This window comes from Microplitis mediator, chromosome 7 (genome assembly GCF_029852145.1).
Source record: "Microplitis mediator isolate UGA2020A chromosome 7, iyMicMedi2.1, whole genome shotgun sequence".
In the NCBI taxonomy this organism is placed as follows: Eukaryota; Metazoa; Arthropoda; class Insecta; order Hymenoptera; family Braconidae; genus Microplitis; species Microplitis mediator.
In genome coordinates, this window is record NC_079975.1 from 5,394,329 (window position 1) to 5,641,223 (window position 246,895).

At 28.7% G+C, this 246,895-nt stretch overlaps 16 protein-coding genes and 1 long non-coding RNA gene across 35 annotated transcripts; 6 read left to right on the plus strand and 11 right to left on the minus strand.

The window, feature by feature from the left end:
* The first annotated feature begins 880 nt into the window (after positions 1 to 880).
* Positions 881 to 5,066, plus strand: LOC130671773 (uncharacterized). The gene is made up of 7 exons (XM_057475850.1): positions 881 to 1,509; positions 1,992 to 2,136; positions 2,440 to 2,577; positions 3,331 to 3,548; positions 3,624 to 3,844; positions 3,917 to 4,372; positions 4,454 to 5,066. Exons 1-7 carry the CDS (start codon positions 949 to 951, stop codon positions 4,863 to 4,865), a joined length of 2,151 nt encoding a protein of 716 aa, XP_057331833.1. The 5' UTR covers positions 881 to 948; the 3' UTR covers positions 4,866 to 5,066.
* Positions 5,067 to 5,151: 85 nt separating this feature from the next.
* Positions 5,152 to 9,009, minus strand: LOC130671774 (SET and MYND domain-containing protein 4-like). Of its 2 annotated transcripts, none has more exons than XM_057475852.1 (6): positions 8,735 to 9,009; positions 8,270 to 8,612; positions 6,543 to 7,589; positions 6,206 to 6,474; positions 5,819 to 6,124; positions 5,152 to 5,721 (listed from the first exon to the last, which is right to left on the minus strand). In XM_057475852.1, exons 3-6 carry the CDS (start codon positions 7,579 to 7,581, stop codon positions 5,473 to 5,475), a joined length of 1,863 nt encoding a protein of 620 aa, XP_057331835.1. In that variant the 5' UTR covers positions 7,582 to 7,589; positions 8,270 to 8,612; positions 8,735 to 9,009; the 3' UTR covers positions 5,152 to 5,472. The 2 variants fall into 2 exon arrangements, with proteins under 2 accessions (XP_057331835.1, XP_057331834.1); XM_057475851.1 differs by having other exon boundaries at positions 8,200 to 8,612.
* Positions 9,010 to 9,661: 652 nt separating this feature from the next.
* Positions 9,662 to 12,521, minus strand: LOC130671085 (SET and MYND domain-containing protein 4-like). The gene is made up of 5 exons (XM_057474780.1): positions 12,364 to 12,521; positions 11,006 to 12,052; positions 10,669 to 10,937; positions 10,282 to 10,587; positions 9,662 to 10,184 (listed from the first exon to the last, which is right to left on the minus strand). The coding sequence occupies exons 2-5, from the start codon at positions 12,042 to 12,044 to the stop codon at positions 9,936 to 9,938; spliced, it is 1,863 nt and encodes a 620-aa protein (XP_057330763.1). The 5' UTR covers positions 12,045 to 12,052; positions 12,364 to 12,521; the 3' UTR covers positions 9,662 to 9,935.
* Positions 12,522 to 13,533: 1,012 nt separating this feature from the next.
* Positions 13,534 to 16,808, minus strand: LOC130671171 (SET and MYND domain-containing protein 4-like). The gene is made up of 5 exons (XM_057474895.1): positions 16,540 to 16,808; positions 14,885 to 15,931; positions 14,542 to 14,810; positions 14,155 to 14,460; positions 13,534 to 14,059 (listed from the first exon to the last, which is right to left on the minus strand). Exons 2-5 carry the CDS (start codon positions 15,921 to 15,923, stop codon positions 13,808 to 13,810), a joined length of 1,866 nt encoding a protein of 621 aa, XP_057330878.1. The 5' UTR covers positions 15,924 to 15,931; positions 16,540 to 16,808; the 3' UTR covers positions 13,534 to 13,807.
* Positions 16,809 to 17,295: 487 nt separating this feature from the next.
* Positions 17,296 to 20,171, minus strand: LOC130671160 (SET and MYND domain-containing protein 4-like). The gene is made up of 5 exons (XM_057474881.1): positions 19,893 to 20,171; positions 18,604 to 19,641; positions 18,263 to 18,531; positions 17,864 to 18,169; positions 17,296 to 17,768 (listed from the first exon to the last, which is right to left on the minus strand). Exons 2-5 carry the CDS (start codon positions 19,631 to 19,633, stop codon positions 17,517 to 17,519), a joined length of 1,857 nt encoding a protein of 618 aa, XP_057330864.1. The 5' UTR covers positions 19,634 to 19,641; positions 19,893 to 20,171; the 3' UTR covers positions 17,296 to 17,516.
* Positions 20,172 to 20,492: 321 nt separating this feature from the next.
* On the minus strand, positions 20,493 to 23,150 carry LOC130671810 (SET and MYND domain-containing protein 4-like). Its single transcript, XM_057475899.1, has 5 exons — positions 23,002 to 23,150; positions 21,819 to 22,874; positions 21,482 to 21,750; positions 21,086 to 21,385; positions 20,493 to 20,985 (listed from the first exon to the last, which is right to left on the minus strand). Exons 2-5 carry the CDS (start codon positions 22,870 to 22,872, stop codon positions 20,731 to 20,733), a joined length of 1,878 nt encoding a protein of 625 aa, XP_057331882.1. The 5' UTR covers positions 22,873 to 22,874; positions 23,002 to 23,150; the 3' UTR covers positions 20,493 to 20,730.
* Positions 23,151 to 23,948: 798 nt separating this feature from the next.
* Positions 23,949 to 27,964, minus strand: LOC130671811 (SET and MYND domain-containing protein 4-like). Of its 2 annotated transcripts, none has more exons than XM_057475901.1 (5): positions 27,730 to 27,964; positions 25,821 to 26,861; positions 25,483 to 25,751; positions 25,074 to 25,379; positions 23,949 to 24,975 (listed from the first exon to the last, which is right to left on the minus strand). In XM_057475901.1, the coding sequence occupies exons 2-5, from the start codon at positions 26,851 to 26,853 to the stop codon at positions 24,724 to 24,726; spliced, it is 1,860 nt and encodes a 619-aa protein (XP_057331884.1). In that variant the 5' UTR covers positions 26,854 to 26,861; positions 27,730 to 27,964; the 3' UTR covers positions 23,949 to 24,723. The 2 variants fall into 2 exon arrangements, with proteins under 2 accessions (XP_057331884.1, XP_057331883.1); XM_057475900.1 differs by having other exon boundaries at positions 23,954 to 24,975; positions 27,741 to 27,964.
* Positions 27,965 to 28,578: 614 nt separating this feature from the next.
* Positions 28,579 to 31,151, minus strand: LOC130671760 (SET and MYND domain-containing protein 4-like). Of its 3 annotated transcripts, none has more exons than XM_057475832.1 (5): positions 31,007 to 31,151; positions 29,831 to 30,868; positions 29,490 to 29,758; positions 29,093 to 29,398; positions 28,579 to 28,997 (listed from the first exon to the last, which is right to left on the minus strand). In XM_057475832.1, the coding sequence occupies exons 2-5, from the start codon at positions 30,858 to 30,860 to the stop codon at positions 28,746 to 28,748; spliced, it is 1,857 nt and encodes a 618-aa protein (XP_057331815.1). In that variant the 5' UTR covers positions 30,861 to 30,868; positions 31,007 to 31,151; the 3' UTR covers positions 28,579 to 28,745. The 3 variants fall into 3 exon arrangements, with proteins under 3 accessions (XP_057331815.1, XP_057331816.1, XP_057331817.1); XM_057475833.1 differs by having other exon boundaries at positions 29,831 to 30,912; positions 31,007 to 31,083; XM_057475834.1 differs by having other exon boundaries at positions 29,831 to 30,925; positions 31,007 to 31,077.
* Positions 31,152 to 33,127: 1,976 nt separating this feature from the next.
* LOC130671759 (SET and MYND domain-containing protein 4-like) lies at positions 33,128 to 37,736 on the minus strand. Its single transcript, XM_057475831.1, has 5 exons — positions 37,530 to 37,736; positions 36,030 to 37,064; positions 35,694 to 35,962; positions 33,739 to 34,044; positions 33,128 to 33,511 (listed from the first exon to the last, which is right to left on the minus strand). The coding sequence occupies exons 2-5, from the start codon at positions 37,060 to 37,062 to the stop codon at positions 33,263 to 33,265; spliced, it is 1,857 nt and encodes a 618-aa protein (XP_057331814.1). The 5' UTR covers positions 37,063 to 37,064; positions 37,530 to 37,736; the 3' UTR covers positions 33,128 to 33,262.
* A 519-nt stretch (positions 37,737 to 38,255) lies between these two features.
* Positions 38,256 to 43,277, minus strand: LOC130671667 (SET and MYND domain-containing protein DDB_G0284059-like). Its single transcript, XM_057475715.1, has 5 exons — positions 42,671 to 43,277; positions 40,651 to 41,682; positions 40,315 to 40,583; positions 39,292 to 39,597; positions 38,256 to 39,120 (listed from the first exon to the last, which is right to left on the minus strand). The coding sequence occupies exons 2-5, from the start codon at positions 41,678 to 41,680 to the stop codon at positions 38,872 to 38,874; spliced, it is 1,854 nt and encodes a 617-aa protein (XP_057331698.1). The 5' UTR covers positions 41,681 to 41,682; positions 42,671 to 43,277; the 3' UTR covers positions 38,256 to 38,871.
* A 3,880-nt stretch (positions 43,278 to 47,157) lies between these two features.
* LOC130671668 (odorant receptor 22c-like) lies at positions 47,158 to 50,662 on the plus strand. Its single transcript, XM_057475716.1, has 8 exons — positions 47,158 to 47,600; positions 47,943 to 48,139; positions 48,620 to 48,839; positions 48,905 to 49,017; positions 49,095 to 49,194; positions 49,263 to 49,373; positions 49,453 to 49,608; positions 50,511 to 50,662. The coding sequence occupies exons 1-8, from the start codon at positions 47,298 to 47,300 to the stop codon at positions 50,559 to 50,561; spliced, it is 1,251 nt and encodes a 416-aa protein (XP_057331699.1). The 5' UTR covers positions 47,158 to 47,297; the 3' UTR covers positions 50,562 to 50,662.
* On the minus strand, positions 47,437 to 50,981 carry LOC130671670 (uncharacterized). Its single transcript, XR_008990553.1, has 4 exons — positions 50,768 to 50,981; positions 48,530 to 48,953; positions 47,670 to 47,869; positions 47,437 to 47,553 (listed from the first exon to the last, which is right to left on the minus strand). It is a non-coding gene; the product is annotated as an uncharacterized LOC130671670 (long non-coding RNA).
* A 219-nt stretch (positions 50,982 to 51,200) lies between these two features.
* Positions 51,201 to 55,207, plus strand: LOC130671669 (odorant receptor 67c-like). Its single transcript, XM_057475717.1, has 8 exons — positions 51,201 to 51,634; positions 52,813 to 53,009; positions 53,080 to 53,299; positions 53,365 to 53,474; positions 54,353 to 54,452; positions 54,531 to 54,641; positions 54,723 to 54,878; positions 54,950 to 55,207. Exons 1-8 carry the CDS (start codon positions 51,335 to 51,337, stop codon positions 54,998 to 55,000), a joined length of 1,245 nt encoding a protein of 414 aa, XP_057331700.1. The 5' UTR covers positions 51,201 to 51,334; the 3' UTR covers positions 55,001 to 55,207.
* Positions 55,208 to 55,941: 734 nt separating this feature from the next.
* LOC130671866 (odorant receptor 67c-like) lies at positions 55,942 to 61,781 on the plus strand. Of its 2 annotated transcripts, XM_057475976.1 has the most exons (9): positions 56,229 to 56,277; positions 56,375 to 56,663; positions 59,103 to 59,299; positions 59,369 to 59,588; positions 59,654 to 59,763; positions 60,801 to 60,900; positions 60,978 to 61,088; positions 61,173 to 61,328; positions 61,641 to 61,781. In XM_057475976.1, the coding sequence occupies exons 2-9, from the start codon at positions 56,379 to 56,381 to the stop codon at positions 61,689 to 61,691; spliced, it is 1,230 nt and encodes a 409-aa protein (XP_057331959.1). In that variant the 5' UTR covers positions 56,229 to 56,277; positions 56,375 to 56,378; the 3' UTR covers positions 61,692 to 61,781. The 2 variants fall into 2 exon arrangements, with proteins under 2 accessions (XP_057331958.1, XP_057331959.1); XM_057475975.1 differs by having other exon boundaries at positions 55,942 to 56,663.
* Positions 61,782 to 62,675: 894 nt separating this feature from the next.
* LOC130671867 (odorant receptor 94a-like) lies at positions 62,676 to 65,640 on the plus strand. The gene is made up of 8 exons (XM_057475977.1): positions 62,676 to 63,090; positions 63,214 to 63,410; positions 63,487 to 63,706; positions 63,782 to 63,888; positions 64,399 to 64,498; positions 64,564 to 64,674; positions 64,743 to 64,898; positions 65,394 to 65,640. The coding sequence occupies exons 1-8, from the start codon at positions 62,806 to 62,808 to the stop codon at positions 65,442 to 65,444; spliced, it is 1,227 nt and encodes a 408-aa protein (XP_057331960.1). The 5' UTR covers positions 62,676 to 62,805; the 3' UTR covers positions 65,445 to 65,640.
* Positions 65,641 to 67,143: 1,503 nt separating this feature from the next.
* On the plus strand, positions 67,144 to 76,268 carry LOC130671291 (A-kinase anchor protein 17A). 10 transcript variants are annotated; one of them, XM_057475085.1, is made up of 8 exons: positions 67,144 to 67,412; positions 67,870 to 67,973; positions 70,504 to 71,259; positions 72,900 to 73,048; positions 73,125 to 73,332; positions 73,601 to 73,768; positions 74,180 to 74,291; positions 75,307 to 76,266. In XM_057475085.1, the coding sequence occupies exons 3-8, from the start codon at positions 70,765 to 70,767 to the stop codon at positions 76,137 to 76,139; spliced, it is 1,965 nt and encodes a 654-aa protein (XP_057331068.1). In that variant the 5' UTR covers positions 67,144 to 67,412; positions 67,870 to 67,973; positions 70,504 to 70,764; the 3' UTR covers positions 76,140 to 76,266. The 10 variants fall into 10 exon arrangements, with proteins under 10 accessions (XP_057331068.1, XP_057331072.1, XP_057331069.1 ...); XM_057475089.1 differs by having other exon boundaries at positions 70,588 to 71,259; XM_057475086.1 differs by having other exon boundaries at positions 67,902 to 67,973.
* A 5,124-nt stretch (positions 76,269 to 81,392) lies between these two features.
* On the minus strand, positions 81,393 to 233,983 carry LOC130670906 (small conductance calcium-activated potassium channel protein). 5 transcript variants are annotated; one of them, XM_057474528.1, is made up of 12 exons: positions 233,577 to 233,983; positions 195,223 to 195,747; positions 190,050 to 190,317; positions 173,251 to 173,463; positions 131,120 to 131,518; positions 126,011 to 126,106; positions 93,126 to 93,547; positions 87,854 to 87,989; positions 87,655 to 87,765; positions 87,397 to 87,524; positions 87,229 to 87,298; positions 81,393 to 86,123 (listed from the first exon to the last, which is right to left on the minus strand). In XM_057474528.1, exons 2-12 carry the CDS (start codon positions 195,684 to 195,686, stop codon positions 85,479 to 85,481), a joined length of 2,952 nt encoding a protein of 983 aa, XP_057330511.1. In that variant the 5' UTR covers positions 195,687 to 195,747; positions 233,577 to 233,983; the 3' UTR covers positions 81,393 to 85,478. The 5 variants fall into 5 exon arrangements, with proteins under 5 accessions (XP_057330511.1, XP_057330512.1, XP_057330513.1 ...); XM_057474529.1 differs by lacking the exon at positions 173,251 to 173,463 and having other exon boundaries at positions 233,577 to 233,982; XM_057474530.1 differs by lacking the exons at positions 173,251 to 173,463; positions 190,050 to 190,317; positions 195,223 to 195,747; positions 233,577 to 233,983 and adding exons at positions 151,625 to 151,981; positions 155,640 to 156,146.
* Positions 233,984 to 246,895: the final 12,912 nt, after the last annotated feature.

A 246,895-nucleotide genomic window follows, 5' to 3' on the forward strand; every position in this document is an offset into this window, starting at 1 on the left:
CATATCATTGATGTTGTTACTCTCGTTATCTTCATTAGTCACAAGACTTTCATTTTTAAAATTGTCGTACGGGTCATGACTTCGGAATTCTATATCTTTTTCAGCAATTACTTTGTGTACAATATTTTTTAGTTCCAACGGTTCCCTTCCTTGATGAAAGAAATCTTTAAGCCAAATTTTAATCCTCGTTAAAATTTACACAAGCTAAAAAAATACTTGAGATTAAAAATTAAGATAGCAAAAATTCACTTCGATGACAACTCTTTCGATGATCAACATTTTAACTCAAAAATTGAAATGAAACATTTGACATCTCCTTGACGTATAGTGCACATAAAAAATTTTGCTTTAACTTTTTGCTCTCCTACATGTAAAATTACATATAAACTTGATGTAAAATAGCAACTTTAATTTATTTACGTAAAATTTATATGTTATTCTACGTTTAAGAAAGCTGAAACTTTTCATATATACTGTACGTTATCGAGATGTCAAAAGTTTCATTTCAATTTCTGAGGTGCAACTCTGGTTTTCTGGGATGTATATTTTTAAAAATATTGCGTGCAGTAGTTAATTTGAACTTTTATTCCTGACAAGATCAAAAAAATTTTAATTATTAGTTATCTTATTAATGATGATCTCTTTTCACAGATCAACTAGAGTATTTTTTAATTTCTACTTTCTCAATCACTCTCTTTCTTAGTAAATATTAAAAAATGTAATTTTATTTAATTTGCTTGGAGTGATCAATTATAGATAATCGTAAACGTGCAATTATTTGTTATCCACTACATTATTATCATTATTTTCAATGTTCTTATAATTGTTTTTTATCTTGTCCTTGAATGTATGACGCAAGTTAATGAGCTTGAATTCGCACTTGAAATTATTTAGTGCAAAAAAAAATATTCATTGCAATTATTTTTTTTTGTGCAAGCACAAGTAAAAATGTTTAAAATATCGTATATTTTTTTAATTTATATATTATTTGGAGTGATTACGTTTCCATCGGGTGTATTTGGATGGCTTGGAAGTATTCGTGAAATAGCAGGCGTTGCTGATGATGTAGCAGATGTCTTTAATGGAGAAGTACCGTTCTTGGCAATTTTAATTGGTAGTGAAGATTTTAAATTAGATGAGGTGTTAGATAAAGTTGATGATATTACAAACCAAATCACTGAATTGACTTTAACAGTTAATATTAAAATGGATAAAGTTTTAAAAGTACTGTTGAAGAGGATTCCATTGCAAGGTAAACTTGACAATGCATTGGATAAATTTCACAATCTTATTGTACGTGTTGATTGGTTGTATGCGTCGTATATAAGATATTCTAAAAAACTTAAAACGTATAATGAGAAAACTATTGATGACTTTATCAGCTCAATAACTTCCCATAAAACTGGTGATTTGCAAAACATACTCAATAGAATGCATCGTCTTTTTGTACCTTCGAGATCCGGATATTTTCAAAAAGGTCTTCTTAAGACTCTTGCAAGTTTTCGTGATGTAAGTAAAAGTAATAATACCTTTTTTTTTGTACATATAAAAAAAACAGAATTTCTTGGCACAAAAAATTTTCACTCGACCCAAGAAAATTTTTATTGGCCCTAAGAAATTTTTTGTATTATAAATTAAAAACGAAATTTCTCTTGAAGCGGGAAAAAATTTTTTGCGCCAAAAATTCTTTTTTTTTGTGTATGAGAAAAGTATTATTTAATTTCAATGAAAAGATATCGGATACTAGAACTAGAATCAATATGATGTATTTATAATTACTTATTGATTTATATTTAAATAAGTACTATTAAAAATTCAAATAACCGAACAATAAGTTACAAATTAATAATGATTCTGATTAAGAATTTTATAAGCGCCCCTTCATTTCCCTATTGAGATTTTATATAAATAATAAGGGTATTAATAAAGATCAAATAATTATTTTATTAGTATTTTGTTTAATTAAAATTTTGTTTTTTTGTAAAAACAAGGCTAGCGAAGCTGCCGAACTCTGTAACTCGAATTATTCATTTCAACAAAATTTATTCGAAATTTACAAAACTGTCGTCATAACTGAATTAAGAGGTTTTGTAATGACTGTTTTTGCTTACATGATTCTTACTGCAAGAAATAGTGGTAATTATCAACGAAAATTTATTTCTATAAATCTTTTGACTCATTCACAGAAAAAAAAGTTATCTTGAGTCAAGAAAATATTTATGAAGACACACGTTTTCGGGAACTAAATCAAGATTTTCTTGAGCCAAGAAAATTTGTCTTGATTAAAAAAAATTAGTTTTGATCGGAGAAGATTTCTACTTTATCTGAGAAAATTTAGGTTTCCAAAAAAATTTTCTTGAATCAAGAATATTTATTTTCAGTCGAGAATTTTTTTTTTCTGTGTTGAACTTAATAAATAAATAATTTTATTAAATTCAGTGCCATACACTGGTGAATTAGAAGGCGCAGTATTGCAACTTGTATTCAGATCTCAAGATTATATGAAAGAAGTGCAATCGGTAATGAAAGATGCTTCAAGAGAAATTTTATTATGTGGTGCAGAAAGACATATTCGTGGTATTTGAATATATACATATTGCCATACTAGGGGTGTTCGAATCGAACCGAATCGGGTAATTCGAACTTTCGAATTATCCAAAAGTTTTCAAATTATTTGTAACTTTTCAAATTATTCAATTTGAATCGAGAAAATTTTGCAGATTTCAAATATTCAATTTTTTTTTAATGGAGAGCTTAGTTTTTGAAGTAACCAAAAATAATTTTTTCGTAAATTCGTGTCTCAGTTCTATTTACCTCTGATAAAAATTTAAATTATTGGAAAAAATATTAAAATTTTAAATCGTTCAAAAAATAAAATTTGTAATTACTCGTAAATTTACGAATAATTCGAATTATTCGATTCAATTCGATACGAATGATTCATAAATTCGAACTGGTTCCATGACAACTGATCCCCGACAAATAATCACACGATAATTGATCCCACAGACAACTGATCCCACTGACAAATTTATAAAATAATTAATTATTAATTAATTACTATGACATGAGTAATTAGAACTCACTGATGTAAATATAAAAAGTTAAATTATGTAAATTAGTTGTTGATAAAAATCAATTGATCACCAATTGTTGATGGGATCAGATGTCGGTGGGATCAATTTGTAGGGATCACTTGTCGTGGTATAAAATTGTTCGGATCAGTTAACGGCACACCATTCGAACTATTTGCACACCCCTACTATATACATCCCATCTTCTATTTATTTCATAATAAGTATTAAGATATATTTCGTTAAAATTTTTTAGATAAAACTTACAGCGAGTTTACAGGTTTATTTTCATTCATAGTAGTGAATGAAATGCAAGGAAACCCCAGTCATGGATGTGGGAGTGATTGTCCAAGTATTTGGTCGGACAGAGTATGGGGTGAATATGAGGATTATGATTATTTCCCACGAATCGGTTGTATTGGAAGAATGTATAAATGTGGGTGGATTGGTGGCGACGTAACAATTTGTAATCAAGTATGAATAAAATTTTAAATAATATTTTTTTCCACGTACAAGTAATTTTTAATTATTACATTTTAAAATACGAAGCCGGATGATTCTCCAAAGCGTTATGAATGGATCAACTCACCTAATAGATTGTATGGGCATCAGACAAATTGTCCATCGGAAAGGAAAAAATTTTTATCTAATGCAAGATATTTGAATAATTGTGAAGTGTGTATTTGCCATTGTGTACAAGAACACGGGACAACGATAGCTATACGGACTTTTAGTTTAAGGCCTCAGTTATCCGACATTGGAAAAAATATGTATGTTAATATATGAGTGAAATTGTTTCGAATAAGTCAGCCATTTGTAGTAATTGAATTTATTAATATCAGGGTGGTTGCAGGAGTAAAATTTACTGCCAAGGATGAAATGATACATATTCAAATACAGCAAGGCGTGTTGAAAAACAATGGTCGAATAAATAAAGCAAGTAAAAAGTGGGTACCATTGGAGGACTTTGTTTATTTGAGTAATGTTACTGAAGGTGGATTTTTGCTAAAAAATGGAGACGATTACGAAACGTTGACACGAGGAACAGACTTTACATTTATTTCTACTGAACAGAAAACTATAAATCTTGATGATATAACTGTACCGTATGAGTATGTGATCACTGGTGTCAGACTTAGACATCAAGTTGATGGCCAACCAGTTGGTCATGTTCGATTACAAGTTCGTGCTACGAAATTTAATTATTCTAGCGGAGTACTAGATCAAAAACCTGAATCAACTAAATGGTTTACAGCCGAAGATATGTTAAATCCACCAGCTCGTTATTTGCGGGAAAGGTTAATAAAATACTGTTAAAATTATTCGTTGTTTAAAAGAGTCTGAAATCATTGCTGTTGTAATTAATGTTTTTATTTTAGGGAGGAATATCAGTACGATGGTGAAGCAGATGATCCTACAAAATCACCGGAGAACATACCGGACTCGAAAGTTAACCAGTATATTGACTTTGGCCCGTCGAGTCTGTTTAAAAATACGGGAAATTATACACTTCCTCTGTTTGACTTACGGCCAGTTACGGGTTCACCAAGTATCGCTTTAGGCGGCATTGGTATTTACCATAAGAGTTCGCCGGGTTATGGTGGATTCCTTGGATTGAAAGTTTTAAATACTGATCTATCTGAACATATTGATCCGGTATTGTCTGATGAACAGATAAAGAATTATAAGAAAGGAATGAATGATGATGAGGATGAAGATGATGATGATGATTTTGATAATTTTGATGATGATGATGATGATGATGATGATGATGATGATAAAGATGATTAATAAGAAATAAAATAATGAGAAAAATTGATATTAAAAATTCCGGTAACTATGATTTTAAATTATTTAATTTATAATATAAATATTCTAATGTGTGAAAATGAATTCCATATATATAATTATAAATAATTATTAATTAATATTCTATGATAAATAAATGATACTTAATTTCAGTTTATTTTTAATATTCATAGCTACTTATATTTAAGAAAATATACCATCATTGTTATAAAATTGTAAGACTATTAATCTTTATTTTTACATAATTGGTAATCTTGATTATTTTGTAAACATAATCGTTAGTCATTGTGATAAAGAATATAATTGAAATAAGTACGGATACAAAATTTTTAATTAATTTTAAAAGCTTTGGTCATCATACATTTTATTTTTTCATTTTGATGATGAAGTGATTTAAATTACTAACTTATATTTCGTACATTTTATATGAAGTATATAAATCGCCATTATAAAAATAATTCTCAGTGCTTCTTAAAAATTTATTTGTAGCGATAAAAAAGTGTGATTTAGTTATTTTGAGATTCAAAGTATTAAGTGTTTTTGGGTTAAAAAATTTACTGATTCTCAAACTTATATTTAGGATTTTTATTCATATATATGCTCTAATGCAATTGATTAAGTTAATCAATTCAGTTTTTGCTACTATCATTTCTTGACATGGATATCTGTCGGGGCCTAAAAGATTAAGCATTGCTGATAAATCAGCAATCATTTCAATAATTTTATTTGAAGTAATGTCTTCAGCGGAACCTTTTATACGTCGATCTATTATAGAAATATGGTTGTTGCACTTCATTGAAATCCTAAACAACTCATTTTCGATTTCTTTCGGTAGTTCCTATTGAAGAAAATTTTAAATATAATAAAGATTCAATTAGCAAGCTCAACGAGAGTTAAAATTTCATGAACGATATGAAAAAATGAATAATAATTACCGCACATGGTGGAAAACGATAATCTGGACCCCAGCCATTAACGCAAGCCGCGCATTGACACAAAAATCTGTAATCTTTTTGTATCGATTGTCTTCTTTCAACAGCTGGTGATTGCCGATAATGAGGTCCATAGGTAATACATATTTGTTGACCTTTTTTGATTGGCTGAACTGCGATCTCAGCATTGATGTCTCCTATAGGTAGTGAGTATATATTATAGTCACAACTATGGCTACAAAAATCCAAAAGTGGTGCCAAATACAAGCCACAATTTATGAGATTTCCTTGACGATCGTTTGATATTATCTGCAATTCATCAGACGTAATGAATAATTATTTCCTTTAAGAATTGTATAAACAATTAAAGTCTTAGAATAATGAAAATACGTTAATTGCATTCGTCTGAACTATTTCGATTTGCCTAAACATCAAGTTCCCAATGAAAATTGCCCATTGGTTATTCATTAACTCAGTTGGATCATCAAATTTTTTCCCAAATATTCCAGTAGTTCGACTTAACAGAATTAGTATTCTAACGATTGGAAGTCTCAACCTCATAGTGACAATCGGATTGAATTTTAATCGAAATAAAGAATGAACGCTTGCATATTTTGTATCATCGTAAACGTTTCCAGTGAAAAATTTCAAAATTGGGTCTGAAATAATTATTTATGAATTAGCGAGTAATTAAATATTGAAATAAAAGAACAAATTTGAATCTTACCGTGTATTGAATCAATCTCGTTGACTTTTTCATACAATGCGTTAACTGTTTCAAATTCTTTTAAAGCTTTTACCAGTATTCTTACGCAAAGTAAACATTTCTCTACACAATCATTAAATGTACTATGATCTAAAATTGCTGTGATCGCTAGACATTCGATGTCGTGGTGGTTTTGCCAAGCAGTATCACGACATTCTTCATTACAGTAAATAACATTTGAACATTGAGTGCAAGGGACACCACTCCAAGTAGATCTCGAACAATTCCAGCAATATTGATATCTGTACTGAGACTTTAGTGTGAATGCATAATATTTGTGTACCATGATAGTTTCACCTGCCTTAATATCTTTGGTAGCTACAATATGACGGCCAAATGTTTTAGAATTTTTTATGTCAATAGAACCTGAAGCTCTCAATATTTTCGGATTATCATCTGGTGTTTCAGGAAAAAATTCACTACTTTCCCAAAGTTTAATAGGTTTTTTAAAAGATTCATTTGCCTTCAGTTGATCTAAGCTGTTTTCCACTTTTTTTTTTTTATCATCATCCATTTTTTCTACCCAAATCTTTGCTTGGGTAATGGAGTCATCAACTTCAGAGCGCATCATTGAATTCAAAGCTAACAAATTCTTTGCTTTACGAGCATATAATTTAGCCTTTAAATTATCTGGATACCCGACTTCAAATGATCTTTCTATATCCTTCAAAGAATCTTTATACATACCCCCATTCGTTAGTGCTGCCGAGCGATTAGCAAATCCACGTGCTAATAATTCTGAGCCAGGTAGTGCGTAGGCTATTGCCTCACTATAAATTTCGATCAATTTTACTAGCGGTGCACTTGAAATCATTTTATTCCCTTCTTCTAACTTTTTTTTAGCGGTTGCTTCATTTTTAGACTCACGCTTTATGCTTGGCAATTCTTCGTTAGCTATTAAATGGGGTATTAATCTTTTAATAAAATTTTCATCACTTGTTACTTGATGAAATATATCGTGAACAAGCGTCGCATTTGTCTCTCGTAATAAGTGATCCATATCTATTTCTAAAAATAAATAAATGTGGAAGATTTTTATTTATAACTATTTACAATTACGTATTCAAGTGGATTCTTAGACATTAACCCCCACTTTTTAAAAATTTTCAATGACTTAATTGTCATAAACGTATCAAAATTAAATTAATTAATTAAAAAAATTGAAACTTTAATCGAAAGAAGACGACGTACAAGTAATTTTGCAGAGATATAGAATTTTAAAAAAAAGAACTTACAGTTGATGTCGATTGGGAGTTAAACGAAATTCGACAAATAAATTTAGCCTACAAAATTTGAAAATTCGAAGTTAAAAATTGACATGAAGACTTTACTGAAATTTATTAAACAAATTTTGTTTAACTCCCAATCGGCATCAACTGTAAGTAATTTTTTTTTAAATTTTATATCTCGGCGAAATTACTTGTACGTTGTCCTTTTTTCAATTTAAGTTTTAATTTTTTTCAATTTATTAATTTAATTTTGATACGTTTATGACAATTGTCATTGAATATTTTTGAAAAGTGGAGGGCACTGTCTAAGAATGCCCTTGAAACTTTCTTTTTAATTATTATATGTAACCAAATTTTTATTTTAAACAAGATCAATAATATTTAGTTACCTTATTGAAAAATAAAAACCATTAAATATATTTGATGGATAATTAATTAATTATCTTACTAGTAAATTACCTCGTAGACTCTGCGCGTCTGCAAAATTTTAAACAAAGTTCTTTTACGTTTATTCTTTTCGACAGCCGTTTGTTACTTAATGGCAGCGGTATATTGTAACAAAGGTTTCTTTTAGGTGTGTTTTTTCGTTTTTTTTTTTTTTTTCATAGAACCCAAACAATGAGCTTAAGTTTCCCAACGAGTGTTCGTCGCACTACGGACCCCCTCTACTCATTCGAAAGATACTCTTCCGTTGGGACAACTTTAGAATATATGAGGAAAATACAGTTGGTATCCCCCTATTCATATATTTTAAGGCCGCATTTACAAGGGGATAAAGTACGTAAAACTTAAACCTGTGAATCTGATAAAAAAATATTTGAATTATAATTTAGATATTCTAATGAGAAAATCAAATTTATATGATGTACATACAATCATCAGTCAATATTTTTGTCAGATTAATTAAATAAGATAGAATTTTACCTTATGATGAAATATCCACTTAAGAACTTAGATGAACTATTACTCCCTGTAGAATACGTTTCGAATGTATTCAGTTGCGTCAGTTTATATATGTTCTTATCGAATGCCACTTATTATTTGAATATTGAAATGCGTTTACGATATCGAGCATTAATTGCTGCGTATAAGTTTTTTTCCCAAGAACCAGCGTTGTCGACTGTTATTTTATAACTAAGACAAAAAATTTACTACAATAAGCTAAGCACTGATGCGTTGCGTTTCTGATGAAATAAGAAACAAAAAAATATCTCGAGTGGGAAGTACAATATATGTGCGTAAGAGAATAGCGAATGCTATAGTTGGTTTGGTGTTCCCTTGATTTTAATTTTTAAATCATTAAGGCATTACTTACAATATCCGTTTAAAGTCAAGGTTAGAAGTTGGACATTAGCGCGAAAAAAGAGCAGTTGAAAAATTGCTCATACCTGAGTATTTATTACAGTGTCGTATAGTAGTAAAGCGCTCCGAGTCTGAAACTGTAAAAATTACATTTTTTATCCAGAAATAACAAATATTACAGTTTTAAACTCGATATTATCGATTTAAAGTGTAAAATTTGCTGATTAAAATTGTATTAATTTTATTACTGCAACAAATTTGTAAAATTACAGTTTAAGCTTTAATGTTTAAAGATTTTTTCCCGGAAGGCCTCTTTTATTGTAGAAACTGTAATTTTTCAACTGCTGTTTTTTCCGTGTAATGTGTAAAAATAAATTCCATATATTTTTAATTTAAATTTATTTTTAATATTCATAGCTAATCACGTATAAGAAAATATACCATCATTGTTATAAAATTATAAGATTATTATTCTTTATTTTTAAATAATTAGTAATTTTGATAATTGTTTAAAAATCATCTTTAGTCATTGTGATAAAGAGTATAATTTAAATAATGACGGATACAAAATTTTTGATGAATTTTAAAAGCTTCGGTCATCATACATTTTATTTTTTTATTTTGTTGATGAAGAAATTAAAATTAATAATTTATACTTTATACATTTTATATGAAGTCTATAAATATTTATTATAAAAATAATTCTTAAAAATTTATTTGTAGTGGTAAAAATGTATGATTTAGTTGTTCTGAGATTCAAAATATTAAGTATTTTTGGGTTAAAAAATTTACTGATTCTCAAGCTTATATTTTGGATTTTTATTCATATGTATTCTCTAATGCGAGTGATTAAGTTGATTAATCCAATTTTTGCTGCTACCATTTCTTGACAAGGATATTTGTCGGGGCCTAAAAGATTAAGCATTGCTGATAAATCAGCAATCATTTCAATAAATTTTCTTGAAGTAATTTCTTCAGCGGAACGTTTCATATGTCGATCTATAGTAGAAATATGGTTGTTGCACTTCATTGAAATCCTAAACAACTCATTTTCGATTTTTTTCGGTAGTTCCTATTGAAGAAAATTTTAAATATAATAAAGATTCAATTAGCAAGCTCAACGAGAGTTAAAATTTCATGAACGATATGAAAAAATGAATAATAATTACCGCACATGGTGGAAATCGATAATCTGGACCCCATCCATTAACGCAAGCCGCGCATTGACACAAAAATCTGTAAACTTTTTGTATAAACTCTCCTCTTTCTACAGCCGGTAATTTTTGATAAGTAGTACCGTAGCTGATACATATTTGTTCACCTTTTTTGATTGGTTGAATTGCAATCTCAGTATTAATTTCTCCTGTACGCAGTGAGTATATATTACGGTCACAACTATGGCTACATAAAGACAAAAGTGGTGCCAAAAACATGCCATGATTTACAGAATTTCCTTCACGATTTCTTATTAACATCTGCAATACATCAGATATAATAAATAATTATTTCCTTAAAGAATTTTATAATTAAATAAAGCATTAGAATAATGAAAATACGTTAATTGCATTCGTCTGAATTATTCCCATGTGTCTAAACATCAAGTTCCCAATGAAAATCGCCCACTTGTTATTCATCAACTCAGTTGGATCATCAAATTTTTTCCCCAGTATTTCAGTAGTTCCACATAACGAAAATAGTATTGCTGCGATTGAAAGTTTTATACCCGGAGTAGCTATTGGATTTAATGTTAATCGAAATAAGGAATAAACACTAGCATATTTTGTATCATCGTATACATCTCCAGTGAAAAGTTTCGAAATTGGGTCTAAAATAATTATTTATTAACTATCGAGTAATTACATATTAAAACAAAAAAACAAATTTAAATATTACCGTGTAGTAAATCAATCTGCTTGACTTCTTCATACAATGCGTTAACTGTTCCAAATTCTTTCAAAGCTTTTACTAGTAATCTCACGCTAAATAAACATGAGTCCCCACAATCATGAAATTTAAAATGAGCTAAAATTGACGTAATTGCTGGACATTCGATGTCGTGGTGGTTTTGCCAAGCAGTATCACGACATTCTTCATTACAGTAAATAACGTTTGAACATTGATTACAAGGAACGCTACTCCAAGTAGATCTCGAACAATTCCAGCAACATCGATATCTGTATTCAGACTTTAGTGTAAATGCATAAAATCTGTGTACCCAGAGAGTTTCACCTGCCTTAATATCTTTGGTGGCTACAATATGACGGCCAAATATCTCAGAATTTTTTATGTCAATAGAACCTGAAGCTCTCAATATTTTCGGATTATCATCTGGTGTTTCAGGAAAAAATACAATACTTTCCCAAAGTTTAACAGGTTTTTTAAAAGATTTATCTGTCTTCAGTCGCTCTAAACTTTTTTTTACTCTTTTTTTGTTGTCATCGTCCATTTTTTCTACCCAAATGTTTGCTTGGGTAATGGCGTCATCAACTTCAGAGCGCATCATTGAATTTAAAGCTAACAAATTCTTTGCTTTGCGAGCATATAATTTAGCCTTGAAATTATTTGGATACCCGATTTCAAACGCTCTCTCTATATCTTTCAAAGAATCTTCATACATCCCCCCATTTGTTAGTGCTGCCGAGCGATTTGCAAATCCACGTGCTAATAATTCTGAACCAGGTAGTGCGTAGGCTATTGCCTCACTATAAATTTCGATCAATTTATCTAGCGGTACACTTGATATCATCTTATTCCCTTCTTCTAACTTTTTTTTAGCTGTTTCTTCATTTTTGGACTCATGATTTAAGATTGGCAATGCGTCGCTTTCTATTAAATGTTGTATCATTTTTTTAATCGAATGTTCATCACCTGTTTCTTCATATAACACATCGGGAATAACCGACGCATTTTTCTCTCGTAAAAAGTGATCCATATTCAATTCTAAAAAAATAAATATGAAAGAGTTTTTTTATAAAGTCCTCCGAAAAGTCGAAAATTTTCGGTTTGTAATGATAGTGGCCAGGAACGGTGTGAAATTAGACTAGTTTTCTAAGAGTGGGGATTAAAACCGACGGCGACTTAATCTCTGGAAGGACTAACTATTTGCAATTACGCACTTAAAATTTTTTCTTCAATTATAATGTAACCACATATTTAATTTAGACAAGATAAATAATATTTAGTTACGTTATTGAAAAAAAAAAAAAAACTATTAAAATTATATTTGATGAATAATTAATTAATAATCTCACCAGTAAAATACGTTGTAGATTAGTTCAATGGCCTCAGCAATATTATCAGCAAAGGTCTTTTGGTTTTATTCTGAAATTCTTATCAACACAATAGTCGTTCGTTCTTCTTTAACACTGACACTGTGCTGCCAGATCGTGGGACATGTGTACCCCCGTAGTGAAATAGCATGGAGTGTAATGGGTAATGGCAGGAGGGGGTAAAAATATCCCACGATCTGGCAGCACTGTCAGAGGTATACTCTCGCACTACAGATCCCCTCTACTCATCCGAAATATACTTTTCCGTTGGGACAACATCAAAGCCAACATGTCCAATGTATTCATGGTCTGGACTTACAGCTTAAGAACCGTTTTCAGATAATTTTGTCCAAGCTTTTCTCTGAGATAAAAACCCTAAACGCTAAATAAAGACACAGACCCGATGCTTTACTCTATGAACTAGCGAAGTGCACTTCAATTTTTTGACAACTTCCATTTGTTTACGAGAAAAGCTTGGACAAAGTTTCCATTTACTGTACAAGTGCAACAAAGATAGTACCGTTTATCCACTTGAGTGCGAATAGAGAAACAAATGAAAACGCGTCTTAAGGTCAACTTATGTTAAATAACATGGGGAAATGAAAAAATTTTGATCTAGCGTAAAATATTCGAATAATAGTCACGTATGTATGTGCAGCTGGGTACAAGAACATACAGTTGCAAATAGAGTGATTTTTTTGAACATGTTGATGTGGCATTGTCCGATGAACAATCAAATAAATCTGAGGGTCGTATGAATAGCGGTGAAGATGAAGATGACGATGGAGATGAAGATGATAAAGAAGATGGAGACGATAAATAAGAAATTAAATGAGAAATATCTATGTTAAATATTCCGGTTGCGATAATTAGAAATTATTTAAATTGTAATGTAAAAATTCTAATGTGTGAAAATGACTTTCATGTGTATAAATATAAATAACCATTAATTAATATTCTATAATAAATAAATTATACTTAATTTCAATTAATTTTCAATATTCATAACTACTTATATATGAGAAAACATAAAATCATTGTTATAAAATAATAAGACTATTACTTTTTATTTTTACATAATTAGTAATTTTGATTATTGTTTAAGCTTAATTCTTAGTCATTGTAGTATATATTGAAAAAAAAATAATTACGGAAAGAAAATTTTTGATAAATTTTAAAAGCTTTCGTCATCATACACTTTATTTTTTTTATTTTGTTGATGAAGTAATTTAAATTAATAACTTATACTTCATACATTTTATATATGAAATATATAAATATTTATTAAAAAAATAATTCTCAGTGCTTCTAAAAATGTATTTGTAGTGATAAAAATGTATGAATTAGTCGTTTTGAGATTTCAAATATTTGATATTTTTTGGTTAACAAATTAACTGATTCTCAAACTAATATTTCAGATTTTTAATCATACATGTCTCCTAATGCAATCGATTAAATCGATAAATGCATCTTTTGCTGCTACCATTTCTTCACAAGGGTATCTGTTGGCGCCCAAAAGATTAAGCATTGCTGATAAATCAGTAATTATTTCAATAATTTTACTTGAAGTGATATCTTCAGCGGAACGATTCGCAAGTTGATTTATTATAAAAGAATGGGTGCTGCACTTCTTTGACATCATAACGAATTCATCTCTGGTTTGTTTCGGTAGTTGTTTCTATTGAAAAAAATTTTAAATAATATAGATTCACCTGGCAAACTTAACGTGAGTTAACGTCTCATGAACGATATGAAAAAATGAATAATAATTACCACACATGATAGAGGTTGATAATCTGGACCCCAGCCATTAACGCAAGCCGTGCATTGACACAAAAATTTGAAACTCATTTGTATAAACTGTCTTCTTTCTACAGCCGGGGAATCTAGATAATGAGGTCCATAGGTGATATATATTTGTTGACCTTTTTTGATTGGCTGAACTGCAATCTCAGCATTGATATCTCCGGTATATAGTGTGTATACATTATGGTCACAACTATGACTACATAAATCCAAAAGTGGTGCCAAAAACATGCCACAGCTTATATTATCTTCTTCACGATTACTTAATAACATCTGCAATACATCAGACGTAATAAATAATTATTTCCTTAAAGAATTTTATAAATAAATAAAGTATTATAATAATGTAAATACGGTAATTGCATTCGTCTGAATTATTTCCATGTGTCTAAACATCAAGTTCCCAATGAAAATTGCCCATTTGTTATTCATTAACTCAGTTGGATCATCAAATCTTTTCCCAAGTATTTCAGTAGTTTCACTTAACAGAAATAGTATTTTGACGATTATATGTCTAATGTCAATAGCGGCGATCGGGTTTAATTTTAATCTAAATAAAGAATAAACACTTGCATATTTTGTATCGTCGTATACGTTTCCAGTGCACGATTTCAAAATCGGGTCTGAAATAATTATTTATGAATTAGTAAATAATTCAGTATGTAAAAAAAAAAAAATAGAATATAGTAAAACTTACTATCTACTAAATCAATCTCTTTGATTTTTTCGTACAATGCGTTGACTGTTCCAAATTCTTTTAAAGCTTTAACTAGTAATCTCACGCTAACTAAACATGGATCTAAATACTCATGAAATTTAAACAAAGCTAAAATTGCCGTAATTGCTAGACATTCGACGTCGTGGTGGTTTTGCCAAGCAGTATCACGACACTCTTCACTACAGTAAATAACGTTTGAACACTGATTACAAGGAACGCTACTCCACGTATATCTCGAACAATTCCAGCAAATTCGATATCTGTATTCAGACTTCAGTGTAAATGCATATAATTTATGTACCATGATAGTTTCACCTGCTTTAATATCTTTGGTAGCTACAATATGTCGGCCAAATATTTTAGAATTTTTTATGTCAATAGAACCTGAAGCTCTTAATATTTTCGGATTATCATCTGGTGTTCTAGGGAAAAATTCACTACTTTCCCAAAGTTTAACAGGTTTTTTAAAAGATTTATCTGTCTTCAGTTGCTCTAAACTTTTTTTTACTCTTTTTTTGTTATCATCGTCCATTTTTTCTACCCAGATGTTTGCTTGGGTAATGGCATCATCAACTTCAGAGCGCATCATTGAATTCAAAGCTAACAAATTTTTTGCTTTGCGAGCATATAATTTAGCCTTTAAATTATCTGGATACCCGACTTCAAATGCTCTCTCTATATCCTTCGAAGAATCTTTATACATACCCCCATTCGTTAGTGCTGCCGAGCGATTAGCGAATCCACGTGCTAATAATTCTGAGCCAGGTAGTGCGTAGGCTATCGCCTCACTATAAATTTCGATCAATTTTTCTAGCGGTGCACTTGATATCATCTTATTCCCTTCTTCTAATTTTCTTTTAGCGGTTTCTTCATTTTTGGACTCACGCTTTATGCTTGGCAATTCTTCTCTTTCTATTAAATGGTGTATCATTTTTTTAATAAAATTTTCATCACTTGTTACTTGATATAACACATCGGGAATAACCGGCGCATTTGTCTCTCGTAATAAGTGATCCATATTTATTTCTGAAAATAAATAAATGTGGAGGATTTTTATTCATAACTATTTACAATTACGTATTTTAGTGCATTCTTAGACAGTAACCCCCACTTTTTAAAAATTTTCTATGACTCAATTGTCATAAACGTTTCAAAATTAAATTAATTAATTAAAAAAATTGAAACTTTAATCGAAAGAAGACGACGTACAAGTTATTTTGCAGAGATATAGAATTAAAAAAAAAGAACTTACAGTTGATGTCAATTGGGAGTTCAACGAAATTTAACAAATAAATTTAGCCTACAAAATTTGAAAATTCGAAGTTAAAAATTGACATGAAGACTTTACTGAAATTTATTAAACAAATTCTGTTTAACTCCCAATCGGCATCAACTGTAATAATTTTTTTTTAAATTCTATATCTCGGCGAAATTACTTGTACGATGTCCTTTTTTCAATTTAAGTTTTAATTTTTTTCAATCAATTAATTAAATTTTGATACGTTTATGACAATTGTCATTGAATATTTTTGAAAAGTGGAGGGCACTGTCTAAGAATGCCCTTGAAACTTTTTTTTAAATTATTATATGTAACCAAATTTTTATTTTAAACAAGATAAATAATATTTAGTTACCTTATTGAAAAATAAAAACCTTTAAATATATTCGAAGAATAATTAATTAATAATCTTATCAATAAATTACTTTGTAGATTCGTTTAATTAAGTCAGTGATATTATAAACAAAGTTCTTTTACGTTTATTCTTATCGACAGCCGTTTGTTACTTAATGGCAGCGGTATATTGTAACAAAGGTTTCTTTTACGTGTGTTTTTTTGTTTTTATAGAACCCAAACAATGAGCTTAATTGTCCCAACGAGTGTTCGACGCACTACAGACCCCCCTACCCACTCTACTCATTCGAAACATACTCTTTCGTTAGGACAACTTTAGAATATATTAGGAAAATACAGTTGGTATCCCCCTAATTCATATATTTTAAGGCCGAATTTACAACAGGATAAAGTACGTAAAACTTTAACCTGTAAATATGATAAACAAATATTTGCATTAGAATATATATATATTCTAATGAGAAAAACAAATTTTGTATGATGTACATACAATCATCAGTCAATATTCGATAACAAATAAATTACATTTAATTTAAATTGATTTTTAATGTTCATGATTATCGGTGAATTTCTATGAATTGCTTTCAAAATTCAAATTTTAACATTTATCAATAATTTAAATTGTCCGATTAAATTATAACAAATCTATAACTTTTTATAATTATAAGTGAAGTACATCATTGATAATTTTAATTTTATCAATTAGTCGTTTAATATTATAATTGAAACAATAACAAGTGCAAAACTTTTAGTAGATTTTTATTATTATTATTATACATTCCATTCGTTTTATGTTGCTTATAAAACTGTTAGAATTTATATTTTTCATTTTATAAAAATTTTGTAATTATAAAAATACTCAATTTAAAAATAATTCAGTGTTTCTTGAAAGAAAAATTTTTTTATATCAAATTTGTGAGATTAATATTTTATTGGCTTGAATTTGCTTATTCTCAAACTCATCATTCTGATTTATATTCATATATACCCTGAGATACAGTCGAATACATCGAACAATACATACTTTCCTTTCTCCATATCTTCACACGGGTATCTATCACTGCCGATAGTATTAAGCATTTTTGAGAAATCAGATATTATTTCAATAATTTTACTTGAAGTAATATTTTTAGTAGAACGCTCTTTAAGTAATTTCATTATAGGAATGTGCATGTTACACTTCCATAAAATTTTAATCAATTCGTAAGTGGTTTTTTCCGGTAGTTGATCCTATTGAAAAAAATTTCAATAAACATTAAGATTAACTTCGACAACTGAACGTATGTGAACAATTGATTAATTATTTATAAAGAAATCATAATTACCACACAAGATAAGTGGCGATGATTTGGACCCCAGTCATTAATGCAAGCCGTGCATTGACACCAAAATTTGAAATTCATTCGTATAAGCTGTTTTCTTTGAACAGCCGGTAACTTTCGATAATGAGGTCCATAGCTGATATATATTTGTTGACCTTTTTTGATTGGCTGAACTGCAATCATTGCATTGATATCTCCTGTAGATAATGGGTGGGCGCTGTGATCACAACTATGGCTACATAAATCTTGGAATGGTGCCAAAAACAAGCCACATTTTATACTATTTCCTTGACGATTATTTGACATCATCTGTAATAAATTAGAGGCAATGGATAATTATTTTCTTAGAGAATTTTTTAAATAAATAAAGTCTTAGAATAATGATAAAAATAATGGAAATACGTCGATTGAATTCTTCTGAGTTATTTCCATGTGCCTAAACAACAAGTTTCCAATGAAAATTGCCCATTTGTTGTTCATCAACTCAGTTGGATCATCAAATCTTTTCCCAAGTATTTCAGTAGTTCCACTTAACAGAAATACTATTCCAACAATTTTGAATGCAATGACTTCTGTAAGTACTGGATTTGATTTTGATCGAAATAGTGAATAAACGCTCGCATATTTTGTATCATCGTATACGTTTCCAGTGAACAATTTTGAAATCGGATCTGAAATAATTATTTATGAATTAATTAATATTTCAATATTAAAAAAAAAAAATAGAATATAGTAAATCTTACCCTCTATAAAATTAATCTCTTTGATTTTTTTATACAATGCAGTAACTGTTCCAAATTCCTTCAAAGCTTTTACTAATAATCTCACCCAAAGGAAACATTTTTCTTCATCACAAATTTTAAGAGCTAAAACTGCAGTAATTACTGGACATTCAACATCATGATGCTCGTGCCACGCAATATCTCGACACTTTTCATTACAGTAAATAACATTCGAACACTGACTACAAGGAACGCTACTCAAGGTATATCTCGCACAATTCCAACAATGACGATATCTGTATTCAGACTTGAGTATAAATGCATAAGATCTGTGGACCCAGAGAGTTTCCCCTGCCTTAATATCTTTGGTAGCTACAATATGACGGCCAAATGTTTCAGAATTTTTTATGTCAATAGAACCTGAAGCTCTCAATATTTTCGGATTATCATCTGGTGTTTTAGGGAAAAATTCACTACTTTCCCAAAATTTAACAGGTTTTTTAAAAGATTTATCTGTCTTCATTTGCTCTAAACTTTTTTTTACTCTTTTTTTGTTATCATCATCCATTTTTTCTACCCAGATGTTTGCTTGGGTAATGGCATCATCAACTTCAGAGCGCATCATTGAATTCAAAGCTAACAAATTCTTTGCTTTGCGAGCATATAATTTAGCCTTTAAATTATCTGGATACTCGATTTCAAATGCTCTTTCTATATCCTTCAAAGAATCTTCATACATACCCCCATTCGTTAGTGCTGCCGAGCGATTTGCAAATCCACGTGCTAATAATTCTGAACCTGGTAGTGCGTAGGCTATCACCTCACTATAAATTTCGATCAATTTTTCTAGCGGTGCACTTGATATCATCTTATTACCTTCTTCTAACTTTTTTTTGGCGGTTTCTTCATTTTTTGATTCACGTTTTATGGTTCGAAATATTTTCTTTTCTATCATACGGTGCATCGTATTTTTAATTAAATTTTTATCACTTGTTCCTTGTGAGTTATAGTCCAAAATCGCTTTATCGATAAATCGAGAGTAATGATCCATATTTATTCCTATTGATCGTAGAGTATTATGAGTAAAGTATGTTTATAAATTTTTGTAATTAAAAACTTAGAATTTTCTCTGACTATAATCTAAATTAATATACAGTACACTCTGGTTATAAGCAATGTTTCTGTCTATACTCTTACTTACAGGAAAAAACGAAATTGACGTGAGTGAGTAGAGCGTCCGATTTAACTTATAACCAGAGTCTACTGTACATACATTTTTATCAGATTAATTAAATAAGATAGAATTTTACCTTATGCTGAAATATCTACTGAAGAACTTGGATGAACTATTACTCTCCGTAGAATACGTTTCGAATGTATTCAGTTGCATCAGATTATATATTTCGAGTATTATATATGTTCTTATCGAATGCCACTTGTTATTTTAATATTGAAATGCGTTTACGATATCGAGCATTAATTGCTGCGTATAAGTTTTTTTCCCAAGAACCAGCGTTGTCGACTGTTATTTTATAACTAAGACAAAAAATTTATTACAATAAGCTAAGCGCTGTTGCGTTGCGTTTCAGATGAAATAAAAACAAAAAACTATCTCAAGTGGGAAGTACAATATATGTACGTAAGGGAATAGCGAATGCAATAGTTGGTTTGGTGTTCCCCTGATTTTAATTTTTAAATCCTTAAGGCATTACTTACAATATCCGTTTAAAACCAAGATTAGAAGTTGGACATTAGTGCAACAAAGCACAAACATAAATAATAAAAATCAAAAGTAGTAACTTTCTTATGTTGTATTGCATTTAATTTAGAAATTAATCATGTTTTTTTTTAAGAAAGAATATTAAAGAAGTATTTAAAAATGTTCGATTTCAAATCATTTTATTAGTTTTATAAATGATGAGACTATTGTCCTTTAAACATAATTGTTAGTCATTGTAATATATATTGTAATTGAAATAATTACGGATACAAAATTTTTAATAGCTTTCGTCATCATACATTTTATATAAAGTACATATATTTCCATTATAAAGATAATTCTCAGTGACTTAGTTGTTCTGAGATTCAAAATATTTATTATTTTTTGGTTAAAAAATTTACTGATTCTCAAGTTTACATTTCGGATTTTTATTTAATATATCCTCTAATGTAAGTGATTAAGTTGAATAATCCAACTTTTGCTGCTACCATTTCTTGACAAGGGTATCTGTTGCCGCCTAAAAGATTAAGCATTGCTGATAAATCAGCAATCATTTCAATAACTTTACCTGAAGAGATATCTTCAGCGGGATAATCTGCAATTCGATTTATTATAGGAAAATGGGTGCTGCACTTCTTTAAAATCATATTGAACTCATGTTTAGTTTTTTCCCGTAGTTGTTCCTATTGAAAAATATTTTTAAATAATATAAAGATTCATTTGGCAAACTTAACGGGTGAGTTAAAAGCTCATTAATGATATGAAAAAATAAATAATAATTACCACACATGGAGGTTGATAATATGGACCCCAGCCATTGGCGCAAGCCGGACAATGACATAAAAATTTGAAATCCATTTGTATCGATTGTCTTCTTTCTAAAACCGCGGCTTCTCGATAATTACGACCGTAGGTGATAAATATTTGTTCACCTTTATTGATTGGCTGAACTGCAATCTCAGTACTTATATCTCCTGTAGATAGTGAGTACATATTATGGTCACAACTATGACTACATAAAGACAAAAGTGCTGGCAAAAATAAACCACATTTTAAAACATTTCCTTGACGATTCATTGATATCTGCAATTCATTATAAGAAATAAATAATAATTATTTCATTAAAGAATTTCATAAATAAATAAAGTCTTGGAGTAATGATAAAAATAATGAAAATACTTTGATTGAATTCGTAATAATTATATCCATGTGCTTAAACATTAAGTTCCCAATGAAAATTGCCCATTGGTTATTCATCAACTCCGTTGGATCATCAAATTTTTTCCCAAGTATTTCAGTAGTTCCACTTAACAAAAATAGTATTGTTGCGATTGCAAGTTCTATATCCGCAGTTTCCTTTGGATTTGATTTTAATCGGAATAAGGAATAAACACTAGCATATTTTGTATCATCGTATACATCTCCAGTGAAAAGTTTCAAAATTGAGTCTGAAATAATTATTTATTAACTATCGAGTAATTGAATATTAAAAGAAAAAAAAAAATTTTAATATTACCCTCTATTAAATCAATCTCGTTGACTTTTTCACACAATGCGTTGACTGTTCCAAATTCTTTTAAAGCTTTTACTAGTAATCTCACGCTAAGTAAACATGAGTCTAAATACTCATGAAATCGAAAATGAGCTAAAATTGCCGTAATTGCTGGACATTCGATGTCGTGGTGGTTTTGCCAAGCAGTATCACGACATTCTTCATTACAGTAAACAACGTTTGAACATTGATTACAAGGAACGCTACTCCAAGTATATCTCGAACAATTCCAGCAACATCGATATCTGTACTCAGAATTCAGTATAAATGCATAATATCTGTGTACCCAGAGAGTTTCACCTGCCTTAATATCTTTGGTAGCTACAATATGACGGCCAAATATCGCAGAATTTTCTATGCCAATAGAACCTGAAGCTCTCAATATTTTCGGATTATCACCTGGTGTTTGAGGGAAAAATTCACTACTTTCCCAAAATTTAACAAGTTTTTTATAAGATTTTTTTGTCTCCAGTTGATCTAAGCTGTTTTTCACTCTTTTTTTCTTATCATCGTCCATTTTCTCGGCCCAAATCTTTGCTTGGGTAATGGCATCATCAACTTCAGAACGCATTTTTGGATTAAGAGCTAGCAAATTTTTTGCTTTGCGAGCATATAATATAGCCTTTAAATTATCTGGATAACCGATTTCAAATGCTCTCTCTATATCCTTCAAAGAATCTTCATACATACCCCCATTTGTTAGTGCTGCCGAGCGATTTGCAAATCCACATGCTAATAATTCTGAGCCAGGTAGTGCGTAGGCTATCGCCTCACTATAAATTTCAATCAATTTTTCTAGCGATGCACTTGAAAGTATTTTATTTCCCTCTTCTAGTTTTTCTCTAGCAGTTTCTTCATTTTTTGATTCACGTTTTATGCTTGGTAACGTGTCGTTTCTTATTAAACTTTTCATCACTTTTTTAAAAAAACCTTCATCGTGCGTTTCTGGAAAGATGGTGGCAGAAATTACTTCATTCACTATTGGTATCAATTGATAACTTAAGTTATCCCAATCCATTTCTATAAACAAAGTAATATAAAAGATATTTTTTATAAATTTTCAACTACGTATTAAAAATTTTTTTGATAATTACAATGTGAATAATTATTATTTATTTCAAATAAGATAAATAGTAGACAGTTATACCTTACAATGAAAAAATTATTGATTATCTTTGATGAATAATTTTACAAGTATTTCATTCGATTACGTTTAATTGCGTCCGTTGATGTGACACTCAACGATCTCACTGTGAATATTCCTCTCAGCCGCTTTTATAGTCAGCATGTGATTTCTATATTCCCACTATTAAATAAAAGAGCAAGTTCTCAGTAGCCGGACTGTAAAAACAATGTGTTCTTTATTAATTTTTATATTTATTCCTGCCATCAGACGTTTATTATTTTACGATACTGAGAGCGATTTATTTTTACCAATCATCTTACTCATTAAATAATATATGTTTTTTTTCATGAAACCCAAGAAAATGATTTTAAGCGTGGAGGCTTCGTACTATGTGTTGAGAATACAACTGATTTGGTATCCCTCTATTTTTAAACTTGATTAGCAATAGGAAAAATAATAATAATAATAACATAACTCAACAATTGTAAACTTTAGAAAACTAAAAAATCTAAAATAATTTTATTTCTTATCCTTTATGGCCATTATTTTATTTTGAATACTTTAAAGTCTTACAGAAAAAAATAAACTTTATAAATGAGTATTTGAAATTACAACTCGGAACCCGGGTGTCAATATGGGGAATCTTAACATTCAAATAGTAAATTTTATAATACGTGTCGTCAATTTTCTTAATATTAGTTACGATTTTTAAAGTTCAAATAGTAATTTTTCTTGCATAGACAATAAATTTTTATACTTATCCGGTATTTATTCATGTTTTAATCATAAATGAAAAAATTACTATTTAGAATGAAAGTATTTACTGATCACTTTATCATTATACTACTTGTCGTTCTCAATTTATATAGTTAATTTTTTTCCGTGCAGTCATACTAATGCAATTATTATGTTTACATTTATTTATTTATTATTATATTATTTTAATGAATTAAACTAAATACAATGTAAGTGTAAATTAAAGAATGTTGATTTTGTATTCAGCTTTTGTATTTTCTTTACTGTTTTTTTTTAAACTTAAAATATCTTAGTTTACATTGATTAAACTCTATTTATTACGTTTAACAAGTAAATTACATACATCGATAAGTATGCAGATTATATTATAATCAACAGCTAAAATTACGGGGAAACATAAACATTACAGATTTGTGACAGGTCATAAGTGAGGCTGTTTGAATAGAAAAAATTTTACATTGTCTTAAATTACCATAATAATTTTATCTTGAAACTGTATTTAAACTAAATTATTACTAATAGAAAAAGTTTACTCTATCAATAATTTATTCAGTCGTCCGGATACAAAATTTTTAATAAACTTTTATAGCTTTCGTCATCATGCATTTTATTTTTTTTATTTTGTTGAAGAAGTTATTTTAATTTATAACTTATACTTCATACATTTTATATGAAGTATAAAGTAGGAGGCCCAGTAACCGATAAGGGAATTAATACCCGATCACTCATGTATTTGTATGTCTATATTTACTAAATTATACTAAATATAGATATACATATTCATGGAGTGATCGGGTACTAGTTCCCTGATCGGGTGTTAGGTCTTTCACATTATAAATATTCATTATGAAAATAATTCTCAGTGTTTCTTGAAAATTTGTTTGAAGCGATAAAAATGTATGATTTAGTTTTTTTGAAATTAAAAATATTTAATAGATTTTGCGTAAAAAATTTACTCATTTTCAAACTTATATTTCGAATTTTTATTCATGTATATCTTCTAATGCAGACAATTAAGCGGATTAATGCTTTTTTGGCTTTTATCATTTCGTTGCAAGGGTATCTGTCACCACCTAATAGATTGAGCGCTGCTGATAAATCAGACATCATTTCAATAATTTTACTTGGTGTAATATCTTTAGAGAAACGTTTCGTAAGTAAATTTATTATAGGAATATAGGTGGCACATTTCAACGAAATTATAATTAGCTCATGGCTGATTTTGTCCGGTAGCTGTTCCTATTGAAAAAAATTTTTAAATAATATAAAAATTCATTTGGCAAAAGTAATGTGAGTTAAAAGCTCATTAACGATATGAAAAAATAAATGATAATTACCACACATGGTAGAAATTGATAATATGGACCCCAGCCATTAACGCAAGCCATGCATTGACACAAAAATTTGAAACCCATTTGTATCGATTGTCTTCTTTTAGCAGCCGGTGATTCCTGATAATGAGGTCCATAGGTGATACATATTTGTTGACCTTTTTTGATTGGCTGAACTGCAATCAGAGCTTCAATGTCTCTTGAACATATGAAGTCAATGTTATAGTCACAACTATGGCTGCATAGATCCGAAAGTGGTGCCAAATACGAGCCACATGTTACGGAGTTTCCTTGACAATCATTTGAGATTATCTGTAACCCATTAATTGTTATAAAAAATGATTCTCTCAAAAAATTTTATAAATCAACAAAAAAAAAAAAAAAACACAGAATAAGCATAAAAAAATGCAAATACTTTGAACGAATTTGTTTGAACTATTTCAATGTGTCTACATATCAAATTTCCAATGAAAATTGTCCATTTGTTGTTCATTAACTCAGTTGGATCATCAATTTTTTTACCGAATATTTCAGTAGTTCCACTCAACATGAATAGAATTTCAACGATTAAACGTTCTATACCCATTGTGGGTATTGGATTTGATTTTAATCGAAATAAGGAATAAACACTAGCATATTTTGTATCATCGTATACATCTCCAGTGAAAAGTTTCAAAATTGGGTCTGAAATAATTGTTTATGAATTAGTAAGTTATTTATTATAAAAATAAGAAAAACAGATTTAAATCTTACCTTGTGTGGACTCAATCTCGTTAACTTTATCATACAATGTTTCAATCGTTCCAAATTCTTTCAAAGCTCTTACTAATAATCTCACCCAAAGCAAACATTTTTCTACATTAAATTTAAATTGAGCTAAAATTGCTGTGATCGCTAGGCATTCGACATCGTGGTGGTTCTGCCAAGCAGTGTCACGACATTCTTCGTTGCAGTAGATAACGTTTGAACACTGATTACAAGGAACGCTACTCCAAGTATATCTCGAACAATTCCAGCAATGTCGATATCTGTATTCAGACTTTAGTGTAAATGCATAAGATCTGTGAACCCAGAGAGTTTCACCTGCCTTAATATCTTTGGTGGCTACAATATGACGGCCAAAGATTTCAGAATTTTTTATATCAATAGAACCTGAAGCTCTCAATATTTTCGGATTATCATTTGGTGTTTGAGGAAAAAATTCACTACTTTCCCAAAATTTAACAGGTTTTTTAAAAGATTTATCTGTCCTCAGTTGCTCTAAACTTTTTTTTACTCTTTTCTTGTTATCATCATCCATTTTTTCTACCCAAATGTTTGCTTTGGTAATGGCATCATCAACTGCAGAGCGCATTTTTGGATTCAATGCTAATAAGTTCTTTGCTTTGCGAGCATATAATTTAGCCTTTAAATTATCTGGATACCCGATTTCAAATGCTCTTTCTATATCCTTCAAAGAATCTTTATACATACCCCCATTTGTTAGTGCTGCCGAGCGATTTGCAAATCCACGTGCTAATAATTCTGAACTAGGGAGTGCGTAGGCTATCGCCTCATTATAAATTTCTATCAGTTTATCTAGCGGTGCACTCGATATCATCTTATTTCCTTCTTCTAATTTTTTTTTAGCGGTTTCTTCATTTTTGGACTCACGCTTTATGCGTGGCAATTTTTTACTTTCTATTAAATGTTGTATCATTTTTTTAATCAAATTTTCATCACCTGTTTCTTGATATAACACATCGGGAATAACCAGCGCATTTATCTCTCGTAATAAGTGATCCATATTAATTTCTAATAATAAATAAATGTGAAAGATTTTTATTTATATCTTTTTACAATATGATCCTGAAGTTAGCAGACAATTAGTAATTTTCGGATTTTTTTTTCACCATGGTGAAAATCAAATCAATTACAAAAAAAACAAAAACCAAAAATATCATGTAGAAAATTTAAAAAACTACAGGCGTAAATTTTTCAAATATTTTTTTTTATAGTTTATCATTTTAAAAATATTAGACGTCTGCTAACTTCAGTATCATTTTACAAATACGTATTCAAAACTTTCTTTTTAATTATTGAGGCCATTCTCAGACACCCCCCCCCCCTTCTCTGACTTTAAATTGTCATAAGCGTATCAAAATTTCATCAATTGATTAAAAAAAATTAAAGCATGAATTGAAAAAAAGACAACGTAGTGGCAATTCCGCTGAGATGTAGATTTTAAAAAAATTACTTGCAGTTAATATCAATGAGGAGTTTAACGAGATTTGTTAAATAAATTCCAGTAAAATCTTCATGTCGATTTTATGATTCGAATTTTCAAATTTTTTAGGCTAAAATTTATCCAACAAATTTCGTTTAACTCCTAATTGATAACACCTGCGAGTATTTTTTTAAATTCTACATCTCGGCAAAATTACTATTACGTTGTCCTTTTTTCAATTAAGGTTTTAATTTTTTTTTGATTAATTAAATCAATTTGAATACGGTTATGGCAGTTGAAAGTCATTGCACATTTTTAAAAAGTGGGGCGCGCTATCAGAGAATACCCTTAAGTAACAACATATTTATTTTAATCAAGATAAATAATATTTAGTTCTCTTATTGAAAAATAAAAACCATTAAATATATTTCATGAATAATTAATTAATTATCTTACTAGTAAATTACCTCGTAGACTCTGCACGTCTGCAAAATTTTAAACAAAGGTCTTTTACTTTTATTCTTATCGATAGCCGTTTGTTACTTCATATGTTATAACACTGGGAGAGGTACAGTGTAACAAAGGTTTTTTTTTTACATATGTTTTTTTCTTTTTTTTTTTTATAGAACCCAAACAATGAGCATAGTTGTCCGTCGCACTACGGACCCCCTCTACTCATTCGAAACATACTCTTTCGTTAGGACAACTTTAGAATATATGAGGAAAATACAGTTGGTATCCCCCTATTCATATATTTTAAGGCAGCATTTACAACGGGACAAAGTACGTAAAACTTTATCCTGTAAATATGATAAAAAAATATTTGAATTATAATTTTTAGATATTCTAGTGAGAAAGACAAATTTTATATGATGTACATACAATCATTGATCAATAATTCTATAACAAATAAATTATTTTTAATTTAAATTGATTTTTAATATTCATAATTATCGGTGAATTTCTATGAATTGTTTTCAAAATTCAAATTTTAACTTTTATTAATAATTTAAATTGTCCGGTGAAATTATCACCAATCTATAACTTTTTATAATTATAAGTAAAATACATAATTGACAACTTTAATTACATTAATTAGTCGTTTATAATTATAATTGAAACAATAACAAGTGCAAAACTTTTAGTAGATTTTTATTTTTATTATACATTCCATTCGTTTTATTTTGCTCATAAAATTATTAGAATTTATAATTTGAATTTTATAAAAATTGTGTGATTATAAAAGTACTTATTTTTTGACTAACCCTGGTGGAAATTTTTCGGACTTTTCTCTGAAAAAGTCTTTAGAACTTTAGAACTGAGTTTTTCAGAGAAAATTCCGAAAAATTTCCACCAGGGAATTCGGTGTTTGTTGAATAAAATTTTTTTTTTTATCAAATTTGTGAGATTTAATATTTTGTGGGCTTGAAAATTTGCTCATTCTCAAACTCATCATTCTGATTTATATTCATTTATATATACCCTGCGATACAGTTGAATATTTCGAATAGTGCAAGCTTTGTTTCTACTATTTCCTTACAGGGGTATCTATCACTGCCGATAGTATTAAGCATTTTCGATAAATCAGATATTATTTCAATAATTTTACTCGAAGTAATATCTTTAGTAGAACGCTTCATAAGTAATTTTATTATAGGAATATGTGTGTTACACTTCCTTAAAATTTTAATGAACTCGTAAGTGGTTTTTTCCGGTAGTTGATCCTATTGAAAAAAAATTCAATAAACATTAAGATTAACTTAGACAACTGAACGTGTGTGAATAGTTGATTAATTATTTAAAAAGAAATCATAATTACCACACAAGATACGTGGCGATAATTTGGGCCCCAGTCATTAATGCAAGCCGTGCATTGACACCAAAATTTAAAAAACATTAGTATAAACTGTTTTCTTTGAAAAGCCGGTAATTCTTGAAAATATGGCCCATAGGTGAGATATATTTGTTGACCCTTTTTGATTGGCTGAACTGCAATTGTAGCATTGATATCACCTGTAGATAATGGGTAGGTGTTGCGATCACAACTATGGCTACATAAATCTTCGAGTGGTGCCAAAAAGGAACCACATTTAATATTACTTCCTTGACGATTATTTGAGAACATCTGCAATATATTAGACATAATAGATTAATATTTCATCGAAGAATTTTATACATAATCAATCTTGGAATAATGATCAAAATAATGGAAATACGTCGATTGAATTCGTCTGAATTATTTCCATGTGCCTAAACATCAAGTTCCCAATGAAAACTGCCCACTTGTTGTTCATCAACTCAGTTGGATCATCATATCTCTTCCCAAGTATTTCAGTAGTTCTAACTAACAGGAATAGTATTCCAACGATTTTGAATGCTAGGCCTTCTGTAAGTACTGGATTCGATTTTAATCGAAATAATGAATAAACGCTCGCATATTTTGTATCGTCGTATACGTTTCCAGTGAACAGTTTTAAAATCGGGTCTGAAATAATTAATTATGAATTAGTGAATAATTCAATATGTTAAAGAAAAGATAGAATATAGTAAATCTTACTCTCTATTAAATCAATCTCTTTGATTTTTTCGTGCAATGCGTTGACTGTTCCAAATTCTTTCAAAGCTTTTACTAATAATCTCACCTCAAGCAAACATTTTTCTTCATTATCAATATTAATAGCTAAAACTGCAGTAATTGCTGGACATTCAACATCATGATGCTCGTGCCATGCGATATCTCGACATTTTTCATTACAGTAAATAACGTTTGAACACTGATTACAAGGAACGCTACTTAAAGTATATCTCGCACAATTCCAGCAATATCGATATCTGCACTCAGATTTGAGTGAAAATGCATAAGATCTGTGGACCCAGAGAGTTTCACCGGCCTTAATATCTTTAGTAGCTACAATATGACGGCCAAATGTTTTAGATTTTTTTATGTCAATAGAACCTGAAGCTCTCAATATTTTCGGATTATCATCAGGTGTTTTAGGTAAAAATTCACTACTTTTCCAAAATTTAAAAGGTTTTTTAAAAGATTTATCTGTCTTCAGTTGCTCTAAACTTTTTTTTACTATTTTTTTGTTGTCATCGTCCATTTTTTCGGCCCAAATCTTTGCTTGGGTAATGGCGTCATCAACTTCAGAGCGCATCATTGAATTTAAAGCTAACAAATTCTTTGCTTTGCGAGCATATAATTTAGCCTTTAAATTATCTGGATACCCGATTTCAAATGCTCTCTCAATATCCTTTAAAGAATCTTCATACATACCCCCATTTGTTAGTGCTGCCGAGCGATTTGCAAATCCACGTGCTAATAATTCTGAATCATGTAGTGCATAAGCTATCGCCTCACTATAAATTTCTATCAATTTGTCTAGCGGTGCACTTGAGATCATCTTATTCCCTTCTTCTAACTTGTTTTTGGCGGTTTCTTCATTTTTTGATTCACGTTTTATGTTTAGAAATATTTCATTTTCTATTAGACGGTTCATTGTATTTTCAATCAAATTTTCATCACTCGTTCCTTGTGAGATATAGTCCAAAATCGCTTCATTCATTAATCGAAAGAAATGATCCATATTTATTCCTATCGATCGCAGAGTATTATAAGTAAAGTATGTTTATAAATTTCTACAATAAGAAACTTAAAATTTTCATTGACTATAATCTAAATAAATTTATATATATATTTTTGTCAGATTAATTAAATAAAATAGAATTTTACCTTATGATGAAATGTCCTAAATAACTTGAATGAACTATTACTCTCCGTAGAATACGTGTCGAATGTATTCAGTTGCGTCAGTTTATAATACGAGTAACATATATGTTCTTATCGTTAGCTGTTTGTTATTTTAATATTGAATGACGTTTACGATGCCGAGCAATAATTGCGGCGTATAAGTTTCTTTCCCTGGAATCTGCGCAATGATTCAGGAGAGGAGAGGTAGTAAATATATGGATATATAGTAGTGTAGGAAACCCAGCTCAATTTTGATTTTTGATTTTTTTAATCTTTCGACTTAGACTGCGTTTATAAGTCGATAAAGTATATAAAAAATTAAGTATTGTTAACTTTAGGGAAATAAAAAAATCAAATAATTAAAGCAAAAATATTTAACTTTGTATTTTATTATTAATATTTTATTGCTTGCTTTTCCGTTTTTTTTTTTTTGGAGTTAATTAAATGAAATATTTATTTATAATTTTTAAGATTCTAATTTTTTTACATATAACCGTCGTGTATGATATTACTTTTATGCAATTTTAAAATTTTGCCCATCAATTATATTTTGTAGATTCATTAACTTGAAAAATCATCGAGTTACACTATTCGATATGCAGTATACTGATTTTTATTATTATATTTGCTTCATATTGTCTGGAATTCACAATCAGTCAAAGTTTTATAAACTTATAACTAAGAATCAATAATGAATATATTTTTCTACAATTTGTCTCCAATAACGTAATGACAACGATAAGTTTTTACGTTCCAAGAGACCACGTCATTTTAAAACGAAAAAGTTGGAATTATTAAATCATTAATAAAAAATTATTTTATAAGTAATTATATGAAAGTTATAATTTGGTTTTTATTTCTAAAACTATATGAGTTCTTATTCTTCTCTTTTATTATTTTTTACTTTTCACAACAAAATATTAAAAATATTAATTAACAAATATTAAAAATTAAATTATCAATAAAAATAGTAGACGTAGACTATTTTCGAAGAGACGAAATATTCTCGATAAAATACATGTGTTATTCTATTAATATTGTTGAATTTAATACATATTGCTTTTGACCAGACTTGGCATTAAAAATTTTTTTCTATATGGGGCATTCCACGGCAAATCGACCACTCTTGACCCCGACCCTTTTCGATTTGGTTGAAAATTTTTTTTCCTTTTATACCCGATTAAAATCATTTTTCAGAAAATTTTCAAATTTTTTTACCCAACCCAAAAAAAGTTATGAGTTTTTCAAAAATAAGGCTTTTATTTTATCAAATAGCTATAACTTCTTCAAGAATTGACTAATCGGGACGTTTTTTTTTTCAAAATTTTTGTCATTGAATGTACTTTAAAAAAAAAAATACAAAAAAATTTTATGATGATAAACTCTATGAAATTTTCAGTTTTTTTGAAAAAAACCGTGATTTTCTTAAAGTACGTCATGTTTTATTTTTTTTTTTATTTTCTCAAAAAAAACTTCATTTAATGCTGCAATTTTTCCCGCCAATCCTAGAGTGGGCCGACTATTCCTTCTATTTTTTTTTATCAATTGAAAAAAAAATTTTTGCCCAGTTGGGCTTATTTTGCTAAACATCAGTCTGGAAATTTTTGAGGATTTATAGATGACATCCGGCTTTGAAGAATTAAGACGAAAAAATTAATTGATAGTGGTAATCCTCCAAAATAAGCCCAACTGGGCAAAAATTTTTTTTTCAATTGATAAAAAAAAATAGAAGGAATAGTCGGCCCACTCTAGGATTGGCGGGAAAAATTGCAGCATTAAATGAAGTTTTTTTTGAGAAAATAAAAAAAAAAATAAAACATGACGTACTTTAAGAAAATCACGGTTTTTTTCAAAAAAACTGAAAATTTCATAGAGTTTATCATCATAAAATTTTTTTGTATTTTTTTTTTTAAAGTACATTCAATGACAAAAATTTTGAAAAAAAAAACGTCCCGATTAGTCAATTCTTGAAGAAGTTATAGCTATTTGATAAAATAAAAGCCTTATTTTTGAAAAACTCATAACTTTTTTTGGGTTGGGTAAAAAAATTTGAAAATTTTCTGAAAAATGATTTTAATCGGGTATAAAAGGAAAAAAAATTTTCAACCAAATCGAAAAGGGTCGGGGTCAAGAGTGGTCGATTTGCCGTGGAATGCCCCATATATTATAATAATGGTCGTTAAAATTATAAAATTAATTTTTTTTTAATCCAAAGAAAATGTTGAAAAAAAATTATCATTAGTATCCAGATAACCACGTGTAAATATTATATAATAAATTTTGTGCATGTTCTATTTCAGCACAATAATCAACATAATTGCCATAAGTATTGAGCAATTCCACTAATCCGGATATTGTTTTTAAAATATCGTGTGGAGATTTGTCTCGAGTTGATACTTGATATGATTTAACTATTGGTGGATATTTGTCATATTTCTTCATATTTTCGGGTAATTTACTCATATTTTTTCTCGCCACGGGCTGAGTCTATAAGATAACAAAGCAATTAATAACTTTTTTATAATGTATTGGATACATTTTATGCGACAAGCGTTATCTAGCGAATGCAAAAGTCATTATAGTTCCTCGTTTAAGGAGCTTCAAAACTATTGATAAAAAGTTGCCCATGTTTTTAAGCTTGAAGACGATAAAGGTTTAGGATTTGTTCGTAACGACAGTTATTCAATTTACAATAAAAAGGAAAAAAAAATTACCAAACAAGACGGTGGACGATACTGTGGGTTCCAATTATTATTACAAGGGACGCATTCACACCAAAAATGATTTTTTTCCATCAAAATCTCTCGTCTTTGAGAAGTTGGTTCATCTCGATAATACGGTCCGTAGCTGATACAAATCTGTTCACCTTTTTTTATCGGTTGAACTGCAATAACTGCATTAATGTTTCCGGAAGCATAGTGATAAACATTGCAATTACAGCTGTGGCTAGATAAACTTAAAAGCGGCAATAAAACGCTGCCGACACTTACTATATTTCTTTTATTATCATTTGGCATTATCTAAAACAATTTTAAAAAAGCATTGTAAATAATGCAGTTCAAAGTATTTGCGATGAAATTAATCTTTCTAATTTTTATTTTCTCTCTAAAACTGAATTAGCAAAATTCACTAGCAAATAGTGAATATTCACAAATTCAGTTTTAGAAAGTGTCATTATTCGTCAGAATCCAAAACAAATCTTTTAGTTATACATTAGCTCGAATCAATAAGCTTTTTTAACTTCCCGCTAAGAAAATTGTAAATTTTCAAAAAAGGGAAGTTATTGGTTTCGGTCCGATTTTCGAAAATCGAGTTTTCATCAGATGTCGACGTTTTGAGGTCCTAGGAAACTATTCTGACTATTCCCGGGTGGACGTCCGTGTGTGTGTGTGTGTGTGTGTGTGTGTGTGTGTGTGAACTTTTTTTTGTCCGACGATATCTTTGGAACGGATGAACCGATTTGAACGTACTTGGTGGCGATCGAAAGAGCTCACCAAAACTTAGCCTTGATTAGATTTTGGGGTAAATCGGTCATGTAGTTTACCAGTTATACAAAGAATAAGAATTAAAAATTTTTTTTTTTTTTAGTTTTTTATTGATTTCTTAGAAACGACTTGAACGATCGACTTCAAAATCTAATCAGCTCTAGAACTCAATAAAACACGTCGATTGCCGCCTCAACCATCAAAATCGGTTTATTCGTTCGTGAGATATCGTGGGCAAAAGAAATGCCAAAAAACGGTTTTTTGCGAATATCTTTGAAACGACTAAACCAAACAATTTCAAAATTTGATCAGCTCTAGAACTCAATAAAACACGTCGATTGCCGCCTCAAACATCGAAATCGGTCGATTCGTTCGTGAGATATCGTGGGAGAAAGAAATGCTAAAAACGGTTTTTTTCGAAAAGAATGGGATACAATAGTATTTTCGAGCTCGAAGAGCTATGTACTCATAACTGTTATGTACTCATAACAATGTTTTCGAGCTCAAAGAGTTCGAAAACATCGGGAAGTTTTGGGGCTGGCCCGCAGGGTCAACCGACGCCCAGATTTTTTTAATTGATACACTGTCAAAAATCGGAAGTGAATACGGATTTTATTTCAATCCGAATTCACTCCGGTCCGGAGTTTTAATACTTAAATAAATTTATATTTAATAGAAACAGTTGTTAATTAGAAACATAATTATTTCAATAAATAATTGATTCAGATATTAATAATTAAACTTAAAATATTATGTTTTTAATTTATAAAATGCTTTAGTAACTCACTAAATTATAATTTAATATATACAATACATAGTGAAAATATTAAATTATTGAATAGTTATAGCGACATAGTATTCATGGGAATATTTTATATTTCGGTACAATAATATATAAAATGTTATTTCGTGGTATGGTCAATGTGAGTCATATGACAGTTTGTGACTCGATATAATTATATTTGTGAACGTTTTCATTATCAGCTGCTTATAATTTTTAAAAATCATTTCAAGTGAATATATTGAAAGGAAGCTCGTCATTATTTCTGCACTCAATGTAAATGTCAAAATATCAAAGGCCTAAGCTCAATATGTATTACTAACTTTTTTTATAATTAATATTTTCTCAATGCAAATTTTTTAGTGTATTGTTACATGATAAATGAAAAAAAACTAATAATTACCACAATGGCATTAGTTGTAGCAATTTCCATGTGTTGAAACAGTAATTTTCCGATGAAAATTCCAAAATTGATGTTTTCTAACTCACTGATCTCGACAATTTTTTTATTGAATATATCAGTTGTTGCAGCCAAAATAAAAAGTATCTTGATAGCTTTAGAAGTATACAATATTAATTTCGATACTTCTAAATTTATTCGTAATAATGCGTATACACTTGCATATTTGGTATCATCAAACACTCCCTGAGTGAAACATTTTTTAATTGAATCTATAAAAATCATTAAAAAATATGAAAGGAATTAAATCATTTCGTAAAGATAAAACAAAAATTTTACCGTCAATTTGATCAATTTCTTGAACTTTATTGAATAATGCTTCTACTGTTCCGAATTCTTTAATAGCTTTTACAAGTATTCGCAGACTCATAAGACTTATTTCGATCATCTCTTCATCAATAGCTACAAGTGCATTGATAACAGGACACTCGATATCGTGATGCTCCTGCCAGGCGTCATCGCGGCATTTTTCGTTACAGTAAACGACATTGGCGCATTGACTGCAAGGAACGCAACTCCAAGTAAATTTTAAACAATTCCAGCAGTATGTGTGCCAGTATTTATTCATTAGTACCGCTGAATAAGCCTTGTGTGTCATAATAGCTTCACCTGCTTTAATATTTTTTGTAGCTACAATATGTCGACCAAATTTCTCAGACTGCTGGATGTCAATAGTGCTTGAAGCTCTCAATATTTTAGGATTATCATTGGTCATTTTAGGCAAAAATAAACTATCATCCCATTTTTTAACAGGTTCTTTGAAAGATTTCATCTTCAGTTTATCTAAGCTGTTTTTCACTTTTTTTTTATTATCCTCATCCATTTTTTCTACCCAAATGTTTGCTTGGGTAATGGAGTCATCAACTTCAGAACTCATTTTTGGATTGAGAGCTAGCAAATTTTTTGCTTTGCGAGCATATAACTTAGCTTTTAAATTATCTGGATACCCGATTTCAAATGCTCTCTCAATATCCTTCAAAGAATCTTCATACATACACCCATTTGTTAGTGCTGCCGAGCGATTTGCAAATCCACGCGCTAACAATTCTGAACCTGGTAGTGCATAGGCTATCGCCTCACTATAAATTTCTATCAGTTCATTCAAAGGTGCGATTGATACCACCTTATTTCCTAAATCTATTTTTTGCGTTGCAATCTCCTTATTTTTTGACTCATGTTTAATAGGAATCTCTCCTCCTTTTTTTATTATTTTTAGAATAACGTCTTCAATAAGATTCTCATCGTATCTGACATCTTTAGGTTCTCTGAAATTGAATGATTCTATTTCGCGAGCTAGTTTTTTTCCATCCATAGCTGTAATTCAGACAAAACAATGAGTCATTAAAATATAAACAATACACCCAAGCCTTCGACCAACTGCAGTATATGGTATATTGAGAAGTAAATAATTAAATAATTTAACTGTTGAGTTTCGTGTTGTAAATTTTTAAAACAACAGCGATACGAACATTTTCAAATTGTCATAAATTTTATTTTAATACTCGCGAAAAATATGATAAATGTTATCTTTTACGGATAGAACATATCAGCTTTGACTATGTAACTGAGAATACTGTATATACTTTAGACGCTAGAAGTATGTGATGTTAAAAAATTTAAAATTTAATTTATATTATTTTTTTACTTTGATTTTTTCTGCTCATTATATATATAGTCATTGGGAATGAGCCTTTTTTTTATATATTTAGTGAAAAAAAAAAAAAAATATTTTTTGCCATTATATCATAAAATAAAAAATTTATAGATTAATAATATTACCTTTTTAAAAGCTGGATAATAAATATAGCTTCGATAAAAGTTAAATCTTCAGTCTGACTTAAAGAATATTTCAGAATTATTTACTTATTGCGTATTTTGCAGGCTTATGTTTAAACGTTTCGGTCTGCCATCGAGAGTCGAATGTCGAATGTTCTTTTATGAGTTTATGACCAAGGCGAGAACTTTACAACAATAAGCTAAGCACTGTTATTGCGTCGCGTTTCGCATGAAATAAAAATAAAAATATCTCGAGGGGGGAGTATAATATACGCACGTATGGGATACCGAACACAATCGGTTTGGTGTTCCCCTGTTTTTTTTTTTAATTTATAAATCCTTGAGGCATTACTTGTTATACGCGTTTAAATTTTTTATATCACTGTAGTTATCTTTTATGACATTTAAAATTTTTTTGTGATCTCTCAAGCGGCACGAAAAAAATTCTTGACTTTTTGTTAAATTTAAGGCGACAATTTGTCATCATGTAACCAACTGTTAACTTAAATTTAACAAAAAGTCTATTTTTTTTGTGTCACTTGGGCTCAGTCTAATTTTTAAAAAAGGTTTTTATCTGATGTTAGCATTTTGACGTCTTTGTATGTTTAAAATGATGTCCTAGTGTGCGTGCAATGCATATATGAGTGGGTCCGTAATATTCGATATTTTTTGAATAAATTATCATTCATTTTTTATTGAAAAAATTAATGAAATTTTACAACTGATAAATTTAAGTGACCAACCTAACGGACCCAAATTACGGTAAACCCACCGTAAATTACGGTAATCCACCGTAAAATACCGATTTACCGTAAATTACGGTGGTTTTATCGTAAATTACGGTGGTTTTATCGTAAATTACGGTGGATATACCGTAAAATACGGAAATACGGTAATCCACCGTAAATTACGGTAATTCGGTAATCCACCCGAATTTTTTACGGTAGATTTATCGTATTCGACGGTAAATTTACGATGTACTCGCCGTAATTTACGGTAATCCACCGTAAAGTACCGATTTACCGTAATTTACGGTGGGTTTACCGTAATTTACGGTAAATCAACTCGAATTTCACGGCAAATTTACGGTAAATCAGGTCTGCTAAGGCATCAATTACATTTTGTAGATGTATCAACTTAAACAATCATCATGACAGTATAAAAATAATGTTATAATTATATAAAAGTAATAATTTAGTTTTTTTTTTCAAAACTATATGATTTTTTATTTGGTTCTTTTATTATTTTTTACTGTTCATAAGAAAGTAGTAATTTCTACCATACCATAGTTTAAAATTATAAAATTTTTTTTTTTTTAAATATAAAGGAAATGTTAAAAAAATGATCAGTATCCAGCAATCCACATGTAAATATTAAGTAATAAATTTTTTGCATGTTCTACTTCGGCACAGTAATTAACATATTTGTCATAAGTATTGAGCAATTCGAATAACCCCGATATTGTTTTTAAAATATCACGTGGAGATTTGTCACGAGTTGATATTTGATATGATTGAACTATCGGTGGATATTCGTTGTATTTCTTCATATTTTGAAGTAATTTATTCATATTTTTTATCGCCACTGGCTGCGCCTATAAAATAAAACATCAATTAATAACTTTTCTACTGCATTGAATACATTTTATGCGACAAAATCATTGATAAAAAGTTCCCCGTGTTGTTAAGCTTAAAGACGATAAAGGTTTAAGATTTGCTCGTGGAGTCAGTTATTTAATTAACAATAAAAAAGAAAAAAAAATTACCAGACAAGACGGTGGACGATACTGTGGGTTCCAATTATTACTACAAGGAATGCATTCACACCAAAAATGATTTTTTTCCATCAAAATCTGTCGTCTTTGAGAAGTTGGTGCATCTCGATAATACGATCCGTAGCTGATACAAATCTGTTCACCTTTTTTTATCGGTTGCAGTGCAATAACTGCATTAATGTTTCCGGAAGCATACTGATAAACATTGCAATCACAGCTGTGGCTGCATAAACTTAAAAGTGGCAATAAAACGCTGCCGACTTTTACCGTGTTTCCTTTGTTGTCATTCGGCATTATCTAAAACAATTTTTAAAGAGCATTATACATAATGTATTTCAAGATATATGCGATGAAATGAATCTATCTAATTTTTATTGGTCTAATTATTTAATAGAATTAAAAAAAAATATTTTAGTTATACCCGGGTCAAAAATAAAACTTGATTCAGGCTCGCTTCACCTTATTTTCTGTTGAAGTTGTCGATTTGCCGACGATTTTTCGATAAGATCTCAACTTTTTTTGAACTTTTTTTATCTTAATTTCAACTTATTTGTATTTTTTTATCTTAGTTTGAACTTATTCGTCTTTGTTTCGAGCGTGATAGTCATTCACCTTACTTTTGACTTGCTGAATCAAGTCGAAAAAAAGTTATTTATTTGCCTTACTTTCGCCTTAATATATAAAAATTATTTCACCTTAGTTTTGACTTTTTCGCCTTATATTTTAAGCCGAATAAATCAAAACCAAGTCAATTTTGATTTGACTTCAAGTTTTTCGTCTTAAATCGTGACTAAGTAAACCAGTTAAGTCTAAACCAAGGCGAAAACTCAATGGATTTCATATCTCCGTAAAAAAAGTCTAGTTTGTCTTATAAAAAACAGCTCCAAATTTCGACTAGGTAAACCAAGTCTAAATCAAGTTTTATTTTTGACTTGGGACACATTACCCAAAATCAATAAGTCTTTTGTTAATTGATTTTGTTACATGATAAATGAAAAAATAATTAATAATCACCGCAATGGAATTAGTTGTAGCAATTTCCATATGTTGAAACAGTAATTTTCCGATAAAATTTCCAAAATTAATATTTCTTAACTCGCTGATTTCGACAATTTTTTTATTGAATATATCAGTTGTTGCAGCCAAAATAAAAAGTATCTTGATAGCTTTACGAGTATAAAATATTGATTTCCATACTTCAAACTTTATTCGTAATAATGCGTATACACTTGCATATTTGGTATCATCAAACACTCCCTGAGTGAAACATTTTGTAATTGAATCTATAAAAATCATTAAAAAATATATAAGGAATTAAATTATTTCATAAAGATAAAACAAAAATTTTACCGTCAATTTGATCAATTTCTTGGACTTTATTGGATAATGCTTCTACTGTTCTGAATTCTTTAATAGCTTTTACAAGTATTCGCAGACTCATAAGACTCATTTCGATCATCTCTTTATCAATAGCTACAAGTGCATTGATAACAGGACATTCGATATCGTGATGCTCCTGCCAGGCGTCATCGCGGCATTTTTCGTTACAGTAAACGACATTGGCGCATTGACTGCAAGGAACGCAACTCCAAGTAAATTTTAAACAATTCCAGCAGTATGTGTGCCAATATTTATTCATTAGTACCGCTGAGTAAGCCTTGTGTGTCATAATAGCTTTACCTGCTTTAATATTTTTTGTAGCTACAATATGTCGACCAACTTTCTCAGACTGCCGGATGTCAATAGCGCTTGAAGCTCTCAATATTTTAGGATTATCATTGGTCATTTTTGGCAAAAATAAACTATCATCCCATTTTTTAACAGGTTCTTTAAAAGATTTCATCTTCAGTTGATCTAAGCTGTTTTCCACTTTTTTTTTATTATCCTCATCCATTTTTTCTACCCAAATCTTTGCTTGGGTAATGGAGTCATTAACTTCAGGACACATTTTTGGATTAAGAGCTAGCAAATTTTTTGCTTTGCGAGCATATAACTTAGCTTTTAAACTGTCTGGATACCCGATTTCTAACGCTCTTTCTATATCTTTCAAAGAATCTTCATACATTCCAAAATTTGCTAGTACTGCTGAGCGATTCGCGAATCCACGTGCTAGTAATTCTGAATCTGGCAGTGCATAGGCTATTGCTCCGCTATAAATTTCTATCAATTCATTCAAAGGTGCGATTGATACCACCTTATTTCCTAAATCTATTTTTTGCGATGCGATTTCCTTATTTTTTGATTCATGTTTAATAGAAATCTCTCCTTCTTTTATTGTTTCTTGAATAGCGTCTTCAATTAAATTCTCATAGTAACTGTCATCTGTAGATTCTCTGAAAATAAATGATTCAATTTTCCGAGCTAGTTTTTCTCCGTCCATAGCTGTAATTCAGACAAAATAATGAGTCGTTAAAATATATATAACACACCCAAGCCTACGGCCAGCTTCAGTACATGGTATATTGATAAATGAATAATTAAATAATTTAAGGGCATTCTCAGACAGTGCCCCCCACTTTTTAAAAATATGCAATAACTTTCAACTGTCATAACCGTATTAAAATTTTAATAATTAATTAAAAAAAAATTAAAACGTTAATTGAAAACAGGACAACTTAGTCGTAATTTTGTTGACATGTAGAATTTAAATAAATTACTTACAATTGATATCAATTGGGAGTTTAACGAAATTTGTTGAATAAATTTTAGCCAACAAAATTTAAAAATTCGAATTATAAAATTGACATGACGATTTTACTGAAATTTATTTAACGAATTTTGTTTAACTCCTAATTGATATCAAGTGTAATTAATTTTTCTTTAAATCTATATACCGGCGAAATTACTTGTATGTTGTCCTTTTTTCAATTAATTAATGCTTTAATTTTTTTTGAATTAATTGATAAAAATTGGATACGCTTATGACAGTTGGAAGTAATTGACAATTTTTAAAAAGTGGAGGGCGCACTGTCTGAGAATAGACTTAACTATTGAGTTTTGTATTGTAAATTTTCAAAAGCTTTTGATGTTCTAGAACATCGTTACGAATATTTTCAAATTGTCATAAATTTTATTTTAATACTCGCGTAAGAATGTGATGAATGTTATCTTATACGGATAGAAAATATCAGCTTTGACTTATATGTATATATTTTAGACGCTAGAAGTATATGACATTAAAAAAATTAATTTAATTAAAATTTAATTTATATTAAAAATTTTATTTTATTTTTTTAATTAGATTTTTTCTGCTCACTATATATATAGTCATTGGGAACGATCGTTTTTTTTAAATTGAGTGAAAAAAAAAAAAAAAATTTTTTTTGCCATTATATCATAAAATAAAAAATTTGTAGATTAATAATATTACCTTTTTGAAAGCTGAATACTAAATATAGCTTTGATAAAAATTAAATCTTCAATCTGATTTCAATAATGTTATAGAATTATTCATTTCTTGCGTATGTTGCTGGCTTATGTTTAAACGCTTTGGTCTGTTATCGAGAGTCGAATGTCAAATGTTCTTTTATAACCAAGGCGAGAACTTTACAACAATAAGCTAAGCACTGTCATTGCGTCGCGTTTCGCATGAAAAAAAAAAACAAAAATATCTGGAGTGGGGAGTATTATATACGTACGTATGGGATACCGAACACAATCGGTATGGTGTTCCCCTGTTTTTAATTTTTAAATCCTTAAGGTATTACTTACAATACGCGTTTAAAGTCAAGATTAGAAGTTGAACATTAGCGCGAAAGAGCACGAACACAAATAATAAAATCAAAAGTAGTAAATTTCACGTATTGTTCACATCTGATGTCATTGATTATAATTGTTCTACCCTGGACACAATATTATGATTGAATTATAATAGTGGTTAAAATTAAATTTTATCTCATATATCTTATGGTGTTTTCGGACCCCCTGCCCGGCGCACTGGGGCGTCCGCCATTTACCCGGGAAAATTAAAATTCATAATTAAATTATTTAAAAAAAAGTTAATTATCAATGACCGTGAAGTTAGCCGACACCCGCCATTTTAAAAATGGAAAAGCTTATAACTTTAGAAAAAAAAAAAATTTTCAAATTTAAAAAAAATGCTCGTGTAGAATTTTCAATTTTCTAGACGAGTATTTTTATAAAAAGATCAAAAAATAAATACTCGAGGTACAATTTGAAATGAAATTTTAAGATTACTTATTTTGTATTCAAAAAGTTTTACAAACCTCATCACTTTTTGATTTTTATATATAATTTTTCAAAATCTAGACGAGTATTTTTTTTAATCTTCACTTTTCCGATTTTTTAGTCTGGAAATTAACCGTTTTCGAATAAAACGTCTTGTAATTTAAAAGAAAACAAAAATTTTGAAATTTCGAAAAAATACTCGTGTAGAGTTTTCAATTTTCTAAACGAGTATTTTTTTTAAACGATCAAAAATATTCGAATTGTTATTTTAAATAAAAATTCATAAATATATAATTAATCAAAAGCTAATTTGTTTTTAAAATTAATAGTCGAAGGCTCCCGTATTTATGACTACGAGAGTGTACTTACGACAGAATTAAAAAGCTTTGACGCTGTTGACAAATTTTGAAATTTCAGATAATATTATATATATATATATATATATATATATATATTAGGGTAATTCATTTCCGCAAAAGTTTTTTTTTTTTAAGTGCTCAAGCAAAATCTCAAATCTCTGGGTCTATATTTTCTATGGGATTTCTATGGGATTTCTCTGGAATTTCCAGAGAATTTAACTTGCGATAATTCTATTTTTTTTTTTAAACTCCGAGTGCTGGGTCTCTATTTTCTATGGGATTTCTATGGGATTTCTCTGGAATTTCCAGAGAATTTAACTTGCGATAATTCTATTTATTTTTTTAAACTCCGAGTGCTGGGTCTATATTTTCTATGGGATTTCTATGGGATTTCTCTGGAATTTCCAGAGAATTTAACTTGCGATAATTCTATTTTTTTTTTTAAACTCCGAGTGCTGGGTCTCTATTTTCTATGGGATTTCTATGGGATTTCTCTGGAATTTCCAGAGAATTTAACTTGCGATAATTCTATTTATTTTTTTAAACTCCGAGTGCTGGGTCTATATTTTCTATGGGATTTCTATGGGATTTCTCTGGAATTTCCAGGGAATTTAACTTGCGATAATTCTATTTTTGTTTTTAAACTCCGAGTGCTGGGTCTATATTTTCTATAGGATTTCTATGGGATTTCTCTGGAATTTCCAGAGAATTTAACTTGCGATAATTCTATTTTTTTTTTTAAACTCCGAGTGCTGGGTCTATATTTTCTATGGGATTTCTATGGGATTTCTCTGGAATTTCCAGAGAATTTAACTTGCGATAATTCTATTTTTGTTTTTAAACTCCGAGTGCTGGGTCTCTATTTTCTATGGGATTTCTATGGGATTTCTCTGGAATTCCCAGAGAATTTAACTTGCGATAATTCTATTTTTTTTTAAACTCCGAGTGCTGGGTCTATATTTTCTAAGGGATGTCTCTGGGATTTCCATAGAATTTGACTATGGGATTTCTATGGGATTTCCAGAGAATTTAACTTGCGATAATTCTATTTTTTTTTTTAAACTCCGAGTGCTGGGTCTATATTTTCTATGGGATTTCTATGGGATTTCTCCGGAATTTCCAGATAATTTAACTTGCGATAATTCTTTTTTTTTTTTTTATACTCCGAGTGCTGGGTCTATATTTTCTATGGGATTTCTATGGGATTTCTATAGAATTTGACTATGGGATTTCTTTGGGATTTCCAGAGAATTTAACATGCGATTTCTGAGACTCTTTCAATCGAAAGTAACAGATAATACCGGAGGAAAAAAAATATTAGAGTCCTTGATTGAGCAATCTTCATCAAAAAAAAAATTTCTCACCAAATATGAGCTCTTAATTCCAATGCTAAGTACTTGCCATTAGATTTTAAAGATTTCCCATTCAATATACACGTAAATTAAATTACTTTTCTTTTAACTTTTTAATACTCAGCTGCGTTTTATGATATCAAGGCGGTTTTGGTCGCAAATCGTAGGGCATTTGGTGTTCTTCAAAAGTGCCCATAGTTACTTAGCTGTAATTCCAGCTGTTTCACTTGTGTCCGTTGCGGAACTCATTTTTCCTATGAAATTGACCTTTATTGGCTTGCAGAACATAAACCAATGAAAGTACATCAAAAATGTTGATAGAAATTTTATAGGAAATTTTATTCCCTTCGAAAAAAGTCCTACGAGTCAAGTCGCTAAAGTCCGAGTTATAATCATTTTAATAATTTGAAAAATATAATATAAAAAAAAAATTATAATTGATATTTTTATTAATTAATTTTTATTTAAAATAACAATTCGAGTACTTTGGATCGTTTAAAAAAAATACTCGTTTAGAAAATTGAAAACTCTATACGAGTATTTTTTCGAAATTTCAAAATTTTTGTTTTCTTTTAAATTACAAGACGTTTTATTCGAAAACGGTTAATTTCCAGATTAAAAAATTGGAAAAGTGAAAAATAAAAAAAATACTCGTCTAGATTTCGAAAAATTTTATATAAAAATCAAAAAGTAATGAGGTTTGTAAAACCTTTTGAATACAAAATAAGTAATCTTAAAATTTAATTTCAAATTGTACCTCGAGTATTTATTTTTTGATCTTTTTATAAAAATACTCGTCTAGAAAATTGAAAATTCTACACGAGCATTTTTTTTAAATTTGAAAATTTTTTTTTTTTCTAAAGTTATAAGCTTTTTCATTTTTAAAATGGCGGGTGTCGGCTAACTTCACGGTCATTAATTATCAATAAAAAAAAATGTATGAATTATCAAGTGTGCTAATTGGGGCACTGTCTGAGAATAGCATTAATAAATATATAAATGAAAATCAATTTTATCATACCATCTGTTTGCAGTGAATGTGCGTGTGTTAATTGTGTGTGCATGTAGCATAATAAAATTGATTTTTATTAATATTTCTTATTAATTAACAATTGCCATTTTTCTTTATTTATATTGATACTAGTTATAAAGATTATCCATAATCATACATTAAGATTCGCTTACTCGACTTTCACTTTAATCGAAACATTTGATAATTCACGCATTGGTTTTTATTGGTAATTAACTTTCTTTTCTAATAATTTAATTATGAATTTTAATTTTCCCGGGTACACAGGGGCGCCTCAGTTCGGGGGTCCGAACACACCACTACTATAATTTTTTAGAACATATATAAAACTGTCAATTTAAATTTAAAAACTTCAGTGATAAAGGTTTTAAATAATTAATTTGAAACGATTATTAAAATAATTATAATTTTAAAAAATGTTTAACTTATTTTCAAATAGGTGTGAATGTAGCAGACCTTACACACTTCGTAACTTTTAAATAAATAAATTAATTAATTAAAACGATGAAATTAAAAAAAATGCGCGTACTGATTTTTTATTCATCTCAATACGCATTTTTTTATTTTTATTCTACTTACATTTTATTTATTCATTTAAAAATTTAAAAACCCGCCTCTTGTCAGTTACATTGACACTCATATTTTCAAAGTATATTGCACTAGTAAGCTCACTTTGTTCATGAAGAGATTCGAAGATTATTTGAATAAAATAAATTTAATACCTTGCAGTGTATATTCATTCTATTTGAGAAAGACTACATAGTATGTAAGACGGGTAATCTTAGTACTTGCTACTGTAATTTATCAAGTCTGCGCAGGCTTTCGAAATGATAGGGGCTTATACCCTTACACTTGTAACGCCCACAATGAACCGATACTCGCAGACCATAATAATAATTGCATATAATTTTCATTGTATGAAACGGAAAAGCGTTTTAAGAGACGGAAAAATATCTTTCTATTCCATTATCGATATTAATAGACTGAACCAAAGGGGTCTAAAAAAGCTTTCTTTTATAAGATAACATTTTAGATACATTGTAACATTACTGAAATAAATTTAAAGAAATGTCCGAAACAAAAATGAGCAGAATAGAAACAATAAATTCTGTGCCATTTGAAGAATTTTTTAATGCAGAAATTCGAATGTTGCGATACATGGGATTGTCATGGTTTAATTCCGTATTTTCAAATGATGAAAATAGACGGGAAAAATGGTGGGAAAAAATTACCCCACTTTTTGGGATTTTAATACTGAGTTTGATGCTCTATTTTTTAACAGTTGCGCTCATAAATATTATAACTATTGATATTACTCTTGCGCCTGAAATGTTCACGGCATTACTTTCAAGTTCACTTTGTTGCTTTAAGGTAAGATACATTTAAAAAAAATAAGAAAGTCGGTGAAATAAAGAAAGATTGATTTTAGACACGAGTTACCTGTTTTGAAAACTATAGAATTTCGATAGGGCAATTTATAGAATACGCGAAAACATCTTACATATTTATATCATACTTGAAGATACTTTAATTATAAGTGTTGCAATAACAATATTTTTTATATTCTTAATACATCAAAATAAAGTAGAAAGTATCCAGAAAAAGGTTTCGTGTCCTAAACCGGTGCTTCAACTCTATACCTGTAACATTTCCAAAAATTTATTTAATTTTTTAAAAATTATAACATACATCTTGAATTTTGTTGTATTATAGGCTATAAGATGCTGGACGCATAGAAAAGAACTTTTTGATTTTATTAGACAACTCAAAGTTCTTTGGGATACTGCTGCTTCGAATAAATTTATAACAGAAAATATATTTGATAGTGTGGTCTACGCTAAATCATTAAGGAATCAGTTAGCAGTTGGGTTATTCTTATTGGTCGTTACTTACGGGTTTTCACCATACGTGTAATGTTATTTTTTATTTAATAATAATTAGATCGACGTGAGTTTATTTTCCCTATTTCAATATTTAAAAAAATAATTTGGTCTTTTTAAAACTATGACCTATAAGCTTTGCGTCGATCTAAATTATTTTTTTTTGGGTCAGTTGCAGGGGTGTGCGAATCCAATATTACTATTTGATTCAAAATTTAAATCGATTAATTTGAAAAATTCCAATTATTTGTAAACTTTGAAAATTTTTTTTCAGGTTTCAAATTATTTGTAAATTTCCAAATTATCCAAAGGCGAATTCGAATGTATTTGGTTCGAACACTGAACATAAAATTTTTGTCTAACTTGCGATAAGCTGTGAAAAAATTGTATCAAAAATTTACGAATAGATCAAAAACTCACAGATAATTTGAATTTTCGGATTAGTTCCAATTATTCGTACGCCCCAAGTAAATTCATTTAATTTTTCTTATAATATTTATTTTTTTATAGGATACTCTGCAGTCATTTTTTGTCTCATAGAGATGAATATTTTTTTAATTTTTCTATAATTGTATATCCGATAAGTTATCCATTTGAGGTAAATACTTTCCCCCGATACTTTATATGTCTTTTTTTCGAGCAAACAGTGATACTATTATGCTACATCTATTGGCTTTGTGGAGATGTTATGTTCATACAATTAACAACCCACGTTGGCATTCACAGTACGGTAATTAAATTTACCACCGACAGTATTTACTTTTCATACACTTTTTCATATCAATGTTAATATAGATCTTAGTCAATAGACTGCATAATCTCGATAGAGTTGCAATCAGTGATCCTAAAAATAAAAATATATATCATGAATTATCAGACATTGTAGCGAGTCATTACCAACAGTTCATGTAGGTAACAAATATTTTTATATTAAAAAAATAATTTATATGAAATTTATTAGAAGACATAATATTGATTTTATTAGATATTGCCATTGGCTTCGAAAATTTTTCAGTCCGATTGTACTTTTCGTAACTTTAATTAACGGAGCTAATCTTTGTTTCTCTCTGTTTCGAGTAGACGAAGTAAGTTTGATTGATTAATTTCTAAAAGTTAAATATTATATTTGTTAGTAAAAAAAAAGTATTGACAGGAAATTAATGATCGTAATTGGAGCGGTCTTATAGTGAATGTAGTGCATTTACTCGCTGTTTTTGGCCAAACAATTTTGTACTGTATGCATGCTGAGATTCTAAGCGCAAAAGTATTGATTTTTATATATAATTTAATAAATATGTATTTTATGTCATTAGACATTTATTTACTTAATTAAATATTATTAGCTTGAAGAAATTAATTATGCTGCTTATTTTTGTGATTGGACTAATTCAGATGAAAAATTTAGAGCAATGGTACTGATGATTATGAAACGAGCTCAAAAAGAGTTTAAATTTACAGTTTATGGAATAATAACGTTTAATCTTAATCAGTTTACAAAGGTACATTTTTTCAATCTGTTGTATATGAATATATATGAATGTATACACGGAAAAAAAATAGGTGCTGCAACAGGACGCAGTCCTGTGGGAGCAACCGGATTTTTCCTGTGGAATAAATAGGATAAGGAACAAGTTTCATGTACTAGTTTTTTTGTCCGTATAATGAAATTTCCAAATTTGAAAAAAATTCAAAATTTGGAAAAAATAAAAATTTGTTTTCGAAGTTGATTTTTTTTTTAAATTGAAATTTTTTTCAAATTTTGAAATTTCATTATACGGACAAAAAAATTAGTACATGAAACTTGGTCCTTATCCTATTATTCCACAGGACAAATCCTGTTGCTCTCACAGGATTTATCCTGTTGCTGTCCCATAAAAATCCTGTTGCTGCTACAGGACTGCGCCCTGTTGCAGCACCTATTTTTTTTTCGTGTATAAACCCGGAAAAAATAATTTAGATCTACTACGATCTAATTTATTCCCTTTTGGATCAATATAGCTTGGAAGAAGTTGACATCCCGCGTAAAAAATATATATGTGAAAATTATATGCCACATATACGGTAGAGGTACCACTTTTGGCCAGTTTTGGACACTTCAAAAATTAAAATTAAACAATTTATAAATTAACCATTGACATAATTAATTATTTAAATGTGTTCAGAGATACTTTTATTACACTATTATAAATGAAGTTTTTTTTTTTACTGTTCCATTACTTAAAATAAAGTCTTAAATGTCCAAAAATGGAGCAGAGGCCCTAAATGGTATTTGTACCCTTCAGAGATTTTTCGAACATATATATTTTCGTGAGAGATGTATGTGGACCTAAACTTTTTTTCCAACTATAAAAAATTGATCTAAGTAGATCTTAATTATGTTTTCCCTGTTTTTTTTTTTTAGATTGTAAACGCAGCTATGAGTTACTTTACACTATTGAGAAGTTTTGGATAACTTATAATTTTGAAAAAATTATTACTAAACATAAATAAATAATTAGTTATATGACAAGGATAAACAACTTGTACAATCATGTGTATTAATATTCAGTTTTTTAAATATATCCATAAATATGTTTACGTAACATCATCTTTAAGATTTATCGAACCACTTTTAACAAATCGAAGATAATTAATTAAATAGATATTTAGTTAACCAACTATTATATTGTACGCTGAGCGAAAATTATTTTTATTGTAATTTATTTTCTTGATTTGAAAAACCGCGGACTCAAGAGTTATTACAGTGCATACATAACACGTGATTATGAAAACTATTTTTTAAAAAATAGTAGAATTGAAAAAAAAGCAATACTGGTAACATAGTGTTTGAAAAATTATTCAAAGCTTAGGACTGACTCTCTTAACTAAAAATTTATTAATGTACGTTTAATAGATGTGTTATCTATGACCGTCCTCTTTACTCTGAGTCAATCGGATCGATTAAATCTGCGACAGATGTTCATAAGTTGATAAGGGTAATTATCTTTACGTCGAAAACGTATCGCTCGTTATCCTATATACTGCGGTCAATTGCATATAATTTAAAATTTAAACGGTAGTGAAGGGGTTCTAGAAACTAGAGAACAAAATTTACTTTGTCTATTGCACATCATTCACTTGACTGATCGTCAAAGATCACACAAGAAATTTTATTCCTTATTTCATTTTATAATTCTTTACTTTAAATTACGTCACAATGAATGAAAAATAAGATAATAATTGAGTATGACTGAAAGAAAAATGGATGAAGGAAAGATTACAGATTCTATGGCTTTTGAGGATTTTTTAAAAGGAGACGTTTTGGTTTTACGATGTATGGGATTGTCATATTTTAATAGGGTATTTTCTCATAATAAGGAAACTGAAAAATGGTGGGAAAAAATAATTCCATTATGTGGTATTTTGACGATGTGTTTATTAATATCTCTTGAAATAATAAAAGTGCTACGAGTAATAGTTGTTGATATTACTCTTGCAACTGAAATATTGACCGCGATGCTTTCGGGTATGTTATGTACATTTAAGGTAAGATTAATTAAGAAAAACAGTATAAATTAAAGGAACTAATATTATTTTTTTAATTCAATATTATGCATAATTTTTATAGACTACTGAAAACCATAAAAAAATTTTGTTTCGTCTTTTACAGGGTGAATCCAAAATACTTTTTCAGCTGGCATAGTCAAATAAACAAACAATTCTGAACAACTTGGTCTTCTCGAATTTTTTTTTTGAACTTCTTACTGAGAAATTTGAAAATTTTCAAGAAGATAGAAGTTGTTGATTTCACTCTCATTTTTGAAAATCGATTTTTGATTAGATGTCGATGTTTGATGATTTTTTTAAGCTTTGCGAGCTTAAAGATAGCGAAAAGTGTTTGTGTTTTTGCTCTAGACAACGATAGTAAATTTTAAATTTCACTTTCCATTTGTTCACAATTTAATATGAAGATACTAGTAGTTCGATTGACATGAAACCACAGTATAAAATATCAGTCTAATTACTCATTTTTTGTTGATTAACTTCAATATTCAATAACTCAGAAAATATTGAAAATTTTTCTAAATTTCAAAGGAAAAAGTTGTTCAGAATTTTTGTATCTGACTATACTTGTTGTAAAAGTGCTTTTGGATGACCCTATATGTCTGATGATTAATTACTAATTTTTTGGTCTTTTCTATTTTCTAAAATTATCTATTATTCAAATCTTATAGGTATCGAGCTTACAATGGTCTACTCTCTTAAAATGAATCAGTGAAAAGTGCTGCAAATCAGTGAATATTCACTGCATAAACAGTCCCAAGTATACCACTTATTTAATCAGTTCCAAGTATACCACTGATTGAATAAGTGGTATACTTGGGACTGTTTATGCAGTGAATATTCACTGATTTGCAGCACTTTTCACTGATTCATTTTAAAAGAGTAAGTGGTTTGAATCAAAATTTTTCTATGTCAATGGGTTTTCACCGCAACTTCATATTTCCTACGAATTGTACATAGAAAATACGCAATCGCGTTATTAAGCCATTGAAATAGTTAAATTTTTTAGAGTACATTGGCACTAACTATGGATTAATAAATTACTGATCCATATGAATGGTGCCAGGAGTGATATTGATATTTTATAATCATTAATTATTTTTTATAAGGGGCCTCAGCTATGTTTCTTTACTAATGATAGTAATTATTGATTGTAACAGGCAATAAGATGTTGGACACATCGAAAAGAACTATTTGATTTTTTACGACAGCTTAAAACATTATGGGAATCAGCGGATTCAAATAAATATATCACAGAAGACGTATTAAATATAGTACTCTATGCCAGATCATTTAGAAATTATTTGGCAGCTGTAGTGATTTCATTAGCTGTCAGTTGGGGTTTTCCAGCCTACATGTAAAATTATTTTTCCACGACTAAGAGAAAAAAAACCCATTTGTAAAATTTTAATAATGAATTTTCGTAGGGTACTTGGTAATCATTTAATATTCCACAGAGATGAATATTTTTTCAATTTATCTATGATAATGTATCCAGTCGCGTATCCATTTACGATAAATTCATACTCAATATACTTTTCGTGTCTACTATTTGAGCAAATAGCTGAATTATTGGCTATTGTTTTCTGGTTGTGCGGAGACGCACTTTTCATTCAGTTAACGACACACGTTGGCGCTCAATGCACGGTAATTATTTAAATTTTATTACAGTGGAAATTAGGTGATGTAATTAAATATTTTCCATTCACAAGATATTAGTTAATAGGCTGCGAGGTATTAATAAGGATGGAAATGGTTCCAATAATCAAGAAAACCATCGACAGTTAGCAGATATTATTTCGATTCATCATAAATTATATTTGTATGTAGTAGGTATACAAAAATGAAAAAAAATGAAAACGTAAAAATTTCAATAAAGATTAAGTAAAAAATATTTTGAATACAGATTAACAAAATTGATCCCGAGTCAAAAAACAAATTCTAGTTTACTCCTTAAAAGCCTCAATTTCTTTGATGTTTTATTTGCCGCCCAGTAAGTGACTCTGTTTTAATACTCAAAATCCTCAATGAGAAATATGAGGTCTGAATGCGAATAATTTATCGATTTCAAATTATAAGTAAGACCTCAAAATTCTCATCGAATGAAAAGTTATACTTAGGACTTTTAAAAATTTTCGATAGAAAAGGGAGAGTAGAGAATACGTCGAATGAGACTTTTGAGGTTCAAATGGGGATAAAATTATTCCTTTCTGTTTTGAGTATTTTGAGGCTCTAATCCAGATTGTGTTATTCCAGTTTAGTCCTCAAAGTGGTAAAATGGGTCGTAACTACTACTTTGAGGACTAAACTAGGATAACTTTCTATACTGTTGTCAATCTTAAAATACTAAATTGATCCTAAAAAACCTCAATGAAAACTTTGAGACTTAAATCCGACTTTGATTTTTGACTCGGGATTCCATTTAATTCCTTACTCAGTAGACTTCAATAGTTTCATAGTAGTATGGGATCTATTCTCATACTATTATGGAAATGGTTTCCGTAATGGTATAGGCATTATACCTATACTATTATGGGAACCATTTCCATATATTATGGAAACCATCCCTATAATAGTATGGGTACAATTCCAATACCATTATGGGAACTATTCCCATAATGCATAGCAAAAGTTGCCATAATTTTCTTTCCGTGTACTCAGTAAATTTATTATAAAAAAATAATTGTTAATTATTTTTAGACACTACTGTTGGCTACAAAGATTTTTCAACCCCATAGTACTTTTTGTCACCCTAATTAACGGAGCTAATCTTTGTTTTTCTCTATATCGAGTTGATGGGGTGAGATGAACAATTAGTGTAAAAAATTTCTTTCTAGTTTAGCTTTTATAGTATTTTTATAAATAAATTTACCAACAGGAAATAAACGAACGCAATTGGAGTAATCTTCTGATAAATGTACTCCACTTAGTTGCGGTTCTTGGACAAACATTTTTGTACTGTAAACACGCTGATGTTTTAACCCAAAAAGTACTAATAAATTACATTTGAATTTAACGACCACTGAGAAGAAATATCATATATTTTTATTCAGTAAATATTTTTCCTTAGCTTGACGAAATTAGTTACGCAGTTTATTATTGCGATTGGACACATTGTGATAAGAAATTTAAGACTATGATGCTGATGATAATAAGACGAGCTCAAAAAGGATATCGCTTTACAATTTATGGAATTATAACGCTCGATCTAATGGAATTTACAAAGGTCGGTATTAAATTTGTCTTGAATAAATACAAATTTCTCAAATTTTATTAATCTTTTCTTCGTTCTAATAGATTGTTAATGCTGCAATGAGTTATTTTGCTCTATTACGAAGTTTTGGATAGTTTTGTCTTCAGAATAATTATTGTTTTTTAGTTTGAAACTAGTTCTAAAACTGATAGAATAAAATGTTATTTACTAAGTAAATATTACTTGTTTAGACTGCACTCTCTGAAAATAAATCAATGAAAAGTACAGCATCTCAGTGAATATAACTGCGAACTGCTCCCAAATATATCACTAATTGAATCAGTGATATACTTGGTACTGTTTGTGCAATACGTGAATATTCACTGATATGCAGTACTTTTCACTGATTCATTTTAAGAGAGTACATCTTCATTTTACATTATTTTTCAAATAAATTCAAAAGTTTAAAATTATCACTAAACACTTAGAATTTTCTTATTTCCTTCGATTTGGTAAATTCGGAGGGCTATAAACAGTAGAGTACACCCCTGGGGAAATGCAGTGAGTCCTATACAATGGAACTGCATATACTTTAATGCATAATCCTCCAAAAATATTTTTGAAAAAAATCTGAACCTTGACATTCAATTTGACTCCGAAGCATTCATATTTTCCTTTTCATTTGGAAGATTTAAAAAAACTTTCTTAGTTTTTACGAAAAAATAATCAGATGCAATTCTCGACAAAGTCTTACATCTGCACAGTAAAAAAATATTTTGAAATATCAATCTGTACATATATTAAGTCAAAATTGGATTGGGTTCCACTTTAATTACTCGAATATTCATAAATAATTTCTATCTTTAAAAATTTGATAGAAATCTTTCATTATTTAACTATAAATTGATTTAATCAAGTTTCCAATTATTGTGTTTAAAACGGTACTAGTATTCATGCATACTTCAAACACAAAATTTTTTTATATCACATGTAAACTAGGTTTCGACTGTGATTTCGAACACAGATAAATGTTAGTATAAAAAAATTTTGAAAACAATAATGAGAATTTTTGAAAAAAAAAAAAAAAGTTACAATTCGTAAGTTCAATTTCACAATTGATAACATAATAAAAACTTAACGCAACCATAATGGCGTGCATGTCTCACATATGAACATTGAAAATTATCTTATACATTTCATTTCACTCTGTATGTAATTTAAATGATCGATCAAACCCGTGACAGATGTTCATAAATTGATGTGAATACTTAGTCGCAAATTGCAATCGATCCTTCCTACCACTTGTTATCTTATACATCAAATAATTGCATACAATTTTAAGTTTAAACGGTGGTGTAGGGATTCTAGAATTTAGAGAGTGATATTCACTTCGTCCGCTGCATTGTTAACTTGATTGATAGTAGAAGACCAAGTAAGGAATTTTATTTCCTATTTTATTTTATGCTTTTTTACTTTAAATTACGATATAACAAATGAAAAATAAAATAATTATTGAATATGATTGAAAGAAAAATGGAAGAAGAACAATTTATAAATTCTATAACTTTTGAGGAATTTTTAAATGGAGAAGTTTTGATTTTACAATGTATGGGATTGTCATATTTCAATAGGGTATTTTCAAATAGTGAGGAAATTGAAAAATGGTGGGAAAAAATAATTCCATTTTGTGGTATTTTGATAGTGTGTTTGTCGACATATCTTGAACTAATTAGAGTGATACGAGTAATAGATGTTGATTTTACTCATGCAATTGATATATTGTCCGCGATGAGTTCGGGTATGTTGTGTACATTTAAGGTAAGATTTATTAAAAACAAAAGTATAAATTGAGTGAACAAATATTATTTTATTTTTTTAATAGTTTATAGATTACTAGAAACCACAGACAATAATTTTTGCTGTGGATGGTCGAATTTTTGCCATATCGATGACTTTCTACTACAACTTTGTATTTCTTACTAATTTTATATAGAAATTAAAAAATTGCGTTAGAAAGTCATCGACGTGCTTCAATATTTGACACTACCCGGGAAAAAATGATTTTGCCTAATCATATATGATCATGCATAATTGTCTATATATGATCAGATCCAAAAATTGGCCAGGTCTGATCATACATAACTTGATCTGTTTATACATGATCATATATGATTATATATAATCATGCATGAACGAATATAGTCATTTGTAGAATCTCATTTAGAATATCTGTAAATTATTAATTAAGTAGTTTAATTAGGATTTATTGTCTTCATCAATATCAATGTCGGTTAAAATTAAAAAAAAAAAAAAAAAAAAAATTATTAACCATCGACAATTATTTTACTACGAGGTCACCCATCCAATTAATGTCCAACGCCGATGCTGCTTAACTTTGGTTATCGATGGTTTGTAGTCTGATCCTCTAGTCTGTTATACACTTACAATTAAGAAACGTTTATGGCATTACTTAACTCAAATAATCAAATTGATACTTTATACTTTTAAATTACTGCCGAAACCTTTGAACATTTTTTAAGTATTGGGGATTTAAGTTTGATTGATAGTTGACAGAATAAAAATTTAATAACATTGATATTAAAAAATTGTCATATTATTTAATATATATATATATATTTAAATATTTATAGGTTTCATATCAATGAAATCTGATCAGATTTAATCATAGACATATATAACTACATATAGGTTTATATCAGTCACGTCTGATCAGATCTTATTATATATAGGCCTATATCTAATTATATATGGGTTTGTATCAATCATGTCTGATCAGATCTAATCATGTATAGACTTATATATGATCATATATGGGGTTATAACAGCTAGGTATAATTATATCTAATTATATATAGACTTATAGATGATCAGATCTGATCATATATAGACTCATATATGGTTATATATGGAGTTATAACAGCCAGGTATGATTATATCTAATTATATATAGACTCATATATGATCAGACCTGATCATATATAGACTTGTACATGATTATAAATGGGACATAACAGCCAGGTATGATCAGATCTAACTATATATAGACTTATATATAAATAGATCTGATCATATATAGACTTATGTATGATTATATATGGGGTCATAACAGCCAGGTATGATCATATCTAATTATACATAGACTTATATATAATCAGATCTGATTATATATAGACTTATATATGGGCTTATAACAGCCAGGTATGATCAGATCTAATTATGTATGGGGTCATATATAATTATATATAATTATATATGACCCCATATATAATCATGCATGATTATATATAACTTCATATATGATTATATATAATCATATATGATCATATATATAAACATATATAATCATATATGATTAGGCAAAATCATTTTTTCCCGGGTAAATTGGCGCTATTCATGGGTTGATGAATGACTAAGATCTATGAATAGTGTCAGAAGTGATATTAATATTCTATAATCATTAATTATTTTTCTCAAAGATCTTCGACTATCTCTTATTAAGAAAGCTAATTTAAAAAATGATTTAAACTCAAATCACTTTCAAGAATTCAAGTAATTTTTAATTATACCTCTTCTACTCTTTAAACATGAATTAGTGGATATTCACTTATTTTCATTATTTTCACTAATTTATGTTTAGAGAGTAGACACTTAAGATTGTAAACTATTTTAAATCGTCTTTCTTAATCAGCCCGTGTAAAAATAATCTTAGGTCATGGTGATCATCATAATGAGTCTCATGATGATATCACGGTGATTATCATGATGATCTCATATTTTGACACAATCATGAGATGATTAATAAAATGAGAATTCTTAAATTTATGAATACTCAAGTCACAGTTAGTAAAACAGCAAAGCGTCTTCATACTAAAAGCATACAGACACCAAGATAACAATTAATTTATGATAAATTTGTTAGATCTAATTATAGAGCTCTGATCAGAATATCATGATATTGTTGCATGTATTTTTTTTAATCATACAACTCGAGAAAATACAATCAAATCATGATATAATTGTAAAAAACTACTTATCACATAAATACGAATAAATTCGTCTCTAAATCGTAGTTCCATAATAATCTCACCATGAGCCCATGATTGTGTCAAAATATGAGATCACCATGTTAATCACCGTGATATCATCATGAGATTATGATGATCACCATGACCTAAGATTATTTTTACACGGAAGGAATGTAAATTAATTAACAATAACAACTATTAATTATAATAGGCAATAAGATGTTGGACACATCGGAAAGAACTTTTTGATTTTTTACGACAACTTAAAACTTTATGGGACTCAGCAGATTCAAATAAGTATATCTCAGAAGACATATTAAATATAGTAATCTATGCCAGATCATTCAGAAATTATTTGACAATTATAGTGATTGCATTGGCTGTCAGTTATGCTATTCCAGCCTATACGTAAAATTATTATTACATGGCTAAATGAAAAGAACCAATTTGTAAAATTCTAATAATAAATTTTCGCAGGGTACTTGGTAGCCATTTGATATTTCACAGAGATGAATATTTTTTTAATTTCTCTATGATAATGTTCCCAGTCACGTATCCATTTACGATTAATTCATACTCGATATACTTTTCGTGTCTACTATTCGAGCAATTAGTTGAATTATTAGCTATTCCTTATTGGCTGTGTGGGGAGGTACTTTTTGTTCAATTAACGACACACGTTGGCGCTCAATGCACGGTAATTATTTAAATTTTATTACAGTGGAAATTAGGTGATGTACTTTAATATTTTCCATTCACAAGATATTAGTTAATAGGCTGCGAGGTATTAATAAGGATGGAAGTGGATCCGATAATCATGAAAACCATCGACAGTTAGCAGATATTATTTCGATTCATCATAAACTATATTTGTATGTAGTAGGTATACAACAATGAAAAAAAACAAAACGTAAAAATTTAAATAAAGATTAAGTTAAAAATATTTCGAATACAGATTAACAAAATCGATTCCATTTAATTCCATATATGGAAAGAAAATTATGGAAACGGTTCCCATAATTATATAAAATTTTTTCCTATACTAACATAGGAATTATGACCATAAATTATGGGAGCAGTTCCTATAGTTATGGGAATGCTTCCCATAATTATAGGAATAGTTCCTATAATTATGGGAATGCTACCCATAACATGATAGGAATGGTTCCTATAATAGTATGGGAACTATTCCCATAATATTATAGGAATGGTTCCCATAATGCTATTGGAATAGTTCCTATACCGTTATGGGAACCATTCCCATAGTATTTTTGGAATAGTTCCCATACTATTATAGGAACCATTTCTAAAATATTATGGGAATGGTTCCCATACTATCATAAAAAAATTGATTTAAAGGAAAGTGTGGTAATCACTTCTACCATACACAGAAATATTATTAAGTATCAAAACAAAAATTCAAACATTGAAAAAAAAATTTGTATTTGGCAATAACATTAAAATTTGTATCAAAATTTTTTTTTTTTAACAAATTTAGCGTCGAAGAAACTTCATTTGAATCTCTCCATATCATGAGGAAAATTCCTACACTATTTTGCTAAAAAAAATTTTTATGATATTACGGAAATGGTTCCCATAACATTATGGGAATAGTTCCTATAATATTATAGGAATAGTTCCTATACCATTCTGGGAATAGTTTCATAATAATATGGGAACTATTCCCATACTATTATGGGAATGGTTCCCATAATGGTACAGGCATCGTACCCATACTATTATGGGAACCATTCCCATATATTATGGAAACCATCCCTATAATAGTATGGACACAATTCCAATACCATTATGGGAACTATTCCCATGATACATAGCAAAAGTTGCCATAATTTTCTTTCCGTGTACTCAGTAAATTTATTATAAATAAATAATTATTCATTATTTTCAGACACTACTGTTGGCTACAAAGATTTTTTAACCCCATCTTATTTTTTGTCACCTTAGTTAATGGAGCTAATCTTTGTTTTTCGCTATATAGAGTTGATGGGGTGAGATGAACAATAAGTGTAAAAACTTTTTTTCTAGTTTAGCTTTTATAGTATTTTATAAATAAGTTTATCAACAGGAAATAAACGAACGCAATTGGGACATTCTTCTGTCAAAGGTACTCTACTTAGTTGCTGTCCTTGGACAAACATTTTTGTTTTGTAAACACGCTGATGTTTTAACCGAAAAAGTATCAAAAAATTACATTTTAATTTAACTACCACTGATAAAAAAAAAAATTAAATATTTTTATTCAGTAAATTTTTTTTCTTAGCTAGACGAAATCAGTTACGCAGCTTATCACTGTGATTGGACACATTGTGATAAGACTTTTAAGACTATGATGTTGATGATAATAAAACGAGCGCAAAACGGATATAGATTCACAACTTATGGAATTATAACGCTTGATGTAATGGAATTTACAAAGGTCGGTATAAAATTTGTCTAATCCCTAGCGGATCTAAATTACGGTAATTACCGTAATTTACGGCATCCAGCGGAATTGCTGTAATTGAGGTAAAATACGGTAATTCACTGTAAAATACAGTAATTTACTGTTATTCATCGTAAATTGTGGTATGTTACCACATCTTGCCGCCAATTACGGTAAAATACCGGAATTTGCGGTGAATTGCGATAAATTGCTGCATTTTTTACCGTAAATTACGGTAATTCGGATCCACTAGGGAAATAATAATAATTCCTCAAGTTATATTAATCTGTTTTTCGATTTTGATAGATTGTTAATGCCGCAATGAGTTATTTCGCCATATTACGAAGTTTTGGATAATTTTGTTTTCGGAATACTTGATATTTTGTAGTATAAAACTAATTCTAAAACTGACAATAGAATAAAATATTATTTTCTATGTAGACATCTGCATATCTTAATTTTCATTATTTATTTTTCAAATTTGAAACTCGAAATGATTCAAAAATACCAATAATTTTTGTATTTCCTTTGATTTGGACGATTTTGAAAAATTTACTGTCAATACCAAAAATTTATCAGATGCAACTATTGACAAAGACTTACATCTGTACGAGCAAATATGTCAACATATCAAAATGTACTTATATTTATAAGTCAAAATTAGATTCCTCCAGTTTTAGTACTTGATTATACGTAAATAATTTTTTGAATTTTTGTCTTTATAATAATAATCATATTTATCTGCACACTTCAAACGCGGGTCTTTTCTATATCGTCTATAAACTCGGCTTCGACCATGTTTTCGAACACAGGTGAATACACGTAAAAAAATTTATTGAAAGCAATAATTAGAATTTTCAAATAAAAAAAAAAAGATTCGTACTCAAAATGAATCAGTAAAATTCATTGCGCATTAGTAAATATGCACTGGGAAGTAGCTGATATACCACAGGTTGAATTAGTGGTTTATCTATAGCTGAAGAATTAGTGACTATCTACTTATTCGCAGTGAATTTCACCTATTCATTTTTAGAGAGTAAGTTCAATAGCACTATTAATAACATAAGGAAGACTTAACCGTTAGCATTATGGACATATGGACATGTCTTAAATGTAAAAATGAAAAATTATCTTATAAATTCAATTTTCCTTTGTATGTAATTTGAATGTTCTATCAAACCCGTGGCAGATGTTCATAAATTGATATGAATACTTCGCCGCAAATTGCTATCGATCCTTACTACCGCTAGTTATCTTATACAATGTAATTCCATATAATTATCTATATCTATATGGAATAGTAAAAGGGTTCGCCGAAACCAGAGAACAGTACTTCAGTTCACTAGTCGTATTAATATCTTTCCAATCTTTCATTTGACAACTCTTCGTTGCGACTAAAATTAAACCATAATTTTTTTTTTACTTTCCTCCATAAAATCATAAAAAAATTAAATTTTTACATCCATTAAAAATGGATGAAATGGAAATGTTAAACTCCGTACCATTTGAAAGTTTTTTTAGAACTGAAATTCGGATATTGCGGTACATGGGATTGTCATATTTCAATCGTGTGTTTTCAAACAAAGAAGAAACTGAAAAATGGTGGGAAAAAATAACTCCATTATTTGGTATTTTAATAATGAGCTTATTAATATCTATGGAAATAATGAAAATTATACGCGTTATATCTATTAGTATAACTCTCGCTGCTGGAATATTTACAGCAATGCTTTCGGGTATGCTTTGTACGTTCAAGGTAATCATTTCATTTTTAAAAAACAATTTGCTGAGGTATAATTAATTTATTTTTACTCTTCTAAGCAATAATATGCATTTTGAAAAAGAAAAAAAAACAAATTAATATAAAATTTTATTATAGGCAGTAAGATGCTGGACACATCGAAAAGAACTTTTTGATTTTATACGACAACTTAAAGTTTTTTGGGATACTGCATCTTCAAATAAATTTATAACAAAAAATGAATTAAACAGTGCGCTCTATGCTAGATCATTAAGGAATTATGTGATAGTTTTGGTGTTTGCATTAGCATTTAGTTATGCGTTTCCAGTTTATGTGTAACTTTATTTTTTTTTTAAAAAATTTTAGAACAAAAAAATCCATTTTCAAAACTCTAATAAATATTTTTTATAGAGGAATTTGCAAACACTTTCTTTATCATCGAGATGAATATTTTTTCACTTTCTCAAGAATAATGTACCCAGTGAAATACCCGTTTACTATCAACTCATTTTTGAGATATTTCATGTGTCTCTTCTTTGAACAAGTATCAGAAATTCTAGCTATTGTTTATTGGCTTTGTGGGGACATATTGTTCATCCAATTGACAACACACGTTAGCATTCAATGCGAGGTAATAATTTGAACTTTTTTTTTTCGTTACATCAGAAATTATATTTCATGCTAGATATTAACTTCTTTCTGTCAGATATTGGTTAATAGGTTACATGATCTCAATAAAGATAATTCTTCTGACGATGAAGGAAGTCGTCGACAATTAGTAGATATTGTTTTACAGCATAATCAATTGTTTTCGTAAGTAACTTAGAAAATTACATATTGTAAGTAGTAATTATTAGGCTCAAGCAGACAAACTATCATTCATCTGATATTAGTATTTCTTCCTAATCTAATATAATCGTGAGTTATATCCATTAGAAACATCAATGACTATGCTCGTTCTGAATGAAAACTTCGATTAAATCGTATCAAGAAAAATAGAATTCAATCGGAGTTTTTATTGAGAATGATCATATATTATCATCACGGAATCGTTTCCTTGGGCATAAATTAATGCCCCGTATTTTTTCCCACAAGTAATTTTGACATTATTCAAATTCTGACTTAATTGGGCTCATCTCTAATAATTAAAAACTCCGATCGAAACCGATGAATTCCTATTGAGAGTCTATCGGATTTCAATCAGAATTAATCGATTCCAATTAGAGTTCGTCGGATTCGATCGGAAGTCATCTATTTCAATCGAAATTTTTAATTAGGGATCATTTGATTGGTTTCGAAATAAACATTTTTTTATTTTTGTAGACATTGCCAATGGCTCCAGAGATTTTTTAGCCCGATTGCATTCTTTGTTACATTAATCAATGGACTCAATCTTTGTTTCTCTTTGTATCGTGTAGATCAAGTAAGAAATATGGTTAATAAAAATAATTAATGAAGTTACTTTAAAATTAATTTAATTATTAATAGCAAGTCAGTCAAGGTAATTGGAGCCATCTAATCGAAAATACGATACATTTAGTAAACGTTTTTGGACAGACAATTTTGTATTGCATGCACGCTGATTTGTTGACTGAAAAAGTATCCATTTATTTGATTAATTTAGGTAATAATTATACATGATTTGTATTTACTTAATTTTTTTTTAGTTAGGTGAAGTTAATAACGCAATTTATTATTCTAATTGGGTTCAATCGAATAAAAAATTAAAAATGATGGTTTTAATGATAATGAGAAGAGCTCAAAAAGAATATCGTTTTACAGTTTATGGAATTATTACTCTTAATCTCCGTCAGTTTACGAAGGTATATTTTTTAATATGATACTAAAGTTAGCCGATGATCCTGAAGTTAGCAGACAATTAAAAATTTTTGACTTTTTTTTTAGCAAATTAATCACAAAAAAAAAATCTATAAAAATGCACTTGTAGAAAATTTAAAAAACTACAGGTGCAATTTTTTCAAATTTTTTTTTTTTCAAATTTACCGTCTAAAAAAAATCCAAAAATTATTAGACGTCTGCTAACTTCAGTATCATAATTAGCCGGTGTCTCATAATTTTTGGATTTTCTTTTAGATGGTAAATTATAAAACAAAAAAAATTTGAAAAAATTGCACCTGTAGTTTTTAAAATTTTCTACATGTGTATGTTTTTAGTTTTTTTTTTTTTTGAAATTGATTTGTTGAAAAAAAAATCCGAAAATTTGTGACTGTTTGCTAACTTCAGGATCGTTTTTTAATATCTTTCTAATATGAATAAGTATTAAATTTTAATCGTTTTTTTTTTTTTTTAATCATTAGATTGTTAATACAGCGATGAGTTATTTTACATTGTTAAGGAGTTTTGGTTAACTCTTATTTTAAAAAAATAACAATATAATGTTCTGTTTTGAATACACTTGTATTTATGGAAGTGTCTTATTAACAAATTCAGAGAAAAGATTTAAAATAATTAAAAAATTTTATAGCGAATTCAACAGAAATAAAATTTATGCTTTGATTTATAATAATGATATTTTTTTTAAGTGCTAATTAGATAACAAATATTTTAAATCACATCTAATTAGTAATTAGAAATAAATATTTAGTAGAAAATATATGTTCTGTATTGTACACTTTAGTGTTCGGCATCTACGATGGTGTAGTATAATAAAATTTCACATACAACTTAGAAAAGAATAAACATGATTTTGTTTTTATTATTACCCTGGTGGAAATTTTTCGAAATTTTCTCTGAAAAACTTTGAAAAAGTCTTTAGAACTGTAGAACTGAGTTTTTTAGAGAAAATTCCGAAAAATTTCCACCAGGGTACGTTTTATATAGAGTAGAAGTCCCTGACTAAAAAATGGTACGTACAATTTGTGGCCGCTTCTTCATTTTTGGACTTTTAATACTTCATTTTAATTAATGAAACAGTAAAAAAAAAAGTGTCTATATTGTAATATTCTGATAAAAGTATCCTTATACACATTTTAAAAATTAATTATTTTAATGCGTATTTTATAAATTATTTGATATAAATTGTATTTAAAAAATCTATGTAAAGTAGCCGAAAACGTCATAGGAATTCCTAGATAAAGTCATGGGATTGCGTACGAATCCGTGAGATTAATCCATTCACGGAAAAAAATGAACTATAGAAATTGAGAATGACAAGTAATATAATGATAAAGTGATCAGTAAAAAATTATCATTTTAAATAGTAATTTTTTCGTTTATGATTAAAACGTGAATTAATTACGGGATAAGTATGAAAATTTATTGTCTATGCAAGAAAAATTACTATTTGAACTTTAAAAATCGTCCCTTATTAAAGAAAATGATTTAATCCATGCTAAGTGGATATCTATATAGTAGTCAAATCAAATTGTTTTAAATCATTTCAAATTGTTTTAAATTATTTCAAATTATTTTTCTTAATCAGGGGTAACTGATACTTAGAAAATTGACGACACGTATTATAAAATTTATTATTTGGAATATTAAAATTCCCCAAATTGACAGCCACATTCCGAGATATAAAATATCAAACACAAATTTTTAAAGTTTATTTTCTTCCGTGTAGAAATTCTTTAGATGATACTACACCCTGGTAGCCAAGCTGGCGGCAAGGAAACGACAATCTACTGCAGTAATTTCTCACTAAGCTGAGCGCAAAAATTGGCATTTCCATAAGTTGACGACAACTAGACGTCAACTTGCTGCGAAATTTGGTGGCAAAAGTTCACATTCCATTAATTGACGGAAAGTTGCCTTCAATTTTCCCAGAAAGTTGATGACAAATTGCGGCAATAGATTGTCGTCAAGTTTCTGGGAAAGTCGGTAACAACTTGTAGTCAACAGTTATAAAGGCTAAAATTCTCATCAATTTGTTCGCAACTAATTGACACCAATTTTCTGACTAGAAAGTCTTGCCATCAGGGTAAATTTTCTATCATCAAAGATGAATCTTACCGATCGTAGGTACAAAATACTCGATGTATCATCAAGAGAAGTTATTTTCCTTGACGTATGGCAGCACTTACGTCTCAGTAACTTAAAATCATCGGTTTACTTTCTCTGCGATACTTTTCTGTGTCCGATAGGATAATTTGTAGACAAACTGTTATTTATTTTTTTATTATTTCCTAACAACTATTTACAATATTATAAATAAATCATCACTGAAGATCATCTATGGAAGACAGTGTTTACATATCCGATAAAATATAAATCCATAAATTAATATCGACATAAATATAAATAAGTAACCAGTGAAATATCATTGATTGTTATAAGAAATACGTGTTGTCATGTGGAATTAGCAAGCAACAGAAAAAGTATAATCAGAATTATTACAAATAATTTGTAAATTATAATCGGGGTATCAAGCAATTTGATCATTTTATCATTATCATTAATAAATATATATACATGTCTATATATATGGAAGTATATATTCAAGAAAAAAACATAAATGTCAACATGCAGAGAATAATTTATCTGAGATCATATAATCCGTTTTTATCAATACATCCTTTCTACTAATTTTTTTTTACTTTACTTAATTATTATTATTAATATTTTTTTTATTAATTAAAAAATAGAATTAATTAGTTAAGTCGTAGCAATAATTTAGCAGCTATAGATAAATATTTTTTTTTTTGCAATATTAATTAATTTTTCATTAATAATATATATATATATATTTTTCTTTTAATTAATAATGAGTAAAGATAAAAAGGTAGGTGATGATAAAACAAGTGGAGAGGATGTAAATGGTTTACGGTGTTGTAGAGATCTTAGTGATATTGTTCCATTATATTCAGCCAAGGGATTATATTTAAAACCAATTGCTAAAATAAATATATCTGTTAATCTTCCCCAGTTAAAAACACCAGGTAATTAATTGCCCCGATAATTATTATCTTTTATTTTTTATTTTATTCAAATTATTTATTGTATTATTAATCATAAAAAATATCTAAAGTTCGAGAACTTTTAAGTTTTTATAAAAAAATTGCATATCAAGATTTCTTAGTCTGTATGCATTTAAAAATTTTTGGTAAATATTGATATCTAATTTTTTTTATTAAAAAAAAATAAAAACTTTTTGTCTGCTGATTTCGCTATTAATTTTTTAGTTTTTTTTAATTTTGTTTGAAAAATTATACAATTTTTTATAATAATTTATCGGAGCAATTAAAATTTTATACATTATTTTAATTATTAGTAGATTAAATATTTAGAAATTCGAAAAAATTTTTGAGGAATTTTATATTCAATTCAAAAATTTTTCATAACGTAAATGATCCAGTTATTAAATGTACCTGAAGATCGAAACGCTTCTCGCGCAACGAAAATGAAAAAAACTTATGTAATTTGACTTTAAAAGTGACTTAAAGGGTAGTCGGGGTGGCTTATAATTTTCGGCTGACCGTGAAACATTTCAGAAGTCTAGATCCAGTAGACTTTTTACTTTTCATTTCGTTTTTTATTTTCGTTTCTCAAAAAACATTCCGATCTTCAGGTACACGTTCTTACATGAATTTTGACTGCTATTAGTTATTTGTTTTCAAGTTCAAATTAAACTTTACACTTCATATATATAAATATATTTTACACTTCAAATATATGTATATATTAGGGTCGCCGTTAAAAATTAACTTTTCTCAGACGGCCCATAAAAAGCTTCTTTTTAGTGAAAAAATACGTGGGGATTTGGTTTTTTTGTTTTAAGTAAAAAGAACACGTGCCGCAGGACGATCAAAGTTCATTTTTCGATGCAATCGCGGTTTTTTTCTAAATATCTCATGAAATATGCAGATTAAAGGAAAAACTCATAGGAACAATTTTGTAGGAAATTAAATTCTTGACAAAAAAGGTCTAATTCATTTTTTTTATAAAATGTGTGTTTATGAAGATATTTTGAAAACATTTTTTTTATATCTTACACTGTAAAAAATCACCGGGGTAAGTTCAAGCGGTGTAGGTGTTAAAATTATCGGTGTTAAATTTACCCCCGAAAGCGGTGTGAAAATAACGCCGCCACGGGTGTAAATATTCTAGACCGGTGTTAAAATAACGCTGCCACCGGTGTAAATATTCTTTACCGGTGTTAAAATACTTTGTGAATATTTTTACTAACTTGATCACTATACTTGTTAATAAATGATATTTTTTATTAATTTTCATAAAGAACTGACATTTTTTGTGTTTTATAATTTTTAAAGTTAATACTCCAAGCGGACGCAATTTACCCCGCTTTTACACCGGCATTACTCCACTTTTACACTTGTTACCCCGATTTAACACCGGTATTTTTAACACCGGCGTATTACTCCTCATACACCGGTGTAATTTCATTTTTACACCGGGCGGAGTTAAAACGAGTCCATTTTTAACACCGCTCTTTTTACAGTGTATCAAATTTCATTTTTCGAAGCAATCGCGTTTTATTTTTTAATATCTCATGAAATATGCAGATAAAAAGAAAAAATCATAGGAACAATTTTGTAGGAAATTGAATTCTTAACAAAAAAGGTTATGTTCATTTTTTTTATAAAATGTGTATTTATGAAGATATTTTGAAAAAACTTTTTTAGATCTTATAAATTGACCATTTAAAGGATTACGGATGTCTAAAATAACGTTTTTCCTTAAATATAGACAACTTCGTAACTCGTAACATATCAATCATTAATGCTCTGTATATTTTCTATATACTTAGAAAAATATCATTTTTAAAATTTGTAATCCTTAAAACGCTCAATTCATCAGATCTAAAAAAAGTTTTTTTAAAATATCTTCATAAATACACATTTTATAAAAAAAATGAATACGACCTATTTTGTCAAGAATTTAATTTCCTACAAAATTGCTCTGTGATTTTTTCCTTTAATTTGCATATTTCATGAGATATTTAAAAAAAACCGCGATTGTATCGAAAAATGAACTTTGATCGTCCTGCGGCACGTGTTCTTTTTACTTAAAATGAAATAACCAAATTCCCCACGTATTTTTTCACTAAAAAGAAGCTTTTTATGGGGCGTCTGAGAAAATTTAATTTTTAACGGCCACCCTATATGGAGTATTTTAGGCAAAATTATCGCGATAATGACAATTACTATTTTGATGTTTTATAATTTTGTTGAAAATATTTTCTATTTAACTTCCAGTATCTTATTATAAAATTTAAAAGTTTTAAAAATTCACTGCATTAGAACTTATAAATTATCACTTAAAAAGAAAAAAAAAAAACAGGAAAAGTCGGTTAAGAAAATTTTCACACAATCGTTATCATATTTCTGAATAACTACAAATGAAGATATGACTTTTAAATATATAAACTTAATAATATTTTCTATAAACATGAATAGTTTGATTGAAATATTATACTAAAGTTATAAATAATAAAATTACAATCCAAAGGCCCACAGGAACCAGTCGAGTCACAAAAAAAAAAAAAAAATAATCATGGGTTCTTTATAAAATTTAAAACTGGAATATCTCTAGGCATAGCAGGTTTTACAGCACATTACTACAATATCAATAGGAAAAACATTGTCAACATGGGAAGTTTTGGAGAAATTACGTCTCCTGATTCGTCCGGACGAGTTTTCATCACTGAAAGTCACCAAGAGTACCCTGGAATTTTTACGTCTGGAAGCAGATTTAACGGACAAATGTCGTATGGCTCAGGTGCTAGGACGTCTCGAGGGTCAACGGTTAAATCTTGCTGGGTTCGCAAGTATCCTGAAAGTACGTGCCGCCGAGGCAAAGGATGACTTTCCATCAAAACACACCTGGGATTCATTTTTCCGTGATGCCAAGCATATGAACGAGTTGAAACCCGGTGAGCGTCCGGATACTGTTTATATCTCTGGTCTTCCGGTCAAGTGGTTCAGTGAAGACGGCGGTAAAACACCAAGTGAATCCATGTGCATGAAAATATTCAAAAGATGGGGTACCATCAGACGCATCGATGTCCCTGCTGCTGATCCTTACAGGTCACGTATGAGACTGGATAATAATATAAATAAGAAGAATATTCTAAATGATGGAATATTTTTTGACGTTTTCATTCAATATATCGAGTATGTTGATTTTGTCAAACTTATGGATTCATTGCGCGGTATGAAAGTTTTGAAGAAGGAAGATAATAATTATCTAACTGCGTTGATAAAGGTTTTTTATTTTTTATTTTATTAAACAATTATTTCGCACTACAAATATCATAAAGGCCTACAAATAATTTGTTAGAATTTATATGAAATAGACTAAATTATAAATAATAATATCTTTATTTAATTAAATGAAAAGACTCCTAATGACAGAATGACAGATAAATGAAAAAAAGGAATAATAAATTAAACAAAAATAATAAAAACAAAAGATTGTTTTCTTCGTCGTCGTTCTTCTTGCTCTTATATAGTTGGATAAGCGAGAGGTTACGTTTCGGATATTTTCGGTTTTTACCCCCACCATCTAAATTTAATACCTAAGACGTTGGGCCTTGATGGTGGCGGTAAAAAACCGAAGCGCAAACTCTCGCTAATCCAACTATATTAATTATTATTTTTAACATAATTATACAGTCGACTACCCCTCACAAGCCTGTCCTTCATGAGCCTTCTCCCCTCGTACGAGTTTCGTACTAGAGAACCCGTTATAAGCCTCCGCTAAAATTGTCTAAAATATAAACTAACAATAGGAAAAAATATCCAAATTAATGATGAAAATTTACTATCTATGTTTCGCGGATAATAATATAATCATTATTAAGTAAAATATAATTTATTATTCATAATTGTAATCATGGATTACATCCAAAGCTTCTGTTACAATTGAAAAGTTTTATTGAGCATTAAGTTGATCAATAAAATTATTATTTTTATTATTACTGCAATCAATACCGTTATCATTATAATTTTTTGCATTTAAATTATTATTAGTGTAAAAAGATAAGTGTTTATTTTAGCGCCATAAGCACCAGGAAAATCGGGATAGTCGCGTATGTAACACATGTAAATATGACGTTTAAAATGATATAAAATAAAACAGGCTTATAACGGGTAGTCGAGAACAAAACTAAACGCACGGTAGTGGGAAGACTGAAATTACAAGAAAATTTTCCCCTACGTCCCCTAGACCAGGCTTATGACGGGTAGTCGACTGCATTTTCTCTTGGAACTCCATTAACTCAGACAGTTAATCTACGAAGGAGCGGAAATTTCTTGGGATATCCGAGTTAACGGATGCCCCTTCTCTCTTAAAAAGTAAACTGTACGCATGCTCTTACATCTACATAAATGATGCAGATATAAATAAATACAGACGTACAAATGTATAGACCATTGGGTGGGAGACAGCGTAGCTCGTAGGGGTCAAGATTCAGGGGAAATTTCAAGATAATAGAATTTGACTTTACCCGGAAATCGTAACTGCGTTCAAAAATTTTTTTCTGATTGTTGGTTTTTTTTTATCTTAAGGGGATACGTTTTGAAAATACGAAATTTCTAGCCTTCTATTAAGGTTTCAAAAAACGCTAAAGACTCTCTATTTTAGGTTTCCAGTGTTTGCCCGTGAATTAAATTTAATTGAAAATCGGTTACCGTTACCCTTTAAAGTATAAAAATAAAATATTAATTTTATTCACTCATATTTTTTTTATGCCCTCATAGTTCCTAGGATAGACACTTTTTTTTTTGATGTCTTTATGATATCTGTAATGCGATTTAGTTATCTTATATATATATATATATATATATATATATATATATATATTGTATACTTGGTTAATAAAATATAATTGATATTTATTAAAGGTTGATTTCGATAAAAGTAAACATATGAGTGACAACTCAGTATCGAGACGTGAATTTGAACGCAAAAGACTCATTGCTCAGGATCATTTGGCTATGGAAAAATTGCGTAAACGCGAAGAGGCTGAAGCTAAAAAAAAAGAAGAGGAACTGTATGTTCATTAATTTTTTTTTTACGCTAATTGATGTCTATCTCATGGTTTGAATAATTTTTTTTTTTGGTCTTAGAAAAAAAGAAGCTGCTGATAAAGATGCCAAGTATATAAGACGTAAAAAACGTGAAGAAAAACGAAAAAGAAAGGCATTAACGATATTTAGAAAACAAGAAGAGGACAAGGTTTCGATGAAAATAGCACGTGAAGAACAAAAATTAATTAAAGCACAGCGACAATTAGAAAGTATTAGACTATTGGACGAACTGTTTGATCGAATAAAGGTGAGTTTTACATGATACTGAAGTTAGCAGACGTTTGACAGTTTTTGACTTTTTTTAAAAACGATAAACTATAAAAAAAAATATTTTGAAAAATTGCACCTATAGTTTATTAAATTTTCTACATGTGTATATTTTTAGTTTTTTTTTTGCAATTTATTTGTTGAAAAAAAAATCCGAAAATTTGTAACTGTCTGCTAACTTGAGGATCGTGAGTTTTATTGATAATCATTCAACTTTGTTTTACTAATTTATTTATTGTTTTTAATAGATAAAACTCGAGAAAGGCGAAATTACGATTGGTGATAAAAATACTTCCAATGAAAAAACTAAAAATGATAATAACGTTACCGACAAAAATGTGGATGGTAATGAAAAAGTTGATAAGAAGGATAAAAAATCTAAAAAGAAGAAATCCAAGAAAGAAAAAAAGAAAAAGGTAATTTAATATCAGTAAAAATACGATAGTGCCATTATAGCAATAGATCTTATAGCAGGTCTCGTTTTTTAAATATCTGTTAGTAAAATTTAAAAGACATTTTTAATCCTTAGTCATAGATTTTGATAATTGCAATAAGAATTTAAATCCTGAAAATGACAACTTAAATTCATGTCTTCAGCATGACAAAATTTGCTAAAAGATTTTTTAGTAGGACAGTTTTGGGAATGATTTTTAAGTCGAGTAGAATCTGGTTGTAAGCAGCATCAAACGCTCTACTCACTCTTAGGAAAATTTAATTTTTTCCTGTAAGTAAGAGTATAGACAGAAAGATTGCTTATAACCTGATTCTACTTAACTGTTCATACTATAAATTGATGATAGTATTTAATGAAAATTTGACTGTTTCAGAAAAAAGATAAGAAAAATGTGTCAAGTTCAAGTGAGGATTCAGATGAAGAAACTTTTAAAAAGAAACTTAAAAGTACATTGGCTATCAATAAATCAGGGTCTTCATTTCCAGGTAAATGAAATATATTTAACAATATAGTCTTTTAATTTAACAGAAATTTAATATAGATAAATTTTAGTTAACCCTTCGTTGGTCGCGCTTCACTGCCCGCCTTGGTTGGTCGCGTCGCGGGGAATCGCCGTAAAGTTAATTTTCTTTAGCGTTGCCAAATCTATGTACAATTTATGACAGCCTCTAGGGCGTGTTCAGAAATACACTCTGGAGATCGAAAATTACCTACCCAGGTGTGATTAGTACCTATGTAATGTTAAATCGCACCTCTGGTTCGACTCGAGGATATTTCTGAACGCAGGAGTTGAATATTTCTCTTCCAGAGTGTGTTTCTGAACACGCCCTAGCTTTCTATATTTCGGTTTCGTATATGTGGCAACGTTGAGAATAAAATTTCACCGTCTAGTTTAGTCGCGCTCACGGGGAATCGCCGTGATTCGACGATCATTCGACATCTATTATTTAATATATAATTAATATAAATAATTATAACTTTAGAAACTCTTTTAATGTATGTTAAATAGATTAAAGAAGGAATAGCTGAATTGTTAAATGCTAAAAAAAATATATATATATTTTTTTTTTTACAAAATAAATGAAAAAAGCGAGGAATCGCTCATAGCGCGACCAACGAAGGGTTAACAATCAAAATTTAGTATTCTTAACAATTTATCAAAGCTATTTTATTATCAACTTGGTATAGTTTCGATTATTTTTATGACATTACATGACCGTTAAACAGTAAAGTTATTTATCAAAATCGATAAAAATCACCTAAAAACATTACGTGAACCTCAACACGCAAATGCGATCAATTGTCACTGTAGGTGATTTATATCTTCATAAATATCTGGATGTCATAAAAAATTTTATTGACCACATAAAATTTTTTATATCTACTCTTAAATAATGTATGATTTTTTTTATGTCCTTTGTTAAAAGCTTTTATATAAAAACTTTATTCTTTTTATCAAAAGTATTTATCTTCGACGACGTGAAATTGATTATTTAATAGATAAAAATGTTGTAGGAGCTTCCTCAGCAGATCAAAATATGGGATTTCAATCAATGTATACACAATTTCCTCAGCCATGGTTCTATGATGCCGCGGCGATGATGTTTCCTGGTAGAATGCGCGGCCGGGGTGGCGACGGAAGCCATCCAATGAATCGTTATTTCCGTGGTCGTGGACGTGGTGGCTATCCTGGACGACGTGGTGGCCGTGGGAATCCTCGATCAATGCATTTATTCAATCCACATTCATACAATGATCAATACTACAAATATTTCGCTAATTTAGCTGGGATTGACTATTATGACAGTGATCACTCGAGATCTAGATCTAAATCACGGTCGAGATCGCGAAATCGCGAGAGGTCAAGATCGCGTACGAAGAAACGGAGACGCAGGAGTAGAAGTAGAAGTCGCAGTGAAAGTCCACGATCAAGAAATAGGTCGAGATCAAGATCAAGATCAAGATCCAGATCTAGGTCCAGGTCTAGAACTAGGTCTAGAACCAGATCCAGGTCTCGATCGAGGTCAAGAAGACGAGATGACTCACGTGCGAAATCGAGATCCAGATCAAGATCTAGACGCTCGCGTTCAAAATCCAATAGAAGATCGAGATCACGTTCAATAAGTAAATTTAAATCATCACGTCAAAATAATAAACGTAAACACAGTAAAGTTAAGGTAACACGTGCCAAGTCACGGTCATTGACACCCAAAAGACAATCTAGAAGTAAATCATGGTCATTACCAAAATCTCCAAGACAAAGAAGCTGTTCGTGGTCTAAAAATGTCGATGAAATTGAAAAAAATATGAGTAATAATAAAACTAATACATAATACATCGACTGTCGACCATTTTCCCTCGACTGTGAATCTTCAGAGTTTTTTTTTATGCAACTACTTTCATTTCTTCTGTTCATTACATTTTATTTTTTGTCATTTTTATTATTGTCAATAAAATTAATTAACATAAAATATTTAACTGTCTATTTTTTATTCACCACTCAAATTAATTTCAACTAAACTCAAAAGATATATGAGTATAGACAATAAAATATACCTGGGTATAGTTTGTAAAATTAGCGATAGGATGTGCACAGTCGTAATTAGATTATTCTCGCCTCTATGATAAAAATCTTTCATAATTATCATCAAAAAATGATATCGAAGTTAGCAGACGTCGAATAATTTTTGAATTTTTTTAAAACGATAAATTCTAATAAAATGATATTTTAAAAAATTGCACCGATAGCTTTTTTAATTTTTTACATGTGCATATTTTCTTTTTTTGTAATTGATTTGTTTAAAGAAAATCAGAAAATTGTTAATTGTCTGTTAACTTCTGGATCATCATCAGAAATTCATAATCTTACAAAATTAGTATATTCCACCCCTAGGGAGAAAAGTAGAACATTCCTATGTAGATAGATACGGGGAGATGTGGGCAGATGACACTGTTTATGTCTTTCTGTAAATAGTGGCCCTTAACTTTGCTTCTATTGGCAATAACCCATCACAATATAAACGTTTTTTGTTCATTATGATGTCCTCTAGTAGGAGCAACCCGAAAAAGTCCTAAGAAAAATTTATTTTTTGAGTAATCGACATCGGGCAGATACGGGCAGATGCAGGCAGATGACAGTGTCTATGGCTTTTCATAAAGAGTAGCCCGTAACTTTGCTCCTGTTGGGAATAACCCATCACAATACTAAGGTTTTTTGTTCATTACGATGTCTTCTACTAGAAGAAATCCTAAAAAGGCGCTAATTTTCATCATTTGTTTCCCCATAAACAGAAAAAACGACTTTCTTTCCTCTAAACAAAACAGGAATTAAAATTTTTGGTGCGGGTATTGTAAAAATTAATTTTTCCTATGAGAATCTATAAGAGCTTTCAAAAGCGACATCTGTTCTACAGATAAATTTGAAACGTTTGTGAGTTGGCATGCCTGTACTCACAGTCAATCTTCACACTTCATGTCCATACATTCGCACTAGATATATAAAATACTATACATTACCTCAATATGAAAATTACTCTAAAAGAATATTAGAAATAAATGCTAAAAAAAGGTATATATCATATAGTTTTTATCTTTTGATAATTGTATTTATTTAAACTAGTAGGAAATCAGTTATAAGTATTAAATTTTTCTTGTTATAATAGCTTATTTTTTTTTTCTATCGTATTAATATAACGTTTATTACATTATATTTAAATATTTGTTTTTATGGTTTACTTAAAACTACTTAACAATATATACAAACATAATTTTGTTTACATCAACACTTATTTACAATTTTTTTTTATTTACTTTATTTAAGAAGTTTATATAGACTAGAAGAGGTCATCTTATAGATTTTTTTAAATTTACGTTCTCTGTTAGTATTATAACACTCAATTAATAAATTTATTTTTATCCTTTTAACATTTTTTAATTAACTTATTGGTTATGAAGTATAATTTTTTCACCATACCTCCGCTGAAAGTTTAAATTCCCGCCCTATTCGAGGGAAGAAATTCGCTCTTTTCTTCTATGAAAAAATGAATGACAATAATTAGCGCATGCGCGATTCTTGCCATCAACAGAGGCAAAAATTTTACCTTTCAGGTGTAGGTCTGGTGAAAAATTTAATACAGACCACGGAAAAAAATAAGACGTCTCGCGCGTGCTTGCCATTAAACACAGGTAGAAATGTCCTACTTTTCTCCCTAGGTGTGTAATATACTAATTAAATGTTGATTTAAGACAGCAACGAATTAAAAGTAAAAGTTAGTGTTGAATTTATATATTTTTAGTATACAATTAATATTAATATTCGTTTATTTAATCGAACAAATAATTTATTTATTGTTATCATTATTATTTGTTTATATTTATAATTTATTAATGAACATATTTGTGCGGATAAGTGCATTATATAAATTTATATTCAAAACGTAACGCTAATTAGTAGCAATATGTAGTTAATTAATATCGCATTAACGCTACTTATTTAAATAATTTATAAATATTTTTAATATTTTTTTTTTAAGAAGTTTTCTGAAAGACCGTGTAGATAAGATCGAAAAAATTCAGTATTAAATTTTTTAAATAAATTAATTGTTATATTGACAATTATTTTATTTAAATAAAATAAAATTGCAAATAGTAAACGTGTATATTGTTTCAATGAATTTTTTTTACGTGGTGAATATCTTTGTGTATAAAATATTTTTACGATTCAGACCCTTATTTATATATAAATATATTATTTTAACGGGCATTATAAGTGCACACTAATATTTATGTTACACTTTTCAATTATTCTTATAAGTACTGGGCCCATTTCTATAACATTGCACTCGCAATGAAATTTTATTTATCATTTATAATAAATAAATTAAATAGGGAATGTGTTGCTGTGACATTTTTTTCTATTAACACTTCTTATATATTTTTTACAATCTAATTATAACAGAAATAAATTACTTATTAATATTTATGTTAACTACATTTTTTAAATTTATGATTTAACAATAAAGCTATGATCCAATTAACATATTCGTGATTAATATTAATTACACATCCTGAAGAACATGACCGAGTAATTTAATTAATATATTTTTTTAACACACATGAAACGCGTTTATTGGCAGTAAAAATATTTATAAGATGAAGTGAATATGAAAAAAAAAAAAAAATAAGAAAAAGAAGTATAATTTTTATTTATTATTGTCGGTCATGTTTTTCAAGAAATATGATGGCAGTTTGATGTCTAATGAAATGATCTGTACAAGTATGAAAATATGAATTTATTTAATAGCTTTAAATTTTAAATATTATTTATAATCATGAGTTTTAGATGATAATATATTAATATAGCATTTATTTATTTTTCAAGCCATTAAGAATTGATAAAAAGTTATGTCTCTTGCTTTCATCAATTCCGTATTTATTATTTTATTTATAACAATATTCAGATTTTTTTATGGTCAAAAATTATTAAAAGTCAAAATTATAAGTAATTTATTTCTAAAAAGATATTTTTTTCTTTTACTACTGTACATTACGTAGGTGTGGTGCATCCCTACAGAAAATTTCTCTACATTATAAAACTTTACAAAGTTTTTCCCTACACGAATCAACTCAACAGAAGATTATTTTCACATCGTTCCATCTCTACATGAGAATATCTCTTATATTGAAAATCGTTACAGAGATCATTTTCACATAGCGCTGTTCAAACAGTAAAATTTTTGTTTTCAAATTTTATTAACAAAGTAGGTTAATTATATAAAAGAATGAATGAAAGTGAAATTGAATTATTTAAATATTACCAAAGTGATGATTCGCCCCAACGCAAATTTAGAAAAACTAGTGACTGCTGTTTTCAAACTGGTGGTCTCGTGTTAACTTTTCGTACCAATTTCGATAACTTTTTTCTGTACTTAAACTTGATTTCCACTTTGGTTTATAAACAGCAACAAGTGCTGTATCTTCACTTATTTTAAATCATTTTTTAACAGTACCGCGGTTGTCTTATTCGACAATTAATATTTTATTGAAAATAAAGATATAAAGACAACAAAGAATATTAATTAAATAATAATTGATACAGAAAGTATCACATTTAATACATGACCACCAGTTTAAGCCAGCAACCGCTAGATTTTCTAAATTTGTGTTGGGGTGAATCATCACTTTTTAAATATTTGAATAATTAAATTTCACTTTTATTCATTCATTCTTTTATATAATTAGCTTACGTTATTAATAAAATTTCAAAACAAAAATTCTACTGTTTGAATTTAGCGCTGTGTGAAAATGATCACTTTAGAGATTTTTAATATGAGAGATATTCTCATGTTGAGTTGTTGCGATGTAAAAATTTATCTGTAGAGTTAATTCGTGTAGAGAAAAACTTTGTGAGGTTTTATAATGTAGAAAAATTTTCTGTAGGGATGCACCACAGCCCACTACGTAGTAAAACAAAATAAAAATGAGTAAAATGAACTCAATTCATAAATATACTTAAAATAATAAACGTTTGCATTTTGCAAGACCAATTTTTTCGCAGTAAATTCAAAAGCAATTCTTATCAACTCTTAGTTATTAAATATACAGAAGTATATAGATATATTACATAATACACTAGCGCTTAAAATAATAATTAAACGTATCAATTTATAAAACAACTTAATAAATAAAATAACATTAAAACTTATTTATATATACAAATCTCAGGAAATTAATATATCGTCCGTCTTAGCGTCAGTTAAATAGCACTGTGTTTAATTCTTACGGATGCAATCTTATTACAAATCCAGCAAGCATGTAATTAAGTTTAAATAGCCAATTAAATAGATCCCAAGTGGTCCCAGTTATATAATAAAAATGAAATGAATGCTTGTAATTAATAGTATACAAAAAAAAAGTTAAAAGCATTCGCTGCTATAGTCTTAAATCTTTTTAAAGTTTATGCCGTTGATTTGTATTTTTTATTTTATAATTACATTTAAAATTATTAAAATTTTTAAATAGTATATCTTTTACTCTGAAATTATTAATATTGACTACTTTCATTATTCGTTGCGTGTAAATTGTCGATTTATCGATTGAATTACAATAATTTTATTTATTTTTCCAATCGATAATTTAACTACTGATACATCTAAATTTTTTTTTTTTTTTTTTTTAATAACAGTTCATTATTTTTTTTTAAATAATCAATTTAAAATTCTATAATACTCATTTATTGGCACAACAAGATGGCCGATGACTAAATAAAATTTTAAGTACCAATTAAATGCATTCGAATTTTTTTTATTTATTTATTTATTTATTCAGCATTAGCTCAAAGTGAAATTGACTTAATGCTGTACTATTTTTCTTTTTATTTATTTAATTAATACGTACACATTTCTAAATATTTATTTCGAAATAATTTAAGGTTATCTGCACACCTGAGTTGTCTAATTTTAACGCAAGAGTGTCAATATTTTAACCAACTCACACCTTATTAATTTCTGCTAAAGATGTCGGTGTGCAAATAATAATTAAAACTTGTTCCATAATTTATTCGTTAATTAATAACCTCTTCAAGTCTATTTCAATTCTAAATAAATAATACTATTAACAACTAATTATTTTTTTTGTTTCATTAATAATTATTAAGATTTAAATATTTTCAAATTGAAAATTGAGAACTCGAATTAACTTTTTCGTTTTTTTTTCTTTTTCTTTTTTTTTGATTAACTAATTAATATTTATTAAAATACTATATGCGTCGATAATTCGCGATTTAAAACAAAACAATACAACAAAAGTCTCGTTATTATTTTATTCATTCGTAGATTAATATTTAATTAATAAATTTATTATCATTACTGTTATAGTTATTATTATTATTCATATATTTATTTATTTATATTCGAAGAAATACGCTGTAATTAAAAAGTGGTTTCAACGAATGAACGTGTATTTATTTAAATAATGTATTTTACAAAATAAAAAAACAGTATTTTTTATTTTTTAAAACCTTTGCATAATTCGATTACTATTATTATAATAATAATAATAATAATGTAATAATAAATATTAATAGCTATTTATTTAATTACGTAGGTCGGTATATCAATTGGTAATTTGTTGGTCATTTTACGTAAAAATTACACGGTGATAAACCGTTGAATAATTATTTATTAATAGTAATAATAATAATATCAATATTCGTAAAGTTTATTATTAAAGAGGTTCATTTAGGAGTTTAAAACTGTAAAATTCTACAGTAGGATTTTAATTATTATGTTTTTCTTTTACTAACATTAGTAATTTTTAATTAATTATTATTTTATTTTTTTTCTTCGTGTATAAACGGTGGGATTCGCATCGTTAATTATAACCAGTTCTCACTGTATTTTTTTTTTTTTTTTTCGTTATTTATTTTTTTCGTAATCATGTCATTGTCATCATCATTATTTATTCATTCTCATATGAAATATTATGCAATCAGGGGTTTGTTTATTTTATTTTTATTATAATTATTGCACTTAATTCGTCTTTTTTTTTATTTATTTGGTATTCGATTCGTGTAATTTTTTTGGATATTGTTATTAAGGAAGATTAAGTACTAAGACTAATGAAGCTGTCATTGTTATTGTTTTAATTTATTAAAAACTTATTGATAATAATTTTTTTTTACAATAGGCTCATTTAATTTTACTGCCATTTTTTTGGTAAACTAAAAATTTAAATTCAGTGAAAAGAAATAATTTTATTTCGAAATAAAATTATTAATAAATTTTAACGGTAACAGCTATTATTTAGTAAACAGTGAGGCTGTCATATTTTCAATTTTCATTTCGAACTTTTCTTTATTTATTTATTTTTTTTTAACTAACGAGGTCACCTGGCACTATAATGAATGCACTTTCAAGAATTCTATATAAAAATATTGTGTAGTTGTCGTGTCCTGTGCATATATTTAAAAAAAAAATTAAAATTAAATTAACTGTTGTGTCATTATTTTTTTGGTCCCGTTTCGCGATGTCAAACCTTGGCGATTCTATCGTTAATGAAATTATTTAAATAAATAAACAATGGAAAATAAAATAAACAAAAAAAAATATTAAAATCATGAAATATGCATGAATATGGACAAGACAATAGGTCTGTTTATTTTATTTATTTTTTCTGCATCCCTCCTTTCACTCTTTCCTTTCAACTTTATGTTTAATTTTTTTGAATATATATATATATATTAGGGTGCGTCATTTCGGAGCAATATTTTTTTTTCAGTGCATGTGGAAAAGATTATAGTTCAACACGAAAAAAAATTTTCGCGCAAGAAGAAAAATTCTATGTCGGTTACAGATCTAGCTCTGAAAAATTCGATTTCCCATTTAAATAACATGGGAAAATTTTTTTTTTTAGGTTTAAGTATTTTTAACCTCGTTAACAAATTAATAGATCGAATAGAATAATATCTATTTTTGTAGGAAATTGAACGCTGTACAAAAAAGGGCTCTTACCATTTTTTGATAAATCCATTTGTTCAAAAGTTATTAGAGAGCTTATTATAGAGCTCGAAGTAACGTTGGACATCTTTTTACTTTTCTGGTGAAACTATCAGACTTATTACAAAATGTTATAGGGTCTTTTTTGTTGACAATTTTATTCTCTACAAATTATTATCTGTCAAATTTTTTCAAATTTCGCATTGTTTTCTAGTTATTTTCATTTCAATGTCGAGCTCTTGAAATCGATCAGAACACTACTTTTTTAAGACCTTGAAATTAAAATGAAAATAACTAGAAAATAATGCGAAATTTGAAAAAACTTTACTGATAATAATTTGTAGAAAATAAAATTGTCAATAAAAAAGATTCTACAACATTTTGTGATAAGTCTGATAGTTTCGTCGGAAAAGTAAAAAAATCTCCAACTTTACTTCGAGCTCTAATAACTTTTGAACAGATGGATTTATTAAAAAATGATACAAGACCTTTTTTGTACAACGTTCAATTTCCTACAAAAATATGTATTCGTCTATTCGATCTATTGATTTGTTAACGAGTTGAATATACTCAAAGTTAAAAAAAAAAATTTCCTGTGTTATTTAAATGGGAAATCGAATTTTTTAGAGCTAGGTCTGTAATCGACATAGAATTTTTTTTCTGGCGCAAAAATTTTTTTTTCTGTTGAACTATGATTTTTTCTACATGCACTTAAAAAAAAAAATGTTGCTCCGAAATGACGTACCCTAATATATATAAAGAAACAATTACCAAAAATTATAAACAAATAATAAATAATAGTAATATTTATATAGTTTTAAATATATTTAAATACTTTGATCTTGATTCTATAGATAAATAACTAACCATCTGTACATTATAAAAAACATATTTGTTTTAGTTTATTACTAACATTTTTTTTATAAATTTTCAATTAAATATTTTTTTTTTTTAAGTAACTATACACATTCCTTCACAGTACCTGTACACGTGCGTAATTGTAAAGACACTAGACTTTATATATTATTATTATTATTATTATTTTTTTTTCTTCAATAATAATAATTTCTATTTATTTTATTTATAATCTACGGACGTTAAAGCGAATAAAATCACTTTGCATTCTTCATTATAAATTAGCCAATTAATGAAGTTCGCATTTTTATCTTAGAGATTTTTTTATTTATGTTTTAGTTATTAATTATACTTATATATGAAAAAACAAAAATAAATATCTCGAATGCCGTTTTTTTTTTTTTTTTGAGCGTGTATAATCGATACTTTATATATAGTATGAAGTTGTATGTCGATTGAAGCTAAAAACGTACAATAATATTTTATAATGATAATAAAAAATTTGACAAAAAATACTCCATTCCTTAAGGCCATCAATATTTTTCAATAAGTCTAGTCCATTACTACGTAATAATTTATAAGACTATAAAAATAAAAAACAATAATAATAATTAAAAAATAAATATTATTGAGTTTTAATACAAGATTTATAAAGTTATGAGTATTGATCGAGATTATAGAATACAATAGATTAAAAGTTGTCATATATATTATTTTAGTTATTGTTGTTGTTATTTAGATACAGAGGAAAGTGAAAGAGAGAAAAAGAGAGTTTGACTCGAATTAGATTAACCATTTTTTTTTTTTTAGCAAACGTTAAGACATATTTAAGTTAGTTTTTAATAAATTATTTGAAATCCACTGAATATAAAATGTCTTGATAATATCTATTGTTCAATATGAATAAATTAAAAATTAATAAGAGATAAAAAGAGATAGGTTTAGAGATAGATTGTAAGAGAAAGACAGATAGACAATAACGAGATAGAAGAGTGGATACCTTAATAATTAAAATAATTTTTTCAGGCACACAAGTTGGGCAGGGAGCAGTCCGCAGCTAGTGGAAGAATCCATGTTTCAATTTTCCATGTTGACGATTATCGATATTTATACTTACTTTACTTATTTATTCGCTTTAAAACTTTTAAATTACCCGGTTCATTTGCCTGAGAGACGCGAGAATAGAGTTACAGCGCCGCTGAACGTGAGCGTCACTGAACTATAGACGAACATGGAAAACGACATGGTTATTTCTATTAAAGGCCCAATAATAATGTTAATATTCATATTTTAATATGAATGCTGCGGCTGCAAAGACGTGGCTCAGCTATGCGGGGATGTATCTGAGCCCTGGCTGGTCCCAAGTCCTCCCATGCCAGCCTGAGTGGTCAGCCTGGTTACAGATTGAGACGTCGTTGGTGTATTATATTGTTGTTGTTGTTGTTGTTGCTGCTGTTGCTGCTGCTGTTGTTGTTGCTGTTGCTGTAAGGATTGTTGTTGTCGAAAACCCCCGGTCTCAGGTACTAAATGAGGTGTCCGACTTGACACTGGAGGTAGCACTGGACTCGCTGGCCACGGGTGCAGGGACATTGTGCTTGGTGCATTTGGTACACTGCGTGAGTGTGGCAGTAGTGGTGAATTAGACATGCTTGCCAATGGATGATGAGTTGACATATTTATATTCCCGGTAACCCCGATGTTCAGACTATTACCAATACCACCACTGGTTGAACCACCACAGCCACTTGGGGTTGCTGATAATGCCACAGCTGTGTCAGGATGAAGAAAATTACGTCGTTGCTCCATACGCTCAGCATGTTGAGCTAAACAACGTGTTATTGCTTCCGGTAACATGTCCAATTGCTCTTGAAGTGCTGTTAATTTTTCTTCAACACCTACAAGACGTTCTTCCAACGCGTCTTGACGTGTACTCATGTCTGACACTATTTCGTACACTGTATTTTGAGTCTAGAATATAATGTTTTAATATCTCATAGATTTTTTTATGCAATTTAATTAATTACATGGATCAAAATACACGCCGGTATATTTAAAATAATATAACAAGTCTACATACTTTGATATTTATAAATTATTAATGCTTAAATTTAGTCAGATTGTGTAGGATTCAATTAAATTTAAATCATTTTTTTTAAAATACTAAAGGTCATTTTTCAAATTTAAATAGATATTGATTTTTCATTAAGTTAACAGCTGAAAAAAAAAAAAAACGTTTACGAAAATGATAAAATAGTAAGAAAGAAACCGTCGAGACTTGATGTAATTAAAAATTTATCACTTGGAAAAGTTTGAGTGAAGTAAAGTTTAAATAAAAGTGTACATTCACACGATTAATTTCATCGTTTCTAAAATTCTACGCTGGTATAACTTCATATAAATAAAATATCTATATATATAGATGTATGTAAATGAAGTTTTGTTATTAGTGCAACAGTGAGAAAGTTCTTGATGGACTTGTCAGTAAGACTTTACTACGAATATCTCGTCTTTGTTTTAGTTACTTTCCGTACATGTTAGGAATTGCAATTATCATGTTTTACTACAGCAACTACTGTTACCCTCAATATTTCAGTTGCAATAATTTAATTAATATTTGTACGGTTGATTGAATGAAAACTTTTGATTGAGTATTTTCAGTTAAAATAATTTTTCTAATTGAAACAATTATTTTTTTTTTCATCAATCTGTCAAGTTGAATAAACTTCTGTAGAAAAAAAAAAAAAATGAGCCTCTGAAGCCGATAAAATTTTTTTACAGCAAAATAGGTGGAGTCGCACTTGTGCATAGTTACCCTTTCGGGTACTTAACTTCTTTCACTGAGTTTACTCCTCAATTTAATTTTCCTTTTTCATTAAAACTCAAAACTACTTTAAAGGGTCAATTTTTTTTTTGCTTATTAGACTTGTAAATTTTTACGGCATTAATAATCGATCATAAAATACCTTTAGAAATATGTGCCAAAGTTATTTCAACTAAAAATTTATTAAAATAAAATGAAAAAAAAAACCATGTATTTTGATCCACCTTAAAACTTTTTCGATTAAAAACTCACCTTTGCCATATCCGTTATCGTATTAGCATTATCCATTAGCTTACGTTGGTCCATTTTAACTTTCCTGAGTCTAGAATGTTAACGTAATTTGATTTAAAAAATTAAAAAAAAAAACTATTGAAATGAATAAAATAATACAGTTAAAATATCGATTGTTAATGAGCTTACGCGTAAATAGCTAGTAGAAATTTACGTTGGTGTGTTCTCACGCGACCTGGATTAACTCGTTTAACCAACCGTGTGTGTTTGTAAATAAGCCAAGTCTCGCGTAAAACATTTGCCGCTGCATTTTTCAACTGTTGAAAGAAAAAAAAAATTAAATAAATAAAACAATTCAGTGAACATGGAGTACAACATATTTTTTTTTATTAATAATCAATAACTAAAATTGGAAAATTTAATTTTTTATTGTCCAAAGTATCTTACCCTTTTTGTTAACTGTGTATCCATCATGAAATTATGTACATGTTTTTCTGCTCTTGTGAGTTCTAATTTTCTCGAAACAACCGCTACAAGTAATGCAGTACAGCCTGCGCCCTAATACCAAAAACAATTTTTTTTTGTTCAGTAAAAAATAACAAATTATCATTTATATTATATTATAAGGAATAGATAAATTTATTACCATCATTCCTGTGGACACGGCAATACCTCTTCCACAATAAGTATTAGGTACAATATCACCAAATCCAACGCTCAGGAATGTGATAGCTATGAGCCACATAGCATTGAGCAGGTTTGCATGTTCTTCGTCGTGAAACCTAAATTATTTTTATCATTATTACGTATCAAATAAGTTCACACGCTTGTTTACAATTTCTATACATAAATTCGGTGGAAAATAGTTTTCAAATGTCTCCAAACAATAAAAACATTTTATTAGAAATAAATATTTACTTTTCACAATCGTCTAATAAAATATTTGCATGGAAAAATATAAAATTACAAATTTAATTAAACGTTAATAATAAATATGTAAATATATATCCCAAAAATTTTGATATAAATAAAGATTTAAGTATACAGTTACCTAAAAATTTATCAGATAGACCCAAAATTATTTTCCATCAAATTTTACGATCAATCAATTTCATATAATTATAATAGGGGAGAGGGGGGGGGGGGGGGGGGCAAAACGGAGTACTAAGTTTTCGAGAACTCAAATAAGCTAAAATTTTTTTTTTTTTTAATGATATTCAAAAAGTGAACACAAAAAATTTTCAGTTGCCGTTAAAAAAAATTTTTTTTTCATGTAATCTTGTATAGTTGAATCTATAGGCACACAGTTAGAAATTTTGTGTTAAATTCAACACAAGTCGTCTGTTGCAAACGGTCTACACAAATTTTTGTGTTAATTCAACACATTGCGTTTGTGTTGATCTTTAACACAAATTTTATGTTAAATAAAATTGAACACATAAAATCTGTTCTTTTGACAGAAAATTTGTGTACATTTAACAGAACATTTGTGTAAATTTAACACATTTTTCGTGTTAAAATCAACTAATAAACATAAGCACATAACCTAACCAACTCAAGTATACTGATCTATCTACCCTTAGCAGAACTTATTTCAATTTAGCAAACAATTGAACCAGGTCAAAAAGGTATGAAAGTTATCTAAATTTAATTGTAAAATGTATATATTTAATTGCAAATAAATTATAATCCAAATTTTCCTGCAGACAATGCTGCTACAATGCTTTGCTTGGTTATAGTAATGAAGAATTGCGCGGGAACGTTTAGTCAAACAACACAAATTTTGTGTTAATTTTCGAATAACACAAGAAATGTGTTACATTCTAGATTTTCTAATCATTTAACATAAAAAATCTGTTAAAGTAAAATAACACAAACGGTTTGTGTTGAATTAACAGATTTCTGTGTTAAAAATCAACACAAAAAATTAAACCAAATAATTTTTTAACACAAATACACAAAATTTCTAACTGTGCAATATTTGGATCTAATTGCAATCATTTATTTGAATATAATTATCATTGACAAGATCTAATTATTTTTTATCAGAACAAAAATTTGAATTTTTTTAGCATTAAAAATATTAAAAAATCAAATCATCAGATTGTATTATCTTTTATATAAAATAAACATACATTTAATGAATCAACAAAATAATAAAGTTAAATGACGAAATAAATTTCAGATGAGTCAGAAAATACAATATACATATACATGTGTATATATAAGTTTATGATTTTATAGTCGTTAAATAAAGTTAAACTGTAAAAGTTTTAAGATTTAGTTCGACGGAGAGCATCAATTTATTTTTTATTATGAATTTTTTTGTTGAAAAACACCCATAATGTGTTTGTTTTTATTGTTTAGTTTTAATAGTTTATTTTTTTGTGCGGTCGTTTATTTTTTTTCGGATTGTGTAGAGTGAAAAAGTAGTGGATAGCAATTGGTGTGAGTTTTAATAACCTGGGATAAAGCTTCGTAGCAAGTGATAAAGCCATAAACGTTATTTTTCATGGGAAAGTATAGTTTGAGCTTAACAGCTGGAGTTTTCTAGGTGTAGTAACCGGACATAGTAGTTACCAGTGATATATTGATAACAAGTACTGTAATCTCTGGAGCCTCAATCGTTATGTTTAAATCTCACACATTTGTTCACACTAGTTACGTGTCTGAGTTTTATTGCACCGGGGGGTGGTTTCGTGTGCTCTCCTACCGCCATATACATATATAGATGTATATATATATATGGGGTTGAGCTTTAGAGTAGATAGTGAGCATAAAAAGTGTTAAAGTCCAGTCGAGTGAGGAAAGAAATAATAATGAAAAAAATAAAACGAAAGAGAAAGAGAAAGAATGAAAAAAGGAATAAATTGATGAGAATAAAAAAATAAGAGGGAACTAAAAAATTGGAATGAAGAAGGTGAGATTGTGAAGTTGAGAGCTTTTCAATGGAGCAATGGAGCTTTGAAGCCCGATCGACCATTTATGGATAACGAGTGCATTTGTCTTTCAAATAGTTTAACATCTTTTTTAACTCGTTTTGTTGAAGAATAAGCTAACGAAATGTCTGTATATCTATATATCATGCGGTAAGAATCTTTCGTGGATTGTTCCATTAAGCGAATTACATTACTTTTGATATTCAAATGAAAAGTTTATCGTTTAAGTTTAAAAATTCAGGTAATCATGGCTAAAACGTTTTGTTGAATGTGATTTAATTATTTTTAAATGAATGAACATTAGTGGGCTTGATGTCGAGGTCATTTATCAAATTACTTATCATAGTTTATGTTTTTTTTTCTTTTTCTTTTGAGAGAAATTTCAATTTGATGCTTTGAAATTATAAGTTTAATATTTGATTAGCGAATTGTTTGAATTATTTTTTTTTTTTAAACAGAACTTTGTTTGATAAAACAAAAAGAGATAATATTGATGTTGGTTGTTTGATTTATTATTTTCATGATTCAATTTTTGTGGTTTTGATGTTAATGGAATATTTTAGTCAACTGATGTTTTAAACCACATTAAAGTCTTGTGAAATTGAAACAGTTTTATTTTATTCATTTAACTGTAAAATAATATTTTAGGAGGCCTACTCGAATGATGAAAACAAATTCATTTTTTAAAAATTCCAGTAAAAAATGTTATTCTGGACAAAAATATCTATTTATCATGCAAGCATAAATATTTTCTTGTCTCATGAAAAATTATTTATGACGGCGCAGTCGAGCTCACGTAGATGTCAGTATAAACTTTAAGCGCGATTTCCCGAAAGTGTTTCTATTATCTGTAGGTACGTTTATCTGGAAAATTAATAAAGACAGCCACAAGTTTTTTATTTTTTTTTTAATTAAAAAAATATATGTGCAGAATACGTGTCTGCTGCCTGGTCGAAATTCTTGCCCTAAACAAATAGCCAAAGAGATAACACAAATTTTTGACATTTTTAGTGTTCGTAATGAAACTGAGAGCAGAAGTACTTTTTTTTAGGGAGTTTAGACTATTTTTATGAATGAAGAATTTAAAAAAGAATGAAACGGTAATAAGAATTTTTTAATATTATAAAAATGTAATATATTAACATATGTTATAAATCGCGTTATCAAAGTTCTTAAAGTGTCCAAATCCGGAGTTTACTCTACGCAAATGCTTAGATTCGTCTCTTACTTTTCAAAAAAGTTTAATTTTTTTTAAATATTGAACTGATTATGGAATTTGACGCATAAATATCCTATGTATAGACTCATATACAGGGTGATCCAAAATTAGTTTTACACCGGTGGGATTTAGATTGAGAACTTAATTTTGAGCATAAAGTTACTGAACAATATTTCATAATTTTGAATATTGTGGGAGTTATTAAATATTTACAGTGGCTAATCAGAAACGAGCTTTAGAAATTGAAAGAAATAGAAAAGAATAAATAATAAGTTTGGCAGCGTGGCGCGTAGCTAGGTTCACATCTAATTGTTTTATTTAGAATTTAATTCAAATGTCAATAGTCATTTCTTTTGAAAGATTCGAATTGGTAAATAGCTAACATAACCATCCATGAAAAATTTTAGTCTAGAATTTTGTCTTGGTTTGAGACTTGAATTCAGTCTAGGATTTTGTCTTGAATTTCGTCTTGATTTTAGGCTTGAATTTGGTTTTGATTTCAATTAAACGTTTATTTTTAATTTTCTGTCTAAAATATTGTCTTGATTTTAGTGTTGGATTAAGTCGTGGTTGATGTCTTGGTTTTAGTCTTAAATTTTGCCTTGGTTTTAATCTCGAGTTTCTTCTTGGTTGAAGATTTGAATTTTGTCTTAAATTTCGTCTAGACGGTTATATATGCTATTTGGAGCTTCCTGCTCAGAATTATCTCCTCAATCTAAATCTCGCCGATGTAAAACTAATTTTGGATCACCCTGTGTTAAATATTTTTTATAATGAGTATTTAATGTTTCAATTGGATAGCAAAAATTTTGAGCAAGATGTTTAAAAGATCCCGCCCCCTCCGATTCTGTAAACTAGAGGTTCGAAAAGTCAGAGAATGTCAGGATACGTTTCGGGATTTTTTAAAATGAAAATTATTAACCCTTGTAGACAATAATAGAAGGAAATTATCGACTTTTAATAAGGCGACGGACGTCAAAAAGCTAAGATTTTTTTTTCGCCCAAGAAATCTCAACTTATTTTAGTTTGCGAGAAAAGTCTATCGGAAGTAAGCGCGAGTATCGATTCCTTAAATTAAAAGACTAATATTGGAGTAATTATTAAATCCGAACTACTAATTTTACAGTCATGTCCTATCGTTAAAAATATGTTGGAAGAAATAATCTTACGAAATTATGCTTTAAACTCATTATGTAAATACAAGTACTCCGAACTCGATATAGATATACAAGATCGATCGATTTTAACCGTTTATAAGGTAGCAGTTCTCTTAACTTATTTAAATTATTTGATTGATTAAAATTATAATTCTGTATTTTGAAGCAGTGAATTATTAATTTAAATTATTCATACAAATTACCTATTAAATTACATAAATATTCATATCGGTAAATGAATAATTTATTTATCAATGTATTCATTTTTATTTGAAATAAAAATGAATGCTTATAAATTTTTTTTCAATTTTTACGAACATATATTGACATATATTTTTTATAAAATACTTGAATTATTTTAATTATGCAACTAATTATTTGTAATAATAATTAATGAAGAGAACAATTGATAGGACAATAAATAACTTTATAATTACAATATTCTAAATGAATTTCGATTTATGATCAAAAGAGATGAAATTATGAATTTCAGTTGAATAAGTTTTGATTTCGATAATGGAACATTAATCGGATTTAATAGAAAATAACCAGGATTAAATAATAATAACAATAGTATTTAATTAATATATATATTTAAAGTACCTTTCACACTGTCGTAACGTCCAGGATGCGATGATCCAAAGTGACACCATAAAAACTAATAATACGGTGCCTGGGCAAATGGTCATGAGTGTTTTGAGGACAAACCTCGTGTTGAAGTTGATGCGATTCAAAGCGCCTATACTTCGCGACGAGGCGTCGGTAAATAATTTTGAGTGCAATAACATCACCCGGCAAATGAGGTAAAGTCGTAGGAACATTGGTAACGAGAGTGTAACATCGTATGGTACCCATTGTGCACCCATGTCACCACCCTTATTCGCCAATTTAGTCGTCCACAGGAAGTAGTATTCACCTGGTATAGGATGAATCGCACAAATTGATAGCTCTAATGATATTTGACATATTCGTTGCCATGTCATTGCAATTCGCCAGTCATCCGCACAGTTATCAATCATGAATAACTGTAACAAAATTTTAAAAAATCACATTAATACACTGTAAGTAATTGGGAGTCAATACGGATTTTAATTCAATCTGAATTCACTCTCAGGGGATTAAATAAATAAACAGTCATCCGCTTCGCAATTACTCCGCATTCACTCATTTAATTCGCGTTCACTCCGCAAATTTTTTACAGTAGTAAAAAATCACTATCCTTAATAAATATTTACTACTATCCCTATTACTGTTGATGATGAAAATTAAATAATTATCAGATATATCATCACGTATGACTATAAAAATGTAGCTAATTAACTCTTCTATCAATATTTTAGTTAATTAGGGTGACAAAAAGTACGATGGGGTTGAAAAATCTTTGTAGCCAACAGTAGTGTCTAAAAATAATTGTTAATTATTTTTTTCGAATAAGTCTACTGAGTAAGGAATTAAATGGAATCCCGAGTCAAAAAACAAATTCGGATTTAAGTCTCAAAGTTCTCAATGAGGTTTTTGAGGATCAATTTAGAATTTTAAGATTGACAACAGTATACAGTAAAATCTCCGTAATATTAACAAATCTTGCCGTCCCCACCATACCAATACTCATGTCTTATGTGCGCAGGTCTGCGCAGTCAAAATGTGTAATGTACGGAAAAAAAATCATTTTTAGGTTAGGATTTAATCGTATAGGTGCAAATAGGAAGATTTGAATTACCCGCCACTAAGATTTTTTTTTTATTGGTTGCGCAAAAAAACGTAGTGGGAGACAGGATTATTAACATTAGGGAGAGAATCTTGTTAAATTTAGAGAGAGTGTAACATCACGGAGAGTCACATTAGGGAGAGTCTACTGTAGAAAGTTATTCTAGCTTAGTTCTCAGAGTAGTAGTTATGAGTCATTTTACCACTTTGAGGACTATACTGGAATGACATAATCTGGAATAGAGCCTCAAAATACTCAAAACATACAGGATTAATTTTATCCGCATTTGAGCCTCAAAATTCTCATTCGACCTTTTTTTTCCCCTCCCTTTTCTATCTAAAATTTTTCAAATTCCGAACTATAACTTTTCATTCGTTGAGAATTTTAAGGTCTTAGTTATAATTTGAAATCGATAAATTATTCGCATTCAGACCTCATAGTTCTCATTGAGGATTTTGAGTATTAAAATAGAGTTACTTACTGGGCGGCAAATAAAACATCAAAGGAATTGAGGCTTTTGAGAACTAAACTAGAATTTGCTATTTGACTCGGGTAGTTAATATAGTACTGTATGTTTTTGAAAGACTGAGTAAAAATAATTACAAATATATTTAAACATTTATTGTAATAATTAAAATAATTACTACGGCTACTAAATGTTCCATTAATGTAATTGGATTGAGATGATGTTAAACAAATGACCAATTTTTTCTGAGGGTAGGACAAATGTTAGTAAGATGTTAGCCATGGAGGGGCCGTGAAGTTTGTTTTGTACAATGTCTCAATATAGGTTTTAACATTGTTTCAGCAGTTAACGAGGGTAGCTCTTAGCTTTACCTAAAACTAAGTAAATTTCGCCATCATCTGAGAAATTTATATTCCAAGATAAACAAGAAATCATTAGACATTTTTTTTACTATTTGTAGTATTGCTGGGAGCCATAAATTCGTTTTCGCTAAACTTTTTTTTCGTATATATTTATAACTTTTTCTTCAATTTAAATTGAGTTGTTTATTATTTTAAAAAAAATATTTATAGTAATAAAAAGTTTTTCTTAATAATTTATATTCTTGTTAAAACTTTTCACTTGATGGTTTTGAGAAAAAATTCAAGTGCTAAAAATAAGAAACAAACAAAAAATAAACTATAAAAAATAAGGTATATACGTTAAACCAAGCTCAAAACCGCATTTACAACAAGCGTTGAGACGTGAGCTACTAAAGACTAACTTATGGCCTGAACTTTTAAAATATTTTTCGTCGTACGATTTGCTTTTATATTATTTTCATATCTTACTTTCCAGTACTTTTTTTCTTTATTCTTTTCTGTATACTGAGTGATAGAGTAGAAGGAAAACAAAAATAGATAATTTTTTTCTACTGAAAAAAGATTTACCAGTGCATATATACATATATATTTATAAAAAAATGGTAAAATTTAACCATAGCAAAAGTTGCTTTTCGTCTTTGAACACTAAACTTATTCATAATTTATTTTTAGTGATATTATCATTCACTTCAACTACTTTTTAAACTTCACTTTCTCTAGGAACGTCATCCTACGAAACTTTGTAGTTTCATCCTCTTGATAAGCTGTACTTTATAGTATGAATCTGTTATTATATTCTTTATGAACTAGACTAACTTTATAGTTGGTGATGTGATTGTTATAGTGCTCATTAGTTATTAAAATGACTAGACTTAGAAGGCCAAAGTTAGTTAGTTAAAATTATTCTAGGGTATGATTATTTAATTATTTTTATGTCATTCTCAAAATTAGGACGTTCATCAGATTGTAACTTTAGTATAATTGTATTCATTAAAAATTTTTTTTTTAATTAACATGAATATTTAAATGAAAAATAAAGAATTTTTATTATTCTTCAGTCAATAATTCAGGAATAATTAATTAGGTGGCATTCAATGTAATACAGGTAATAATGTTAATAATGAAAATGTCCGTGAATTTTCTGCGGAGAGTTATAGTCCATATCAACAGAATTATGGATTCAATATCTTTCGCGTAGGCAGGCATAAATCATGTGCTAGAGTGGAGAATTTATCCTGTGTCTGATGATAATTGAATTATTTAATCCGTCAAAGTTTTTTTATTGCTATCAATTTAAATTAGCTAATTTACGTTACTTTGTTTTACATAAATTCTATGATATAACAATCAGTATGCATAAGTAAAAAATTTATGTTTAAATTAAAGTTTTTTTATTAATTTTGTAAACTAATTTTGCTTCGTTTTTTTTTTGTCAATTATTACAAGTAATAATTACTGAGACTTTTGTTCATTTCCTACTTAGATGTCCGGTTTATGATGAAAGAGTAAAATATATTACACCGTTATTAAGTATTTCACGTACTTTTGGTCAGGCGTAATTTACTGTTCTGAATCTCGAGACATCTGTTGTATGAAATCTGTTGTAAATCATAGAGTTGAAAATCCGATAATTTGTACGTAAAGAAAAATTTGAGATTGAGTCAAAAAAATCTGAAAACCGCCTGACCCTGCGGACCAGCTCCAAAACTTCCAGCTGTTTTCGAGCTCAGGGAGCTCGGAAACATCGTAACTTGTAAAATTTTGAGCTTTTCGAGCTCAAAAATTTGTTAGGCCAGTAAAACATACCTTCACTGAAAAATTACAATTTTTGTATAACGATATCTTTGGATGGAATAAACCGATTTGAACGTTCTTGGAGACAATTGAAAGGGCTCAACAAGACTTAAAACTGATTACATTTTGAGGTGAATCGGGCAAGTGGTTTATAAGTTATACGCAAAAAATCAAAAACAAAAAAAATTTTTTAATTTTATTCTTCGAATAACTTGTAAATTACATGACCGATCTACCCCAAAATTTAATCAAATCTAAGTTTTGGTGAGCTCTGTCGGTTGCCACCAAGAACGTTCAAATCAGTTGATTCGTTTCAAAGATATCGTCGGACGAAAAAAATATCACACACACACATACTCACGGACGTCCATCCGGGAATAGTCAGAATAGTTTCCTAGGACCTCAAAACGTCGACATCTGATGAAAACTCGATTTTCGAAAATCGGACCGAAACCAATAACTTCCCTTTTTTTGAACATTTGCAATTTTCTTAGCGGGAAGTTAAAAGTTAATTAAATAATTTTTCAACCATTTTTAATTTTGAAAACTTTTTTTCTAATGAATATAATTTAAATTTATTCACATGCAGTAAAAGAACCTTGTTGTCTATTTATTTAATTTCTTGTCATAATTGAAATAATAATAAAACAATCAAATTTTAATTGAGAAAATAAAAAAACATTTGATAATAGATAATTAAAAAAACAAACATGAATTCGAATAATTACTTTTAACATTTTAAGTTTTAAAAGACGAAAAAGTCTGATTGGGAATTACTTAAAATTGTTGTTAACAAGTTTTTTTATATCCATTTTTCTCTTAATTTTTTTTTTTTTCCATATATACTCTTGATAAAGTAATTTTAACAAAAAAATAATAACAAGACAAATTTTATAGACTGTATCTTCTAACGATCCGACAAATGAAATAAACTGAGAAAGCAATTCTATCCTACTTATAGTTACAATAATAAATTGCTCTGTGGTCTCTACAGCGTTAACTGAGATATAAAATTAGTTTTAAAAGTACTTCTGGAAAGTTTTAAAAGTAATAAAATGCTTTCGTGAATTTTCATATTAATAGTAAAAAGCAATTTAACATATTTTAAAATTTATCGAATGTACAAACAAATTTTGTAGCATTTTATTTTAACAACAAACTTTCAAATAAAACATTTAATATTTTTAAATAAAATGAGAGAAAAATAAAATTATGACATAATTACGAGTCAGGTAAACCAAAATTAACGCGTAAATTGCCATAAAAAAAGCATTTACATAAATATATATGTATACATTAATAACGAACCCTAATAAAGATTTCAGTCCCCAAACACGTAGAGCTGCGACCCTAAATACTCGTTAATATCCTCGTAAAAAATTTAACCCTATCATAGATATTCTCTGAACACCCTCTAATATTACAGCGGCAATGACAACAGTAACAACAACAACAACAATAAAAACAAAAACAATGAGGAGGATGACAAGAACAACGTTTTACCTACTAATGAATGTGTGCGGTTACCACAACTCGTATTACGACTACTTGATTCCACTTTTCACATTCTATCCTCTTACCCTATCTATCTTACTCGTTTGCTCATTTGTTTTCCTTCCATTTCATTCTACATTATATTCTCTATCTACATAGTGTAGTGTAGTTCACGTTTAACCAACTGTGAACGTGAAAATGCTCGCATGATTTATTACATATGACCGTGTTAACATCCACATAAAAGTTTAAACGCACGAATTTTACAACTCATTGAATTCAAATATTTTTTATTTATTTATTTTATAAAATATTTAATATCGTAAATCAAATAAATACTACTATTTGGTGAATTTATTATTATTATTATTATTAAGTAAATAAATATATCGCTGCTATATTTATGGATGGTTTATTATTCAGAATAATAATAATAATTATTATTATTATCGTAATTACTACACTGCAAAAAATCGTAGTGGATTCGGATTTCCGGAGTTTAAAAAAAAGACACTCCGCATAGGGCGTGAATAGGGAGTTTTTTTCAGCGGAGTGATTTCGGAGTGATCTGGATTTCATTTTAACCCGCAGTCACTTTGATCCGGAGCTTTAATATGAAAATAAACTTCTTTTTGGAGTGAATTTCACTCCGAAGGAGTAGAATATATAAAAATTTATCTGCTCCGCATTCATAGATTTAATCCGTGTTCACTTGGCGAATTTTTCAGTGTACACTTATGATGTTAAATACAAAATATTCAAAGAAAATTACATGGAGAAACTATTCTTGTTTGAAATGTTATGGTATCATAGTTAAGCCGGAGCATTTTGGCCACCTGACGGATATTGATCTAATCGGACTGCGAAAATTATTATGGCCGTCGTAAAATTGACAATTATTATATCACAAATTACGGTAATCATTGTAAATTTTACCAAGGGCATAGTAATTTTCTCGTGTACGTATCGATTTTCTATATTCGTCCTGTTTTTTACGGTCTTTTCCAATAAATGAAAACGGATATCTAAAAACATTTATAATTTGACTAACTAATATCAATTTTCTTATGTATTATGTTTTTGTGTTCGATTAAACTACACAACGATACAATCTCGGATAATATTATGAATACAAAAACATCTTTGGTAAACTTTTGTAATACTAATTATGAGAAACAATAATTTTATGTTAAAGTTATTGACACGATCAGACTTTTATATTGTTTAAATGAAGGAGCAACGGCTTTACTGATCTGCTTAATTGACATCATTTTATTATTTTTACGGGTAACGTTTTGTTAATGGTAATTAACATCATCAGACCCATATCTATATAATGAGTTACATTAAAAATTTAGTTTAATTAATAAATAAACGAAACGTTACCCGCAAAAATAATAAAACGATGTCAATTAAGCAGATCAGTAAAGCCATTGTTCCTTCATTTAAACCATAATAATACTAATAATTTTTTGAACATCTTCATAATAAGAATTTACTGCCATTATCTTTATCGTCTCTTGAACGGTCTTAAGTAGAATATAATACTTGTATCAACTTTACTGATAAGTCCGGCAAGTATATTCGGGGTGAAACCGTTTCCATAATTTTAACATCTTTCGGTTTCCAATTCTTCTCTCTTAATATATGGTATTACAATGAGGAACATCGAATCGATATTCATATGGAATCACTCATACGAAGTTAAGAATTTATTATAACCTGCCAATTAACTAAATTAGTAAGTTCGTCATTCCTTTAATAACAAAACTAGTAATAATAACAATAATAGGGGGAGGGGGGGGGCAAAAGGGGGTAGGGTAGGTAAACCAGGGTACCCCCAAAATTAAAAAAAAAAATTTTATTTTTTAAATGTTTATTAAACATTCCAAAATCACTTTTGTAAATATAATTGAGCATTATTTTGAATATTTTTTGTTAAACTTTTTCAAAAATCGAGTGTCGGTTGAAAAATGTTAATGGCTTTTGTTTTATAATAAAAACCAATAAAATTTTTTTTTTCTTTCTTTGCATCCAATAATTGTGTAAAATGTAATTTTTCTTTATATGTAAATTACTTATAAAAAAATTTAATTCAATCAATTTTATCTAATATGTAGAAATTTATTTTTTTCACCTTTTTAAGGGGGTGTTCCATTTTGCCCGCAAGAGCAAAAATTTTTTTGTTTCAACAGCAACTGAAATTTTTGTTTATTTACTTTGAATATCATTAAAAACAAAAAGATTTAGCGTATTTGAGTCTTAAAACCTTAGTATTTCCTTAAGTACCCCGCTTTGTTCCTCCTTCCCCTAATAATAATTATTATTATTGTTGCATTAATAGTATTACCGATCGACAAAGAGTTACATACATTGAATTAGCAATGCTAGATAGTTACATTAGCTATCTCTGGTTTGACTGAGAGGTATTTCTATTATAATTATCTGCATTGCTATTATAACAATATCGTATTTCTACTATAACAATACGGAATACTGTTATTATCCATACTTCGGGTACTACTTGATATGACAGAGAAATAATTGGTCATAAATAGAGACTTGATTTCAGTTTTAGTTTGAATTTAATTGTAAAAGTTTTTGCAAGTAAGTAATTAAGTTAAATAATTAACGTCAAACATGTTTTAGCTCGAGTTTATATATTTATGAAAATATAAGGAATTATACTACTGGTTGACAGATCATCGTACAATAACGATTTCCTTCAGTCAGCTCTTAGCGATATCTAGTATGGCGTTTATAACTTTCTGCAGTGGCAATATTTTTTCTTTTTATTGTTAGATAGCTAAGATAACTAAAAAATATTATTACTGGAGCCATAATTTTTTTTTTACTATACTATTATTATAAAATGTTACTTATGATAAAAATAATCGCGAAATTTTTCTTTTAATTATAGCAAAAAAAAAAAAAAAGAAGTATGCCAATGACTTTTTTGTCAACTTGACTTTTAATTTTTATACAAATGAGACAGAAAAAAAAATCAATTGTCTGAGAAGTCAAGGTTACATTTTAAGGCCAAACCAAATTAAGTATATTAATATAACCTCGGGGAAAAAAGATTAAAGGTTGAATCTATAGATAGATAGAGTAGTTGATAAAGTAAGAATATGAAGAGATAAATCGATAATGAAGTACATCGCTGTGAAAGTAAATATGTAACGCGATCGAAGTCTCATGTGTTGTAATATTGGTCACAATTTTTTTTTCTTCATACATTAAAATTTTCTTTTTTTTAAAACTCTACACAAAACGCACTTTAGATAAAATAAAACAAAAAGTAATATTTTTTTCACCTCTTTATTTATATATTTTTTTTTTTTTTTGCATTAAGAACATCCAAAGTGAACTAAAATAAAATGCAATGGGCAATTGAAACATTTCCAAATGCGAAGTTTACATGATTTATTTATATAACAGTAGAAAAGTAGTATTGTAGTAACAATATGAAAAATAAGGAATATCTAGAGCAATATTTTTATGGCTCCTTCTTCAATGATTTATGGATTCTCTTGAGACTTATTTTTTATTTTATGTTTATGTTTTTTTTTTTTGCTTAAGATTTTACTCTACGACAATGTCTCTCTTGGCAACGCTTAGTGTTATAACTTTGACATGGGATTGTGTGCCTGGACTATCGAATAGAGTGTGGCATCAAGTATTATATTTTATATTTATGTATATATATGTACATATATATGAGAGCGAGAGAGTTGAAGGGGTGTCTCCGGAAGAAAAATCGATGTGGCACGTATAAGTTGTATCAGGATATTGATAGTTACCAAGGGTAAAAGGGAATAGGGTGCAAGTATTGACTGCTGTTCATTAATATAAAAGAAATGGAAATAAAAATAAAAAAATAAATAAAGCGCGCAATTTAAATAAAAAATAAAATGGTTAATGTCAAGTTACTTGACTTAGTAATTAGTAATTACACTAAAGTACACGTTGCTAATGGGTGATAAAATAGTAATCACTTTTAAAAGCCACGTAATTGCTGTATCGTTAGGTATGTTACATGATGCTTAATTATCTGAAAGTCACTAATTATTTGCGGTTATTAATTGATAATTACTAAGTTCAAATTTTATTTTTTTAATCATTTTTAAAATTGTCTCTTATAAATTGACAATGCAATTGATATAAATTTTTGTTCAGTTTATTTAGCACGTGGTTGAATTTTTTTTCGAAGTAAATTATTACGGATATATTTATTAAATTAATAATCTATATAAAATATATTAAATTATTCTATTAGTTTTTATAAAATTTTAAATATTATCATTTACCGCCAAAGAAAAAATAACATTAGTGTGGTATTTAAATTTTTTTTTTTCACCATTCATAAAATTTATTTAAATCTATTTTTAATGCATAAAAAAAAAAGTTCCCGCCGAAAGGGAATAAAATATTTACAATAATCTATTTTGAAGAAAAAGTTCACCTTGAAATTTTCAAGATTTTGTACGGATAAAATTAAAATTTAATGTACATGAAAAATTAATTTTATTACATTTCTGTACTCGAGATTGAATCACAAGTTTTTTATGTTTTTATTCAAAAGCTTAAGTTGATTTTTAAAAAATAATAATTTTTTAAATATAAGTTATAAAAAAAGAAGATAATCTAGATTTAAATTAAGCGATATCTGAAATGACTTTTTTATTATTGCATACTACTATTGAAAGTTTAATTTTCTCTCATATAAAATTAATTCTAAACTGTAAGATGGACAATGGAGTTAATCTAACAGAGCAAGAGCTGGCTCCGGTAACTTTCGGACCTTTGCACATTTGTAAAGCGATACAAGTGCATTTATTTCCACTGTAGGCACCTCATTATTGCTTATTAGTATTCAGAGTTTAATTTTCTTTGGTATAAAAGTTTATTACTGAAACGAAACACTGGAAAGTCGAGTGCGTTACTTCTCATTAAGAGCACTGTAATTACTTCTTTATCATTTTCAAGTGTTCTAATGTTCTTTACACTATAATACAAAAGCAAACATACTGAAAGTGATTACAATGCTTCGAAATCGGTAATAACAGACCTCCCGAAACTGGCAACGCGCAGTGAAAATCAACTGCCCAATTTCTCAACCGTTTCATAAAAACAAAAAAGAATACACTAACTTCCAAAAATTTGGTTCGTACTGCGATTTGAGGTGAGAAAGATAAATTATTCCTGTGGTTACATTTCTTCATCAATTTTATTACGAAGCAATATTCAATTATTAAAATTTTTTAAAAAATAAATTAAAATAAATCTGCGAAAAAGTGAGACAGATATCCTGGGAAAAAATGCTCAGATATATGATCATTTATGATCATGCAAGACCATGTACGATCATGTATGAGCAGGTATGATTATGTATGATCATGTATGAGCAGGTATGATCATGCAGAGCCATTTTTGGATCTGATCCTGCATGATCATACATAATCGTATATAACCATGCATGATTGTATATGATCACACTGTAAAAAGAGCGGTGTTAAAAATAGACTCATTTTAACTCCGCCTGGTGTTAAAATAAAATTACACCGGTGTTGAAAATACCGGTGTTAAAGCGGGGTAACCGGTGTAAAAGCGGAGTAATTCCGGTGTAAAAGCAGGGTAAAACTGCGTCCGCTTGGAGTATTAACTTTAAAGATTATAAAACATAAAAAATGTTAGTTCTTTATGAAAATTAACCAAAAATATCATTTATTAACAAGTATAGTGATCGAGTAAGTAAAAATATTCACAAAGTAAAATATTTTAACACCAGTAAAGAATATCTACACCGACGGCGGCGTTATTTTAACACCGGTCTAGAATATTTACACCGACGGTGGCGTTATTTTCACACCGCTTTCGGGGGTAAATTTAACACCGATAATTTTAACACCTACACCGCTTGGACTTACCCCGGTGATTTTTTACAGTGTATGAATGATCGTATATGATCGACAGGATCTTTTTCGAATCTTATCAGATCTCAGTATTCATACCGTGTTTTTTGAAAACATCAAATTCATACACTCGAGAATATAATGTTCGCACATGAAATTTATGAATTTCAAAATAAAATATCTAGTCACTGAAGAAAAGCAGCATTAAAATGGGTAGTAGTATTAACGTAAAATAAATTTTGTGGAGGTATAAGTTTTTGTACCGAGATATTTTAATTAATTTCAGCTTAAGAATTGAGCTTCCATAAATTATAATTTAATTAGTAACACTGTCCAAGACGATAATGAATATAATTTGCATATTAGAGTAACTGTTTTTCAACTGCTAATATTTATACTACCTGACAGTCCTCGTAGAGATTTGAATTTTTATAAAATTGTCTAGCTTATAGTGATTATTACTGCAAGATATGAAATGCATATTTTTGTATATTTTGTAAAAACTCCATTGCGACAGTTTTTAATGAACTTATTCATAAATGATGAATCTAATTTATAGGATTTTTTGTCTGTTTTATTTTATAGGGTGACAGCTAGTAAATGAGTGCTCGAAAAATAATTGACCACTCATATATTTTTTATTTATTTCATATTAAAAAATAAAAAAAAATGTTTTAAAAACTGCTGGAGTTGACAATTACAATAATTGATACATAACAGGCGTTTTTAATTGTAGTAGACTTATTGGAAGTTCCCTCAATTAAAAATAAAGTTTGAATAATTTCAATGTTTTATGAAATTAATTAAATAGCAGTAAAACAATTAATCAATTAGAAAATTCCGTTGTATTTCAACGATTACAGGCAGACAAGTTTTTTTTTTTAAATTGTTATGTATCCTAATTGAAAATAAAAAAATTTGCATGGATGTTGAAGTCAAAAGATGAAATTTAAATTAAATTGTCAAAAAAAAAAAAAAATAATAATAATAAATAAGTAAAATAAACAAATAAAAGAGTTTCATCCATTTTAAAAGGTTACCCTTATAGGAAGAAACAATAGACCCAAGCTTGGCCGAGGCTTGGTGCAAGACTTATTAACTCTGGGGAAAGCTTGAAATCCAAGCTTGGCCCAAGTCTGTCTAAGCATCGAAATGATAACACCCAGCCAAGCTTGAGTGACAGTGTTGTGCCAAGACTGCATCTAAGTATTGGCTCAATATCGAGAGCCAGTATTGTGCCAAGACTGTTGCTAAATAAGCACCTATGCTTATTAAAAATAAATTTAAAAAAAAAAATATTAGTAGACATGTGCGTAATGATAACATATGGAAATAAATTTGTACACAGAGAAATCAGGTGGATCGATGAAACTAATTTTTTTTTTGCATTTGCTGGGTCTCGAACCTGGTCCTTCATGACTGCTAGGCAAGCGTCTTATCCACTAGGCTGTTACGCTATTCACAGAAGCCAGGGGTTTTTAGGTACCATTTGTTATTTAGACTGGTAAACCGAGGCTTGTCACTTGAATAATGGCTGAACCTTGTCCCAAGACTGGCAAACCAAGGCTTGTCAATTAAATGTCTGTTGAATCTTGGCCCAAGACTGGCAAACCAAGACTCGTCACTTCAACGTTGGTCGGATCTCGGACCAAACTTGGGAGGCCAAGCCTCATTAGCCCAGTATCGTGCCAAGACTGGCCTCGTTGTCAATATTTTCTTTCCTACACGGGTATTTCTGATTTCATTATGTACCATTTTGGTCAGTACTATCATGGGTAAACTTTATGGAAATCTTTATCTTATTTTATTTCCTGCACTGTAAAAAATTTGCGACGTAGACGGATTAAATCCGGAGTGAATGTGAAGCGGATTTGATATTTATTTAATAAACTCCGGATCGGAGTGAATTCGGACTTAAATAAAATTCATATCCACTCCGAATTAACTCCCGATTTTTTACAGTGTGGTATTGAATATATATTTTTATCTATTAAAATTTATTTGTTCACTAACGAGAGATCTGAGTAGGTAAACATCAATACCAATAAAGAACTTTGATTGTCAATATTGTACGCAGTTCTTAAGTTAGTTAATAAAATCATCTAAATAAATTGCCAGTAGTAGCAATAAATCGACGGAACATTCAATTTACTTAATATTAATTCTTACGAAATTTATGTTCAATTCCCTACGATCCATGTCTATATCGTCCGAAATATTTTTGTTTTTTTTTAATCATAATTAAATATTAATAAAATGCTGATTTATTTTATTTCCTACAAACACAGTAATAATCCCCGGTTATATTTATATGTACAAACAAAAAAATGTTTGGCACAAGTCAATACCGAGTCTCTTAACAAAAAGTAGTTACATATATCTCCAGATATATTGATACACTTAGTTTATAAATCTGTGATGACAAAGGACAATATTTTTTCTTTTACTTTTCTGCAGCAGACACAGTCTAACTGCAGAGTGATGACAAAAAGAGTAATTGAAGTAAAAAATAAATAAGGTCAAATAGAGTATAATAAAGTCTAACAATAATACACCAGCACCTAGTAATTTTATCTTTTTATATATTCTAGTCTTATTCTGTGTCCAGTTCGATGAATTTTGTACGTGATTGGAAATATATTTTATGTACAATCGAATGAGCATTATTTACTTGGCAAGAAAGTTTGATTGTAGATATGGATTTTGGCACGGCACCGAAATTTAACTTGTTACCCTTCTTCTTATATTTACTTATTTATTAAATATTATTATTATTTATTTATTTATTCATTTATTCATGTAGATTTTTATTATCATAAAATTTTTAAGGTCAATTTATCCTCTTTGCATTTCATTATTTCGTATGTATTAAAATAGTTGGATTATTTTTTTTTTTGGGTATTATAATAAAAGGAAAATAAGTTTTTTTTCGAGCTTATGGCTGTTTTTAAGTTTACGCAGGTGGTTAAAGACGGTGTCTAGAGAGACAAAGACAAAAGGAGGGTGAGGGAGAGAGAGAAACAATGACGTGAGAGTATAAGTCAAAAAAATAAAAAAAAAACTTCTAACAGCGTATTTTAAATTTCCGGTGCTTTCCATTTATCATCCTTTGTCCCTTTGACGGTGAGTCTTTCAAGCAACCTCTACTAAACTACCGTATTTTTTATCATTTTTTTTTTTTTATATTTATTTCTCCATCGTCCTTCACTTCCTGATCGTTTACTCGTTTATAAAATTCTGCAAAAAATACGAGCTGATAACAGGACAAGCTAAGACGTTGGCAAATCGAATTTATTTTTTTTTAGTTTGTCGGCCGGATATTCAGACGTCAAAAAAAATTAAAGCCAAAAGGAGTGTGTGGACAGATTATTTTTTGTGCACAGAAATGATTGAGTATTGCAAGATTCCGTTATAAATAATTCATTTATAAATCAGTCAAAAATATACTTTTTATATTTATTCAAAAATATATAAGTTTATTAGCAGAAAAAAAAATTTATTAAATTTTTTTGAGTAAAACAGGCAAATAAAAGTCATGTTATACAATAATTTAGTATTTTTTATGTGAAAAAAAAATTCAAAAATTTTTTTTGTTCCAGTTCATTTTACCTCACTTTCTGCTAAATATCTAAACCCACTTTGATAAGAATTTCTACCATATATGTCTGCTCTAAAATTAACATTTAATATAATCGTGGGCGTTAGCCAACCGCTAGTGCGCTCGCTAATGCAAACGCGTGAAACCGCGAGCAATCATGCAATCTATTAAATTCGTATAGTTTTCAATTGAAACTATTTAATTTACATAGTTAATTAAATTGAGCACATGTGTATATATTTATTAGTTATCAACGAAATAAATTCCAATCAGATCGAATCGAAGAGAGAGCCACCTATCCTACATATGCTAAGCTGAAATTGGCTCGCCGGTTCCGATCTGGAGCTAACGAACTTGACTCTGTTGGTTGACATTTCTTATTATGATCTCATGGGTCTTTTATAAATTTTTTACCCGAAATTAAACATGCAAACTAACAAGTAAAATAACTTAGCTTTAATAAACCAACAATTAATAAATAATTAAATTTAAGTGGTTGAATTGTTAAGCAATAGGCACAGACATACTAATGTAAAACCTCATGTACATGCAAATAATAAATGGAAAAATAAAAATACTTTTCAAATGCAATGCATTTCTCATTCATCCTTTCATCATGGAGACAGTTCACACAGACGTAAAAGAATGGACAAGAGAATGTTTTCTCCACAACCTAATATTAATTTCACGAGTCCTTCACGGCCTGTTTGCGCCAGGCAGTAAGCTTTCTGTGCAAAGCCTTCGAAGACGATATCGATTCTATATCTGATTGTATGAACCAAGACGAACCGAAGCTGAAGCAAAGTTCCCGCCGTATTGGAGGTTCATGGTATTTAAGATACCGTAATATTACACGGCCAATACTATTAGTCATGCACTGATAGAAGGATTTCTTAGCATTTAAAAAATGATTTCTTAAATAGTAATAAATATCTGTTAAATACAAAGAAATGATGTTTAAGAAATGGTTTCTTAAATACTAAGAAATCCTTCTATCAGTGTGAATGAGGCACAATCGAGAAGAAATCTGTCTGGTGTCATCGTAGCTTCAGAATGAGTTTCGAGCTAGTTACCTCTCATACTCGAATCAACTCTTGAGCAACTTTCCCAGCTCTCGAATAAACACAAAGGCTCTCTTTGGGCCGGCAAATTTTTTTAAACGTATATTGCTCATAAGATATTTACATCATTTACTATTTCAAACACATATTTTGGAGTCAGATCGAAATGAATAACCCCTTTTACGGAAGCGATTTTTGTTCCTCAAAAACTACCTCAATGGCTTATTTACTTAATGTATTACATGATTTACTATATTACCATCAAAGAAAGCACTTGCCATTCTATTGAATAGCAGAAGAGTAACCGTGCCAGGATTGTTATCAAGTTTGGAATATGAAGCTTCTAACATATATATCTTACCAGGGACACCTCAAGCCGTTGGGCGCGATCTAGTGGCGAGCACCGAACTACTCCCACTGCTGCTGCCTAACATCAGTGACTTCCCCCCCCCCTCCATGTATATCTTTCCGCTCAAGAAATTTTTAGTTTAATTCTTAGTTTAAGCAAGTTTTTTTTTTCTTAGTTGAAGCATACAAAAATTCTTGCCTTAAAAGAATAGTACTTATTCCATGAAATTTAATTTTTTTGAAACTGAAAATCGCAATATTGTTACGAAAAAATGTATCGTTCATTCATTATGACGTTCAAAAGCTGACTACATGGTTAATTATGAATATTTTGCACACATGTTTTTTGGTTTAAAAAGTATGGAAAAAAAAATTTTTAAATGTAAAAGACAGTATTCTTGTAAATTGTTGTAAATCTTGCAGCAAAATAAATCAATAAATAATAAGAAATCTACTTCCATTTTGGCTGCCGAATGGCCTTTTTTTTCTTCCATTCAATAAATTTCAACAAAAACATATAGAAAGATATATAGCTAATAAAAGGTCAAGTTAACTTTGTCAAACTAATAGAAAAACATCCTCAATTGAAACTAATTCAAACTTCTATATGTCTATCCTTCAATTGAATATTCACAGTCTGTTAATCCAAAAGTCATATAAAAAAGTAATAAAAAAAACTTGCACGAGATCATGGATATCAACTAGATAAGTGGTGGACAACTTTGGATTTAGATGTCCAATCTAAACGAAAAAGTTTTCGGGGTTGAACTGTAAAAGCATTTTGTTATATATATTCACATATACCCACAGTATTACGGTTAACTTGACCGTAAGATAAGAAACACTGGTATTAGGTTGAGATAGGGAGAGGTATTCCCCAAGAGACGATAAACTTGTCTCACTGGTATAACTTTTAGACAACAATAAACCTGATTGTTGAATACTCAAAAGACCTTTTGCTTTTGCTTGGACGCCTCTGTCTATTAAGACTAAGGAAGCTGGTTAATCAAGATTTAAATATATCAACACATATATATCTACATACATACATACATACATAAATATCTAGTTACAAAACCTATTGAATTTTATGAATGAGACACAACCAGATTATTTCACACAATTCCTGTGAACTATTGCGGTAAATATTATCGTCTATGTCACAAAACTATTCCTAAATTACGTTCTTGTTATCAAGAATAAACTCACTTTGTAACGGTACAAATTCCTACGGGTAAAATTTAGTTTCAGCATAATGTAACAGAGTAAAACATTTAATTTATTTTATATAAAAAGTTTTTTAATTCTGAATGAGTTTTAAATTTAATAAGTGCTCTGTAAAACTGAATTAGTGAATATTCACTAATTCAGACTAGTAGTCGTACCGCTTTTTAAAAAAAGTCGTATGACCATACCTCCGAATTAGTGGGTATTCATTATTTGCTAGTAGATTTCGCTAATTCACTTTTAAAGATCGATCATTGATTGGTTAAAATTAATTTAAAGTAAAGGCATGTGAATAGTGTTTAAAACGAATTGAATACTACTCATTTGAAAATTCGAATCCGATAGTTTAAATATTTAAAAAAAATTAATTCGAAAACTTACGTATAATTAGAATTTTTCAAACTTATTTATAGCTTCTAGTTTAAAGTAAAAGTAAATAAATATAAATATGAGTTGTAATCAAACAAAGTATTAAAGTTTACTTAATTTAAGTCTTGATATGATGACATTTTGTGAAGCAAAGAGAAAGAATAAAAAAAAAATGACAACATAATTATACTGGCAGTGATGTCCTTGTTACTTGTATAGCATAAGCTTCTACTTCAGCTTCTGCTGGTGATGACAAGTTTTGGCTAACACAGTGAATGTTAAATCTAAACGATGCAGAAGAAACTTCAGTAGGAGGTAGAGGTAATAGTATTTTTGGTTTAGCTGCATGAGACCATGACAAATTACGACACAAAGTACAAAGTGCTGGCACTGGGGATTTAGTTTATTATATTGCATTTAATATAAATTATTGTTAAGATGAAAGTAATGTATCGGTTAATAGGACACAAGTATCCATAAATTTCTAAATGTGTAATCAACCGTCTCCCTATAATTCTCCAGTGTACAGTTAAAGTAATTTAACCTATGGTTCAGTTAAGCGCATCAATAGTAATAGGGCACCGTGATTTTCAGCCTTGAATCCATTGATCAAGGATCCTTGGGTTATATGTTGTTGTCATTTAGCCGATAAATCGTTACATTGCTATCTACAAACTAGACTCTAGAGTCGATGGCTTATAAACGCTTATGGGATATGATCTATAAATTGATCTGAAATTTATGATGTGCAGCAAATCCTTCTGATAAGGAATAGCTTTTAGGTGTTAGATTTTACACGTTCTTTATAGTGATACTTATTTTTTTATGCCACGCGATCCAATGGATTTTCAAGTGACATTATAATGGTGATGTAGGTTGTCCCTATCCTAAGTAAAGGTATTTTTAGGTACATAAAGAATAAAAGATATCGAATTGCTATACGGCTTAACTAAAAGCTCAAATCGGGATGTTGGAGATAAAAGAGATAAAGAGATGAAAAAAAAAGACATAAAAAAATAAAGGATATCCGGTGTAAAAAAAAAAAAAAAAATATGTCGCTAAATCCTTGTGTCTTTACTACTGACCTTTATTTTGTGGCTGCAGAATATGCTTAAGCATGAGCTCGAGTAAGAATATATGGTTATAGTTATATAAATGTATATATGTATGTATGTAGAAAGATAGTGTTGGGGAAGAAATACGATAAAAGCTGAGGAAAAGGAGCGAGTCATCACCCCGATGGAGCTAAACCATTCTCAACCGTTGCATCTACACTTTTCTTCGGAACAATGAAATAAAGTAAAAAGACTTTATACAATGTGAGCATATCTTAGCATGTCTTGGCATATATGTATATATGTATAAAAAAATATAAAAAGCTGAATAAAAAATGAATTTAAAAAGATAGATAACAAAAGCATTTGTAAACTTGAATTCGACTATTTTTTATAGCTTTTTTTTTGGTTCAATGGTTGGTTAGTTTTTATTTTTATAAATTTTTTCGATTGTGTAGAGCTTTCAACGGAATGATTTAGTTACTGCGAACATGGAAAATGGAAACAATCGCGAAAGTGTACTGGAGACGTTTCTTATTGCGCGTGGCCTGGCACTGAAAATGTATATAATCTGGGTCCTTATAAATTTACTAGTACTTGTACTTGAAACTGTATAAGTCAAGGATGTTTCCTTGAATTTAAGAAAAATAAATTTTGCTAAACGTGATTTTTTTGTGCTTGTTTTTTAATACTTTAAGTGATAAGTTGATGGCATGATTTTGCGTAATGTATTTGATGTAAAATTTATGTTAAAAAGAATTATTAAATATTTATGGAATTTATAATTTAGGTATAATATAAAGATAGTCAAGGTTTTTATTTTTTCGCGGAAAATAAAAATAATGTAATATCATATTTCTTTTGTGCTTCAGCTGTCGTGCTTTATTATTTCAACGTGCGCGCCAAGGAAAATCGTAATTCTCAGCACCTTTAAGCTTTCAAGTATAACATCCTGCTGAGGATGCACTTGTCGGATAATAATTTCGCGTAGTAGGCAAACTACTAATGACAGAATTGAAATCAACAATAAGATGCTGCTGACGATTAAGAGCTTGTAAGACCGTTAATGCTTAAGAGATTAAAGAACTTTAAGTTGTACAAACATAAATCCTTTGTTCATAAATATATATATACACATCCCGTGTATAAAAAATTTTTATCTGAAATTCATAATGGATGCGATATGATTTTTTCAAAATTTTTGCGGCGCGTATGTTTATTTATTTGAAATTATCGTGTTCCTCAAAAAGATAGTTCGATATTTGTGGCTGGTTTACAAACGAACGTTCATGATACAGAACCCCTTAGAGTTCCGCGGGAAAATTTTTTTTTTGCATGGAATATATGTACACTGTAAAAAATCACCGGGGTAAGTTCAAGCGGTGTAGGTGTTAAATTTACCCCCGAAAGCGGAGTGAAAATAACGCCGCTACCGGTGTAAATATTCTGTACCGGTGTTAAAGTAACGCCGCCACCAGTGTGAATATTCTAGATCGGTGTTAAAATAACGCTGCCGCCGGTGTAGATATTCTTTACTGGTGTTAAAATATTTTACTTTGTGAATATTTTTACTTACTTGATCACTATACTTGTTAATAAATGATATTTTTTGTTAATTTTCATAAAGAACTAACATTTTTTATGTTTTATAATCTTTAAAGTTAATACTCCAAGCGGACGCAATTGACCCCGCTTTTACACCGGCATTACTCCACTTTTACATCTGTTACCCCGCTTTTACACCGGTTTTATTCCGCTTTTACACCGGTTACCCCGCTTTAACACCGGTATTTTCAACACCGGTGTATTACTCCTCCTACACCGGTGTAATTTCATTTTTACACCGGGCGGAGTTAAAACGAGTCCATTTTTAACACCGCTCTTTTTACAGTGTAGGGAAGACTGAATATGGTTGTCTCATGTGTCGGCTATCATAGTGGCCATTTCTAGCGATCGGTTCATCAATCGGCGTCGCAAAATCGCGAAGGCATCACTTCCCTTTCGACGCCGATCAATGTTCGTATTTCGTTCGATAAGTTGTCTGTTATGACTGCTGTGACAACCAATCTGAGAGACAACCGTACCCGGTCTCCCCATATATATTTATGTGCATACAATTATATGAAGTCTATTAAAATTTATGATATGTTTTAAATATTAGTCGCATAATTATTCAAATTTAGTGCCAAAAAATTTGCAATTACATTTCAACAATAGTTGTTACAAAAACTAAGACAATAAAAAATTACAAACAAAAAAACAATATTTAAATTTATGAGTTTCAAATGACTAAAAATATTTTTTCATCTATTTTTTTAACGTTATTTTTTTGGCACATATGAAGTTATGGAAATGTTAAATAAAGTTTCATAAAAAATTTGCATTAATTTTTTATCTGTGTAAATGTAGAAGCAAAAAAATTGTGTCTTTTCCAATATTTGCTTCTCACTACTATACACTGCATGTAAATTATATATTTAATATTTTATCAGATTTTATCTTTATAATATATGAAATATCATAAATATATTTTAAAAATTATATTTTATATAAGATGATATTTTTTATGTATTTATAAGGAAAAATTTTTCATGGAATTTTATTTTATTTGAAATACATGCGCAAGTGATATTTACGCTCAATTTATCTTGAGAATAAATTGATAGTTTTTTTCATTGGACTATAAAAGTATTTTATTTTGATAGATGTTTTGTTTTCATTCATAAATTATTATCATTTTATTCTAAATATTATTTTTACATCCCTGCATTGAAGCTACGGTTTTCAATGCTTGTAAAACTAGTGTCATATATAAAAAATAAAATTCAGAAAATTACAATTTGAATAGTATGGAAAAATTTCGAACCCGAATGCATGAAATTTGGAGGCTTTATTGTGAGTATAAAAATATATGTACCAATAAAACAATACAATCCAGAGCAATGAATTTTACAAATTCAAATGTAATTTCGCTGAATTGACTGAAATATATTTATCTGTAGCTGTAATACTTGCACTCTTGCACCGTCAAAAAAAAAATGTAATTTTAACAATCACGGGCTCGAAGCGAATTGCTCTAATAAATACTCGTATATGAGATTAATTTTTGAAGTTTTCATTTTTTTCTGCTTATGAAACATGACTATTTCAAACCAATGCAAATTATGGGCTTGGAAATGATTAAATTTTATTTCTTAATAAAAAAAGGTTTATTTCTGCCCGTTGCATTAGTGATAAATTCGTTTCAGCCCCATCGGAATCGTATTTCTTTTATGTAATCTGTAGAGAATTCGCTTTTCATTTTAAATCGTCTCAATTTCATTGGCTCCATACATTTTAATAAGTTTCAGTAAAGGGATAAAACACGATTTTAGACTTTGTATGATGGCAGTCCCCTATTTTCACTCAGGCAGTTAACCTAGCTTTCGACTAAAATTTTCTTGTCTTATCCCTTGTATTGCAAGGGATACTATTTCATGATCCCAGCGTTGAAACTTCGAGTTTCAGTGTCTGTACAGCCAGTCAATACAAGCTAATTTCCGTCCAATGCCGCGTCCAAGTATTAGCGTATGCGCAAATTGTGTTATGTTTTTAGTACGCAGACAGAGATAAATTTGTTTCGTCTCTTGGGAAGAAACAAATAATGGTTTTGTCCGCTCAAAGTTAACTTCACTCTTGATTTTAGCTCTGATACTTGTCATTTGTTTATCAGTAATTTCAGATCACTAATTTCATTTATTTAAATGACACTCATGACTTTTTGATTACGTTTTATAAAAATGAGTGCAAGGTAAGAGAGTACTAGTTCCCTGATCAGGCACTCGGTTTTTTACTTTAAGTGATCAGCCAACTTCACCCTAGACTGAAATCGTTTTGTTTCATCCCTTGTCACATGTTTATTGCTATTGAATTAGAAAATCACGGTTCAAGTACTTGAAAAAACAGCGTACAATTGTATTGGTAATCACAATACACGGTAAGAAATGCATGGCGTTCAACACCATGCTATGGTCTCAAGACAGATACTAAAATAGTATGTGAAATATTCCAAGACAGTATTGTAACGAGTCCCAGAAGTATGGCGTTATTTACTATACTGTACAGTGCTGGAGCTATTGTATTGCTCACACGTATGCATAGCAGGCACGGCGAAACAGCATGGCCCTGAGATCCATACTACAATGCCGAGGACACAATCCTACTAGTTTTTCCCGCCATAATTTCTGGCGTGTCAATCAATGTATACTATCGTATTACCACCAAAACTATATAGATGTCGTTAGACTAGGTTTATCGGCCAAATGCATTGTGGATACGGCAATGCAGGATGGGCCTGACGGCCATACTGACATTGCGGCGTCCGCGACAACTATTGCCAATGTTACTATTCCCGCAATGGTTGAATCATCTACGCATACAATTTTATAACCTATAAAAATCTTCGATACCATACAATATGCTGTTCACGCCCATACTGGCATAGTGATATCTGCAAAATATTTCTTATCGTGTATAACTGACACCGGGCAGAAACAATTGTGTTTCTTCTCAAGGGATTTTTTCCGCAATGTATTTTTTGTGGCCAACAATACATTGAAAAATTCCTGAACAAATAGTTTTGGACACTCGAAATTGTACAAAAGTGATAATAAAATTTGTGATTGCCGGTTAAAAACAATTACGAAAAAAGAAAAAAAATTCACCAAATTTTTGGGGTGGTCCGTTTTGCCCAACCGGTTTTATTCTGCCTGCCCTTCTTCTATATAAGCTTTTAAAGTAATGGTATTTTCGAAACCTTTAAAAAAACATAAACCATAAGATGGCAACATTTTTTTTTGAAAATTGCGTCATAGAGACTAATATTTCTTACCGTGTATATAATATAGAGGTACACAAAAGTGTCACTGATAAATTGCTAAATGTGAAAATTTCATAAAGTTAAGAAGTATCCAATTTCAAGTTTTTGTAATATTTTACAAACTTATAGAAATTATTGATATAACTTTTAATAAAATTTTTCATATTGAATATTCAAAAGTAATTAGCAAAACCATTTTATGTTTTTGTTTCCACTTTTTCGTAGAACTGCGGTAGGTATTCAAATATGAATCAAACTAATAGTTTATTAAATTCAAATAAGATGGCGAAAGATGCAAATTAAAAAACTTTCTATCTTTAAATTGCAGATTTAAAGCATCTTAATCTTAAATTATAATGATGGCTTGTTATTAAACTGCTGACTTAAGGCTAACAAATATATATGGTTGAATATTAATACTGAAGGTTTTCGGTTGATAGCTGCTTTGAGGAGTTTGTTTTAAGTCGACGTTGTGTAAACATTCAAGTCCGTATCAAGACAGGATTTCTGGACTTAAGCTAAGTTGGTTAGAAACTTGTTATTGTGGACTAAAGTACGGTGGTGTAGTGGGTATAAAGGATAATATACAGAAAAAATGGTTATTACCAGACAGATTGGACATAAATAGGAGTTATTTATATCAAGTATCCGGAAATAAAAGACATCAAGTGAAATACAAAAGAATAGGAATGAAAATAAAAATATAAATTGAAGTATCACAATTGGCACGTTTATTAATTAAAGTCCCGTGATGAAGGAATTCCAATTAGTTGTGATTCTTTGATCTTTGTTATGTTATCAGAGTGTATATATTTTTTATACTCGGTCAAGGTTTCCGAAATTCGATAACTTTGATATTTAAAATATTTCCAACGTCATTTTTGTTTTTTCCAGATTCTTTTATGTCGCATTAAATAATTCCGTTTTCATCAAAATCAATAGTGTGTCTTATGGTCACGCGATGTTCAGAAACTGCTGATAATAAATCATAACACCATTAATTTTTTAAATGCGTGTGCTGACCTTCCCGGTTTTCCAAACTTAAATCTATCTGCAAAATTCAGAGAGTTTATAAACTCTTAAATTATATAGAATGGACTTTAGTCTCAAGGATTTGAAATAAATTGAGGTATTTCTTTAGTTTTAAAACTACTCTTATATTTTTTCTTAGTACGTGTGTTTTTCGTTTTATAAGAAGAGAGATTGGTGCTGTCAGAATCAAGTTTCTTTTCCAGACATAGGCCTGACTGGTCAATCTCTTTTTATAGCTATTTTGGGTTACTGTCTGTCTAAGGTGTTAGATCTCTGAATCTAAATGTTCTGGTAGGGAGATAGTAAGAGCTTTTTACACTAAAGACCTAATGACCGATTCTTTTGTGATTAATGATGTGAAGAAATATGAAGATATTTATCTGCACGTGTAGGTTTTCTCTGCACTGTAGAATTTTACTGAAATTGTATGACTTCATTGAATTTTTACTGCGTATTCAATATTGCGCAGTTGAGTTTACAAATTCTATGCATTGGAGTAATTTTTCACTATCACTTCATAAGTAGGGCCAGGATTCTTGCGTTAATTTAAAAATAATTAATAATTAGTGGTGTGAAATTTTTGATATTACGGTGAAAATATTGGTTTTATGAAAAAAGTTTTCAAACAAAAGTTGTAGGAAATTTAATTTTCTAAAAAAAATGTCTCTTATAATTTTGTCTTAGGACTAATAAGAAAGCCGTAATTTGAAAATTAAGATTTTCATAATTAACAAAATTTTGAATCATTCATTATGAATCTTAATTTTTGAATTACGATGAAATTATTGATCGTATAAGAAAATCATAAGAGACATTTTTTCAATAAAATTAAATTTCTTACAACTTTTGTTCGAAAACTTTTTTCCTAAGACCAATATTTTCTCCGTAAAATTAAAAATTTGAACTATTCATTTCAAAAATAAGGTAAAAATCTTGTCCCTATTCATAAGTATTCAGTAAGCAAAATTCAGTATGCAGTCTGACATAGAGCATCAAATTCGAATGAATTGATTGGCGAGTTAATCACCAGACTCGAGAAAAATTATTAAAGTGCTTTAAGTACTATCAGAATCGATAGTTTCGTCCCGAGTACGCTAATGAACTCGTCAGTAAAGCTGATGTTGATGTACTCTGCCTTAGATTATCTCTACAAATATGGGAGAAGCCAAAACACTATTATGGTAAACTCTCTACTGTATGAACCTGGTAATAACCTGAGGCAGATAGTAGTGCATCCTTCAGTATCCACTTGCTATAGAGTCTCATAATGATCAAAATAATTCAACTATGCCATTTCTTACTTATTAAAAGTTTAAAATTCATATTTTAAACTTTAAATAGACTTTTTCCACACTCTACTGTCCATCTTACGGCGAATTCATTAATCTGCCGTCAGACTGAAAAAAATTTAATGAATTCACTGATGGATGTTATGATTATTATTTTAAATTTTGTTAATGTGCGAAGCTGTGGAATAGTATAGTCACCAATAATGGAGAATAATTACAACAAAATAATTTGTTTATTTATTTACTTCAATCATGAGTCATCAATATTGAGTTTAATGGAGAATGAAATCTAAAGGGAAAAAAATGTGGACAAAATAAAAGAAATAATAATGTAATAGCTTTCTCGAGTAGGATTTCCTTCTCTTCAATTTATTTTTTGTGGTGACGACATGGAAGCGGCAGTAGTGTCTTGGACTGATCCGCGTCAGCTTTTTGGACAATATACCCTGAGATGCTTTTGAAAGCTAAGGGATGATAGAAGTAATAGAAGGGGATGATCGTAAGCACTCAAACAACAGATAGTGCAGCTGACCTCATAAATTTTACGACGTTAAACTGATTTTACGATTCACTGTGACCGTCTATATATATGACTTAGCGTTTCTTTTTTTTGATCATTATAAAAACTGGCCATTTTGGGTTATACATAGATTCATTTATTTGGATCCTTGTAAAATAGTAAACCGTTGGGGAAATAAATTTTTCAAATTTATATACTTTAAAGTTAAGATTTTTTTATAGGCTTATAAAAAATGTTTATAGATAAAATTTATAGTACAATTGTAAATAAATATCTTGATCTTTTTGTTTTTATTTATTCAGAATTGAGTTTTAAGTAAAAATAGAAAAAAAAAAAAATTTATCTGGATTTTATTTGTGCGTGAGGTAGAAGTTTATACAAGGGTATAAATACATATTATGAAATGAGAAAGAGGAATAGAGTCAGAAGGTCAAGGGGAAAATTTAAGCCATCAAGATTATACTGAAGAGAACGCGGCAACATAGGACACACCCAACCCTCTTTAACTTACTTCTGACTAACTGACTCCTCGACTTTTACTACTTCACTCGTGGCATATATATGATATATATATACATATACATATAACACGAGATCGTCAAACTTTGACGCGCAAGCGCTCATTAATTTTCACCGAAACCAATAAATTCCATTGAAATTGATGGGTTTCATAATGAAAAAAAAATTTTTTTTACGATTTTGGTGGATGGCAAAAAAAAGAAAAGAATAAACTTGTAGTCTAGACATACATGAATTTATTTTTCGTTCTGTTATGTAATATCTTCCTCAGATGAATTTCATTCCGCGAAAACTGAGACGATTAATTGCATACGGAGTTACAAAAAATCAAATTACATGAGTGGAAGATAAATGAAAAAAAAAAAAATTATAAAAATAAAAAGTCGTGTATTGACTGTGTAACCACAAAGTTAATTAAAATTTTCGAACGTGGAAAAAAATAGAGAATTTTTAAATAAAATTTTTTTGTTGGAATAAATAAAAGAGATAATTGAAATTTCGTAGGATTCTTTATGACATTACATAGCTTTGTATTTAAATAATATAAATGAAATTTCAGCTATTTGTTAATAATTTTTAATTTGCGACCACATGAATTTACTGATTGTAGAAACAAAAATTTCAATGGTTATTTAAATATATGTAGTATGAAATGGAAATCCACTGAAATTTTGTTTATTTATAGAGAAAAAAATGACTCCAACTGAATAAATCTGATGAAAATAAATCAATAACTGTTATCATTGATAAAAATTAATATGATATGAGATATAGGGGAGATTAAGGCAAAAGAGACAGCTCGGAAAATGACAAATTGTTTTATCTTTTTAATATTTTCTTTGCTTATATACCAAATTCTGCTTTTACAGATGATTCAATTAATTAACTCGCTGACATAATGTTGATAACGTTTTTTGATCCACCCTATAGTTATTATTAATTTTTTTTTTGCTTCAAAGTGTTCTAGAATCTTTAGGAAATTCCAGAAAGTTTTCAAATTTCCAGACTGTCTGGAATTTATGATAATGTCATTTTATAATTTTCTAGACTGTCTTAATCGTCCAAAGAATTTTCCAGTGTTTCAGACAGTTTCAAAATTTTCTGTAATATTTTAGTTAAGTTGTAAGTTTCTCTTAAATATTTCAAATATTCTAGAGTTATCAATTAGCTAGAACGTTGAAAAAACTTTTAAACATTTCAAGTTATTCGGAAAAATTGAACATTAATACATCTCATAGTATGTATTCGGTTACATGATTAAATCTACGTCAAAATTATCTATGAATCTAAATATTCACATCAACAATACCCATGAGATAACATCCACGACAAAACGAATATTGTTTATGTATTTGGCCCTTTTTTCAGGAATTTTTCAGTAATTTTATGTCTCGTAGACATTTTTGATGTGGATATTAAAATTAGTAGAGAATTTTGACGTGGATAGTTAGTCCTGTCACTATATATTCCAGTTTTTTTTATTTTCTATTAACTGAAAATTTATTTAAGTAAACTTAATTACACTTATTCGATCTAATACATACATTTTGAAAAAAGTGAATAGTCACAGTAACTAAATATTCACCGCCCAAATTCGTCAGCTATTTGTTTTTGTTAAAACGGTTTAGTTACTGCAGTTCGAAATTTTTCTGAGTGCACTTTTTTTAAAAAAACTTTCAGTGGTATCATTATTCGGAGAATCGATTTACTGAATGACTTTCTACAGTGAATTGAATTCAAAGCTTTTTATGATTAATATAAACGCTTTTATGTAATTACGGTCGATCAAGTGATTAAGATAAAAAGTCTTGAAAAGTTTTTTTTTTTTCGGCTGGCTTTTTAATGAGATAAATTACTACATACTTTTATAAGAACTTTTAAAGTAACATCTAATCTTTTTAAAGTATTATATTAAGTGAAATTTTCTGTCACTAAGTGTTTTTAATTGGTTTTATTGAAATTATGCAATTTAATTACTTTATAAAAGTTATAGTTATTATTAAATAAAATATGACTTTATTTGGTTTTTTATATTATATAAAAAAAATTCGAACAAGTTCATACTGATAAATTATAAATTTTTAACTGATCAATTAAATTTATGATCACAGTGACAAGTCGTAATTAAAATTGATGTCAGAAAAAATTTTTTATTCCATTCACTGCAGCTTTCTTTGAACTTAATATAATCTCTATGGGTGTTATTTATTTTCTCATTTTATTCACTCCTATTTTTCAGTTGGTCGAATAAGAACTATGTTTCTCGATTGAGCTCCAAGTTTTAAGGCGCAAATCGAGTCTGAGCCAAACAGTTGAAAGCAGGCTTTAAAATAAGATGTATTTGACTTCCCATTAAAAATAAGACTTTGTTCCAACAAACTGTAAGTAAGAGAACTTGGCCAAGTTTTACTTTTGATCTGGGATATCAACCGGAAGTATGAGTAAAATGTTATTTTCAAGAAAGTATTTCATTAAATTGTTAGAAACGGATGAGTTGTTTCTTGTACACTGATAGAAGGATTTCTTAGTATTTAAGAAACCATTTCTTAAACATCATTTCTTTGTATTTAACAAATATGTCTCACTATTTAAGAAATGATTTTTTTAATAGTTAAGAAATCATGCCTTAAGAAATGATTTCTTAAATACTAAGAAATCCTTTTTAAATGCTAAGAAATCCTTCTATCAGTGTAGTGGAAATTTTTGATCAGGTTTTGTTCAGTAATTTATTTTTATTGACATTTAAAAAAAAATCTGGTGAAATAATTCTAATTTTTAGGAATAATGCAATATCGCAATAAATTGTTTCTGATGACCCAAAGTTTTTATTTTTTATCAACTAGGATTATAGTCAAATTTTTCATTTTCTCGTCCTCTTCATAAAGAAAAGAAAAAAATGATCTGTAGTTTTTTTTAATTTGACGAATATTACAGAAATTAAAAATATCCGGTTTGGTGGTTTGATTCATCGGAATAAATTTATTACTTATTGAGCTATGGAGAATGTTTCAAAAAAGTGATTTTTCAAGAAACTCAATCTCTTAAGGTAATAATTTACATTTTAAAATAAATCTTAGGACGATATCGTCAAAACATGGGTGGAAATACTTAATCACAGAGAGCAATTCCGAAAACTCATTTTCTTCTTCGCCGGTTTAATGAGAGTACCCCCCTTGAAAGTAACATTTAAACGATTCTTGTGACGATTCATCTGAATATTAATTAAAACCTTAATGATTACTGGAACAATCATCATTAAACCTACTATCGGACCGATTTTTTATTTACACATAAATATATTTCTTTTTTTTAATATTATAAATTCAACTAAAATTTCACATGCGGGTTACAAAATCTATCATCAGAAGTAAAAAGTAGAAAAAATAATGGCTTTTAAATATCGAAAACCCATTTTTATTCAAAAGTTCTCATTTTACCCCAGTCTACCCTATGATTGAAAAAAAAAAAAAAAACCTTCATCTGTCAGTAGAAAAATGGGAAAGTCTGATAATCATGGCTACATGAAGCGTGACATGGAATGTATTAACAGGAATCTACCGAAGAAGGGAGACATGATAGAGAGAAGACAAGAGTCTCGAAAATTTGCTGTATACATACAAAGTAGATACGTGCGTTAAGCTCAGAAAAGAATGGTGCAATAAAACAAGGACCAGCACTAGGGTAGGGTCTAGAGATAGCTAACGTGCAATGACGTGACCTTCTATATCTCAAAAACTCATAAAAAGTTTAAGTAAACGTCACATCCATCAGTCGACACTGTCCTCATTTTTCCATTACTAATTCACACTGATCTCTTTACTGATAGAGGTTTTACCCCTATTTTCATTTATTTTTCATACATAAAAAATTTTCCGAGCTTGTCATAAAAACGCGACTCTATGATCGCATTTGAGGGTGTCTTAAAAACTTTACATGCGTGAAAATCGCGTAATGTATTTTAAAATAATAAAAAATTTTGAATTATCCGATAAAATATTGATAACATTATTGTTGATTTATTTACATCGACATAAAAATATAACCATCAGAAACTCGATGATAATTTAATGTCTTGTAAATAAATGATTTGATATTTGATTCAAAAAAAAAAGTTGGCAAGTTGTTAAACAAAAAAAAAGATATATTTATTCTATTCAAAAGACAGCAGGGTGTTCTAGCTTAAAGTTATAAGAAGAGAATTCAAAGAAAAATAAAAAAAATAAAATAAAAAGTAAGAAACGACAAAGTTATCAAGTTTCTTTCGTTAGAATCATGATACGGAACAAGAACAGAGATACAAATAAAAGAAATAAAAATAGCTTTGAGCATATAAAAAGCAACGAATGTCTACAATCTCTATTTTTCATTTTATCGTGTGCTATCACATTGATGTACTTAACTTTGAAAGTGTAACAACGCCTCTTTCATACGATTCCACACTTTACCCTACTGACATTCGTGTTTCAAATGCTTTGAATCATTCATTTGGTTGCTTTTCAATATTTTAAAAGTTATGCTGATACACGGATGAATATATGATGGTAAATTTTCAATAGATTCTTTCAACCAACAGACATTCGAATTGTCATACGCTTAAAATAAATATTTCATACCGTACAAAACAGAGTACGAATTTTTGAACATTATTATTGGTTTTATTAAATTTTAAAATATCTATATTGCAATTTAAATTTCTCGCGGCTTTTATTTCGTCACTGATTCACGTTTTCAAACCATAAATAGAATATTAAATGCGGTTGATTTTTAAAATAATTTTTTGTTATCAATTATCAATAGATTGAATTTTTATCAGAGATGTCAACAATTTATTTCACCCAAAAACAAAATTTTTTCTATTACATCAATAATTTGTGTGCAAAAGATAAACAAGACGATTTCAGACAATGCTAAGGCTTACTCGAGCCGAAGGCGACGGCTACCAACATATCAAGTCTGAAATTGTCTTTTATCCCGTGGCGCACACTGTGGTTTCTCTTGTTTACCTGCTTTGAGGTTAAATGTCTCAAGCTTGTCAAAAAGGGTCAATTTGAGACCAGTAGCGCAGGTAATTAAACTGTCAAGTTCAACAGTGCGGGGATATTTATCATAATTAGTTTTGTCACGATTATTTTCTACGGACTCTTCATTAATTATATTTCTATTGTACACAGAAAAAAACGATGGCTCGAAATCTATCAATTTTTATTATGCTGCCGACCAAACTTGAAACAGAAAGTGGAGCATCCAAAAAATTATTATGCTCATACGAAAAATTATGCTGTATCACAAGACTTACTACGCTTGATAAACTTATCGATAAGCTTTTATAATAATTGTTTTCATACATTATAATAATTGTGATGCGGCATAGTAATTTTTATAAGAACATAATAACTTTTTGGATGCTTCACTTCCTGTTTCAAGTTTGGTGGACAGCATAATAAAAATTGGTAGGTTTTGAGCCAACATTTTTCTCCGTGTACGTTATTTGAGATTTTCTATTTACTTTGATACACATATATATGATAATCATTAGTTAAATTATTTTTTGGATGATAAATAATTAATCACAAAACGTGATTGAGTAAATTAGCAAAACGTATTTTTAATTTAATGTTCATTATACGCTTATTATTATCATTATTTGTAATACTTATTTTTGAAAATCTAAGTCGGCAGATTATTTTTACCCAACAAAAATTTTTAATTTCCGCGCTTTGTTTCAAGTTAATTCGATTCTTTATAAATTTGTTAAATAAACAGAAATGAATAATAAATTTAAGTTGCTTTGAAATTATAAAAAAAATTATAAATAATAATTAGAGCTGGGTATGGTATAATTCATAAATATTTGAGTATATTAACAAACATACCTGGACTTCTAAGGCATGGTAAGCAAATATGAGGCCAAGCAGTATCACAGTTGACACAGAGATTAGGGTTTTAAGTGCAGTCGAGTAAAACGAGGCCTGAAACACAAACAATTAATTTTCATGAGTACTTTTATTATTCATTAAGCAACAAATTTATTAGAAATTCACATAAGTTAGTAAAAATTAAAATTTTTTATTAACTAGATAAATATCATTTCTTTCAGGTTTCAGGTATAAATTTATAACTTGACAGTAAAAATTAACCACTTTGTGATTAAGTATATTAATCAAATAAGTAATACTTAGTGAAATTAAAAATTATTATCCTATATACTGATTTTTCTTCAATAAGAATTTTAGAAATTTCAAATTCTTGTTTCATAAATAACTTTACATTAGAAAAAAAGTCGAAAAAACCAAACGTGCATGAGTCACTTTCTTATTCAAAAATATATTAATAATAATAATATTAACAATATATAAGTAAAATTTCCGTATATTCGTTAATAATAATTAAAAACAAGTTCGAGTGTACGCAAGTGATCAATAGGTGTCGCTTCATATGCAAGAAATAATTTAAAAAATGGCAGCTTTTCATAAATTTCCAGTTTTAAGTTTTTATGAAATACAATTAAACAAAAAGTATTTGAATATTGAATTTCAAACATGTTCTTTTATTTAAAAATTCAGGTGTAAAAAGAAATAAAATAGATCAGTCGGTTGTATATTTTTGAAGTTATTCTGTTTACCAAAATCCGTACATACTGACGGACATTACTCTCTAAAAACGAATTAGTGAAAATCACTATTTGGCAGTGAATAGTCACTTATTGCTAGTGCTAAGTATACCACTATTTGAATTAGTGATATACTTTTCACTAACAAATAGTGAATAGTCACTAATTTCACTATTTCATATTGAAAAGAGTACCGTTATTTTTTTGACATTTTTTTTTTCAATCATTATTATTTAAAAATTGACTTAAAAACCTGTTCGTTTAATTTATTAATAAATTATCTTTAAAATGATACTAATTTTGTTCTAAGTGAGCATATTCGAGCGAGTGTAAATATGTATTTTACGTGAGTGAATCAGCTGGGACCGAGTAAGCGTTAGTAGAAAACATCTCATTGCTTCGCAATTAAGTTATGCAATTAATTTGTAATATACATCAATAAAATAAGTGGTACTCATTTATTTAAATATACCAATTTATGAATTTCGCTCTTTCATATATTTCAAATGCTTAGAATTTTTTAATATATTATGATTCTGTTTTAAAATTATAAAATAGGTATACTTATTGAAGATAATATTTCAGTTACTGAAGGACCTTCTAGCCTCAGTTGATGAAGAGAGCCTACTTAGCAACCTCATAAGCTACTTGGAAAGCTAGAAGGGATTCTGTGATAGCCAAATATCAACTGTACATGTTTTGTATATAGGTCCTCGTATTATCGTCAAACCTGTTTGAAACCTTTCCCGCGCACATATCTAAGCTACTTATACAGCTGAGACTAACTAATTATTTCGCCTGCAGACTAACTACCAATGCAGCCTTTGTGAAGCTAACGCCGTCCAAACCATGTAAATTCTGTCACCTAAACGAAAATGAAACAATCAGCCACGTCTTTACAAGATGCCCGCACTACACTGACCTACGAACCAAGCACCTTCTTGAACTGACAGACCCTCAAGAACCCCACGAGGTTTCTCTACAGTGCCTTAAGTCCTTAGATCTGAATTTACTGAAAAAAGTTTTTCATTTTTGTAAAGATCTCACAACCCTTAGAGACACCAATCACGAGTCTGTAGTATAATCTAGCCCCTATCACCAGGTCATTTGCCGCGACGTTATACGTTTTTTGTTACTCTCCTGTGTAAAAAAATTTGTATAAGCTAGTACATTTTACTCATTACTTTGTACCTCTCTCTATCATTGCATTGAGGACTGTATTCCTGTTTAACGCAATAAATAAATAAATATTGAAAATAAGTATACGACAAACTATCAAAATTTTAAGTACAATTTTTTTCCGTGTAAAAGTAAAATAAAAGAAGAACTCGAATTTCTATTTGCAAAGAAATTTCATGCACAGATAATGTGAGATTATTACCTTTCGTGCTTGTGTATGACAGTTAAATTAAACAAAAGCGGATCACAGAATGTGTGTTGATAGGCAAATAGGACATTGTTTACTATTTGATGTAAATGTCCATATATACGTAGTAGGCATAGTAAGATTGACAGCAGAGAATCATGTGAAAATTGAATCTTGCCCTCTGGCTATCTATTTGAATATCAATAGACAAACTGTCTACAAGCCAGTTTGATACACAGATAAGTTCAAATGCAAGATTCCTCTGAGTGAGAGTTGCCAGGACAACTAAAAGTTTATAACTGCGCATGTCAGATTCGACCAGCTGGTACATTGGTCACGCCCTTTCGAAATTTATAATAAGAAACTTCAAAGCTCAGTTTTATTCATATAATTATTATTCATTATCGTTGTCATAAATACCAACAATTACTCTGAGTACCGGAGCCAAGTCCAAAAATCCCAAGGAAATTTATGTTCTTCTTATTTCGATAATAAATTTTTTTTCTTGACTATTTATGTACTTTTTTTTTGTATTTTTATTTTTTTTTAATTTTGTTTTATTAGATTTTTTTTATTGTTCATGTATAGAAACTGGGCCAAGGGTTGCTTCTAAGGGGTATACATCAATGTTGATCAAGTACTAGGATGCGCCTGTGCAATTCATCGTGACAAGAATAATTGGCTCACTGAATTATCGAGTAAAATTCTTTTAAAAATTAAACTTGTGTCATTTACATGTTTTATTAACTTTAAAATTTATATTTATTTAATTGTAATTTGTCTCGGAATTTAAGTGGATTTAAAAACATTTAAGTTGATTAATTGTAGAGTAATAATAAATTATACATACTAATGAATATAAAAGTATTAAATATATTATTTATTTGAAAATTAGGTTAATTGAGTAATTAGTGAATAAATATAAAAAGACATTGATGAATTGATAAGTTTATCACGTTGGACAAACGTAAAATTAATAACCAAAGTGCACTCACGTGCAGGCATATGTCAACGACGACTAGTCTAACTAAATTTCACTATTCTCTGTTCATTGTTCTCTCTTCAACACTCCACTCACATATGCTGTTTCTGTTTTCACTCTATGTCTCCTTCTCTCACACTTACTAACTCATTCCCCATAGACTCCACATGCTGGCAAAAGCAAGAGCAAGAGCTGGAGCTGATGCTGAAGTTGAACCAGAAGCAAGAGCAAGAGTTTCAAGCTGTTACACTGTGACAATAGCTCCCAGGAAACTCTTCTGTCCAAGGAACAGTTAAAATTGAGGTAGATATAAACCAACTTCTTTCAAGGATTTTTATATTATTTTAAAAGTATGAGCTTCATCTTTATTTTAAACTGCTTTCTTTATTTCTCCTCTTAAAACATTCAGGTTTAATTTCTTCAATATAAACTTATTTAGGTTTCAACCAAAACTTTCTTATCAAAGTTATGTATACATATATTTTTATAAGGAAAATTGTTATATTTACAATCTAATTTAGAATAAAGAATGCAAAAGAAAATAAAAAAAAAATGAAACCGAAGACTTCAAATTAGATTCACTAAAGACGAAAAAGAAGAAAAACTTTTTTGTAAAGATTTATCACATGGGTTTGACTGGTACTCGAATCCATATATATATATATATATATATTAGTAACAGCAATGAAAGAGAAGTAATAAAGTACGAAATAAAAACAAGAGGATAAAAATGAAATGTTGCAATGAAAGAAAATAATAAAACTCTGAATCGGGTTAATTCTTATGTACGAATAATTAATTAAGCTGACATTAAACAGTAATTGCAAAAGAAAAAGAATTGAGCACTTGGCAGTGATCTTGCATACAATAGATTGATTGTAACAAGTCAGCAATGTTGGTAAATGCTCAAGTAGAATAATCCCGACAAGTGGACAAAAGAGAAGTATGTAGTGAGGAGTTTGTGGAAGAAAGTTGTTGACCGCCTTTGTTTAGTTGAGGACGCTCTCGCAAGTGGTGCTCAAGTCTCTATTCCAAAGTGTGCATTGAACACTGTAGAGAAATAAGTGTTTCCCTACTAACAGCGTATAGATGATCCTCCGGTGTACTGAAGCATATCGTTGACCAGCATGAAACATCCCAATCAGAGCCTGTTGATTAGCCAATTAACTTCAAGGATGTAAACATGGGCACTTTAATTTACCGAGCTCTTGAAAATTATTCAAACCCTAACCCAGCATACTTCGTGTTGGATATTCTCTTGGTTACGAAGTTGCAAAACATTCATTACATCCCATAAATACTCTCCACACCCAAAACACGACACTAATAAACGTTACCGTCACTGATTTTCCCTAATAAAGTCCTGCTTTGTGAAATAGTGAATCTAAAATAGTTGATTGTATTACAGGTTATGTGGTCACCTAACCGAAATTCTATCAAATTACTGGCAGTATATGGATATGTACATGCATATATACATACATACATATGTATCTATGGGTAAATATACCCACATTTACCTTAAAATCACATCAACGCATGTTAACAGTCTATATTGTCTTTGGGTACACGAATTCAACCGCGGCTACAATGTACGACTATGCCATCACTGATACTGCTACTAATCAACCACTTAATCAATACCACCCTCATATCTTTGAAAAGCCTCAATTCTAGAAGCCTTTGAAGGAAGCTAACTGGACTAGCTCCTACACTCCTCGAGTTATATATAGATCCATCCGTTAATTCAATAAATTATTAAATTATACTAATTATTATTGACTGATCAATATAACGCGCCGTGACGGAAACAAAGAGATGGCTTCTGGAATTACCAGCCTTCGAAGACTGTTTGTATGCATGGAAATTTACGGTTATCTATACCTCTAGCTATATCTTTGCAAGATATTGATAGTCAAAGCACGGATGATTTAATTAAGGATCAGCTGAACAAAGTAGATTAGATGCTGCATAGGTAAATAATAACGGATCTAGTTAATAATTTTACAAATGATAGTACAAACCTTTGTGTAAACTCCAGCGCTGGATAACTCGTTCTCAATAACCATTACGATGATCCCAAACATACCCATTACAAGAGCGTAATCGCTTATACGTTTACGTTTCTCAAACAATGCCTTTCGTCTGCCAAGTCGGTAGCCTACGTTAGGTTTGTGTTTCGAACAAGGACCGATACTGCCAGAGGGTGCACCTTTCATTGGACCACCGCCGAGACCACGTTCGTCCATGAAACGAGGATACTCGGAGTGCACCCCGACCAAGGCAATACCGGCTTCATCACCGCCTCCTAGGATGCCACCACCGCTACCGCAACCACTTCCTCCGCTACCTGGTGCACCCCCAGCACCACTGCTGCTTCTCATCGCCCCCGGGATCGAAAGAGTCGATACTGGTTTCCGCAGCTAAAAAATAAATCACAAAATCCATTATCATTACTTTCTGACAATACCTTTTTTTATTTATACCCCGTCGGATAAATTTTATTTACTGAGTACTTATAAGCTGTGCTACACTGAAAAGACCAAGTGGATTAAGCTATAAATGTGCTTTGTATTGGGTGGGTTTAAATTTAATGCCTTTGCACGCAATTGAGTAACAGGTTAATGTTATTGAATATCGAAAACGAGTAATTGCTTAACTTTTGTACAGTTGTACGTTTCTTAATAATAAATCAACACTATTTTCAAGTAAATACTTCTGTACACAGTAAAAAATATTGTGTAAAATCAACACAGTTTGTGTGTTAAAAACGGTTGACACGAAATTTGTATTTAAATTTCGGCACAAACTTTGTGTGACCCCTTTTTAACACAAAGATTATGTTGAAATATCGCCACAAGAGGCCGCAAAGAATTCCACAGTAATACACAAAATGTGTTAATAAAGAGTGTATAACACATTTGTTATGTTACAAAATAAAGTGACACAAACTTTGTGTTAGTTTAACACACTACAATTTTTAATACAAACCGTTTTCGACACAAATACACAAGATTTTTTACTGTGTATCTATTAAATAAAAACTTACCCTTAATTTGAGTGTGACTGAGACATCGATTTTTGACCATTGGTTTTTTATTTTCAATTATTGATGGGATGTAGTTAAAAAATAAAACAATTTCCGGGCAAAATACGATCTAATGGTAATACGTTTGATGCTGGGTAAAAAGTTACCGTCTCAAAGTAAAATATAATTAATAGTTATGTAGTTTTTACCAAAAAGTTCGAAAATTGTCGAAAAAACGTAATAATTGTAGATAAGTTTCTAAGATATCATAAAATTACTCTAAATTGCCGGGTAAATTTTGGTAAAAAGTTATTTGTGTGCATCAATTATGAACAGAATCAATTAATTGATTTGTGGGTACGAATTGCGAGGGTGATTATTATTATTATCATTAGTATTATATGAAACAAATTAAATATGATCATGATAACTATAGATTTCAAGGAAATATACGATGATATAACTCAGCATCTGGTAATATTATATTGTTATCTCCATTTGGAATATAAATTTATATAGATTATATAATATACCTTCACATATTTTATAATTGCGGCATTAATTTCAAATAATACATCCAATTATTTTAACTCAGTAATTAAGCTTACGTAATGTCGATTGAGTTTCATTAAAAGACATAATAATCGAATCATTTTTAGTGAATTTATAGAGTTTAAATAATTAATTTTATTATTTACCATTGAGCTGCGAATATACGGAACACTTTGAGACCGTCGGATAACCATTGTCAAATTCGATTAACTAATGCACGACTGACCGTTTAGCACGACAACTTGATGGATAATGCCCTAGTAATTTCCATCCATCGAAATACGAAAAATTTATTGCTGTACATATTGAGATACTTATTTCCGGTGAGTCTAAGTCAAATGTTTCGGTTGAGAGGGCGCTGTTTATATATGGCAGGAAGCATTTAATCGTAAGCTTATAATGTTTTTCAGCAATTGTACATTTTCGACGATTTATTTTTGCTCGCTTGTTTACTGCTTTTCTATACATTTGATATGCATATCTGATTTCCGGTTTTTCATGGAGCTGGATTTTCAATCATTTAATAATCGATGTCTTAGTAGTAAATATATCAATTTTTTTTAACTTCCCGCTAAGAAAATTGAAAATTTTCAAAAATTCGGGAAGTTATTGGTTTCGGTCCGATTTGCAAAAACCGATTTTCTATCAGATTTTGGCTTTTTGAGGTTCTAGGAAGCTATCCTGACTAATTTCACGATGATGTCCGAGTGTATGTATGTGTGTACGTACGTACGTACGTATGTATGTAAATATTCATAACTCTTGAACGGATAAACCGATTTTGATCTTTGAGGTGTCATTCGACGCGGCTTGTTAATATCTGGAAGCTGTAAAAATTTGAGCTTAATCGGTAGGTCGCGTTCAGAGATATTTCAAAAAATTTAGAGCGATCATAAAGCACACCAGCGCTTTTGCGCTTGAGGTGTGCAATAAAATTTTTTCAAAAATGTTTTATTTGGATAACTTTTAATTTGCTCGATGGATTGATTCCAAAATCTAATCAGCTCTAAAACTTTACAAGCTGCGTCGAATGCCACTTCAACCATCAAAATCGGTTAATTCGTTCAAAAGAAACCGTTGACGAAAGAATTAAAAAAAAATTTTCTATTTGGTTTCTTTGAAATTTCTCAAAAACGACTGGATAAATCAATTTCAAAATTTGATCAGCTCTAGAACTTGATAAAACACGCCGATTGCCGCCTCAACCATCGAAATCGGTTAATTCATTCGCGAGATATCGTGGGAGAAAGAAATGCTAAAAAATGGTTTTTTACAAAACTATGGCATACGAAAGTATTTGCGAACTCGAAAATGTATGCACAATAATGCAGTAAAAAAAAAAAGTTATTCATTCATTGTAATTTGTAATTTATGTCAATAATATTTTAATTATTGATAAATTATCTAGACTCTGTCGGATTTAATATTGTTCAATTTTTAAATAAATATTTGGTTCTATCTACTAGCAAGTGAAATATATTAAAGTGTCCTTCTTACAATTTACTAGGTTTAATTTTCAAAAACTATTTCTGAAAATAGAATAATAACAATAATAATAATTATTAGTTTCCAAAGCATTTATTGAATAATTAAATTTATTAGTAGTTGGAAAATGATGAATAATAAATGGGAGTAAATCAAGCTTAATTTATTAAATTAGTGTATGATATATTTAGTTCTGTATATGAAGCAAATTGTTTATTAGATTGATGTTACAACAGATTTAATTTAAAGATAAGCGATATAATCTATGATTTTGATGAAATAATATATTTCATTCATCACACGCTATACTATCATTTGTTTATATTTATGTTTGTGGTTGTGGTTGTGCTATAAATTTATTTACTGTGTATTATTTAGATACGGCTAATTTGGAAACATCAAAGCCATGTCAGATTATTAATTAACAATTAGTTGGCTCATTAACATGAACATTAGCTTTGAAGAACTATTCATGAAGATCAATATTGCTAATAATTTTACAAACACTTTTTATTCACAGTTTATTAATCAACTAAATTTTAATTTATTCTTCTCATGAAATATAGTAGTTTGTAGTATTTTATTATTAAAAATTTATGAATTGTTTCCTATATCAAAACATATATCGATACTGCCATTCTTATACGTCGTATCCCACAAAATTTGATATTTTCACTTTTTTGAAAAATGGAATCATTATAACAATGTGCAGCTTATGTCAAATTTTGTGTATTACCGTACGATGGACGGTGTGACTCAATAAGTTATGGATTAAATTGTTCGAAATATAGTTAGGACTGAATAGCTCAACTGGTAGAGCACTCGGCGCGATACCGACATGGTCTGGGTTCGATTCCCAGTTCAGGCTATCTATATTTTTCTCAATTTATCTATAAATTGTCTTATTGAGAAGGTTTGCATGTTTATGTTTCCACTACATAAAGCTTAAGCAAAATTTTGATTTGAGAGGTCAAATTGTTTATTTAGTATTTTTAAATAAATATTCTAATATGTCGTATCCCACATGCAGACTTTCGCGCCATTCTAATATGTCGTATCTCACATTCGCAAAAGTTTAGTCACGCTTAACATTTTTAATTTTAAGTTAATTTTAAGGAAGCAATTAACGACATAAGTAAGAAGGTAATTATGCATAATTTTTGACTCTTCTTACAGCATACAATTCAAAATTATGTATTCACTACAAATGCCTGTATTTTATGAAAAACATGACAATAAATTTGCAGGTTATACCAATGTAAACATATTACAAATAATTTTCTTTGCCGACCGTGAAAAGTTTTTATCGTCTTCTGAAAAATTTCCCAAATGTGGGATACGACGTATTAGAATGGCAGTATCGATATTAATTTATTTTATTTAATCATAAATTAACTTTTATAGTTGTCAATTATATTTTCTGCACTATATATATAAACATACATATATATAGGTATTATCAGATATATAAATTGAATTTAATTGTAAAGTTCTCATGAGCTGAGTATATAAAAAAAAAAATTTATCAGTTGAATTGTTTTCACACGTGTTGGGAAAACAATCTGATACGATTAAATGAGTTTAAATTTTAAAGTACAATTAGCGAGTAGTTTTGTAGGTAAAATAGCCTAGCAAAGTTATTTGATACCTGGCTAACTATAATTTCATCACTATATATATACTCGACAATAGTTTTATTTATTTTTAACAACTACTAACTGTCGACAATGTTTTTCACGTGATTGTATCTCGTGCAAACGTAATTTAACTGTTTATCGGGTCTGATGTTTCTTTATCAATAAATCAATCATTAGCAGCAGCGTGTCGTAATGAAATAGTAATAATGATAATAAAAGTTATAAGTATAGTAATAATCTAATAATCAATGGAATAAAACGAAAAGGATGAAATTTTTTAGCGATAAATTTTGATTATTTATTTGTAGTCATAAATCCAATAGAATATTTTAACGGACGGAAGATGAAACACAAGTGAGTGCAATTCAATTTTTTAAACATTCATTTCCACGATTTTACTGGAAAAACAAGTGAATAGTATTGATTGGACTGTGATAGAGAATTAAATAGAAGCATAAAACATAGAGACATAAAAAAGGGGAATAAAGTAACAGGTTATCAGTGTATATGCTTCCTGTCACTGATTTTGACAATTATTGAAATATTTTCTATCAGTTCTTTATAACACTCGGATTATTAGATAACAATTTATGAAGGATAAAACTTTGTTAGATTAATGATAAAAATAATGAAGATAAAGATGTAAAGTTTGCCATATGGGATACCATATTTTTATGATTATTTTTTAAAATATTTTTCTATTGCAATTAATTACTTCTGCAATAAATTGCAATAATATCGAGTGCCGAGAAATTTCATAACTTTTGTAATTTTCATAAGTGGGGTTCATTTTACTCCTATTAAATTTTTTATCTCAATAATTGGGTCACATTATTATCAAATACTTCCTCGATAACTAAAATAAAGTAGAATTGAGTAAAAACAATTAAACTTTTTACATTTATTTCCCGGCGTTCATTTTCCATATTCAATATTTTGAATTTTATCTTTTGATGCCTGGGCCATATTGACATCGAATATTTAATTGGGGATAAAAAAAAAATAAAACTAAAAGAAAAAATATTTTCGGGTCGAAATCTTACACTTTTTTCGGCTTAGCTCTCATTAGTCAAATGTCAGAAGCGTAACGGGTGATAAGAAACTTCGTTCCGAAAATTCGGACATTTAATTTTCTCAAATTTTGATTCAAATCAAAAAGTTCAAAGCAATGAATATATAGTAGATTCAAAGATTTTGAGCATAAAATCAGCTAGATATCCAAAATATATTTCAATGTGTGCGGTCGTGTTTGTCTGATAAAAGGGTAAATCGTCATGAAGATAAAAGATAGATAGAGAAAAGAAAGAAAAACGAAATGAGTAAAATAACCATTTGAGATTCTCGTCTCTGTTAGTGACGGTCTAGACGTTGAAAATTGCAAGACTACTTCTGGAAACCACAACGAAACAAAATCTCAGGAAATGCTTTTTCTCTTTTATTATTATTATTATTTTAAGATTTTTCACTTATTTTTTTCATGTTTGTGACGTTCCTCCATTGTCTCTCTCTTATCTCTTATTACGTTTTATCTCAAAATTTATCAAATGTTTCCTTTTCATTTATGTGAGACAAAAAATATTGAACATAGGGAGAATTAATTTTGAAAATGGACTCAGATATTGATTGTAACAAAGAAAGTTTTCCGGATTATTTTTTATTGCTTTTTCGCTTGGTAATATGGTAATTTATATCCAATTCCACACACGAACGGTATGGAAGTAAAATAAATATAATGGAGTGACATTAACTTTACCGGAATTAATTTAATGTTTTATTTCGCAAGATGTGGAATTCTAGTTTAACTAAACTTCTATTCTATACATTTATATACATTTTAATTTAATAGTTAATTGTCATTTTGCTTAAAATACTTTTTGGTTCTCAATTATAATTTTCATAAGTCGGAAGTACTTTGAATTTTTTTTAAATCATTATTATTTTAAGTACAAAATTACTTTAAACGATAACTAGTTTTCAAATTTGTCCAAGTACTAATTATGATAAGAATTATATTTTTATGAAAATGATTACTGTGAAATTTTAATATAATTAATGCAGTTACATTTGATTTTTAGAGCATCCGTAGTAGAATACTTATAATGGCACTTTTTCTGGCTCATTTTTAATAAAAGTTTAATATCTTTTAAAATATTCAAACGGTTATTAAGGAACTTGACAGATAAATGAAATAAATTTTTTTAAAGCCGAAAATTTGAATATGAGAATAAAAAATTTTTTATAATTTATATTAAGATTTATTTCGAATACAAAATTTTTTTTTTTATTAAAATGACATTTTGGTTATCAAATTTTTATTTATGATCTATGAATATTTATAACATTTTTATCAGATCTCATAAAAGTTGAAATATTGCATTCATCTCTGTGGCGCAATTTTCAAAAAAAAATGTTGCCATAGTATGTTTTATGTTGTTTGATAGGTTTCAAAAATACCTATCCTTTGAAAGCTTATATAGGGGAACGGCGGGCAGAACGGAATCGGTTGGGCAAAACGGACCACCTCAAAAATTTGAAGACTCTTATTATCACTTCTGTACAATTTCGAGTGTCCAAAACTTTTTGCTCAGGAATTTTTCAATGGACTCAATGTATTATTGGCCACAAGAAATACCTACGGTGTCTTTTTCGCTATATTTATAATCTATATAAATTATTTATTTTCAAAAATTTTGTTTTTTTGTTATCTCTATTTACTAGCAGTATTGCAAATCTCTTTTCTCACTTAGGTTAGATATAAACAATTTTAGTATTTGGGTTTGGTCTGTTTTGTCCGCCTTTCTTCTATATATACTGCAGTGAAAATGGATACTCAATCAAAATATGGATATTCAATCTCAAAATAATTATTAGTAGATAACAAACGTCCTCCTCTGCTGTTTCGATGACGTAACGAGAGAATAATTTCGTCTCGACATAACATTAAAACGTAATGCATGTTTTTGTACCTTTATAAAGAAATTTATTCTGATTGAATTTCTCTGATTACCTGATGATAACGCCTTCAATTTTCATCGGACTCAAAGAAATTTTGTCGGTTCTTTTCATTGGGCATTACTCTAATCGATTAAATATGAATTAAATCGGTCGATTCGTTTAAAAATGACAGCCGTTTAAAATTTTAAAAATAACAAGAACTTTATTTCCATGAGTTTTCTCTTCATACTTTTTAATGAAGTGACTCTGCTGGATTTTTTTAAAAGTATGTCAAAATTGATAAAATAAGCTTTAGCTTCATTATTTTCAATTATAATTTTATCATAAATGCGGCCGACACTGTGAGGGTTCAATATAAAAATAAAAAAATTTGAAAATTAATAGGGACACACTCGGATTGTGAATACCAAATGATATTTGAGGACTTTCATATTTATTGTTGTATTTGGTGTTGAGATAAAAAATAAAATATTGAAGTATGATAAAAAACGAACATGGAAAATATATCTCTGGAAAAAGAAGGAATAAGTGAGAAAATTATTCATGTCATAGGATCGAAAAAGTATACGTATTAAATATGAGAATAAAATTCATAAAAGATAATCTGCAGTCATGGTAACTTTTAAGTAATCCCATTGGCTTTTATGTAGACTTTCTTATTCCTCTCGGTTCTTGATACCTTACCCTTATATATTCAACTAAACCGACCAAAAATTAATCAATTGCCATAAAATTTATATAAAAATATATTTTTTCTTCGCTAGAGAATTTTTATTCCCAGACATCATATTTTCGTTGACATAAAAATATATAAAAAAAAAAAAATATTTGACTTTTGATCAATTTTTACCTTGGGTCCGTAAAAGTTCTGCATTTCAGAGCATTTCTGGACATTTATATCATATACGTATTATTAAAATTTAACATGCATAGAATAAAATGTATGCCTTTAATATTGAGTTTGAAATTCAAAATATTTTATTATTTATATTTATTCATAATTTATCATCAAAAATGTATAATTATCGATGTCGACAATTTTTATCTGCCACTGAAATATAAATGTTTTATTTTTATCGTACATTTCATTTATTAATAGATTAAATAAATGAATGTGCCTTTGAGCGTGTATATCATCCGTTCCGATTGCTGATATCACGAATCGTTTTCATGTGACATGCTGCATATCCGATGATGATGAAAAGTAGCTTTACAATGTAAAGAAATTTTCAAATTCATGTCATACATTTTTTTTTTTCGATAAGGAAATAATAATTTTTGATAACAAATTGTCTAAAAATCAAATCATAATTCAAAAATATGTACATACATTTCTATATATATTAGGGTGGTCGTTAAAAATTAAATTTTCTCAGGCGCCCCATAAAAAGCTTCTTTTTAGTGAAAAAATACGTGGGGAATTTGGTTTTTTCCTTTTAAGTAAAAAGAACACGTGCCTTAGGACGACCAAAGTTCATTTTTCGATACAATCGCGGTTTTTTTTAAATATCTCATGAAATATGCAGATTAAAGGAAAAAATCATAGGTACAATTTTGTAGGAAATTGAATTCTTGACAAAAAAGGTCATGTTCATTTTTTTTATAAAATGTGTATTTATGAAGACATTTTAAAAAAACTATTTTTCGAGCTATGAATTGAGCGTTTTAAGGATTGCAAATTTTGAAAATAACATTTTTCTAAGTATATAGAAACTATGACAAGCATTACTGATTGATATATTGCGAAGTTGTCTATATTTAAGAAAAAACGTTATTTTTAACATTCGTAATCCCTAAAATGCTCAATTGATAAGATCTAAAAAAGTTTTTTCAAAATATCTTCATAAATACACATTTCATAAAAAAAATGAACATGATCTTTTGTGTCAAAAATTTAAATTCCTACAAAATTGTTCCTATAATTTTTTCCTTTAATCTGCATATTTCATGAGATATTTAAAAAAAACCGCGATTGTATCGAAAAATGAACTTTGATCGTCCTGCGGCACGTGTTCTTTTTACTTAAGAAAAAAAAACCAAATTTCCCATGTATTTTTTTACTGAAAAGAAGCTTTTTATGGGGCGTCGGCGAAAATTTAATTTTTAACGACCACCCTAATATATGTATTTGATATATATGTAAGATTTTATTTAAAAAATTATTAATAATTTTTGTTATGAATTCTGCAGTAATAAAATAAATTTAAAGCGAATGAGTTCAATGAAATTTGAATACTGCTATATTGAAAATTATTTTGATAGCTGTTTATTTTTCCATGCTATCAATTTTATAAAATTGCAGCGTTTAATAAAAAATAATTAAATTCCAAGGAAAATCGTAATCACTAACGCGTTTTAATAAAAATAAAATTAAAACTGGAAACTGTATGCTTCGATATTCGACGCTTTCGCTGTTTGAATTAAAAAAAAAATAATAAATAAATAAATTGGAATTCGCAAAATAAAAAAGTAAAAAAAATTGTATGTTTTTTTTAGGTGAATAAAAAAGAAAACCAACACAAGATTTGCATTTGAAGAATGACAAAAAAATGTATGAACAATTGGTCGTTTTTATTACATGTTTTGACAATTAACTTGTTCAATCACTAAACAACGACATTCTCACTTGAAAAATCAATAAACTTGATGAGGGAGTACACAAATTGACGGAATGAGCGTGATAGAGTGAATGAAAAGGAAGGCAAGCATGCCGTTGGGCGCGGGAGTGCATGGGGTTGACACAAAACAAGAGAAGAGACGAGAAGAGATGTCAGATATATATATATATATATATATTGGATGGTAAACTAAAATTTCCGTGATAGTCGTATATGTTGCTATGTACAATGTGAAAACGCATAGATGAAGCGACACAAGAGCGCGTTGATTGCGGAATTTGAAATTTCACCAAGGGAGTTTAGAATCCGACAGCTAAACGATTAAATCTATTCTCGTGGGTTAACTAAATTTAAATGAATAAAAATTCGAAAAAACCACTTTTAATTAAACAAATAAAATCTATGACAATCGAATACAATCAAAGACTACAGAAAACGAAAAAAAATCAATTTTTAAATTTACGAACAAAAAAAAATAGTAATGGAAAAATTCAATCGGATTTTTTTAATTCGTGTTGAATAATAATGAAATATATATGTACATAAATTTGTATGGAATAATTGCAGGGTCGCAAGAGGTAAGTAAGTCGGTTGAATAATAGTTTCCTTTAGAAATTGATGATGAATGTGCATCTTGTTTGTTTAATAGCAATTACCCAGAAAACTTCATGTTTGTCGTAACCACAAACCTCCCAATTCCGAAACGATCCTTTAAATTATGTTAGGTAAATTTACGCTCACTTTGGGTACAGATAAGAAGACAAATATAAATAATGAAGACACTAATGGTAGATATAAAAATAATGATAGATATTTTGAAAATAAAAATTTGAAGGACGAGTGCAAATTTTTTATAATTTTTTAACCAATATTATGACAAATAATTCGGATTCAAACAATTCGTCAAGATCTGATTATAATTATAGATTGATGAGATTAATAGTTTATAAGTTATTGTAAAAAAATTCACAGATGGCAATTTTGTTTTTTATTGATAATTTAATTTTTCTAATCTCGCTTACTGGTGATTTCATGAATCTGTAATATGATTAGATACTGATGTTAATCAATTTTTTCGATCACCGTCAGGAATATTCAAATCGGTTAATTCATTCAGAAGGTGTCTTTGAATGAAAACGCATAAAGTTATTTTTGTTTATTAGTTATTGTCCTACAAATCTGTCTCACATAAGTCCACAAAACTCACCAAACTTACATCTTATTTACTGTCATCATATTCTTTAAGATTTTTCAAAAATTTGAAAAAACAAAATGGATTTTCTAGAGGATACCTGATTTTATATGAAAATGTTATTAACCTGTCAACACTTTCGTTATAATCATTTTGCTCACAAGACACTATTCAAACTATAGGATGTCGCTGTAGTGCAAGCGAGACACTAAAAAACACGGAAGTACTGAAGGGTTACATATTTTTAATTCACTGAGAGAAAAGTGTATGGTTGTGGTAACTAGAAAGGAGTGGCAGTGACAAAATAGTCTTCTTAACTAATATTTCGAGTTTTTTTAACTATATCATAATGTCCGAAACTATTTGAAAGTAGTAGTTTTAACTAAGCATTTGTTTTGTTGTGGTAACTATTTAATATTATTTCTCAGAACTTATACTTCAGCGGAATCACAAATGTTTCAGCAATTGTAAGATTATAATTTCATTAATTTAGCATCATTTAAGACGTCGACGAATATAATTAAGGATTTTTCTTCATTATTTTTTTTGTAGTAAGAATGCCATTTTTCACTTAGTTACGTTCGCTATTGTCATTTTTCATTGAACTATAACACAGTTAAAACAACAATGATATCATCATACATTTTACAACTATATATTAGTTATCTGAACTGAGGGTAATAGCGGAGGCTTCATTTAACTATGTTTTTCATAGTTCAGAAAACCAGTTTTTTCTCTCAGTGTTGCAATTGGAAATTTTGCTAGTATTTTTTGTGGTGACACGACCGATGATCCGAGGACAATTGATCCGCGACAATTGATCCTTGCGACGATTGATCCGTCGATAAAATGCGTGTAACATGAAAAATTACACCCTTTTTTCACTAATTTGTGTGTGAGTATATTTTTTATGTTACACGCACACAAAATTAGTGAAAAAAGGGCGTAATTTTTCATGGTACACGCATTTTATCGACGGAACAATCGTCGCAAGGATCAATTGTCGCGGATCATATGTCTTTGGATCATTTGTTACGTAACCATTTTTTGTTTAAATATAAATGAAAAATAAAAGAATTAGCATATTATAGCTCAAAAAAGGACATTTTTTTTTGGCATCTCCATTTCGTTCGGCTCTCCTCTAGATGTGAATGTTGTATGTAGGATGTGCGTGATTAAAAACAGAAATGTACATGTATGTTACAGAGGATTGTATATATCATCTTACACTTGTATTTGTCGAAAAGTATATATATATATATATGTATTTGAAGAGAGAATGAAAAAAGATAAAGAGAGAAGACAAGACAGCTCAATTTTGACTCGTTTGTTGTTTTCTGTACTGCCCATGGGGTATCCCCTTGATTAAAGACTCGCGTCGCTTTGGTATTCGTAATTACCAAGCTTGTGTTATTCCTTGAAAAGCTCCCCTTTGCATCGTGTTACTTGCTCATTTTCACTTTAATTCATTCATTTCTCTTTACCTTTTTTTTCTTTTTCATACCATTTTAATTCATTTGATTTTTTTTTTACGAGATTTCTTTGATCAATAGTTCTTATTGAAAAGAAAAAAAGTAAATTAATTTGACTATAGTATTAACGAAACGATCAACTACAGCAAAATAATGAGTTTTTTATTGAAATTATGTACCAGCAACAAAATATTGGAATATAATATTGAGAGGAAGTTCGTAAATTTAGTATTTATAAATCAATTTTATGAACATGAAATTTCTCATTTCTTTGAATTTAAAACAATGAAACAAAGTTGATGAATTTTAAAATATTAATTAATTTTAGATCGATGCAGTTAAAAATATATTGATTATCGAAAAATGTGTAGCAAAATATACGGGTTCATTGTAATTTCCCGTTAAATAATTACTAAATATTTCAATAAATTTAATGAAAATTATTTGGAAATTTGTAGTAAATATCACAATTAATATCAGACAATCAAATACAAAATATATTGAATAACTTCGTTCATTTACATGCAGGCGAATCGTAACGATTTTAATTATTCAGAAACTTCAAATTCATTAAAATTCTATTAAATAATGATAATAATAAATTTATTGAATCATAGAGTAATCAAGCGAGTACTGATATTATAAAAATCATCAAATTTTATAAATTAATCATCTAGATAAAAAAAAGATAAATAAAAATAGAGAGGAATTTGCTATTAAAAAAAAAAATTAAATAAAATTTAAAAGTCTTTATAACTTCAATTATGAGAAGCGAAATAAAATAAAAAAAAATGTATTCTTAAGCTTTAAATCTCTCTTTTGATACTTTGAGTTATATTAGTCCGGTGAGGAAATTTTTTATGCGAAGAACAAAAAAAAATTTTAGCTCAAATCTGTTACTCTCATCTTTTAGACGTGACTTTATACTATAGACTACTCAGTTCTGTGGCGAAGAACTAAAAGAAAATTTTCCAACTTTAGTTAAGAAAAGAAAAAAAAAATTCATTGCGTCGTCGGTAATTTTGGAGGATAAATTTTTTTAATAAAGTAGCCAATAATTTTTTTGAAAAGAAGATTCTTGAGAACCTTTTTATTTTAAAATAATAATTTTTAGTCAATTTAATATTTGGGATTCTATATAGTTTTTAGAGTAATAAAAAATCATCTGTCAGTTGTTCTGATGGTTGTATTAAAGTTATGTGGACAGATACAGTTGTCATAACACATGCTATCTGAGCTTTTATGACCAAATCACGTTACAATAAACAAGCTTGTGATATTTTTATTTTTTTATTGTATACTTTTTTTGACAATCACGTGACACTGTAATCGTGCTTAAAAGAATTGAGGTCAACACAAAAGTATCAAGATATTCTAGTTTTACAATCTATAATATAATATATATATTATAAAAGTACATGTATACAAAATCACTAGACCAATACAATTTACTAGATTTTATTTTCTTTATTTTCGTTCACTTTTTTACTATCGTTTTATATTTTATTTTATATTTCTTTCTTCAAGACAACGAAAATTTTGGCAATATATTGCACTTTACATAAAAGAAAATTGTTAGGAATTGAAGGATTTTTAACTACCTGCTAAGAAAATCGATTTTCAAAAAATTCGGAAAGTTATTGTTTTCACCCTGACTTTCGAAAATCGAGTTTTCATCAGATGTTGTCGTTTTGAGGTCCTAGAAAGCTAGTCTGACTATTTTCAGATTGATGTCCGAGTGTCTGTATGTATGTGTGTGTGTGTTTGATGTACGTAAACTCTTTGTAACTTTTTAACTAATGAACCAATTTGGATGGCTAAGACGGCAATCGAAAGAGCTTGTTGGCCATCAAATTTCCTGAAAATTTCAGATCATTTGATCAAGTAACTCGAAAATATTGGCGAATTACCAAAAAAAAATTCTTTTTTTAAGTTTTTTATTGATTCCTCAGAAACGACTCAAACGATCGACTTCAAAATCTAATCAGCTCTAGAACTTAATAAAACGCGTCGATTGCCGCCTTAGCTATCTCAATCGGTTAATTTGTTTAAGAGATATCGCGGGACAAAGAAATGGTAAAAAACGGTTTTTTTTCGAAAACAATGGCATACAAACGTATTTTCGAGCTCGAAAATGTATTCACAACAATGTTTTTGAGCTCAAGGAGCTCGAAAACAGCCGTAAGTTTTAGGGCTGGCCCGCAGGGTCAACCGATAGACAGATTTTTTTTTAATCATAAATGAGCAATCAAAAATTCAAAATTTCACGAGTCATTTCACTGTAATTATTCGGTAGAGAAAGTAACTACAGAAGAAATAAATTTGTGTTCATGAGAATCGGGTTATTAGTTTTTTCATATTACCTGCAAGTTTCAATGCTTGTTTTACCAGTCGAAAAAAGACCACTTCAGACTAATGCGATTTAGCGGGTAGACACTGATCAGTTCCTTCCCTAATGAAGAAACTCATTAGTTTCTACCGCTAAAGTAGCTTCTGACTTCATTTCATCTTTGTCAGAATGGCATTTGTTTATTGCGAACCTCTTAATGTTTATGTCACTTTAATAACCAACCAAACTGACAGTTGTATTTTAAAAATTTCAAAAGTAATATAAATTCCAATATGAAAAATAGCTAAATTAATAAAAAATCCCATAGAAAACTCTTAAAAAATCTAGACTTAGGGCTCGGTGCTGAGAAAAAAATTTTTTTTCAATCACTTCTATGTGCTAGAGACTTGTATGATATCCCCGAGGCCTCCAAACATCCAACGGACACATTAATTTTGGCCGGGATCGTCGTCTAAAAAATCCCATAGAAATTATAAACTCAGGGTTCGGTGCTGAGAAAAACATTTTTTTCTTTCCATATTGAAGTTAAAAAACGTAAGTGTAGCCAAAATTAAGTTAATTAAGTCCAAAGCAAGTCGAATATGTCAAAATCAAGTTATTTTTTCGACCCGAGTAATTCTGTTAATTAAAGTTTTTTAATGACTTTACTTTAATGTTTATAATCATAAGCATCAACTGAAAAGTAATTTAAGTTTTGTTGTGAAACTTTTTTATTTCACCGATTCGATTATTTTGACTGCTATCGCGGACAGATGACAAATATGTTTTAGTTCATTCTTGAGAAAAATGTATCAAGAAAAAGGTAAGCAAGTATATATATAAATAAAAAAAATCAGTGCACTCCGTTGCAGAATGATACATCGCATGATATCAAGGTATGAAAAATAAGCTCTACGATAATATATGAGTATTCATGTATCATGTAAATCGTAAGTAAAAAAAAACGTAAAACATGTATGTAAAATAGGTTTTCACATTCATCAAATTTTTCTAGATATTAAATTTTGAAATATGAAAAAATGTGAATGTTTATATTGACATTAGTATTTTTAATAATATTAATATTATAAAGAAGAAACGTAGAAAAATGTATGATATCATTTAGTGGGTTCGTAAAAATTAAATGAAATACGTCGAGAAAATGATGCAAATCTAGTTTTGATATAAACTGACAAAGAATAGCGTGAACTTTACTGTTTCTCTGGCACTAAGGGGATTGAAAACAAAGACTAACTGATTATTCATGGCCTCTTAAGTACTCGAAGAGAACAAAACTCTGATTTCATGTCTTTTAAAGTAACTTTGTATGTATAAAAGCACAATTTGATAATAAACGAAGACATGGCAAATTAATATACTTAAGTAAATATGCAGTTGCTATATTTTACGTTCACGTGTTTGTTTTGAAGCTATTATTAAAATATTCATTAAAACTTTTGAAGGTATAACAATTTTTTCAAATTTTAAGGTTCACTAAAAATCGCTATCCGAGGTCAGTAAAATAATAACTTGTTTTTTTTTTAATAGTAAAACTATATTTTGAAAAATCGGGGATGAATTTCTACTGAAAATTTATATTGTCACTTCTGGTGGTGAGGTTTTAAAATAATACCCAGTGGATAACTACTTTCTTAAATTTAAAATAGTGAAAATAGTGACAATTCACTGCTTACTAGTGAGAAGTATGTTACTAATTCAAATAGTGGTATACGTTTCACTGGCGAAAAGTGACTATTCATTTCCTAATAGTGATTTTCAAAGGAAACTCTCTAAAGCCAAAAGGGAGTATAATTTTTTTTTTCATTGCCATTCGTTTTGCAGACTTATTTTATAGTAACACGACTTTATCTCTCTGGACAAAATCTCTCTATGACAAAATCTCTCCAGGATAATATTTCTAAAATTATTTTTATCAGTCCAATCCCTGATGGCCATGCTATCACTTCAAAAATTTGACGTTCAGTGATTTTGATTAACTTTACAGTAAGTTTACGTCAAGTTCTTGCCATTGATGATGATGTCAAATTTGGGATAGGAATTTTCCATGATTTCATGCATGCATGTGTAACACATTCTATTTATTCATGATATAGGTACACATAAAATGTGAAAAAAAACCTGAATACGATTCTAGTCGTAAGTGTAGAAATCATTATAATTACATAAATTATTATAAGATCTCGTTTATAGAGATCGTGTTCAACAGATTTTGTCCTGGAGAGATTTTATCATGGGGACATTTTGTCCGGGAAATTTCGTCTAGGGAGATATCATGGTGGAACCGTTTTGCAGACTTATTTTATAGCTAAAAATGTTGTTTTAAATTTTCAACTTTAGAATAAGTCTACAGTATGATAAGCAATTAAAATAATTATAAGCCCTTTTGGTTCAAAACTTAGTGACCAAAGCCAAAAGGACGTATAAAAATCCTTTTGGAATTAGTGACGCGATAATTGTGTAGAATTCGGAAGTATGACTGTCACTACTGAAGCTCTACTGTTTAGCAAAATATGGAGACGCTTATTGGAATTGATAGATAGAGAATTCTCTTTATTGAATAAAAAATATGAACAAAACTCTCTTGCCAAATGAAATTAACTTATAAAAGAATGAATGAAAAAGAGATCATCCGTCCAACATTTACTGCGCACATTTTTCAATCTAGTTGTTGCAACAAAAAAAATTTAATTTGACTTTTTTATTAATTAGAACTTGTTATAAAAAATTCAAACATTTCTTAATTATACTCATGAAATATACTTTTGATTAAAAGGAACCGATAATATATAACGCCAACGACAAATGGCTGGTTAAAGTCAGAAAGATACCAGATGTTAAACGAAAAAAAAACTTTTTTAAACTGTGCGATGAATAATTTTGAGATTTTGCAGGTATACGCCTTAGATATAATACTATCTATTAGTTTGCTGAAGTTTTATAAAGTTTAAGGATTTTTCACAAATTATTAATTTCCGGTAAAATTGAATAAGGAAATCGATGAATTTTTGCATAACTTAAGCTGATCGGTTTTCTTAGACTACGAAGTGAAAATTTATTTTTCAACTTCCCACTATCAGAATCGAAAATTGAAAAAGAAGTTATTGAATACGATCGAGTTTTTTAATGTCGAGTGTTCGTATAGTAGGTATCGATACTTCTTCGTTAAAAATGGAATTTTTTTTATTACTGATCTTTTTTTTAAAGGAGGTTACAATTACTGTTGAACAATAAATGAATTTTTTTTGCAAAGTTGATGGAGAGAATAAAAGTTTCAGTTATTTTAACTTGAAGCGTTAAATTTATTGACAATTATCAAATGAGAAATAATTAAATGAATGTTTTTAATAGAGTCCTACACGAGTAATTCAAAACTAATGCTGAGGGGATTGAGTCGATTTATTACGTACTCGGAATTTTATTGCGCTCCACATGCATACGAATGTTCTAACAAACAGATCAGCGAACAATACCAGAATATAAAATTCCATTAATTTTTTTTTTTACTCAAACGATAATTTAGATCTAGGGAGACCTAAATCTCGCATTCTAAGATCTACATAAATTTAATTGACTATACTTCCGAATACGGCACATCTTACTTTTGTCTATTAATTACACACAAACTTTATTTTTATGTGTAGAGACGTTACCCAAGCGAATTTGTTGGCGACGGAGCCGAATAAGCCTAAATTTTTGATGTTTAACTCGGATACACACAACACGTGTTCAAAATTCATAAACCTATCAATTAATTGTTTAATTAATTAACAAATTATTCACGAAATTTTGAACTAAATATGCCACTAATTCACCAACAACAATCTTTAACGAATGAATTCGTTAGACACCGAACAATGTTAGGTTTCATCCCAGATGTGATGGTGGAATCGTCAGTGAGGCACCTCCATCACATCCTGCCTCATACCTAACACTGAAGTTACCATAAAATTATAAATGGGTTGAACCTACACGCCACCGTCCTTCTTACGGTTTGAATAAAATTAATTATTAGTATTTTAATTTTAATTTAGCTATTGATAATTGATCAATTAGCAGCGCCATCTATGTGCACGTATTCCAACCTAATCGCATCTATTCGTCCGTATCGCCAACTCAGACAAATTGCGCTGGGTTTTATATGTTATTAGGGTTATTACGCCGTATTTTATGAAGTAATTGATGATATGCCGTATTCGGAAGTATAGCCGCATTGACTATACTTCCGAATACGGCACATCTTACTTTTGTCTATTAATTACACACAAACTTTATTTTTATGTGTAGAGACGTTACCCAAGCGAATTTGTTGGCGACGGAGCCGAATAAGCCTAAATTTTTGATGTTTAACTCGGATACACACAACACGTGTTCAAAATTCATAAACCTATCAATTAATTGTTTAATTAATTAACAAATTATTCACGAAATTTTGAACTAAATATGCCACTAATTCACCAACAACAATCTTTAACGAATGAATTCGTTAGACACCGAACAATGTTAGGTTTCATCCCAGATGTGATGGTGGAATCGTCAGTGAGGCACCTCCATCACATCCTGCCTCATACCTAACACTGAAGTTACCATAAAATTATAAATGGGTTGAACCTACACGCCACCGTCCTTCTTACGGTTTGAATAAAATTAATTATTAGTATTTTAATTTTAATTTAGCTATTGATAATTGATCAATTAGCAGCGCCATCTATGTGCACGTATTCCAACCTAATCGCATCTATTCGTCCGTATCGCCAACTCAGACAAATTGCGCTGGGTTTTATATGTTATTAGGGTTATTACGCCGTATTTTATGAAGTAATTGATGATATGCCGTATTCGGAAGTATAGCCATTTAATTTTTTCATTAAAAAGATCTATGTAGACCCGCGTTAATTTATACACATCAAATTCTAGAAAAAGCAGGTGATAAAACGGTAACAATTAAGAAATTGAATTTTTGAAAAATTTCGATGCCGATCCGAAAAAAAAAGAAATTTATAAATTTACAGATCTGATGAATGATAAAACAATAAAAATTTATATAGATCTTATTTCTTAAAAATTATCCTCATTGACCTGAATGGATCTCCTAGTCTCAAAAAAACTCAATCTATCAATTTATATACTAATTATAAATTTTCAAAAATTTACAATAAAAATATCGCATTAAAAATTTAAAATATCCTATCAAAAAAAAAAAGAAAAAGTGAATATTAAATAAAAACAAATAGAATGTTTACCTTTGGCGTATCATCTGGGTAACCTACACCTTTTTCAGGTGAAATCAGTGGAATTAGGGGCTGCGTTGCCATTTTTCATAAATATCAATTGTTTATTATAATAATAAATAACACTGTGTTCATCACTGTCCATTAGATTTTTAATAACATTCAATTTCACCGAACACTTTATTAAATGCATTTTTAATTTAATAATATTTCGTTATCTCTCAGTCTAAAATAATATTAATAAATTAAAATATTGTCTTCTAATTTTTTTTTTTATTATTATCATTATATTAATCTATTTTATAACTTATTATTTTTTAATTACTAAGTTAACTACCGGATAATAAATATATACTTTTGTTCGTGACACTATTATAAAACAGAGAAATGCGTGATTTATTATTTCCTTTTATGTATAGTATACATATATAAATATATACATATATATATATATATATATATATATATCAATATACTATAAATGTAAGTTAAGTGTTACAGCATTATAAGTAAGTTCATAATTGCAATTTGTTAGCCATTAGTTACTTAGAATTCTATTGATAACTTAATTGTGTCAAGAGTATGTATGAATATATATTCTATTATAATACATAATTCTGTATTTCTATGAAATATATACATATAACTGTATACCTGAATATATAATATGTACGTAATAATACTGTTTCAATAGCTATCAATTTATTCATTGTTACCATTTAATAATTAATTGTTATCTATTATTTGTAAGCGATTTGAAAATTTGATATCCTGTTCCCGAGTTCCTGATCCCTAATCCGGATTATAATAAAATACAACTTTGGCTTTAGGGCTAAAATTGATAATCACTAATTGCATTTTTAAATCTTTGAATCAACTGCATAAATTATCAAGCAGCAATTAAAGATTATAAAAAGTTATTTCATTAATTTATTTAATTAAAAATGATTCCTTTATTGAATATTGTTATTTTAAATACTACTTGTTTTATGTAAACGGCCAAGTTTCTTTTAAGTTATTGAAATACGGTTAGCAAAATTAAATAATGTATATATTTATTTGTATCGTGTTAATAGGATTATTAATATACTAGTGTTTCATTGTTATGTAATCTGTATCTCTTATTCACTTGCTTTTTTTTCTCTATTCATGTTACACTTATTCTTATTTTCTTCCTATTTTTATGTTCTTATTCTTATTCTTATTCTCATTCTTATCGAGCATTAGTCGTCATTTTACATACCCCAGTTTTTTTTTTCTAACATCACGATCCTTAGTCTAACCTAATTTTTGTTTTCATCGATGACTCTTCATTTCAAATAATTTTATTCACTCTACTATAGATAAATCCCATAAATTTTTTCTCATGCCCTTTAATATATAAATATATGGAAATTTATTTACATAAATATTATTTATATTAGACGTATTGAATACCATTTATACACTGAAACAATACACAGTTAGAAATTGTGTTAAATTCTACACAAATCGTATGGGGCCAACTGCCAACACAAACTTTAGTGTTAATTTAACACATGAAGTTTGTGCTGATCTTTAACACAAATTTTATGTTTAAAAATTAAACACAAAATTTGTTATTTTGATAGAAAATTTGTGTAAATTCAACAGACTTCGTGTTAAAATTAACTAATAAATATAAGCACATAACCTAACAAACTCAAGAATACTGATCTACCCTTAGTACAACTTATGTCAATTTCGCAAACAATTAGTTCAATTTTCAGTGATTTTTCTAAAAAACGGAGCTATGAATTATCCTCCCGTAAAATGAGAATAAAAAATCATTGAACCTGATCATAGAAATATGAGTTATCTATGATTAGGGTAGAGGTACCGTTTTTGGCCACTTTTGGACACTTGAAAAATTTTAATAAAATTATTTGTAAGACACAATGACAAAATTAATTTTTAAAAAGTGTTCAAAAATATTTTTAACCCGCTATTAAAATGGCAATTCTATTTTACACTTTTCATTCATTAAAATAAAGTATCAAATGTCCAAAAATGGAGCAGTGGCCACAAATGGTACCTCTACCCTATATTTAATTGTAAATCAATTATAATCCAAGTTTCCTTACAGACAATGCTTTGCTCGGTTACAGTAATGAAGAAACGCGCGATAGTGTTTAGCTAAACAACACAAATTTTGTGTTAACTTTCGAATACCACAAGAAATGTGTTACATTACAGATTTTCTAATCATTTAACATAAAGGATCTGTTAAAGTAAAAAAAACGCGAACGGTTTGTGGTGAGTTGACAGAATTCTGTGTTGAAAATCGACACAAAAAATTTCCCAAATAATTTTTTAACACAAATACACAAAATTTCTAAGTGTGTAGCTTTGTTGCAACTATTCAAAATTTTGCTCAACATTGAGTAATTAGTGTCACAAAAAGTATCATTCAATTAAGAGTACTGGCTGTTACATTGTCTTGTACAAAACACTGATAAGTAAAAATTTAGTTGAACAAATTTTCTTATTAACTCTCCAATTATGTTCGAGTCATTAAATATTTAAGTTTGAGTGAAAATAGTGAAATCAATTAATAACTAAAATTGAATAATTAATCATCCGTGTTCTTAATTAATAATTTTGGTACAGACATTTGCATTTGACAGCATTGAGATTAATATTGAGTGAGCTTTGTGAATTACGTAACTAAAGAAAATGATATATAATATAGTACTGTAAGAATTAATTGCATAGACTAAATTTCCAATAAGGTATGTGCAATGTCATGATTAATAAATCGAGTATTGTTCAATGGAAATGCTTCCGTCAACGCTAATATTCAATGCAATTAAAATTATTAATCGATAAATTAATCATGAAAATTGAATTAAATAATTTAATTATTTTATGAAGCTTCATAATTTATAGAAAATAAATTATTATTTAAAACCAGCAAATTTCATTCCAGGCTATTAATAATTTATTAAATATTTATAATTAATTTTTATGCTTAATTAATTTTCAGTCATCAAAAATATGACTGTAGTCTTGGTATAGAGATAAATATATTTTAATAGATTTGAAATTTTCATTAAACGAAGTCTGGTAAAATGGGATACCCAAAATGTTTTTTTTTAATTTTTAATTACAAACAATTTAATCTTTAATTACAAACAATTTAAATAATTTTTTAATGGCATTTTGAAATTTCTCTTTTTTTGATTTTCAAAAAAAATTTCCAAATTTCTAATAAATAGTATCAATAAAAAATTCTTTTCTTAGTACTTCTCTAAATACAAAATTATTAATAATTAATAAAAATTTGAAATTTTGATCAGCAATTTATATACATTTCTGTTAAAATTAAATATATATTGACAATTACTGCAATTATTTGAAATATATTTTACCATAAAAAAAAAAATCTTCAATAATTAACCCCCTATTTATTTTGTAAAATTAGATTCTGATGTAACGCAAAAGTAGATAATTGCCAAATAATTGATCAAATTGACTAAATTAATTCCCTTTGAAATTTTATTTATTGACAATAATAATCTTTAATATTTTTTTAATTTGCGTCAAAAGACTAATATAGAATCCAATATAATTATGAATAATATTATATTAATAAAATGTTATTACTATATACGATAAGTAAATATCGTCACTTATGCCAATGAACGAGGTATAAAATGAAAGAAAATATATGAGATAAAAATAAATGCAGATAGAAATAGAAAGACAAAGTGAGTAAGAGTGCAGTATTTGCATCGAAATCACGTCCGTCGCTTGGACTTTAATGAATATACGTCCGTTATAATCTCGTGGGACAGAACCGATTGCTCGTTTTATTAATTTACATACTTGACAAAATTAATATATATTTTATAAAGCAATAAAATTTCATAATCTATTCTATTTTTATTTCATCCACAATTAAATTCACTTCAATCACTCATCACTTTTCTTTTTTGATGTCTTTATTAAGCGTAAATTTATTTCTTACTCAAAAAAATTTGATTAGATAATAAATTACAACACTTACTTATCAACAAAACGTTAAAAAATCAATGAATATATTATTTAAATAAATAAATTTAAAATACCACACTTTGTATTTAAACAAACCGGAAGAACAATTATTATTTATAAACAACCATATTTTATATTTGCACTCATTGTCTAGTCCAAGGCTTTTAACAGTCGAGTTCAATTTTTCCGAGGTACAATTCTCCGATGGTACCTCGTGCCTCATCTTTTTTTTTTTAATTATTAACCCACATCATAATCGTAAATTAAATAAATAAACAAAAAAAAATAATAAATACTCCATTTTATTTGGATTTAAAAATCATCTTAAAAAATTAATTTTTTATATTTATTAAGTTTATATTTAAAATTTAATTTCCACATTATGAACAATATACTTTGCATAAAATTATATCGACAAATGAGAATTCACATTTTAATAACAAAAACATTAAAAAATATTAGTAACACAGTTGACATTCAAATTTAAATTATTTTGTGCAAAAAAATGAGTTATTATTTTATTTGAATTTTATATTAATTATTTTATGGACTAATATTAATATTAATAATAATAATTATTATTATTATTTAATAACAGACTAGAGGGTCGTGTGAGCGTCCGCAAGCTGCGACGCTCCCGACAGGACTGCGCTGACGGTGACTAGTTCTTCCTTTCCCTTCTACCAGACTACTGTACACATTTACCCACCCTCTATAAGTACCCCTCCCTAGAATTGTCCCACCTTCCATTTCCCTCAAGCCCCTTTTTTATTCATTTCAACCCTTTTGCTTGCTTATACACTTTCTCACACCCTTGGACTCAAATTTTTTTCACTGCCACATTATTCTCTTTTCAGTTTATTACTTTATTTTGTTATGGATCTTTCTATATATAAATATACCATATAATATTAATAAATAAAAAATAAAAAATATTCAGAGCTTTTAATATGCGAGGAATTTTTTTGGTTATGAAATTTTTTTATTAAAGCGGTATTCAAATGTGTAATTATTTTTATCGATAAAATGAAATCCATTTTTTAACAATCATCAATTTTAAATTTAATGACATAATTTTTTTAAAATTGACGGGTGGATATAGATGGTAGTAAATGGTAGTCATTGGATTATTTAACGTAAATCAAAATCACATTAAGACAAGTTGTCATATTGTATAAGTGGAAAGTGAATAACTGATTGGTTTTTATACAAAGTTCGATCTCGGAATAGTAACTCGAAGCTAAAGTCTGACCATGTGAGGACCATGACCACTACGATGACGCGCATGTATAACTAATCGATGGAATTACTACTAATCGATATTTGTACGCTCAATTTCCTACTTAGTCTTTTTAAATTTGTTTTATTATAATTTATTTTTTATCTCTTTTATCTGCAATGAAACGTGTAATTAAACTCGTACGATATATTTTTATAGACACAATTTTTTTTTTTGGTACTTATTTTTAAAGGATTAATCAATTTTGAATAAAAAATGATGCAGAGTTTTTATTGATAATTAATAATAGATTGAGCTTTTTTGATTAATGTTTAAAAAAAATTAACTAAAATAAAAAACAACTTTTAGTTAAAGAAAAATTTCTGTTTAAGAACTTTTGATAACTTAATTAAGCAAGAATTTTTTGATTAAGGGTTGGTAAGTACCCAGAACGATTAAAACGTAATATTCAACCGTAAAAGTGGTGGTTGCTTGCCGACGGTCTTTTTAATTGGAAACCGGAAATTCGCGTGAGTAAACAGGCAAGAGCTTTCGTGTGGCTGTTGTTTAAAGAGCCAGCAAAAAAGACTTTAGAAGTGAAATGAATATATTAAAGTTGAAAGTAACGTCATCACAAAGTCACTGTTAAATACGTAAAATAAATCGCATACCTTTTTGCACTCAAGGAAGAATATTTGGAATATCTTCTAAATCTATAATGCATTGTTTGAATTTTATGTATCACATGTAAAAGCACAGCTATTGACTGTACTGCTAGATAATATTACTAAAACGAGTATAGAAAAAGTTTGTAACGCAGAACGTAATCGCAGCACGATTTTACCATCGTTTTTATTTCAGAAATCGAATCAGTGCGGGGATTTTACGTGCAATCGTTTCTATGTTACTTATGAATTCACTGGTTGTCTGAGAAAATTTTTATGAGAGACTCCTTCGCTATGTACTCTCTATTTTCTTTTTATTTTTAGAACGTATACATTTCAGTCGCGGAAATAATGAACGCTGATTTTCTGTAGTTGAAATTTTTTTATTTTGTGTTCGTTTCATAACTTTATATTTCGGAAATTATTTCATAAAAAATAATATGATAAAATGGTCCAGCTATTTGAGATGTTTTTTATTTAGATGGTCAGTTATCTGGATTATGTATTTGTATTTGTAGAAATTATGAGTATTTTATTGGACTTTAGCGATATTAACTGATAGAACAACTAAGGCAAAATAAGACACTAAATTTGTGGTATCCTGAGTCAAAAAACAAATTCTAGTTTAGTCTTCAAAAACCTCAATTCCTTTGATGTTTTATTTGTCGGCCAGAAAGTAACTACTTTAGTACTCAAAATCCTCAATTAGAATTATGAAGTCTAGATGCGAATAATTTATCGATTTTAAATTATAATTAAGACCTCAAAATCCTCAACGAATGGAAAGTTACGTTTCGGGTGTCACGCTTAAATAACCGCGACAAAATAACTGACGACAAAATACACAAAATCCATGATAAAAGGGCGGTTATTTTGTCATTCGGACATTTTGTCGTCAGTTATTTTGTCGCAGTTATTTCATCTTTGGTTGAACTGTTACGCGACCACATTTCGGACTTCGGTTCAAATGTGAATCAAATTATTTCTTCATGTTTTGAGTATTTTGAGGCTCTAATCCAGATTATGTTATTCCAGTTTAGTCCTCAAAGTGTTAAAAATGGTCGTGACTACTACTTTAAGGACTAAACCAGGATAACTTTTTATACTGTTGCCATACTTCAAATTTTAAATCGATCCTCAAAAACCTCATTGAGAACATTGAGACTTACATCCGCATTTGGTTTTTGACTTGGGTATGTACCTGCGCTCAAATACCGAAAAACAACAATATTTTTAAGAACTGAGTTAAATTAGAAGGACAGTAATGTACAGGTAACGTTACTTGTTTTTGAAATTATTTTTTTGTTCATAATTAAATTTATGACTATAAAGACATAAGTTTGACTGATTAGAAATGTATCTTTAGATGCTTAAGTGGAACTCTCACGAAACCTATTTGATAAGATATATTTCCATATTTACCATCGATACGGTACAAAGAGCTCTTTCTCTGAAAACGGCAAACCAATTATCCTTCAGCTATTCTAAATACTTATGCTGCCCTCTCAGAAATACCATGAATGCGAATTATAATTTCTAGAGCACGAATTTTAGTAGAAAAGAATATCAATTTTTCGATAGTGTTAGTAGTTAATTGAAGTATCAGTTTAACGAATATTGATAATAGCGAGTGAACGTAGTGATGGTATCACTTGTTACTAGTAGCAAATTGTTAATTATTAGTGAGTGATAATTAGTAATCAATAAAAGCTATTTATCAGCATGCTATTAATAGTAATTACTCAAAGACTCAACGATCAACTGTTGCATCTTGCGTGTGCTGTTGTGATTAGCGAAATTCCGTAATCGACATCTGCTGAACTCAGCTGTCTGAATCATATTCAATTTGTGGTTCAATAGTCCAATGATCAATTAGTCCACTATAGGTACATCTGAGGATTGTAAAAATATTCAAACACTAGATAACGTATATGGACACAAATTAGCCAAATATGAATCCACCCTCGGCAGATGGTTTTTTCCGGTAGAGATAAATATTTGGCAAACTTCGTATGAAATAAATAGACAAGATATACTTGTACTATAAAGGGTTGCCAATAAAATTAAAGTATCTTTTTTTAATAGAGTAGAAACTTGTACAAAGCAGGAGTACGATGCAAAAGATAATCGAGGGAAAGTTAAAAAATCGATTGCATTTACTTGTTAATGTTGAACATTTTCACAAAGCTCGAAGCTAACCAACCAACGAGAAGCTTCTAATGTTTCAAAAGCTTAGATTACGTTAATAACGTTCCTATTTGTTATATAATGTTTTTGTTCTAGAACAAAAGGTGAATTTTCATGGTAGTCCTGGTTCGGTATGGAAGAATATATATATAATACGAGTATAAGCTTTGTACCTGTATCTAGGTTATCATTGTCAGATGTAAGGATGCATTAGTTTAGTGTAGAATTACACAATATAAGAGTCTCTGGCATATCTGAGTAGAGGGCTGAATGAAAACTAGAGAGATGTTATAATAAGTTTGAAATATGTGCATCCATTTTTACAAACGCTCGAGTAGATATGCATCTTTTCATCCTTCACTCCCGTGGGTTTTTTTTAAATTTTATTTTATTACCATAATAACACATTTCCTCGAGAAAATACTCTGAGAAGATTGGATTTTTATTAAAATTACGGTGAAACTTTCTTGTAAAATTATTTTAGCATTTTTTTTTTTCTATTCTAGTCTTTATAATTGAATACCGCTACACGTTATTTCTTATCGTCATTAATTAGAAAATTAAATTAATTTTCTAAAGGTAAGATCTAGTTCTAATTAAAATGTATGAATGAGTATATTGCAGAGAAGCGATTATTTAGTTTCGAATTAATTTTTTATAAAATTATGTAACATGAAATTATTTTCTTGCAGCCGGTAAAAAATATTTTGCGAATATCACTATGCCAGTATGGGCGTGAACGCCATACTGTATGGGATCGAAGATTTTTATAGGTTACAAAATTGTATGCATACATGATTCAACCATTGCGGGAATAGTAACATTGGCGATAGTTGTCGCGGACGCCGCAATGTCAGTATGGCCGTCAGGCCCATACTGCGTTGCCGTCACCACATTGCTTCTGGCCGATAAACCTAGTCTAACGACATCTATATAGTTTTGGTGGTAATACGATAGTATACATTGATTGACACGCCAGAAATTATGGCGGGAAAAACTAGTAGCATTGTGCCATCAGAATTGTAGTATGGGTCTCAGGCCATGCTGTTTCGCCGTGCCTGCTATGCATACGTATGAGCAATACAATAGCTCCAGTACTATACAGCATAGTAAATAACGCCATACTTCTGGGACTCGTTACAATACTGTCTTTGAATATTTCACATACTATTTTAGTTTCTGTCTCGAGACCATACTAGCATGGTGTTGAACGCCATGCATTTCTTACCGTGTAATATGAAATTATTTCAATACACACGGTGAGAAATATTTTTCGGATATCACTCTGCCAGTATGGGCATGAACGCCATACTGTATGGTATCGAAGATTTTTATAGGTTATAAAATTGTATGCATAGATGATTCAACCATTGCGGGAATAGTAACATTGGCAATAGTTGTCGCGGACGCCGCAATGTCAGTATGGCCGTCAGGCCTATACTGTGGTGCCGTATTCACAATGCTTCTGGCCGATAAACCTAGTCTAACGACATCTATATAGTTTTGGTGGTAATACGATAGTATACATTGATTGACACACCAAAAATTATGGCGGGAAAAACTAGTAGGATTGTGCCCTCGGCATTGTAGTATGGGTCTCAGGGCTATGCTGTTTCGCCATGCATGCTATGCATACGTATGAGCAATACAATAGCTCCAGTACTATACAGCATAGTAAATAACGTCATACTTCTGGGACTCGTTACAATACTGTCTTTGAATATTTCACATACTGTTTTAGTATCTGTCTTGAGACCATACCAGCATGGTGTTAAGCGCCATGCATTTCTTACCGTGCAAGTGAAAAGTAATGAATTTAGTTATCCTGGATCGAAACAGAATTTATTTTTGAGGATCTCTATTTTACTCATACCTATTTTGTAATGTGATAAATTAATAGAATAGTTTATTTAAAAAGTAAAATATGACATTTTTTACTAGCGTATAAATAAAATAAAGGCATTATTTATTTTACAAAATAAAAAAGATGTACAAATTTAGTATTAATGTGTTTAGTAGCTTTCGTTGTTGGTGATAAAAAATAATGTAGCCTCATTCATTAGTGAAGATTATATACATTTACATTCATTAGATGAAAGAAATAAATTGTAAGTAGTAATAACCAAAAGTAAATAAGTAAGAATATATACATATATATGATAATCATTAATAACAATAATTGAGAAAGTTTTTTGTGATGAAAAATTTTTTTGTTTCCATTAATTTGATTTTTTTTGGTCCTCATTTGTCGCTGTAATTGAATCAGCTCTGAACAATCTCACAGTTTACCTCTCACCCGTGATCATTTGCTTCTTGTCACATTTTTTAACTTTTATTTTTCTATTTTTATCTTCGTTAAAAACACGTCTACGCTCGCTGAGCGACCGAGAGAAAGAGAGTGTAAAATGTTGTTGAGATGGAAATGGAGATGAAGCGAATGCCAAAGAGCAGTATGCGTACAAATATCAGCCATTTTTCTATTTGGAATTTGTGACAACACTGTTGCTGTTATTGTTGAAAAAGTACAGTTATATTAGTATATATATGTACATACATATAGAGAGAGAGAGAGAGAGAGAAAAGCTAGTGAATATTGAGTCAATACCATATTATCGTTTGCACATTCACAGGCTGTCGTCGGCATTGGGTCAAACTATTAACGATAACTTTTGACCCACTCGCTTTCAGAGACCGCAGATATTATTAATGAAAAAAATTCATTTTTATAATACTTTAATACCTCAAATTTCAATTAGTTCCAATTTATCTATAATTATTTTACTTTTAAACAATAAACACTAAGTATCAATAAATAATATCTACCCACATTTATGCATAATTTTTTTTTTTTTCATTTTTTAATTTCATCCCAATACTTCGAATAAAAGTTTTTTTAAATTTATTTGAATCGTTTATTTGAGAAACTGCACTCTCTAAACATGAATAAGTGAAATAAGTGAATATTCACTAATTCTAAGTGCCAACCGAACCACTTTTTGAAATTAGTGGTTCAGTTTGCTCTTGGAATTAGTGAATATTCACTTATTTTCACTAATTCATGTTTAGAGAGCATAAGTCAAGGAAACAAAATTTTTCAGGAAAGAAAAATTCAATTTTTTAATTGAAACGTCTTGAAAAAATTATTTAAAGTTGATTGACTTATGGGGTTTCTCAACCAAACGGAAATAAAAAGTAAAATCATTGTTTTTTAAATTTCTTCCATTCAAATAATTTATTAGACTGATAAAATGAAGTATAAAATATGTATTTGAACTCTGAAACTCAGAAATAACAAAAAATAATCATTAATTTAAACATTTTAATCAGTCACATAACAGTCAGCAGTAAAACAACATTTGAAATTAATTTCCAAAAAAAGCGCGAATTTTAAATAAAAAAATAATAATTCCTGTACAACTAAAACTGCATATGTTATTTGAATGAAATTGTTGTCACCCCGTTAATTGTTTTTTAAACACTGATTCGATGCATATTTTGATTGATTTTTATTGAGGGACATCCAAAGAACCCAAAAATGCAAAAGATCCAATTTCGAAAAAAAAATGACTTATGGGGTTTCTCAAATAAACGATTCATTTATAATTTACATGTTATATTTTCATGTTTAATTGCGTGACAATAAATAGTGTCATCTGTAAAGTAGCAGGAAATTTCGTAATTCCTAGAGGCTTTATTTACCCCTAGTATACTTTGAATTTGTTACTTGGTCATTAGCCAGGATTGTAACTAATTAAAACACTAAATTGAAATTTTCAATAACATCGAGGATGGCAGAAGAATATTAAACTGCTGAGTTGAAGCAGATTTTTTTTGTCATGTCTCAAGAAGATGTGGAAGCGAGGGTTAAGATCCTGTTAGATTATTTTTCTAATCCATCAGACATACAGCAAATATTTATGAGATATTTCGAAGCCAAATAATACTTAATATATATTATTATTCCCATCGTCCTTTTTCAGGCCAACAAATTTTTCCCAACGTGAAAAAATCCTTCAAGTTCAGAATACCAATTCCTGAATTTACACATCTAAAAAATAAAGATCAATACATTTTAAAATAAATTCAGTTTTTGTCGATTGAGGAAATAATTTCGAATCGAGCCTAAAATTTCCGAACCGAAAATGAACGAAATTGAAATTTTTAAATGGCATAGATTTCTGTTTGAAGAAAAAAACGATGATTTTAAATGAGATTTGTTCTTTTAATTTAAGTTTTTCAAATTTAATAAAATAAATTTCTTAATTTCCAAAATTATTTTTGAATAAAAAAAAAAATTTCTTTAAAAATATGGGAAAAAATATCTATTTTGAGTAATTCAGAAGAGTTTATGGTATAGAAATATTAACAAATAGTTGGAATCATTGCCCTGAGCACGTAGGTGGTGTAGATATCATAGGAATCAGAGATCGTGAACTTGAAGGAGTGTATGTATGTTATATGTTATACTATCGCGTCCCTTATTGTCCGGATACCCGCGTTCAAGTGAGCGATTCATGTATTGATATATCTTCGGTAGGATATTGAACGTGACGAGACTGATAATATTTAGATACAGGAGACAGGTGTTTGACGACGTGTCAACATATCGAAACGAATTTAAACCAACATGACTTTTTTTTTCATTATTTATTTACCATCTAAATATTTGATATATTTTTTAGTTTCTGTTTCAAAAAGTCATGGCCGGAAATTTATAGGTTTCAATAATAGGGCAGACTGAAGTGAAATTGGAAAAAAAATTTAGAATACGAAAATTCTCAGAATTTATTCCTGATTTCGAAAATTACATAAAGTGAAAAAATTTGACCGTTCAATCTAATACTTGTTACTGTGCTCAGATATTTTTAATCGAGTCATAGAAATCTTTTGAAAAATGAAATTCAAAAAATTAAATTTTTTTTTTGTTAGATTTCGTATTTGAAGTTAGAGCTTAAATGCTTTCATACAATCTGTCGATGTGAGCTAATTTTAGACCAGTGTTGGGGACAACTGTTGACACATGCGTACATCAAGACAACATATTTTTTGTCAGCCGATTTTTGTTCTACAGAGAATTAATGTCTGTGTTCAAATTCGTAATAGAGGGAAATGAGAATTTTTTCATCTCAAAATGTGACTATTGCTTGATAAATTTGTGGAATGATAAAAATCTAAGTGTTGCTGATGGCAGTGAGATTTGTACATACGTAAACAGTTTTCTACGTTATTGGTTTCAAATTGGCTCAATTCGACGGTCTGCAGAGCATTAAAACTTTAAGCATCGATTCAGGAAACTATGAAAAATTTAGTATGCGGTTCAGAGTGAAATAGGATTCCAGCCAAATCCATACTTGTCTGCAGTCACGTTTCACTCTTTGTCACATAATACATAACACAGAGGAAAATCGGACAAAATGGAAAGGCTAAAAAAAAATAAATTACTTTTTAAAACTGAATACGCGAGGTTTTATGTTCCAATTATATGTAAGGGAAATAAGTCAACGTTTAAATCGCCTTAAAATTTCTTTTCCATTTTTTAAAAAATTTAAAACAAAGTCGAGGAATTTTCTTACTTTGCTTCAGTAGTTTAATTATTTTTTCGAGTTGATGTATCATAATTTGTGTAAATAAAGTGGAAAAATTCGTGATATTCAAAAAAAAGTTACATTTTCTGATGATGTATTTTTAGAGCATGGATCGAAATTACGTTTATGCTAGACTGATTCTTAGATTATATAAAAATATCAATAACTTGGAGATAACTTTATCTAACCAATCTTGATGTCATATCAATAAGACCATAAATTTTTCAGAAATTAAAGAAAAATAAGTAATAAAATAAAATTACAATTGAATCATTGTAACCCAAAAAGAAATTTTGTTCAAATTTTAAATGTAAAAAAAAAAGTTTTTGTACTACGTCAAAATTTCAAGCCATTTGTCATTCATTCAGAAATTTTTATTCATGGTTTGGAAAAAAATCTGCATAAATAATAATAACGTCATACTAAATCTTCAAATTAAGACTAATTAAACAAAAGTGTATTGGACATTTGAAATTAAGTTAAATTTGACGTTTGAAATTAAGTTAAATTTTTTCGTGCAATGCTATGTTGTCATCAAGATTCGGGCCACGTCATTTTTCTTCATTCCCCATGTCATTCTCTGTGTGGTGACGCGATCGATGCTTTTATTGAGCCAGAGTGAGACACCGATAGAAAAAACAGAGACAACGAACTGGAATATGATGAGAAGGGATGGATGTTGGTTGGCAAAGTCGACTGGCACGATGGACAGAGGGATAAAGTGGTTTGGACTTGAGAGTGAAGTTTCCTCTCTTGGAATCTCCAATAGTCAATAGAGTGTGTGTAAATGTCTGTATAAAATGTATATATGAATATATGTAGACATATATGTGTACTATTCACTCGTTACCACCCATTTTTCTATCAAACTATGAATAACTACTCATAAACTTCCAAACTTCACTACAACTCACTATTTTTTTTTTTTTTTTTTTTTTTTTTTTTTTTTTTTTTTTCAATGATAATGATATTTTACTCATATAATTTTATATCGATAAATTAAAACTAAAAAATTGGTCTATTGGTTGACCCTACAGGCCAGCCTCAAAACTCTCCTTGAGCTCGAAAACATTGTTGTGAATACATTTTCGAGCTCGAAAATACTTTCGAATGCCGTTGTTTTCGAAAAAAATCTTTTTTTACAATTTTTTCTCTGACGATATCTCTCAAACGAATTGACCGATTGAGATGGTTGAGGCGGCAATCGACGCGTTTTATTGAATTCTAAAGCTGATTAGATTTTGGAATGGATCAATCGAGCCATTTCTGAAAAATTTTCAAAAAACTGAAAAAAAAAAATTGTTTTTTTTTGTATTTCTTTTATATCTTAGAGTCCATTTGATCGATCGATTTGAAATTTTCAGAAAAGTTGACGGCCAACAAGCTCTTTCGAATGCTACCCCAACCATCTCAATCGGTCAATTCGTTAAGAAGATATAAAGAGTTTACATCCATACACACACACACACACACACACACACACACACACACACACACACACACACACACACACACACACACATACACACACACACACACACACAAACACACACAGACACTCGGACATCCTTCTGAAAATAGTCAGAATAGCTTCCTAGGACCTCAAAACGTTGATATCTGATGAAAACTCTATTTTCGTAAATCGGGGTGAAAACGATAACTTCCCGAATTTTTGAAAATTTACAATTTTCTTAGCGGGAAGTTAAAAAAATGCCATAGTCAACCCACATTAATCATCAAATTTTTTTTTCTACAAGAGTATTTTTGAATTAATTTTCTTATTTATTTTCAAATTTATAAACTTGGATTTTAAAGAATTTTTTTTTTGTAATCAATCATTTTTTTATTTAGATTTTATCAACTTTATTATCATGGCAACTCAAGTGTAACATAGTGAGTTGAGACGAGATACGCATAATAATAAACTGGTCTTTGAACTGAACACAGATTTTGTATGCATGTCTGTGTATGTGTGTCTTTGTGGGTGTGTGTGTGGGCGTAAGTGAAAGAGAAAAGGGATGATTTTGTAGATATATAGATAACTGAAGTGAGATAGAGTAACACTTTATGTAGAACGTGACTTGTTAACTATTAATGTATGCAAATTGATGCGCAGTGAAATCACGCACAAACAATAGCACTTTTAGGAAAACGGACACTTGCCTCAATTCATGTACAGTCAAAAGACAATATTTGCTTGGCTTAAACAGTATTAATTATTAATCAAACTATTTAACTAAGGCATGATATTTATACAAAGTATTTAGTTTAAATAATTACAAAATTATAGATATTCCGAGTAAAGGAAATGAATTTTTTTTATTATTTTCATAATCTTTTGAAAGCATAATTTTGGAAGTGAACCAAGTCGTCTTGAAAGTAATTCGAAAATTTTCAACAAGATGAATTTTAAAGTTTTAAATTAGGAATGTTACTGAGAATTTTGAACTTGAAAAATCTCATTCAGTTGAAAGATCCAGCGTTATTATCTGTGACAATTTTTTCACGGAATTAAAATAAGAACCAAAGTATACCAGAACAAAAGTAATGGAATGTTAAATTAAACAGTGACATTCAGAGAGATTCGTTAAATCTTTTTTACCCAACTGAGTAAAAAGTTCAAAACTATTTATTAGAATGAAAATGAGACTTGAAATTTTCAAATGAAAATTCTATTGAAGGCATTTCTAAGTGAATCGTTTATTTGAAAAACCCCATAAGTCATGTTTTTTACGAAATTGGGTTTTTTGCATTTTTGGGTTCTTTGGATGTCCCTCCATAGAAATCAATAAAAATATGCATCAAATCAGTGTTTAAAAAACAATTAACGGGGTGACAACGTTTTCATTTAATTAACATATGCAGTTTGAGTTATACAGAAATTATTATTTTTTTTATTTAAAATTCGCGCTTTTTTTGAAAATTAATTTCAAATGTTGTTGTATTGTTGACTGTTATATGACTAATTAAAACGTTTAAATTAATTATAATTTTTTGTAATTTCTGAGTTTCAGAGTTCAAATACATATTTAACACTTCATTTTATCAGTTTAATAAATGATTTGAGTGGAAACATTTAAAAAAACAATGATTTTATAACTTTTTTTTCCGTTTGGTTGAGAAACCCCATAAGTCAATCAACTTTAAATAATTTTTTTAAGTAGTTTCAGTAAAAAAATTAAATTTTTCTTGTTGGAATCTTTTCCAGAGACGCTAACATTATTGTATTTCATTATTTATTTATTATTTTAATGTCAAGTTTCTCCTAAAAAATGTTTTTTGTGTTTCCTGAAAAATTTTGTTTTCTTGACTTATAGGGGTTCTCAAATAAACGATTCAAGTATGGAAACGAGAAAATTTTTATTTTGTTGATTTCTTTTTCGGAGTGTTAATTCCGAAATTCAAAACTTTTTAATAAATTTTTTGTGATAGAGTGAAAAAATAAACAGAATATAAATCTGGCTGTATATAAATATTTGAAGCCATTTTGTCTCGATAAGTTATGGATATTTTATTATATTTCGGTAGATATTTCACAATTTAATTTTTTTATATCATCAAGTGATTTTCTGAATTATTCAAAAGCTCCAATAATTTTATTTCAAAATTCAATTCAACGTAAATTTCCAATGTATTCCTTATATTTTGTATTTTCAAATAATTAAGCTCTTCCCGCTGTAATGACTAATAAATAAAAAATTTTGAAAACGAATTATTTTATTGTCATGTGTGTCACGATTGAATAACAAAATATTTATTGGATTCAGTTTATTAAAGATTCAAAATAATTCACAAAAAATACTTTATTGATGTTATCGATTAAATTGCAAATATTGTACACAAATATGTATGATATGTAAATATACTAATATTTGAATTTCCGTATGAAAGAAAAATTTTTTTTATTAATACGTTAACTTTTTTATTCGAAAGCATGTAATTTACATACGTAAAAAAAAAAATTAACATTTTACAGTTTAATTAAGAATTACTAAAATTCCTATATTTATTGGAACACTTTATATGTTCTCTTATCATACAAAAAATAATAATCACTATAACTTTCTGAAACATTGAATTTTAGGGAATACCGGGGCTCAGCGGACCCCCCGGAAATGACAGACCCTCTCAATAATATGATCTTGAAGTTAACAGACAATCAGCAATTTTTGGATTTTTATTTTCAACACGACGATAACAAAAAAAAAAAAAAAAAAAAAATATGCACCTGTAGAAAATTTAAAAAACTATAAGTACAATTTTTTTGAATATTTTTTTTTTTATGATTTATCGATTTTAAAAAAATCTAAAAACTATCAGGCGTTGGCTAACTTCAGTATCATTCAATAATTTACCAAAAAAAATTTGTTTCGTCATTGTCATATTTTCATTAGTTTGATATATATATTTATCAAGTTTCAGAGCGATTCGAGATTCCTGGGGCATAACGGACCCTTCACAAAATTAAGAAAAAAAAATCACTTTATAATCGATGATGCGGTATCTTGGCCTTTGAAGGTCAGCTTTCTAAAATAATTAAAGTGTTTCAAACAATAATTGGAAAATCATGTCTCAAAAGTCGGAGAAAATCGGGTCTGTGGCATTTTTGTGGTAACTGCCACGACTTTTTTTAATTATGATGAATTTGTCTGAGAAAGTTCAAAACAACTTATACCCGATGCTCAAAAGCCCCAAAAAATAATTAGCGGCTTATAGGGACCATTGTGTCCCGTTTTTACCTACAGCTACATAGAGTAAGATCCCAGGAATTTATGGGATTGATCTATAAAACATCTGGATTCGTATCAACTTACATTTCGATGCGTTCATAGTGTTTCACATTCGACGATACACTTGATACTACTACAGAAAACACTGAATTTCTCAATATATTTTTTTAAAAAAGTATCAATTATTCACATGCTGACGATATTTTATCAGCAATTATTTTTATAAAAAAACTAACATTAGATTAAAGAAAAAAAATTGAGTAACCATGCACTGCATTCAAAAATTAAAATATCTACAAATTTAAAAGTACTCGAAAAAATAAATAACTTTTTTTTAAGTAAAAATAATTAATCTACACAGATGCAAGTTTACAGTTGGATAGTAATGAAAGTTGCTCAAAGCTTATATCTAAACTAAATGGCGTGAAAATAAAATATGAGTAAAAAAAATCGATGTATGTGTACATGTGTACATGTGTGTGTGCTGATGAGACTCGGTATGCTTGTTTCACACATGAATACACGTAAATAAAAATAGTAAACCTTTGAAAGTTAAATAAGCAATATGACAATATATATAAAATATGAGAATTAATCTATTAATAAATGTTTAGAGATAAATAATTGCTGACTCCTTATTAAATAAGAGTTTGTAAAATAGGTAAAACACGGATTTAAAGATGTTGCAAATTATATTGCTGAGTAGTCACTCAGCAATTCGTTTTCCCTGTTTTATGTATCCTTGTCACGAGACTTCAAATTAAAATCCGGGTGGAAAATTGCCGAGTAAAATGAATCCAAGATTATTTGTATCATACACTGACGCAAAAAATTAAAGGAACAGAATAATTTTATAAATTTTTTAGTGATTTTTGGAAGGCTGTAACTTTTTGAAAAATAATCGTTTTTCACGGTCCGTGGGCTTTTCGGAAAAAAAAAAAATTTTGGAGCTCTTAAAAAATTTTGATAAAAATGCACCGAAACTAGAGATTTCAAGCTATAAAATGCTTTTTTAAAAATCTCGATACGATTATTTTTCACAAAGTTACATGTACCTGAAGATCGGAACGTTTTTCACGCATCGAAAATGAAAATAATTCCTGAAATTTGTGTCTAAAGGCGACCTAAGGGGTAGTTGGGGTCGGCCTGTCATTTTCGGATGACGTGTGAAACATTTCCGAAATCTAGGTCCAGTAGATTTTTTTCTTTTCATTTCTTTGTTCTTATTTTCGTTCCGCGAAAAACGTCCCGATCTTCAGGTACATAAAGTTACAGCCTTCCAAAAATCACTAAAAAATTTATAAAATTTTTCTGTTCCTTTAATTTTTTGCGTTAGTGTAGAAAATATAGACGACTAAAAAAATCGGGATCACAGTTATTCTAGAACGCGAATAGAAAATGCTTACATGACTCCAATAAATTATGGCATAATTTTCATAAGATTTAGAAACCATTTCCATTTATGCTTAGGAACCATCGCATGAAAATTTCTATGAATTTTTTAAAATACTTTTAGATTCAATTATTTTTTATCGTTTTTCGATTGATGATATTAAATCTCGTTACTTTTATTGTTTGGAGGATCGATAATCAAACGTGTCATTATGTCACCACGAACATCGGATTACTATTCGATCATCGGATATTGAGAGCTCTCTGGCATGCCTCGGGAAATGAGCAAACCAATTGGAAAACTTTAAACGATAACGAAAAAACTTATTTGCTTTTTTATACATTAAAGTATTACTATTTACACTGCGGCTAATGGGAAATTGGTATTAACGAGCAATTGATTAAATTATTTTCAATTTCTAATCAATAAAAAAATTTAATCCTTCACTTCAATTTAAAACTTATATTTTTTTGCATGCATTCATTATTTTTTAAGTATTTCTATGTCCTTGTAAATACCAAAATTTGTATTTTTTTTTTTTCGAATTCAAAAACGAAAATTTTCTGGAAAAAAATTTTTTTAATCTTAAATTTAATAATTAATTTGCGTGAATAAATTTTAAGTGCGAACGTGAATAAAATTTTGTAAACCAGTGTCTTTAATAAGTGTAACGTGTGGTTGTGATCTAGCAACAAAATAGTGAAGTGATATATCTATATCTATATCTATATATAAATATAACACAATACGGTGACTAATAAAATTTAACAAGGTGTCTATTAGGGTGTTTCAGAAAAAACAAATTTTTTATGGTATTCAAAAATTGAAAGTATAATTAAGAATAAAAATTTTGGTACCAATTCAAACTCTTAATAATAATATTGAGGTTTGGCTCAATCCATTTTTCTATTTTCCATTTAAATAACGCGGGAAAAAAATTGTTTTTTTTTCTAGAATTTTCTAGCTCACAAACCAATCAACGGCTTTTTATACTCAACTAACATTTTTGTAGGAAATTGAACGCTCTACAGAAAAAGTCTCTTATCATTTTTTGATAAATCTCACTGTTCAAAAGTTATTTGAGCTTAAAGTCAAATTTATAGTAAATTTTGAGATCTTCACCTTTTTGGCGAAACTATTAGTCTCATCACAAAATGTCATGGAATTTTTTTCGTAGATAATTTTATTCCTTACAAATTATCACAAATAAAGTTTTTTGAAATTCCGCATTGTTTTCAATTTGTCTTCAATTCAATGTCAAGCTCTTAAACCAATCAGAAATCTATTTTCTTAAGAGCTTGACATTGAAATGAAAATAACTTGAAAACAATGCGGAATTTCAAAAAACTGTAATTGTAATAATTTGTAAGGAATAAAATTATCTACAAAAAAAAATTCTATGAAATTTTGTTATAAGACTGATAGTTTCGCCGGAAAAGTGAAAAGATCTCAAAATTTACTATAAATTTGACTTTAAGCATAAATAATTTTTGAACAGTGAGATTTATCAAAAAATGATAAGAGACTTTTTTTGTCACGCGTTCAATTTCCTACAAAAATATTAATTGTGCATAAAAATTCGTTGATTGGTTTGTGAGCTAGAAAATTCTAAAAAAAAAAAAATTTTCCCGCGTTATTTAAATGGAAAATAGAAAAATGGATTGAGCCAAACCTCAATATTATTATTAAAAGTTTGAATTGCTACCAAAATTTTTATTTTTAGTTATACTTTCAATTTTTGAATACCACAAAAAAAAAATTTGTTTTTTTTCGAAACACCCTAGTGTCTATCTAAGGTGACTTATCATTTAAACTAATAAACTTTTGTTTGTTAATAAGTCCCACCGTCTTGACGTAGGTCACGGTCTCGGAGGTGGCCTCGGTGATGGCTCTTCTCAGCCTGGTACGTCGTGCTTGCGACAGAGTGCGCGGGCAGAGTACGACGCCTTGGGCGCCTCCGGCACCGGAACCAGATGCCGAAGCTGCGTTGAAGCTTGCCATCGGCGGCGGAGGTGTTGTTGCTGTCGACGTTGACGATTTGCACCACCACCACGGAAACTGAGTATGTGTGGTAACGCCCACGTTATTTTTTATTTTTTTAAATATTTTTACTTTTCACTACTTTTATATTATCATATTTTTTTTTATCATCTTACTTTTATTTCCGAGTCTATTCAATCTGATGAAATAAATTTTTTTTGTAAAAACAAATTATCAACAATAATTTTATAAAATAAAAAGAAGGGAAAAAAATAAATAAAGTAAACATTTTTTGAAGCTTAAGTAAAAGTCTTTCATTGACACTGACTCGTCTAAGGAAGTAGAAAGTTTTGTTTTAGTCAGACATTATAAAAGTAGATATAACTCAATAAATCAGACGAGACAGTTGAGTAAAAAAACAACGGCTATAGTCGAATGTAAAACTTTCTATACTTTTATTTATCAATCAATTTCTCGTTATAGCTTCAAATAATTCTCGATAAATAAAAAAAAAAATTTTATCATAAATTTAAATGGAATTAAAAGTTTAAAGTTCTATTAAATAAGTTTTAAAAATTATTAAGATTGCAACTGTATAAAGAAACTTCGATACTGTGAAGAAAAAAATTAATCCCAGGTATGGAATAATAAATTTGTTAAGTTGTTTTGGTGAAAATAAAAAAATTTTCAGTAAATAATAATAAAAAAAATAAATAAATTAAATAGTGGGTGAGGTAAAAATAGTTTTTTTTTATTTCATCTATTGAAGAGACTCGTTTTTTTATTGCTACAAAAAGTAAGATTTAGTGGGAGACCTAAAATCTATAAATTCTGTATATCTAATTCTACGATGATTTGTGAATGAAAGGGCAGGTTGGTTGAACTGGTTGGTATTTGTAGTTGGAAAGATTATTTCCATAAATAGGATTTTGTTTACTAAGATACGCGATAATAGTTTTTTAGTTTAGATTTATGTACTTATTGAGTTTGCAAATTACCATAAATTTTAGTGAACCTGAGATCGATTTTTACTCACTGGTTATTAAATTTTACCCGTTCGAGAAATAAAAATATTTCAAATTTATTTTTTTATGCAAAGTAGAGAGATTATGGGCGAAAATAGACGCGTTTTATTCAATTTATATAAAAAATATGACATGTTCCCTATGTAGTTGAAATAATCGATTTAATGACTTTGAGATTTAATTTAAAAATTAAACGATAACGGATCTTAGTACACCGAGAGAAATTTATGGTAACCGTTCCTAGTACTTTTATGAAATATCATCCCATACCGTTATGGTAATGATTGCTTGGAATTATGGGATATAGGCCCATACTTTCTGGTAAAAGTTCCCATAAGTGTGGGAATAATTCCTATAATTATGGTAACAATTCCCATATCGCATGTGAAAGAACTATGGTAATGATTACCATAATATTATGGTAATCGTTCCCATTATACTATGGTACAAGTTACTATAATATTATGGTAATGGTTATCATATATTATAGTAACCATTACCATGATATGAGTTAACCATTACCATATATTATGGCAATGGTTACCGTAATGTTATAGTAATGGTTCCTATAATATTATGGTAATGGTTACTGTATATTATAGTCATGGTTACCATAATGTTATAGTAATGGTTCCTATGATATTATGGTAATGGTTACCATATATTATGGGAACCATTATAGTAATGGTTCCTATAATATTATGGTAATGGTTACTGTATATTATAGTAATGGTTACCATAATGTTATAGTAATGGTTCCTATGATATTATGGTAATGGTTACCATATATTATGGGAACCATTATAGTAATGGTTCCTATAATATTATGGTAGTGGTTACCATATATTATGGTAATAGTTACCATATCATATGGTAATGGTTACCATGTATTATGGTAACCATTACAGTATAATGGTTCTTATAATATTATGGTAATCATTATAGTATTATGGTAACCGTTGCCATAGCCTTATGGTAATGGTTACCATAATATTATAGTAACCATTACCATAATATTATAGTAACCATTACCATAATATTATAGTAACCATTACCATAATATTATAGTAACCATTACCATAAGGTTATGGTAACGGTTGCCATAATATGATGGTAACGATTACTATAATGTTATAGTAATGATAACTATAATATATATGGGTGCCATTCCTATAATCAATATTTCAAAAAAACCGGTTACCATGCATTATGGGAACCATTCCCATAATATAATGTAATTGTTACCATAAATTTCTCTCCGTGTACATGAGAAAAAAATTGGTCATCAAAATACGTAGATTCTGTTAAATTAAATTAACAAATTTTTTTTTTGTTGAAACTCTGATAAAATTAATGATAGGCATTAATAAAATTTGACAAAGATTATTTTTAATTAGCGGCAGATTGTCATCTAACGTAAAAACAAAACGCTTTAGCAAAATCAAAAATTTTTTTGAATAGCAGGTAATTTTCACTATTGACAAGTTTTACTAATTGTTGACAAATAGTAATCGAGACACGTCCAGCAAAAAATTAATAATTTTTTATACATTTATATATAAGACACCCTAGGATTACTCTAAATTATAAAGTAACTTTTCGTAAAAAAAATCATCTCCACAAATACTTTTCTACTAGTAGTTTACAAATTTAAACCGTATAATTTTGTAAACGTAGAGGAACTGACTCGGTGTTAATTATCTCACAAGCTAGCCTTGCACATCAAGAAGCATTGATAGTACGAGGATCAATGCTACAATCTAATCGTGTAAATCGACCTGTTATGTCCGAGTTGTCCTATAGTACCCAATAAATACAAACTAGCAACAACATCGCACACAAAACTATCCTGTACAAATTCTAAGTATATATGTTTGTATCAATGTACATATATACACCTATATATGTATGTCTACATGTGTGTGATTCCATTGCTCAACAAAGTAAATGCTTTAAATACGTTCGATAACGAGATATATATGCATACTTGAGAATTTCGACGGGAAAATAAACTTCCGTATATCCCCTTCATTCCCACTAACAAGGCCTATATATCTACCTATGATATTATCATTATTATTTCTGTTTTTATTATTATTATTATTATTATTATTATTATTATTATTATTATTATTATTATTATTATTATTATTATTATTATTATTATTATTATTATTATTATTGTTATTATTATTATTTGTTCTCGTGACCTTGATGGTTGGTATCGAGACCTTCCTCATTGTCCGCGGTAAATTTAATCGATCGTAAAAACCAATCATATTTTTTTGTCATGCAAAATATATATATATATATATATATATATATATATATATATATATATATATATATATATATATTCGCAATCATAATATTTGATAATCTTTTCATTGAATTTATATTTATTTATTTATTTAATAATAATAATTATCAGTATTTAAATTAATAAAATAAATATACACATAACGACAAAACATTCATAACTGTTAACAATGAATAAACAATAATAATAAGACAGATAATTACACAGATAAACATCAACATGATGCAAAGATACAGACAATGACTATTTTATAATAATAATAATAATAATAATAATGATAATATTAATAAATAATAAATATATACGATAATGACAATAATTAATTACTGTAAGCAATCATAGTGATAAAAACTTTAAGCACAAGTATATATATGCGTCAATCTACGTAATATTGAAATAGATTTTAAAAATGAACTGTTAAGTAAACAAGAATTCAAAAATATTCATTTAGTTTTCGATCTTGTCAATTCAAATATTTTGTGTGTTTTTATATTTCCACGGTGTTTTTATTTATTTATAGTTCGCTATTCAGAGTTGAATGAATACCAATATCATTATTTTTATTACGTATCTAAATTCTGACAGTTCGATGCGAATTATTCGATTCAAAATTCGAACCGAGGATTAATACTGGATTCAATACAAATATTTCGCAAGTAGGAACTATTTGCTCACCCCTCATATATATCTACAGTATCATTAAATATATATAACGTGTCTGGGTTAGGTTGAATTATTTTTTAATGTGTTTTAAAGTGATTAAATTAAATAAAACAGGGTAATCTTTGTGAATAAGATATATATATACATACATACATATATGTATGTATATATAAATGGTATTCTATTAGTATTAAAAAGCAAGATTATGATTACAGTAATTTGGCATAACGCCAACGAAGTCTATACTAAAATTTTTTCTTATCTCTATACTAAATATATATGCATATATGTATACATTCATATATCCACATATATATGTATATAACATGCCTAAAGGCTTTTTCCGTTAGCTTATAACCATTCTCGTGTTAACGACATACCTTTTCGTCTCTATTTAGTTCTATTCACTATTCATTGGTTAAAAGATAACCGAGTTAATAGCCATTTTACTAAGTATCAAATCTTATCTTTTATCTTTATCTTATAAACTTTTTCATGCCATATTATTTGTCATAATTTATAATGTATGTCTATTTTTATTTTTATTACATCCATTAACTTTTTTCCCATATTTAATTTCAACCCACAGATACATTATTGTGTTTTTATTATTCCATTTATTATAATTTATTTTTATAACATTTGATTTTTTTCTAAACGTATCTTTGGTTTCTGTTTTTTACCTGATACCGGATGAATGGAACAAAAAATCCAAAATAAAAAATAAAGGAACTTATCGACCATATCCCTATTATTTGTAGAACCGTGAATATTTCACTGGGGATACATCCCAATTCTCTACGGGTTAATAAATGTTCATTCACTCCTCGATGAACTTGCAATTGCAATGCCAAATTATCTCAACGGTTTAAAATTCTTTACTCATTCCATGTTTATTATCCCCCTAAAATAATTCATAGTTGTTAAACGATTTTAATACTTCACACTCTTTCTTTTATTTATCGACCAAGAAATTTTTTTTATTGCTTTGATTTTATTATTGAATGCTGTATCATTATTTTGCAAGCTGATTTTGCCCGACAGTCATCATTTTATTCGGAATTTTGTGGATAAAATCTTAGTCTTGAATAGGGGTGTGCGAATATCATTTGATTCGAAATTCGAACCGAATATTCGAGTGATTCGAATTATTCAAATAGTTCGAATAGTTCGAATTATTTGAATAATTTGAATAGTTCGAATTATTTGAATAATTCGAATAGTTCAAATAATTGTCTTGTGCTCTTAAATTAATCGATTTCGATGGAAAAGTTGTCTTGTTCGGATGTATTTGACAATTTGAATATTTTTTTCATAGAACTCATTACTCAAATAATAAAAGTTTTATTCTAAAAAAAGTGTCATCCGGTCATATCTGGAATGAAAAGGTAAATTTCGTATTTTCATTCGGAAATTCTACATAAATTAAATAAGACATGCTATACGGCAAAATTTTTTTTAATTTTCCATGTCAGACAGTCTGCAAGATCTCTTAGAAATTCGATTTTCGAAAATCGGACCGAAACCAATAATTTCCCGAACTTTTGAAAATTTCTAATTTTCTTAGCGGGAAGTAAAAAATGTCGATAATTACGACGAATACGAATTATTCTTTAATTTAATAATCAGTTTATTATTTGGTTTGAATTCAGATTATTTGAAAAATTTGAACTATTCGAATAATTCGAACTATTCGAAGATTTCGAACTATTCGAAGATTTCGATTCGAGACGAATAATTCGTAAATTCGAATATTTGCACACCCCTAGTCTGGAATTTTTTCTATAGATGTCGCACATTAATTTTTGTTTTTTCCGCTATACTTAACGCGATATACCTTGAACTGATGCGAAAATTTTCGTCATAAAGGCCAATTTTCTCATTTTCATTTCATTTTTTTTTTTGTCACTACCTACTTTTTTTTTTTTTTTTTTTTTTTTAATATTACATACTTCATGAGCGTTTATTTTTAAAAAGGAAATCTCTACTCAAAGCTAGGTATACGCTTTCGAGATGAAGTCGAAGTGTTCTTTCGGTTATGATGGATGAAGAATGAGGGTGGGTTGAAGTTGAGTAAAGAGGGAATATATAGCACTAAGTACTCGGAGAGCAGTAGAGAGGTTCTCAGAGGATGTGAATAAAAGAAAATGAGCGAAAAGACATAATATATATGATATGAAAAAAACACGTATGTATACTCAAAAAATCCCCATGTGTATTATGTAGAAGGAAACAAAGAACTGCCAAAAAATATAATTAAAAAAAAAAATTCAGATTTTTAATTTCAACATTTTTTTAATTAGAATTTTTTTAATTTAGCGAAAGACTAGAGGTACTTTTTTTCATTTTTGAAAAAATTTAATCAACAGTGATTTTAATTCATTTAGTACAAGGGCTCGCGAAGCATTTATCATTATTCTTGGTTCAGTTATTTTCAATCTGTTGAGAATTCAATTAATTCAATTCATTAGACCGAATCAATTAAATCTACGATTTCAATTCAAGTAAACTCAATTAATTTTTCATCCACACAGTCAATCTAAATTTTAATTTGCTTTTTATATATGTATAAATATATATCAAACAAGATGCCACAAGAAATATCAACTTGTAAATATTCATTAAAAAGTTTTCATATATTTATTTATGTATAGATATATGTCTATTAGAGTGGTCCTTAAAAGGGTGATTTTTTAAATTTTTTACGATCGTTTCTCAAATGGTTCCAAGTGCAGAAAAAAAATGTCCCTTAAGGTTTCAGCTCTTAATTCTAAACACGTGGGAACATGTGACGCAAATTATTATTGTGACTTTAATAATTTTTTTTTGGCTTCATATTTTCGTCCATAAACGTCAAATGTGGAACATTGCTAGTAGGGGAGAGTGGGGAAAAATGGGGCCCATAATAAAAGCAATTTTGCCCCTAGGAGCCCATATCGTTCCACTCTTCTCTACATCTGAATCGTTTATTTGAGAAACCCCATAAGTCATGCCTTTTACGAAATTGGGTTTTTTACATTTTTGGGTTCTTTGGATGTCCCTCAATAGAAATCAATCAAAATATGCATCAAATCAGCGTTGAAAAAAAAATTAACCGGGTGACAGCAATTTAATTTAATTGAGAAATCCCATAAGTCAATGACTCAAATGAACATATGCAGTTTTAGTTTTACAGAAATAACTTTTTTTTATTTTTTATTTAAAATTCGCGCTTTTTTGGGAAATTAATTTCAAATGTTGTTTTATTGTTGACTGTTATATGACTAATTAAAATGTTTAAATTAATTATTATTTTTTGTTATTTCTGAGTTTCAGAGTTCAAATACATATTTAACACTTCATTTTATTAGTTTAATAAATGATTTGAGTGAAAACATTTAAAAAAACAGTGATTTTATAACTTTTTTTTCCGTTTGCACCCAAAAAAAAAAATTCTCGACTGAAGGTAAATATTCTTGATTCAAGAAAATTTTTTTGGAGACCTAAATTTTCTCAGATAAAGTAGAAACCCCATAAGTCAATCAACTTTAAACAATTTTTCTAAGTAGTTTCAGTTAAAAAATTAAATTTTTCTTGTTGGAATCTTTTTCAGAGACGCTAACATTATTGTATCCAATTATTTATATATTATTTTAATGTCAAGTTTCTCCAAAAAAATGGTTTTTGTGTTTCCTGAAAAATTTCGTTTTCTTGACTTATGGGGTTTCTCAAATAAACGATTCATCTATAGAATTATCTATTTTTTGCATGACAAATATTCTAATAGGATCTACATACTCTTGAAATATCACACATTGACTTTTAAAAATTTTTCTTTGCCTTTTTAAAAAAATTTATTTTATTTAGTATTCAATGAAATTAAAAAGCAGGCAATAAATGAGCAGATGTATAGATGTACCATCAATGTGGGACACTTTACGTTTTGAAAAGTGGATATAGAGTAAAAAAATTTATATAAATCATAGAAAAATTTTTACACGTGTTCCCTTTGAAAGAAAAACTGAAACCTTGAAGGAATTTTTTTCCGTATACGTGACCGCTTGAGATGTGGTCATCAAAAATTTAAAAAATTGCCCTTTTTAGGACCATAATGTACTCGAAGATAAATCAATTGAAACGGTCTTATCTATAATGAGAATTACCATAAAAGGCGCTAGTAATAAATTCAATTGAGAAATGAAACCTCGAAGCGGCCTCTCACGTTAACAAAAAAATGCAGTAATGAAAAATTTCCCTTGACCTGTTTAGTTTGCCAACAGTCGTTGAATTAAGCTCTCTACTCTACTCTTTGGTTTTCCATCACATTTACTCGTCGGTAACATATGTTTCCTTTTTTTCACAAGATAATCACCATGTCGGCAAAGTAGACTTTCTACTAAAAAATTTATCAACATTTTTTTTTAAATCGACCACATTTTCTAATAAAAAAGTTTCATATGGAATAAAATTTAAACCTACTAATTTTTTTTTTTTTCTAGATAATTTCTAATTATAATTAATATGAATTAAATTAATCGATAATTCCTTGTGCAGTTTATTAAATCGTTTAGTATAATGAGATTATGATTTAATGCATACATGAATTAATATGTTTTAGCAACATAAATATTTTACCCCGCATAACTGATTTCAATGCATTAACAATATTTTGATGAAAGGAAATATCTATTATCCGGTAGATTGGAGTAATATAACATAGCGTATGTTGTATTTAAAGTGTCTACTTAAGCGCGGATTATGTCAAGTCAAGTGTGAACACAACATATGATTTTTTTTCTCTTTCGCTATTATTCGTATTCAGTATGCAATGATAATGTAATATAAAGTCAATTATAACTAATATGATTTCTCTAAGTAACAGAATTATTTTAACTTGTAGTATTTCTTTGTAATTAGTTACTTTTCATAGTACTAGCATTGAAAATTCAAGCTTCAGTGTCTTTACAGCCAGTCAAAACAAGATAATTTCAGTCGAATGCCGCGAACAAATATTAGCAAACGCGTAAATTGCGAATGCCTTCAGTCAGTGGGCAGAAACAAATGCGTTTCGTCCCTTGTGAAGAAACAAATAATGTTTCTGCCCGCTGACTGAAGGCATTCGCAATTTCAACTCGGATACGCGTCGTTTGTTCAACAGTAATTTCAGAACATTAATTTTATTTTCACTATGTCTGCACCGAAAGTTTAAATTCCTTGGAAAATAAATGATAAAAATTAGCGCATGTGCCATTTTTTCGATAAATAGAGACAAAAATTTAAACTTTCAGGTGTAGATACAGTGAAAAATTGTGTACATACCACAGAGGAAAGTAGGGACAAACCAACCCACGTGTTTTTCACCCCCACATTCGGCTCGAGTGGATGATTATATACGCGAGCTGTAATCTTCTACTTTCCTCCCTTGGTATGTAATATACTTTTCATGATACCAGCATCGAAGCTTGAAGTTTCAATGTCTTTACACAGAAAAAACAGATATCTTGAGTCAAGAAAATATTTTTGAAGACAAACGTTTTCGGGAACCAAGTCAAGATTTTCTTGAGCCAAAAGAATTCGTCTTGGTTGGAGAAGATTTCTACTTTATCTGAGAAAATTTGGGTCTCCAAAAAAATTTTCTTGAATCAAGAATATTTACCTTCAGTCGAGAATTTTTTTTTGTGTGTACAGTCCGTCGAAACAAGCTAATTTCAAGCCGATGCTGCAAACAACTGGTACACTAATAAAAAAGTTGACTTGATTTAAGAGAAAAAATATTGAACCAAGAATAGCATTTTAAAGAAAATGATTTTCTTGAGTCAAGTGAAAAAATTCTTGAACCAAGAGAAATTTAATTAAACCAAGAATAATTTTATGGCTCAAAAATTTTTTTCTCTTGACTCAAGAAAATCATTTCCTTCAAAATGCTATTCTTGGTTCAATATTGTTTCTCTTGAATCAAGTCAACTTTTTTATCAGTGTAGCGAATTCGTAATTTAAAAATACCTTTATACAGCGGGCAGAAACAATTGTGTTTCTAGCTGCTGACACTGAATCTTGAAATTCCGATGCAGGTAATCATGAAAAATATAGTGTGTGACTCAGGATAAAAAACGATTTCAGACTGCGGGTGATGTTAGCCCTCGCCTGCGGCTCGGACAGCCAACCTCACCCTAGTCTGAAATTGTCTTGTTTCATCCGTTGTCACACAAAATACTAATAAATACATAATGGGAGCCGCGCTCGAAATTAAATTTTTATAAAGTAAAAAGTTTTTGAAAATTTGTGAATAATGAGCTTCTATTATATTTGTGACATATTTAGTTAATCGACAATTATATTAGATTTTAAAAAATATATTTAACTATAAAAAATATAAAACAGAATATAAATATTATTTTAAATATAATATTGACAATTGAATTATCAATATTAAAATATAATTAAATTGGGTAGACGGCGACGGGAGCTATTGATAAATTTATTTAAATTAAAATTTCGATGCGAAATATAAGAGGATATTGAACATGAGAGGCTGGTCAATTATACAAGTGCTTTTAATTTGTCTGTGGTGATTTTAATTTTTTTACCTCTCATTGTTTTGTCTCGTCGCTTCTATTATTTTATCCAATTTTTTTTTTATTCACTAATACTCTTATCAGAGCCAATATTTACGAACTTATTTTAAATATAAAATATCATGTGATACAGTTTCGAGTATCATCGCACGGGCTTTCAAGAAATTTCTGATGTATTGAATTTTCTGCTTTGGGGTTCAACGGCTCGAATAAAATATCAAACAATATGAATTTTTATTATAAAAGAGTACAATCACTTTTTATTATTATCATTATTATTTATCGAATTTCACCATTAAATTTTTGTCCAAAACGATTTATTTATTTCGGGCGAAATTTTTCGTGCAGAAAAAACAGAATACCCATTAGCTATTCATTTAATTATCATTTGTCGTTATTATCAAATTGTATCGTTCAATAATACTTATAAGTTACCGGAACAAAAGTTATAAAATGATCGATTTCTATTTTTATTCCGCATGAATGTTTAATAGTTTATAGCTTCTCTACATTGTCATAAAGAGTTTCAATGAAGTTGTAACATTTAATTAAACAAAAATAATTTTTTTCCTTTTTCGAAATAATTGAATATTTAATTAACAATTTAACTTTTTTTACTAGGGCTCACGATAAAAAATTTAAATAATTTAGTGATAAATCGATATGTGTTACATAATATAGAGAATATTAATGATAATTATTTAAATCCAGATTAAGGAAAAATAATAAAAATAATAATAATGAACTACTAATTAGTAATATTAATTAATAATTGATACTACAGTGGTATGGACATTTGACATTCGATTGATTGTGCAATAATCAGTCTTGTATTGTGTCCTTCATTATGGAGAGTAATTACCCATTTAAATCGATTCACTCACGGTCACAGCAGTCTTATTACCCCAATCAATATTGTCAACAATTTATTTTAATGTTAATTATTTTTACTTTTTAATAGATTTTTTTTTTTTCATTTTCACTTTTTTACAGAAAAAATTCTACACTAGTTTTGTGACGAGTAAAAATCTATAGATTTGTAACGGAAAATTATATCATCAAAAAAAATAAAAAAATTACGGTATTATAAAATTACAATACCTGTCATAACGTATTGTAAAATGAAAAATATTTTTGATAGTGAGCTCAATACTTTTTTTTAATTTTACAGCTTAAAGATTAATGCGGATTAATTTTTTTTTTTATTTTAAATTGAACTTTTTCATCTTTCATTCAATTCAACAATTTTATACGTCACTATAAATTCAATAAAGATTTAAATTTTTTCATGAAATTCTGTTTCATTTCGAGTTTGAGAGTCGATAAATTTGGATTACGAGAGTTATAGTACACTGTCAGTACATATGTATGTATAAAATAAGGCCTCTTATATATAACATTGACATATATATGTATGGAGACGAATATTAATTAAGAAGCAATGCACATATATATTAATTTCAATATTACGAGTATATATCGACATGTGCAAATAAATATGTGATAATTATAGACTTCAATAAAAGCTCAGAAATTTAAATTTCTTAGACGATTCAAAAAATATAGATATGTACAAAAATTGGTTAATTAAATCACACAGTGTATTATACAGCGATAGAAATTTATGTGAACGTAAATATAAATATATCGTATTACAGATGCCATAAGAGTGTATGCTAACCAAAGATACCATGGAAAAGATATTATTAGGGGGTATAAATTTTTTTTTAATCAAGATTTTATGTAACGATAAATAATAAAAAAAAATTTTCGAAAATTGCATCTGTGGCTTTTTTAATTTTCTACATGTGCATATTTGTAGTTTAGTTTTTTTTTTTCAATTGATTTGTTGAATAAAAATTCAAAAATTGTTAATTGTCTTCTAACTTCGCAATCATGAATTATAAAAAAAAAATAAAAAGATTAAAAATTTTTTTTTAATGGCGCCCTTATGATTCCTGGAATAGGTACTGTAAGAACCTATAAAATATTTCAAAATTTTGATCTAATAATTTTTTTATTTCTACGCGGAGAGAAGAACATGGGAATTTTTTTCCATTTCGCTTAGGAGAAATTCCTATGTTGACATAGAAAATTTTCCTTCATCAACATGGGAAATTTTACTAGGGAAAAATGAGAATATAACGATATTTTAGGGAAATTTTACCCACATATCATGGGGATATATCCCATTACCATTGGGAAATTTCCACGTAGATATGTAAAAATTCCTTTTATAACATTGCTGGAAATTCTATATTGACATGGAAAAAAATTTCTCTAGGATTTTCAGAGACTTTTGTTTCCCCTTGTTGACATTGAGGAATATCCTATGGCATTAAAAGAATTCCAGCAATGTTGAAACAGGAATTTTTTCAATGCCTACATAGGAAAATTTCCCATGCTAACATTGGTATGGTTCCTATATTCCATTGTTATTTTTCCAATGTTGGTACAGGAAAATTTACATTGTCAATATAGAAATAATTCCTATGTAACAAAGCAAAATTTGCTATGTGACACACACGGAAAAAAATTTACTGTTGCTGCAACAGGAGGCAGCCATGGTGCAGCAAAAGAAAAAAAACCTGTTGCAGCATCAGTAAATTTTTTTCCGTGCAGTTACAATTCACATGTTGACCTAGTAAAACTTACAACGCCAACAAAAAAATTTTCCCCAAGCAAAATTGGAAAAATTTCCATTTTATTCTCTCTGTGTAAAGGATAAATAGAAAAATTAATTTTTTTTATTTTTACAGCCTCATGGTTCTCAGAGTTGGTAACGGGAACCGTAAGGGCGTAAAAAAAAATTTTTTATACCCCTTAGAGTTCTTGAGTGGCATAAGGGCATATAAATCTACACGACCTGACGGCATCTGCAACGCGATATATTTATTGTGCATTAATTAATAAAAGCTTTATTAAATCACACATGACGATTAATAAAATTTAAAATTCTTTTTTTTTTCACTTTAAAAAAGTTTTACAGTTAATATGATTAGAATTTTAAAATTAGTTTAAGTTAAATAGTTTCTTCGAGAAATCTGATTACGAGACGAGGGAAGAAAAAAATTTTAAATAAAATGAAATGTTTTTTTTTTATTAACTATGAAAACTTGTTTAAACTCTTAGCGATATCACATCCTGAGTAACTTAGCAGCAACTGAGCTTGCAATTTATCTCGACGTAAGTAAGAGATTTAATTTCAGTAAGTGACTCCTCTAAGCCACATTAAGTGCATTGGCAAGTCTTTTACTTGACAGAAACGACATCTTGTTGAGGGGTTCTAAGATATATACATATATATGTGTATATCGACTGTACTTTTATTTCAAATATTGAAGTTTTTTTTCTATTTTTTTCTACAGTCAATTCAAATAAATAAAAAAAAAAGCCTTTGCGTTTTATTTTATAAAACTAAATAGAGACAAGACGAGGTCTAGTTGATGATAAATTACTTTAAAAAATATATTGATACTAACTTTAGTAATCAGTTACACGAATTTATATGTTCTCGTTAATTAAATTTTAAGTTTTTATTCGAATATTTATTTAATATAAATATTTAGATCATAAACTTGGATAAAAATCAATTTATTGATACCGTTAAAAAATCGTTAAAATTTTTTAAAATAAATTTAAGTTTTAAAAGTTTTTTTTCGCATATTTATATAATAAAAAACTTATTTATTTTTATCGTATAAATAAAATTCTCAAAAGTTATTAATATTCTCTGAGATGAATTTTTGACTTCATAAATATTTAATAAAACATATAATTCATAAATTAAGAAATCCATGATTTAATTTTATCTTGTTTGCTTTTAAATAATAAATTTAACTGATTTTTGTTTTAATATTTATAAACCATTTTGATTCATATTAAAAAAAAAAAGAACAAAAGGTTATTCGGGGTTATATGCTCTTATATTTTTAAAAATAGTAATCAAAGATATTTTTATGAATGTTACATAATAAAGTTAATAATAAATAACATGACAAAACAAATCACCGATTTGTTTTTTCATCAAATATTTAGGTGACTCAAAAATAAATTTGTCTGATCGTCTAATATTCTCGGAAAAAAACGCTTGATAATTCAAAAAAATTTTAAAAAACTATTTTTCACGTCTACTTAAAAATATGTTTTTGAAAGCAATCTTATGAACATTTTTCGAACGAGAATTTTTCTCACGAAAATTGACAATCCACTAGATAAATTAAAACTGATAATTACTATCCCAACAATAAACACTCGATTTTCTATTCTAAACTTCTTTTATACGGAGAGAAATTTATGGTAACAATTACAATATATTATGGGAATGGTTTCCATAATGCATGGTAACGGGTTTTTTTTGAAATATTGATAATAGGAACGGTACCCATATATATTATAGTTATCATTACTATAATATTATAGTAATCGTTACCATAATATGATGGTAATCGTTACCATATAATACACTGTGAAAAATTCCCAATAAATTTTACTATGGGTGCATAGTAACACCAGACTATAAGAAAACTGATTCAAAATTTACGAGTATCCCATAGTAAACGTATGCGCATAGGCCCCAATCGTGTAGTCTGCGCATACGTTTACTATGGGACACTCGTAAATTTTGAATCAGTTTTCTTATAGTCTGGTGTTACTATGCACCCATAGTAAAATTTATTGGGAATTTTTCACAGTGTATAGTAACCATTTCCATAATATATGGTAACCATTATCATAGTATATGGTTACCATTACCATAATATTATAGGAATCATTACCATAATTCTTCCACATGCGATATGAGAACTGTTACGATAATGATGGGAATTTTTCTCATACTTATGAGAACTTTTCCCAGAAAGTATGGACCTATATCCGATAATTCTAACACTGTTAGAAGGATTTCTTAGTATTTAAAAAAACATTTCTTAAACATCATTTCTTTGTATTTAGCAAATATTTCGTACTATTTAAGAATTTTGTTAAAGTTAAAAAATTATGCATTAAGAAATGATTTCTTAACTATTAAGAAATCATTTCTTAAATAGTAAAAAATATTTGTTAAATACAAAAAAATTATGTTTAAGAAATGTTTTTTTAAATACTAAGAAATCCTTCTATCAGTGAAGTAATCATTACCATAACGATATGGGATGATATTTCATAAACATACTAGAAACGGTTACCATAAATTTATCTCCATGTAAAATATAAAAGCATAAGTTTTCCTAGTGTAGGTAATGTATCATAAAATTAACTGTAGCATATAAACCCCAAATTATCTAAATAATAAAAAACTATAAATAATAAATATATAGTTAACGGTTCCCGAGTTTGCTTTATAAACTGCTGAATAGATAAATCCAATACACACTAATACTCATGACCCCATGAACAATTAATGCAACGAACCGTAATAATTCGCATCTATATATCTATCTATACATCTATATCTATACATAAATATATCTATATATTTACTAACCGATAAAAAAATGTAAATATTTTAATTTAATAAATTCCATGGATCTTAATTAAAAAACTATCATCATTACGATCTAATATCTCCGCATCAAATTAATTTTTCAATTCTTCATCTACTTGATAATTAAAAAATTTTATAACACAACATTGCAGCTTCAAACTTTTTAGAAAAAAATAATTATTTTTGTAAGCCGTTAAAAACTTTGTTCGTTTTTTCCTTGATAAATTATAAATCCCTCGTTAATTATTGCGGCTAATTAAGACATTAAGTTTCACTACTTTGTTGCTATATAACTAAAGATAAAATAATTAATGAGCAACGAAACTCAAACTGATACGGATATTATACTTTATTGAGTAACCGAGTACTTTAGTTTATATGGACTATGGACTATGGACTGAGTTAATTATTTACGAACTAGTCTAATTCCAGGAAGGACTTGTCAATCCACCGGGAAATGAAATGATGCAGAGGATAATTGAAAGAGGATATACAGAAATTAGATTTAAATTATATAATAAATAATTAATTTAATTAAATGCAACTAAATATTAGTTAGTAAGTAAATAAATTAATTAATTGATTAGGTAACAAGCTAGTAATTTACAATAATTTACCTGTCGAAACTGTCTAATGCCACCATTGATTCGTAATGAATCTGCAGCAATTCCGGCGATTCCATCACCTGGTTCACGTAATTGACGTAAGGACGCGCTTGGCGCTGTGTTCGAATGCAGAGGACAATAACATCCTGAACAACAACACGCAGAGGCTTCCGGTTGCGAACTTTGTCGGATAATTCGGGTACTTGGTGATGTTGTTACAAGTACTGGGGGTGGTGGGGCTTGACAAGGGCAACAGTGATGACCACTTCTTACACTTTCTCTGTAAATTCAAAATTTTTCAGCGGTTAAAAATTGAGGTTAAGAATTTCATAATTATTTTTGGATTTAAAACAAAAATTTTGTTTCTAAAGGTTAGAAATACAGTAACTTACAGGGTAGCAATTATTGACACTAATTTATTTAATTATTTATTCATATTTTTTTAAAAATAATATATATTTTTAGGGGCAGTTCATAAAATACGTCACGCAAAATTTTACCTTTTTAGATCCCTCCCCCGTTTCGTCACACTATGTCACATGATCTCCCTATCAATTTTGGATCACAGATAGACCCCCCCCCCCCGTTATGATGGAAATATCTATATATCTATATATTTAAAAATATGTAACGAATGACTTTCTTTCGTGAGAAAAAAATAAAATAAAAAAAAAAAAAACCGAGAGAAAAATTTTCAAAACCGTTCGATGAGCTAAGAATGTCACGTTTCTTACCACCTCTGACCCCCATCACGTTTTGTCATAGTCGGTGACACCCCCATAAGTGCGAACGTATTTTATGAACGGCCTGTTATATATTATCTAGAAAATGCGACCCTGGTTACAATTTGGAAGATTTGATAAATTAATCTACTGTGGAAATTAAATAGAATGTCCAGTATACTTTGTATGGTGTCAATACTTGGAGCTTATATTTATTTTAGATTAATCGTACTGGGCTCAAAAAGGGTCAATACGAGTGCCATAGCACTCTGGGATAACAGCAATTAAATGGACAACTGAAATATTCTTTTGGTTTTTATTTCAAAGTGATCAGGAAAGCTATCGACTTTTACTTACAAACTACCCTATTATTCTTAAATTAGTTATAGTGTTTTTTTTTTTTTGAAGAAAGAAAGCTATCAACACATACTACTAGCTTTACTCCACTCTGGTAATTAATCTACTTGACGTTACTCTTTTGAAAATTACTTAAACAATAGGTTCTATTGAAAGAAAATTAATTTTGTTGGAGGATTCAAAAATCACTTGTTCGTATACTTCACCTTTTTGAATTGCTATTGCAGTTATAGATTAAGTTACGAGTAGGGATAAGATGTTTGACGTGTATTTGGGTGGTAGAGTGCACATTCGCTGAGGTAAAGAATTTACGTATGGGTTATTCAGATCCTTAGTACTGATCATTTGAATGATTACAAAGATAAAATTGATTTCCCGGCGGATATATGTCGTAATACCGTACTTACTATTGCACGAGTTACTGTTACACACTATACGATATACAATGTACAATACACACTTTTACATTCCCCTGAGTGCGTTTCAGTCGATTTATTCATGAATACCTAACTCAGTATATATCCTCAAGCAAAAATACATTTCACTATTTTTTAAAGAGAAAAAAATTGAAGCCTAAAAAAAAATGTGCATAACATACTGGAAAACTTGGGGCAAAATGTGACACTATTTTTAGGAACAGCAAAATTTTCTATGTATTTAAAAATGCGCAGTTAGGGTTCGTAGACAAGAGTTAGGCAAGTCGACCAGTATTCGAAATTTTTCAAATTATTAATTAAAAAATTTTTTTTGCCTTACAATGGAATCTAATTTTGCCTCGGACTCGTACCAAAAATATAGTCATTTTGCCCCAGGTTTGTTTCTATATTCGTATATTTTTGTTTTTAATTGTAGTTATTTTTGACGCTTTGTAGTCTTTAATGTGAAAATAACAAGCGGCCTTGAAGATCAAGGAGATACTTCTGTTTGTGTTGAATGTTAGCGTCCTATTTTTTCTTTGTTTACTGTCCAAATTAATCACAAAAAAAATACTGAAGTGAGCAAAAAATAAGAAGTTTTTGTGACGGATCGTGCCATTGAATGTGAAGTTTTTAAAGTTGTTTAAGAAATGTATTCATATACTTTTATTGTATACACAAATTGCTTGGGATTCGTTGGATTTATTATATATCGTAATCAAATAAGTCTATTGTATGCGCGAAAATAAACAATTGTCATACTCTACTTTATTCAGTAAACTAATGGAGAGTATCGTTGCAACATAACAATATATACTCTAAAGAAAATAGAGGTAGAGAATTTATTTGTATAGCAAACTAACCTATCATCAATTCTGTTTGGAAACTATCTAACCACGAACTTTCCCGATAATTGAAGATCACATATTTACAAAACGAAGTGCCTGCTAGTATTATATATTGAAATATAAATTTTATGTTTGTAACAATTTCTTCAATAATCGCAATAACAATAATCACAATTCTAGGATATTCAAAATTGTCCAAAAAATTTATCAAGTTTTGTTGCCATTTTTAACCATCCGTTTAAAAAATTCATGATCATAAAATTGTTTAACACGTCATCAAAAGTATTATAATTAGGTCATACTGGTTCAATTTTCAATCAATATTTTATCGTGATCTATCAATTTTTTTCTTCACTATACTCTATTTTTTTGATAAACGTTTTTTGATAATAGAAATGTTTTCACCGAAAGAACGCGCGATGACTCCTAATTTTTCATACACATGCTGCAAATGTTAATGGTATAAGATGATATCACTTCTCTATCAATATCATTTTTAGATACTAAAACTGATTTTCTCTCCATGATTTGCAGAAATTTATGAAATACTGTTTAATAATGGACACGAAAAAGTGGAAGGAATATTTTTTATACACATATCATATATATGAACACGTCAAAACTTTATTTTATTTCATTTAAAATGTCATTAATTATAAATGCAAAATAAATCAGAGTTTATCTACAAAAAAAAAAAACAGACCCTTCAATAAATATAATGTCCGATATGTAACAGTGCTAAAAAATTCTGTTCTATACGACGTTATTCAAATTTGTTCATGTTCAATTTTTAAAAAATGTTCATACTTGTAATGCGATATGGAATTATAAATTATGTAGTTTTATCAGCAATATGGTAGGACTGTATAATAAACGTGCGAATATATTGCGTATGTAATATTATTCTTTATGTAGGATGTATCGAGAGCAGTAACTTTACGATCTACGTTCTTTACATGTTAAGCATTAACGGGAACTGTGAAGTCTCGTGAATTTTTATATTTTTATTTTTATTACTTTCATCTTTTAAAGTAAAATATTGCAGTGCTAATGGGTTGTTCGTGAAGAGAATATCGTAAAGTAGTATTCTAAAGAATATTAAAATCTAGTGCGTCTCTGCTAATTCAAAAATTAATTTTGGAAGTGAAATATATACGTGCAAGTGTTATGATTCTCTACGAAGTAATTGGATATTCTAATAGGATAAAAAGTCACTATACTAAATATCAAATATATGTAATTCTAAGTCATATATATTTTATAAATAAATGTTTGCACACAGATAATAGATTTTTACTACACTACAGTCAATGGCTTTTTTACCGGAATTTCATATTAGAGGTGGGTAGTTCCGGGCCTGTATAGTTCCATGAACTACGTCTTTTGTCGGATACGTATCCGATCGTTCCTCAAAATTCACTTTAGTATACTCACTAGTTCTTTTTTGTCTGCCACTGCTGTCATTACCAACAAGCAGTAAAGCAGCAGAATAATTTTTGATTGGTGATTTCTTATGGAACTTTGAGTTGAATACTAATCATAATTAATTCTCTATTTAGTATAAAATAATATAGTTCGCCGTTTGTAAGGAATAAAATTGTCTATAAAAAAGATCCAATGACATTTGTTGATAAGTCTGATAATTTTGCTAGAAAAGTAAAAAGATCTGGAAATTTATTATAGATTTGACTTCCAGCTCCAATAACTTTTGAATGGATGGACTTATCAAAAAATGATAAGAGACCTATTTTGTAGAGCGTTAAATTCTCTACAAGAAACGTTAGGGACTTTTTTATATGAGGTGTAAATGCCGAGCTAGAAAAATAAAAAAATAAAAATTTTTTTTTCCCATGTTATTTAAATGGGAAATGGAAAATTAGAAATAGGCACCTCTAAATATTAACATTAAGAGCTCCGCTTTTAACAGGCTTCTTTTCTCACCTTCCTGAAAGTTTTCAGTCTGTTTTTTTGTTGAACAAAAAAGTCGCCTCAAAATGGCAGACCCTAATGTCTACGTTCTAAATACTGACTCTTCATGGGAATTAAAAACATTAAATAGTTCCACGGATATGATTTCTTTTCGCTCCGGAAACGTTCCAGGTTCAATCCGGAATGTTCCCGTAACTACCCACCTCTATTTCATATTCCCTGTGTATTTTGTCTAGATGATACAAAGTTGTGGTAAAAATGCCATCGATACATAATTGAAGCTATATCTAAAAATTAATTTCATCAAAATAATGCAGAAAACTCATTAACGGTCTGGGATATTATAAAAATTCGATAATTAATTAAAACATTTACTAAATTCTAGAATAGTTGTAAACATTCCAAAAACGTAAATCTGTCTGGAAGATTCTATAAATACTAGAATCTGTTGAACAGGTTTTTAAAAATTCAAAGGTTTCGAAAAAATAATTTTAATCTTCTCAAATTTTCCAGCAACTCTAAAACTATCTGAAACATTTGAGGAAATTTTTGAATCTTCGCAATATTTCAGAAATGCAAGAAAAATTTTTTGGTCGGTAAAAATACTAATAGAAAAAAAAAAATTAATGATTATCGTGCGATCTGTCAAAATACAAATAATTCAAAATAAATGAAAACATCCATTTTTTAGCTTCTGATCCAAGTTATCTTTAGTACTCAGTCATCGGCGTAATCTTCATCGAAGAATTCCCAAAATATCAGTCCGAGTATTTATCCGTTGAAATTTTTTTTTGTATGACAAAAAAAAAATAAATGACATGGCAGGTGTTAATTATAAAAAATAGAATAGGTGATAAAAAAAAGGTGAATAATTAAAGAAAAGAATGAAAAATGAAATGGATAGTGAACCTACCTGGAGACACTGCGTGCCAGATGAAGCGCAGATGAGGGTGCGAGTGAATCTCGACGTTCGCATCGGCACCGGTTGTACTGATGTGAAGCTTGTCTTGCGCGATAAATTGTCGTCGTAGTTGGATGATGACATTGCTGTTGTTGTTGCTGTTGCTGTTGTAAATATTGCGGTTCGCCATCAAGTCTGCAATGCAATTCAATGTCGGGGACGCTTCTGGTAGACGGGTCTTCATTTGTGGCGCTTTCTTCACTGCCACCCAAACCAGAGACCGACAACTGTGGCGAGGCAACAAGAAATGTCGCCCGATCTTGACGCGTTAATACCGGCTTACCCTGATGAGACCCGATACTAACAACAACTGGTGGCGGTGGTCCACGAGTTAATAATGCTGCTGTTTCCTCACTACTACCATATTCACCGCCATTACCACCCTCTTGCGATCCAGCATTTCCGCTCGAGTTCATGGCTACTACACGGACATCCGGTTTCTCTTGGTCGCTCTTTAATTAGTCACGTCACCATCTCCTACAATATGCCAATGTAGATTTCTATTTATTAAAATATTTATCCGTCATATATCTTATTACTTATTTTACATTTTTAAATCTCATTTGAATTTTTAATTTAGGTTTTTTTATTGTTTCATATAAATTCATAATTTACTTCGTTATTTAAAGTACTATAGATTGTGTTGACGACGTTTGACAAACACGAGAAACAGTAATAAGACGATGTAGATTGTATGGTACCTGGATGTTGTCAGAGTAATGTAGAGAATAAAAATGTCTTTCAACGAGTATTTGTACAGTATATAACTATGGTATTATATGTAAATTCATCGTTAGCTTGGCAAATAGAGACAGTTGCGTTTAAAATTAGATTTAGTTTGAGTATGCAACTGAGAAGAGACAAGAGATAAAAACAAAAATACTCGAGTGCGTTGGAAAAAATAATATTTATGTACAGAACGCCTTTTCCTTTGTCACCCGAGAGAAAAAATAGTTTAGGTCTAACGAGATCTATTAGATCAGCTTAGATCTAATTTTTTCCAATTTTTTATCTACATTTTTATCAATAGATCTCTTGGTTTGAAATTTTTTGAAATTTTTTTTTTTATGAGATCTCGAAATCATTTGTAAAATAAAAATTTTTGAATTTTTCTTTGAAAATTTGATTTTCTTTTTACTTTGGTTTATGTAAATACACAGTTCAAAATTCTTCCGAGGTTCATAGATTAAATTTTTTTATTATTTAGATCTACTTAAGCCAAAGCTCAAAAAATAAACCAAATTAAATTTCGATGGTAAAAAAATTAAGATTGAAGGTGACCTGCATAAATCTAAAAAGTCATCGATATCTTATACATATTATATGTAAATTTTTTTTCCCTTGGCAAATATAAAATTTTTCGAATTTATCATGTCTACAGAAATTATTTGAAATCAAGTTTTTTTGATACATAATAACGCATTTCTTTTTAAATTTAGGAATTTATGTGTAGTTATAAATATCACGTATGAGATCGTTTGGTGAAATTTATGTAAATATGATATGTAGTTAAGCGTTGTGCGGTTATAGTATGAGATTGTCGTAAATTAAGATCTTGTTACTATTTACGGTCTAATAATATATTTCAAGAAGATATAACGTAAAATATATAGATCATGAAAAAATTCTTTAGTGAACCATTTAGAATTTTATGAATCATTTTCAACCCAATATTGATATCTACTCTGCTTTATTTCTACATATTAAATCAAATATATATTTTTTATAGATTTATCATTGTTAACATTTTGAAAGTTATTTAAGTGCACTAACTATAAACACACTGATAATGATTAGTAGGCATTTACTTCATCCAATTTGTTAATTTACAAAAATAAATACCTCTATAAATTTTAAACTCAATTATTTTTTTGCAACGTAGTTTCTTTTTTATCTTTTATCAGTACTTGAAAGTTTTTCTAGAGACGGTATTTCAATAGTCCTATTTAATTGTCAGAACAGTAAGAAAAAATGAAAATAATGAGAGGTGAAGAGAATTGGTTCAGTAGCCTTAGGAGTAACTTTACCAACTTTTCCAATCAGTGGAGAATAAAGGAAAGTTGAGTGCTTATCAAGTCACACCGACAGCTGTAGAAATTGGTGAAGAAGTTGATGTCGATGAAAAAAGTATTAGAGAGTTTTATAGTACATTGTTATTATATATATATATATATATATATATATATATATCTATATATAGATTTATATATACATATATATTTACACAGAAGGAATCAGGGTGCAAGTAGGCCAGGTTGTATGTACACCAAATATATCAAGATTTGCTGACACGTCGATATAATACATGGATCGATTATTGATATTATTATTATTATTATCATAGTAAACGCCCACATTTGACCCTTGTATCGATACACAACCAAGAGCAATCGAGTAAACTCTATTTACAATACAAGGGTGAGTGTCCGGCAAAAACTCTTTTCAGGAAACTTATACGTGCGGAAACTCGCACGAGTTCATGTTGGGTTTACTTGCTTGAATTATTTTTTTAAATCTCACGAGACTTGGTGTCTGTTTTACAGACAGTCATTTTTTTTCTTTAAATCATCAAAGTTTTTGTACTTCAACTGGTTCAATGTTGAATAAAAAATTTCTCGATGGTAAGCAAAAAATTTAAGACGCGTTTTCATTTGTTTCTCTATTCGCACTCAAGTGGATAAACGGTACTATCTTTGTTGCACTTGTACAGTAAATGGAAACTTTGTCCAAGCTTTTCTCGTAAACAAATGGAAGTTGTCAAAAAATTGAAGTGCACTTCACTAGTTCATAGAGTAAAGCATCGGGTCTGTGTCTTTATTTAGCGTTTATGGTTTTTATCTCAGAGAAAAGCTTGGACGAAATTATCTGAAAACGGTTTTAAAAAAGAGTCTTTTTTTCTTTTTGGAACAGATGTTATTGATGTGTAAATTTTGAAGGTTAGAAGCTAATGTAATATGAATAAGAGCCTTGTTATATGCGTTATTCAATAAAGCAGTTATTGTTCACAGTCTTAAACAAGAGTAAAATAAGACAAACAAACTTTTAATGCTTCAAACTATTTGAAATCGTGAGAAGTAATAGCGATTATTTTATTTTTCTTTAGAATTTTATTGCGCGGAATAAGGAAGGAAAGAGTTTAATTGACTTAAATTTTTTGAAAGGAGTTAGTGAACGCAGAACAGACAAGCGAATTTAATTTTAGAATAAAAACTCAATGATTTAACTTTGATTTTAATTGTAATATCGGATTATTTTTCTAGTTACGTTGTTTATATTTTACGTTTCAGGAAACGTCGGATCGAATTAACTGTGACAGCACTCAATTGTCACGAAACGCGTCATTCAGTTGTAAATTTAAAATTCAATTGAATGAAAACAATTTGTTCATATGCCGATGAAAAATTTTTATGGAAAAAATTATTTGTCGTAAAAAAAAGATGTTTCGATAAAATTTTATCTGTACAATTAAAATCCTACTGTAAAAATCATTTCGTCATACGTTAATAGTCGAAGTACTCAATAAAAGTTTCAAAATATTAAGAAAAAAAAAAATTTCACAAAAATTTTGTATACATTTTATCTAGATATTCATACATATATAATCCTATGACGAAGATACCATTTTATCATTTGATTGCATTTCCAATATTTAGTATCGCCTCATCAATCATCCCTCATTACTTGTCACAAGTATTATTATTATTATATTACAAATAAGTAAAAATGCAATGTATCAAATATAAATCAATCATGAGTGAATGGGTTACATGCATTTTCGATAAGCCATATGATTATCGAATATTCTGAGATACTTATCACTCAGATACTTAAAATTTTTTAAAATATCAATACTGAATTTTTTTTTTAAATATCATTTTTAGTAGAGTTCATAGAAATCTATCTTTTGCATTTGCCCTCATGGTAGAATTTTAAAAGAATTTTGCTATAATCTATCATAATTCATCGAGTAGGTTCCAAAAATACCATTGGTTCAAAAGTTTATATATGTATGTAATATAACGCACCTTTTTGCGACGATAGCGGGCACAATTTTTAAAGGATCTAAATGAAACTTGGCACACTTATTCTATGAACGATTATCACGGTTAAGTTCGAAGATGAGCAAAATCGGTCAACTAGTTTAGAAATGGTGGACATTTGAAATTCAAAAATTAACGAAAAATCCTACTTTTTCGGCCTTTTTCTTAAATAACTTTTTACCGGGTATATCTATCCTTATTATGTAAATAGAACACGCTAGCCGATAGAAAAAGCTATATTTTACTTTTTTTATTTTTGGTTTTACGATAATTGTTCCACTTTTAATAAGGGTTCAAAGTCACATAATTGACTCATGTGTTATAGTGATAATACCATTGTTTATATCTTTGAAATTTTTTGATGGGTGATTATTAAATTATATATACATATATATATAGGTGAGGGAGGGGCAAAAGGGGGTACTTAAGGAAATACCAAGTTTTCGAGGACCCAAATACGGTAAATCTTTTTTTTTTAATGATATTCAAAGTAAATAAAAGAAATTTTCAGTTACAGTTGAAAAAAAAAATTTTTCACTTCTGCGGGCAAAATGGGGTACCCCCTAAAAAAGGTAAAAAAAAAAAATTTCTGGATTTTAAACGAATTTGATTAAGTTGAAATTTTTTTTAAGTAATTTACATGAAGAAAAATTATATTTTACATGTTTATTGGATACAAAAGAAGAAAAAAAATTTTTAATAGTCTTTATCATAAAACAAACGTCATTAATATTTTTCAACTGACAATTTATTTTTGAAAAAGTTTACCAAAAAAAATTCAAAGTAACGCTTAATTATATTTACAGAAGTGATTTTGGAATGTTTAAAAACCATTTAAAATATAAAATTTTTTGTTATCAAATTTTGGGGGTACTCCGTTTTGCTTACCCTACCCCCTTTTTCCTCCCCTTCCCCTATATATTTCGGATGCCGAATGACCTTTTTTGTTTTTTAATCTCTTAAGCCCTAAATCATAAATGAAAATCCAAATAAACTTCCCCTTAGAGAAGTTGCAATTTTTGCTACATATCTAAAGTAAACTTTCCTACGACGATTACTAATTCTCACCCTCTTTCAACTCTTAGAAGTCTACCCTCTACTCTCGACGATTACAATATCCATATATATTTATGATATATTTCCATTGCATATACATATGTTTATTCGTAAAATATATAAAGCAAAAGTATAATATTTTATCAACTGTCAATAATTTTTTTAAAAGTTGAATTCAAAGCATGGACTGGAAACAAGACATTAAAATCAAATAACAAAAAAATTCACTGAGTTTTTCCTTGTTATATTTTTTCTTTTGAAATGAATTTAAATGTTAATGAACAAGTAATTTATATTTTTAAATAACACAATTAAAAAGTTTTTTAATTATTGAGTTTACTTTATCGTTATATATTCATGCATTTTAATGAGATGTCTGATTAACAAATTATTGATTTTAAAATAAAAGGTAAATAATTAATTACCGTTTCATTTTAATTTTCATTACAGAGAATAAAAGCATTATTACATTTATGACAAAATTACTGCCGGAAAATATAAACATTTTTCATTAATATATCGGTCAATTTTTTTAGCTTTATTTTTTGTAGATCTGTTTAGGAAATAGTATATTACACACCAAGGGGGGGAAAGTAGGACGTTCTGACCCGTGTGTGTAACTGCTTATCCGAACCTAAAGAGAGGTTGACAAACACGTGGAATCGGACGTCCAACTTTCCTCTGCTAATTTTTATCATTTGTTTTCTCTTAAGACAAAAAAACGACTTTTTTCGTTAAACAAAAATTTAAACTTTCAGGTACAGGTCTGGTGAAAAGTAGTATACACACTATAGAGTCAAAGTTAGGACGTCTCAATTCATGTCTGTCTCCCCTTCGGCTTGGGTACACAGAAAAAAAGGATTTCTTGACACAAAAAATTTTTACTCGCTCCAGGAAAATTTTTTCCCAGCCCTAGAAATTTTTTGCATCATAAATTGAAAACAGAAATTTTCTTACGGTGAGAATGAATTTTCTCAGAGCAAGAAAAAACTTTTTCAGTCAAATAATTTTTTTCTGTCCCAAGAAAATTTTTGTGTTCAATTTATAACACAAAAAAATTCTTACGCCCAGAAATTATTTTTTTCTGTGTAGGCAATTACACACATGGGCTAAAACATCTTTCTTTTGTCCCTTGGTGTGTAATATACTATTTCATCATACCTACGCCGAAACTTAAAATTCCCGCCCTGATTAGAGGGAATAAAGTCGTTTTTTTCCTTTATGAGAAATCAAATAATAAAAATTAGCGCATGCGCCATTCTTCCAACAGAGGCAAAAATTTAAACTTTCAGGTGTAGATCTGGTGTAAAATAGCATACACAACCCGGATGAAGTCAGGACGTCTCAATCAGCATCTTTGCTAGCCTTGCCTTCAACTCGGGTAGGCAATTACATACTCAAATTGGAACGTCGTACTTTCTTACCTTGGTGTGTAATATACTAATTGTTTTATTACAGTGAAATTATTAGCAGATACGTAATAATCTCAAGATAGAAAGACCCTCTGAATATAAATCAATGAAAAGTACTCCGATTATTGAATATTCACAAATAATCAGTTCCGAGTATGTTACTAATCAAATCAGTGGTGTACTTGTAATCATTTGTGCATTAAATATTCACTGATTGGAGCAATTTATTATTGATTAATTTTAAGAGAACAGGAATGTATTAATTAATCGCTGTCGATGTGATTTATCGGTAATTAAATCGAATTAGTAAAGCAAATGATTGTTAATTATTTAATAAATCATCAGTTATAGTTCAATTTAGTGACGATATTGATACTTGATACATATGTTTATAAATTCAACTGCAGAATTATAGTTGAAATTTCAAAGTAGATATTTGATGAATTAATTTGTTTAAATATGTTACATTAGTGCAGAAAGCTAAGCTATTATTTAACATAATTTGCAAATTAGCTTAATTCCGGAATGTGCAACTCGTTTGTGTATTATTTTTATTACTCTGCCTGAGCTATTAACAGTTTAATTAATAACTAAAATAACTTAAAAGTTAATTTAATTATTTTGGTATTTAATTTAATACAATTATGTAATTATTTGTTTTAAATAGTTAAATTCTCTGAATGCAAGTTTAAAGTTCATTTAAGACTTACAATTTACTCACAATTTCAAAACTTACTTTTGCTCGTGTTTCTTGTTGGTAACTTGAAAATTACTTCTTTGAACACAAAACAAAATTTAAGTCTCGCTATGAAGAACCCTTTTGAAAGTTGCGACAACTATTTGTATCAGGTTATAAAATAAAAAATAAATTTTATTTAATAAAAACACATGTAAATAAAATTTACTGCAGAGGAGTCAATTTTGCATCAGAGGTCCAGTATTAAAATTTTTTGAATTTATTAAATTTGAAAACGTAGGTAAATGTGAGAATTACATTTGAATATACACGACTGTCTTATAGAGAGACATTTTAAATTGGATAGTTCATAAAAGGTATCAACTCATATTTTATTTTGAACATTGGACTTTATTTCATATCCCAGTTCATAGATAAAGTTATGTTTTAAATTTTTCTATATTCTGATGATTTTCAGATAAGATCAATTTTTTTTACTTACGTTTACTAAATCGATTTTTTTTTCTTTAAGTAAAGTATCTTTTTCAAAAAATTACGGTTCAATAAAAAGTTCCAATAAAATCGATAAAAATTATTAGCAGAATTAATTACGAATCGTTAATTTAATTTTAATGTTGTCCATAAAAAAAAAGCCATTAATTAATTAGCAAATATCATTAATAATAAATGAATTAATTGAAAAAATTTTACAAGTACAAAAAAAAATCTCTAACCATATTAATGTAATATAATTTATTAAAAATAATTGATTGAATTATTTCAATTCAATTTATCTACGTCCAACTGCGACTAAATAAAAAAAAAGGAAATGATAAATCGCTTAGTGTTTAATTCGATTTTTTTTTTATTAATAATAAAAAAGAAATGAAATAGAAAAAAAACTGTGACTCAGGTATTTTTCCTAAGTCAATAAAGAACAACCAATAGAACTGCGAAAATTTACCCTCTGTTCTTTTTCTCTTAGCATCAAAATGCAATAATATAGCTAACAGGAAATTGCCCTTTTTTATTGCTTTCACTTTTAATATAAGTGTTTTTTTCTCTTTTCGTTTTATTTTATTTTATACTTAGATCTGGAAAAAGCGTTGAACTTTTCCTAAGCAGATGGACCGCCAAGATATCAGCGTTCGTGTTTCGTTTTAAATTTTCAACCTTTAAATTTCTAGCGATCATTCAGTAAGATAACCCGAATCAATAATTTTAAATGAGACAATTTAAAAGAATTATTGTGCATAATTTATGTGTATGAGATAACAATAAAATTCTTTTTTTTTTTTACTTTTCTTATCTTTGTATTTTATTTTGAATTTAAACTTTTCTATTAATTAATTTGGGTAACAGAGAAAGCTGGGAGGAGGGGGGGGGGGTGTACACAGACGAGAAAAAAAGTAGAATTAAAGAAAAACCCTCACTATTTAAAATTTTTTCTTAAGGAGCCCAGTTTTCCTCATCCCTCTGCTTCCTATTTAATTAAAAAATTTATTGCTATTGTTAGTTTTTTCTTGTAAACTTTTCAGTTGTAGAGGAATTGTAAACGAGATAATAGAGTGAAGGAAAAATTTGAAGTATGACGGAAAAGATTTAATAAAACGCGTATAGAGAAAAATCTGAATGAAAAAAGGATCAGCGTGGAATCGACGTTTCTTTAATAATGATGACGTTTGAAAAGTGAAGGAAGTTTTTGCTTTTATTTTCATTGTTCATTGACTATCCTCTCCACTTATCACTTCTTTCATAGCTTCATTTTCACCCGGTACTTATCAAGAACAATTGCACAGTTGAATGATCACCATGAGATAAAATACCTAAAGATTAATTCACTGATCTCGTGACTTTATTCATGAAAGAAAGTTCTTTAGAAAAAATATTTAAAGCTCCACAAATATTTTATTTATTATCAAGTATTTTTTTTTTGTAGTAATTGACAATAAAGTTAAAATATTGAATGATTTTTTTAAGAAGTGTCTGACCAATTACGAACATTTCTACTTAATTTGTGATTTTTTTTACAAATTTAATTTTTTTAATGTCTCCGTAATTGAAATCAAATGAAATCACTTCGTCTGTCTTAAATTTTTAATTGAAATTTAATGCGTCTAAAAATATTTGATTGATTATTCTGACACTTACTTCGTATCAAGATAAAAATAAACACAAATTTTTTATAAACTTTAAATTTCCACTGCAGACATTAATATTTCGGTAAAATGAAAAAACGCATTTATTTGAAAAAGAAAATGATAGTCGTCTAAAAAATATTTTTTATTTTCCCAAAATTTTTCACTATGGCAAGTAATCAATTTTAAGAAAATTGTACCTAGATTCGTCCTTAGGGTCCCTTATACTCCCTAGTGTACAGTCAAGCTCGAGTTTGATAATAAATAAACCCCGCAATTAATATCGATCCACTTGAAATGTTACAAAATTAGAAATTAATCTTCTCTATTAGTTAAAAGAACTTTATTTAAAAATAATATTTTGAATTTTCTGACAAGAAGTATATTTAATAGTGATATTCTAGAATAAAGTAGGATGTTATTCCCCTTGGATTCATTTATGTCTTCTGAAAAGTTAGTGTATTCCATGTACAAGGGATACTTGCTCTTACATTTGCGTGTCTGTGACACTCCAGGAAAGACAATTTAGGTCACGCCCATAAAATTTATGTGACAAGTTGAGCTGCATCAAAATATCAAGATCTCACTGTTTACTTATAAATCTTATTATTTTATATATGAATTACACGAGAATTATTTTTTTTCTTTGTCATCAAAGTATCATCTTTCAATGATGTAATTTTTTTAATGTACATAGAACAGATCAAATCCAAATAGACACTAAAAGCTTCTTCAAATTTTTTTTTTTTATCAACTGTATGGCAATAATTTATTTGTAAAAAATATAAAAAATAAAAAATCAACTTCTTATTTTTCTCCTGATGAAATTTTTCAATTTGTTCCAGTTCACGTTTTCAGAAATTTATCTAGATCTACTCTAATAGATGCAGATTAAAAATTTTTTCAAAATTTTATTATCATTGCTTTCAAAAACTTCTACAATAAAAATTTGAATTCAGCTTAATAATTCGCTCTTTCGTAGATTTGGTTCACGAAAATTTAAATAATTTGAAAATTATATTCTTGTAAGTCTACACAGAATGCAGGACTTAGGTCTCCGTAAGTCAAGATTATTTTTCCCGAGACATCGGTTGACATATTAATTGGGTCGTTAAAAAATATCGTTGGGTTTTGATGAAATAAAATATAAAAATTAAAACATTTAGTTAACTTAAGTTCTTAAACTTTCTGGTACTTGGGTCTAAAGTCTCTAGTCTTAAGTAATAAAACGATGAAAATAAAAAAAATAAAGTCAGAAATACAGAAGAGAATATTAAAGACGACGGAAGTTTTAACTAACAGTAAAACTGAATTTCCATACTCATTAGTTTTGTTGCTAATTAACATATACTTATATTGACATAAGATTTTAATAAAATATACTAGTGTCTTTAGATTGCATGCCTTCTGTTCTACTACACATTCAATGCAAGTATAAAAAAAATCGTCCAATTAATGTGTGTATTATATATTTAATTAAAGACATTACAATAAATAAGAGTTTTTTTTTGGAACCAGTAAATAATTGCTGAATAAAAACAGGAGCATCAATAATTTAAAGCCATTGAATGATTAAACCTTTCGTGAACTTTGAACCTTTATGAGGACAAAGTCGTTGTGCTCCAGAAATGTCAGACAGTTTGTGAACGTCTTTATCGCGGCTCGTCACGAACAACAACTAATGCAAGCTAGTATCTTTTATAGACTTGACGGAGACGTTAAACATTTTAGAAATAACAGAAATGTTTTTTTTTCCATTAAATTCAATAGAAATAAATACTTCTAGTTCATTAATAAATAAATAATCGATAATGTTCTGCAAACATCGACAATAAGTATTTTAAGAATGCGGTCTGTAAGGGTACAATAAAAAGGGTTAGTTAGATCGAAATAGTATATTGCATAGTTAGGATACTAAGATAGTCTTTATGTAGCGAGGGCAATGTTTTCAGCACGACTCGTAGGGTTACATACCCGGGCCGAATGCGCTTGCCGGATAAAGACTATCTGAGTGTTCTACTACCCGTGTAAAAAAAATTCGTTCCAAAAAGATTCCAAAAAAGTTCCGCATGTGGAACTTCTAATCATGAGACAGATTAGAACTTCAAATGGAGCTTTTTTGGAACGTTAGTAATTTTGATGGTAAAAAAAAAGTTTTTATGACCAAACTTAGAGTCAAAAAAGCACGTTTTTGGAACTTTTTTGAAATTTTATATAGACATTCTAAAACATTTAAAAATCACTACTTTTACATCTTTTGTAGACTGAAGATGTTCCAGACACATGCAAAATAGTTCAAAAATCACCACGTTTGAATTTTTTATAGAACAAAAAAACAACGTCCATAAAAAATTCCAAAAAGTTCCAAGAACGTCCTTTTTTGACTCTAAATTTGCTCATAAAAAATTTTTTTTTTACCATCAAAATTACTAACGTTCCAAAAAAGTTCCATTCGAAGTTCTAATCTGTCTCATTTTCAGAAGTTCCACATGCAGAACTTTTTTGGAATCTTTTTGAAACGAATTTTGTTTACACGGGTATGCACTATATTTTATTCAACAATTGCCTGATTTACACGATTAATGACAATCTCCGAAGCGAAGTCTGTGGCTGTTTAGCGACAGGGTGCACCTACAAAGTTACAACAAACCATCGGCTTTAAAATTCAGAATTCATATTTAATTGATTTAAAATTTACTCGGATGTTTTAATTATTAATTTCAATATTTATTAACAAAATAAATACAACACAACCACGCGGTATAACCCACTTCCCATACAATGAATTGAAGTAACCATATTTAATGTACTAGCCGTTCAACATAGATTTTGACAAAAAACTTTAAGTCGTTCAACGAGTTCTTACGATGTTTAATAGATGGAGCTCAGTTAAAAATCTTGAGACTCGTGGTGAAATGTCATTTCACCACTCACTTTTCACAACGCCGGTGAAAGTCAAGGACATCTATTTTGATTTTATTCAACTTCTTTGCACCGGTCGGTAAACAGCCGCTTAGGGTTCGCAACTCAGACGTCATGAAGCGCGCAAATCAGGCCTGCGTTAAATAAACTCTTTTTCAAGCAGTGCCGCCAGATCGTGCGATATTTTGACCCCTTCTCGTGGTGAAATAGTATGGAGTGCAATGGCAGGAGGGGGTAAAAATATCACACGATTTGGCTGCACTGTTTTCAAGTAATGAATACTAAATTAGTTGTGATAAATATTTTTGTCTAGAAATTTTTTCATGTTTTAGTTTAAAAGATTTATCAGTCTGCGCATCGGACGATAATTTTTCAGCAAATTTTTTTTCTTGAGCTCATTGTCTAAATTGTATATAATTAGTCCTCACTTGACTCACGTGCAGCGAAGTGCATGAACGTCTATATAAAATTGATCTTCTTAAATTTTGAATGCCGAATTCATTAGTAAAGAGTAAGCAGAAGGAGCCAATTGTAGCAGCACGAACAATACTATTTTATGCGGCGCAATAAAATGTGCAAGGAGCCTTTTACAGTTATTAAAACTTTAAAAAGTAAAGAAATATCAAATGAACACGTTTTATTCGTACTATTTACTTCTTTTCCAATATTTTCAGCCAACACCCTCGTTTCAACTTGTCTCAATAATTTATATACGAAAAGGCCGGAACAAATTGGTACGTGGAGAATAAGAAATGCACTTATAATATCCTAAATTCGATAAATTATTTAATTTCAACTTTTATGTAAAGAACATAAATTTTTAATTACACAGAAAAGAAGGATTTCTTGGAGCAAAAAAAATTTGCATCATAAAATGAAAACGAAAACTTTCTTAGGACTACAAATTTTTTCTTGCCCCAAAAATTTTTTTCTTGACTCAAGAAAATTATTTCTCGCCCCAAGAAAATTTTCGTTTTCAATTCATAATGAGATAAATTTCTTCGGACAAGTAAAAATTTTCTTGATGTGAGTAAAATTTTTTTGCGTAAAGAAATCCTTTTTTTCTGGGTAGTATAAATAAATTTTATTTTTATTTTCAAACTAAATTGGGTGCTTCAAAAAAAAATAAAAACATTTTTTTATTATTTTAAAAATTAATTTCCTGTAAAATTTGAGACGCGAAATAAAATTTTTGCTAAAAACTGTGTCCCGTTTTATCCACAATATCTATTTTTCAAGACTCTTATCTGCTCAGTACATTTAATTTTTGTAAAAAGTATGATATATAACAAAAAAGAGACTAAAAAATGAAACTGATGCAGTTTTCGAGTTGAATAATTTTCCTTAGGTATTTACTCAGAAGAATCAAATTGAATTTCAAATTTCTGTACATCGATTAGTTTGTTCGTATGTTTATATGTATGTAATCACGATTTAATCGGAGGCGCTGTCTATATCACTCTTATTCTCTTTGTATTTAAATTCAAGTTATCCTAAAAGAAATCCTACTGAAAACTACGATTTAAATTCCTGGAATTCGAAAAAGATCTCATGCTGTTCAAATCTATTGAAAATTTTTCAAATTACATGACAAGGTAATTTAATGGCACATCAATTGCCCGGCCGCACTACGCCAGGTGCGATCGGAAACCGGTAAATGACCGAATTGCAATCATACTGAATGTCTGTACAGTTCAAAATTAAAGTGTCGAGCGCGCTATGCTGGGGATAAAATTCAAAAAATTGTACGGGTAACAAAGAATTACATTCACTGCAAATTAAATCTCGCCATGACTTTTATGAATGAATTATAAAATATGAAATTCATTTTGTCAGATATAAAATAAAGGTTTACATTTCCGGCTTAAAAAATGATAATTTAGATCTACAGATAACTAAATTCTGTGTCATAAATAAAAAAAAAATCAAATTATCAAACTGTACAAATTCAAAATTTCAATTTTGAAAAAAATTCTAGGACCTGAAAAATAAAAGTCTAGATCTTAGATGCTCTACATCAATCCAAATAAATCTATAGATATTAATGTACCGTAATTTGAAAAATTAAATTCACATATGCGTAAAAAATAATTGTAAATTAAATATATAATAATTCAAAATAAATTTAATCTTCGAGTAATAAAAATGATTTATTGTTTTTGAAAATATTTATGTACTAATAGAAATATGGATGAGATACTATTCATTTAAATTATTACCTGGAATAGGAAATTTCCACTGTAAATCTATTATCAAATTAATTAATCATTATAGTTATTAACTTCAGTAAAGTGAGAAATTAAATTACGTCCATTAAACTAATTAGCAAAAAAAAGAAAAAAAAAAAACTTAATTTTTTTAGTCTTTATTTTTATAGATTTTTATGGATTCTCAATGTCACTGACTATCTCTACAACCTATCAAAGACCGAAATAATGACAATAGAAATTTTCATTAATTTTAATAATTCAATCGGCTTTATGATTGTACTAAAAAAATAATTAGTCACTTTTTTTAATTGTAAAAAAAATAAAATAATAGATATTTAAAGAAGAATATAAATTATGTAACTATAATAATAGAGTAGGTATGTAACCTTTATGAAAGCATGACATATGAGTAGATTAAAACATCCAGATAGTATATGTCAATAAAAGTAAAAATATTAAACTCTTTAGAGCTTATAGTCCAACAGTGATCGTCAACCAGTTGGTTACTATATTTAAGTCTCTTGAACATAAAATTAGCAATGAAGTGCATATTTTTTTTTTATAGACTTCTTTGTAGTCAAAGTACATAAATTTTTTTTCTTTCCCACAATTCCATTTAAAATTAAAAATCTATATCATAATCATTAATTTTTAAAACGAAAGTTACACAAAAAATAAGGCGCGATAAATATTTTGAATTTTGAAATGACAACAAAAATTTTCTTAGGGCTAAAAAAAATTTCTCGCCTTCAGAAAGTTTTTGATTTCAATTTATAATTCAAAAATTTTTTTGAGACGAGTAAAGATATTTTGCGTCAAAAAATTATATTTTTTTGTGTGTATAATATAATATTATATTTTATAAAAATAAAATAAATTTTACAAGCACTTGGTTATTTTATTTATTTGAGCATCACTGCATTGAAGCGTGTAGTTGTTTTTTAACGGCTACTTTTTATTCAAGGACAATAATCGAACCCTCATTACACCAACTATTACAAATTGCATATACACGCTATCTATGACAAAATAAGTATCTATTTTTTTATTACGCTTTTTCAAATAAAATTTTTTTTCAAAGGAACGTAATGTCGCTATTAACTTATTTTCTTTTTTACTTTTATGTATAGTCAATGTCACGGTTTAAATAGACGCTATTAATAACTCGTCATGATGACAATGGTCACACCTTTAAATAAGATTATTTTTATTTGTCAGCAGTAATTTTTTGAAATTTACATTTAAATAAATTTCAAATAATTTATTTTTATTTAATTCATATAGTTCAAGTTTTCATCACTTGTCATTTTCAGATCTTCTGAAGTTTTCCTTAACTAATTTTAGGATACTGTTCAAACATATATATGCGTGTATGACCCTTCCATATCTCTTGAACAAATTAATCGATTTAGATAGCCCTTGGGCAATCAAAAGTGCTCATCAAGCTTTGGAGTTGATTAGATTTTGAAATCGATCGGTCGAGTGGTTGTCAAACTATTTCAATAAACTATAAAAAAATATATCTAGAACATGGTTGACCCTGCGGGCCAGCCTCAAAACTACTGAATGTTGTTCTAGTATAGATACTAGAAAATTTAAGAAATCAAAATCAATTACCAATCAAGATATTTTCAAATTTTTGTTCAAGATTATTCTCAATGACGAATTAAATCTAGTCAACCACCAAAAAAGTGTATTTACATAGAGAGTAAAAAGAGTTTCAATTCGGATTTGACAATGAAATTAATAGATGTTTTAGAAAAATGTAGAAAACGATAAGTTATTTAATTTTCCGTGGATAATATTTCTCAAACTTAAAGGTAACGATTTTTTTGTTGCGTATGTGATTAATTAACCCTTTGTTCATCGCGCCGCGGCGTTTCGCTGCAATGTATTTAATGTTGCGGTGTTGCCAAATATCATAATTATGATTTTTTAAAATTCAAACCACACAAGTTGATGCGACTAGTCAATCGTAATTGTTTTTAGAATTTTTTCATTAAAACAGTAATTTTGTATTAAATAAAAATGTAAAAAAAAGAGATGACTTAAATGAGCTGGAAATGAGCCACTAGTGGTAACTTGCAACACTGCGCAGAAAATTCGAATAAATTCAACGTCCGAGTTTACTCGCGTCAGCGGCAAATCGCCGCGTTTCGCAGGTTGTCCAACAAAAAAAAATTATTTTTAAAATATTTAAAATGTCGGAAAAATAATTATCATTGATTCATTCGATACTAAAAAGTATAGTAGAAGAACTCTTAAAATTTCGAAAGACTAGGGAATTTATTTTGTTTTTAAATAATCGTTAAGTAAAAATTGCGGCGCTGCGCTCATAGTGCGACGGACGAAGGGTTAATTAGGAAGAATTAATAAAATTTTGTTTTTTAAATTTCTGATTAACGGCTACTTGAACCGATCAACTAATTTCTACAACGTTTATAGCATTCAAAAAAAGTTTTTTGGACTTCAAAGCTGATTAAATTTTGGAATTAATCGATCCAGTCAAGAAGTGAACAGTTTTTCTATCTCATAATTTATTTGACTAGATGATAATTTGAAAAAAATATTAATAGCTAGTATCCGAAATTTGAACGCTATTTCTGTAAATCTATTTATATTTGTATGTATATACAAACCTTTCAACAACAATACAAATACCAAAGCTCTCATTTTTTTACGTTTGTTCAATTGAACCCATTATTAAAAACTAACGAGACTTTTTCAATTATACGGTTGACAAAAAATTGTATACAGTTGAAGTATCTCGAGGTAAAATCGAGTGCTCGATTACGAACTACAATTCTATTTTTTTTTTTTTTTTTATTTTAAATTATTCTTCATTTATTTATTTATTGTTTTTCATTCACAACAAGAGATGGAAAGTTGAAGGGAAATTAAAAATAAAATTATCAATAAGAACTATAAGAACTCTCTAACTATTTAAAAGTTTGTTTGTAAACTTTTAAGTACGTGAATAGAAAAATAAAATATATAAGTTCAAAAGTTATGAGTCAGTGATTCAAAATAAAAAGTAGTTAAAAATACAATTTAATTGGAAAAAGTAACTGTTTACATTCTTTTGCTTGTTAGTAAATCTATTAAATTTTATACGTTTCCGAACGTATTGACAATTTAAATCCGACAAAAAATTTTGAATAAATATTTGGATTAAAGTAATGAAAACAAATCAACAGTAGGGAAGAGTGAAGGGATTCTTAAGCTAGTAATTAATTTTTGTGGATTTAAATCACTGTACACAATTTATTTTCATTTACTTCCAATAAATTCGTGATCTTTTTCAATCATTTTAACTAAAACTTTTTTTTTTCCAAGTAATACGAGAAAATCATAACAAAAATTTTTTTTTGTGTAAATTTTCGTCACTGAGTAAAATTACGATCTAATTTATTTTTGAATATAAGAAATCAAAAAATTAGTATCCAAAATTTTTTTAAATTAATCCAAGTACTCCATAGTTCCCAATTCTTGTTATTATGTTGCTAGACACAAATTAACTATTAATTTATAATTAAAATCGATATTGATAACAAGAGTAAGTAAATAAAATTATCTAGTTACGTCACAATTATAATTTTATCAGCGTAACTGAAAAAGTTTTGATTGTTTTTTCAATTTGACTAAAAGCGTCCACTGACAATTTAATAATTGTCGTGTTTATTTATTACTGTTTTTTTTTTTTTTTTTTTTTTTTAAAGAGATTTAATAAAAGCAAAAGGTACACAATCACAAGTAATAAAATTCCCAAATAATATCGGCAAAACGATTATTATTGTTCGTACAAACACTAGCGCAAACGCGCACAATAACTTACATCTGTCCCGACAGTACATTCTGTAGTTATAAAAAATTATTGTTTCAAAACAGTCGTTTGATTTTATAAATAAAACAATTGAACCGACAAATATTGAAACAATATAATTTTTTAAATATGTATACATATTTTGTAGTGATTGTTTATTAATGAATAGTTAAAACTCATAAAAGTATATGAAAAAATTATTTATCATTTTTTTATTTAAAATAAAAGTCGATGCAGTTAAATAATTCTTGTAGTAGAAAAGGTATATTGTAACACACAAAATAAATTTGTTATTTTAATACCTTGTTATATTTTATAGTTTTAATTTTGAAAATTTACGAGATACTTTTTTTACGACATATTTCATATCACGTTATAGACTGAATGAAAGTAAAGTGTCGTAAAAAATTTTTTATAAGATGAAAAATAAAATTTATTTAATAGAGACAAATGTTACAGTTTACTGCAGGCTAGTCAATTTTGTGTTAGAGTTCGGCAATAAAAATTTTCTGAATTAGATAAATTTTTTAATTTAATAGTAAATGTGGGTACTGCGTTAAAATTACACGACTATATTTTGTCTCAATGGAAATATTTTGAATTTAATAGTCTCTGAACAAGCAACTAAATTTTTTGACGTCAATAATGAATTTTATTCAAATAAAAAGAACGTTTGTAAAATATTAAAGACATGTTTGGTATTTTTTTCAATATTATCCTGGTTTTGATACATATTCAAATTATATGTGTATTTTTTAGAAATTTCATTTTTATCCTCTTTTTTTTCGCATTCTCTATTGCGTTTTATTTTCTAGCAACACTAAAATTTTGTAATAACAATTTTACATAAAGAAACGAAATTGTTACGAGAAATTTCTACACGCTGAAAAAAAAAAGATAACTATTACCATCTTGCAATAGGGAACGATTATTATATTGTATGTGATAATCATTATCATGCTTATATATATGTTAACCATACTTTTCTCGTACAGTGATATTTATTATTGCCGATAGTTATACAGTTATACAAGGAACTTCATTATAAGACTATAAGCTTTACTCTTGAACTATCGCAATATTTGGGTTATAAAAAATACCGCAAATAGTCTTATAACGAAGTCCTACTGTAGTTACTTTCTAGATAATGATATTTTTTATATCCGGAAAATTTGTGAATTCCGCAATGTGAGATAGTAAAGATTATCATCTCGTTTTTTCGCTGAGCTTAGGAAAAGGGCAGTAAGTTAACTTACTGCCTTTCTATCTTACTAATCTTAATATAACACTCGTTAAATAGAAGAGCAGTAAGTATAGTTACTGCCTTTTTCCTAAGCACGGCAGTGTAAAAATGGTTACCATCTCAGATAGGAAAAGTTAACATAAAAGAATGTGAATATTTGAATTGTAAAGATGGAAATAGTTACTGCTAAGATAAGAGGTACACGGTAAGAAATGCATGGCGTTCAACACCATGCTGGTATGGTCTCAAGACAGATACTAAAATAATATGTGAAATATTCCAAGACAGTATTGTAACGAGTCCCAGAAGTATGGCGTTATTTACTATACTGTACAGTGCTGGAGCTATTGTATTGCTCACACGTATGCATAGCAGGCACGGCGAAACAGCATGGCCCTGAGATCCATACTACAATGCCGAGGACACAATCCTACTAGTTTTTCCCGCCATAATTTCTGGCGTGTTAATCAATGTATACTATCGTATTACCACCAAAACTATATAGATATCATTAGACTAGGTTTATCGGCCAGAAGTAATGTAGATACGGCAACGCAGTATGGGCCTGACGGCCATACTGACATTGCGGCGTCCGCGACAACTATCGCCAATGTCGAATCATCTATGCATACAATTTTATAACCTATAAAAATCTTCGATACCATACAGTATATGGCGTTCACGCCCATACTGGCATAGTGATATCCGCAAAATATTTTTTACCGTGTATCCCTGATTCAGAAATCTAATTTGAAATCATTCAAACACGATCTGAAACAATTCAAAGTTGGCGAAATTGACTATATATAGATATACATTTTAGCATGGATTGAATTATTCCAAATTAGATTTCTGAATCAGGGATTATCACCTTTTTTTTAGCAAGTAGTATCTGAACACACATTTTGTGTTCACCTAACCTATAATTACAGTTTATGCTGAGCGATAGTAAGGTTAATTGTGAACGCCAATAAAAACAGTGTAAACATAAAATTATTGTTTATTGTTGTGAGAATTGAAACCTATGGAATAAGTTATCAAAATAATTTTTTTGGTACCCAATACATCTTAAACTAAATTTTAAATGTCTGCAGTGAATTGAAATACATGATAATTTCAGGTTAATGGTATCAACCATCGGCGCATGCGTGCGCAAAAACTTTTAATCAGTGGAAAAAGAAACGTTTGTAGTTGTAGTTATTTCCGTGTAAGTTAGACTCGATATTTATTGTAGTCCTGTTATGTCTTAATAAGAGACAGCTTTAATTAAAAGATTAAATCAAATAATAAATTAATTTAAATAATAAAAATAAAAAATTAACTATTTTTTCATTTAACTAGTAATCGCGAATTGCGATGCACGCATACCCTAGTTCTCCACGCCATTGGCCTTAAATTGACTTGTTTCAACTAGCTGTTGTCAGTGAAACTTAAATCTTCAATGCAGATATTATGAAAAATATAGTGGCTAGCACAAGATAAAATACGAATTTAGGTTTCGTGATGTCAGCCAATTTTACCCTCATCTAAATTCGTATTGTTTCATTCCTTGTCACAGAATATGCTATTAAAATAAATTGATTTTCACTAATTTATAAGATTCGTATCCGCCATTTCTAAAAAAGTTGTCCAATTCTTTTTCATTCAATCGATAAAGACATTAACCCAAATAAATACTGAATTATCAAAATTGTCATCGGAAAATCTTTATGACTTTACAAAAATCATATATGCTTTTGAAACCCAATGAAATATGCATGAAACTTTGTAAGAATGTTATAGTAGAGGGAATTAAAGTTTATGTAGCAATTTACTACATACATTCTACAAAATCTAACTATCGCGTGTCATTCAAAATTCATTTGAAAATAAAAACTGATTTTGAGATTCTTCAATCGAAGTTACTTTTTTATTAAAATTTTTATAGGCTACATTTTTCTTCAAGAAAAACAGATGAAAAACTGGGTTCAAAGATAAAATTTTTAGACCTAATCGTAAAGGGAATTCGCACTTGGTTTTTAAGACCGATTTACATAATTTATTTTTTTTTATTACTCTGATGACCAATTGCAGAAAAAAGCGACAACCGTTGATTTAAGTTCTAGCAGGTAAAAATAAAAAAAATAGTTATTTGAAATTGCACGGTTTTTCCATTTTGATCAACTAAAAGTATCTTAAAGTCAGATTGAAGTGTATGTAGATATGTATACAAAGAAGCCCGGGGCAATAAAGGACATGATAAAATCTGTAAGTGTCTGGAGCAAAATAAGACATCATTATGAAAAAGAAAGGAACAAAAACCTTTTTTTTTTGTAAAAATGCTTATTTATTGTGTCTAAGAAAGAATAGGTCAAGTAAGCCACCCCAGGCTGTGCGGTAAAAATCCTCAGTAAAATTAAAATTTTCACTCCAAGTGTTTTCTAATTGAGTTATTGTCTTAAATTGCGGCAAAATAAAGAAAAAAAAATTCCCTATGATCTCACTACTGGGTCACCTTATTCCCTACTCCCTTTATTTCCATGAATAAAAATTTTTTAACAAATAAAAAATATTTTACCCCGTTAGGGTTTTTCATTTCGCCCAGGATTCCTGTCCCCTATGAATAAACTTTTGAACCAATGGTAATTTCCAAAGCTACTCAACGAAATAAGAGATCATGGAAAATTTGAGTTTAATTTCTGTAAGAAATTTTTTTAAAAATTAATAGGGCTTCGAAAGTAATTTTAGATTAACCAATGCAACAAAGTCTGCAATAATTTATTTATAAAAATTATCTAATGAAATCTGAATGATATTCAGCAGCTTTATTTTAAATTTACCGCAAAATGAAATATAAAATAGTTAGATTGAGCTTTCTTTTGCATAAAAGCGAAATAAGGAAAAAAAGAAGTACTCTTTTCTTCTGAAGCTTCACCTTCGCTTGTGGTTGGTTTGAAGTAAACCCACTGGCATTAACATCAGCTCAAGTGCTGGTAAGCATACATGTACACTACCAATTTACCGGGTTACGTAGTCAAGAGCAACTTGCCCCTGACTGCATACGTGAGATATGAATACGAGTAAAGACTAATGAGTACAGCATGAATATGAGTAGAGCGAGTGGGACATTCGGTCAAGACCCAACACCATCTCTATATGTACATATATATTATTTTTATCTTTGTTTATTTTTTATATACAATCACGTGGTTTCTGAATGTCAATTTAAAGTAAACACTTAATTTTTCAAAATTCTATTAAATTTTTATTACGTTTAAATAGCTTTTAAGTGAAGAAACAAAAGCACAATTGTTAGTAACTCGTGTTTCGTGTGTAATTTCCTGACACTCGAGGTCAAAACGAACATTCGAATTATTAGTAATATGTTGACCCAGTCATAGATCATCGAATTCCACTGACAGAAAGGTTAAAAATACATTCTGTATTCTTGGCCGTCCGCCAATACTTATATTCAAAAGATGTATACTGCTAGCTATAGTAATAATCATACCTTATTTGCGAAAAAAAATATACATATATCATCTGTTATACATGTGTTTAAATTTTGTGCTTTAATAATTATTATTAATGATTGTTTTAATGAATTTAACCAAAGGAATTTATATGTTGGATATATATTTTTATAGTGGATTATTTGAGTCACTTTTAAAGTTGATCTAAAAAAATTTTTGGTCGGGAAAAAATCGTCAGGTGAAAATTAAAAAAAGAAAATTCATTTAAAGCCTGAAATTTTTAGCTATCAAGAGGTAAAATTCGAATGTGTTCTCTAGAAGCCTGAGACAATTTTACAAATCCGTTATTTGTTTTAATTATGCACTAAATGATCAGTCTATGAAAAAAAAAAGAAGAAAACGCCTTAAAAAAATGAAGAAATTTTCTTATGAGACTCAAGTTAGCCGATATCTAATAATTTTTAGATTTTCTTTTAAACGATAAATTATAAAAAAAAAACTATTTGAAAAAATTGCGCCTGTAGTTTTTACAATTTTCTAAATGTGCATATTTTTATTTTTTATTTTTTTGTAATTGATTTGTTAAAAAAGAAATTTGAAAATTGTTAATTGTCTGCTAACTTCAGGATCATAATTTTCATTCCTTTTTTCAAACCAGTATTCGTTCAAATTTAATCATAAAAAATAAATTTTTGAAATATTTTAGAGAAATCTGTTCTCTTAATTTTTTGGAACCATGTAAATTATTGAACTACAAATAAATTATTTACTAAGTTAATTTTAAATTTAGTTCACGAAAAACCAAAACTTTAATTTCATTTTTAAAAAAATAAAACTTATTGAATTTTTAAACTGAACAAAATGAAAAATTTACCAACTTAATGAATGAATTATAATCAGTTGTAAATATTATAAACTTTCATGAATAAAATTTATCACTAAAACATTTATTTAATAGGAAACTAAAATTTGTTGGCGACTATGCAAATAGGTCATTTGTCTAATTTACATTATAACATAAATTAAATCTTATTATCATCTCACTATAAAATAAATCAATCATTAGATCCACATCACACCTATTCCAGAAAACCACCGCCTCATACTTTCTATTTATAACTTAAACATTATATCAATAAAAAAAAAAAAAAAAATTGTAGAAGCGATAAAAAAGAGCATCACTTGAAATCAGCCTTACAATCTTTTGTAGTGCGCACTAATTAATTTAACATTAAAGATCAAAGGCCATCGAAGTATATTTCGAGGCATCTCTGGATGCTGGTCGATGGATGCGACAAAAGAATAAAAATATATATGAAAAAAAAGCATAATAAAGGGCGAATGTAACAATCGATAATCGAAGTATCAATGGAGCTGAAATTTATATTGTGTTCAACTGATGACTCTTGACCGGGATTCATTTATTTATTTGTTATATAAATTGAATAACACCTTATCCGATGTGAATTATTTTTTATATATATATATATATATATATATATATATATGTATATACAACACAGAGATAGGGACTGAGAAAAAGAGAGCAAGAAAGAGAAGAGCTGAGTACAATTCTATGAGTGATACTCGAGACATTTTCGTTGGATAAACCTCTACCACAGTCATATTGATCTCGTTATACTGCGGTTCTTGACCTTTAGGTAACAATAATGATCAAAACCATCGCCAATAATTATATAAATACGTCTATTTGTAGCCTTCTTATTCATCCAAAATATAATAACAATATTTAATAATAATCAATGTATAGTTTCTCATAAATCATTAATATTATTAATAGAATGCACGCGAAACATCACTGAAAGTCCATTAGACACACAAGTGTCGACGTTTATAATTAAAGCAAATGCGACATAGGATTTACAGTTGAAGCGTTAAAGCGACGTTTTACGTTGAGAGACTGGTACGAGGAGATCCAATAATAGATCTTAGCCAAGTTTTCGTTACCAAAGGTCCAAGGGAATTCGTTAATTATATAATTCAATTAATTCATTTACAGGAGATAAATATTCAGTGGTTAAATATTTAAGATTGTTTTGTCTATTGAAGGTATTTAGTTGGCAAATTTACGTTATACGGAAATGATCAATTTTTGGGTTGGATTTTCATATATTGAATGTTAATGACTGAAATATTTAAGGCAGTTTCCTGACCCGGGTCGAAAATAAAAGTTGATTTAGACTTGGTTTACCAAGTCGAAATTTGGAGCCGTTTTTCACAAAACAAACTTGACTTTTTTACGGAGATATGAAATACATTGAGTTTTCGCTTTGGTTTAAACTTAACTGGCTCACTTAGTCACGATTTAAGACGAAAAAGTTGAAATCAAGTCGATATTGACTTGGTTTAGATTTATTCGACATAAATTATAAGGCGAAAAAGTCAAAACTAAAGTGAAATGGTTCAGCAAGTCAAAAGTAAGGTGAATGACTACTGTGCTCGAAGTAAAGACGAATAAGTTCAAACTAAGATCAAAAAATACGAATAAGTTGAAGTAAGTTGAAAATGAGATAAAAAAAGTTGAAAAAAATTTATTTTAAGTAAAAAAAGTCGAGATCTTATCGAAAAATTTTCGACAAATCGATAATTTCAAAAGAAAATAAGGTGAAGCGAGCCTGAATCAAATTTTATTTTTGACCCGGGGATTCTCACCGATTTGCCAGAGTTAAAAAATTGCATTGAGAAATATATAGTTTTAAAGTAGACGTTATCTCTGACTAAGGAAACGAAGTATCTAAAAAATCTAGTGTAAAGTGTTTTCAATGAAACGTGAAATATTTATTAGACATATTCATATAAATTTATTTAATTTATATAAATAAAAAATTCCATAGCCAGAAAATGGCTGAATTTGTAATTTTTTGTCTCGGAATATTGTTCTGTATTTTATCTCCCCAAAGAATTTCTCAACTTTCAATAGCCGGCTCATATTCATGTTAATTTATGCCTTTTAAACTGACATTTATCCTCTTTAATTTTTTTCTATTGTATCATACTTTTATTTTATTCATATCTTTGGAAGCTTAACAACGTGACGCACTATCTTTATAGTGATATCAATAAATAAATTCATGACATTGAAAAAAATTCTATTATATCTACCTTATTCATTATTTTTTAATTTAACTAATTATCATGATCCTTGTCCTGTTTTCTGCATGCCTCATAAAACTGGAATTCTCAGATTTAAATTTGAATTGTGCATCTAATGTGGAAACATTAATCATGGGTTGTAATGAATCGGTCTATAATGATTCGTACAAAAAAGAGTGTCCAAAAAGTTGAATGTAATCGTCCGTGAATATTAGGAGGTCGAGATCTGAATAACGATTGAGGAAAATCTGAGATGCCAAGAGGAAAAAAAAGCAAAGTAAATGTGATGAAATATACATACATGTTTAGATATTTTTAATATGAATAGATGTATAGCACAAGCCATTAGTGAATCTGCGCATGAAATGTATATCACGATAAATCATGGCCGCTTTGTGAGACCGTACGCCCGTGAATTTATATCAGATCTAACTATACAAGTCTGAGTGTAAAGAGATATTAGTCTACTAGTATGATATGTGAATAAAGTTATATTTGATAACCTGTTAACATCAATGCAAAAGAAAAAAAAATATTTTCTCAAATTTGTCATTTAACTCAAATTTACTAAGCTTATATTATTCAGATAATTTGGGCTCGAATTATATACGAATATATACATATATATTTCAAACTTTACTTCATTAAAATACAAAAAAATAATCTGTAAATTTTTTTTCAAAATATTTAACTTGTAAGACAGGAATCAATAATTTTTGGTAAAATATAATCGAGGAGACAACATGGAATTTTTTATTTTTACTTCAAATTTAAAGTAATGGGAGATAAAATAAATCACTGATAAGTATCAAGAAAATATTTTAGGAATTTGGAATTAGTTCAAAAATTTTCTACATGGAAATGGACAAAAATTTTTTTATTTATGAATTTAATTTTTAGAAAAAAAAGAAAGTTTATGTGAATTTTGAATGAGCGCCAAAATAATTGGAAATTGAAAAATAATTGAATCGTAGAATCTAGTAATTTTGAACTGCTTAGAACTTTTTTTTTATTTAGTGCTAATGAGCATGTTAATGAGGTAATCAGAAGCTAGACGTTAAATATCTATTGTCATATTTTTTATTACTTTAATTAAAGTATGTTTACTTTTTATGTCATTGTATAGAAAATAATTATGAAGTTTCAAACTATAAAGAGACACAATTTAATAGCAATAATGTGATATGTGAATAAAACAGAATCTGATAAATCGTAAAAGTCAACGCAAGCTTTTATTTTATTTTTTCCTTACCATGAATTTTTTTTTAACTTTTTAATACTTTTGAAATTTTTATTCGCTTTCAAGTACCAACATCTGATGAATATTTATGCACAGCCAAATAACATGATGCTATTTATAATTTTGTGAGCTAAAAATATCACTTCATTAAATATTATTTATTAGTAATAGTATTTTTATGTTTTTTTTTTTTTTACATCCGGTCTTTACATATTTTTATATAGATATTTATATAGGGTAATCAGGGGTAAAACGAGACACCATTTTTGAGATAAAAAATTTTTTTTTTTTAACTCGTAAAGAATAGTCGGATAAGTTGATCAGCCCGGACAAAGTGATGATTTTAGAAAATTTAAAAAGTTAAACTTAATTACGTTATTGAGGACCAGAAGAAACTGATTCCGAAAAAATGGGCCACTATTAAATTTTGTCGAATAATTAATTTAATTATCGAAATGAGCTTCAGTTTTCATAGATCAAGTGTAAAAAATGCGAGCGTTTTTTTTTTAATAGTGGCCCATTTTACCTGCAATTCTTTTTTTTTCCAGTTTTCAATCAAATAATTCTGATAACAAACCCTGGAAGAATTTTTTTTTTTTTACTAAAAATTCTACTGTAGCCGCATTGCAGATCCTGATCAACTTACCCCATTTGTTTTGTTCTAAAAACCGTTACTGAGAATTTTTAAACAAAAAAAAATCTTTGTCTTATTTTGCCCCAGTATTTAACTTTTCCTGATCTCTTCTATACATAACTCTTTTTATGTGTCTAACATAAATCCGTAAGATGATTTTTTATGGGCAGTAAAATTTGTCTGGGCTAACAGTATTAATTGTGAATAAAACGGAACTAGACTGTAATAATTTGTCTATAAAAAAAAAAGTTATTTATATCAAGTTATTTTTATTTTATCAAATAAATATCTATGAATATTTATTTAGCAAAACATCACTTTAATTAATACCACAACTATTTAAACAGAATGAAATGAAAAAATAAAAAAAAAGTTTATCAATTAAAACTAAAAGAGAAAAAGTATTTTATTCAATTTTGAAATATATTCATTTAAAAAAAAAAAAAAAATATTTGTTTGTATAGAAGCTAAATTATTTTTTTCCATTAGGTTATTTTTAACCCGTGTATTTATAAAACAGAATATGTATGACCAGGTCATTTTTTTACGTCTGTATTTTTTTGAACGCACTTTAACACATACAGAGTACTCGTAAATCAGTCATTGTCACAGAGGTCATAGAATTTTATCTCGAATCTTGACCTAGTCTCGATAAAAAAAACGCATTTTCAAAATCACACCGGGGCGACGAGAAAGCAACTAACTGAATAAAAAAAAATAAAAACATACAAAACTTGTATACTTTTATTCTTTTCTTCTTGCCTCCTTTTCTTTCTTTTCAGTAAACTTTTTTTTTTAAGCTTTCATTCGTTATTTTTTTTTTACACTCTCCCCGATGTGCTTTCCTCATGTCTGACCATTCAACGCTCCTCGTATCTGTTTCCACTCGCGAAACGTGAGTCGCATTTTCAGTTTTCTTTTCTTCATCGGCGGGCTTTTATACCCATCAGAGCAAAGACCATTTGATCTCCCAAAGTATAATAAGGAAAAACAAACAAAAGTTTTAAGAAAAATAGAAACAAATAAAGAATAAAATTGGCAGAAAAAATATCACGTTCATTACTATACACTTAGTTTACTTTTCTGATTTTGTACGAAAACAAGAAAAAAAAAATTACAAAACTTTGGTTTTATTTGTCGCAACTTTTAACTTGTACGATCTTAATAAATTTATTTTTTACTTCTGTAATTTATTTGAAAAAGTAAATTTTATCCGGTTAAATTTGAATGTAATATATATCAAAATTAATTATTTAAAGTACTTTCAAGATGCGCCGGAATGAATTTTAAACTTAAAAACAAAACAGAATGTTTGTACTCACTAGAAAAAAAGAATTATTTTAATAAATTATCACTCGATAAATTTTTTATCAAGTATATAATGAAAAATAAATGAAATAGTATTGCTATCGTGTATTGTCTGTATATTCATTAATCTCAATTCGTGTTGTACGTATTGTAGTAGAGCATAAAGTTTTCTTCGCAAATCCAACTTTCGAGCCAGGACGAAGCTATTATATATATATATATATATATATATGTTAGCGAAGCTTCAGTAATAAGTAACAAAGGAAAGTTGGATTCCATGGAAACACAGCAGACTGTGTTATGAAGTATTAACGTTAAGTAGTGAGGGGAAATGAGATTGCATTTCATAAAAGTAAGAATAAGAGTGAGAGTGAGAGTAAGAGGAATAGTAAATGTATATCATATTTCGACTTGTATTAGTTCTTCCTGGTTTTATGTCAAAATAACATAATTAGATATTATTAGATAAGGGAAACTAGGGCGGAATAGGGTATCGGTGACAAAACTGAGTGGTAAAAAGAATCAGATTAAATTTTTTCTCTAATACCTTTTGATCAATGCTACGTTCGGTCTGATAAAAACTGACCAGTAACACTTTTGTCATACATTTCACGAAACGATTATTTTATTTTTTCTTGTAACGAAATTATTATGGGTAGGAAACTTTTTTTCATAAGCAGAGGGGTAAAATAATTTAGATCTATGTTGATCTTCCTGTAGTTATATAGATTTAAGATTGATGTAAATTTCTTGAGATCTGACTTTTTACGTTCCCAATAAAAAAAATAAAAAATGATTTTTTTTGCAAGGTCATAAAATCTCTTTTAAAATTGAAAATTTTAATTTGACTGTCTGACAATTCGACTTTTTATAGCTTTGATCTACGTAGATCTAAATAATTAACAAATCAAATCTACGTAGGTCTGAAGAAAATTCTTGATTCAAATATCCGTAGAATCAAATTATTTTTTCCGAGGAGTTTATATATAGTACTGCTTTCAAATGGTAGTAAAATGTTATCAACTAATATGAATTTCATATCAGTGCTGCTTTTGCACTGGTAGTAATTTAACATCACTCAATATGACTTAATATTGCATACTTCAAAAGATTCATAATCTACAAATATTCATTTTAATTTAAATAATATCGCTCAGAAAAAAATTACTCTACTCTAAGACGTTTTTAAATTAAAAAAACATCATTTTAGGTTAAGACAGCATGCACTGGTAGTTAAACAGTATCACGTAGATACAGGAATGATATCTCTGTACTCTGTTCAACGTTCAACATAACGTATTTAGAAATCGTTATGATCGTTATGTAAATTTATTTGAAATCCTACTATCGCTTCTGCAATTTTGCGAAATTGTCTTTAAATTGTATATGTAAACTAATAATATAACGAACAAAAAATTGACTTAAAATTTCGCTACTTAGCCATGGTAATAATTACCTTAAATTTTTGTTCGTATATATTTCTAGCTTCTATCAACAGAAAAATTCACACCCTGAAAAAATCTCAACTTTCCCAATTTTTTTTTATCGTTGATAACAACGAAAAAAATCATGCGAATATGAGTTCCCACAAGTTTTTTATGCTCTATGAAATTCAGATTTTTTTTTATCCATCCCAAGATTTTCTTAGCCTCATTTTTATCGGCCAACGCTTATATTATGGAAAACATACCCATGCAATATAACATCCATTTTTTATTTTACTATGTAGGTTTTAATATTTATAGTATTCATAAAAACGATTACTCAAAAAATTTCGCCCAATGAATATTTAAATTATTTCCGCTTTTAAAAATTTAAATATGAGTTATTTAGTTACTATTTAACACTAATGTATTTTTCTGCAATATACTTTAATAATACGATATATCTTCAATTTATCATATAGGGGAGGGTGGGGCAGAGCGGCCCCCCTAAGCCAATTATTATTTTTTGTGGCTTTCAACCATAGGATCACTTTACTTTTGTCCTATTTCGAACAAATTTACGGACATTTTGCCAAAATTCTGAAAAATTTTTTTTTTTTTTTGTGGGGCAGAGCGGCCCCCCTTCAAAAAGTGATAAAAAAAATTTTTGTTTTCGTTTTTTTTTTTTAAATTGTTTTCATCATTAAGAATGTATTTCTTTCTCTTGACAACTATTTTTGGTTTTATATTACTCGAAAAAAATTTTTTAAAGCGTAAAAAATCGTTCACTCTCGATTACCTTAATTACTAACTGTTATTTAATAAAAAAAAAAAATCAATTCTATAATTTTACTTTATTTCAAAAATTTATCAACTAAAAAAAAGGCCATTCGGCAGCCGAAATGGAAGTAGATTTTTCATTAATTAATTTTTTTCACTGTTCAAATAAAAGTTGATAATGAAATAAAATTTTTTTTGACATTTTCTTGAAAATTCTCGAGATGATAAAACAAAAAAATCAAAAAATTATAAGTATAATGCCAAAAATTGAAGCTAACTAAATGAGCTTCAGAAGAATTTTTGATGATAATGCACTATATGTTTTGATTTGACGTTATTTAAAGATACCTATGCATATATTCAAACTATCGGACCAATGGTATTCCGGACCCTATTCGAAAAATTATGATAGATTATGGTTTTAATGCTCGAAAATTCTAGCATAAGGACAAAGGCGATAATTTGCTTTCAATAAAATCTACTAATAAAATATTCTAAGATTAAAATTTGATTGTGATATATCACAGTGTCATGCTTGAAATTAGTACTAATATTTGAAATAAAAAGCCTATTACAATATCAAACGACGAGTAGATATAGAAAATATTATCATCATAACTAATGTTAATCTTGTTATTGATATATCATATCATTTATACACTGTCGGTAAAACAAAATTGTATATACCCATTGAATTGAGATGTTTGGATTTTATAAGTGTCACACTGCGATAATATGAATTTAAGTAGCTCCATGAATTTACTAAGAAGTTGGAGAACTAATGCAATAGCAAAATTTCATTAAATGAATGGTAAAATAAGTAATTTCAGTAATCCAGGCATATGTATAGGCATGAAAATTAAAGCTTATTTGAAGAGCTTTCAGATGAATTTAATATAAAGTCGATAAGTTATCACATTCAAAAGATATTGAAGGAAGAATAAGTAAAAATATGAATTTTTGACATTTTGAAAATTTTGAAATGCTATAACTTCTAAACAAATCGACCGATTGAGCTCATTTTCAAACTCGAACATGGTAGTCACGCACAAAATACGTAGACTAAGTTTTAAGGTGATCGGTTCGAAATTGTGGCTATAATCAAAGTGAAAACCTGCATAAAATTAGCTTTTATAATATTTTGTAAATGTTCAAAACCATTTATCTATTATGAAAAATGGTCCAATCAATGAGCTGTATAGTCAAAATTGTAGGCAATCGAACGAGCTTTTACATAGAACAAACGAAAATAAGCTATTTCTTTCCGTTTAGAAGTTACATCCAGTTAAAGCGGCAAACAAATTTTTTTTGAAAATTTTACAAAATTTCAATTGACCATAACTTCTAAACTTATTGGCCGAATCAGCTCATCTTCGAACTCATCCAAGGTAATCGTCCATAGAATAAGTTTACTCAGTTTCATTAAGATCGGTGTAGAATTGCGGACGCTATCGTTGGAGAACGGCGCGTTATATTGTATATATATATATATATGTATATATATATATATATAAATACATATATAAACTTTTCAAGTGAATGTATTTCCTGACTCAGCTCGCCGAGCTGAGTTTAGGGGTAGCAAAATTTTTCGAAAATTCCATCATGAGGACAAATACAATAGTTAGATTTTTATGAAATCTACTAAAAAAAAATTTAATTTTTATAAATTTTTAGTGACCAAATTTGCCTCTTACATAGAGAAACGGCCGAAAAATATGAAAAAATAATTTTTTCGGAAGTTTCGGCTGGTCCATTTTGCCCCAGGTGTTATGCATAGGGCTAGAAATGTGGAATTATAATAATTTTTTTTTAATTTGACGATAAAAATATGAAAAAATCATTTTTTCAAAATTTTGGGTTTGTCCATTTTGCCCCAAATGTCATGCGTAGGGGTAAAAATGCGCAAACATATCGGATTTATAGTAATTAGTCGAAAAAAAAAAAATTTTTTTTTTGGTCAAAATTTTAGGGGGGCCGCTCTGCCCCATGGGGGCCGCTTTGCCCCACCCTCCCCTACATAATGCATCAAATATTGCAGCCATTGTTTCATTTTATCTTGCAGGTTTCAATATATCGTTCAACAAAACATTATATAATTAAATAATTTGTTTCTATGAATATTTGCATTATTTGTCGTGATGAATATTTAAAAAACAATTATCCGAGTATTTACTACGTAGCTGGAAAAAATTTAGATCTAACGAGATCAGATAAGATTAATGGAAACATAATTTTTTTTTTTTAATTTTAGATCTACACGGCAGAAATTTATGGTAACAATTCCAATATAATATGGGAATGGTTCCCATAACGTATCGCGGAAAAAAATTGTATTTTTTGTAACCAAAATATTGTAGTAAACACTTGTAATAGCGAGTGCTCCATATGTGGTAAAAGATACTTCATAAATAGTACTGATTTTACTACATGTGTGGTTGAGGTTATTCCAAGTGAGAGTTGGCATTTCTTTACTTCAACTTGTAGTAACCTCAACTACTGCTGCTGTTATCTAAAATTTTTTTTCCGTCATACACGGAGAGAAAGGTCAAGTAAATATGCTTATGCAGCATAGTAATAATTACATTACTCTATAGTTTGTGTCACGCCGCTCTTACGCTCTAAAACCAAGTGTGTAGTCAAAATTAACACACTTCCCAAATAACATTAAAACGCCATAAGCAATCTATAGATATTTAATACACCGTGAAACGTGTTTTAAATGACTACGAAAAACCATAGTTTCGCTTATGGCCTTAAACAATAGGGTGAACCAAAAAAAACAACCAATTGAATTTATGTTCTTAAAAAGGACCTATATATCGAGAAAAAATTCTTTCATTGGGCAAAATTTCGAGCTCAATTTTAAAAGGTGTCGGTAGCTATTTGAAATTTCCCATTTAAATAACATGCGAAAAAATTTTTTTTGATTAAAAATATCATAACTTTTGAACCATGTGAGATGAAAATTCGGCTCTAAAATATTCTTGTATGGCATTAAATTTTCTTTAAAAAAAGTCCTGGGAGTCAAATTTGTAAACTTGATATTTCGTATACTAACAGGCTATCAAAGTCTAGAGTAAACAGAATCATACAAATTTAAGGCTCAAATGGCTACCGACACCTTTTAAAATTGAGCTAAAAATTTTGCCCAGTAGGAGAATTTTTTTCTCGATATATAGGTCCTTTGTAAGAGGTAAATTCGATAAGTTGTTTTTTTTGGCTCACCCTATTAAACATAGAACACATTTAAGGTAGTTCACTCGCGACCTATAGTGTGTGCTATTGCTTACTCTTTTACTCGCTAGTACTTCCTCTTTTACTTGATATTGCTTACTCGCTTTTTCTCGTTTTAAATTGTGAGACAGATTCCTCTGAATATTTATAACTTTTTTACTAATCGGTAGTATGATTATTTAAAAAAATTTGAAAATTTGAAAATTTCTTATCTGTTGTCCCTTAGTTTTTGGAAAGATTCTTAAGCAGAATAATTTGAAATACACGTGAAAATGTGATTTTTTTTTTGGTTAGTCCGAGCTACTACAAGTTAATTGTGTGTATTTTGATTATCAATATCTCGCTTTACAAACGGTAAAAAATTGTGATTTTTTAAAATTACATGCAGGACATTTACCTTGAAATCATATTTCAATTACATGAAATTCTCATGAAAAGTCGGTTTGCGAGTGAACTACCTTAATATGTGTTAAAATAATACACTTGTAACACACTTTGGTTTTAGAGTGTATACGACTGCTTATACAAACTATAGAGTAATGTAATTATTACTATGCTGCATAAGAATATTTACTTGACATTTCTCTCCGTAGTAACCGATCTTTTCGAAATATCGATTACAGGAATGGCACCCATACAAATTATGGTAACCATTACTACCTATATAGATCTCATTCCTTTACGATATGGGAATAGTTCCTATGAAATTATGGTTATAATCCCTATTTATTATAGTAATCGTTCCCATACTGTTATGGTAACCGTAACTATATAATATATATCCAATTTGTAGCAAAAATAAATTTAAAATTAATTCGAGATTAAATAAAAAGTAAAAAATATTTTTTTACTCCTTTTTTAATGTCATTCAACTTCAACTACAATATTTTTTTTTCTTCTGAATATAGAGCTAGATATAAATATGAATTATTCTCTCTAGACCTCACTCAGAACAAAATGATTTAACAAGCTTTCCACACGTTTGCATTATTTTCATCGTGTATGTTATCAGTTTTTCCCTTAACGACATGTACATGATCTTGAAAAAAACTGTAATCAAAAAATTCTCTTCAATAATTCCTATTGATTAATCGGTACTAACGACTTGATCAATTAAATACCTTCACAAACCTATAATTTTTTGTTTATTAAGTAAAAACAGACTATCACCTAAAAAAATTTTTTTCAACATTTGAAATATAATGGTATCCCACAAAAGTTTATTCCTTTGTTTCATTTTGCTATTTTAATTCAAAGCTTGCAATTGGCCTTAATTGGATTTTCTTTCTATTGTACATCTGGATATGTTACATACAGTTCACGTGCTAAAATTAATGAATTCACTTTTGAGGTTACCAAATTTTTTTTTTTCTATAATTATCTAGAAAATTTCAAATAATTTTTTTCATTTTAATGCTTAATTTTTTTTTTATAAAATTTATTTAAAATTCTGTACTTATATAAAGTTAGAGAATCAAAAGCTTCAGAAGAAAATAGTAGAGGAGATCAAATGAAAAAATTTATAACATCTATTAGTCAAAAAAGTCATAAACTTATAATTTGACCTTTAAAAAAAAACATCATCATTATTTTCCATTAATAACTTTTAAATTAAACTTAACATTTATCTCTGCTTAACATATTGCATCAACTTTTATTTAAACTTCCCTAATTATCGAGTAAAACTTTTTTTATCTTTTTTTTTTTTTTAATAATAATAAATCAATTTTATTTATAAAAAAAATTGTTATTTTTATAAAAACTTGAAACGATAAAAATTTTTCTAAAACAATATTTTTGTGGTCGCTCTTGTGAACCCGAGTCAAAAAACAAATTCTAGTTTAGTCTTCAAAAGCGTCAATACCTTTGATGTTTTATTTGCCGCCCAGAAAGTAACTCCTTTAGTACTCAAAATCCTCAATGAGAACTATGAGGTGTAAATGCGAATAATTTATCGATTTTGAATAATAACTAAGATCTCAAAATTCTCAACGAATGAAAAGTTATATTTCAGACTTTTAAAAATTTTAGAAAGAAAAGGGAGGGGAGAGAACACGTCGAATGAGACTTTTGAGGTTTAAATGCGGATGAAATTATTCCTGTATGTTTTGAGCTTTTGAGGCTCTAATCCAGATTATGTTACTCCAGTTTAATCCTCAATGTGGTTAAATGGGTTGTAACGACTACTTTGAGACTAAACTAGGATAATTTTCTGTATTGTTGTCAATCTTAAAATTCTAAATTGATCTTCAAAAACCTCATTGAGAACTTTGAGACTTAAATCTGAATTTGTTTTTTGACTAGGGAACAGATTTTCTCTTTTTGATAACATGTTCTATTAATCCAGAATCTTCAAAGAACAAATTATTAAAACTTGAACACGATAGATATTTATCTTAAAGTGTGATTTTATTTAGCTTGACCTTTAGCGGGTCAAAGAAAATATTATTATACCTATAAAGATATTTTCACAAGGATTCAATCGTAATGTTATATATTTATCGATATAAATATAAAAAAAAATCTTCAGACCATCGATCAGTTTTCAAGTACAGTTTTGCTTCATTGTCAATTTTTAATTTTTACGTGTCGAATTTAGTTGCCAGAGACTAATGACCCATGATCGCTTAAAATTAGCCAGCTATCCCAAAGTATTTACATCATATATATTCATACTAAATATAAATATACAAAAATTCAATTTCGATCTAAATTTTAATAAGAAAGTGGAACTTTAATTTAGTTAAAACGTAAAAAAAAATCAGTTCATTTGGATTAAAACATATTTACATATTTACATAAAAATATGACGAATCAAATTTAAAATTTCATGTGTCACTTACTCACATAAAATCAATAAAAAAAATTCAAACCGCAAATTTCTAAAAAATTCCGTAACTTAGTACCGAAAAAATTTCCATCGAAATTTATTTTCAAGTCCATTATTTATTTATTAATTTTTTTTTTTATTTTTTTTAAGAAAAAAAAAGAATCGAACCGTAAAAATTCCTCGTTTACATGAGTATTTATTTTTGAAATAAAAATTGAGTCTCAAAAACATGAGTGAAATTCTCTATATGACATTCGTGGTCATACGAGTGGTCCAATTGACATATAGATTATAATTATTTAATTATATAATGAAATAAAATATTAATGGATTAGTACTATCGACAAACGGAACAAAAAACTAAATTATTCATCTATTATCGTTATCATATATATATATATATATATAAATTCCAATGGGAAATATTAACCTCGGTACACACCATGTTATGATTAAGTTACACGCAATTTGTCATTCAGGAATATCGCGTGCCACCACCGTGTATACTAACGCCACGTGGATAACGTATGAAAACTCGAGTAAATAATGTACAGTAAAATGTAACAAAACATTTATCATTAATTATTTAAATTTTATTTCAACAACTTTTTAGTAGAACAAAAAAAACAAAAAAAAAATAAAAAGTCAATCCTAAATAATAAATCATCTGACGATAATCGATGGACTGATTCTTTATAAAACGAACTACGAATATTACAAAAATCTAAAAAAAACCTATTAAATAATGAATAAAAAAAATTTCTTACCCTAACGAGTCATCGAGAAATTTCCATGGCTTAAAAACTACCCAATGAAAAACACTTTATAAATTAACGCACACAAATGTATTTTATAATGTCACGCATTTGAAACTTTGTAAGTTTTTTTTATGATCACCAGTTTAATAAAACTCGATTTTATTTTTCTGAACAGTTAACAGTAACGATTAATAATATAACTGAAGGATTAATATTAAAATTAAAAAATTTTAAATTTATTACAAGTCAGTAAATAAAAGATAAAACAGTTATAATTAGTGGTAAATAAAGTTAAAGGGGAGGTGTGGCGTAGGATATATAAAAGACGTGTGTTTAGGGGAGCGTATAGACGCCGAGCGCGTCAGTAAAACGCGTTCGCGATGCAACCCACCCGCACGGCACACTGAGGGTAGAAACGTGGTTGCCCTCGCGACGCAATCGCGGCACTTCGTCAAGACTCGAGTACATTCGGCCTCGGGTTACCCAAACCGGTGTACTACTACTGTAGTACGATACACAACAACCGAGGTCTGATATGAGGGGAATAACTATATAAAAATACTCCTTATATATGTATATATATAGTCTGTTACGTTTGTACAGTAGTGAAAAGACTGTGGCTATGAGTACAGTTAAATGACTTGAGTTGAGTTTAGTTTAGTTTTGTGTATGTGTGTGTGTGTGTAGAGGGGTGGGGGTGTGTGTGTGGATGTATATGTATAGAAAGTGACTGAGCGCAATGGACGGAGGAGAAAAAGCACATGAAGTAAATATAAAAGTGGGGACCGGCAAAGCTTGCGAGAGTTTTACGAGCAGGAAGTGGAGAAAGGGAGATAAAGAACTGAGTGTCTGTAATTGTAAGCTTATAACGACCACTATTGCGAAGGCTCACTCGGTATATAATGTATGTTGTCTAACTAGTTACGTCGTCATGACGATGTTAACTCAAAAATACACATGAGGAATACACGTTATATGCAGATACTTCCTCAATTAATATGCACTTTTATTTTTCATTACTTTTTTTTTTGTCTATATTAAAGTATTAATGTTTTAAAAGATGGACACATTACTATTTATAGCAGTTTAAAAAAAAAATTTATTAACGTTTTGTAGCAAAAAAAATTATTTCGTTGTAATTAATTATTACGAATAGTAAAGTTAATTATTGGCAATTTGTTTGTTTTTGAGTAATTTATGATTTGAGTTTTTTTTTTTTTTTTTTTTAATTTTGTCAAAAAATTTTTTGTAATAATAAAAAATAATTATAAAATGAAAATCATTTTGTCTATAATTATTTAAAAAATAACGGAGCAAAACGCGATACCTGGGGTACAATGGGTCATCTGAACAAATTTTGTTAAAAATTTAAATTCTGTTTTTATTCAAAATTTTTTTCCGATTAGTATAAATTCTCAAGTAACGCGAAATATTTAGAGGCGGGAAAAATTTTTCTGCAACAAAAATTATTATATTATTATAAATTTGCTCATATGTAAGATAGACAAACCCGACTATGTATAGCAATTAAAAGTATCACGAATAAATAAAAAATGTTTTTAATGACTTTTTTAAGTAAAATTAAATTTAAGAAGATCAGTTCAAAATATGGAGGTAAATTCTGTTCACTGCGCAAAAGCAGAAAGAATTACTCGCTACCCTTATCCGTCTTGCCCCGTTCCCCTATTTATTCCTTACCAAAAAAAATTGTATTTTATTACTTATCACAAATTATTAAATATCAATTGAATTACTAGTTATTATTTAATTTATCAACAAGTTCTTGATATGTTAAATTGATATTGTCGATGGTAAAGTTATAAATTAATGGAAAAATTCCATCGTATATTTTTTTATTGAACAATTTATATATTTATTAATTGAAATACTTTTATTATTCATTCAATTGTTATCGATTTTTTGTGATATTATATTATAAGTTTATTTATGTATCGACATAATAACAACAATACTGATAATAATAATTGTATTATTAATATTTTTTTTATAGTTGACTATAACTTTCAATTGATTATTTTTCTAACAATGTTTGTTTTTAAATGTATAACGGCAATTGCTAATGCAAAATTTCAATAATAATAAAAATTATTATTATTTTTCAATGTCCAAATATTTACTTAACTTCAATAAAATTGATAAAATACGTTTATGCAAATTTTCTATTTGTTTTTATTTTGCTAAGGTTGAATTTTACAAAAGTGTTATATCGGCCATAAATAAATTATGTAATGGCCAAAAAATTTATTTTTTAATAATAGAATGAAGTCGGTTGAAAAAAAAAAAAAAATAATAATGTCAGTGAAAAAATCTTAAGATTTTTTTTATTAGTATTTATTTTTAAATTATTCAAATATTTGCATAAGCTTAAAATATTTTTTCAGAATTTAGCACACTGCGTAGAGATTTATCAATGTCAAATTTATAGACGGAGAATTTTTTTTATTTTAAATATATATTTTTTTTTCTGTTATTTAATTTTATTCTTTGTGGTCATTTTTATTCAATGTAGAAAGAAATAATATACGAAAGCAAGAGAATAAAAATAAGAGTAAAAAATATTTTTAATAGAAATGAAAGCAGACGTTCATTGTTGTTATTGGTCGTGAAAATCGATTTCTCATTAAAAGTTCATTTTTGAGGTTCGTTCGTCACAGTTTCTATTAGAATTTCCCTGATTAAATCAGTGATTATTTTATTGATTATATCATTACTACTATTATTATTATTAGACATATACTGAAACTCATCTATTACATTATTTTTTTTAAAACGATATTGAATTAGTTATTGGATATGTCATAGTTTATATTGAGATTATTTAGTTCTATGTATGTGTGTATGTTCATATATGAATTAAAAATTTCTTGGGCGAAAAAATATACATAGAGAGAACGGCAATGGGAGTAGTTCGGTACTCGCCACTAGATGGCGCCTACCACTTTTAGTGTCCCTGGTAAGAAACTTATTTCAGAAGTTTTATATTCCAACTTGAAATCAATTCTGACACCAATAATTTTCCTTTGTACGACAAAGTGACCAGTCTCTTAGACGTTTTTAATAATTTTATCTTATTTAATAAATACTAAATATTTACGATAATTATTACTTCATTATTATATGAAGATCGCCATTTATAAAATATGATTAATGGACGTTAGTATCCAGTCTTATAAATTTTTAGAAAGTTTCTTATTGTGGTTTATTAATGTCCCGCCTCTTAAAAAGAATTCTTCGCCGTCTGGCAGTTCTATCCAGATCTGAAAACTCTGTTTTTATTAGTGGTGAGAAGAACGGCATTTTCGTTAGTCGAACCTCCTCATTGCCGATTGGAAGATAGTGAACTGATGCTTCCTTATAAATTTAAAAGTGGACTGTCCGGGAAATAACTTATTTGCCGGATACGCAGCAAATTCGTTTTGATGAAATCGCACCCGTTGTCCTGGAATTTTCTCCAAGAGATAGCGATAGTTTTCATGTAAAGAAAAATCTTCCAACGTGAAACTCTCCATCTTTCCAATTTTTTTTGAACGTCTTCTCAGTTTTCGAACGTTCGTGTAAATGCTCCGTCCATATGTCAACGTTTATAATTTGTTGATGGATCCTTATATGTGATTGTATTTTCTTACAAGATTTTTTGATTCTAGGCCCTAACTAACTATTTCGTTGTCGAAAACTTGCCAACAAAGTTTTCAAATTTGTACCTTAATACGAATGCCATCGTGTAATATTTCGAACTGAATTATAATTTCCTATCGTATTATATATATATTAAAATGTTGGAAAATCCAAAAGTGCACACCTCAATCGATCATTTTATTTTTAATCATTACTTTTATTGTATTTTTTTTACGATGAACTTTTATTCAACTTACAAATTATCAATTAGATTTTATTATTTCTTATATGTTCAGTTTAATAATTTTTTACTAACAAAAAAAAAAAATGGCAGCTAAATTTTTCGTGAATAATAAGTTTTCACGTTTTTTTATTAATTACACCAAAACAAAAAGGATTCAGATAGTGATTTTTGAAAGGGTTCTTGTGATCAAAAATACACAGATAATAAAAAAAAAAAAAAATAAGTCGATAAGTTTTGTTTTTCGAAAGTTATCGTGTTTAGACGAGTCCGAACACCACAATTGACGCACTGGGGGCTTCGGACTAAATCATTTTTTTAAATTAATCACATCATGAATTAAATAAGAATTACATTGAAAAATGTTCCTTAATAAATTTCCTTTAAAATGGTATATGCCATTAACAACTTTGGTGTACTATAAAGAAAGTAGAGAGGATTTAAAGTCAGTGAAAGAGCCGAGAGCGAGAGAGTGACTGTAAAGCACACTCAACGCTTTCGCGATTGAGGTGTGCAATTATATTATTCGGTCTTTATAAAAAATTCTGGACAATGACTTTGCGGACTAACTTTCAAACTCTATTGCAGGAGTTCAAAAATATTTATTTCTCATGTTACTATTGTTAAATCGAAATATTATACTCAGTATGGCCAGATCGAGGGATATTTTCACCCCCTCCCAGCATTACACTTCATGCTATTTTATCACGGAAAGGGTAAAAATATCCTACGATCTGGCCACACTGATTGTAGGGTATAGGTGCCGTTTTTGGCCACTGTAGGGCCAGTTTTGAACACTTGGAAAATTTTAATAAAATAATTCCTGAAAGACGAAATAATATAATTAATTTTTAAAATGTGTTCAAAGATACTTTTATCTCACTATCAAAATTGAAATTTTATTTTATACTTTTTCGTTGATTAAAATAATGTATTAAAGGTCCAAAAATGGAGCAGTGGCCACAAACGGTACTTCTACCTTACACATGTTATTAATTTTTTTCTAAATTTTTGGTCGGGGTCACATTAACAAAAATTTTAACTAATTCGAACTATTTTTGCGGTTATTAAGAGAGTTTTTTAACATCTGACCCATTTTCGTAAATTCCAAATTAATTTGTTAAGTAATTTTTGAGCTTAAAAGAAAAAATATTGATATTTTATAAGCTAACGAATAAACTGGTGAAACAAAAAAAGTTTGAGAGATAAAAAATCTAAATACAGTATACGGAAAATTTAGCAACCGTGAAAGATGACCAGCAAGCTATTTTCTCGTCCGCATGTGAGCTCTAGTCCGACGAGTAACTGTCAAAAGGTCGATGAACTCGGTTCGCGCGAGCGCAACTCCTCCCTTATGTTCGTGTTTCCCCTCCCACTCTCTCTTTCCCTCTCTCTTCGATTCCACAACTCTAACACTATCATCTCACTTACTCTATTTCCCACATCTACTCTCCTTCTCGTTAGCATTCCGGTGAAAATTCGCGTCTCTATCTCCTACCAATATAACCCTTGTCTGACAATATCATTCCTCAGTATATCTATATATTTGATATGAATGTACTATACTAGTCTCCCTTTTCCGTGGGTTGTGGAGTCTCTACTTGCAGCAACACGATTCGGGTTTCTGGTTCAATAGTCCCAAGCTTCAAGATCGATTTTAAATACATACTGCGCTATATACTAGAGTTAAATCGTGTTGCAAGTTACTCTACCATGGATATTCATAGAGTGTGATAACTTTAAGAGACAGTCCCGCGCATTAAAAATTTGTGATTGTCGCGCAGATTTAAATTTACACATTCACTCTCTGGAGTTCCTTGACTTTAGGTCACACATCAATTATTCAAAATTGTATATTATTTAATTCTATTTTAAATTTAATGACATTCGCTATACTCATTTACCAAATTAAATTAACTTGTAATAATATCGAATAATTTTTAAATAAAAAGAAAATATTAAAAAAAATTTGATTACTAACTTTTTATAAATACTTATTTATCCAATGAATTTTCGTTTGTAAGTCATAAGTTATAGGTATTTAGGTTTTACAAACTGCATGTGAAGAACGAAAAATAAAAGCAATAAAATAAAATAACATATTGCCAGATGAGCGAAGAGCGGAGGGAATATTTGGAAGGATGGCGGAATGGGAATACTTTTTTTTTGTTTATAGCTTCTTGGCATTTTGTCAAAGAAAGAGAGAGAGAGAGAGAGGGAAAGAGAGTAAATAAAGTAAAAAAAAAAAAAAGTGGTTGGTATTCACAATATCAAGCAGTGGTCGGGGTATTTATGGTCAAATAAAACAAGGGATGAAAACTGATTCATGTACTCGAGATTTGTGATCGGTTTATTTGAAATAATACTTCTGTAAATGGAGTTTTTTTCGCCTAGAAATTTCCCGCAACAATAATTTTCAAAGATCGCGTTTTCTTCAGATCTTAGGAAACTATAGTATAGAAATATATTCGGTCGAATGCTTTGAAAGCTATGATGGATATAATTTTTTTAATATCGTTGAATTTTTAAGGAATAGAACCCTATTGAAAATGAATATCTAAATTTTTTTTGTTGAATCATTAAATCATTATTAATAAAAAAATTCAAATTCGATGACGTAACGAAAATTTAGCTACCATTTTTTTCTACCGAGGGCTGATAGTAGCTTTCGCGTAACTACACGGAAAGGAAATTATGGGAACTTTTGCTATGCATTATGGGAATATTTCCCATAATGGTATAGGAATTGTACCCATACTATTATAGGGATGGTTCCTATAATATATGGGAATAGTTCCCATAATAGCATGAGAATAGTTCCCATAATAGTATGGGAACCATTTCCATAATATTATAGGAACGGTTCCTATAATAGTATGGGAACTATTCCAATAGCATTATGGGAACCAATTCTATAATGTTACGGGGATGGTTCCTATAATTTATGGGTTCATTCCTATAAATTATAGGAACCATTCCTATAATGTTATGGGTAGCATTCCCATAATTACAGGAACTGTTCCTTTGATTATGGGAAACATTCCTATAAGTATAGAAACTGCTCCCATAATTTATGGTCATAATTCCTGTTGGTATAGGAAAAAATTTTATAGAATTATGGGAACCATTTCCATAATTTTCTTTCCGTGTAGTTAAGAAAAAGGTGACATCTACGGAAAAATAGTGATCTATTAAAAAAAAAAAAAAAAATTATTGTAACGAAAAATATACAGATTTGAGATTCAAGTAAATCAGCAATAAATTTTGTAATAATTAACGCATAAAAATTAATTTTTACGTTACTTTGTTGTTTTTTTTTATCTAAATAAGTATTTTTTAAAATTTTTTTCTGAGACCTACTATAAAAAACTGAAGAGAGCATTTCAAATTGTTTTACTTTTTGTTTCACTATTAACGAAAGATCGAGATGAGCACTTTTGGATTTTCCAACTTTATTATTATTATTTTTTTGCTACAGTAATGTGTTGTTTGATTGAAAACAGTAAATATTTGAGCATTTAAATTTACAAAGACTGTTCATCAAAGTTTTGATATACGGAGGTTCAACCCTTGATAAATTGCCAAAGACTTGAGTGATAAATTCTGGCTTCTTGCCGAAATAAATTTATAAATTCTTCGTATTCCTCACGTTTTACTTTCAATTCTTAAACTTTATGTATTTTTTATTTTATTGAATTAGATTTACTTAGGGAGGAATGACAGAGGACGATTTAAATAAATTTTGCGGTAATTGAAAGGGATGGAAATTTGTAAAAGCAGCTTATAATCACGATTTGATTACGCGATTCATCAGTCAAACAGCTTTCGAGTTTGAGAAGTTTAATATAAAATAGAAATCTCTACAATCTGCACTAAGAAACTCTCGAAGTTATTGATTGTGATATTTAATTAGATTCACTATACAATTATAGCTTTTGATTGCAGTGTTCTCTTCGAATTACCTGACGAACTATCGAACGTCAAGCGAATTGTTAGTTGTATAAAGATAAAGAACTTAAAACTTTTTGTTTACTTTATAAATTATAATTTTTCGCTCAAAGGGTTTAATATTTCAATTCTAAAACAAAGTCTTTGAACTTGAATTCGAATGAATAATTTACGGCTGGTCCTTAGGGTCAGTTGATTTGATTTATTTTATATTTTCCCGTGGATGTATCTCTTATCAAAGAAATTCGTACCGGAAAGTATGGATTTATATAGGGTTCCATGTAGTAAAATATGAATACCTGATTGATTCCCATGGCTACGGACAAAATATCCCCCGACAAAATATCTTTGGACATAATATCCCCGACATAATATCTTTCGATATAATTTTCATAATTTTCCTGAAAAACTAGCACCCAAATTAGTTGTGAATAGTACAAATAAACATTCAAATTTTGTCGGGGGATATTTTGTCTGTAGGATATTGTGTCGGGGATATTTTGTCGTAGGATTTTTTGTCGCGGGATGAAAACGCGCGGAACCGATTCCCATATAAGAAATCCACATTAGGAAACTGTAGGAACCTGAATTCCCTTCTACATAGATTCCCATAAGGATGTGGCATGGTGTTGATTCCTATGGGAAATAATATGAGTATTCATTCGAAAACACTATGTGGGAATCTACATTGGAATCGAAACTGAATCCCCACATGGATTTTTTTGATAAGGTCATTTTCGCTGTAATAAAACGATAGCCAGTGTTTCTTTAGTCGCAAGCTATGCATTTTAAATTTTTTCGATATATATTTCAGTCACATTGCAGAGTAAGATATGACAAGTCGTTAAGATATACTTCCGGGAAAATATAATTTTGGTCTGTAGAGATATAAACCCTGTCTTCTACTTAGATCGTGATCTTATTCTTTATTCAAATATTGATATTTATGTAGACCGTAGCCACTTAAATATTTTCATGAAATAAAGTTTCGAAAATTTTTTTTTACGGTAAATCATTTTTACTGCGGAGCCTTTTTTCCAATTTTCCCATCTGCAGTAAAATAAGTCCGCTAAAAAAAGTGTAAGCATTTCTTTTTTGTACAAAATTTTAGCCATATTGCTTAGGTGACCAACTTGCCCCATTTTCTCCTAGACCGTAAATAAAAATTTTTTTCAAAATGTATCATTTAGTCCCAAGTTCCTCAATATATTTTACCCACAGGAATAATTTCTACAAACTTAGAATAAGTGGATCCCATACTACATAAATGGTTTCTATATATTACGAGAAAGGTTCCCATAATTTATCGTAACCATTCCGTTAATTTTGTCTTCATATAATTAAATCAATAAATGTCCTATTAAAATAAATAATAAGAACTGTTTCCTAAACCTGAAGTGTAAATTACAAATATTTGTTCTGTAAATATCAAAATTTCCCCGTATTTTCAAAAACTACCCTAACCTCTGGCAACTTTTACATCAATTGATTAAATATTTCCTCTGGCATTAAACTTTAACTGATAATGCAGCTCGTCTTATCCATATTATTTCCGAAAGACTGAAAATACTCCTCATCAAATAAGATAATCTCCCAATAATTGGATTTCAAAAAAAAATTAAATAAATAAAGATCACCTTGATTTTCATTTTAAACTCCCCAGAAAATTTTAAATTGGCAAAAAGATGTATAAGCACATAATGCATGATACCGAGTGAATTCACATATATTTTACTCCACAAGTAGCATTACCGAGAAGAAATAGAAAGAATAAAAGAAGATGAGATAGAAAGAGAGTAAAAGATAAAGTAATGGTTTAGATACTACTAGCACTTGCACCAGAACTTGTAGTAGTATAATACCAGTAGCAATAGCAATAGTAATACTACTCACCTCAGTACTTTCAAACTCGTTTCCTTACCGGCGCGTCTCACTTCCGAGATTTTACAAAAGTGCATATAATCCTTTCCTATTTTATTCGACAAAGAATTTTTCTAAGACCCAGAAAAGCCTGAAAGACGAGTACTACCCTCTATTTTAGCCTCATAGAATATTTATTTAAAATTCAAACCACAATATCTATATATAAATTTTTCATTAATTTTTTTTTCTTCCTGTTACACTGTTAAAAATAATTTGAAAATTACAATACAAAAAGAATTGAACTTTCATAACTAAATATTTGAATTGTATTTTTAATAAAAAAAGCTTTAAATTTAATATACGTAATTTAATAATCAAGCTGGTATTCAAAATTTAGAAAAAAATATGAATTTTAATAAACGTACTGAAAATTTATACTTGATTTTTAAATTCTCAAAGCAAGTATTGAAAATTCTAAAACATATATTGAATTTTAATAATTCTATTAGGAATTTCATAATCTCGCGTAAAAAAAATTCTTACAAAAAGGTTACAAAAGTGTTGACTATTCTAAACTTCAAAACGTGACACAACGACGAACTTTTTTTGAACGTTTTTTAAACTTTTGAAAATTTAAGGAAAAATCAATAAATATCCTAATTTTATTAAGATATGCTAAAACGAAAAATGGTCAAAAATAGTTCGAAATCCGATTTTTCTAAACGTATTTTGCACTGAAAAATGATAATTTTCAGTATCAAGTCAATTGTTTTTGTCTGTGCATTTTTAGAAGTTTGAAAATGGTTTAAAAAAAGTTTTTCATTGTGTCAAGTTTTGAAGTTTAGAATAGTTAACACTTTTTTAACCTTTTTTCAACAATTTTTTTTTACACGGGATACTTGTTTGAAAATTCAAAAAAAAGTATTTGAAAATCCAAAGTGTTAATTTGAAGATTCAAAAACATGTATTTTAAATTCTATATGAAATTAGTAATGAAATTTCAAGCACAAATGTATGTGTTTATTGCGTCATATACAATCTTTGAAAATTCAAACTATTTTTTTTACAGTGTAGTTATTTTATTTTTAGTGAATCCATTGAGATATCGTTTACTTTGTCAGTATATGTGTAATTTTTATTATCATCTATCACAGAACAAATACCGATGGACAACGACTCTACTTGGACACCTTTCATACATGACAAGAATAAATTTATATGTACAAAAGGTTCAAGGAGCTAAGCTCTTAGCAGTAAAACAAATTTTACGTCCTCTATTTTTTTTTTCTTACAAGTTATATTTCTACCACTCGATGTCTTGATCGCACTTTGCGGCCAAGATAAATGATGTGTATAATATCGAGGAAGCGTTGTCCGAAAATTGATTTTTCTCTACATCTCTGTCACTGAGTTTTTTTTTATGTTTTTTTTTTAGATTATTTCTATCTCATTTTCACCGCCAGTTCTATCATAATGAAAGTCACGTTATTATCATGGAAAAGTCTCTACGGAAAATTCGTATCCATGTTATTTTTGAAATGCCGTGTACGCGGAGAACAAAGAAGAGATTTCGTACGCCCACCTATGCTATTTCGAGACGTGAGGGAACTTTGATTAATTTTGTTAGTAAAAAAAAAATGAATTCACATTCAAGATGTAAGTTTTATTAATCCATCTGCACGTTGAGGAAAAAACATATAAGTTTAATAATATAGAATATTTTTTTTATGTAAGAGAAACTAGTTTATTTAAAATTTTAACAAGTGAATACTGCAATCAAATTATATTTTGATTGTTAATCATGAAAAAAAAATCATGAAAATTTACATCTAATTTATTATACTGAAATAATTGTTTTTTAAATGAATAATAAAATATATATAGGCAAAGTAATGATATGTCTTTTGTAATATATATATGTATTAGGGTGGTTGTTGAAAATTAAATTTTCTCAGGCACCCCATAAAAAGCTTCTTTAGTGAAAAAATACGTGGGGAATTTGGTTTTTTCCTTTTCAGTAAAAAGAACACGTGCCGCAGGACGATCAAAGTTCATTTTTCGATACCATCGCGGTTTTTTTTAAATGTCTCATGAAATATGCAGATTAAAGGAAAAAATCATATGAACAATTTTGTAGAAAATTAAATTCTTGATAACAAAAGTCACGTTCATTTTTTTTATAAAATGTGTATTTATGAAGATATTTTAAAAAAAAATTTTTTAGATCTGATGAATTGAGCGTTTTAAGCATTACAAATTTTGAAAATAACATTTTTCTAAGTATATAGAAACTATAAAGAGTATCAATGATTGATATGTTACGAGTTACGAAGTTGTCTATATATGTTTAGGAAAAAACGATATTTTTGACATTCGTTATCCTTAAAATGCTTAATTGCTAAGATCTAAAAAAGCTTTTTTAAAATATCCTCATAAATACACATTTTATAAAAAAAATGAACATGACCTTTTTTGTTAAGAATTCAATTTCCTACAAAATTGTTCCTATGACTTTTTCCTTTAATCTGCATATTTCATGAGATATTTAAAAAAAAACGCGATTGCTTCGAAAAATGAACTTTGATCGTCCTGTGGCACGTGTTCTTTTTACTTAAAAAAAAAAAATTTAATTCCCCACGTACTTTTTCACTAAAAAGAAGCTTTTTACGAGGCGTCTGAGAAAATTTAATTTTTAACGACCACCCTTATATGTATGTATGGACATATTATTTATAATTCGTTTTACTGAAAGTAATCTTAGGATTTTTTCCAATTACAAATGTGCGAATTACTGACACTTTATTTTATTGTAAAATGATGTGAATCGTGAAATATAGTAATTTGTATGCCTATTGCATATTTTTTCTCAAAAAAAAATTTATCGTTTAATTTAAATATTAAAACTTTAATCTCTGTCAGCTGTCAAACATGAGAAAATATGATTATAGCTCACAAAAAAAGCTTTATAAAAATAACAAAAATTTGTCGCCTGTAAAAACATGACGTAAATTGTAAACATCACTAAGATTATATGGCATGTTAATAATTGGAGCATTAAAGTGATTTACAATGCTTTATATTTATCACATATTTTAATTTTGATGAATTAAATACAACTGCTTGTATTATATATTGTGTAGAAAAAGATAAAATAAAATGCGTTTATAAAATTTATTTATCGTAAGCAATAAATATAATAAATAAATAATAATGTCCACTCATACTTATTCTGGTGTTAATAGCCGGAACATTTATCTCATAAAATAAAAATTGGTGAGTTGTTTGCGGTGTTCAAATGGTTCAACACTCGGCATGTATGCGAAAGGGTCTAGGTTTGACTCCGGCTTGGAACTGTTCAACTGAATTATTTTTTTCATATTTATTGATAAACTTTATATTCGAGTGGTTTTTTTATCTTTCCTTTGCCAAACCTCTATCCGTATATTTTTGGAAATTCTTCACACGATTTATGTATCAAATTATTGTTCAAAAAAAAATATTTGAAATTTATAGATGTCCATTACACCAGGAAATATTTTTTTGTGTCATATAAAAAAACCATAGGACATAAAAATCTTAACTAAGGGGTAAAATGGATCACTGGAAAAAAAACTGCTTGGGGTGATCAATTTACCAAATC

Bases quoted from the DNA above. Each gene is read 5' to 3' on its own strand.
- LOC130671810 (XM_057475899.1), bottom strand. From the start codon at position 22,872: ATGGATTGGGATAACTTAAGTTATCAATTGATACCAATAGTGAATGAA. The intron at 21,751-21,818 runs GTAATATTAAAA...TAATTATTTCAG, and splicing joins CGAGATTGATTTAATAGAGG to ACTCAATTTTGAAACTTTTC. The intron at 21,386-21,481 runs GTATTTTCATTA...AATGAATTGCAG, and splicing joins TTATTACGAATTCAATCAAA to ATATCAATGAATCGTCAAGG.
- LOC130670906 (XM_057474528.1), bottom strand. From the start codon at position 195,686: ATGAACTCGAGCGGAAATGCTGGATCGCAAGAGGGTGGTAATGGCGGT. The intron at 87,766-87,853 runs GTAATAAATTTA...TTTTGGTATTAG, and splicing joins CCGTGTCCACAGGAATGATG to GGCGCAGGCTGTACTGCATT. The intron at 86,124-87,228 runs GTGAGTTTTTAA...ATTATATTCTAG, and splicing joins CGATAACGGATATGGCAAAG to ACTCAAAATACAGTGTACGA.
- LOC130671774 (XM_057475852.1), bottom strand. From the start codon at position 7,581: ATGGATCACTTATTACGAGAGACAAATGCGACGCTTGTTCACGATATA. The intron at 6,125-6,205 runs GTATTTTCATTA...GATGAATTGCAG, and splicing joins TTCAGACGAATGCAATTAAC to ATAATATCAAACGATCGTCA. The intron at 5,722-5,818 runs GTAATTATTATT...TTTCTTCAATAG, and splicing joins ATCGTTTTCCACCATGTGCG to GAACTACCGAAAGAAATCGA.
- LOC130671866 (XM_057475975.1), top strand. From the start codon at position 56,364: ATGATTGAAAGAAAAATGGAAGAAGAACAATTTATAAATTCTATAACT. The intron at 59,764-60,800 runs GTATGTAGTAGG...CATTATTTTCAG, and splicing joins ATTCATCATAAACTATATTT to ACACTACTGTTGGCTACAAA. The intron at 60,901-60,977 runs GTGAGATGAACA...GTTTATCAACAG, and splicing joins CGCTATATAGAGTTGATGGG to GAAATAAACGAACGCAATTG.
- LOC130671760 (XM_057475832.1), bottom strand. From the start codon at position 30,860: ATGGATCATTTCTTTCGATTAATGAATGAAGCGATTTTGGACTATATC. The intron at 29,759-29,830 runs GTAAGATTTACT...TAATTATTTCAG, and splicing joins AGAGATTGATTTAATAGAGA to ACCCGATTTTAAAACTGTTC. The intron at 29,399-29,489 runs GTATTTCCATTA...AATATATTGCAG, and splicing joins TTCAGACGAATTCAATCGAC to ATGTTCTCAAATAATCGTCA.
- LOC130671291 (XM_057475082.1), top strand. From the start codon at position 67,799: ATGAGTAAAGATAAAAAGGTAGGTGATGATAAAACAAGTGGAGAGGAT. The intron at 73,049-73,124 runs GTATGTTCATTA...TTTTGGTCTTAG, and splicing joins AAAAAAAAAGAAGAGGAACT to AAAAAAAGAAGCTGCTGATA. The intron at 73,333-73,600 runs GTGAGTTTTACA...TGTTTTTAATAG, and splicing joins AACTGTTTGATCGAATAAAG to ATAAAACTCGAGAAAGGCGA.
- LOC130671773 (XM_057475850.1), top strand. From the start codon at position 949: ATGTTTAAAATATCGTATATTTTTTTAATTTATATATTATTTGGAGTG. The intron at 2,137-2,439 runs GTAATTATCAAC...TATTAAATTCAG, and splicing joins TCTTACTGCAAGAAATAGTG to TGCCATACACTGGTGAATTA. The intron at 4,373-4,453 runs GTTAATAAAATA...TTTTTATTTTAG, and splicing joins GCTCGTTATTTGCGGGAAAG to GGAGGAATATCAGTACGATG.
- LOC130671160 (XM_057474881.1), bottom strand. From the start codon at position 19,633: ATGGATCATTACTCTCGATTTATCGATAAAGCGATTTTGGACTATAAC. The intron at 18,170-18,262 runs GTATTTCCATTA...AATTTATTACAG, and splicing joins CTCAGAAGAATTCAATCGAC to ATGATGTCAAATAATCGTCA. The intron at 17,769-17,863 runs GTAATTATGATT...TTTTTTCAATAG, and splicing joins ATCGCCACTTATCTTGTGTG to GATCAACTACCGGAAAAAAC.
- LOC130671867 (XM_057475977.1), top strand. From the start codon at position 62,806: ATGGATGAAATGGAAATGTTAAACTCCGTACCATTTGAAAGTTTTTTT. The intron at 63,707-63,781 runs GTAATAATTTGA...TCTTTCTGTCAG, and splicing joins ACGTTAGCATTCAATGCGAG to ATATTGGTTAATAGGTTACA. The intron at 64,499-64,563 runs GTAAGAAATATG...AATTATTAATAG, and splicing joins CTTTGTATCGTGTAGATCAA to CAAGTCAGTCAAGGTAATTG.
- LOC130671811 (XM_057475901.1), bottom strand. From the start codon at position 26,853: ATGGATCACTTATTACGAGAGATAAATGCGCTGGTTATTCCCGATGTG. The intron at 25,752-25,820 runs GTAAGATTTAAA...CAATTATTTCAG, and splicing joins CGAGATTGAGTCCACACAAG to ACCCAATTTTGAAACTTTTC. The intron at 24,976-25,073 runs GTAATTATCATT...TTTTTTCAATAG, and splicing joins ATCAATTTCTACCATGTGTG to GAACAGCTACCGGACAAAAT.
- LOC130671759 (XM_057475831.1), bottom strand. From the start codon at position 37,062: ATGGATGGAAAAAAACTAGCTCGCGAAATAGAATCATTCAATTTCAGA. The intron at 35,963-36,029 runs GTAAAATTTTTG...TGATTTTTATAG, and splicing joins AGAAATTGATCAAATTGACG to ATTCAATTAAAAAATGTTTC. The intron at 33,512-33,738 runs GTAATTTTTTTT...GTTATCTTATAG, and splicing joins ATCGTCCACCGTCTTGTTTG to ACTCAGCCCGTGGCGAGAAA.
- LOC130671669 (XM_057475717.1), top strand. From the start codon at position 51,335: ATGACTGAAAGAAAAATGGATGAAGGAAAGATTACAGATTCTATGGCT. The intron at 53,300-53,364 runs GTAATTATTTAA...TCCATTCACAAG, and splicing joins ACGTTGGCGCTCAATGCACG to ATATTAGTTAATAGGCTGCG. The intron at 54,453-54,530 runs GTGAGATGAACA...ATTTACCAACAG, and splicing joins CTCTATATCGAGTTGATGGG to GAAATAAACGAACGCAATTG.
- LOC130671171 (XM_057474895.1), bottom strand. From the start codon at position 15,923: ATGGATCACTTATTACGAGAGACAAATGCGCCGGTTATTCCCGATGTG. The intron at 14,811-14,884 runs GTAAGTTTTACT...TAATTATTTCAG, and splicing joins AGAGATTGATTTAGTAGATA to ACCCGATTTTGAAATCGTGC. The intron at 14,461-14,541 runs GTATTTACATTA...GATGTATTGCAG, and splicing joins TTCAGACGAATGCAATTACC to ATGTTATTAAGTAATCGTGA.
- LOC130671667 (XM_057475715.1), bottom strand. From the start codon at position 41,680: ATGGACGGAGAAAAACTAGCTCGGAAAATTGAATCATTTATTTTCAGA. The intron at 39,598-40,314 runs GTGATTATTAAT...AAATTGTTTTAG, and splicing joins CTACAACTAATTCCATTGCG to ATAATGCCGAATGACAACAA. The intron at 39,121-39,291 runs GTAATTTTTTTT...TTTATTTTATAG, and splicing joins ATCGTCCACCGTCTTGTCTG to GCGCAGCCAGTGGCGATAAA.
- LOC130671085 (XM_057474780.1), bottom strand. From the start codon at position 12,044: ATGGATCACTTTTTACGAGAGAAAAATGCGTCGGTTATTCCCGATGTG. The intron at 10,938-11,005 runs GTAATATTTAAA...TAATTATTTTAG, and splicing joins GCAGATTGATTTACTACACG to ACCCAATTTCGAAACTTTTC. The intron at 10,588-10,668 runs GTATTTTCATTA...GATGTATTGCAG, and splicing joins TTCAGACGAATGCAATTAAC to ATGTTAATAAGAAATCGTGA.
- LOC130671668 (XM_057475716.1), top strand. From the start codon at position 47,298: ATGTCCGAAACAAAAATGAGCAGAATAGAAACAATAAATTCTGTGCCA. The intron at 48,140-48,619 runs GTAATGTTATTT...ATTTTTTTATAG, and splicing joins TACGGGTTTTCACCATACGT to GATACTCTGCAGTCATTTTT. The intron at 49,609-50,510 runs GTACATTTTTTC...TTTTTTTTTTAG, and splicing joins ATCTTAATCAGTTTACAAAG to ATTGTAAACGCAGCTATGAG.